General features: G+C 33.4%; 2 protein-coding genes and 1 pseudogene across 9 annotated transcripts in view; 1 reads left to right on the forward strand and 2 right to left on the reverse strand.

Moving 5' to 3' along the window:
* Positions 1-32969: 32969 nt before the first annotated feature.
* Positions 32970-33147, reverse strand: LOC145268528 (U2 spliceosomal RNA; annotated as a pseudogene).
* Positions 33148-35041: 1894 nt separating this feature from the next.
* On the forward strand, positions 35042-193502 carry LOC145268337 (uncharacterized). Of its 5 annotated transcripts, none has more exons than XM_080123834.1 (25): positions 35042-35183; positions 89173-89283; positions 114561-114626; positions 123598-123691; positions 126609-126688; positions 141861-141955; positions 142965-143207; positions 145265-145344; positions 146715-146821; positions 147714-147786; positions 148604-148698; positions 150186-150280; positions 150943-151108; positions 156166-156519; positions 159852-160096; positions 160669-160840; positions 163773-163840; positions 165069-165171; positions 166712-167468; positions 168315-168374; positions 172741-174386; positions 176856-177213; positions 179782-179946; positions 180894-181040; positions 192767-193502. In XM_080123834.1, the coding sequence occupies exons 1-25, from the start codon at positions 35181-35183 to the stop codon at positions 192805-192807; spliced, it is 5424 nt and encodes a 1807-aa protein (XP_079979960.1). In that variant the 5' UTR covers positions 35042-35180; the 3' UTR covers positions 192808-193502. The 5 variants fall into 5 exon arrangements, with proteins under 5 accessions (XP_079979960.1, XP_079979958.1, XP_079979961.1 ...); XM_080123832.1 differs by lacking the exon at positions 192767-193502 and adding an exon at positions 181750-181868; XM_080123835.1 differs by lacking the exon at positions 168315-168374.
* A 20873-nt stretch (positions 193503-214375) lies between these two features.
* Positions 214376-257500, reverse strand: part of LOC145268338 (peroxiredoxin-5, mitochondrial-like) — a 52617-nt gene continuing 9492 nt past the window's right edge. For 3 of the 4 annotated variants that reach the window (XM_080123840.1, XM_080123839.1, XM_080123838.1), the window contains exons 2-6: positions 242636-242785; positions 235047-235088; positions 223918-224007; positions 219615-219709; positions 214376-217454 (exon numbers count right to left, since the gene is read on the reverse strand). In XM_080123840.1, coding sequence (XP_079979966.1) covers positions 217343-217454; positions 219615-219709; positions 223918-224007; positions 235047-235088; positions 242636-242758 — 462 coding nt within the window. In that variant the 5' untranslated portion in view covers positions 242759-242785 and the 3' untranslated portion in view covers positions 214376-217342. Of the gene's footprint in view, positions 217455-219614; positions 219710-223917; positions 224008-235046; positions 235089-242635; positions 242786-247368; positions 247735-257500 lie in introns of those variants that run through there. The other variant, XM_080123841.1, reaches the window with a different exon arrangement.

Consider the following 257500-nt stretch of genomic DNA (forward strand, 5'->3'; position numbering starts at 1 on the left):
ATATGGGCATCATGACAGTTCCTCATCCTCCCTATGGTCCAGATCTTGCTCCCTGTGACTTTCGGTTATTTTCCTAAGCTCAAGAAAAACCTTAGAGGTCGTCGTTATAAGACAGTTGAGGAGATGAAAAAGGACTTCCATGGGGCTTCGAGAAGTTGTTGGAACGGTACAAGTGCATTGCAGCCGGAGGAGATTACTTTGAAGAGGGATTAGAGTTTCATGTGTGTACTATCAATAAAAGTGCCCATTCGAAAAATGTCTAGAAATATTGAAGGCACCGCATATGTGCAGAAACGATTTTAAGCATTTTAATTTGGGACAAAACAGGGTTTCATCGTGTGATTTAACGTTTGCAATAATAATAAGTGAAAATATTACGTGTAACTACAACATGCTTTATCAAAGAAGAAGTCTATTTCCAACTTGAACTTGACAGACCAAAGAAAAATACTAATTTAAACTGAGTGTTACAGACCAAAGAAAATGCTATTTCAGACTTAAGCACGACAGTCTAAACAAAATACAATTTTTAAGTGAATGTGAAAAATCAAAGAAAACATTATTTCAAACTTAAGTTGGATAGGCAAACAAAACTGCTATTTCAAACTTTAGCTTGACAGACCAAGGCAAATTTTATTTTAAACTTAAGCATAATAGACCACACAAAATACTATTTAAAACTTAAGCTTGACAGACCAATAAAATACTATTTCAAACTTAAGAAAATACAATTTCCAACTCGGTGTGACAGATTAAAGGAAATGGTACTTCAAACTTAAGCATAATACAATAAAGAAAATGTTATTTTAAACATCAACATGACAGACCAATGAAAAATCAATTTCAAACTGAGTGTGACAAATCAAAGGAAATACTATTTCAAACTTTAGTTTGACAGACCAATGAAAATTCTAATTCTATTTATAAATGTAAGCATAACAGATAAAAGAAATGCTAATGTAAACTTAAGCTTGACAGACAAATGAAAAGTCTATTTCAAACTTAAGCATGACAGATAAAATAAAATACTATTTCAAACTTAAGAATAACAGACAAAAAAAAAACTATATCAAAGTAAAACCTGACAGTACAAACAAACGACATCTTGCTGCTAAACTCCCTACATAGTACCCCTGCAACTTAGGTTCCTTATAGTAGCCCACTACATCAAAGTGGCAACCTGCCTTGTTTGAGGTGAAAACATAAAAAAAATTTCAAACTATTTTTCTGTCACATTTAAGTTTGAAAAACAAACAAAAATACTAGTTCAAACTTAAGCACGACAGACGAAAGAAAATGCTATTTCAAACTGAACTTGACAGACTGATAAAAATGCTGTGTCAAATTTAAACGTAGACCAAATAAAATACTATTTCAAACTTAAGGATGACAGCCCAAAGAAGATAGTATTTCAAACAGCATGCAAGATTAATAAAACATGCATGACAGATCAAAGAAAATTCCATGTCAAACTTAAGCATAATAAACCAAAAAAAATACCATGTCAAATGTCAAACCAAAAATGACATGTCAAACCAAAAAAAAAATGCCATGTCAAACTTAAGCTTAATAAACCAAAGAAAATGGCATGTCAAACCAAAGAAAACACCATGTCAAAACAAAAAAATGCCATGTCAAACTTAAGCATGATAAACCAAAGAAAATACCATGTCAAATGTCAAACCAAAAATGACATGTCAAACCAAAAAAAAAAAAATGCCATGTCAAACCTAAGCATAATAAACCAAAGAAAATTGCATGTCAAACCAAAGAAAACACCATGTCAAAACAAAAAAAATGCCATGTCAAACTTAAGCATGATAAACCAAAGAAAATACCATGTCAAATGTCAAACCAAAAATGACATGTCAAACCCCCCAAAAATGCCATGTCAAACTTAAGCATAATAAACCAAAGAAAATGGCATGTCAAACCAAAGAAAACACCATGTTAAACAAAAAAAAAAAATGACATGTCAAACTTAAGAATGATAAAGCAAAGAAAATACCATGTCAAATGTCAAACCAAAAATGACATGTCAAACCAAAAAAAAAATGCCATGTCAAACCTAAGCATAATAAACCAAAGAAAATGGCATGTCAAACCAAAGAAATCACCATGTCAAAACAAAAAAAATGCCATGTCAAACTTAAGAATGATAAACCAAAGAAAATACCATGTCAAATGTCAAACCAAAAATGCCATGTCAAACCAAAAAAAAAAAAAATGCCATGTCAAACTTAAGCATGATAAACCAAAGAAAATGGTATGTCAAATGTCAAACCAAAAATGCCATGTCAAACCAAAGAAAATGCCATGTCAAACTTAAGCATGATAAAGAAAAGAAAATGCCATGTCAAATGTCAAACCAAAAATGCCATGTCAAACCAAAGAAAATTCCATGTCAAACTTAAGCATGACAGAGCAAAGAAAATACTATTTCAAACCGAGCATGACAGTCTTAAGCTTGACAGACCAAACAAAATATTATTACAGGCTTAAAATCGATGGATTAACCAACCAACAGACATATCCTCTCACAGAGATGTGAAACAAATATGAATACATAGATTTTATATATTTTTCTGATTCAGCTAAAGTTAGTTTCAATCAAATGAAGAAAAACTGATGTTTTTTTTTTCTTTTAAATCCTTTTAAAAACTATATTTATTTATTTTAACTGGTGGAGCCTATACATATTTGTAGCAAAATTTAGTAGGCAAAAATCAGGAACAATATAGTCAGTTCGCCCTGCACCGCTCACCTCTAGAAGAGAGGGATTTCTTGGCTGTAATGACCGTAGAGAAAGAAGAAAGAGGAGACAGAAAAAAAAGGCAGAAGAAAACTTGCTTCGTGGTTTGTCACAAAGAACAATCCAACCGCCAGAACAACCTACACACAATCTGCAGGACACTACCTGACTGCTTCCCAGCATCCTACCTTTATAGCAGCCAGGAATGATATATTTGCATAATTGCGTGAAAGCACACGCGATTTTGTGAGAATTGCATGGGGTCAACACCAATAAAAACCCATGGACACCATCCTGGAACTCTCTTCCATTCTCTTCCCCTTAGCCCGCTACACAAGCTGCATTTATATTTGCCCTCTATAGGCCCCACAACAGCGGAGTTACTATCTTTAAGAGCATATCTGAGAAAATAGACCACATACTGTCTTCACATCTCTCGGCTAACATCCACATCTGTGGTGACTTCAACGTCCATAACGTGGAATGGCTGACCCATTCAAATAAGACAGATGATGAGGGAAGGTTTTGTCATGATTTTGCCATTGCTTATGACCTCACTCAGATTGTTCGCGAACCCACCCGTGTGCCCGATACACCCGGTCAATATGCAAGCCTCCTAGACCTTTTTCTCTTAACCTCCCCTGAGCTATGTTCATGTTCCGTTCATTCTCCTCTAGGATCCTCCAACCACTCCGTCGTATCAGTTAAGATAAAAACGAAATGTAAGAAGCCCCCAGACGTACCCCTCCACCGTATTGTATACCGATACTCTATGGCTGACTGGGATAGCTTCCGTACATTCATATCTGATTTACCTCTGCACTCCATGTGTAAAAAGGAAGTGTCCTCTATAGTATCAGACCGAATGGTTAATTGTAGGCATAGACCAATTCATACCATCTAAAAAATTCCAACAAAAACCTAACAGCCAGCCATGGTTCTCCCCAGAATGTGTTGCTGCTATCGCGCACAGAAATCACTTTTTCCATAGCTAATAGATACACTGAGACTAAAGCTGCACAGAAATCACTTTTTCCATAGCTAATAGATGCACTGAGACTAAAGCTGCTTTCAGGACTGCCAGCAACCACTGTAAAAGAGTAATAAACAATGCAAGAGAGCTATATGCCCAGTCTGTTAAATCCAAGATAGCTGATCAGCGGCTTGGTTCCCACCAGTTTTGGCAAATAACAAATATGATCCTGAACAGAAGTGTGCGTTCTATCCCAACCATTATCAATGGACTAGAGGTCATCTCGTCAGCGTCAGACAAGGCCAAACTATTTGCAAAGAACTTTGCAGCTAATTCTACCCTATGCGACGAAGGCCATCAACTCCCCATATTTCCTCCTATAACACAGAACAAGCTAGGTAACATACAAATATCCGTGCAGGAGGTCGCCAAGCTAATCAAGAACCTAGATTCCAGTAAAGCAACTGGCCCTGATGTCATCCCAATTATAGTGTTAAAAAAGCTTCAACCAGAACTTGCTCCCATACTTACGACACTATTTAAGCGCTGCCTTAAGGAGAAGTGCTTTCCGACTCCCTGGAAGACCTCATCAGTATGCCTTGTATTTAAGAATTCAGGTGATAAGTCATCTCCCTTTCAATACAGACCAATAAGTCTCCTGTGTGTTATGAGTAAGTTGCTGGAATCCATATTAAATAGAGAAATAGTCAACCACCTCAGCAGGAATAACCTTCTTAGTGACACACAATATGGTTTCCGCTCTGCAAGATCTACCGCAGATGTGCTGACGGTTATATCCCACAGAATTAGTGAATCTCTTAACAAAGGCTTCCTTTCTAGGGCAATTGCTCTTGACATATCAAAGGCCTTCGACAAGGTATGGCATAAGGGTCTACTTCACAAGATTTCCAGCTACGGTATAACTGGAAATGTTTTCTCAATCATTAAATCATTTCTCTCCGATAGGCTCATAAGAGTAGTGGTAGATGGACAAAAATCGGAGGCCTGCAATATAAATGCTGGAGTCCCTCAGGAGTCAATCCTAGGCCCAACTCTCTTCCTGATCTACATCAATGACCTCCCTAAACACATACTTAAATCATTCGTTGACATTTATGCTGATGACACGACCATCTACGGCAACACATCAAAGGCTGTAAATGACAAAGTTCTCTCTGATTCTCTCTCCTCTGATCTGGAGCACGTGGTTCAGTGGGGGAAGATGTGGCTTTAATGCATCCAAAACCAAACTCCTATCCTTACATCATCAACGCTCTGATCCCCATCTGGCATCAATTGTGATGGATGGCTCTCGTCAGGGTGAGGCCCCGTGTTTTGACAAGCTTCTGGGTTTGACCTTTACTCCTGATCTGAAATGGAACACATACATCAAGTCTGTTGCCAAGGTCGCTGGAAAGATGGTGGGATCCTTCTACCGCTCCAGAAGATATCTCACTACTGATGCAATTCTCTATCTATATAAAAACCAAGTACGTCCAAGGATGGAATACTGTTGCCATATCTGGGCAGGAGCTGCTAAAAACAGTCTATCCTGCCTTGACAGAGTACAAAATAGACTTCGTGGCTTAGTGGGGATGCCCTTTTCTCTACCCTGCAACCTCTCTCCCACAAAAGAGACGTTGCGAGCCCATCCTTGTTTTATCGTTATTTCCATGGCAGGTGCTCCTCTGAACTCCAATCTCTGGTCCCCCCTCGCCAATCTTTCACGAAAAACACCCATCTAGCTGAATCCACTGTGAAAAATTTCCCCCACTCTATATCTGTGCCTAAATCAAAATGCGGATTCCATGAACAAAGCTTCTTTCTTAGAACTGCACACCTGTGGAACTCTGTTCCGTCTGCCTGCTTCCCACCGGACTACAACTTGGATGTCTTCAAGTCCAATGTTAACAAATTCCTAATGAACCGCCCCCTTAAGTAAACACTTCATCAAATCTCCACACTTACGTAATGTACTTGCAATAACCCTTATCCCTGAATGGCTTCCGGGCCTTGATAAGTGGTGATCACTGTGTAAAAAAAAAAAAAAAAAAAAACAACAGACGTACCAGAGGTAAGCTCTTTATTTACCCCCATTTTGGTTATTGCCAATTCCGCTACACTCTCCCCTGATCTCATGATCACAAAGATGGCAGTCTGGTAGCGGTTGATTTTGTCTGGTGCTCTTTCGTAAAGGCAAGAGGGGTGGTCCTTCTTCCGCTTCTTCAGTATGTGCATCATATGGCTCAAAATCCTCTCCGTCGTCCTGCATCATACTCTCTGTCATCGTACTGTCTGAGTCTTACTCTTCCTCCGATATAACAACATAACAGCGAGGGTGCAGATCCTTCACGTGGCGAGGCACACTGTCCATCAAAATGGATTGAGGGTTGACTACTTTGGTCACCTCACCCTTGCCGAATCTCATAGTACATCGATTTTGCGGTCTTTTGACCTACACGCAATCTCCAATCTGGTAAGAGCTGTTCTTGGGACCTGGGGACGCAGTTGCGAGATTGGTTTCCTTTACTCAAACTTTGTATCGATAAATCCTGTTGGCAGGCACAGTGAAGGGAGATACGTCGTCTTGGGGTGTGATGTTATACCAGTAGACAGCCTCCTGTATGGGACAGCACATTCTAGCCGCTATTCATTTTACTGTACGGTGACATCGCTCCGCTATGCCATTCCCGGCTGGAGCGTATGCACAACGGAATCGTAAGTGAACTCCCCATTTATGTGCAAATGCTTGGAACATATTGCTGCAGAAAGCTGTGTCATTGTCTAAAAGGATTTCATGCGGTGAGCCACGTTCGAGGAACACTGATGAATCACGCTTACCGAGTCCTGCCTTGCCAATTTCCTCCAAATAGAGAAATGCGATGGACCACAGACTGTTAGAGGTAAAAAATGGAAGGTGCCATAATGCATAATATCTATTCCAATTCTCTGCCAATTTTCATTCACTTCCAACTTTCCCTTTTCCCACTTGACCGGTGCTAGGTCAATGGACTGACATTCCTCACATTTCCGTATGATCGTTTTAACAGTTGCTTTTGTTGTGGTTGGCCAACTTTTTCAGACAAAGTAGGTAGTACGTTTCACCTCTGGATGTCCACTACCTTTGTGAATAGCCATGATTTGACTTTCATCCAGCTCGTCTGTGTGAACCACGCCGATCACCGGGTCAAGCCCGCTTTTCTATTTCATCGCCTCAAACAACCGCTGTGGTACTCGTGTCAATCGGTCAGTGATGTTTCGTGCTGATGGAACTGGTGTCACATCCACTGTCAGCCCGTACTATTTCACGAGCTCCTTGAGAGTGCTTAGTCACTTCTGAATAAGCATCTCGCTTGCTGCTTTGGTGCATACTCGCACCTTTCCAGTTAGCGTGTCCGAGACCCAATGGTATACGCAGTCAGAATCTGTCATTATGTGTAGCACCTTGCCCTGCCACTGAAGAGTCAAATTCATATATGGCGTCCAGTTCAGCTAAGTTAATGTGTAGCCAATCATCTTCAGGTCACAGCCAACATGCGTCTTCCAACACAGTTTCACATGTCTCCAAGGCTGCACCAATTGCTAGGGAGCTAGCATCGACCCATACATTTAGCTCTTTGCCGTCCACACACCGATTTCCCCGGCTCGGGTCATTCTGCTGCACAGATTCTAAGGTCTCGAACATCATACGATGCAGTACGGCATCCCTCGCTTCATCATCCCAGCCCTTTGTTACCGAACTTATTCTCCTTCTGAGTATTCCACAAGACACACAAAGCTAACCGCACAGTGGAAGGTGCCCAACAAGTCGACCACACACGGAGAACATTGTTCATCGCATAACAATACTGGGAGCCTCTGGAATTGCATTTCCTCGCTTCCACTGCAGTTCCATCCCAACCGCCAATCCCAACACCCGTGCACCGTCCTTCAACCACTCCGGGTTCTTGCACTCCAACCCGAACTGCGCTAGGTGTTCTCTTACACAGGTCGCGGGTACCAGGTCTTCATTGACAAAAATGTCATCAATATAAGCAGATGCTGCATGGCCTACAACATCTTCCTGCGATAATACTTCGCTGACAATTACTCTCATTATCAGGGGAGCCACATTCAAGCCAAACCCTAAACGGGTCAAACAGTATTTTTCCCCATCGATTTGCACAGTCTGGTATGGCCACAGTGTCTCATGGACTCGTACTTGTAGGTATGCTCTCCTGAGGTGCAGTAGAGACACGTTAGCACCTTTTTGTCTCCATTCGCGCAGCTTAGCCACAAAAACATCTGCGTTGGCCGTAAACGCATTTACGTAATGAGACCGGGCGCACTTTGGCTTTGTTTTGCTCTATCACAGCCATCAGGGGAATTAGGCCTTTGGGGAGGTCCCAATTTATCCTCTGGGTATGGCACGAGCCAACCATTATCTATCCAGGTGTGGAGCTCCTGCGTGTATTCTTCACAAATTTTTGCCAGCACTGGGTATTCTGATGCTGATTGTGTAGCCTTTCAGGGGTTGGTCCACAGACCACTTCCACGATGCGGTCCACGTTCAGCTTTGATGGTCAAAGGTGGCGGTGAAATCCGGTTCATTAATAGAAATGGCTGCGCATTTAATATTTTTCCTGCCGCCCAGCTGCACTGGTCCATAAAAGCTCTGGGAGGTATCGCTGTTGAGCCTATAGCTTTTATGGCATCGATCCCTAGAAGTAAGTCAAAACCCAGCAGTTTGTCACGCACTACCAACACATCGATTCTGGCAGACACACCTTCATAAGTGTATACAGAAACCACTCCAATACCGCAGCACGCATGGGATATTCCATCAATCATTTTAACATTCACGTTTGTTTTTCTCCAAAACCGGCACTGGTCTGCATGTAAAATCGTCCTAGAGCATCCTGTATCAATAAGCACCAAACATCGCGTCCCGTCAACATGGATGCCTGTCACTGGGAACGTCGTGTTCGCATTTTGGTGGGGAAGGAGACTGACGCTTATGCGTCCTCCCCTTGCTCGTTTCCTGAGCAGTTCCGAGCCCAGTGTCCAATCTCACCGCACCGGTAACACTGTGTTCTGCATTTTCTGACAGTCTTTCGCAAGGTGGCCTTTAATATTGCATTTAAAACAGGTCACACTAACAGGAATATTCTTGGCCCTGTTGTTGTTGGGTGAGCGTGTGGCCACAACCACGTCCTGTTTTTGTTCTCCAGTCATCGTCGAAATTCTCGCTATTGAAATTAGCTTGCCCATGATTAGGGTTTTGATGTTCGGCGCCTGTTGAAGAGCAATTGAGATGACATCAGGGAACCCAGTGATGAAAGTCAATTTCATGAGTCTTTCTAGGCCATCTCCTGTGAACCTGGCCAATCCAACCAACTGCCTAATTTTGTTGGCGTAAACATCCACACGTTCGCCAGCCCATCTGGCCATAGTTATTCTTCTGTATACTGCTAAAGCGTCGTCGGTAAATGCCTCTTTTAATCGGGTCTCAATCTGGTCTATTTCTCTTTGATCGTCCTCCCCCATTTCCATGTAGAGGTCCAGTGCATCACCTTCCAGATGTAAAAGTAGCAGACTCACTATATCATCCACCTGCTGAAGTTGTGCGACAAGTCTCACTTTTTCAGCCACGCTACAACATCTCCTTCGCCAGAGAACGGCTTGATGATATCACTGTTTATCTGCACCTTCGCCATAGTTGAGCCGAAATAGCTTGTAGCAAAATGTAGTAGGCGAAAATCAGGAATAGGAAATAGTCAGTTTTGCCCAGCACTGCCCACCTCTAGAAGAGAGGGATTTCTTGGCTGTAATGACCGTAAAGAAAGAAGAAGAAGGAGACAGAAAAAAAGGCAGAAGAAAACTCGCTTCTCACAGATTCGTGATTCGTCACAAAGAACAATCCAACCGCCAGAACAACCTACACACAATCTGCAGGACACTGCCTGACTGCTTCCCAGCATCCTGCCTTTATAGTGGCCGGGAATTATATATTTGCATAATGGTGCGAGAGCACACGCGATTCTGCGAGAATTGCATGGGGTCAATGCCAATAAAAACCCATGGACGCCATACTGGAACTCTCTTCCACTCCTTTCCCTTCGGCCCGCAACACAACAAACGTATCTGAGGTAAGCTCTTTATTTCCCCCCATTTCAGTTATTGCCAATTCCACTACAATATTCCACTGTTGCTTCTGTCTGCAATATAGTTTCAAGATACATTTGATTATAGAAGTTTATCTTCAGAACCTTTGTCAGAGTTTGTAGCATTTTTTCCTTTCTATGACATCCAGCACGATCAGAGACCCTATGATATTATTTTACCACCTTTATTCAAACGCCAAGTACATCCAAGGATGGAGTACTGCTGCCACATCTGGGCAGGAGCTGCTAAAAACAGCCTATCCTGCCTTGACAGAGTACAAAATAGACTTTGTGGCTTAGTGGGGGATGGCCTTTTCTGTTCGCTGCAACCTCTCTCCCACAGAAGAGACGTTGTGAGCCTGTCTTTGTTTTATCGTTATTCCATGGCAAGTGCTCGTCTGAACTCCAATCTCTGGATCCCCCCTCGTCAATCTTTCACAATAGACACCCGTGTAGCTAAAACCACTGTCAAAAATTTTCCTCACTCTTTAACTGTGCCAAAACCAAAACGTAGATTCCATGAACAAAGCTTCTTTCTTACAAGTGCATGCCAGTGGAACTCTCTTCCGTCTGCCTATTTCTCACCTGACTACAACTTGGATGTCTTCAAGTCCAACATAAACAAATTCCTGATGAACCGCCTCCTTAAGTAAGACACTTTATCAAATCTCCAATACTAACGATTACTACGATACTATCCCATTGATTACTGCACATGCAATAACCCTTATCCCTGAGTGGGTTTTGGGCCTTGATAAGTGGTGACTTCCATGTAAAAAAACAAAACAAAAAAAAAACCTGAAATATACTTATCTAAAGCACTCTGCCCAATGTATTTTTCAGAATATATCTGATTATACGTAGGTGTAGAAGGTATGGCATCCGAGAAATGCATGTGGCATTTAGTGAAATTTCAATTAACATTTTATTGTCTTTGGTAACAGTTATTATTTATTTTCAATACTTCTTTTTTTAATTATTATCCACACTACACAATCGTTGAATTTCCTTTAAAATAATCTTTGTTAATAATATTCATTCATTTCTTATGAATCAGATTATTCTTTTGTTGGCACTGGTTTCCCCGATATATTTCTAATCAGAATTATTTCCAACATTCTAAATAAAAGTGATTTTTGTGGAAAGAGCTGGATTCGAGCATGGCACACCTAGTTAGTTAATTCATGGGATTCCTATTTACTTGTCTCCCCACAAGGGAAGAGTCAGACACAAGGTCGGTTTTTAATGTGGGGAAAATCCAGCTCCCTCCAAAGGAGCACTCTGGATAGGAATAAAAATTAAAAATGCTTCAGTGTAGAAAGATTTCTCCTCAACTTACCGAGGACAGAAAAGGTGAAATGTATCATCAGAACAGATACTACACTGTGATCTTGGCCTTCAGGCCAAGAAATAGGAAAACCATGTTGTTAACCGATTACCAGCAGTCATCTTTCGTTACTTAATATGAAATATAACAGTAGCAAACCTATCGATTTTATGAGAGAGAGACGGAGCAGGGAAAATAGGGGAGTAGCTTCGGTTAGTGAAAGAATCAGTAGAATTATCCCCCCCTTTCACTCTCTCACACACACACACATCGCCAGAGGGCGTTTTCAGCCTCGAGTTAATACGACGGAGAAACAGAATTTTAAATTAGTAACAATAACACTAAATAATTGGGTGGAGGGAGTCGGTATGCGAATAAATTAAAACGATGTTGCTAAGAAGAATAGGAGGAAGAAAGAATGAAAAAAAAAAGGAAGATACTTTTACATTGCGCGCGTGTCATGTATGTCACGTGAACACTAACTGACCAATCAGAAGAGCCTCCTTGTTACTTTTAGCTATCGTCAGCCAGTGATGGCGTCTGTCACCATGCCAACCATTTCTAGTCCTGTTTTCATAAAATTATCGGACAAGGTCTTGCATCTCCATCTGTTTTTTTTTTTGTTGTTATTATTTTTTTTTTAACCTAAACGCTTTGATAAATACACATTGTATTATTATTATTATTATTATTATTATTATTATTATTATTATTATTATTATTATTATTATTATTTACTATTTTGGTATTTGTGTAGATTGGTGATCTTTTAAATCAACGCATTTCAGGTGAAAACATTATTACGTATTTAAATTGCGTGTCATTTTCAAATTATAGTATAAATTCCAAAAATTACCCAAAACAATCGGCACTTGTACAATTTAATCAAGACATTAAAAAAATGAAAATATCAAAAAAGGTTATATTGCACGTATCTGTTTTGAACTGAAGATCTCCGAAAAAAAAAAAAAAAAAAAAAAATTCATTTAATTTGATCGAGTAGTTTTTATTTTACAGCGGAAAAACACGTTTTTATGAGAGCGCGTTGAAGACAGCCATCTTGTGTTTTTTTTTTAAATTTTTGTTTGAATTTTATAAACACAACGGAGAGATAACTCCATGTAAAGCGCCGATACTCCCTCCCCATCTTTAATTCTAGCTTTTCTTCTTAAAAATCGAACCTTTTGCTCGGTATCATAACAAATTGTTTTTTCGCTGTAAAAAAAAAAAAAAAAAAAAAAATACTTGATGAAATTAAGTGAAATTTTTTTTCAGAGAACTTCATTCCATAACGGACACGTGCAATATAACTTTTTTCAATATTTTCATTTTTTAATGTTTTGACTAAACTGTACAAGTACCAAACAATCAAGTAGAAAAATAATTACAAATAAAAATAGAATTTATCGAATTATCAAGTTTTATCGTGTTATAATGTGGAAGAGTTGTGCGACTAATTCAGTATGACAAACTAACTTATTTCTCTTAACTTAAATTGACTTAATTTAAGGACTCGCCATCTTAAAACGCAATCTCAGAACTTAATTGTAAATGGTTTTTTTGTTAAAAATACATCTAGTATATCTTCTGCGAGATCACTTCTTGTAATTTTTTGAATTTATACTAATTTTGACATGTTACATAAATACATAATAATGTTTTCACCTAAAATGCGTTGGTTCCACCAATCTACAGAAACATAACTACTTTTGAACCAAGTATTTATTGAAATCCAAAATAAAATACGGCTCAACAAGAATTTGTTAACATTGGACTTGTTGTTAACTGGGAAGCAGTTTGGTGGTATCGTGTCTCACTGACTGGTAGTTATTAGAAAGAAACTTTACTCATGGAAGTTCCGTTTAGTTTGAGGTATGCAGAGGAAGAAAGGAAAATTATTTACAATGGTTGTAGCTAGACGAGTTCTTGCCGTGAATGATTTCCTCATACCACGATGAGACAAACACATTACTAATGAACTAATGGAGATTATGGCAAGAGTCATATTATAAGATGAATAATAGACAGAGTGAGGAGTTGGTGTGAGTTGAATGTCGAGAGACAGCTATATTGTTGAAAATCGGCCATGTCTATATTTGTCTAAAATGAAGAAGAAAAAGTCACTAGAATTCCAAATAAAAATTAGTCTGAAATTAAATTAACTTTATTTAACAGTGTTGGCAAATAAGACAGGAACATAGGAATATGAGAATGTAAGGCAAGTTGGTTCGGTAGGCAGGCTTTAGTTATAGAAAGAGAATTAAGTTCCAGAGTTCCATCTCATCCTGCTACGTCATGGTTTTTAGCCATATTTTGGAAGTATTTTGTAGTTCATCAGATTCAGCTGGCTTGAAATGAAGGAGAAAATAGAGTCAACAGGTGCCAAATAAAATACCAACATTTTCTTTACACTTTAAATCAACTTTATTTAACAGTATCGGCAAATAGAATGGTAACATAAGAATATAAGAATGCAAGGCAAGTTGGTTCAGTAGGCGTGTACTAGAGTAGAAATGTGAATTTGTATGTCACTTTTGGTTCATTCCCACCTCTCATTACCATGATCTCGCACTCAATAATGAACCTTTCGCAACGAACAACACCAGCTGCATCAAAATTGGTGGTGGGAGGGGTTCAGTTAAATAGTTTTGGCATTAATGCATTTTAACTAACTGGAAGTATTTTTTTGTTTTCATTTTCGGAAGTAGGAAAATGGGGAAACCATTCTAATTTTAACAATTTCTTTTTTTTTTATTGAATATTTTCTTCAAAAATGGATGTCAATATGCAAGGACCCACGGCATAGTGGATAGAGTACTTGGTAAAATTCAGTTGTAAGGGTGACACTCAGAATACAATCGCGAATTATTTAGGACTTCCACCCAGTCATGGCTGATGGAATGAGAACATACTATCCCTGTGGATTGAATAAGGGTTCTGTTTGAAATTCTGTGCAGATCCCTGAATTCAATAGAAAGATCTCTGAGTTCAACAAGACATATGTGAAAAAGGTCGGGGGTTACATCAACCGAAACGTTGTAAAAATAAAACTCAAGATGGAAACAGTAGTCCGAAGAATCTAAATAATACAGATAATCAATCCTCATCTCAAAAATTCAGAAGCAAACATTAACATTTTGATAATATCAACACAAATTGAATTCTTTTAAATGTGATTAAAAGAAAGGAAAAGAAAGAAATCAATTTTCCTTTTCACTTGCAATTTAGAAATAGATCACAACTTACTAAAGATCAAGTCAGTCCTGCTAAAGAAAGTATCGTAGCCTTGTTGCCATTGTGTCGAAACTACTCAAACAGAATTATGACGCGTAGCCCCCAACTGTAAAACCCAGTTGCACATGAGCACAATTGTATAAAGATTACTTCAGCCGTGTGCACATTTCCCTTCCTACACCCACGCAAATTCTGTGAACTTTTAAACGAAACTTCACCTTTTCACGTGGACGTTTGTGGAGCCGGTTTGGATCTATAAAAAGGGCATTTTTGCACCCAAACGAATCAGTCGACCCCAAGTCAGCATGCTGTAAACAATTATGATCGACTCCGTCCATGTGGACATTAAACGCACGTACGCCCGACAATTAATTCTCCTCGTAGAGATGGACTTTTTACCCATTTTTTTTTTTTTTTTATCTCTCTGCTGAAGTAAGCAATGGACTTTTATGGTGTTTATTTCTTCTTAAAAAAGGACTGTCTATTTCTAACCGAGAACTTTTCATTCCATTACCTCAATCGCAGGAACATTTTCTACTTCATTTCATCTTATTGCCTCAGTCGCAGGAGGACTCACTTAAGAAGAAACCTTCTTATCTTCTCTTTTCATTTATTTACATTTTATTTTTTTAAATAAACTTTATATTTAATTTATTCATCCGTCTCAGTCACCTTTGCTTAATTGTTCAACAACACCATTTCACACTTTATTTTTATTATGTGGAGTTTGCAGGCATAACACTAACCCTCGTACGCCTGCAACAAAAGAAACAGTGGAACACAAATGCAAAATATTTGTATAGGAAATAAAACAATATTGCAAAGTAGAACTTTTTGTTGTATTAAAATTGTATTAAAAGCAATAATTGAATTAAAAAAAACAAAAACTGATAAACAATAGTTAATTAATAAAAATGTCTTTTTTCAAAACCCCTTGCTAGTTTTTAGAATTTTCTCCTTGGTTGTACTAACATGCAGAGTTTTAAATATAATGTGAACAATCATCTCCTTGATCAACTCCTTACTTAAAAAGATGTTTCTATAGGTATCGTACATAATTCACATTAGCCAATTACGTTTTGGTGGTAATACGCCTTGTATCGGATGAATGAAAGTATAAAAAGAAAAATTAAATAGAATTTCCTTGTGATTGACATTATGTATACATAAAAAGTAGATTATAGTCAGCTAATATAATTCTTAACTTCCGGTATAGTGCTACCGGAAACAGTGGCAAGGAAAATCAGTTTTGTTCTTCAGTATTTCTAGTGTTAAGCGATTTATTGCAATAAAATATAAGAAAAGGATATTATTGAAAAGTATACAATATACATTAACAAAATTAGATAAAAATAACACAAATTAGTCTTTATTAGCATTTTTAATAACACAATTAAAATTATGAAAGTTTTTATTTTATATGAAACTTTTAAGGAAATATATATTTATGAAATTATAAAAATAAGATTTTTTAAAAAAATTTTAAAAATAAAATTTTTGGATTTGAATTTATATAATAAATATATTTATTAAAGTATTAGGTTGATACAAAAACAATATCGTTTTCTCACATGTTACTTTTATACATGATTTCTGAATTAATTCATTGATATATATATATATATGTATATATATATTTATAAAATATATTTTAGTCATCGACATACAGACCTGTTTCGTTGTTTCACAACTCATCAGTGCCGCTAGACTAACACCTCTCCCAAGCCGAGGATCGAACCTAGAACCGTCGTGATGACAGTCGGCAGTTCTACCCCTTGACTACGGAATCGGTGGCCGAAATTAACCTGTCCGAACGATTATTTAAATAAACATCCATCCGCTACTCGTAGAGGGCTCAAACGTTTGTTTGTAAACAAATCGCGAGCTTCGCATTATTTCAGCTAAATTAAGTAGCGAGTAAGATAATTTACGAGAGTACTCTACCAAAGAGGGGAGCTTTATAAAATATATTTTAGTCATCGACATACAGACCTGTTTCGTTGTTTCACAACTCATCAGTGCCGCTAGACTAACACCTCTCCCAAGCCGAGGATCGAACCTAGAACCGTCGTGATGACAGTCGGCAGTTCTACCCCTTGACTACGGAATCGGTGGCCGAAATTAACCTGTCCGAACGATTATTTAAATAAACATCCGTCCGCTACTCGTAGAGGGCTCAAACGTTTGTTTGTAAACAAATCGCGAGCTTCGCATTATTTCAGCTAAATTAAGTAGCGAGTAAGATAATTTACGAGAGTGCTCTACCAAAGAGGGGAGCTTTATAAAATATATTTTAGTCATCGACATACAGACCTGTTTCGTTGTTTCACAACTCATCAGTGCCGCTAGACTAACACCTCTCCCAAGCCGAGGATCGAACCTAGAACCGTCGTGATGACAGTCGGCAGTTCTACCCCTTGACTACGGAATCGGTGGCCGAAATTAACATGCCCGAACGATTATTTAAATAAACATCCGTCCGCTACTCGTAGAGGGCTCAAACGTTTGTTTGTAAACAAATCGCGAGCTTCGCATTATTTCAGCTAAATTAAGTAGCGAGTAAGATAATTTACGAGAGTGCTCTACCAAAGAGGGGAGCTTTATAAAATATATTTTAGTCATCGACATACAGACCTGTTTCGTTGTTTCACAACTCATCAGTGCCGCTAGACTAACACCTCTCCCAAGCCGAGGATCGAACCTAGAACCGTCGTGATGACAGTCGGCAGTTCTACCCCTTGACTACGGAATCGGTGGCCGAAATTAACCTGTCCGAACGATTATTTAAATAAACATCCGTCCGCTACTCGTAGAGGGCTCAAACGTTTGTTTGTAAACAAATCGCGAGCTTCGCATTATTTCAGCTAAATTAAGTAGCGAGTAAGATAATTTACGAGAGTGCTCTACCAAAGAGGGGAGCTTTATAAAATATATTTTAGTCATCGACATACAGACCTGTTTCGTTGTTTCACAACTCATCAGTGCCGCTAGACTAACACCTCTCCCAAGCCGAGGATCGAACCTAGAACCGTCGTGATGACAGTCGGCATTTCTACCCCTTGACTACGGAATCGGTGGCCGAAATTAACCTGTCCGAACGATTATTTAAATAAACATCCGTCCGCTACTCGTAGAGGGCTCAAACGTTTGTTTGTAAACAAATCGCGAGCTTCGCATTATTTCAGCTAAATTAAGTAGCGAGTAAGATAATTTACGAGAGTGCTCTACCAAAGAGGGGAGCTTTATAAAATATATTTTAGTCATCGACATACAGACCTGTTTCGTTGTTTCACAACTCATCAGTGCCGCTAGACTAACACCTCTCCCAAGCCGAGGATCGAACCTAGAACCGTCGTGATGACAGTCGGCAGTTCTACCCCTTGACTACGGAATCGGTGGCCGAAATTAACCTGTCCGAACGATTATTTAAATAAACATCCGTCCGCTACTCGTATTTTGGGAATATATATTTATATATATATATATTTATATATAAATATATATATATATAAATATATATATTTATATATATATATATATTTATATATAAATATATATATATAAATATATATATTTATATATATATTTATATATATATATATTTATATATAAATATATATATATAAATATATATATTTATATATATATAAATATATATATATATATATAAATATATATATATAAATATATATATATAAATATATATATATATATAGCCATATTATTTATCATTTTGAAGTGCGTTTTTCGCTCTATCGAATCATGTTAGTTATTGCCATTCTCAATCTCTTCATTCATTTTTCTACAGGCTTTTCGATAGCAGTGACAAAATTCAAATCTGCACGATTTTCTTTTTCCAGTTCCAACTAGGCTGAAAAGCTGCTAAGACAGCTCGTGCTATCAATGATGTGTTTGGCCCAGGAACCACTAACAAACATGTGGCACCAAAAAAAAGTTATGGTAACTGTTTGGATAGTCTGTGGCTGGTTTTATCCATCACAGCTTCTTGAATCCAGGCGAAATGATTACACTGGAGAAGTACTGCGAACAAACTGACGAAAGGCACCAGAAGCTCCAACATATGTGCCTGAGATTGATCAACATGAAGGAGCCAATTCTCCTCCATGACAATGCTCGCCCGTATGTTGCTCAACTGACCCTGTAGAGGCTGAACGAATTGGGCTATGACACTCTGCCTCATCTGCCATATTTACCAGACCTCTCATTCACTGATTATCACTTTTTCAAGCATCTTGACACCTTCCTACGCAAAAAAATGCTTCAAAAGCCGAGATGTTGCCAAATAGACCTTCAATAACTTCTTCACTTCCAGAACTCCATATGTCTATGCTAATGGAATAAATAAACTTGTTTCTCGTTGGCAAAAATGTGTCGATTCTAACGGTTCTTATTTCGATTAATAAAGTTTATTATGAAAAGAGTTATGATCTTTTGAACGTCAAAAAATATTAATTTTGTGCCAACCTAATATAAGAATAAAATTATTGAAATCAAAATAACAAATAAAATTATTAAAATTAAAATAACAAAATTTCAAACATCATAAAGCAATGTATCCAATAGATAATATTCTCAAAATAGTTTTAAAAGATTTTAAAATGTGTTTTCAATAATTCTTTAAAAAAAGAAGAGTGCAAAAAGTGTTTTCAATAATTCTTTAAAAGAAATAAAACTAATTTCAATAATTCTGAATCAAAATAATACCAAAAATCTTTCCATTAAAAAAAAGAAAGATCAGAAAAATGTAATAAAAAGAGTACATACATAGGGCACATATAGATATGAAAGAAAAAAGTGAAGGAACTGATTTGCCTTGTCACCGCTTCCAGTAGTGCTACATCAGAAGTTAGGAAGTACTTTACTTGACTATAACCAAAAATTAGATTAAAAAATAGATGTTACATCTATTGTGTGAAGTGGAAATATTGCATGATGGATGGCCCTATATCAGATAGCGAGTACATCAGCTAGTGTTAAACTTGGCAAGAGTCAAACTAAGTACAAAACCAAGTGACACAAAGTTTTGGGAATTAAACTAGTTCCCAAAAAATATTTCATGTCATAATGTTGTGGATATCAAGATTGACAGACAAGGGTTTCTAGATAAGTCTGTCTATAGGGCGTATACAGAACACATTGCTAATAATGCTGTAATAATTGAAATGAAACTTTGATAATCACTAAGAGCGAAATGCCTCTCCCTAAGATCTCTGTTCGCTGTTTCACCTATTTTATGCTTAATAAGATAATTAGCCAAAAGAATACTAGTTTATTTCTCAAGCATGAATTATTGCTATTCAAAACTTTCAGCCGTCTCTAGTCACCTTTTTTTTTTACTTCTTTTTCATCTAAAAAAAAGTTGTATTGTAACTTATACATAAGAAGCTACTATTTGGGATCATACCTAGCAAAGGACTGGGTGGGTGGTAAGAGTAAGTATAATTTATTATGCTCTATTAATGATATGGTTCTACCCCTTTATTTGCTCAAAATATGGTGCTTTAATTCAGTTAGTTTTATTATATACACTAGCCTGGGTGCCAGGCATTGCCCGGGTGTTTGGAGGTGTGTCTTGAGCAAAAACTAAATAAGTTGTAGTAGACAGGTTCGAACCATTGACGTGAAGGCGGAAAAGAAACTGGAGGTGTATGTAAAGGTGTTGGTTGAGATAAAAAAAAAAAAGGGAAAATTGTGAGCGTGAAAGAAAAAGTAAAAAAAAAGAAGAGTAGTAAGCAGGCTCAAACCAGTAACGTACTGGAGGAAAAAGAGGTGAATAAAAAGCAAACAGTCTTATTGATGTGCCTACCACGGCTGTGATATCACAGACGGTCGAAATAACACCTTTTATGTGACGCGAGGTCTGAATGACTTGCAAAAAATGCCAGCAAAAGAAAGACTCTCCTTGTAGAAAACTGCCCAGTTGAAGTTGAAGGAATTAATATTTTTGCCCAATTTTTCGATATTTGTTGTCCAAAGGGTTGAGCTTCAAAACGATACTGATCTTGTGAAAATCCATCACCTCTGTCAAAAGTTTTAGGCAGCCATACAAACATACATGCATACATTTAAACAGACAGGTGAGATTTATATTATAGATGTGTGTGGAGGGGGAAGGGGGCAAAATACACAACATCTCAAAAACTGAAACATCATTGGGGCAGAATGTAATGAATGGCCCTACATCACATAGTGATTATATCACCTATTTTATGCTTAATGAGGCAATTAGCCAAGAAATACTAGTCTCTTTTTCATGTGTAAATTATTGCTATTCAAAAATAAACATCAAAAACTGTCAGCCGTCTCTAGTCTCTTTTTTTTTTTTTTACTTCTTTTTCACCACAAAGAAGTTGTCTCATAGCTTGGACATAAGGCGACACCATTTTGGATCATGCCTAGCAGCAGGATGTGGTGGAGGGGAAGGTAGGAGCAATGAGATGCATGTTCACATTAAATTTAAACTTCTGCAGGTTAGTGCAGTCAGAGAAGCAGGAACTCGAGAGGGAATTCCAAAGTCTAGCAGTATGAGGGAAGAAATCTATTAGAATAGAAAGCTTTCCAGCATTTACAAATCTCAATAATGAAAGGGTGAGATTCTTCTGCTTATTAAGAGGATGCACACCGAGGGGTTACAATGCCACATAAAAAAGAACACTTACAAAATGAAAACATTACAGAAATAAGATATTTGTCTTTATTGTTAGTGCGAAAAATGGGTCCGACTTTTGATTTTATTAATTTATACTAGCTGTCAAACCAGGGACTGATTGGACAGCACCAAGCTCTCTTTTGTTGAGATGAGATATGGTCCAATTTGATCCTAGGAGGTAAGGGGGAGGGAAGCATTTACTGCTGATCATCTTTATTGGGGAATAACAACAGATCGGTGCAAAGATTTTTTTGACGTAACCAAAATAATAGCTGGGTTTTCCCAATTTCCAATCTCATCTTGCTAGTCTACGAAGAAAGTAAATACCAGACATTTTTATTTACCAATTTTTATTTATATATAGGATTTATATAGAGAATTATGATAACATTTATTATGGTATCATTGTTATATAGAGCACTGTCAGGTGTTGCCAAGTAAACTTAACGATTATTATCATGATTGTTTTTGATGTTTGGAAAACAGAATGCTAGAAAATATACTCGTGAGCAAAATAAAAATGGGCCAAACAAATTTTATACATTTTATTGCACTAAAAGCTACATTGAACAAAGAACAATTGAGCAAGGAAACTTAAATGAGACAAATAACACAGAACAAGACATTTACTTTAATAAATGTTTCAGATGGAATTGCATTCTCTTTTGATTTCTTTAAAAGATCAATCCTTTTAGACATGCTCTCAACCAAAGTGAAACACTGTGAAGAGGAGATGCTATTCCATTCGCTTTGCACAGCTTCCCACAGTTTGTCATTGTTCTCAAAAGTTTTTCTGGCCAATGCATGAGATATTATGGACCAAATATTCTCGATTGGGTTTAAATCGGGGCTTTGACCTGACCAAAATATCACATCAATTGAATTATCAGAAAACCATGTTTTGTGACTTTAGCAGTGTGTGCAGGGGCATTATCACGGTGAAAAATAATGTTCTGGGATATTCCCAGCTTCTGGATACTTAGTAACAGTCCTGTTTCTAATATTTGAATGTATTCCTTTGCATTGATTGACTTCTCACATCTAATAAGTTCCCCAATTTCTGCTGCAGCAAAAGTTCCCCATGTATTAACCCCCATTCCTGTGTTTAAATATCATTTTTATGCAAGTTGGCGAAAATCTTTCTTCAGTTCTTCGATTGCACCATTCGGGAGCATCACTAACAAGACAAAATCTTGATTCATCTAACTAGAAAACATTCCTGAACCAGTCTGTATCTTTCTTGCCATAACACGAGAAAAATCTCTTTCTATTTTTGATGTTCTTTTTAGATAAAAATGACCTCTTTGCACACCTTTTAGAGGAAAATCCCATTTCTTCCATTCGTCTAGATAATGTATATCTAGAAAGAAAATTTCCACCCCTTGTTTTGAATTCTTTGCTATGGTCAACATAAATTTTCTTTCGATCCTTCAAAACAGTTAACTTAAGCCTGTGGTCGTCCTTCAAAGTCGATGCTCTAGGGCGACTGATCCAGATTTCTCTTTTCACAAGCATTCGACTACGAACCTCAAATTCACTTCACTGTAGATATTTTCACATTTTCTTTTCTTAAAATATCTAAAAAATGCTTGTAAGTCATTTTGAACAACCTTAATCCTGCAATTCGGTTTTTTATATCCTCGCCAAGATGCGGTCTTACCATTTTTAGGATTAATTTTTCCACTCATTATTATATGCTATAATAATAATGATCTGCAAAATAGAAATTTTCAATTAAAATTAACAAAAATTCATGGAAAAATATTGAAAAATCGATTTCTTCCTTCTTTCATGCTTGGCCCATTTTTTTTTTTTTTTTGCTCACGAGTGTATGTATCGAGGTGAATTAGATATTTTTACAATGAAAAATATTTATGGTAGAAATATATCGGGATTGCTAACGTGGAATGTTAGAACATAAACAATGGAAATGATTTAGTGATGGTATCAGGTGATCTTAATGCTGCATGTACTAATCATAGTATAGATAGTTTAGAAGACAGGTTAGCATGGAAGATAACGTCTCCGTGTTTGGAAGTTGGGAGAAACGAAACCTTAGCATAATATAGGAATCAAAAAATGTAATCATCGCAAAGTTTGAAACACAAATAAAGTTATATCAAATATATAACTTTTTGTTGTTGGTTTCCTTCGGAGGGAGATGAATCTAGATAATGAGATGAGAATAAAACACAACGGAGAGAGGCATGTTCTTTGTCTCTGCGCTACACAGACTGAGGTTAATGAACTGTTTTTATTGTATGCGTTGTACACCCACAGATACATTGCACAAGATAGATGCTTTCCACACACATTGACAATGATACCCGCTTTAGTTGATACACACATACACGGACACAAATGAGATGTTACTCTTGTACAAGTGAGCAGTGCGCCAGGAGTGAGATACTTGCTGGAGCTGTAGAACAATCTCACCATTTTTCCAGATTTTAATAATGGATGTAAGTCTTCTATTTCAGGTCATGTTATGTAGACCAGTATGAAATATTATTTGGTCATTAAATAATTAATTGACCAAATTGTTATAAACCATAACTAATTGTTGTCAAGGTAATATTGTAATCTTTATTCATAAAATAAGTGGATGTTAATAGCTTTCAAAATTTTCAATCTTTTAATATATGAAGAATAAGACAAAATTTAAAAAAAAAAACAACAAAAAAGCAAATTCCAATGGATTCAGCACTTGCACCTTGTGATATCACCGACCCTCTACACACTAATGTCCGCATCAGGCCATGTTAGTCAGCTAATCTCAATCTCCTAAGGTTCTCTCAATCTGGTTCAAGCCACAACCTACCTTTTGACTGTGTCAAACTCCAAAATATTCTCAACTGTCGCAAACCTAAAACTGTCTGTAAACCATTCCCAGCTGTTGTAAATTGTTGCAGAATTCATTGCCACTTCTAAAACTAACTCTAAAATATATTGATTGATCCTTTGTCACTGTTACCGCCCTACTTGAGTAACAATCCTATTTTAGCTTTTCTTTTTGTGAGCAACTTCCTGTACCTTTGTTCTGCTGATAAACTCTTCATCCCCACTTTGCTCCAGTTGAAATGAATAGCTCTCGTCTTGAGGAAGCACCTTGCTTTAACAAACTTCTGGGACTGACCTTTGTCTCTGACCTGAAATCTACATCACATCCATTATCAAAATCTGGAAAAATGGTAGGATTGTTCTGCCACTCCAGCAAGTATCTTACTCCTGACACAATGTTCGCCTGCACAAGAAGCAAATACATCCTAAGATAGAGTAGTGTCACCACATCAGGAGTGCAGCTCCTAAGAGTACACATTCTTGCCTTGAAAGGGTACAAAATCAGCTTTTTTTGTTATACTTTTCTGCCTATTTAAAAAAAAATCCTAACACTTTTCGGGAGTAGTGGGAAAACATTGATAGTATCACACTACTAGTGTTGTATTGTGAGGTTTGGGTTTGGGTGTATATGTCACTATTCTCTATCTAGTGACTCTTCATTATCTGAACCCAAGTTATCTTTGTGACTGATTTGTGTTCTTTCCATGATCGTCTAAATGTTCATATGCATGTGTCATACATGTATTAAACATACCTTTTTCAACTATGTCTTTGATGTTTTGGCCCACCTGGATTTCATATGCTCTTGGAGGGAAGCTGGAAACTGAACGAATGCATTTCATTCCAGGACGATGGTTGGTTTTATATTAGTTTTTTTATTCACTTTCCAGGTGTCGAACGCAGAAGAATGGAAAGTGAGGATCTTGGCTTGTGGGTAATTCTAATTTCCAATCTGGAGACATGTTATTTCTCTCCCAAAGGTGGGGTGGAGACATCTGTTAACCCATCCGCTCTTCTTTACATCCAAATTCCAATTCTGACTATATGTCTAGTAAACCTGATCATGTGACAACAGACATGTCCTTCCGGTCAGCTATTTTTAAAACTTCCAGTGCAAGTTGTCCATTTTACACCTCAATATGTTTTGACAACTTTTATCAAAACATAGCTTCACATCTCATCTCTTGTTTACCTCACCAGTTAGATAGATAGATCGACAGACAAATAAATAACAGATAATTTCTCGTGTTCCCAATTATATAACAATAGCACTTGTCAGTTGACATTCACAGAAACTTGATATATATAAACTTTTAAACACAGACTTTTTGTTAATAGCAATAATGCATTTTAGCCATGCATAGGAAGGGTTGAGAATTTGCCATATACGCTGACTATCATCCCCTTACGTGCTAAACCAGAGAAATATTCCCCTACACATTTGGATTTCATTTTATCATTTCTTCAGTGACATACCCACATTAGGGTAGGTCGATTTTGGCATTATGACTAGGTCTATGCAGAGAAAGTTGTTAAATAGCATTAAGAATAACAACACAAAATACTTTTTTTCTAAAACTCCATCGTTTTTTGCTAAAATGAATTTAAACATTGAAAAACTCAATAAGCTGCGTCTATGTCGCAGGGTGCCGGTGTTAAATCAAAGAATAAGCATGTCATATTCATGCCGGTTTTGAAGAAAACATATGAAGGGAGTATAAACAATACGTTTTTTCTTTTGTTTTTAATATCTATTTTATTTTTAGAAAACTAATTGAGTGTCGATATAAAAAAACACTCTGCAAAATATTTCATTTAAAATGAATTAAACAACTAATAAACCAGGGCTTTATTTTATCCGGTTGATATTTCTGTCTACTCTGCCAAGTAATCGGCTTCATTTTCGTGTTCACACATGTGTTTACTTTGTTAACTGGAGCTTAATTCAAATATAGAAATTATTACATTTTGCATTTTATATCTTAGCAAACTTTTATTATTTCTTTTTTGATATTTTTCCAAATTTTAAATTTAATTCATAATTTCCTTTGTTCAATTTCTTACCATATCATAAAATATGTATTTTGCAGATATTTTTCTAACCATGAGTCGGAAACGAACTATTTCTACACAATTTGTGGGCACACCTTTTCCATTAAATACAACAGAATCCCTACTTTCCGTCAGATTATTCAATATGGTTATTACATGGAGAATTCTCGCCCAAAATTAAATAAATTTGCCCTTTCAAAATTAATGGCAAATGATGTTAAAGATATTTGGAAGGCAGTAAATTCCAGTTTGCCCCTATTAACTGAAAAATGGATTGTACACAAATTGCAGGACACCTGCTTTAAAAAAACTAAGCAAATAAATAGAAACGTTTTATCCGCATATGCCAAAAGTCTTCTGGTCAATTACAAATTGACAAATTATTTGATATTTCATCTTGTTCATGTGACCTGCCAATTTGTTATGCCAAAAATATTAAATGCAAAAAAGAAAATTGTCAGTCAAAGCATATTGTCTGTACCTGTCCTATGAAAAAAAGGTTAGTTTATTCTATTTTTTTAATTTTCTCTTGTTTGTTTGAAAAAATCGTTTTAATGAAAATTATAGACATCTTAAATTAAATGAATTTCCATACTTGTAAACCAGTGAGAAAAGAAATTACAATTTTTTTACGTGAAATAGAATTTATTTCTAAGATTAGCGTAGATTAGAATAAACATTTGTGGAATTTTCTAATTCAGGTTCCTGTGGAGGAGAGAGTATTTGAAGGACCAAAGAAATAAAATAGGACTCGAAGGCAATTTTCAATTGAGACCTATTGATAAAGCTGCAGTCGCAAAATCTAAAAAGTTAACTGTGTTAGGAGAAAAGCAAGTTGATTCACCCCCCCCCCCCGCCTATTGCTTCAACATCCCATGACAAGAATATCATTCTGACATCAGAAAATAGTGATGGAACAGATGAAAGTTTTGAACCAGAGGAAGAGTGTAAGAGTATTTACAGTCTGGTAAAAATTCCTCGTGATGCCATTGAACCCATCAGAGGTGATGTCTCGTTAAACCTAGGTGCAAGTCTTGCAAATGCTTTTCTTTTGGATCTACAGGCTGCGGGCCTTCTAAAATCAAATATTGATTTAAGGAAATTTTTTTTTCTTGATAAGTCCAAAATTGATCATTTACGGGTCAACTCGGAAAATTATGTGCCAACAATTACCATCATTTACCCCAAGTTGACATTTTACCAGTGAGTAGTCCTCTGGAGGCCAGGTATTCTGAACTAACAGAAAATGATCTCACTGGTGACCAAAGACTACTTTTAGAGTATGCTGTTGGTATTTCAAGGGGTAAAGTAAACCCTCAGTATACAGCATGAAGGATCTGACCTTTAAATCAGGCAAAAGTGCTTACTCTGGCAATCCGATTAATGTGTTTGTGGACCCGTAAAATTTATCCATCTGAATTGACCAGAAAAATGCACCAGCTGATTAGTTTTATTGTGGAAGTTTATACAGTTAGCTGGTTTGAAATTAAACTGGATAATAAATTTCATAACCAGAAAATGTATATTTTTTAAAATGATTGGGCAAATAAAAAAGCAGCCTCCAGAAATTCAGGAAATTGCTTTAAGCAATCTTCAGTTTAATGCTTTTGCCCTTTTGCTAGAGAATATTCTGTTCTCTTTGTTAAAATCAGATGAAATGGAAGTGAGAGAAGAAGCTATAAGAAGAATTTTAACCATTAGGTACGTAAACATTCATATAAAACTGATCAAATTGTTTATTTCGATTTATACATTCATTTTCAATTATTAAATTAAAAAAAAATTAATTAAAATTGTGTTCATTTGTTCAAGTTAATAAAATTATTTGACTTCTCTTTTCTTTTTCAGTAGTGGGGAACCAGTGAGAAAGCATTTAAAAAAATATCAACAATAAATTTTGACGCTTTACATTTATCAAAGTGGAGGTTCAGAGCCAGCACTAACTAAAGAATTATCATATCATGAACTTTAGTAATTATTTATGAGCGGCAGAAAGCCAGAGTTACCTGATTTGCCTGCACATTCACAAAGTGTGGAAAGTGCTGTAAAATTGACATCAGAAGCCTGCCAATCAGTCTATGGACTTGAAGTAAGACATAGACATATCATTGCTAAGATTTTATGCCATGAAATGAGGCCATTTTTTGCTTCAAAAGGATCCTATAGGGAGAATTTTGATATTATGGTAAAAAAAATAGCTTTTTACTTGTCAATCATTTTGTGTTTTTTATACAAGCATAGAGATAGGTAAATAATTTGTTTTAGGTTTTATCAAGACTTTTTTTCCAAACGGAATAAAAACTTCTTTTTTTCATTAATAGTAAAAAGAATTGAATTTTGCAGTTATAACACAAAGTAAAATGCAGCATTTATAGAATTTTATAATTGCCGCCACCTCAGTATGGGGGGGGGGCAATTATAATTTTGTTTAATATTTAGCATATCAGTCATTATATCGTTTATTTAAATATATAAAACAACTTGTTATGATTGAAACTGCAAAATACTAAATAATTTCTCACAAATCTTTCACAGATAAGGATTTTTTCCGTATCTCAAAATAGACGATCTTTAAAATCAAATTAGCATCCGATGCCTGATGTTAGAAACCTATTTTTTTATATTTGTACTCCCCATATGTTTGTGCAACTTTCTCTGCTTCAACCTTTTACATTTTCAAAAAAAAGTTGAAAATCAACCTACCCTAACCCACATATCCGGTTCATAGAATACTGCTGCAGATGCACTGTCTCACCTTTGTATCAATGCTAGTGTGATAAAACCATGCGTTACCCCACTGTGGTTTCCGTAGTTTTCTTCTCTTTCGTTTTCTCTATCTTATTCTGCATCTCCCATGTATTGGCAACTAGGGATGATGGATGACTTGTACCTGTTTTAAAGTGAAACTGGCTTGCTCAGAACCAGCCAGTCTGATCCAGCGACAGGACAGGGTTGAGACAGCTGGAAGTCAGATAGGATACAGATGAAAGCGTCAAATATCCTCCTACATACAGCACCTGGTATCTCCAAATGGTCAACCATCTGGTATTGGCGATGCTCAACGTTGCTTAATTTTGGTGTCAAAACATGATTATGCCATAATCCAGCAAACATACCGACATTTTAAATAGAACAACTAGCGTGATTTCCAAGGTGGATGACAATTTGCTGGGACATGGGTGCCAATTTTATGCTTAAAAAGTTAACAGTCATAATAAAAAGAAAAAAAGCTAACTTAATCTGATTGGCAACCATCCGTGTACTTTTTTCACTGTCTCTTAAGCCTGAAATTCACAACTAGGTCCTGGCAAAATAAGTGGCGATAATAGATACAGTTAGTAAACAAATTTGAAAACTATACAGGTAAGTAGAAAAGTAAATTTCCTTACATTTGATAACAGTTATTTTGTTGTCTGTTTTTTTTGTTTTTTTTTTGGTCCCTTGACAAAAGGAGAGTGTGCCTGCTAATTCATCCTTGTCTGTTCGTCCTTTCGTCTGTCCGCACTTTTCTGAATAACTATGACTTGGAATTGTTTGAAATTTTGCACAAACATTAAACATGATATGAGTAAAAACGTAACAGAATGGATTTTCCAGGAAAACGATTGATGCCTTGGATTTTTATAAAACTTTATGAAAAGTTGTAACTAACTGATTTCTATATAATTTTGTTTATACTTCGAGATAACTCTCGGGTGTGCCCTAGAGGTCTTTTAAATAAAAACACTACATTTTTTTCGGACTATTTTACCATATTGGTCCAAAATTTTCTGTGTATGTCTATTTAGCAGTTTTGCATAATGCTGAACTCAAATTAAAATATGTTAAGAGCTTGGGGACTTTTGGGCTAAATGGGGGTGAAGGGAGAACAGAGCAGCAAACGATGCACTTAGTCATTTCTTTTTTTGCATGATGTAGAACTCGTATTTACATATGTTAAAGCCTGAAACTGACCGTTTATTCATTTTCACCAGGATTTGACGTCCCCTGGGGACTTTTGGGGCTAAATGGGGAGAGGGGATTGCAAATGCTGAACTTAGTCATTTTTTTATGCCTCGTTCACTGTGCACTCACCATGCACGCTTCTCTTGTTTTAAATATGAACTATACCGACAGATTTTATTTAAAAAAAAGTTTCAAATGAAGAATCGATTTTATTTCAAACCTGCTACTGCTCCTACAGACTATTGTCCGCAGTCACGGTGTATTACAAGTAAAATGCGATTACATATGTAACATTGTTTAGTCTTGGACTCTTTAAATGTCTTCAGACATTCACTGAACTCTAGAACCACACATGTCAGATTTAGTTCCAAGGTGCACACAAACACTTAGACCCTAAGTTCGTGTGGCAACATAATTTCCACAACAGGTTTTCGGAGGTACTAAAACAGTAGTTTCACTCTTCAAGATGGTTTCTTCTCTCAACAAAGGTCACCATTCGGCTGGAAAGGTTTGGTTTGAATCACTTTCAAAACACAAAAAAAATTACCAAATCATTGGTAATTGTTTTTGTAAACTTTAAGCTTGATAATGCCTACTCTTATGGAGTCTAACCATTTAAATTATAATCAAATGAGATCAAATTATTCTGAAGTTAACAGTAATATTTATTTGGATTTTTGTCATGATTTTTATTTATTTTTGAGTTTTGGGCGATTCTCGGGACTGCAAAGGCAAAGCATCATGGCGCCATCTTTGTTTTCATTTTAACTTAAAGCGCTCAAAACACTTTAAAATTCGTGAAAGCATGAAGAACTCATCCAGGTAGGTAGAAGAGTAACTTACCTTGCTTTTGAGTAATATTTATTTTTTTTATATATTTGTTTCTGGACCTTTTTCATTGTTGTCTATTGTAAGACATACTCGATTATTTGTAATAACAAAACATTCTACATCCTAACTGACTTTCAGCTGTCTCAAAAAAAAAAAAAAGTTTAAAAAGTTTTATTTAAGTGGAATAAAAAAAAAATCTAATTAATTATTTATTAATTTTTTAAGTTTTGATTTTCTTACATGTTAAGAAAGAAAAAAAATGGTGAAAATAAATTATTATTCCCTCCCCAAGGAAAACAAACATCCGCCCTAAAATATAATGGATAAACTGTTTTTTGGCAAACACCGCTTGTCAGTTTCGGATTTCAAAACTAGACGCCGTAATTCTTTTCCTCCTTTAACGAAAACAAAAACAAACGTCATCATGGCGAATAAAATTCGAATGGACAATTTTAAAACACCAATTCGAAACTAATTTCTCTGTAGGATTAAAGTTTAGTAGTCTCAGTTTCTTTTACCAGAAGTGTAACATTCGTGACGTCACGCCAACTCGACTACTCATGTCTTTAAGAAACTGTCAGAAATGGACGTTTCTGTATCGTAGTTTTGGGGCATTTTTTTAATTTATTTTTATTATGGACAACAAAACGAAAAAGTGGGAAAGAAACAAATAAATGTTATCAAAGGAAAGATAAAGTTCTTAGTAAGAACTTCTTATCTAGCTGGACAAATTTTTAGTGTTTTAACTTATTTTAAAGCGTTTATTCAGTTCGAAAAACAAATAGTGTCGAGTGTTGAAAAGCTGTCCAACATGAGAGTCACATCTTTGAAGTCTAGATAATCGCTCAAAAATAGAAAATTAACAATATATTGGTGGAAACACACCCAATAAAGGTTACTGACTGCAATAATTATTTAATATACACTTAAAAAAAAAAAAAAAATACCATTCTTGTCTACACTAATAAATGCCCCAAATTTTAATTTTATTGCAAAAACAAGATAAAATACTCAACTTGGCTGAGATTTTAGACTATATGAAATAAACGTTCATTTTCCATTAGCAATTAGCCGTAACTAGTCGAGATGTGATGTTAGTGTTTGGCCGTTTGGGCAGTGTGTATGCACCAAGTTGATTATTATGGCATTTGTTTTTTAAATGACCCCTAAACAACAGAATAAGAATACTTCTCGATGGCATAATTAATAAAAAGATGTTTTATAAATGGAGCATAGTTCAGTTAGTTTGTTCATAATAAAAAATAAATAAAAACAGCTGATTTTTTTTGTAAACATATATTACCTGGCTTTTTCACTACATCAAAATGGCGTACCCCGTACCACCATCTCCCTTAAATTGGGGCACTCTGAATGATTATAAAGGTAGCCTGAACTGAACTCTGCTTTGCCTTCTCTTTTTGAGAATGGGTAAGTTTATTGCTAATCGCCTGAGGCGCCTCTCTTGGGGAAAACCGACGGGACTACCTAGGGATTATCATAGTGTACTGTTGATCATCTTAAGAGCGAAAAAAAAAAAAAAAATAGGGGGAGGGGGTGATTCTCGTTCAGGTCCGCCGTATTGCGACAGGCAACGAACCCTCCTTTTCCTAAGCAGGAGATAACGCCCGGGAATGCTCTCTTATGAGAAACTAAAGTCCTAATTAGTTCGTTGTATGGCGTTTATTTTCAGACAACTATTAAAAAAAAAACTGTTTTCTTAAAACATGCGACTACAACATATTTTTTACATTCCTCCAGTCCTCCAGTACAGTAAAACAAACCCAATGTGAACTTCTTTGGGGGTCTAATACGGAAATGCTTGTTTTGTCTCCGTTAGCAAAGATTACCATTTAAATTTGTTTACTTTTTTTTTTCGTTACGGAACAATGTCTGAAATGATAACACAATTCATGGTAAATTTTTACGACGTGCCCACTGCCCCAGTGCCCCAGCATATTTTAAACACCCCCAACCTCACCATGTTAAGAACGGGTTTCGGAATACCCCCACCCCCTCCAACCTCGAAAGCCGTTCTTAACATGGAGAGGTGTTTATTCCGAAAGCCGTTCTTAACATAGGGTGGTTGGGGGTGTTTATACTACGCTGGGGCAAGTCGTAAAAAAATACCCAATTCAGTTATTAAATTAAATTCCTAATATTGTACCTATTTACAATGCCTCCCCACGGTACAGAGTTAGACACCAGGGTCGCTTTTTTAACGCGGAGAAAAGGTACAAAAATAAAAAATTGTCTCAGTCGTGAAGGAGAAAACTGCTCCTCCACTGAAAGAGAACAAGAAATGGAAGTGCACTGCAGCAATCAGCATCTGAAGAACAGATACTACACTTTGATCTTGGCCAAAAGGCCAACAGATTGTAGTTCCTAATATTGTAAACGCCACCTCCAAAACAAACCAAGAAACATATATATATATATATATATATATATATATATATATATATATATATATTCCATCTCAATTAAGAACTATTGCAGTTATACTAGGAAAGATTTGGGACAGCCCAACTACATTTGTGAATATTTAACATGAACTTTAAATAAAATATGCCCCCAACTTGCCTCATCACGAGAGCTGAGTGAAGAGCGAGCGAGACACAATATTGTTTTTAAATGGGGAGGAGGTGAGTCGAGCTCCACTGAATTTAGACGAAAATAAAAATTACCTCTGTCTAGGAGGATTTCTACCCAGTGACCGAAGAGATAACATATGTAGAATAATGAAGCCAGAAGTGAATATAATCTACATTTTCATTTAGAACCTACAATATTTAAAACATTAATAACCAAAGAAATCAGTCTTCACTTGAACCTCAGGCTAGAAACTCATTACTGCTTCCGGTCTGTTTAGAGAGTATAATAAAAATAAAAGCCAATCTCATCATTTACAATAATATTACGTTTTCACTTTTTTTTTTTTTTTTTTTTAAATCATCGCTCATACTTATTCTCTCAATATTTAAGCACCAAATTCTCACAATATATTCTTTCACCTCCACGCTGTTTCTATATATTTGCTGGTAATCTTAGTCTCCCCCACGAGGGCAAATTTAAACATAAGGTCGGTTTTTAATAAGGGGAAACATCTGGCTCCTCCAAAATAAAAAAAAAGGGGGAACATCTAGATTGGAACAAAAATAAAAATTTCTCCTTCGCTGAGTGATGAAAAAATACATTAAGTGTAGCATCGGAGAACAGATACTACACAGTCTCTAAAGAAAAGGCCTCGGAAATTAAAATTTACCTTCACGGTGTTATTTTACTCGTTCTCTCTCTTTTATTATTACGTGTTTCTCTCCCTCCTCTCTCTAATAAGTGTAATCTCTTACTCTTACTCATTGATTCTTGTGCATTTTTTTCCTCATTTCGTTGTTCCTCTCTCTCTTCCTTTCTTTTATTATGTCACTCGTCTCGTAACCTATTCCCTTACCTCTTTTTTTTTTTTTTTCCCCCACTATTTAATAGATATCGTCTTCCCCACCATGTCACTGTTCCATTGTCATATGCTACCTTTCACTCACCATCTCTCTCCCTCCTTACGTACTGTTTCATGCTCCTCGCCCTTTCCCTCTCTCGCGCTCCTCGCCCTTTCCCTCTCTCTCGCGCTCCTCAGCCTTTCCCTCTCTCGCGCTCGTCACTCTTTCATTGTTATGCTATCCCCCCTCCGTCAGTATCACATTATTACTCTGTCCCCCTCTCTATCTCTCGGCCTTATTTTCTTACAGTTTATACGTATCTTTTTGAATTAGAATTTCAGAAAGAGGGCCTTCGTAGCGTTGTGAAAAAGGCATTTATAAGTCTTTCTAGAAGGACTTACTCTCTGGAAATATGTAGAGAGTATAAGAGATTGACTCTCTTGGTTTTTATATTACCATTATACTCATTTTTATGTCCTGATATAACGAACATCCGTAAGAAGAAAAAAAAAACGACAGTTTTTTTTTTCCGTTTTTTTAAAGACACATAACTATGTCTAGGTTTGACTATTAGTTTTTTTTTTATAATATCTATTTTTTCTAAATTTATATATATATATATATATTTATAAATATAAATGTATATATATATATATATTTTCTTTTTTTGAAGATGAACAGATAGACTTAATTTCAAACACACAGGATCTTAAACACAAACCAAACGTCTATTTATGCACATTTTCATTTTTTTTTTTTAATTCCCGACCCCAAACACAAGGCAGAAAAAAAAAAAAAAAAAAAATGAAACGATCTGTTCACATAAAAAAAACTAATTTTAAAAACTAAATATTTAATTTTAATTACCATTTAAAAAAAAAAAATTGTTTTTTTTGAACGATATCGTTGATTTGTTTTAATCAACCCTTTTAAAGGTATACATTTGAAAAATCCCAGTAAAGCTGTTCTATATCTACCATGGTAAGTATCATAAATGATTTCTCACATTTTTATTTTTCTCTCTGTTCGTGTGTGTATATATTTATGAGCAAAAACACTACAGTTTATTTTTCTTATGTAACCGTACTTTTTTTTAAAAATTTAATGCCAAGCATTTGTATTTGTCTATAACACTTTTTTAAAATTATCTTGTTCTTATTTTGTTATAAGCAATTTTAGATTATAATTTCGAAGATCAAAAAGAACAATATCCGTCCCGAAACTGAATTTCTTTATTTTTTGTCTTGTCGGTTTTAATTTAATTTTGACAATTTCTTCGTCCTAACTTGGACATTAAAATGTTTTTACCATTTTCTTCGATATAAATATTTTAAGATCATATATTTAAAAAAAAAAAAAAATCTTGGTGCTAGTGCAGAGAGTGATCCGCGCTATTTTTTAAACCGTATTTCCAAGTTTAAAGTTTTGTTTTTATTCAATTGTAAGGTTGAAGCATAGAATAGGTACAAAAAAAAAAAAAAACCCCTCCCCTCCCCATGTTAAGAATGGCTTTTTAAATAACATTATTTACGTCCGGATCACTTTCTGCACTAGTACCAAAATCTTTATCCACTTCCCCTCTTTTTTTTTTTTTTTTTTTCGTTTATGCTTGGTTCTTATTTTAAAATTCGACATAGTAAAACAAAACAAATCTTAGAGTTTATGTATTTTTGGTACCGCGCTATTTTTAAACAATTTTTGCTGGTTAAATTCAAGTTTCACGATTTTTTTTTTTTTTTTTTTTTTTTTTTTGTTAGGTGTTTATGATGTACGTACTCGTCACTGAACCGAGATCTTATATTCCAAAAAATCACTTAAATTGATAAAATACTTAGTATTTAATAATTTTTAGCAATTTTAATAGTTAATTATATCCATTAAGGATTTGATTTCGATAGTTTGAATTGAGTTGCCTTACATATTTATTTAAACACGAATAGGCCTAATAAAAAAAAAAAAATAGCGCATGTTTTAGTTAAAAAAAACAAAACAAAAAAAAACTTGTTTTTTTTTGGGGGGGGGGATATGTTCCATGACCAGTACGTGCATTATAAAAATTTAAAGATTTTTTTTTCTGTATATGTCGAACTCAATAACATTTTCCTCTCCTGTGGGGATCGAGTTTTATTTTAATTTTTTTTTTTTTTTTTTTTTTTTCTTAAATTGTGTGCTTATGTACTTATTTAAATAGTATTTTCAAGTTTCACGATATCTTTTCGTATTAAATTGTTAGTGGGAAGTACAGAATTTTACAAAACACCCTCTCTTCCGCATGTTAGGAATGGCTTTCAAAATGTTATTTTGGCACGGTAACATGAGTACATAAGTATAAAAAAAAATTTAAGCTCAAATGCGATTATGTCTAAAACCGAGGGATTAAATTAAGTTTAATACAAATTCTTGCGCGTATTAATTGTTCAAGCAAAGGAAAAAAACACAAATCTGGAAAAAAATAAATAAAATGCAGAATAGGCGACATGAAGTCCGCAGCAAACATTATCAAATATAATTTTTGGTGCTAGTGCTCTTACTGATCCGTCCGCTATTTTTAAATTTAATTTCCAAGTTTAATTAAAAAAATTTTATTTTTTATTTTTTTTATTCAATTGTAAGTTAAAGTATAGAATATCTACAAAACTTCCTCCCCATGTTAAGAATGGCTTTTTAAATAATTTTATTTCAGCACGGATCAATAAAAGCACTAGTACCTAATTTTTTTTTTCTTCTATAAACAAAGAAAATAAAAACTACACTATTTCATAAAGTATGTTTTTGGGTTATACTAAAAGCAAATTCGAAACAATATTTTACTTTATGGGGAAATTTTTACATTAGAACCACCTCTACAATTGTCTTAAATGACAACTTAAGGTTTTCGACTATGCTAAATAAGAAAATCTTTAAATTTTGCAGAGACAAATAGTTTTCGAGATATAAAACCTGTATTATGCAGTATGCACTGTAATTCGCTAACCGCCATGTTTGTACGCGCGTGCGATATGGACTAATCTAGGTAAATTTTCACATCACGTTCACATTCGGAGACTGTTTTTACCATCGGGGGGTTAAGTTTGTTCCGAAAGCCATTCTTAACATGAAATTATTCAAGGAAGTGCAAAAAGTCTTAATTTGTTTTACACGCATGCGCATTATTAATTTCTCGTTTGTAAATAAAGTCATGAATTACAATAACTTTTACATTGGATTTATCTCGAAAAATACGTGTCTAAGCAAAATTTAAATGCGCTTTTATTTAGTATAGACAAAAACCTGCAAGTCGTCATTTTAAAGAAAATTGTGGAGGTGGACCTAATGAAAAAAAAAACAACCCATTTTATCTAAAATATAAATATGCAATTTTAAAATTTTTTTTACGGCCTGACCCAGCGTAGTATAAATATCCCCAACTACTCCATGTTAAGAACGGCTTTCAGAATAAACCTCCCTTAAGAACCGCTTTTGAGGTTGGGGGGGGGTTATTCCGAAAGTCGTTCTTAACATGGGGAGGTTGGTGCATTTTACCAAATCAATTTTTTATTTTATTTATTTATTTATTTTTTTTTCGAAATAAAATTTATTTATATTCAGAATATAATATTCTAAGATAAATTTAAACTTTAATTAAGTTCAGTTTGTACTTTACTAGCTTTTGGAATATGTCCTATTTTTTTTATTTATTTATTTTTTTTTTTACATACTTGAGTATTGGTTAAAATCGATTTTTAGTTCCAAAACTTTGTCCTGAAATAAAATTATAATTCATCTATTAAATCTGTAAAATTGAACTTTTATGCAATTTTTTTATATCCTTCTGTGGCCATCTCCCCACCCCACCCGACATTTTATTTTTTGGTTGTCGACTTGTTTTATTTTTTTGTTTCGTTAAATTCCGTTAAAAATTGTCAGAAAAGAACGTTTTTGTCAAATATTTGTTCGTAAATACGATCTTGTTTGCTTTTTGTCTTGCATCAAAAATATTTTTAACGTTATTTTTGATGCAAGACACAAAAACAATGGCCGCCAACTATTATGATATTCAATAAAAAATAACATTTCTCAACGCTTTAAAATGTAAATTTGATTTCTTTTCGTTAAGAAAACAATTTAAAGACCAATTCTATTAAAAAATGGCGAGATCTGTCCGTGCAAATTCTACCGTCCTATTTCTACCTTTTCCATATTTATAAACTGATGATGCAATGTTTAGTCCTTGTCGCCTTGAAAACGAACAAACAGCCTTCCATTGAAAAAAGTTGCTTGTTTTTAGTTTTCATTATAGTTTAATGATATAACATGACCCAAGCAAGCCATCTTGAATTTTAATAGACATTTACTTATTGTCATGTGGATCTTTCACACTCTTTATCTGTTTTGTGAGTGTCTGTGTTTTGTGTTTGTATGCTTGTGAGAAATGTCGATGTAAAAGTTTATATGGCAAAATATCTTTTTTTTTTTTTTTTTTTTCCACTAATTTTAGTAATATTCATATTGGAAAAACTACGAGGTCAAAACATTCTTGTAATTTTAATACATTTCAATTATTCAATAAGAAAACAACCTTTTTTTTTTTTTTTTTTTTTGTAGTTATATATGGGTGTTTCATTTTACTGAAGCTGAAATTTTAAAAATCAAGGGGCCCCTTTTTTTGGGGGGGGAGGGGGCTAACACTATATTCGAATATTTCAATGAAGTTCTACTTTACATCTCAAACACCGAGTCACTAGAAGTTGAAAACAATTTTCCTCTCCTCAATTAACCATTTTAAATGTGCTACAGTATATCTTGAGTTTTCTTGATCTTAGTGGATTCCAGAACAAGAATTCATCTAGTCTGATGGAGTGTCCAGGTTCGAGGTAACATCACTTGGAGAAGGTGCAACATTGCAACATTCCTTGTAAAAACCAGTGTAGGTTGACCATAGCAAGGAGATCTTATTTGTGTCACGAATACCATGTGATTTTGAATATTTAGTAAGGGTTTATTTTTTCAAGGAATGTTTCCTCATGTCAGGTTGTCCTAACAAAAAAAAAAAAAAAAAAAAAAAAAAAAAAAACTGTACCGAGACCTTAGACACTCGAGGTGTGTATGTGTTTAAGTTTTTTTCTTTCAAATAAACACTGTCGAAAAATACTTTTGTAATTTGATTTCAGAATACAATGAACTGTAAATGTTTGACTTTGGCATATACACTTCCATTTTAGATCTCTACTTATTCGTAAGAATGCAAAATTATCGGGCTTCATTATTAGAGTGAAAATCAAAATATAGAATTTCAGGTAAAACTAATGGTATCTACTTGCCATGTCGAATTTAGTAACATTTCTAAAAATTATGAAAAACGATAAAGTAGAAAATTGATTACTAATAAAGTTTTCGAAATTTCATTTTTATAAACAGCATAAAATCAAGGGAAGTAACTGATGTCAGTCTTGTTACAATTAATGGCAGATATCAATGGAATTGTGAAAGTATGTTTTATGTAATGATGCAGTAATATTTAATTGCGGCATGACAATTAAGTAGATAACATTGCTTTTAGTTGAATTTGACATAAAACGTTAGTAATTATCATTGTGTTTTAATAGAGATTCACTTTTGGACTTTCAAAACGAAGTGCCAAATTTCTTTGATCATTGAAACAGAAACACCATTTCCAATCCTGTTTTCACCCAATTATGTGAAACAAAATGAAAAATAGTATAAGAAATTCTGTTCAATTTAAGTTCAATCTAAGATTGATTTATGACATTTTTAAAGCATTAGTTTTAGATCCGTCCTCTAAAAAATGTTCCACATTTGATGATTGATATTTTGGTGCTTTTGTAGATAAATGATTTTTTAACAAACGCATTTCCGGTGATAACATTACGTATTTCCTGTTGAAATTAATATCAATTTAAGAAATTAAGAAATATGATCCAAATAGAAAATGTGATAACAAAAAAATCATTCACAATTACTTTCTGAAATGCATTGGTTTAAAAATGACAGATCCTTAATTGAAGTCAATTTAAGGTGAAGATTATTTCCTTTTTCTCATATTGAATTAGTCGCATATTAAAACTCAATAATTGGATAAATTCAATTTGAACATATATTTTTTTTTTTTTTTTTTTTTTTTTTTTTTGCTGGATCATTTTTCGTAGCATTTGGGAATTTATACCAATTTCACCATGACCTGCAAGTATGTAGGGTTTTCACATGAAATGCTCTGGTTTAAAAGATGACCACTATAAACAAACATCAATATTTTTTATATATACATTGTATAAAGTTCTACACAAGTTTGTAAACTTTGCATTATTGATGTTTTTAAACATTTCTATGTAGTAATCATTTCGAAAGCGTAAACAGTGTTGGATATTAGAAACAAACTACAAATTTATGTTTATATTTATTTTGAACTTCAAAAACAAAATGTTGAGCGTTAAAATGGGGCTCAATTATTCAAGTTAGTAAAGATAATAAATAAAAAATTTAGAACATGCAACCATTAAAATCTTTTTCAAGTAAAATTAACTTGTATGAATGGACAAAACTTTAGAAACAAAATTATTCACAAATATTTTTTTACTCTAATAACGTGTAGTTCCAAATTCTGTCTCATGCTAAAAACAAAACGTAATTAGTAAACAGACTTTACCATACACGGAATATTGCTTTAGTAAGATCATTAATGGAATTGCATTGCTTGCCATTTTCATAAACCCTTCTAATGAGGTATCCCTGCAAATTTTCAAGAATATTCAAGGCTGACGTCTTCATCCATTAAAAAAATCCATTTGAAGTGCCATCATTATGGATCGGTGCTTTATTTTGCTGAAATAATCCAGTTCTTACCACATAATCGTCTTCCTCGATTCCTAAGTGATGCATATCTTAACATGTTTACATAACCAAATGCATTCAGTCTGCCTTTAACAATTTGCAATTTCATAATACCAACCCCACATCACTCCTCCTCCTCCTCCTTCACTAGCTCTGGTAGAAAAAGACTGAAGAAATTTTTGCATCCTGCCAGTAAAATTGAAAGCCATTTGGACCATTCACATTAATTTTTTTTTTTTTTTTTTAATCCACTGCAATCAAAAATCTAATTGTTTTAGTTGATGGTTTAGATGGTCCCACATTTAGTACTTTTTTGCAAATTTATTTTTTCTAATCCATTGCTATTCAAAAATCATTGTTTGAGTTGAAACTAGTTATTTTCAGCTACTTTATTGGATATGCCTCTGCTTGATTTCACAGTCCGAAGAATCCTTCTACCCATTGATGGGCAAATATTTTTTGGTGACTTCCTGGATTTTTTTTTTCATTTGGGACACTCAAAAACATGTGCACCTCTTTAACAGACCTTCCAATTTTGTTTGCTATTGCACAAATTAACTTTATGCCTGAATGCAAAATTCTGATCCGAGATGGAACACATACATCAAACCCATTGGCAAGGCTGCTGGAAAAACGATCATTCTACTGCTCTATCAGATATCTCCCTGCTGATGCAATTCTCTACCTGTATAAGAGTCAAGTACATTTAAGGATGGAGTACTGCTGCCACATCTGCGCAGGAGCTGTTAGAAGTAGCCTTGACACTTCAAATTAGACGTCATAGCCTAGTGGGAGATGCCCTTTTCTCTTCCATGCAACCTCATTCCCACGAGACGTTGCGAGCCTGTCTGTTTTGTTATTTTCGTGGCAAGTGCTCAGCTGATTTCCAAACTATGGTTCCTCCTGGTTTGACGTTCATGAAAAACACTTATGTAACTAAAACTACTATCAATAATTTCCCTCCCTTTTTATCTGTACCTAAACATAGATTCTATAAACAAAGCTTCTTTCTTAGAACTGCACACCTGTGGAACTCTGTTCCATTTTCCTGCTTTCCAGCTGATTACAATATGGTTGTCTTCAAGTCCAACGTAACAAGTACTTGATGAGCCATCCGCTTAAGTAATCCAATTTATCAAATTTCCACTGACAATTATATTTTCCTATTGACTACAATATACTCATTGACCCTTATTCTCGAGTGGCCTCTGGGCTTTTGATAATTGGTGACACTTTTGTAAAAAAACAAAACTCAATTTCTGTTAATTTCTTGCCTTTACCCATTTTGAAAACTGGGTTTTGCTGGTTTTTATGACATATTTTGAAAAGCTTGTAAAGCATTCTTCAGTTTTTGTCAACAAAAGTTTTGGCCAAATTTTAATGACTGCATTATATATTCTCTTAATAGACACAACATTATTTGCATAAGATAAATTCTTAAGATTTGCACAAATAATTTTAAAAGGTTTAGTGTTTCTAAAATTATGTCCATCACTGTTTAAGAAATCTAGCAAAAATCAATTGTCAGATTTTCATGACATTTTCGATATTTCATTTTGAAATTGATTCTATTTTAAAAACAGTTCATTAAATATGAGAACATTTTTTTTTTCTCCCCTTCCCCCTATTTTATGTTACAAAAACTAAAAGTAAATTTAGATTGAGCAAAATCCCAACATTTTATAAAGCTGAAGAGTTTAAATTAGGCATGGCCAAAACAGGGGAGAGTATTTTTTAAACTTTTTTTTTCTTTAAAAATCTACCAAAAATCTACCAAAAATCAAATAATAATCCAATCAATATGAAATTTTCACTGATTATCAAGTGAAGAATGAACTTTATAATTATATTATACGTTTTTTATTTTCACTGATTATGAAGTTAAATGATATTTTTTTCACTGATTATATTTTTCACTTATTCACTTAGGCTGATTAATTTTTCATTGATTATCAAGTTAAATGATATTTTATTTTTGCAAAATATTTTCGAAATTTTCACTTAAGTGAAGAATGAACTTTATAATGATGTACATTTTTTTTTTTTTTCCATAATCAATATATTTTTCCGCCTACACCTTCCTTTATTTGTGGGTACAAATATGCTTAAAATAAACGGCCAAAACCTACCAAAATGTATTGTGGGGAGGATGAGGATTGTACAGAAAACAGAAAAACTGCACATATTATATTTTACGGTTGAAAATCCGAAGTGTGTGTGTGTGTGTGTGTGTGTGTGTGTGTGTGTGTGTGTGTGTGTGAAATTGCATATGTTAATAATTAAATTTCAAATTAGCAAAAAAAAAAATATATATTTTCATTATCTTTATGAAAAACACTATTTAAATCTTTGAAAACTAAATTTAATTTTCTTTTAGTGATCCCGATATTGCTAATATACTACTATATAGGATATGCTTTGAAGAATCTGTACCAAAAAAGGAAAAATGGGTAAATAACTGCACATTTTGCTAAAAATATGATAATTTCTTTTGGCAATTTGTTGTTACATGATATTACTTCACCTATGGAAGACCATAACGGCATAAAAACAGTAGTTCTGTATTTATAAACAATTGTTATCTCCCTCTTTTCCAAAATTATGTCAGTCTGCCGCTATGGGATGCTACAATTTTAAGGCCCAACAAATTCTAATGCGTCTTTTTTGCAAATTATCCAATAAAAATAAATTGGAAAAACAATTTAATATGGTTTATGGAAAAGTTTTATATGGTTTATGGAACGAGTATATGCTTCACAGGTTACAAATGGGAAAATGATTGTAATCATGAAATTAAAAATACATTCAATTTTTGAAAATAAAAAAATTTATGGTTGCTGTAAAAGAAAAATATCAAAACAAAGCAGTTTCAGTTTCTTTTTATTTACAAGTATTTACTAGGAAAACTTTAAAGCATGATAGAAATTAGTGTGAAGGAAAAAATATAAATAAAAAATAACAATATTGAAGGTATTTCACCATAAATGGCATTTGGAATTATAATTTAATTCAATTATTAAAAAAGGATATTTGCTTGTTTGGTTACATTAAGAAAAATACTATAAGGGTACGAGTGACCATGAATAAAAGGAGGTTATGTCATCCATCGTTGTTGATGAAAACCAAACATCACTGGTTTTGGGGCTAAGATCAGTGTACTATCTGTTCTGATGTTAAACTTATCCTTTCCTTATTCAATGAAGGAGAAATCTTTCTAGACTGGGGCAATTTTTATGTTTGATCTTATCCAGAATGCCCCATTTTGGGAATCTGATTTTCCCCACATTAAAAACTGATCTTGTGTCTAACTCTGCCCTCCTGGGGGAGACAAGTAAATAGGAACATCACTGGTTTGTCAAGTATCTGATGCTGTGACTTGCATTTGACTTTGTTAAAAGTGTGGGGACTTGCATCTACCACACTCTATCATCCAGAAACACTTGATCCTGATGGCAAGACAGGGTCAAGACGATCAAGCGTGATACTAGATGCAAGAGTTGTCTCCAACGCATACGGCACCTAGCATTCCCAAAATGCTCATCTATCTGGTACTGACCAGCCTTATCGTTGCTTAACTTCGGGGGTTATGTAGGTAACAAAGTGTGTGTGTGTGTGTGTATGTGTGTGTGTACATGCATGTATGTATTGTTTATGAAAATAAACCCTTATTCTCCACTTAATCGTCAAAACAAATGTTAGGACTAAATGAATTTATTTTGTCTTATAACGACTTCTTTAAAAGTAACATTAAATTTTGGATTTTTAAATTTCGCCACGTGACTTCTATATATCGATAAAAGATGGAATTATTTGAAATTGAAGTAATTTTATATTTTTGCATATTCTTATAGCAAATCATTGTAAATCTAAATCTTAATTCATTCAAAAATCTTAAAAAAAAATTGCAGTGATTTTTTTTTTTTTTTTTTTTTTTTTTTTTTTTTTTTTTTTTTTAACTTAATATTTTAAAATTCTATTAAAAATAGGCAAGTTTTATATTCTGCTTTTAATATAAAATTCAGGATTTCTGGAAAAAAAACCCAAGAATAATGGATTTTAATTTGTTTTAAAAACTTTAATTTTTTTAATTTAAATGATTGAAAAAAGTTAATATAAACAGTTAATTATTTCACTTACCTTGAAGTTGTAAATAAAATGGACATAAAATCAATATTATGTTAAAAACTTTTTTCTTTATAAATATATAATGTAGTTGAACTAGTCTGGGTGCTCGGCATTGCCTGGGCGTTTGGAGGTGTGTTGAGCCAAAAAAGTGGTGGCAGGCAGGCTTGAACCCCTACCACGAAGGAGAAAAAGTATGTGGAAAAAAAACAAAACGTGATGTCGTCGCTGTTTCGTGCATCATCAAACTGGAAGTGGCAAAGGTTTAAATTAAGGTTAGTCAATCGAAAAGAGGGTATGACTTTTGAAAATATTGACAAAAAAAAACTACCCTCTCCCTGTAGAAAAGTGCCCAGTTGAGAGTGAAGGAATTAATGTTTTTAGCCAATTCTTTAATATTTGTTGTCCGAAGGATCGAGTTTCAAAACGATACCAATCTTGTGAAAATCAGTCACCTCTGTCAGACAAACATACATACATTTAAACAAATAGGTGAGATTATAATTATAGATTACAGAAAGTTTATCAATAGTCTTGGTCATTGGTTACCTGACTACGGTATCGAGATTTTGACCCTCTTCTGTTGAAGAGTGTTAAATAGTACTAGCAATTCACATGAAAAACAAAGTTTTTAAGTTAAGTTCCAGTATTCCGCGATGTAAAGTTAACCAGAATTTTGAGTAACGGTTTAAAATTCTAAAATTTAATATAATATAAAAAAAATTAGTACTCACAATTTTAAAATAGCAAATTCTAGCACCACTTAAAATTATTTTAATTATACAATTCTTATTCATAGTAGGTACAACTTGATTTTAGGGTCTATTTTACAAATGTAAGGAAACCTGTAATAAAATTAAACAATAGCAAAAAAAAAGTAACTTCCTTTTCATTTTAGCGTTTTTAATCATTAGGTACCTTAACACGAGATGTAGATTAATGTGCCTATGTGTAACATAATTAGAAAAAATTTAGGTCCATAAAAATTGCAACATTTTATAAAGCTGAAGAGTTTAAATAATCTATAAATATAAAAGCGAAAATGTATGTATGTATGTTCGCTTTTTGTGTATGTCTGTAAAAGGCTTTTTTCGCTGGACTTCTCGGTCAGCGCATTCCTTAAAACTTTTTATATCTGGTCTAAATGATAATATCTAGGAGTTACGAACAAGGGTCGCCTGTCTATTTTATTTGCCCGACTTTCATGCGCTATTTTTTCCCGATTTTTAGAGCGTCCCGTGTATCTTTCGCTTTTCAGTATAAAACAAGCGAAAACTGCCTTGCAGCCGCGTTATGTTTCGAGGTCAAACATCACGTGACTTAAGTTTCTCGCACCTGTTAATTTCATTTTATAAACGTTAAATTGAGATGCTTTTCATTCCTCTTCTCTCGTGGCCGAGATGGTTAGGCCCCAGGGTTTTTTCCTTTCGTTTCCATCTCCACGTCAAAGGTTCGGGGTTCAAGCCTACTTTCCTATTAAAACTTTTTTTTCTTTTACACCTTCAGACACCTGGCCAACTTTTTTTTTTTTTTTTTTTTTTAACAGGGTTGTTTTGAAACTCCCCACCCCCACGCTAGTTAAATGTAAAAGTGAAAATGTGTGTGCACTTCTTCTGTATGTCCAAAAGGCTTTTCCCATCGGCCTTTTTGCTCGGCTCCTTTTAAAACTTTATATCACGTCTAAATCATAACTACGACTTAAGAATGGGGGTCGCGGCTATCTTTAATTTGCCCGACTTTTACCAGCTATTTTAAATCGCTGCATCTCTTCGAAAAGCGAATGATGGGGTGGGGGTGGGGGAAACAGTAGCGCAAAACTAGGTCAAACATCATGCCACTTAACTTCCTCGAACCTGTATATTCACTTTATAAACCTTAACTTCACACTTATCAATTCCTCTCCCCTCGTGGCCGAGATGGTTAGGTGCCTGGCTTTTTCCTTTCGTTTCCACCTTCGCGTCAAGGCTTCAGGGGTTCAATCCTATCTTCCTACTAAAACTTTTCTTTTACACCTCCAAACACCCGGGCAACGCCGGGTATCCCCCCCCCGCTAGTTATATATAAAACTCATTATTTCATTTACCTTGAAGTTGTAAATAAAGTGGACATAAAATCAATATTATGTTTTGAAAAAAAAAACGTTGATTTTTTTTTTTAAACTCGATAATATATAATTAAATTACCACACAAAAAACAATTCTAAAAACAGTTAATTTTTAAGATTTAAATAGTATAAAATTTACATATTTTGCGATTTTAAACAGATTTTTGAGTAAGGTTTCTCAATTTTTAAAAAATTTTCCTATAATATAAAAAAAAAAAAATGAATATTGACAATTATAAAATAGCAAATTCGATTACAACTTGAAATTATTTTTCATTAAGATGTTTTCTGGGGGGGGGGGGGCAAACTTTATTTTAGCACCTATTTTCAAAAAAATATACAGTCTCAAATTAAATTAACATAAACCACGCTGCTTCCTTGATTCAATTAAAGTGTCTATCGGCTTCTATAAAAAGTATGTACAATTATGATAAACACAATGTTGACGTGGCTGATAGTGCGTAAAATGTTGGTGATTTTACATGAAAATCCCTAGCATACATCATAAACTTTTCCATTTTTTTCTTTACTTTTAATTGCCATCATAGGTGCTTATTCAGATTGGCACTTATTACACTAGCCAACAAAAAAAATTGTCAAGATGTTTCAACTGTTTTTACCTAATTTGGGGGTACTGATTCCAGAAATGCTGTCACTTTTTTTTCTATCAGGTCTAGTTTTTCTGCTATGGTATCTCCACACCCAACTGTGTAGGAAGCCGATAGCTACAATAAAGATGGGCAAATTAAAGAAATATTTTTGTAATTTTCAAAATCTTTAAGCCAGCACCTCCCCCCCTTTTTTTTTTGTAAGCGTATAAACAATATAATTTTAATTAATCATGTTGACTTTTCTTTTCTTTCTTTTAAGAGATGATTATAGCTATTTCCTGAAAGTCGCGTTCAACAATATATTAGTAACTTATATAAATTTAAACACACGTTTTTATTAAGAAACGAGTCATGTTTACATTTTTTACTTAGCATTTCAGCCCGGCGTTGCCCGGGTGTTTGGAGGTGTATGTGGAGCAAAAAAAAAAAGGTGATAGTAGGAAGGCAGGCTCGAACCCGTACCGCGAAGGAGGAAAAGAACAAAAAAAAAAAAAGTGACGTCTTTGCTGTTACGACCACTGACAAACCGGAAGTGACATGTTTAAATTAAGGTTAGACCATCGAAAAGATATGACTTTCGGAACTATCGGTGAAAAAAGCGACCCCTCCCTGTAGAAAAGTGCCCAGTGGAAGGGGAAGAAACTAATGTTTTTAGCCAATTTTTCGGTATTTATCGTCTGCAGGGTTGAGCTTCAAAACGATACTGATCTTGTGAAAATTCGTCGCCTACATACATTTATATATTGGTAGCTCAAATTTTCGACACAAACCGATTAAAAAGTCCTATCTCTGAATACCCTTTATGTAAAACTTCAAATGGTTAAAACCAGAAATTGTCTGAGTAATTTGGTAGACCGCAGCAAAAAAAAAAAAACCCTCTGCTGCGGCGCAGCAGAGGGTTTTTTTTTTTTTTTTTTTAACTTTGACCCCTTAACATTTGTTTTTGGCTCAAATCAAGTTAGTGAGATCCATGTCCAAGGAACCTATATCTAAAATTTCAAGTGTTTAGACCCAAAATTGTTGGAGTTTAGTAGAGTTCTCAAAGGTCAAATAGTTGAACTTTGACCCCTTAACAGCCAAATTTCTGTCTGAAAACTGATTACAAAGATTTTCCCAAATCTCAGTACCCTGTATATCAAATTTCGAGTCTGTAGACTGAAAATTGAGTTATTGTGTAGGGAAATGTACACGGACACTTTCACTCTTATAGATTTCAGGAATTAGAAGTGCATTTTATCAAAGCGAGAGAAATATATAAGGGATCTTGTTTGATAGTTTAAGAAAAAGGGTTTAAAAAAGCATACAGGCCCTCGTAAATAACCGTTTTTAATAAAACTGCTATATTAATGATGAAAAATGATCGTTTAATAAATAGATCAAGATTTTTTTTTTCTTTTCTCTTTCCTTTCCTTTCCCCATTTCACTACTCCTCGAGAAAGCTCATCAAAATAGGTCGGGTCACCTACAGCTTCTAGGTGTAGTTGTAAATTATTGTTCCCTGTCTATTCGCATTGAGAGTAGAACGTATCGTTTTTCAGCTGACAATTGTCAGTTTAAATCATTACTACCTAACTATGAATGGAAGATGGGATTCAAATTTTCACCTAATAATAATAAATAATAATCTGCTAAAAATTGAGTTTACAATTAGTCTTTGTTTGCTAACGATCAGCCTACTGTGGCACGACTAGTAGCAGACTTCTCGTTTTTTATATTTTCAAATTATCAGGTGTAGCAAAATTATAAAACTAAAACGAGTTTTTAACATTAACCCCCCCCCCAAAAAAAAAACCTAGCCGTTACTAGCTTCTTGCCTCTTACAAGCATGTTTTTAATTCGTTTAGGATCTAGTGTTGAACAGGACTTTTAAGAAACTGTTTAAATGTGTGTGGTGTGTACGTGACTTTTTTTTTTTTTTATTTGTTGAAAATCAAGACTGCAGTGTTAAGTATCAAAGCAAGCGCTTCAAAAATTTAGTTACTGAATTAAATGCGTTAGTATACGTTTCTGTTTCTTCATAAACAAGTCAGTTTTTTTTTCTTTTTTTTTTTTTTTTCTTCCTTTGAAGATTGTAATGCTGGGTATGGGGCAGCCAAACCAGCTGCCAACATTGCCCCGCTTTTTTATTGAAACCAACCGAGAGCTCTTTTTAGTATCCTCGCTGTTCCCTTAAGTGCAATTGTCTGCCGTGGGTGTGTGTGTTATTTTAAACAATTTTTTTTTTTCTACTAAAGAGGGATGGCTGCTTACTAAGGCTCGGAAGTCACTCGAGGATAATGGTTAATGAGTGTTAGATGGCTTGACAATCGATAAAGATTATGTTTAACTATTTAAGGTAGCTCAACAAGAACATTTATATTGGACTTGAAAACCTCCATGTTATAATCGGCTGGAAAGCAGCTCCATGATATTGTTCTACAGAGGGGACAACTCTAGGAAATAAACTCTGTTCATGGAATTTTCATTTAGTTTTATGCACAGATAATAATCTGGTTATAATATGCCAGTTCCGCGCTTATTATCCATATGCAATTTGTAATGTTTCATTAAATTTTAAAATCAATTTTGTTTCCTTCATTCAATATTCGTAGAATTTGGTATTTGAGAAACTATGCGCATTAAGATGCCAGTTTAGTAGTGTGTACTAGGCAAATTTTAAAAAAAGAAAATGCTAGAATATATGGTTTCAAAAGTAACACAAACTAGCAAAACAATTTTTTTCTTGCTAGTTTGTGTTACTTTTGGAACCATATATTCTTGTATTTTTTATACTTAAAAAAATTTTTTTTTTTTTTTTGTGATGGCATTATTCAGAAGGCCATAAATTTTAGGAAACTCTGCCCAAGACAAATCTTAGTTTCCCTAAAAGACCAATAAAAGTAATAGGGTTTAAACTTAATCAATTAATGTAAAGTTGGGGTGCTTATTTAGAATCCCACTTAACTAAAAAAAAAAAAAAAAAAAATACAGAAAAATCTTTGTATATACTTGTCATGGACCAAAGATGTCGTATTTGGAATATGGAATTTTTTCCATGACAAGTATGTATATGATAAAGGTGTGCCCCCCCTTAGGTTGAATTGTAAATAAGAACCAAAGTTAGCTTTAAATAATGAATGGCCAATAATATACAGCTTTATGTATTTTTTCTCAGGTGCTGTAATAAGCCCTGCTTAACAACCAATGTTTAGACTGGAATTGTCCACCAGAACTCTGCTAAAAATATTTACACTGTTGTACATTGTCCTCTGCTAAAAGACAAGTTGGTTATAACTGGATGAAATAATTACTATATCGATTCCTACTTTACTGATGAATATTAAGTGGTATGCACTTTAGTTCTTTTGACTTTTTTTTTTTTTTTTTTTTTTTTTTTTTTCACCATTTTATTCTGTGATCTTGCATTGCTAAGTGTCTTGAAGATAAGATGGTCAAATTCCTGGAGATATTTTTCGTTGTTGGTTATCTTCATTCTTGCTTTTTCCTTATGTATTTTTTACTTATGTCTCCAAAATTTATGTTTATGTATTTACAAGTATTTTAATGAAATGTGCTCTGCTCTGATGAATTCATTGCACTTGTACCCCCACTTGACGTATATACCCTGACAAGTAGCACATTCCCACCCTTTCACTGTAGAAGTCCTTAGATGTAGGAAAGTCTCCCATTCTCATAGCTTTTTCCCTTGGACTGCCAGATTTTGGGATTCCTTCCCTGTTTCCTTCTTTAACTGTATTGACATGTAAAAGTTTAGCTCCTTTCCTTACATGGTTCTAAATATAATCCCTTGTATTTCATGTGGCAATATACTTTGTTTTTGAAAGAGTTAAAAAAATGTATGTAAAATAATAGGACTTTATCACTGTTTTGTTTGCAAACTTTTGAAAAATCCCATTCAAAAATATTTAGTTACTGAATTACAACCATTAATATGCATTTCTGTCTCTTCATAAACAAGTCAACCATTTGAATTTTTTTTTCTTGTTCAATATTATTGGCATTGTAGCTTCTGAAATGAGATTGCCCATGAAATGAGAACCAAAAATATTATAGAAGTCGTGTATATAAATTGTTCATTTATCTCTATGGGAAAAATTCAATATCAACTTTAAAGCATACCACCTGAAACTGCCATTTTCCAAACAAGCTAATATTTTGTTTTACTATTACTTTCTATCTCCAGATTAGATTTTTCCAAGAGGTTTGTCAGTTTCGGAGTTTCTTATCTGCAATTTCTCTCTGATTGGAGAGAAACAATTGTTTCTCTTGCATCTCAACTTGGGCCATTTGATGCTGAAGACATATTTCTGTAATCGAGAACAGTATCTCAGTTTGGGAGTCTTCTCACATTGTATGTCCATTTTAGATTAGGCTGCTTGTTTATATTGGTGATCTTTTTAAACCAGCGCATTTCAGGTGAAAACATTACATACATGCGTACCATGGCTAAATAAGTATAGACTTTAAAAATTATGAAAAATGATACGAGTTTTATTGTATGTTTTTTTTTTTAATGTGGCACAAATTCAGTGTGACAATCAAGAGATCACTTTTGACTTAAATTGACAAATTAAAGATTTGCCATTTTTAAATCGAAATGTTTCATAAAGTAAATATGGCTTTTTTTCTTTTTTTTCTTTTTTTTTAATATATCGAGCACATCTTCTGGATCAATTTTCAAAATTTTTAGAATTTATACTAATTTTGACATGACATGTAAGTGCATAATGTTTTCTCCTGAAATGTGTGGGTTTAAAAGATCACCTATATATACAAGGGTTTAGATTAGACTAAATTAGGTTCTATATATTTGTTGAATAAGCTTTTTTTCACTTGTATTATTTGTATTGATTTCCTCATCTAGAATATTATCCCAACTTTTAGGACAATATAACCTCAGACCTCGGTGTTGCCTGCTCTGAGGATTGAACCTTCTAACCTCCAGAAACGTCAGTTAGAACTGAATTTTACACAGTACTTTATGTGTGAAGTCATTACAGAAGTTGCATCCATTGAAACCGAAGAATAACACTCAAAACACTAACCAAATAGTATGTTAACTTTTCTAAGACGGTAGAACCCTGGGATACGGCATTAATCCATTCTGGGGTTGTGATCGTAAGGTGAAATTGCTGTATGGTGGAGCCTAAGCACAATTTGATACAGTACATATTAAAAATTAGTAACAAAATACAGTACAGTATATAATACACATGTATATAATCAAATAACATAAATAACACCGTAAGGCGGGGTAAATACTGTAACTAGGGTCCGAAAAAAGCATCAAAACACATTCCACATCGTAACCTGAAAAATCATATCCTGGGACCGCTGTATCCCGGGGCTCTACTGTAATTTATCCAGTATTTACCTTGAATTATCATGCCATCTGAATATTCTGTGCGTATGCACTTGTTTTACCATGCTATTTTTTAAAAGTAGTATTTTAAAGTTAAATTTTTTCTTTTCTTTTTTTTTTTTTATTAAATTAAGGGAAAGTACAGAATGATTACAAAACGCACTCATGTTAAGAATGGTTTTCTTAACGTTATTTCAGCATGGTAACACAAGTGTATAAGTACTGAATATTATGTATCTGTTCTCATTTTGGATGTATTTTCACAATGCTGTGGTCAATGTAGTTTCTGAACTTAATGTACATCTTGTCAAACTGGAATTTCTACAAAATTGACTAGAACCCTTTATTTAATTTGCTAAGTAATCAATCAGTTCTAACTGGCAATCTTTTAGTGATTAAATTTTCAATCTCCAGTACAGGCAATGTTAGTACTACAATTACAAATGACTATCTGGTTATAGCTGCTAAAACAAGGCCAACTATCCTTGTGAAAGGTTCCATTCAAAATTTCATACAGATCACCACAACCCAACTGAAGACAGTTGGAGGTTATATTGGCCAATGTGAGAATAATATCCAAAATGAGAATGGTAATCCAAATAATACACATTATCAATCCTCATCTTAATAAAAAAAAAAATTTAAAAAAAAAATCTGAAACAAAATATGGGGAATTATTTATGAACATTTGCTTTTAGTTTGAAGAATCAAATGCATGTCAGCAAAGGTGAATTTTACTCTTCAGATTTTATTTTATTTATTTTGCAAGGGAATCACCAAATTATCAAAGCCCAAAGTAGGATATATGGAGGAAAAGAGTTAAGGAGTAAAAGGTGGTCAGTGAGACCTCAGCATGCTGATCGATAGTGGTAGAAATTGGGTAGAATTTGATTTAAGGGCACAGCCCAACAAGAACTGGTTTATATTGGACTTGAAGATGACCCTGTTGTAGTCAACAATTCCACAGGCGGACAGTTCTAGGAAAGAAGCTTTGTTCATGGAACTTGCATTTAGATTTAGGCACAGATAGAGAATGGGGAAATTATTGATAGTGGTTGTTGCTAGAAGTGTTTTTTTTTTTTTTTTTATATGGAGCAGTAAAATGACACAACCATTTCCCCAGCGACCCTGACAAGATATGATGAAAGTCTTCCATGTGAAATTACAGTAAATACATCAGCTATACATTTCGCAGGATGGAAACCATATTGCTTGTTACTGAATAGATTTTTTAGTGAGATGGTTAACGATTTCTCTAATTAACACAAATTCAAGCAACTCATGATACACAGAAAACTACTTGGTCTGTACTGAAATGCAAAAGACTGATCTCCACTATTTTTAAGTGCTGGGTAAACTAATGAGGTTTTCCAACGTGTTAGGAAGCATTTCTCCTTTAGGTATCAATTGAACAACTTTGCCAAAATGGATGCTATTTCCGGCTGCATCTTTTTGAGTACTATGACTGGAATATTGTCAGGATCAGTTTCCTTGCTGGCATCAAAGTTCTTGATGAATGTGGTAACATCACGAACAGATATGGGAATGTGGCTCAGATTATTTTTGGTCATTGGAGGAAATTCTGGAGGTAGGTGGCCCTGATCGCATAAGATTGACTTTGCTGCAAAGTTCTTGACAAAGAGTTTGGCTTTGTCAGATGCTGAAGAAATCACTTTTGACTTGTTGATGATGGTCGGGATAGAGGACTCTCCTCTGTTCAGGACCTTGTTTGTTATACACCAAAATGTGAAACATAGAGCATGTTCCAGTATAAATGTTCAGAAACCGTCCCAGTCAGCCATCGAGTAATATTTTGAAGTTGTCTCTAATGTAGGCACATATTCCATGTCCATGGTGATCCTGAGGGTTTGGTTTGGATGTGAATTTAGACGGAGAATTCAATTAAGGAAGCAGTTGAGTTAATGCCAGTTTCACAGAAGAATGTCAGGTTTAGTCTCTCATAATTGGATTTCAATATCTGAAAGGTTTGAAACGTATACTCCTGATGTTACAGAAGGGCCTTGTAGTGAGAGGGAGTCCACGTTGGAAGTTGTAGTTTTGGGGTTTCTCTTGTTTTGAGTTTTTCATAGTTAGGGTGGAGAATTTGTTCGTCAGCAGAGTTGTTTAGAGTTGGGCTGAAGGAAAGAGAATGAATGAAGAAAGTGAAACTTTTGTAGACCAATGAAAAGGAAAAACTGTACAAGTTTGCACTAATCACTAATTAATATGGCATTGAGAGGCCCTACCTACTTTTATGAAGTACGACCACTTTTATGAAATATAAAATTCACAAACAATTTGTAGACATATTAGAAATAATTTTTAACAAAGCTATAAACCTATAAAAACTAGAAACTAAACATAATTTTCGTCACTGTATTCCCCCCACCCACCCCAGCACTTGCAAAAAAATAAGCTTGTATTCTTGTCTTAAGGTTAATACAATCGAGCAACTGTCTCTTTTTAAATATTTGATATAACTTAGAAATAATTTTTAAATGGTCGAGTGCATCATTGTAATTTCTACACTGAAAATGTGCAACAAGATGCACCATTTTTAAAAAAAATTTTTCCTATGCAAAAACATATTGATGTCATAATTGTTGCAGACTTTCACTTGATGTATTAGCAGAAATCAACCAAAAATCCAAACAATGTTAATTACTACTGAGCTGATTCTAACAGAAGTCTTAGTCTTTTAACGTTTAGTTTTTTTGGTGGTGTTAACAAGGCTGTGGAGCCTGAGTACTGGTTTCTTTTGGTAGCCTCGGCGCTAGTGGTAGGACAATTCCAGTATTTTCCCCTAATTCTGATACAATTACTCATTTTGATCCTTTATAAATATCTCTGAATATAACTGTAATTTTATTTTTTTTCTGATTACCATAAAAACCACATGTTAAACATGCATATTTTCTCAAATATAAAAAAGTTCTTGTGATCTATAGCTTTCAGTTTTACTAGTAGTTTAAAATAAATATTTATTTTATTGCTACCAGCAGTGGAAGTTTTTTAAATGAAATAAGATAATTAAAAGAATCGTTTTTGACATCGGAAGACAAGCACACATTTTTCCGATATCCCAAAATGTTCTGATTTTTCCAGTTTCAATTAATTGTCCCAACACTATTGGATGCACTTCTCTTTTGGAATAAACTTGTATGAGAGAAGTTGTCATGATCACAGCTATAAAGCAATAAAAAAAAAACTCCCTGATAATTTGGATAAATGGAAACTTATATGCATGAATACAAGGACAGTGTAGCAGGATGCTGGACTGATTCTACCCCCCCCCCATCTTTATGCTGGAACTGAATGGTTTGCAATCATAATGTAATGTAAGCAGCCTTGGATGGCTGTGGTCAGCCAGTGTCTGGGATATGGAGAACTTGTTGGAAAGAACCAACCCAATGACCCAGGGTGAATGTCACGGTTGGCCATGATATACAAAAATAAGATTGGTGGAAAATATATTTGTACAAACAAAAAGGATATTACGTCAGGTTTTTTTAACTTGTTTCATTAAAACAATTCAAACAAGAACTGTTGCCACGGTTGCTGGAAAAATGGTGTGATCCTTCTATCGATCCAGTAGATATAATTGCTGATGCAATTCTCTACCTATATAAAAACCAGGTATGTCCAAGGATGGAGTACTGTTGCCACATCTGTGCAGGAGCTGATAGAAAGACTTATCCTGCCTTGACAGTTCAAAACAGATTTCGTAACCTAGTGGGGGATGCCCTTTTCTCTTTCCTGCAACCTCTTTCTCATCACAGAAGAGACGTTGCAAGCCTGTCTCTGCTTTATTTTCATGGCAAGTGCTCGTCAGAGCTCCAATCTATGCCCCCCCCCCTCACCAAACTTTCATGAGAAACACTCGTCTATCTGTGCTTAAACCTAAACATTGATTCCGTGAACAAAGTTTTTTTCTTAGAACTGCACGCCTGTGGAACTCTTCCTTTTGCCTGCTTTCCAGCTGACTATAATATGGTCATCTTCAAGTCCAACATAAACAAATTCTTGATTGGCCGTTCCCCTTAAGTAATCCAATTTACCAAATTTCCACTATTAACAATTATTACGGCATTATCCCATTGATCACTGTACGCTTATTAACCCTTATCCTCGAGTGGCCTCTAAGCTTTGATAAGTGATGACTCCTTTGTAACAAAAAACAAAAAAAAATACTAGAAACGTAACTTTTTCTTCTTTTTCCTGTAAGCATGAAATCAGTTGTAATGTTCAATCTGGTGTGAGGCTTAATTTTATATATGCAAGACTAAACTACCCATCACCCATTTGGTCACAAGCACTACCACTATTTGATTTAATTTGCAAATTCCTAAACTGTTGAAACCTGTATTATTTGGATTGTTCGGACTACTGTTCTTGTCTTGCGTGTTATTTTCACAACTTTCTTCAGGTGTATAAGCCGCCATGCTTGATATTGGAAATATGTTCGAGATTTTGTATTTCAAACCTGGCAGCTTATACTCCTGAAGAGGGTCGTAGATTACATTGACTGAAACGTTGTGCAAATACTGAAGATGAGAACAGTAGCTATTCCAAATAATACGAACAATCATTCCTCCTGGACTGTTCGGCCCTGTCGGTGGGGGCATTAGAATACGCCAACTGCCCCCCCCTGCAGAGGGTAAAAGTCCTTCAATGGAGGTCCTGGATATGACCTTAAACTATATCCAGTGGTGAGGCCCCAGCTTGTGGACTTTGGGGAGTGTGGAGCCACCCTTTAATTACCATTTACTCCCAGGTCCACTCTGACCCGGAGTGGTAGTACCTGTTAGGGTCCCAACTTTGGGTTAAATAGAAACCGACGTGAAAACAAGAAATATATTATATTAAAAAAATTTTTCTTCAAAATCTTTGGCATTAAATAATCCGAAAAGGGTTGATATGCCGTAAAACAACCAACCAACAACCAATCCTGGACTGTTATTTAAGACATCCTTGCATAACTAAAAATAGTCTCTCATAGTTAAAAGTAAAGAGCTTTATTAGTTTGCTACCTAATTTGCATAATGTGTTTAAGGTGTGTATGAACACACTATGTAAATTAGATGGCAATCTAAAACTATTTAAAAATCACTGCTGTAAGCTGTTATTTCACAAAGTGCGCACAGGCATTAGTGAATATTAGTGATTGAATTAAAATAGTGTGAGAGGACAAGAAAAATATTAACTACTGCTTTTCTTCAAATCTATCATCTTGAAATAAAGATGAAACAGTGATGCATATTTTAACAATTTTTGTTGCATTGGATTACTTCGATCATCTATCATATAAATCTCACCTACCTGTTTAAATGTATGTATGTCTGCCTAAAACTTTCGACAGAGGCGACAGATTTTCATGAGATTGGTGTCGTTTTGAAGCCAGACCCTTCGGACAACAAATATTGAAAAATTGGCTAAAAACATTAATTCCTTCACCTGGGCACTTTTCTACAGATAGGGGTCACTTTTTTTGCTGATATTTTCGAAAGTCATCCTCTCTTTTCGATTGATTAGCCTTAATTTAAACTCATGTCACTCTAAACTTGGCAATGGGTGCAACAGCAGAGACGTAACTTTTTTTTTTTTTTTTACACGCATTTCCAAACACCCGGCACCCAAACTAATAGATAGCTAAAGAGATAGATGGCTTGTTTAGTTAATTACAAAATATGATTAATCTTTTCAAATATAACTGGATCCCAAACAAAAGAATTATGTATCGTGCATTTTGTGTATCTTTTTTATACAAGAGTTGCTGCTTAACAAGGCTTAAAGACCACTCAAGGATAAGAACTAATGAATGCAAGATGGTCACTGAAGCAACATAGTGATCATTAATAGTGGAAATTGGGTAGAATTTGATCATTTACAAATTTAATTGACAAGTCTTTCTAACTCACGATGACATGATCATTTTCAAGTCCAAGGTAAACAACTTCTTGATGAGCCATCCCCTTAATTTGATTATTTAAGAGGATGGCTCAACAAGAACTTGTTTATATGGGACTTGAAAATGACCATGTTGTAGTCAATTAGGAAGCTTTTTTTTGCATTGAATTTACATTTAGATAGAGTTGGGGGAGGGGTTGACAGTGAGAATGGGGTTGCACGGAAAGGACATCTACTAGGTTATGACGGTTTTGAACCTTGTGAAGGCCGGAAAGGATTCTCTGAGCAGCCCCCCCCCCACACACACACACTTTGGTATAAATATGGCAACAGTACTCCATTTGTTGGAAAAAGTATTTAGTAAACAGATGTTGATTCTAAGTTTTAATATAATAAAATGTTACGGAGAGAGGGATTTGGGGGGGGGCAATAAGTGTAAAATGAGAAAATAGTATAATTACATTAATCCACTGAGCTGGCTTTCATCCACATTCCTCATAAATATGGAAAGGAAAGCAGTGTTCTGTAATTAAAAAAATAAAATTGTGTAGTGAAATGAAGACGAAATTTTTTTTTTTTTTTTTTTTTTTTTCTAGCTAAGAATGGCATCCTTCCAGATGCCAGACATTCACCTGCTATCTTATGCTAACTGAAAGACCTTTTTAAGATTTTAACCATCCTTTACAATTGTTTGATTCTCTCTTGCACTTGGTTCACCGAGTATATTCAAATTCCTTTTTTAAGTCCTGCTGCTTCTATAATTACTGGAATGGAAATATTCCTAATGTTCCTTTTCATTTAATACATAAAACCTTAGTATTTCATCTTTTCTCTCCCGTTGCCCGAGTGTTTGGAGGGGGTGGGGGTGTTAATAAAAACCTAAGAATAAGCGAAATAAAAAAAAAGAAAAACGAACGTTACGTGAAAAATGGCTTAAATAACACTGGTTCAATATTTAAATTTAAAAAATAAAGACATCTCTCACCACAATTCGAACCCAAAACGTTTAGATAATGACCCAACGCGCTAACCAACTGAGCTAACGCGACGTACATGAAATTTAGTCGCTTCAACTATTTAAACTAAATCAGGTCATGACGTCATCTGATGCATGCGTAGAACCAGTCATCATGAGAGGACGGTTCTTGTTGTATGGAGTATTATTTGGAGTTGTAAAACCAGATCCTGAACTCTTCCGTGCTTTGGGATATCTACCTCCACCACAAGATGCTAAATCACAATAGCGGGTTGTCGGAATGTTTTCATATTATGCTCAATGGATTCCTCGTTTCTCTGATAAAATTCGACAGCTAGCACAGAACCAAATCTTCTTGAATCCTGCTTAATAGATTTCACCAACCTCAAAGAACTTAAGCTCGCTTTACGTACAACAAATGATCCCGACATACCCCTTACCGTAAAAAACGCTTTTGGACGTTGATTGCCACTTTCAATAAGAATGGCTGCCCAGTTGCTTTCTTTTCCATATCTCTTTCAGTCAGCCAACAACATGACTCTTCGGTTGAAAAAGCACATGCCACCATCAAAGCAGTGCATAAATGGTGTCACTACCATATTGGTTCTGCCTTTAAACTCTTTACAAACCACTGCTCTAGCAAAATAAAGAATGAGAAGGTAGAACACCTGAGACTTGAACTATCAGTCATATTTGATGTAATATATCGTTCAGGGAAAGATAATGCAGCCTCAGAACTACTTTATCAAGCAGTTTGCTCCTTGACTAATTCACCCAGTCTACAAGATCTACACATTTTATTGTGTCAATCAAGCATCACATGAATGCCTTATTTTGTATGTTTACGTAACCTCCCTTCCTCCGTTGAGGATGTTTGACGAACTATTGGGAACTGTTCCATTCATGCAGAATTAAAACCGATTTTTTTTTCATCCCACTAATTTTAAGCTTGTCAAAGCGACACGATTATTTGAACGCTTAAGCGTTGACTTTAAAGGTTCTCTGCCATCTAATCGTTGAAACAAATATTAACAATTATCGACGAATATTCACGCTTCCCTTTTGCCTTTCCTTGTCAAGATATGACCTCACAAACAGTCATAAATTGTTTGTCAATTGTTTTTGCTGTTTGGCATGCCTTCCTTTATTCACTCTGATGGAGGTAATCCTTCCTTTCAACAGAACAGATTTTTTTTGCATAGAAAGGGAATAGCAATGAGCCACACAACTGCCTCTAACCCGCAGGGAAATTGTCAGGTAAAACAACTCGATGCCACGTTATGGAAAACATTTAGCATTGAAGTTGCAAAGACTGCCGATTTCTTATTAGAGATCAGTTTTTGTGCGATGCCTTGCATTCCATTCATTCTTTGTGTACTGCCACCTCACAAGCAAATATTCCAGTATAATTAGGAATCAACATCTGGTACCTCTCTTCCAAGCTGACTTTTGAATCCAGGTCCGGTCCTAATGAAACCTAACATACGATCATCTAAATATAAACCTTTTGTTGACAAAGTTGAATTGTTAGAATGCAACCTTCAGTACACCCATGTTAGATCTCCAACTGGAAGGTAGGAAACAGGGTTGCTGCGTCAACTTGCCCCAAAACCACAAAATGTAGCACCTTATATTAATGACTGTTATTTCATCGGAGACTCCATCTCTCCAACCAGATGCCTCATTTGAATTGGGTGTATCCAAAGAACCTTGTGAAACCTCACAGGCTGATACAATGCTCAATAAGAACCTATTTGAACTCCTCCTTAAACAACATATGCATCCCTATCATCTAAGAAACAGATGCTTGAACTTGAACCTTTGTGTATCATTTCATAACCCCTCCCCCTGAACTCTTTCCATTCGGGGTGGATGTCATATTAGCATTGTTACTTTCTGTAAAATCTTTTAGCAATTTCTCATTTTTCTATTTCAGCATGCATACCTTTTGGTTCTAGATGAATAAAGTTTTATTAACTGGTATTCATTTGTCTGTAATGTTTTGAATCATTACAGCCTAATAAGTCCCATAGTCTGTTGCATCGTCGCATTCCTGCACCTGTTTTACAAAACGTGCTCTGACAAAGTTGGTGTACCATCCCAGCATAATTACTTTTGGCTTACTTGACTAGAAGCAAAATCCCACCCTTTCGATGTAGAGATCCACGGATGCCAGATTTTCTACTCTGGTAACTTGTTTACTGAAGTTTCCTTCCGGCTCTTTGTTTCCTCAAGTACACGAACATGCAGAAATCTGAATGTAATATGATCAACAAACCTTTTGCTGCATGCACCAATCTGTGCGAATCTGACTACTATCGCAGTAGTCATTGGAGTGAGTTGTTAAATGAAAGATGAGGAATAAAAATTATATAAAACTTTCATCAGATCAACAAGAAAAAGTTAAGGGGAAATTAAAAAAAAAAAAAAAAAAATTTAACTCGTGGCATTTCGAAGCTAACTAGTTATCAGAAGAGAAGGGCCAGAATTATACAAAATGCAAATATAGAGGAAAAAATGGCTTAATGACATTTAGAAATGAAATGAAGGAATAGGATAAAATGGTAAATAGTAATTACAAGTAGGTACAAATATATATGGATATATTGGGATATAAAATTTAGTGTATTCGACAAAAAAGGAAATCGGTAAAATAATTCCAAAAATCAGCCAGTTCATGTTTTTTGTCAAATAAAATCAGATGAAAAAAATCTGTACTGAGAATGAAGCTTTAGCACGTACAAAATATAAAAAATACAAATTTCAGAATCGATATTAGAGAAACAAACTTTTAGAAAATTGAATTTGAAATTCAATAGAAATTTCAAAAACAATTGAAAAAAAAGAGTGGAATTAAAGGTAGGAAAATCATATACGAAGATATAAAGTACTAGAAACTGGAAAATAAGCGATTTAAAAAAAAAAAAAGCTTTCAAAATTGAAGGTTGATTAAATAATTTTATTTTATTTCATGGAAAAATTGTATCTGTAATAACGTTTTGTTATTTTTAACTATTGTTAAATGATGAACCATTTTGAGTTTATTATTGTGCATGTAATCAAAACATTTGAAATGCATAGACATTCTAGAATTATCAATATTTTAACAAAGGAACTTGTGCTATTTATTTTTTTTGTATCGCTCAAAACAAATTCTAACCTTTTCACTGTTACATAATATTGAATTAATTTTAATTCCGAAATGTTCTTTTAATGTTCTAACCTTTTATACATTTTTTTTTTTTTTTTTTTTTTTTTTATAAACTGTCAATTTGATGTTTGTGCCAATTTTTACAAACACATTACTCCAATATTATATTTCTCATCTTTTGAGATGAGGATTGATTATTTGGATTCTGTAAATTATTGCTCTCCTCGAGTGTTATTTTCAGATTGCAGTTGATGTAACTTCTGACCGTCTTCAGGTAGATCTTGTGAAACTCGTAAATCTGCATAGAATTTCAAGCAGAACCTTTTATTTAATTCACGGTTTACATGCTCTCATTCTGTCTACCACAACTGCGTAGAAGTTCTAAGTAATTTGCAGTTATATTGAGTGTCGTGCGAACTGAGGATTAAACCATCAACCTCCAGAATATCTTTACAACTGAATTTTACCAAGTAGTTTATCCACTACATCATGGGTCTTTTAGTTATGAAAAGAACACTCACAATGAGAACAGTAGTTCAAAGAATCTTAATACATTAGGACAATTTTCTTATTCTTAGACTCAAAACATCTTTCCTCAAAGGCTTCTAATTACAGTGTCCATTCTAGTACAATTTAGAGAATTGCAGATAAAATTAGATTTTCATTAAAATCTGTAATAATAAACCACTAAGACAATTTTATCTTCGTGCAGACGTTATCAGCCTCCACTTTTTTTTTTTTTCTTTAAGGATGGGATCGTCGAAAATGCAATCTGATAAATTAAAAAAAATTAAGTTTCATCTGATATTGCGATTGTACCAAATGTGAAACTCTAACTAAAATACCATTTCTTGACTGTCCAAGTCTGTCCAAAGAGAGTAAAATAATATTGCAGGGATTAACGTTTGCATCAGACATCCATAGAATGAAACTGTTAAGGTATTCTCATGAAGATACCTTGCTCCCCACCCCCAACCAGATATATTCTGGAAGTATACTAACCAAAGTACTTGTATACATATGTTTTAGTTTGAATTAAGAAGGTACAATAATACTTTAAGATCTACATTCACATCACAGGTTTATAGAATTTTAGAGATTTACTCCCACGGCAGAATATATGAACAATACAACTGTTGAATTTTCACGAGTCCCAAGTTTTAATGCCAGTAATAAAATGCTTAGACTTTCTAAAGGAAGTCCACTTTAGATAGTTGCATCCCATTGGGATACATTTTATACATATTTAAAATATATTCTAATGCTGATGTTATATCATTTCCTTTTATGTCGGCTGGAAGTTCAAGAGGACTGGAGACTTTAGGATAAGAGATAATTGAACCTAGATGACTAAATGAATTAATGCAGAAGTTGGGCACATTTCTCACACAGTCAAAATGTCCTATTTAATTTATTCAGCTTTTTATGATAGAAACATCGTTTTTTTATATAATACTTGCGTATATACAATATCAGCTATAAAGTTAACTAATTTGCATATGTTTTGAAAGTATTAATATTGTTTTTGTATTCATTAAGTGTTTTGATTTTAACATAAGTTTTGTTTTTTGCAATATTTTATTTACTGAGCAAATATTTAGCATGTTTAAATCTTTTCTTTAGACAGACTATCTTGATTTTCAACTGGTTGCAATCTTGAGTTAAGAAAAAAAAAATCAATTTACCTTTACACTTGTAATTTAGAAATCCTAAATTGTAATTTCAAAGGCAAATCGATTTTTTTTTTTTTTTTTTTTTTTAAGTTACAAAATTATTAATTTAAAATATATGAATAAAGAAAAAAAATCCCTAAAGTAGTGAATATTGTGAAATGATAGCAAGCCAGCAAAACCAGCTAGTGTCTATATCGGTTGTTAGACTTTAGACAGAAGTATAATGTAACTAACCACCAGTGTAGTGGGATCTTGTCATGAACTACAACCAAAATAGTTTTTTTTTTTTTTTTTTTTTTTTTTTTTTTTTTTTTACACTCTCAGCTGGTGAATTCTGTTTAACAGAACTTGATGGATTGTGCCAAAAAAATGTCAAATCCAATAAAAGTTAATAGCACCGTGTTGTCCTTTTTTTAGATTTGAAATATATTTTATTGCTGAATATGCCAATTGATGTATTAAAATCTGTTTCAATTTTATTTGTCAGAAAAATGTTTTGATATATTTTAGACAGTTATTATTTTTTATTTTTTTTTTTTAATAGTTTTCTTCAGACTTACTTGTGTTCACAATTGTAATTGCCAAAGAATTTAAAACTTAACATTATTATTAGTCACTACTAGAGAAAGTTAGCAGTTGAATGACTTTTAATACAGAGGTTAATAGGTTAATGTTGTATTGAAAGTATTATTCCAGTTCTAAGTCAATGACATACTTTAAAACTGCTGAGACTGTCAACATTCTTTTAATTGCTACCCGGCAGGAAGCTCGATTACATGTTTGTCCCAACACATTCAGATTATCAGTTTAAAGTAAAATAAGCTGAAGTCCACTTCTACAAATTCTTCTACAGTATGAAACTTGATGATCAAATGACTTGATGATTTAGTTAACTTTTAAATCTTCCTTGGATAGAAGCACAATGTACTTGTATGTAAAACAGCATTTTACCCAGACTGAGTTTACTTTGACTTTGGTGACACTCCCTCAGGATGGGTTGAGCTGGATTTTACCATAGAACAGTGTCCTGAATGAACACGGACTACACAGAAATCTGCAGTGGCCAAGATAGTTATTGGCAGCTAGTCTTGCAAACGGCAGCAAACACTGTATACCAGTGCTAAGTTCAATGTCAGTTTTGATGGTTTGTAAATGAGTATTCAGCTGGCCTTTTGGGCATTTTCACCGATAGAATAGTTCTGGAGTTATTGCTTTGTAGATGAACTCCTATGTTGAGGTGTGTAGCGTGGCCAAATCAACAAAGTCTCCGCTTTAAAAGAGCAAGAGTTGAGCCTGTTCAATCTATCCTTGCTGCCACATTCCTCACAAAAGCCAACCAAACTTGACGATATGAAATCAACGATTAAGGAATCATTTAGTCACTTGTAGTACCAACAACAAAGTCTGTAAATTCGGAAGTTTGAGTTCCAAGTCTGTTTTAACTGTCATCTATCAGATTTTTCTTTGTCTACAAAATCACTTTACAACCTTTGTACGTGAGATGAAGCAATTGCTTTGTAGATGAACTCTACTGGTTGATGGCAAAGTGCATGACCCAGCCAGCATAGATGTCTTGTGAGGATGACTTGTCAGTTTATTTTGCAGGAAAAACATACTGTATTACCGGCACCGATACCGGCAGTTTCTATTCGCCTAAAGTCTTTCACTCTCATTGGTCAGACTCACGATCATAAAGGAGAATCGTTTGCACCAATGCTTGGTAGATCCTTATGTTGATTCTGCACCTTATTTTGAATCTTTACCAAAGTCTGGACTTGAGTCGGCAGAAGGCATGGTGTGTAAGGTCGATTCATGTTTTGCTTTCCACACATTAAGTGTAGCTGATATTAAAGTGTAATATCTCAGCTTTTTAAGGAGCTGAATTTGGTCCAGATTAAAATCTGACCTTTGTATCTAATTGTTCTTTTGTGGAGGCAAATAAATGGGGGCTTTGAATCTTTGGCCTGTTGGCTAGGAGCAAATTCTTCTAAACTAGTCATTTATTTTTCTCATTTCTGAGTTTTTTGGAGCTGGATTCTTTTCACATAAAAAACTGACATTGAATCTTTCATGGAGAAAAGTAAATAGATAAAATCTAATTTATAAGTAAAGTTTTACTTTACTTATAAATTAGATTAAAAAATATGCAAGTATTTCTGTTTAAAGCAAGCATTTGAAGTTTTAGCAAAAGGATGAATAATCTAAACAGTGTGTGTGTGTGTGTGTGTGTGTGCGCGCCGAATACTAATTGGCATTCTTTTAATATTTATGTAATTACAGGTTCGAAACCCAAAACTTCTGGGTAAACGACATTTCTTGTACCATTGGTAAAAATGTAAATGAAAGTTCTACATTACGTAGAAAAAAAACTGTACATGTCCGTTTTCAGTTTGTGTTGCTCCCAAAAATGTAAATTAGGATTTTTGCGGATAAACTATACTTGGTTGTATATATAAAAAGTACCCCATTTTTAATAAAGGAAGGACTTTCACATAAAAATTTAATAAACAAAAGATACGGCAAAAATTGAATTACACTTGTAAATCATATCTAAAAAATAGCACGGTTCGTAAACTGCAGAAGTACTAAATAGATAAAAACACGCATTTTTGTACTTCTGCAATTATTTTTCTTTGAGTGACGCTGAGACATAAAGCGACACCCCCTCCCCCCGAAAAAAACTCCATAATTACGTCGAAACTCCCCCACACAAATATATATTATCAACTAAATCAATTATCCAGACAGGAAAACATAAGATCTTTCTCAAAAGAAAATCAAAGAAAAAAAAAAGTGAAAAAAAAAACGCGTAGGAATATATCTGATATAAAAAGCATTACTTTACCTTGTTTCTTTTTCAAAGTATTATGGAAACGATAATAAAATTCAGACAGTCAAGTGAATAGTTGAAAAATGATTTTAAAATCGTCCGTAGGAAATAAATTTTAACCTTTTGGTAAACGTGCTCACACCCTACAATGAATCAACATTTATAGCCGAGACTTCAATAGAGGGCTAACGATTTAAAATATTGTCGAAAAATAAAATCATCCTTAGCCTGATTTATTTTTTTATCAATATTTGTAATTATTACATTTATCGAAAATAAATAATTAAAACAAATCATTTTATCACCATATCTCTCGATTTGGTTAAAAACTATATCCGTTCATAACCGGAAGTGAAATATCAGTGAAAATTACTTATAATGTGCTAGTTTAGCAAATAGTACAAAATAACTTTAATTAAAATAATTTAAATAAATTAACTTTAAATAATACTCTTAAATAGAACAGTTACATCAATTACATTACTATAATCAGTAATTTTAATTGAGCGAATTATTTAAAAAGATTTTCTTTAATATAATATGAAAATTAGATTAGTTCTATTATGTACATTGCCTTCAATATAGTGTATATATATTGATTGTGATGCTATTTATTTATATAGAAAATCTTATAGTAAATAAAATTTATATAGATGTTTTCAGCAGGAAGTTTTGTCTATATTAATCAAATTGTGAATAAACAAACAGACAGGATTACAGATTTATATATATAATAGATATATATATATGCGCTCTTATTTTTTGATTTATCTGTATCAGAAAACATGCTATGTGATATACATATATCTGTACGTGATGTTGCCAAGCTAATCAAAAACCTTGATTCCAGTAAAGCAACCGGCCCTGGCGGTATTCCAATTATAGTACTCAAAAAAACTTCAACCAGAACTAGCGCCCATACTTACAAAACTCTTGTCTTAAGGAGAATAGCTTCCCATCACCCTGGAAAATCTCATCAGTATGCCCTGTATTTAAAAATTCAGGTGATCTCTCAGTACAGGCCAATAAGTCTCCAGTGCGTCATGAGTAAGTTGCTGGAATCGGTTAAATACAGAAGTAATCAACCATCTAAACAAAAATAACCTTAGTGACACTCAATATGGTTTCCGTTCTGCTAGATCTACAGCAGATGTGCTTACAGTTATATCTCATAGGATTAGCAAATCTCTCTACGGAGGCAACCTTTCTAGGGCAATTGCTCTTGACATATCTAATGCCTTTGATAGGGTATGGCATAAAGGTTTACTTCATAAGATCTCTAGCTATAGTATAGCTGGAAATGTCTTCTCAATTATTAAATCATTTCTTTCTGATAGGTTCATAAGAGTAGTAAGTAGTTGAGGGGCAAAAATCAGAAGCTCACAGTATTAATGCTGGTGTCCCTCAGGGGTCCATCCTGGGCCCAACTCTTTTCCTGATCTACATTAATGATCTTCCAAATCACATCCTTACATCATTTGTAGACATTTATGCTGACGACACTACCATTTATGGTAGCACATCTAAGACAGTAAACGACAAAGTTCTTTCTGATTCTCTCTCCTCTGATCTTAAGCATGTAGTACAATGGGGTAAGGAGTGGCTAGTTACTTTTAATGCATCTAAAACCAAGCTTCTCTCTTTACATCAACATTCTGATCCACATCTGGCATCAATTGAAATGAATGGCTCACGTCTTCAGGAGGCCTCAAGTTTTGACAAGCTTCTGGACTTGACCATTACTCCTGATCTTAAATGGAACAAGTACATCAAATCTGTTGCCAAGGCCGCTGGAAAAATGGTAGGACCTTTCTATCAATCCAGTAGATATCTCACTGCTGATGCAATTCTCTATCTATATAAGAGCCAGGTACGTCCAAGGATGGAATACTGTTGCCACATCTGGGCAGGAGCTGCTAGAAAGGACTTGTCCTGCCTTGATAGTTCAAAATAGACTTCGTAGCCTCGTAGATTTCCTTTTCTCTTCCCTGCAACCTCTATCTCACAGAAGAGATGTTGCGAGTTTGTCTCTGCTGTATCGTTATTTTCATGGAAAGTGTTCGACTGAGCTTCAATCTATGGTCCCCCCTTGCCAAACTTTCACAAACACGTCTAGCTGAAAACATTATCAATAATTTCCCCCACTCTTTATCTGTGCCTAAACCTAAACGTAGATTCCATGAACAAAGCTTCTTTTTTAGAACTACACATCTGTGGAATTCTTCCATTTTTCTGCTTTCCGGCTGACTACAATATGGTTGTCTTCAAGCCTAATGTAAACAAGTTCTTGATGAGCCATTTCACTTGTTAGCAAATTTACCGAATACTATTGATTACTATATTGTCCCATTTCTACTGTACACTCTGTAACCCTTATCCTCGAGTGGCCACTTGGCCTTGATAATGTGATGCCTGTATGTAAAAAAAAAATATAATAATGATAATAATAAATAAATAAATATTTAAATAAATAAAATTCCTTATAATTGAGCACTGCTGGATTTCTTTTTCCAAAAAACTAATTATATACTAAAAAAAAAAACTATTAAAAGATTATAAAAAACGTTTTAGTCTTACAAAACAGGCCTGCCCTATTTAAATTAAGGTTCGGCTTTGAAAAAGTTTTAGAATTGCTTCTCTGATCTATTGATATGTGCACTATTATTTTTTGCCAGATTCATATCAGAATATTTCAACAAATTAACTGTAAACCAACAGGTTTTTAGTTTAGTAGTGTCGGGACAATTAATCAGAAAAATCAATATTTTTGAGGTATCAGAATGAAGAAAAATTTTTGGCTAAAGTTCCAATTCCAAAAATGACTTTTTTTTTTTTTTGTTAAACTTAATTTTCCCTTGTTTGTACTAATGATAAATATTGATGTCAAACTACCAATAAAACTAGTATCACAAAGCATTGAAGTAAGTGACACTGGAAGAAATGTCACCGTAAAAATGGCACAAGTGGATGAACAGAAAAACATGGTGCAAGTAAAAAATTTATAAATTAAACCACTATTTTTAAATCCATTATGAGCAAAAAATAAAATAGATCTATTCATGTAATGTATCCCCTCCTCCTTTTCAAAAATATATGCACATTATGTTGAATTTTTTTTTGATAATCCAAAAATTTAAAACAACTCTTTAACAAAATATTCAGATATTTACAGAGTCTGAATTTAGAACAGAATATATATATATAAAGAAGTTGTAATTGTATATGTATCATTCTCAGAGGCTTGGCCTGTTTGGATGTAAGTTTGAAATAGATTTTTTGCTACTAAGCGTTCGGATTGAATGAAAGAAAAAGTTAATCTGTTGTTGAGCTTTGTGGCATATTGAATGTCGGCGGCATTTTATGCTGAAAATGGACACTTGTTTTGCATATGATGGCAAAGAATATGTAAACTAAGTTATACTACTAACAGTGCTAGTAACTAAAGAGCTATTCAGCAATCCCAGAATTCACGAATTTCATCCCCCATATGGGTTGTGCTATAAATAGGTATCACAAAACCACTTAGTTTAGAATGTGCAAACAGGTAAAGATAGTGAAATTCCTTTTCAATTTCAACTTTGATATTTTGTTTATTTTCTAGTCCTATTTTGAAAAAATTTGGATGTAAACAAAAGTTAACTCTTTGAAATATACAATAAATGTACAAGTCGTTTTTTTTTTTTTTTTTTTTTTTTTTTTTTTTTCATGGAGGTCACCACTTATCAAGATCTGGAAGCCACTCGGGGATAAGGGTTATTGCAATAGGATAGTATCGTAATAATCATTAGTATTGGAGATTTGATAGTGTCTTACTTAAGGGCCGGTTTGTCAGGAATTTGTTTATGTTGGACTTGAAGACATCCAAGTTGTAGTCGGGTGGGAAACAGGTAAACGGAAGAGAATTTCACAGGCGTGCACTTCTAAGAAAGCTCTGCTCATGGAATCTACGTTTGGATTTAGGCACGGATAAAGATTGGGGAAAATTAATGACAGTTTCAGCTAGAGGGGTGTTTTTCGTTAAAGATTGGTGAGGGGGACTAGAGATTGGAGCTCAGACGAGCACTTGCCATGGAAATAACGATAAAACAGACAGGCTCGCAACGTCTCTTCTGTGGGAAAGAGGTTGCAAGGAAGAGAAAAGGGCATCCCCCACGAAGCCACAAAGTATATTTTGTACTCTGTCAAGCCAGGATAGGCTTCTTTTAGCAGCTCCTGCCTAGATGTAGCAGCAGTACTCCATCCTTGGACGTACTTATACAGATAGAGAATTGCATCAGTAGTGAGATGTTTCTTGGAGCGGTAGAAGAATCCCACCATTTTCCCAGCTTCCTTGGCAACAGACCTGATGTACGTGTTCCATTTTAGATCAGGAGTAAAGGTCAAATCCAGAAGCTTGTCAAAACATGGAGCCTCCCCTAGACGAAAGCCATCCATTTCAATTGATGCCAGATGGGGATTAGAGCGTTGATGTAAAGATAGAAGCTTGGTTTTAGATGCGTTAAAAGTAACCAGCCTCTCCTTCCCCCACTGTACCATGCACTCAAGATCAGAGGAGAGAGAATCAGAACTTTGTCATTTACGGCCTTTGATGTGTTGCCATAGATGTCAACGAATGATTTAAGTATGTGTTTTGGGAGATCATTGATGTAGATCAGGAAAAGAATTGGGCCCAGGATGGACCCCCTGAGGGGCTCCAGCATTAATACTGTGGGCCTCTGATTTCTGCCCATCAACCACTACTCTTATGAACCTATCAGAGAAATGATTTAATAATTGAGAAAACATTTCCAGTGATACCATAGTTGGAAATCTTGTGAAGTAGGCCCTTATGCCATATCTTATCGAAGACCTTTGATATGTCAACAGCAATTTCCCTGGAAAGGAAGTCTTTGTCAAGAGATTCACTAATCCTGAGATATAATCATTAGCACATCTGCTGTAGATCTTGTGGAGTGGAAACCATATTGCATGTCACTAAGGTTATTTCTGCTGAGGTGGTTGGCTACTTTATTTAATATGGATTCCAACAACTTATGACACACAGACTTATTGGTCTGTACTGAGAGGGAGATGACTTTTCACCTGAATTCTTAAATACAGGGCATACTGATGAGGTTTTCCAGGATGTTTGAAAGCACTTCTCCTTAAGGCAACACTTAAACAGTTTTGTAAGTATGGAGGCATGTTCTGGCTGAAGCTTTTTCAGCACTATAACTGAAATGCAGTCAGGGCCAGTTGCTTTACTGGAATCAAGGTTCTTGATTAGCTTGGCAACCTTACGCACAGATATTTGTATGTTGCATAGCATGTTATCTGTTATAGGAGGAAATACTGGGAGTTGATGACCTTCGTCGCATAGGTAGAATTAGCTGCAAAGTTCTTGGCAAATAGTTTGGCTTTGTCTGATGCTGATGAGATGAGCCCAGGTCCATTGATGATGGTTGGGATAGAACGTACGCTTGTTTGCTATTTGCCAAAACTAGCGGGAACCAAGCCGCTGCTCAGCTACTTTGTATTTAACGGACTGGGCATATAGCTCTCTTGCATTCTTTATTACTCTTTTACAGTGGTTGCTGGCAGTTCTGAAAGCAGCTTTAGTCTCGGTACATCTATTACAGTGGTAGCTATGGAAAAAGTGATTTCTGTGCGCGATGGCAGCAGCACATTCTGGAGAAAACCATGGCTGGCTGTTAGGTTTTTGTTGGGAATTTTTTGGATGGTATGAATTGGTCTATGCCTACAATTAACCATTGTCAGGTCTGATACTATAGAGGACAACTCCTTTTTAAACATGGAATGAAGCGGTAGATCAGATATGAATGTATGGAAGCTATCCCAGTCAGCCATAGAGTATCGATATACAGTATGGTGGAGAGGTACATGTGAGGACTTATTACATTTCATTTTTATCTTAACTGATACAACGGAGTGTTCGGAGGATCCCAGAGGAGATAGAATGGAACATTAACATAGCTCAGGGGAAGTTGTGAGAAAAAGGTCTAGAAAGCTTACATACTGACCGGTAGTATCGGGCACACTGGTGGGTTTGTGAACAATCTGGTTGAGATCATAGACAATGGCAAAATCATGACAGAACCTCCCCTCGTCATGTCTTATTTGAGTGGGTCTTGCTGGTATTATTTCTTCTGTTATACTAAGGTTACAAGTGATAGTCGCAATTTGTACACCAGTTCCTACTTTGTAGTTCAATTCTGTTCACATACCTAAAGTTTTCTTTGATAGAACGTGTCGTGATAGTATAGGTATAATTTCAAGATCATAAAGACAACTATTTGGTTCTCATAATAACTTGTTTATTCTTGTATAATGAGACAAAAACGAATTAGTATGAGGTCAATTATGAGTTTTAAAATCATGAATCTAGATGACAAGTCTTTCACCTTGCTTTTGTCTCCTGTTAGAAAGTTTCCAGCATAGTTTGACTGGCAACCATTCATTCGTTGCATTTCTGAATTTTTGAGATGATGATTGATTATTCTTATTTGGATTCTTTGGACTATTGTTCTCATCTTGAGTGTTATTTTCACAACATTTCTCAAGATGTATCTTATCAAACTTAGAGAAATCTGCATGGACTTTCTGCCCAGTCATGACTGACGGAATGAAAGAATGCTACTACTATGGATTAAAGAAAGGGTTCTCTCCAAAATTCCATGCAGATTCTAAAGTTCAACAGAAAGATTTAGTTGGACAAGATGCACCTGTAAAAGATTAGAGGTTACATTGACAAAATGTGAAAATAACATCCGAGGTGAGACTGGTAGTATGAATAATCCAAACCATTCACTTGTTGGTGCTGATGTTTCTCAGCTTTTTCTTGTGTTTCTCTGCTCGTTTTTATTAAAATGTCTTGTACTAGTAAAATGGATCTTGTTAGTCGGGTATTGCATATTCACAACATGTGTCTGTAACTAGATGTATATATCTTTGATCCGTACTAATGGTTTTAGTCTATCTCGATAACAATGCCTGTTTGGACTTGATATCCATAATGTACATGGAAAGACATCCAAAGATGTATAAAACCAAAGACGGTTTTATTTAAAAAAAAAAAAAAAAAAAAAAAGGGGGTGGGGGTCTGAAAAGGTGAATAGCTGTGCTATTGTTTGATTTGTTCCTGCCTTGACAGAGTACAAAATAGACTTCGTGGCTTAGTGGGGGATGCCCTTTTCTCTTCCCTGCAACCTCTCTCCCACAGAAGAGACGTTGCGAGCATATCCTTGTTTTGTCGTTATTTCCATGGCAGGTGCTCGTCTGAACTCCAATCTCTGGTCCCCCCTCGCCAATCTTTCCCAAAAAACACCCGTCTAGCTGAATCCACTGTGAAAAATTTCCCCCACTCTATATCTGTGCCTAAATCAAAACGCGGATTCCATGAACAAAGTTTCTTTCTTAGAACTGAACGCCTGTTGAACTGTTCCGTCTGCCTGCTTCCCACCGGACTACAACTTGGATGTGTTCAAGTCCAACGTTAACAAATTCCTAATGAACCGCCCCGTTAAGTAAACACTTCATCAAATCTCCACACTAACGTAATGCACTTGCAATAACCCTTATCCCTGAGTGGCTTCTGGGCCTTGATAAGTGGTGATCACTGTAAAAAAAAAAAAAAAAAAAAAAAAAGTCATGAAATTTATGTATAAAATAAGATGGAAAACGGTTCTTTGGGAATATATTTCAGAGAGACTAGAGGTTGGCTTTACTTATCTTGGGAACAATTTGGACCCATCTTGTTTCTGTATTTATAGTAATTTTTTTTCTTATATGGAATAAATGATAATAGACTAATTTGTGATTACTTTACAATAATGTGAAGCATAGCATACAAAACCATTTCCTTGTCAGTCGGAACGTTTGTGGAATTTAGTAATTTATAATTACAGATTAATAAGCTTTGTCCTCATCTCATACCAAACAGGTCTTTTAATTCTCTTCAGGATGTAGCAATGCTGCATGGTGGATATGCAGCATTGTATGAGACTGATAGAATGGAAAGTGATGAACACTGTCTTGAGGGCTTCTAAACAGTTTTATCATAGCCAACTCTGAACACTAGGCATCTGTATTCCAAGTGGGGGACCAATCTTTGCCTTGTAAAACCTAGTTATCAAAGCCTGGTTTGACCTGCATTATACAGTTTTTCAAAGTATTTGCCAAAGGTAATGCAAGCTTTCTAGGTATGCGACTGCATTATGTATTCAAGTCAAAATAACTAACGTGAGTAAAATGACATACAATTCCACTTTACATTGATGCAAGATTTGAACTGATGCTTTTATCATTAATTATTCTCTTACGTGTCTATCCAGCATAATTCAGTGTTTTACTGCAAGATGTGACGAGGTCAAAAAGTCTCAAAAGTCACCACCCAAGAGGTTGAACACTCTTGGACTACAAAAATGCCTTGGCAGCTTTGTCAGCAAGGATACCCCAGACCATTAGCAATAAACTAATCCCTTTTGAGAAGCGATTAGTTTAAAATTTGGGAAGGTAGTAGTACTTCCCAGAATTGCACAGGACCATACTTTGGCCTGAGAAAGCAAGGCCAAGAGCTGCTGCGATTACAGACCACTAAATGTTGAGGTAAAATTTAAAAAAAATGAGTACATCTGGACATTTTTCTTAATGAAAAATTGCAGTCTAAATATCTGTTCATTATGCAAAATTCAACAGGATGCTTAAGAACAAATTGTTGAAAGACATTCTAACCCTATAGTACATGAATGCATACAGCCTAGTTACGATGTCATAAGACAATGGCATCACACTTCTGTGAATGAGTCCTTATGTGACGCATGTCAGAAATATCAGAATTAGATTGGACAGCTTTTGAAAGAAATAACCCCATAGCTAAAATTGTAGGTATTATCATTGATATGATTGATATTTTGTGACTTGCTTCTTTTGGTGATTTCATCAAATCTGGATATTTTAAAAACCAGTTCCCATTGGTAAGTTGTTAAGGTAGGAGTCTTAATGCATTACAAGAGCTTTTTGTTAATTTATTTTCAGCATATGTTGAATTCCACCATGTGGTCACATCTTGAATGAGATTGTTTTTCCAAATTAAGCTGATTCTGTATTTCAGTTGATTTGTTAATTGCTAATGGAGAGTGATTCAAGTGAAAAGCTGTATTTCTGTTAGATGTAATGATTGTCTTCACAGACTGAGTTACAAAGTATGATAATTATTCTAAATCACATTCCCTGTCACCAGCAACCATATTTGTTCCTGAATCCCACAAGACTAAAAAAAACTTTATTGAAGATTTTATACTCATTAAGAACATTGTGCAATTCTCCACTTATTCCTTACCTGTTTGTGTACCAGGGAATTGAACAACTCTAAGCACAGCTTGGTCTGCACTGTTCAAAGTTATTTGAAAGCCAATGACCTGTCAAACTCAGAAAGGGAGCATTATCTGTAACTGTTCAAATGTCTGTAGCTCATGAAATGTTAATTTCAGCAAGAAATGATGAGTTTTTGTTTTACTTTTGTAAATATATTGGAAATTATTTAGCAGTGAAGTATTTTTATGATGGAATACTGTAATTTGAACAGTTTTGTGATTTAGCCTATTAAATCCAATGTTAGATGTTATAGAACATGGTTGTACATCAACTCATTTATCTTATCAGATAATGGATTTCTTGTGACCTATGGTCATTAATATCCTAAAACTTTCTTTTTTGCCCAATTTCTATAATAGTTTAGTGTTTTGCTGGAGGCTCATAGTTGCTGCCACTTGTTTCGGGAATGTTGCTCCCTAATTATTCATTGTGCTTCCTTTTCTTATCTGCAACTTTTGCTTCTTTTTGAACTTTTCTAAGATTAACATTAATAGTTAAAGTTTTTGCTGATTTGCCACCCTTTGATGTGATGGTTTGACAGAACTTGCAAGCAGCTGTATTCTTAATTGACATCCAAATACTTAACAGAAACTGAGTGCCACAATGGTTGAAGGTTATCAATATTTAGTTACTTTTTTACTTATCAGACATAAGTAATTTAAATATGTAATTTCTCTCTCTCATATATATATATATATATATATATATATATATATATATATGGTAGCAAGAGTCCAAAAATGAGAAACAAGAGTATAATTAATGAAAAATGCTTTCTTTGGTTTGCACATTGTTACAATTTACTGTCCAATTCCTCAATATGAAAGATGAAGTAATAATTTTCTTTGACATTTGATTTAAAGTACAAAATAATGTTAATTCGACAGGAAGAGAAAGAAGGGAACTTTTCCATATGCTTGCATCTATTTGCCTCAAATTTAGTGTAAAAGTTTACATGTTAACATCGCGTCATGCCTGCTATTTAATTAAATGGTGTAGATGATGCATCTCTCTTCGATAAATTTTTACTAGCAAGCTAAAAAGGAGTTGACTTGTCTTTGTTTACAATATAATTTAATTAATATTGGTATCATTTATTTGAATTTGCTGATAAATTGGTATCAGAAAACTGATTAATCAGTAATTCGCCAATTTCCTCATCGGTCCGTATTGAGTACTGAAGCAAATACTGAAAGTCTATACATAAATATATTTCCTTACCAATTCTAATCGAACTGTAACATCCACAATTTAAAAAGGGGAATTTTTTTCCCGAAATATAATGGATATTGTCAGACATAAAAAATTTATACTTAATGCAATTGAATAAATATATGTATATATAAACATGTATGTACTTATTGATTTGTAAATCGACACTTGTTTCCGTCTTCTCTCGTCAACACCGACTATATCATTCCTCGCATTGTGATAGCCTTCTAAATCTCTACCACATACCTATCCCACAATGCTTCAAGCAAACTACATATTAATTTTATATAAAATAAAATAGATTGGAAAAGCCAAGAGCAATGCAGAAAACCAGCAAAGGAAAACAAAAACATGAAGTCGTATTGAGACAATGGTAAACAAGTATCTTTTTTTTTTTTTTTTTACTGAAATATTTCACAATCGTCAATAAGCTAGGTTAATGAGATGACTAAGGTAGTGCAGTCTTTAGATTGTGAAGGCCTATTATTAAATTCAGGAAAAATTTATAAAAGAAAATTAAGTGCTATTCAAAATGGCAGAAAAATTAGGTACACGGAAACAAAAATTAATAAAAGACCTTTACTTTACACTACTCCAGACATCTCCTTAACCTAGTTTGCTGATGATTGTGAAATATTGTTAGTAAAAAAAAAAAAAAAAAAAAAACAAAAAAAAAAAAACTTGTTTTCCAACATCTCCCTACAACTCCATCTGCTGGTTTTTATTTGTTTTCCTTTCACTTTGCTGGGTGTTTGCATTGCTTTCAGCTTTTTCAATCTCATGTTATCTTTACCACCAATGCTTCAAGCAAACTACCTGTTCTCTGTCTCTGTCTCTGTCTGTCTGTCTGTCTGTCTGTGTGTGTCTGTCTGTGTGTCTGTCTGTGTGTGTGTCTGTCTGTCTGTCTGTCTGTCAAAAAAAATCAATGAGTAAAAGTACCATTATTTTTTTTTCAAAAAATAACAAACCACAATGAAGGCTTTGGAGTCCAAAGGTCTGTCATATTCGAAACCGATGGTACCAATGTAGTTCTGATCTTCTGTAATACATATATGAATATAATTTTATTTTAAAAACTAGTTTTTACTCATAAACTAAGAAAATAATCCTAGAAAATACTAAATTTGTATATTTCAAACTTATTGCTGGGAAATTCACAAATGCAAACAGAATTTAAACTATATCGGTAAAACAAGCAGCGGAGACCATGTCTTAAATCACAAACTAGAAAAAGGTGAATTTTTTTTTTTTTTTTTTTTTTTTTTTTTTCAGTTGTTTACTATGTAACGGTTTCAAAGATTTCAAAAAGTATTATGTATGTCTTGTTGAGAAATCTGCCTATAAACTGGAGAGTTGGTATGTTTAAGTTGGCTTATAAGTTGATTGTGTAGCATTTTCTTTCTTGCTTGTTGTCTAGCGGCAGCCAATATACAATTGGCCAGCAGCATTTTTCTGATGACATCACGGCATGTAGTCGTACTTATTGTCAAGGCTTAATTTTTATTAGCAGTATTGTCATGGTTGATGTACATATTTTACTAATGGTGCACATCTCTTACTGGAACTTAATATTGATGTAAAAAAAAAACTTGCTATTCTAAAACTTTCTTATAAATTTTATATATATATATATATATATATATATATATATAGTAATTGAGCTACCTAGCTCTACCTACGTATTGAGCACTTTTGAAGTAAATACTTAAAGCTTACGCATAAATCTATACTTTCGTATATTAATTTTATGTGAGTAAATGAAGTAGTTATGAGAGAGCTATGCAAATATTACCTTTTGAATTTTATATAATTCATTTGTGTATCAAAACATTTCAAACTTTATTTTCGGATTTGTATTTCTTTTATTGTAAAATGAACAAGACTTGGCATTGCTTTAGAATGAATGAAGATCAATACTTTTTTTTTTTTTTTTACAGCATATTACATTCTTTATTTTTACTACTCCTCTCCACTCGGTTTGCTAAGTTGAAATATTTGAAGATTTTGAATTCGTGTTTTATACATATAGTTTAAATTTCTTCAAAATCAGATATGCATATATGTAATTTTAAGATAGCAATATACAGAAGATGTAGGTGGCCTGTTGCTGATGGCACCAACAACTATGGTTGTCGCTTGAAACTTTTTCTGCATGATCGGGCACTTTAGATAAAGTAGTGAATCATTTATTTTGAGTTGATCTTGAAAGTTGAGCTGATCATGATGGAAGTTTCTCTCTTGTCAGAATTGTCATATCGGATACCAATGTTTTAACTTGTTGAACTTCTTCATTCGCTTTTCTATCCTCATCTGGTAGGCAATGTAGCAGATGTCTTTCATGTATCAACTTAATGAGCTTTTTAGCTACACCTTCCTACCTTGCAATGGCATGCATTTACTTGTTTGATTCACTGTTGATGATCTCCAGAACTTCAGTCACCAACTCTGGCTTTCTCACAATGTCAGATTGTCATGTGTTCACTAGTGGGTTTTTAAAAAAAAACTTTTTTTTTTTTACTTGGAGTTGCTGCTTATCAAGGCCCTGGGGCCACTCTAGGATAATGGTTAATGAGTGTTAGGTAGATGGTGAAATATTGCGACAATCAGTAATAAATGGAATTCGGGTAGTGTTTGGTTAGATAGATGGCCCACCAAGAACTTATTCACATTAGACTTGAAAACTACCATGTTATAGTCGGCTGAGAAGTAACCCCACAGTATTGTTCCACACTGTTCAGTGGAATTTTAATATAGTTATAGGCATAGATAGTGAGAGAAATCGTTGATGGTTGTTGTAGCTAGACAAGTATTTTACGGGAGGGGCAGATTAGATTCAAACTCAGTCAGTTATTTGATAAAAGTAATAACTCGCAATGTCTCTTCTGTGAGAAAGAGGAAGTAACGGAGTGAAAAGGTGCTCATTTATGAAGTTTCAAAGATAGTTTTGTATCCTGTCAAAGCAGAAGGTATTATTGGGAACTCCTTCCCAGATCTGACAACAGTACTAAATTCCATCCTTTTTCATTTTTTCTTTGAATTAAAATAAAAGCACACAAGTTATTTCTTTCATACCACCTGTTTCATTGGAATCACGTTTTTTTTTTTTTTTTTTTTTTTTTTTCACTCCATAAATAATGACTCCGTATATTTTCAGGAAAAATTAAGTTTAGTTTCTGTCCAGATTCCCAAGTTCAACAAGATACACCTTAAAAAAAAAAAGTCTTAAGATTACATTGATTGAAGTGTTTTGTAAATAACACTCAAGATGAGAACATTAGTCTGAAGAATCCAAATAATACCAAGTAGCGTCTTTGATTATTATTAGTTAGACTGATGCGTTAGAAAAACATGTTAACTATTTATGATTACTCACAATCAAAATGGCTTCGAGATTAAACTTTTTGAGAACCAAATATGTACCGTTTTGGTGCATCCAAGTTTGGTAGTTTATGAAGTGTCAGCTTACTTTTTTTTTTTTTTTTTTTTTTTTTTTTTTTACATAGGCATCACCACATTATCAAGGCCCAGAGGCCACTCAAGGATAAGGGTTAAAGAGTGTACAGTAGAAATTGGACAATATAGTAATCATTAGTAATGAAAATTTGGTAAATTTGATAACTTATATGGAACGGCTCATCAAGAACTTATTTACTTTAGACTTGAACACAACCATATTGTAGTCAGCCGGAAAGCAGGAAAACGGAAGACAATTCCACAGGCCTGCAGTTCTAAGAAAGAAGCTTTGTTCATGGAATCTACGATTAGGTTTAGGCACAGATAAAGAGTGGGGGGAATTATTGATAGTGTTTACAGCTAGACGAGTGTTTCTTGTGAAAGTTTGGCGAGGGGGGACCATAGATTGAAGCTCAGTCGAACACTTTCCATGAAAATAACGATACATCAGAGACAAACTCGCAACATCTCTTCTGTGAGATAGAGGTTGCAAGGAGGAGAAAAGGACCTCTCCTACGAGGCTACGAAGTCTATTTTGAACTTTCAAGGCAGGACAAGTCCTTTCTAGCAGCTCCTGCCCAGATGTGGCAACAGTATTCCATCCTTGGACGTACCTGGCTCTTATATAGATAGAGAATAGCATCAGCAGTGAGATATTTACCGGATCGATAGAAAGATCCCACCATTTTTCCAGCGGCCTTGGCAACAGATTTGATGTACGTGTTCCATTTAAGATCAAGAGTAATGGTCAAGTCCAGAAGCTAGTCAAAACTTGAGGCCTCCCCTAGACGAGAGCCATTCATTTCAATTGATGCCAGATGTGGATCAGAATGTTGATGTAAAGAGAGAAGCTTGGTTTTAGATGCATTAAAAGTAACTAGCCACTACTTTCCCCATTGTACTACGTGCTCAAGATCAGAGGAGAGAGAATTGGAGAGAACTTGGTCGTTTACTGTCTTAGATGTGCTACCATAAATGTTGTATTAATTGTTAAAACCAGTTGATTTGTACAACAAATCTAAATGAAATGTAGGTATTTAATAAAAAATAAATATCATATGATGGACTATATTTGACAAGATACCAATATGGTGGTTTAAAATATTAAAATGTCAACAGGGGAAACCCTACACCACCTCACTTCCCAATAAAGTTTAACAAAGATCTTCTCTGGTTAGATATTATGGTTTTCTTGTTGAAAATTGTCAAAGCCCTATAGTTATCAGTTGGTTCATGGATCAATTTGCTATGACTAACATAAACATTTTTTTTCTACTTCTAAAACATGATTTAGAGTAAAGAAAAAAAAAAATTAAGCTAAAACATTTTGAATTAAATGTTTTGTATCCCAGTTAATGACAGCCTGTGTAAGAATACTGATGAAAAGAGAAGCTCAAAACGTGTAAATAATGAATAATCAGAAAGACCTAGCTTATTCCTGCCTCCTGGGGAATGCAGACAGCTGCTCTTACATGCTTTTTGCAGGCTAGAGTGCACTTATCTTAATACACTGGCTATTTTTAACCACAACTGAGCATGTGTTTAATCTCCCCTGATGAGGAGGTAAATAAAATAGTTTTTGATTATTAATGTTCCAATTTCATATTAAAAATATAAAGCTGATCACCTTAAATGTAGTTCCCTTGCACTCTTTAACACTTGGCATTCCACAAAATATTCTAAAAAATTTAACAGGTATATTAAAAAATCGGTATTATCAAATTTTAACATTTTTTTCTACTAGGGGTCGTTCCAGCTGAATTCAACAAGGTTCTGTTTTCATTACCTCTTTGGAGTTATAAATATAGATTCCTTCCTGAACATCCCATCTGTTTACAAACTGATTTTATGGGAATTTAAAGAAATAAGTAATTTTTTTAAAATTTGAATATTTAAAAAATTTTTGTTTCTGAATTTGGAAAATGAAGATTTGGATTCTTCAGACTACTGTTCTCATCTTAAGTGTTATTTTCGAAACGTGTGAGTCGATGTGACCCTAACCTTCGAGTGTATCTTGACGAACTGGGGAAGGAGGGATATCTTTCTGTCTAACATGAATTTGTGCAGAATTTAGAACGGAGCCATTTAGTTAATTCTTGGAGGTAGTATGCTCTTGTTCTATATGCCATGACTGGGTAGAAATCTGAAGTAATTTGCACCTCCATTTTGAAGACTGAATCTTCAACCTACAGAAGAGTAACTTTACAACTGAATTTTATCGAGTATGATTAAGAAAGAAGATTCAGAATTAACACCTGTTAGATTTAAAAGGCATGTGCCCATAAATTCCAGATTTTTGACAAGATGAACCTGAAGTTACATTGACCAAAATGGGAAAATAACACTCAAGATGAAAACGGTAGTTTGGAGAATCCAAATTATTTTTTACTTTTATCAGGACTTGCAACATTAAATATGTTGCAAGTCCTGATCGAAACATTTGTATGCACATTCCATTTAAAGGAGATCTTTTCAGCTTTTCTTTGGATAGTTGAAGTTTGGTTCCATGCCATTCTTATATATTACCTTCTCCTTTTGAGAGATTTCTTTATCTCTGGTCGCTTGAAGTGTACATCCTGGCTAATGTTGATAGTCTGGTTATGTTAAATCCTGAGTATTCCTCTTTGGGTTATTGTCTGCTATAAAACTGATGCCCTGTCTAAATCTGCTGCAGTAGTGGGAAAGGGTAGGTAATATATTAAAATATATACTGGTTGTCTCAATGACAGAAATTTATTTGTATGTTAAAGTTAGGGATCAGTTTAACGTTTTTAAATTAGCACGCTTCATTTGCTCACTATCATTTAGTAATACACTACTTGAAATCATTGAAACGAAACTAATTGATAAACAAAACTCTCCTGGTTAAGTATGAGAATATTTTTGTCTATATTTAAAGTGAAAGCTTCTTTCCTGGTTTTATTTTCAGATATTGAAATAAAACTTTTTTTTTTTTTTTATTCATAAAAATAAATTTGCGTAATCTGTGAAAATTCACTTTTATTATGAGGGGCATTTCAGAAGTAATGCTTCCTATTTAATTTTTATTCCTCACTAATGGATCGCAGGGTATTGCAAATTGCATTGTTATGGTGACTTAGGCATTCATGACCTAAGTTTCATCTCTGTTGTAGTGTTTCATCTGTTGGCGGTGTGTGACTCTTGAGAAAGTAATCCCTGTTATGGAAGTATGTCAAAAGCAGAGATGCATCATTGCAGTCCTAGCAAAACTGCATTGTGAATGCATTTTTGCTAGTAGAAAAACAAGTTCTGTAAAAAAAAAAAATTCTGAACTAAGAGCTTGCTTGTTTTAATTGTACCACTCCTGTCTCTAACTTTTTAAATTATATATATAATATATATATATATAGAGGCTGTACTTTTGGAACAACCCATGTATATAGCTGAAAGCCTTCATCCAAATTAATAGAAAATTAATGTAAAAAAAAATCAAAACTCTGCACAGTTCATCTTTCCTCTTTCCCCCATTCATTATTGTACGAGTTTCTTCTTCCTCTTCCTCACTTTCTTCACTCTTCTATATCTTTTCCTTGGATTTTTGGTGTTGAAAGTCATAGTTTAAATGGACAAGCTTCATCCACATTGCTTTCGTGTGGCCTTTCTTTATATCAATTTGAGTTGGAGCTTATAGCAGTTACATGACAAATCTATTGTGTATATATATATGCAGTCTCTTGCCTCGTAGTCTGGTTGATTAAAACGGGCAGGTTAAAACTTGCATAGTAATACACTGGGTAATTTGAATATTGCACACGAATGCACACAACTTTCAGCCAATTTCTATTTCTGCTCACCTTATTGGTGATAAGATGACCAGTTCCTGAACGAGATGCCATAGAGATGACTCAAAAAAAAAAAGTCATTGTTTGTGCCAGAAAATGGCAAGATAAGATGGAACTTTTTTATTATTTAAAAAAAATTTTTTTTTTTTCCCCAATATTGTCTTTTGCTCAAACCTGCCTGCTGAACAAACTTGCCTTGCATACTTATGTTCCTGTTTTAATAAGTTAGTTACTTTTATTGTGGTAAAAATGTTATTTTGTTTTGGAATTTTGGTGACCATTTCTTCAGTTCAGGCAGATAAAGACACAGCTGACTCCAAAAGGGATATCCTGCCTCTGGCAAGTGACTCTTCAACTTTTACAGTAATTCATAGTGAAGGTATCTTCACCCGATATGCAAGTTCTCATGAAATTAAAGCTTCCTTTTTTGATCATTTTGCTCCAATTTTTATGTTTATTTTTCTGTGGTATTCTTCATTTGATAGGTATCTCTACCAGATGTCTTACCCAAATATATGCAACTTGATTTTCCTGCCTTTATGCTGGGAACAAAGTGTAAAGATTGATTTTTAAGATAGTTTGAGGGAATGTGGTATTGTGGTGATTGGGGAAGTGAGTGTGATAGACAAATGATGAAAAGAACCATATTCAAACGAATGGGTGAAAATTTTTAAAAGTAAAATGGACAAAGGATGACCTCATGCCTATTTTGTAAATTTTTCTGCATTCTGTTGTATCGATTGTTTTTGTCCTGAGTGCCTCTGAAGAAATGACCCAACCCATTAAAAACCAACTTTGTCTCACAATGAAATCAAAACTAAACAAACATTTAGATACTAAAAAATAAAATCTTGGATTAAACTTTAATCCAGATCGTTCAATAGTACTCTTTTTTAGAGTCATTAAACGTTAAAATAGATCCATATTTTGGCTGAAAATTGCTATTCCGTCAATGCCTAATGACAGAAGTATGTGTCTTAAATGATTTCCAGCGCACTTCATTCATATAGGTTTTTCATTATAGATGCTATATAATTCCAGATTTTCTTTTTGGCATTCATGATGCCATTTGTAACCATATATTCAAGTTATGTAAGCTTGTAGTTTCAACCATTCTTAATAGGTTTTATGACTAGTTATGCCTGTAAACTATAACTTTATAGGTTTTAACCATATTTTTAGCCCCTAGCCATTTCTCTGCTTGGATTTTTTTTTTTTTTTTTTTTTTTTTTTTTTTACTTTAAAATAAAAAATGTCTATTTGTATATAGAAATTTATTCGAATTGCTTGCATGAGCAAGCAATTCGAATAAATTTTTATATACAAAGATATTTTTTACTTTAAAAAAATATTTTATTCTACTTATGCCGTAGATCCATTTTCTTGAAAAGTTTTTGTCTTGCTTTTTATTTAATTCAAATCTGTTCCATAAAACACTTTCACTTCACAATTATCAAATTCCTCTGATGGGCATTTTTCTCACTTGACCAATTTTATCCAATCAGATACTCACAATGTAACGAGTCAAAAAAAATTTTGGTCACTTGTCAATCATGACAAACAAATAGCTTTCTAGCTGGCCTTTAATAATTCAAACCCACAATTTTAAAAGCATTGTTTTAGCTTGTTGCTTTTATTTCTCTTAATCCTCAATGTTTTCTTGTGCGTAATATGACCTTTCAATTCTAATGACCATTTTAAAAAATGTTTGTTTTCAAATTTCAAACTAAATGACTGAATGCCATTTTAGCTTTTGTTATGTGCCAAAAATACATTGTAACCTAAAAGGCAAGATAGAAAAAGAAGGTAATATATTGAGAAAAAAGATTTTGATGGCTTTTAGAAATATACTTCCAAACTGGCAAAGTTTTTATTTATCTTTTCTTTCAAGTCCATTTTTATCACTTTCTCCCAGGTTTTCCTTGACCTTCTCCTGTGAACTGAACCTGCTATAGTAACTCTTTTAAATTTACTAACCCAAGAACTCAAGTCTTTTAAAAATATTTATGTGACCATACCAAGTTTCCTGCTTTGCACCCATCTCTATTCTGTCCAGATTTAATTTAATCTTCCTCTTAGGTCATCAAATCTAAGCATGGCTCGCACTAAAAAATCGATTGTATCATTTTCATATCCTTTGTCTCTATTCTTGAAAAAAATTTCTCACTGCCAGGGCTAGAAATGGGAAGTTCCAAAAAAATAATACTTTTTTTTTTTTTTTTTTTTTTTTTTTTTTTTTTTTTTTTTTTTTTTTAAATTTCGATAATTTATATTATCACAATTAATTTTTGATACCAATCCTGAAGTCATAGGTTTGCTTGAAAAGATTACAGTAGAACTCTGAGGTTGGTATTGTAAGGTTAAATCGCCATATAGCGGGGCCTAAGCAAAATCTAATACAGTACATATTAAAAATTAACAAAATACAGTGCCATATATAATACACATATAACCAAGTAATATAAATAACACCGTAAGGCAGGGTAAATATAACCAGGGGCTGGAAAAACCGTATTCCACATTGTAACCTGAAAACAAAAATGTACCCTAGGGCCACTGTATCCTGGGGTTCTACTGTAATTTATTTCAAAACCAAGTTATTTCTACTCCGAAGTTAAATTGTCTCCTTTTGGTCAGCCATGATTGGAGAAGTATTGATTTTTATTGATTGTGGTAAGGATTGAACCCTACTCACTGAATTACAGAGTTGTTTGAAATTCTGTATAATTTCCTTAGTTTGAATAGGTATTAAAGTTTAAAAAGATGCATTTCAATAAGTTACTTCTGCCAAAGCATAAACCCAAAAAGAAAATAGTACAAATTGTATAGATCCTCATCTGGAATAATCCAAAACAAATTGCGTTCATTGGTGCAATATTAGTCATATTAGATGTCTAGGGCATGTGTACGAAATCATTTTGACAAATGCATACACCTGGTCAAATGCAAATACAGCATAAAATAATTATCAAATGTACCAAAACATTTGAATAAAAATTATGGGCTTGACACAGGCACCTGCTGTGAAGAAACAACAAACTTGATCAATTGTCAAAGTATGTTTGAAATGTCATTTTCGATAGAAGGTTGCACAAAACCTTGAGGTGTGGCTGTGTGGCAATGCTGATGGTCACAAATGGTTATATAATAACTGAAAAGGATATTGTTTGATTTGAGCATAAGAAAACAAATTTTAAAACGTTAAAAATACTCGAAGCCATCTACATAACCTCAAAACCATCATTAAACCATATTGCATTTCAAACAAGTCATAACTACCGTAGCCCCATCCCCTTTGCTATGCAACCCTGGTTCACAGGTCACCTAAATGACCCAGGTTCCTAACCACTGCTCCTACTACTAAGTCTTCCTCGCCAATTTTTTTCATAATACATTTCACACCTACCTGAAGATGCCCACAGAATTGGTCATACATGAGACATATTAGCACTTTATTTTCACACAAAAAGGATAAATAGTAAAAATAGTTTCTGGTTGATTATACAGTTATATTTTTCTGTGTATGTATATATATTTCATTTTTTTATTTTTTTTTTATTTTACAGGCTGGAGACGAACCCCCATTCCTCAGTGTGGGGACCGATGTCAGTGCCAAATACCGTGGAGCTTTTTGTGAAGCAAAAGTTAAAAAGATTGTACGATCAGTAAAATGCAAGGTAAATATTGAATTTGTTTTGAAATTGTTTTTGGATGTATAGTGTTGTACTGGTCATATTTATCAAAATTATACTCCACTTTGTAATGTAAATTTTTTTTATATCCAAAATTTTAATATTCAAATCGTCAATCCTAAAACAACTAAAGAAGAAAAAAGATTTATGAAATACCAACTGACATAAATAATTTTTAAATAATAAAAATCTGTCCCTATTATCCTGAAAATACTGGATAAAATTTCATGTTTTCACTGGTAAAATTTTGTAAAAAGTAGGACTAAAGTAAGAAATAATGCTCTTAAAGACTTTGTATCATTAGATTTAATGCAGCCTTCAAGCTGGTTATAGTTTAAAAAAAAAAAAAAAAATTTCATGTGTTCAGGTCACTAGGAACTAAATTAGTACATAGGAAGGAGCATAAACTTTTATTGCATTTTTTTTTTTTTTTTTTTTTTTTTTTCATACCTTTTTAAATAAAGTTTGTCTTGCTATTATAAAAAATGAGTTATTTATGACCAAGATTGATTTTTATGTAGAGTGCGTTTATATATTTACTAAACAAAAAAAAAAAAAAAAAAACTGGCATAATTGAAAATTTAGGACACTCATCTTGCCTGTTAGTGAAGGAGAAATCTTTCTAGGTTGAGCCAATTGGCATGAGTAAATCTGCTAACTTCTGGATATGCGTAGCTTTTTTAGCTTGAAGTTGCTTGATTTTTTTTTTTTTTTTAGTTACCCAACTGTTGATGGCTCATACAGTGACAATGAAGGCTGGAGTTTTTAATGTTTTGGTTTCCAGCTGATAGCACCAAAGTCACTTTAACTTTTGAAATCATTACTATACATATTGGGTACAATATAATAAGCAATTGAAGTTGCAGATAATACATAATCTGCATAAAATATCATTAAGCATATTTGATGATTGGGTAATGCTGGGTAGCTTGCTAGTTTCTTGTACGTGTCACGCATACACACACACACACACACACATATTACACGTGCACATGTGCTAGGAGACGCAAATCTGATATAGTAAAGAGTAGTAAGAATTTATGAACCCTATTTAAATGAGTTGAAAGACTTCAGATCAGTATGTGCCAATTGAGGATTTTCTCGGTGATCAGTCTGACAGACTAGGCACTCTAGGAGGTCCATCTTCTTGCGCCTTACCTTCCCTCTTTTGGGCAAAAGTTATGAATACTAGGAAACCTGTAATGTAGTAGTCATAGTAAAAATTGAAGTGTAAACATTGTCTCTTCAATTATGTTGTAGAGACAATGTTTACATTTCAATTTCCAAAATGAAAAAAAAAAAATGCTTAAAATGGTTTCTGGTCATACTCGCCTAAATTAATAAAAGAGAATAGAAAGAGGATCTTCGGTTTACTTTCAACAGCCACATAACTCATTTCCCTTATTTTGTCCTTTAGTCTTCACATTCTAGGAGCAATGTTTCTGACAAAGAGGGAAGAATTGCTGTTTTCTGAGTCAGAATCTATTCTATCTAATAATTATTTGTTGGCAAATTTTGGATCTTGCTTTGAAGGTTTTTTTTCTTTTAAGTCCCTTACATAAAGTGGGTTTATGCCTTGTCTGGAGCAATTGCCATAAAAAAATAGAAACAAATAAAAACATTTTAAGCCAATCAAAGGTGCATTTTTCTGAATTTATAAAATTTGCTGTTTTGACCTACCCTGAACAGATTTTTTTATCCAAAACTCACAACAGAGCTAGCATCTATATTGTATTAACTTCCCTTGCCCCCTCTGTTGGCCTTGATGTGCTGCTATATCAACTCGCACAGTCATAAGTATACGCACATTGACACTAAAGCGCACACACACACCCCTCATAAACTTTTCTCAGTATCCTCTGCTCATTAAATACCAATGTATAAACTTATTCATTTTAATGTTCACTTTTCTCACTGAACTTTCTTTCTACAATGAAAACAAAAACATTGGCTCTTAATAACTTTCAATCAAATATAATTTGTGCGGGAGTTTTGATTACGATTATTCAGACCTGTGGATAATTCATGGCCCTTAGATTCTCGACTTAGATTAATGAATCCTGCCTTGTTCTACAAGGATTTTAAAACAAATCTGTTTTTCTATGTAAAATTCCATTTTAAATCTAAACCATCTCTTTTGTGAATTAATGCTTTCGAATTCATTTTCTGTTTAACATTTCTCTCATTAAGTATAAATCTAAAAACAATTTTCGTTAAAAATGTCACTAAAACCCACTCTCCCTAAAAATCCTTTTTCCAAATTTGAACCCTAAAAAGGGCCTTGAAAAGGTCACTTACTGATCTAAGGTTAAATTGTTGTAATCAGGGAAAAAGTGAGTTTGCAAAGCCAACAAAAAGTATCAGAATTGGACTCTTTCTACTCATGATATCTATTTCTAAGAGTTATAGTATTACTGCCTGTGGTAATTTTTTTTTTTTTTTTTTTTTTTTTTTTATAATGCATTAGTCCAATCAATTTTTTCTTTCCTTTTAATTTTTCTAGCTGTTGATGAAGACGTGGGGGGGGGGGTGAAAGTAACAAATTAACAGTCACTTGATGAGTTGATTTAAAATTGCAGCTAATTAGAACAAAATCTTTTTTTTTCTCCATCTAATAAAAAAAATGCTGTCTTAAAACTGAGGAATATTTTAGCATGTATTTTTAAAATATAGAGAAAAATAGTCATAAGGAAACAAATTTTGCTGATTACTTTAGTATAATACATAACATAGGATCTAAGTCATAACCAAATCAAGGCGATACATAAAAGGATCACCTTGAACTAAATAGTTTTGTATATTGGTCTACCGATTTATCGGAGAGGGACCTATGTCTTCAGTGGCGTCCGTGCATCCGGACGGTTGCCAGATAACCGTCCACTAGCTTTTCCTGAAATTTTGTCACAAATTCTATTTCATTAAATAGATGTGCACAGTAAAAAAATTTTTTTGCAAAAATTTCCATTGCATCCACAGGGGCTCAAAAATGGCAAAAAGTGACATGTTTTGCCCTATAACTTTTGATCCATCCATTAGATTTTTCTGAAACTTGGCCAAAATGTGGAGCCCATTAATATAAATCCAGTATGGGTGACCCTAGCAAAATTTTTATTCGCGTCCCCGGTGACTTTTAGTGCCTTTTTGTGGCTCTTTTTTTTTTTTTTTTTTTTTTTTGTATTTTTCAAAAACTTTGTCTGACTATAGTGGTTTTTTAGTGGTCAACTTAAATATACATGTTAAGGCCTGAAACTGCACCGTTATCCATTTACACTGGGATTCGGCATAACCCAGGGGCTAAAGAGGTCAAAAATGCCCCCCAAAAAATGACACTTTTTGCCCCATAGCGTTTGATCCATCCATTAGATTTTCCTGAAACTTGGACAAAATGTAGAGGCTATTGTTCTTAAAATAAATTCAGTATGGGTGACCCTGGCAAAATTCTGGTTCGCATCCCTTGTTGACTTTTAGGGCTTAAAATACGCCTTTTTGTGGCTTTTTTCATATTAACTACTTTATGTTTATATAGTAGTTTTCCATGGTGCTGAATTCAAATATACATGCCTTACAGCGTGAAACTGCACCGTTTGTCCATTTTTTCACTGGGATTTGGCGTTCCCAGGAGCTCACAAGGGCTCACAAATGCCCTAAAATTGCAAAAAAATTACACTTTTTACCCCATAACTTTTGCCCCATCCATTAGATTTTTCTGAAACTTGGCAAAAATATGAAGGCGATGTTGGCCCTTTACACTTTTTACATTTGTCATTTCTTCACTTTTTTTTTTTTTTTTTTTTTTTTTTTGTGGCGTCATCTTGCATGCAGCACCAGAGGGTGACCACACATGTGGGGCTTGTTTTACACCAGGACTATGTTGGCCAGTCTTTCTATAAAATGTATTGGAAGCATTTCAGTTCTCTTTGGTTAAATCTAAAGATGGTTAAATATACAATATTTAAGGAAAAATAATTTTTGTTGTAAAAAAAAAAAAAAAAAAAAGGGGGGGGGCAAGTAAATAGCATTACTGAATAAAGATCGAAAAAAAAACATTGTAATGGATTTTTCACTTTTAGTAAATTTGATTTAAAAGTGAAGACTGGTTTCTAATTAGTGTATTTTTAAGTTTGCAATTGATGGGAAAGAGTGAAATGGAGACAATAGTCTTGTATTCTAGAAAGGGTCTGTTTTTAATCTGGATCTAAGTTTAGAGTAATTTTGTGGGACATGCTCTCTCACTCGTCAATCACCAACTCCAATCCTATATGCTATGGATTTTCTTTCATCTTCTCTTCTGGCCATGTCATCATCTCTCACATTAGTGATGGCAAATTATTCACTGAGGTCCACATCCAGTCTGCTCAAGCGTTTTTATTGTTGCCACTCCTTAAATTTCCTGTAAACTAACATATTGACCATTGTTCGGTCCTTTGTTGTTCACTGCCACACCATAACAATCCTCCTTTTGGGTACCTTGGTGAACAATTTCCTATACCTTTTTTTTTTTTTTTTTTTTTTTGCTGATAAACTTGTTTCCTTTTGTTTTTGTTTTGTTTTTTTCCTCCTACCACTTGTGGGGGGGGGGCAATAGTATAGATTTTCTCAATTATAATCTGAATAGGACTCTACTTTGACAATTTGTAAATGGGATTATTTTTAACACTGGATTTTTCATAATTTTATTTTTTAAAAATATGGCTCTCCTATTCTTCCAATTCAAAGTGTCATTTAAACCTGTAGGCTTCAACGACTGAAATGTGCCAAAAACACCCAAGATAAGAATAATTGTCTGAACAATACAAGCATACCTCATCTCAAAAATTCAGAACTGCATGTAAAACAGATGCTAAACTGAATATGATGAGGAGTACTCTGATAAATAGAATTGTTCAATATTAACATAGTTACAGAACAATATATTAAAACAAGTTTTCAAAATATATTATGCAAATTAAATATAAACTCCTAAGTGATTGAAGGTTTAAAGGCATGTTTCAATATAAACAGATCGGTGATTTGAGATGATTTTGATTAATTACACTGGTCAACACAATATTTTTGGCAGGCAAAGTAAGACTGGTTTCTGGGGTTTTCAAGGGCGCTGAATCCGAATCTGACATTAGTTTTTTCAAATTGGCTCTAGTTTTTGAGATATCACAAGGGGGTCGTTTGTCTGAAATCACCCATTCGCGACCATAGCTAAACGTACAAAAAACGGCTAAATAGTGCATAAATGTCAGATATTGATTTTTATGATAATCTTAAACCAAAAAGACAGTGTAAAATCTCAATCTAACAAGTTAAGTTAGATATAACATCATTTCATTTATCCTATAACTGAACACTTTTCATAGATTTCGAGGATATACAAAAAATTTGCTAAAAATTTGCTGAATTTTAATTCTCCAAGTGAAAATACATAATCAGTTATATATCATAAATTAATGCAAAGCATTATACACTAGATTCTTAGTTACAATGAACACACAAAACAATATTTTATTCACAAAACTAAAATTGACGTTTATACGATTTTCGCTTGTGAACAACTTTTGGGCAGTCTCTCAAAAGGTTCCAGCAGTAGTCGGTCATCATGTGCTCATCCCATTTGCCTTGATACCTCTCTTCCATTGTTTTGATGTCTTGATGGAATCTATCTCCCTGCTCCTCACTGTAATCACCAAGATTACCAGGAAATCTGTCGAGGTGGCTAAACAAGAAATGAACTTTAATGCTCATATTTGCCCCTAGTTTTCCGTATGCAGTAAGCATCTTACGGACAAATTGCTTGTAATTGCAGCTTTGTGATTTCCCAAAAAGTTTGTCACTACATCTGTGAAGGACACCCAAGCATTTAACTCAACCGTGTTCATATGATTAGTGAAGTCAGAATCCCTCATGAGCGTTCGAATCTGAGGTCCATCGAAGATTCCACCTTTAGCTTTTTCGATGGAAAGACCTGGAAATTGCCTGCATATGTACTTGAAGCAATCCCCATCCTTGTTCAACGCCTTAACAAACTGCTTCATGAGCCCTAGTTTTATATGCAATGGAGGGAAGATGATTCTATCCCTGGGTACCAAAGGCTCATTGATGACGTTGGCTGTGCCGATTTCGAGACTTTCTCGTTCTGGCCAGTTCTCCCTTCTCCAGTGTTGGATTCTTGCTCTGCTATCCCACAAACAAAGAAAGCAGGGATACTTTGTGTACCCACTTTGCTGACCAAGCAGAAAATTCACCATTTTCAAGTCCACACAAATCAGCCATTTATGAGTGTTGTAATTCAGCTTTTCAAGAACAAATTTGATAGCATCATACTCTTCTTTCATCTTGGTAGAATGGCCAGTTGGTACAGGAGCAAACTTATTGCCATTGTGCAAAAGTACAATTTTTAGACTTGCTTTCGAGCTATCTATGAAGAGACGCCAATCTGCTGGGTCATATGATGAGATCCCCATGCAGTTAAGAAGTGCAGAAACGTCATTACAAAAGACCAGGTCGTCTTCTTTAGAAAAGAAACGAAGCAAGCTGCCTTCCCTTGTCCTATAGTATGTTACTTTTGTGCCAGAATCAAGAATGTTTTTCTCTTGGAGTTGTGATGCAAGAACTTCAGACTGCTCCTTCGACAAACAAAGGTCTCGCACTAGGTCATTAAGTTCAGATTGATTGAAAAGCTGAGGGCCATTTGAGGGTTCTTCATAGTCACTACAGCTATCATCACTTGATATTGAAAGATCAGCTGGAATCTCTTCGGTTTCATCGATTTCAGGCAAACTGGTGAAAACAGGCACAGGTAGATCCTCAGAGTGCGCAACAGGACGGATAGCAGAATGCAGGCTCGGATACTGCCAATTTGCTTTCTTGTGCTTGTTAAAGCCCGTCATGTCATTGAGACAGAAGTAGCAGTCATCAAAATGATTGTTGGGCTCTCTCCACACCATTGGTACAGCAAACTTCAACTTCAGCTTACCGTTGGTCTAACCGCGGAGACTTTCTACACAGGTTTTGCACACCATATGTGGGGCCCAAGACTTGTCTTGGTCACCAAGTATCATATCGAAGTATGCTTTGTACGCCCTCTTGACAAAGTCTGTAATATTCCTCTTTTGTTGTGCCATCATATACTGTCCACAGATGTAACAAAAGACATCCGGTTCATATCTGCAACATCTTCTAGAAGAACTCATTTTCTCTCTGGAACTCATTTTCAACTGTGGAATTAAAAAGAAAATTCTTGATAACTGTTTAATTTATACTGCAACTATATTTATGGAACATGTTATTAAGTAATTACAGTATATAATTATATAAAAATTCTCCCTATATAAATAATTATATAAAAATTCTCCCTGAAATACTTCAATATATACATAATCATTATAATGATTCAATAATATCAGAAAATTATTATTTACTGCTTCTATATTGAAGTATTTCAGGGAGAATTTTAACAGTTTAGGCTTATTTGGGGCTATCAGTATCTTCTAAACTAGAGCCAATCTGGCAAAACCAATGTTATATTCGTAATCAGCGACCTTCAAAACCCCAGAAAACACTCCTAGATGGTCTGCCAAAGAAAAAAAATAAAAATTTGTTGACCAGTGTTATAGATATATTGATGACTAGCAGGATTCTTTTTTTTTTTTTTTTTTTTTTTTTTTTCTCTCTCTCTCTCTCTCTCATGTTCACCTCCTTACAAAGCATATTGGATGTAAGGGGCTTCTATTTGGGGCCATGTCAAGGAAAGATTAACAAGATATTTGTTTGTTATATTTAAACTTCTGCATATCAGTACAGCCAGGGAAGCAAGAGAATTCCAAAATCTTCTAGCTGTTCTAGGGAAGAAACTATTAGAATAGAAAGCTTTCTGGCATTTAGGGACATCAACAGTGAAGGAGTGAGATTTTGTTGCTATGCAGGTTTGTTGAGGATATGTACGTCGGGGGGGGGTACAAATAAAACGAGTTCATCAGAACACATTCCATTAAAATATTTGTAAAACAGGCACAGTGATGCAATATTGCAGCGAAGGGAGAGAGGCTGGTGCTTAGTTAAAGTGGGATATATTAGATTGACAACTTTTTTTTTTTTTTACTTTATCTAAGAGGGAGAGACTAGTGGTAGATGTACCAGCCTAGATGTGACAACAATACTCTATACATGGGCGAATGGTAGCCTTGTAAAAGTACAGGATACTCTGAGTCGTGAGGAGTCTTCTAGCTCAATAGAGGGAACCCACCTTCTTTGCAATGTCCTCTATGTATTTGTTCCAGTTCATATTGCCCGCAAATGTTACGCCAAGAAGTTTGAAGGTAGAATTCTCAGGTAGGGTGCTATTTATCATGAAGTAGGGGGTTGGAGAGGGGTCTTGTAATTAAAGGAGAGCAGTTTAGTTTTACTAGCATTAAATGTTACCATCCATTTGCGGCCCCATTCCACTATAGTCTGGAGGTCATTTTCTAACAATTCTGCCATTGTCTTAGATTTATGTACATCTGTTCTTCCCTCATGCATATTATAGAGGGTTGTATTATCAGCAAATATATCCATCTCGGACACAATATTATCAGGGAAGTCGTTTATGAATATCAGGAATAATAATGGTCCAAGGATCGACCCCTGAGGCACTCTAGCATTAATGTTATGCTACTTGGATGTAAGTCTGTCAATAACCATCTGTATGCTTCTATTGTCTAAGGATCTAATTATATTTATATGTTCAGTTATACCGTACGATTTAATTTTCATTAGTAGCCCTTTATGCCAGACTTTGTCAAAGGCCTTAGATATATCAAGCGCTACAGCCCTGGCTTCTATCCAATACATGGTAAATGCGTTCAGAGATGACTCCTCCCCACCCCCAGTATAAAAAATTAAAGTACGGCTGTTGTCCAACCCCCACCTCATGTTTAGAACAGTTTTTGGAATGGAAACCCCATTTTGTGAGTGGTGGGTGGAGTTGTCACAAAATTTGCTCAATGTAACTTTGATACTCACTGTTAGGATCCCACACGCAAATACTATGAACAAACAAAATGTGGTGGTTGCAGTGTCGTTTGGCTTGTGTGTACTAATCTGGCGATCAGGGTATGGCACTTTTGTTGGCAAGACTGAATTTTAGGTGGCAAAATACTCTCGAATCCTCTATCACTTAATTAAATTTCTGTACGTTACCATTTAAACATGCAAACAGCATTTCAGAAAGTGAAGTTTAAATAAGCAGAAAATAGAAACAATATAAAAAGAACGTTTTCTTTAAATAATAAACAATTTTTTTTTTTTTTTTTTTTTTAAACAATATATACAGAATGTTTATATTCTAAACAATATAAATAGGACACTTTATAATTTGAAACAATGTAAACCTTTTTAAATTTTAAGTGCTAAACAGAAACAAAATTTATAATTTTGAAAGAAATATTGTTTGCAGACATTTTTCAATATACAGTGTATCACAAAAGTGGAGTTCATCCCTCGCATTTCTTCAAATATTTAAGTATATCTCTTCATGGGGCAACACTGAAAAAATGATTTTTATTTTTTTTATTTTTTTTTTTTATTTTTTTTTTTTATTTTTTTCTTTTTTTTTTTCTGTCTTTTAACACTATGAAAAAGTAGTTTGTCTGCAACATATATAAGTTAATTTATTTTCCCATCAAAATATATCCATTAAAAGCTAAATCCATGGGGGAGGAAAAAAGCGAGTACACCCCTTACAAAAAGTTGTCAATATTAACATACAACATGTCAACTCTCAATATTTTGTCTGGCCACCATCATTATCCAAAACTACCTTTACTCTCCTGGGCATGGAGTTTACCAGTATGCTCTTCCACTCTTCAATTAAGATATTGCGGAGATGGATATTTGAGACTTAGCGCACCTCCACCTTCTGATTGAGGTTGCCCCAAATATGTTCTATTCGGTTCAAGTTCTGAGGCATGGTTGGCCAGTCCATCACCTTTACCCTCAGTCTCTTCAGTAAAGCAGTAATTGTCTTGGATGTGTGTTTTGGGTTACTATTATGCTGGAATACTGCTCTGCAACCCAGTTTCCGGAGGGAGGGTGGGGTCATGCTCTGCTGCAGTATTTGACAGTACATGTTGGCTAATTGCATTTATTATAGTAAAATATCTTTTTTCTCTGTAAAAGAAAAAAAATTCCATTTTTTAAATTTATTTTCATTTAAAGCTTGCTGCCTATATAAAAAAAAACATAATACAAACTTAAAATGTCATTTAACATAATCAATTATTTTCTAGCCATAACAGCTCGTAAATCTCTAGTTGGGAGGGATTTTTTTTTTTTTTTTTTTTTTTTTTCTTCATCCATGTTAAAAATGAAAGGAATTGAACTGGTGTATTATTGTTCAAAAAGCAATTAAAGGATCATGTTCTAAAAAAGTTATAGGGAGTAGATTTCAGTAATTTGTAACTCTTTCACTCAACTCTAATTCTAATATCTTGAAGAACCCAGTCATGGCATAGATACTCAAGCTTGGTAAATCAGTACCAGATTTTAAGTTTTTTTTTTAAGCTCTAACCTAACCCTATTAACCCTTATCCTTGAATGGCCTCCAGGCCTTGATAAGTTGTCACTCCTTTGTAACAAAAAAACGAAATTTCTTCTATCCTAACTGACCAACCAGATTTGTTCTGGATGAATTTCCTGTCTCTACTTTATCATTATTTTCATGGAAAGTGCTCATCTGAGCTCCATTCTATGATCCCCTTCGCCAAACTTTCATGAAAAACACTTGTCTAGCTGAAACCACTGTCAATAATGTAGATTCCATGAACAAAGCTTCTCTCTAAGAACTGCACGGCTGTGGAACTCTCTTCTGTTAGTCTGTTTTCCAGCTGACTACAATTTGGTAGTCTTCAAGTCCAACGTAAACAAATTCTTGAACGGCCCTCTTAAGTAATCCAATTTACTAAATTTCCATTACTAACTTATCTTTTGGTGATTGTTTTTTTATATCAACAATTTCGCAAAGCTCATTAAGGAGTGAAAAATGTCTTAACTTTTATTTACTTTATAAAATGAGCAAAGTCAAATTATTTAAGCAAAAAGGTGTAATAGAACTATATACTTTTTTTTTTTTTTTCTTTTCACAAAGGCAAAAAAAATCATTTGAAAAAATTTAAGTTTGTCTTCAAATCATGAAATTGAATGCATATTTAGAATCATTTAAAAGAAAATCTTTGTATGTACTTGGCACAGAACAAGTGTTATATTCCAAAAATTATGGGTTTGGCTATTAAACTTTTCTATTTGGATAGTAAACAAAAATATTTAGTTTTTAAAGGTCGATTAAAGATAAATTTTGTCTGAAGAGTCTTGATCAGAAAAATACAGAAAATGTTTTTTACATTTTCTTGATCAAGACTCTTACACAGGTCCAAAATTTGGATTTTAAATGTTTATTTTAAAAAATTTTTAATCTACATTTGTCTAGTCTTTGAACAGTTATATTTTGTAATTTTAAAATTATGCTTTCTACAATGGAGTATTCTATATTGATTTTATGTAGCACAGTAACATAAAATTTATCGCTAATGTACCAATAAGTCTCATGTGCATCATAAGTTGCTGGAATCTGTTAAATACAGAAGTAATCAACCATCTCAGCAAAAATAACCTTAGTGACACAATATGGTTTCCATTCTGCTAGATCTACAGCAGATGTGCTTACAGTTATCTCATAGGATTAGCGAATCTCTTGACGGAGGCAACCTTTCTAGGGCAATTGCTCTTGACATATCTAAGGCCTTTGATAGGGTATGGCATAAAGGTTTACTTCACAAGATCTCTAGCTATGGTATAGCTGGAAATGTCTTCTCAATTATTAAATCATTTCTCTCTGATAGGTTCATAAGAGTAGTAGTTGATGGGCAAAAATCAGCTCACAGTATTAATGTTGGAGTCCGTCAGGGGTCCATCCTGGGCCCAACTCTTTTCCTGATCTATATTAATGAGCTTCCAAATCACATCCTTACATCATTTGTAGACATCTATGCTGATGACACTACCATTTATGGTAGCACATCTAAGACAGTAAACTACCAAGTTCTTTGATTCTGATCTTGAGCACGTAGTACAATGGGGAAAGGAGTGGCTGGTTACCTTTTTAATGCATCTAAAACCAAGCTTCTCTCTTTACATCAATGTTCTGATCCACATCTGGCATCAATTGAAATGAATGGCTCTCGTCTTGAGGAGGCCTCAAGTTTTGACTAGCTTCTGGGCTTGACCTTTACTCCTGATCTTAAATCGAACATGTACATCAAATCTGTTGCTAAGGCCGCTGGAAAAATGGTGGGATCTTTCTATCGATCTAGTAGATATCTCCCTGCTAATGCAATTCTCTATCTATATAAGAGCCAGATACGTCCAAGGATGGAATACTGTTGCCACATCTGGGCAGGACTTGTCCTGCCTTGATAGTTCAGAATAGACTTCGTAGCCTCGTAGATGTCATTTTCTCTTCCTTGCAACCTCTATCTCACAGAAGAGATGTTGCGAGTTTGTCTCTGATGTATCGTTATTTTCATGGAAAGTGTTCGACTGAGCTTCAATCTATGGTCCCCCCTCGCCAAACTTTCACAAGAAACACTCGTCTAGCTGTAAACACTATCAATAATTCCCCTCACTCTTTATCTGGGCCTAAACCTAAACGTAGATTCCATGAACAGAGCTTCTTTCTTTCCACGCCTGTGGAATTGTCTTCCGTTTTCCTGCTTTCCGGCTGACTACAATATGGTTGTCTTCAAGCCTAACGTAAACAAGTTCTTGATGAGCCATTCCACTTGTTAGCAAATTTACAGAATTTCCATTACTAATGATTACTTGTTCCATTTCTACTATACACTCTTTAACCCTTATCCTCGAGTGGCCTCTTGGCCTTGATAAGTTGGGATGCCTGTTTGGGGGGGGGGTCCGTTTTTATTAGATTTTTGAAGAGAAAAAAATGTTTTCATTTTCTAAAAATGTTTTTAAGTAACTAAAACCGAAAATCATGAATTTTCTTTAGTGTAGACTGCCTCATGATTTGGCATGTCTTGTAAAATATCACTCGTGCATCAGCAGGTGAATGTTTAACCATAATGTGTTCCTGTGAAATCATGGCACATTATGCACATAATTTTAACAAAAGTACAATCTGGATGTTTTTTGTTTTAATTATCGGTAGAGACTTACACTACTGGCACGTTATTAAATGGATTACTAGCATAGCATTACTAGTATTAATATTAGTGGTAACTAGCTGTACCTACTTGGCATTGGTCGAGAATTTTTTCAATTGAATTTATAAATGCGAAGTTATGTCAAACACACACACACAAAGCTTACAATAAAAAATTTTTTAGACATGTAAAAATTCCTTTATTAGTTTTTGGTCCAAATAAAATGTAAAAAAATTATTTTTGTAACCATTAGACATATCTTAAGAGTAGTCTATAGGGTAAATGTGGTATTGTGGTCATTAAAGTAAAAGGGGGTACATTAAAAACCAGGTTTGTCTTACTCTACCCTCATTGGGAGGCAAGTAAATAGACCAATCCATTAAGTGAAAGATCTGCCATTGTGAAAATTTTACCTTGCCTCACTACGCTAAATTATCTTTTTGTAAATAGAACTTGTAAAAAGTTTGTTTTAGTACTTTATGCTCTTGCATGTTCTATTTCAACACTTAATCGATCACTATCAAATAATACTGCATCATAAGCCATATATCACAAGAAACATACAAAAAAATTGAACCCAATTTCATTACTATAAAAATGTAGTACTGTTGCCGCATGGCACATTTAGCGATGCTAAAAATGCAAAGTAAACTTACTTATGACTTCTATCAGTCATGAGAACATACTAGCTCCCACCCTCATCCCCAGTTTAAATAGAGGGTTCCGTTCCAAATTCTGTGCAGATTCTGGCGTTTGACAAGATACACTAGAAGAAGGTTGGACGTTACATCTATCAAAATATGAAAACACTGAAGATGAAAACGGTCCATCTAAATAATACAAAGGTATAAATAAATCTTGGTTTTCTTTTTGATAAGGATAATTACTATTTGCTATTGAGTTGGGAGATGACCGTTCAGTCCTTAGTTGAGTCATATCAAAAACTAAAGTGGTACTTTTAGTTCTCTTGGTAAACATTCACCATTATAAGATGACGACCAATGGTAAATGGAGTAATCCTGGGAAAGATGTGGCACCCTCCCCTATATAATGGTGTAGCAGTTAATGAAAAAGAAACATTTGTTACCCCGGACTATGGTCAACCATTTGTTTTATTTTCCTTTTTTTTGGGGGGGGGGGACTTCATAATCCTATTAACATAATCTATTAAAACTAGGAAATCTGACTTTTTTAAAAAATTTTTTTAATTACTTAACACTAATTATGCTACTAAAACAATTGTTACTACACTTACATTTGATCTCCAACATTTAAAAAAAAAAAATAGTTATATATGTAAATAATCCTCTGGCCTTGGATGGAGACTAAAACTTGCTGCTATGGTTCAAATGATCTGAAATAACAGCAAGGGGAGACTTGATTCCAAATATTTCTTATACTTTATATCTCTCCTCTTTTGGAAATTGGGTATGATTATAAATATCTCCAGTATCAAATAATCCTTGTACACTATGAAATTTACTTTATGTATGCAAACCAAAGAGGGGAGATAACATGAGAAATATTTGGAATAAAGTCTCCCCTTCAGGGCCAGAGGTTTTGGGGAAATATCAGATATTCTATAATTCATATACAAAACTAGAAAAACAAATGACTGATTGAAACATTTTATGGCTGTAAAAAAAGTGTCAAAAATATGCTCTGGATGATCCCCTTAATGTGCTACTTTAATGGCAAATGTCACATACTTTACAATTCAGGTCATTATCTTTCCAACAAAGCTTCATTTGTTAAATTCTAATCAATAGCTGCCGAGATTTGGAACTTATATATGGACATACCTTTTTTAAAGCAATATTTTATATATATATATATATATATATACACACACACACACACACACGACTATCATTTATCAAGGCCCGGAGGCCACTCAGAGATAAGGGTTATTGCGCATACAGTAATCAATGAGATAGTATTGTAGTAATCATTAGTATTGGAGGTTTGATAGTGTCTTAAGGGGACGGTTTGTCAGGAATTTGTTTGTTGGATTTGAAGACATCCAAGTTGTAGTCAAGTGGGAAACAGGCAAACGGAAGAGAGTTCCACAATCGTGCCCTTCTGAGAAAGAAGCTCTGCTCATGGAATCTACGTTTGGATTTAGGCACAGATAAAGAGTGGGGAAAATTATTGACAGTAGTTTCAGAAATGTTATGGGTTAATGTTTATGTGCACATGCACAACCGGATGTCATAAACCAGAAAGTGAGTTTCATCACTCGTTACAAGGTCATTTGAGTTTTATGATTATAGATATATATATATTACACACATTGGTAGCCGAATTGAATATTGAAATGATCATATCTTTGGTTCTATGGTATGAAACTACATGAAAATTAGCAGGCATTTTGAAGATTGTAATTCTACTCTATGGTTAAACTTTTGACAATTGGTAAAAAAAGAATCTATATTGTCAAACCAATAAAATATGCCCAAATCTACCTATACACACGTGTGTGCGCGCATGTCCGCGTCCGTCCGTCCAAGGTTCACATATGGCATCTCGTCTCCACTTAAAAGAAAAATCCACAAAATATATATTAATATAAACATAAAATTATTTTCAATAACTCATGAGATATTCTAAAAATTGTCTTTTTGGCTAGGAACAAATTTCTGTTTGATACTGCACTCCACCTATTTTGTCTTGTTAGTGAAGGAGTAAATTCTAGACATGCAATTTTTATTTTTGTTCCCGTTTAGAGTCCCCCTTTTTTGGGAAGCTGAATTTTCTCCACATTAAAAACGACCTTGTATATAACTTTACCTTTGTAAAGCGGCAACTAAACAGGGACCCTAAAACTCACTTGTATTTTGATTCTTTAGATTACTGTTCTCATCTTGAGTGTTATTTTCACATTTTCGTAGATGTAACCTCCAATTTTCTTCAGATGTATCTTGTCAAACTCTTAAATCTTTGCGTTAAACTTGAGAATCTGCATGGTATTTTGAACAAAACCCTTTATGTAATCCATGGGTGTAGCATGCTCCTGTTTCGACTGCCATGACCGAGTAAGTCATAAGTAATTCGCAATTCTGTTATGTCTTTTGGGGTTCGTATTACTGTACACATAGATTCGAAAAAAGTTGTCAAAAAACAAATATATAACAAATAAATGTTATCAAAGGCAAGATAAGTTACTTTTCTACCTAACTGGATATATTTTTCGTGTTTTTATTCAATGTAACATATTTATTCAGCTCGAAAAACATAGTGTTTACCGATGTATTGGAAAATTCAAGATGGCGTCTCACACCCTCTTTAACACCATAAGTATGGAAAAAGGTGTTATAAATAAAAAAACTATACAAAATACTATTAAAAACCCGCCGAATATATGTCAACCTATGTCACGGTAACATATATTGAGCGAGTTTTTAACAGTATTTTATCTGGTTTTTTATTTATAACATCTTTTCCCACACTTACCATGTTAAAGAGAGAATAAGACGCTATCTTGAATGTTCCAATACATCGGTAAACACTGTATGGTTTTTGAGCTGAATAAACATGTTACATTGAATAAAAACGCGAAAAATATATCCAGTTTGGTAGAAAAGTAACTTATCTTGCCTTTGATAACATTTATTTGTTATATATTTGTTTTTTGACAACTTTTTCGAATCTGTGTACAGTAATACAAACCCGTCTTTTGTCCTGAGGATTAAACATTCAACCCCCAACCGAATTTCACCAATTACTTTATCCACAACACCACAGGTCCTTGCCAAATAATCAATCCTTATCTCAAAAATCCAGAAACTGTCACATTTGATTTTGTGTGTGTGTGTGTATATATATATATATATATATATATATAGTGTGTGTGTGTAAGGTCATATCATATGCTATTGGTACCATGTAACCCAGTACTACCTGCCTCATGGTTGGGTCACCGGCGACTAAACTGGTTCCCCCCACCAGACTTGTTTGGTGAGGTGGGTGGCTAGTCTTCCTGAAGGATTAAAAACAAGACCTTCCAAAGGGCGAATGAACCCTTTTTCGGGGTCAACGGCCAACTAGCACTGTGTGTTTGTATGTATGGGTGTGTTGTGGTGGAGAGGACTCCTGTAAGCCGTGGTGAAGGCAACCTTCCTAGGAGAAGCAAATCTCTAATTTAAAAAGCCATAAATCGGGAGACCAGTATCCGCATTAAGCGGGTCTGCAGTTTAACTTGTTGCTGGCTATCTTGCTCTTGCTTTTTGCTGGATCTCAACATTTTGAACCAAGAGAGAGACTTAGCTGTCGTACAAAGCTAAGACTCTGTAACATCATCTGTGTGTAGATACTACCTCAGGCATTTGTCTATTAAAATGATCCTGTGGCGATGGAAGTCATTTTTGGTCTCATGGACTTTAAGTGTCTGAGGAAGTAGCACTCATCTGACAAGACATTGCAATCATATATATATGTGTGTGTGTGTGCGTGTATATATGACAAAATGGCCGCACGCATTTTTATGTCGAGCAAAGGTCTTTTTTCGCCAGGCTTCTCGGGTGGGGATTACTTAGAACTTTTTATATACTCCCTAGATTATATCTACAATGTGCGAAGAGGTGTTGTCTACATTTTTGATCGACTTTTATAAAATTTGCGCTATTTCTTCCTCTCGCATGTTTTTTCATATAAAAGCTTGACTAAAGTGAAGTCAGTTTCTAGGCCTTTCATGCCAGGATGTCCAAAAAGCACCCCTCATCAGACAGTTGCTATTTATTTGGAGAGCCCCCCCCCTTCCTCAGGGGAGCTGGTTTTCCCCAACATCATGGGGAAACAAATGAAGCAGCAGAAAGCCGAACTGACCTCCGGTCAACGTTCGTTTCTGCAAGTCAACTTTTTGATTGACATCGCTAAATTTAAATGCTTTTGCTTCCCATGTCTTCCTAGCGTAGCAGTAAAATGTCATGTTTTCTTTCACTTTCTTTTCCGCTCCACCCACGTGTCACGGTTTTGAGCCTCCCTCCCTACTAAGAATTTTCTTTTCTTTCACTTTCTTTTCCACCTTCGGGTTCGTCACGGATTCAAAGCATTTTATTTTTTCTTTTACACCTACAAATACCCAGACAATGCCGCATACCCCTGCTACATAGAGTTTATTCTGAAAGCGATGTACATTAGATGAATTTTTAACTGGTTTGAACAATTTGTTCAAAAACGTATGATACTTTATTAGAAAAACAAATTGTATGCTATATCAGCACTAATGGAGGCATGCAACCATTTTACTGTCTTCTAAATTTTTCTTTTCATTAAGCGAATTTAAAGGAAAATATAAATGTACACACTGCAATAAACTATAATAAGATAAAGTGTTAGCCCCAGGAAGGAGCCCCTTGATCTCTTCAAACTAACAAAGGTACAATAATTAGCAATTCAATGGTGGTGACAGCTGCTAAATGTAGGAAGACAAATGTAAAACTTGCAGGCAAGCTGTCACCTTTTTTAATTTTATTTTTAGTTTTAGTTTTATTCTAGAAAATTACACGCACTAGAGAGCATCCTATATCTTTACAAAAGTACAATTCCCCCAACTGCTAGTTTCTCGCTCTTAAACAGGGTCCAAAAAAGAATCTCAACTCTAATTGGTTCTGCACTGTCAACTTCCAACCTCTGTCCCATTACCACAATCTCCATGCCTGTTTTACAAGAATTTTAATGTGAAATCATAACACTTATGCCCCCTAAACATACATATTTCTGATAAGCACTTATATCACACCCTTTCACGAATTTTCCTGGAAAATCCATCATGTTACTTTTTTACTCATATCATGTTTAATGTTTTTGCAAAATTTCCAAAAATTCCAAGCTATAATTATTGAGAAAAGTGCCAACAAATGAATGGAAAAGGGTGAATTTACAGGTCCACCCTCCTATTGTTGGGGCCAAAAAATTCTCTATGGTAAACTTTGGCATCTGTTCTTTGGTCCTAAGCAAATAAATATTTGTATTTATCATAATCACCTCAAGGTCCTACTAAATCAGAATGCAAACTTAGTAAATGTATATTGAAAAGTTTCTGAGTTTCGGCTGGACAGAAAAAAAAAATTCCTTTTTTTTTTTTTTTTTTTTATATAAGACTAGACTCACTGGGCCTAGACAGTATATTATTCAGTAAAACATTTCCTTTTTATAAATGTGGAACGTGAAGGCAGACCTCACAACACCATTGGTATGAATAAATTAAAAGTAAAATTATATTATATATATATATATATATATATATATATATATATATATATTTTTTTTTTTTTTTTCCCCCATTTCATTTAAAAATGCTTAGTCACATTTTTATTGTTCTTTGGCCTTTTAGCTAAGATTAAAGTGTAACATCTGCTCTCTGATATCAGTGCAATGTAATACCGAAAGTTTTCATGTAATTATCTCCCTTGGAAATAGGACTATGCATACTGAGAAAGTGCCTCTTCTGAAGAGACTAGAGGGGGTACCCAGCGTTGCCCGGGTGTGATGAGGTGGGAGTGTAAATCAAAACAAAATGGAAAATAATGAGCGAACGTAATAATCCTGTTTAAATATAACAAAAAAAAAAAAAACGGCGAACGTGATACAAAATAAAGAATAAGTGAACGATGTTAAAACTTAAAAAATCGGAAAAACAAAAAACAGCGACTGTGATAGAAAACAAAATGAACGAAAAATTGGCATGAATAACGGTTTTAATGTTAAAACTTCAAAAATCGAAAAAAATATACCTGACATCTCAGCTCGAACATGCAATCTTAAGATAACTATGCTGCTACTATACCGGCTGGTCTGTGATCGAAATTAGGTTATATATATATATATATATATATATATATATATATATATATATATATATATAGTAACTAATTCAAGAAAACGTTTTTTGCGCATGTTCGTATGGCAAAATTGTCATGAAGGAATTAATGTTGTTGGCCAATTTTTCAATATTTGTCCTCTGAAGGGTTGGGCTTCAAAATCATATTGATTTCATGAAAATCCGTCGCCTCTGTCAAGTTTTAGGGTTATTCCGTGTCAAATCATCCAGGGCTTGACACTCATATCCAGAGTTTTGGCTGTAGTTTGCACTGCAGATAGATGTAGGAACTAAGAAATCCTGAAAATTTGAGCACGTAATTCCAAGCGATTCCCAATTTAGAGCATTTTTTTTTTGTTTTGGTGTTGGTCACATGTGACGGCCGGGCGACAATTTTGTGATGTCATTTCTTTGAATATTTTCTGATTGAAAGATGGTATGGCTCTAAAAATTCAGTTAAGTTTTTTTTACCCAAGGAATCCAAAAATGGCATCAGATTTTCTCAAAAAAATGAACCCTTATAGAGATATTAAGGGTTTTTGGATTTTTTCACATGTGCCCCAAAATCGAATAATAAAAAAAAAAAAAAAAAAAAAAAAAAAAAGGGTGTGGCTATCATGGTTACGCTTTTTTTTTTTTTTTTTTTTTTTTTTTTTTTTTGACAATAAATTGTCTCTGGACCAAAAATAGTTAAAAGTTCTTGTTTCGTTCACTCAGTTTCTATTGAAAGTCGAATATATTTTTGATGATAATGAAAAATATTCCCTCCCCCTATTGGATGTGATAATCAATTTAGACAGGTGTTAAACTTATGTCACACCTTAATTTTGGAATAAATTTTCAAGTCAGATGCTAAAAGTAAACAGGCTCAATTTCATAAGATATTTACAATAAAAGTAGTTCTCACAAAGGCTTTCTCCATATATTTATCTCACACATTAAATTGTGTCTCTACCAAAAATGGTTAAGAGTTCTTTTGTTCACTCACATTGTTTGTTGAAAGTAAAAACTTTTTTTCAAAATTCTTGAGACAATTCAAAAACTAGGTACACTCATTTTCTGCCTTTTTGGCTCCTCCCCTTGTTCTTATATAAAACATGGCAATTTTGACAAGGACTGTTCGTTTTAGCTAGGGCCCTCTTTGAGCAAACATACTATTTCATACACAAAAACGAACTTGAACTATTCCCTGAGAAGTACCTTCATGGGAAACAACCAGTTTCGATCTGTATGGGGTTAAGTCAGGGGAGTGACCATTCATGCCAAATTCCATAAATTTCATCTTCAAACAGGCTTCCATTAAAAAAGTTGCATATGTAAAAATAAAGATAAAACAGTTGCAATAAAATGGTATTCAGAAAATAATAGATTTCACAACTAAAGTCAGCATTCAACATTTAAATGCTGTTGTGTATTTTATGCCAGTGAAATGCAGAAATGGTTTTTTGATAATCTTGCTCAGTTATTGTGTATGTCCTTCGGTACATGTTGTTGGGGATACAACACAAAGAATTTGCTTGATGGGAATAAACCATGTATCATCAATCTGTGGCCAACTGAATGTCTTGTGTCGTTCATGGGGATGCATGAACTTGACAGTTACATCACCTTCCTCTGCATTTATTTCATTCACGATACCAAGTCACCAGAAAAAGTTATAAATACAGGTTATATATTGGATTGATGTGATGTCGGACATAAAGAATTGATGGCAAGTTAGTCATGAATATCAATATATAGTTCATCCACACTGGACAACTTATGGCCAATTTATGATGTTGACAATGGTAACAAAAGGTGACTAGTTCTGGTTCCTGGCACTGGAAAACCTTGTTTCAAGCAACTTTCTCACCTTCTCCATGGTTTCTTTACTGATTACAAAGAAACGGATGGCAGGCATTTGGTAGATAGCAAGCATGGCTTTATAATCAAATATTTGATTAAGAGGGCGTTGGAGTGACCGCTTAACAACATAGCATTTTACTGAAACTTCAATACCAAAGTCCTCCTTATGCAAGCATAAATTGATGAAATTCTGGAAGTTTTTATATTGAGCCCAACAGCAATCATTTGTTCACATGTGGTAATAAGGTCTGAATTAAGTGAACAGTCATTGAGTTTGATACACAAATGCAATGTCATGGGTTTTGTTTTTGGAAATAAAATGCAATGAAATGTGCTTTAGCTGCTGATCAGAATCTCTGTATTAAATCACTGGGTGCAGGGTGCAATATTCCTTACTCCAATGATAACTTTGAATTTTGTCTTGTATTAAAAATTGTAAGTTTTCTGCAAAGTCTTCCAGAACAAAGACCTTATTGGAACAAAGATTCTTTCTTTTGATTCAAGTATCTGGCTTGGCATTTTGGTAGATATGTAAGTAAGATTATCAAAAGGTGTCAATCAACAGATCTTTATATTCTGCGTATGTTAATGTTGCATGGCCGGTTGTGTCCCGTTGACTAAAATGAAACTCGTCATTACAGCTCTTCATCCAAAATTTCTGCAATGCTTTTCTACCAGGGCAATTTTCAGAGCGATGCATCATACACTCTTTGTTAGAAGAATCACAAACTTTGAAATCAAATTTTTGTAAGTGATGTTCCACTTCATGGCATCAACAAGAAGTTTTGCATTCTGACATGTCACAGAACAGAATGTGTACCCGTAGATCCAGCTAAAACACACCACTTACAACATACAATTCATGCAAATTACACACAAATTATCAAGCGTTTTTGTTTGAACACCCTTTGCTATACTAACAGTCCTTTTTGCCTGGTATTTGCCGGCTATATTCATCATTCTCATACATTTGTATTGTCACGTTGACTGCCTCCGGGAAAAATCGAGTTAGGTTTTGACAGTACTATTTGTCAGTCTGGCAGTTTGAACCACATACTCAGACACCTTGAAGAATGTGGAGTTGTATTCACGAGACCAGAATTCAGGAGTGTCATGATTTGGATTTGATCAGGAGTTAAAGTGCTCTTTAACTTCTCTTTCATCGGATAATGTAATCAATCCAATTCTGCTGCTTTTTCTTTGATGTCTGTTTCACTGGGCATTAATTCTGCAGTCAGTTCACCAATGCCAACTTTATCACCATGGACATGTCACTTTTGAATGTTTCAAATTTGTTCGAACTTCCTTTTTGATGCTATGAACACAGGTATGAGAAGCAACACTGTACAGAACTACAGAAGAAACATCCATGGATACCAGACAAAGCTTTTGTGAAGTTTTCACAGAACTCGCAGGTTTGTAGTTTGGATCCATTGTGTCGTTAACTGTCAGATTCACATTTCTTTGTGCACTGACAACAAAGTGACCTGGTGTTACATTATACCCTCTTGCCTCCAGATCTTTTGCCATCTGCAAAGATATTGGTCATTTACCTTTGACCTCTTGTGTTGTAAAAATCCACCATAACACTTCTTTGGTCTTTGCTCCATCACAAACAATATTTTGGAAATATTTATGATGGAAGCAAATGGTTGATAATTCACCTTCATTTTTCTTCAGTCCAACTCTCTACAACAATGTCTCAATTCCTTGTTCCAAGTCTGATCGTGTATAAACCCCACAAAACACAAAATTGGAACAATTTTATATTCTGTGTTCATTAACCTTAGATCACATATAAACAAAAATTAGTGTTTTACATTTTATCGATGTGCAGTGACTTCAAGAAGTAGGGTCAAGTCACAAACTCTTGTGATTTTAAGAAAAATGCTGATTTTCAGGAAAACCTTTTTTTCTTATAAAGTTTCTCTACTATAATCAACATTTTTGGGTTTTTTTTTCAGATAGATCCCATGTAGTTTTAAGTATCCCATCATGAAAAACAATAAAATTTTGTATTTTGATCAGTTTAGGTCACTTTTATTTGAAATTTCTGAAAAATCTGATAGGGGTTACTCGCAAGTTCACCCATGGAGAAAAATTATTTCGTAAATTGGATTTTTTTTTTTTTTTTTTTTTTTTTTTTTTTGACACTTTGATAGGTTAGAAATATTCAGGAAACTATATAGAAAATCAGTGAAAAATATGTTTTCAGGAAAATATGAATAAGTCTTTTGAGGGTTAAAATTTCTCAAGAAGTTTCTTAATCATTAAGCTTGAGATAGTACTAGAACTTCCTTAGGATTTTTACTATCCTATTACTGGTTTCTAATAAAAAAAAAATTAAAAAAAAAAAAAAAAAGCATGCTTTTATCTGGCTTGGTGTTTCCAACCTTACACAACTAATCTTGAAGACGGCTAGGTCGTTGAAATTGTTACCAGAACTTAACTGTTTTAGTATCTGACTTACTTGAAAATTTATCCCAAAATTAAGGTGTGCCATAAGTTTAACACCTGTCTAAATTGATTATCACATCCAATAGGGGGAGGGAATATTTTTTATCAAAAATATACCCGACTTTCAATAGAAACTCTGAGTGAACGAAACAAAAACTCTTAACCATTTTTGGTCCAGAGACAATTTATTGTCTAAAAACAATATATGAAAAAAATGCGTAACCATGCTAACCACACCCTTTTTTTTTATTTTTTTATTTTTTTTATTTTTATTTTGGGGCACATGTGGAAAAATCCAAAAACCCTTAATATCTCTATAAGGGTTCATTTTTGAGAAAGTCTGATGCCATTTTTTGATTCCTTGTGTCAAAAAACTTAACTGTGTGAATTTTTAGAGCCATAGGATCTTTCAGTCAGAAAATATTCAAAGAAATGACATCACAAAATTGTCACCCGGGCGTCACATTATGTGCCTAACACCAAAACAAAAAATGCTCTAAATCAAATCGCTTGGAGTTATATGCTCAAATTTTCAGGATTTCTTAGTTCCTATATTATCTATCTGCAGTTCAAACTACAGCCAAATTTGGGTATATGGGTATCAAAATCCAATATTTCTGGATGATTTGACACGGAATGACCCTTTAGACAGACATTCATACAAACATTTAAACAGACAGGTGAGATTTATATTATAGATAAGAAATAAAAGTAAAGAACATAATTTTATTAATAGGAGATATAGTACAAAGCATTAAAATACTTGGTTTTCTAATATTTCAAGATTTCTCTAATCAGAAATGAAAGAGTTAGGTACCTACAGTAATGGAAGCTGTTTCTTCATTTTCACATTTATAATTGGTATAATTTAAAGCTATTATGTACAAAGAATTTGGTTATTGATCCAAAACTGTTCGACATGCTTATTTTAATGTTTTATTTTTTTATTTTTTTAACAGGTATTTATAAAAGAAACGCAGACGTCTGTTATGGTCACAGATGATCAAATACAAGGACCATTAAAGGTGAGGAAAAGATTTTTTTTTTTTTAATTTTTTATTTATTTTTTTTTTTTTTCTATCATTACTAAATATGTAATCAGTAAAGTAACATTTGAGTTTTATTACAATTTAGAGATAGCAGTTGTCTTCAAAACCATGACAGGGCTTTATATTGGGAGTGAAACAGTCGCATTTGCAAGTGATTTTTCAGTGGTGACTAGAAATAATGAAACGCTTATTTTTTGGCAATTGCATTTCTTTCGCTGGCAATCTTCCAAAGTTCACTACTGAATGAAAAATAGCTTTTCAACTTTGTTCGTTTTATTTGTAAAAGTTATTTAAACGATAAAAGTTTAATAGAACAATATTCATTTTTTTTTTTTTTTTTTTTTTTTTTAAAGGCTGTTTAAAAAGGGATAATCTATATCAACCACTTTGATCAGTCATTATTAATTACCTTTCTCTTAAATTTAAACTATTCTATTTCATCAAGGCCAAGTGACTCATCAGATAACTTTGACACATTAACACAGTAACTGTTAATTTAACTTGACATTTAAGTGTTTGGCTGTTATTATGGCTTTTTGTCCCAATACCCTTTGCCTTATTAAATGAAATTACAAAGTCTAATTAAGTGAATAACTATAAGCTAGAATTTTGCTTCCACTGGAACATGCTATGGTGATTACTTCTGTTCTGCACCTGCTGCTGCTGCTCTACTTCCTCCTCTACTCTGTATCGTCAGAATACTTTGTCGTTGAATACTTTTAACTTGTAATGTAGAAACATTAGTTTCTTCATTCTCAGGACACAGCCTGTTCCTCCTAGGTTCATACACATTACCACTTGTACTAAAGAGTCGCTCACTCTTCACAGATGGTGGTGTGCTTAAATATTTTAAAACCAGTTTACTCAGCAGTGGTAATGTCTCCTGTGTCTTCTTCCACTACTGAAATAGATCATCACCTCATGTGAGTAGTTGTAAAACTATGTAATAATCAAGCTTTTCTGTGCACTTAACCATAAGGGATTTACTTTTTTTTAGTTTAGATTGTGCTTTTTGCATTTCTGTTGTATTTGCAGTCTCCAGGTTTAACTCGGACCCCTACTTGCGCTAAATTTTGATTTTTTTACTGTAAACTTATTTGAAGCTAATTTATTAAACAGACGTGAAAAAGATAGTTTTACTTTCACTTTGATCTTCTTTACCCTCAACAGAACTTGAAGAAGTGTATCTTTCTGATTCTGCTTCATCATCAGAAAGTAGAAATAAGTTCATAATGGTGTTTTCCATTTCATTTCTTAATTTTGATTTTAATTTGAATCTTGGGGTTTTACTAAAAATGCACGACCAAAAATTATGCCCAATCAATGTATAACTGACTGCTCCTGCTGTTTGTCATGCAGAAACATGTAAAGTTGCTTGAATCAGGAGCCAAATCGGATAATTTAGTCATGCCAGATTTTGACCTACATAAGGTTTACTAAAATTGTACAACTAAATAATGTACGATTATTTGCTCCTGCCACTGATTTGCTATTAAAGCAACTGCAACACAAACGAACTACTGGTTTTCTCATCACAAAATATTATAAAAGTTTGTGGTGGTATTAAAATAAACAAAATGAGTTTGCTCACAAGTTTCAGTCGAGAGGTTATTTTTTGCAAAAATATTTTTAGATTCATATAAAAAGTATGTACAGAAAAGAAATTATTTTTGTAAAATATTTTCTCTTAAGGCATCTAATAAATAGGTAAGTATTTATTTACATAATGAACTCCTTAAAAACTGAAACAATTATTTTTTTCCAATTCTGTGTGCCACTTTTTTCCGTTACAAATTTTTGCATAAAAAATAAACAAGTTTATTTTTTAACTTAGTCATGCCTTATTTTACTAATTATGCACGATTTAAAAAAAATTGAACTTGATTTTATGTACATCTAATTAAATCCGAAAAGACCAAGACAATTATTTGGCACATTATATTCGAAAAAATAATTCTCAGTCATTAAGTGTTTAATTAATCAAAGCAACTTTCAAGTTTAATTTTAAAAACCAGCAAACAAAAACAAGTCGATAATAAGGATTTGAACTTTTTACAAACATTTTCTGTTACATTGTTTTTGTGTTAATAAATTCAAAATTTAAAGAAACAGGTAACTTGTAAAATTTAATTTGGCAAAAAATAAACCCAAAAAAACTTGGCTGAAAGTTTTTTTTTTTCAATAAAGATATAAACTTGTTTATTATATATATATATATATATATATATATAATTTTTTTTTTTTTTTTTTTTTTTTTTTTTTTTTATAAAGTCTAAAAAAAAAAGTGGCACACTGGGTTTAAAAAAGTATGTCTTTAAGAATTTGCCAAAAATAATTGCGACTGACTGTTTATCTTAATAGCATTTTTTTTTTTTTTTTTTTTTTTTTTTGCTAACGGACTCAGTATATTGCCCATATAAGAGGGAATATTTAATACAAATCGGGATTTTTCTTTAGTAAATATCTTGGGTATGGACCATAGATATTTGACAAAAAATAACCTCTTGAAACTTCTGAGTGAATTCGTTTTTATTGTTTATTGCAAGATTGTTTTACTATATTTTATGCTGACGAACCCAGTTGATCGCCTGCGTCCAAATTGCTTTAATCAGCAGCAGCAGCAATTAGTCATACACTGATCACACATAATTTTTAGTCGTACATATTTACTAGAACCATGAATCTTTTGTCTAATAAAGTAGACAAGTTAGGATGAAAATCTTGTTTCCATTGATAACCTGAATTGTTCAACAGTGGTAAGAATTGCACTAAAGCCAGAAATATTAGCATTAGATGGGACAGATTTTGACAAATAACTTCAGAAATAAAATTGTGGGTATTATAATGAATATAGTTGATGTTCTGTGACTTGCTTCTTTGGTGATTTCATCAAATGGACTTGCTAATTGAACACTTTTTAACAAGTCCCAGTTATGGTAAGAATCTTATCAACAGCATACATTTACAAGAGTTTTTTGTTCTAAATTTTTTTAGCATATTAGTCCTTGCGCGAAAGAGCAGGACAAAATGTTTTAAATAATAGAATAACAAAGACTTTCACTGGCAAGCACTACTATTGACTGTAACCAGTTATACAGTCCTTTTGAAATTTTCATCTATTTTTTTTCGTTATGTACTGAATATTTGTTAATGAAACCTATATGAAATATGTTCCTTATTAAATTTTTAAGATTTTCTATTCTGAAAGAACTTTTTTAAAAATTTAATCTAAAGTTATTTTAAAGTTTTTAAAATTCAGATTTTCTCATTATTCAGACCTCTATTACAAAGAGGGGGTTGCAAAAATGAGCTGTGGTGTGAGAAATACAAACTGAAATAGAGGAGTTTTAAAATATAATCTTACAAAGATAAAATACAAGTTTGAAAAGCATTTCATCCAAGGCATGAAAATTGTTAAAGAAAATGTTTTTACTATATGCTTTAAAAATAAAGGTACAGGATTCAATTTGAAATTTATCTTCAAAGTGCACTTCTATAAATTTTACAAATTAAGGTATAAAAATTTAATTTAAATTGAATCAAATTCTTGCATTTATTTTATGTAATTTACATTTTGCTGCACTTTAAAAACATTATCTTTCATCTAGCAATTAATCATATAGATATGAAATTTTCAATGATTTTTTTTTTTTAAAGTGCAACAGAATGTACATTACATAAAATAAATGCAAGGTAATTTTTTGATTCAATCTAACTTAAATTTTTATACCTTACTTTGTAAAATTTATAAAAGTGCACTTTGAAGATAAATTTCAAATTAAATCTTGTACCTTTATTTTTTTAAAGCCTACAGTAAAAACATTTTGTTTAACAATTTTCATGCCTTGGATGAAATGCTTTTCTAACTTGTAATTTATTGAATTCGACCGTGTGGTCACATCTTAAATAAGTTTTTCTAAATTAAGCTGATCCTGTATTTCAGTTAAATTGCTAATGGAGAATGATTAAAATAAGACTATTTTCTGTTAGTTGTAATGATTGTCTTCACAGCTTGTTGGGAAAACAAGTCATTTATTGAAAATTGCAGTGTAACCATGATAGTGACTGTACATTACATTCCCTGACACCAACAATCATATTTGTTTCAGAAACTCGCAAGACTAAGAAAACTTTATTGACAATTTTACTCATCCAGAACATTGTGCAATTCTTCACTTATTCTTGTGTGTGTGTGTGTGTGTGTGTGTGTGTGTGTGTGTGTGTGTGTGTACCAGAAAATGGAGCAACTCTATGCACAGCTCTACACTGTTTAAGATCACTTGAAAGCCAATGACCTGTAGTGAAAGAAATGGTGCTAATTTCATTAAGAAATGATTGAATTTTTGTTTTTACTTTCATAAATATATTAGAAATTACTTTTTCAGTGAAGTACTTTCTTTTTCTTTTTTTTTTTTTTTTTTTTTTTTTTTTTTTGTTTATGGAATACTGTAATTTGGACAATTGTCCACTAAGCCTATTAAATCCAATCTCAGATCATGCAGAACATGATTTTATATCAAAAGCGATCATTTCTATCGGATAACAGATCTCTTGTGATCTGTAGTCCTTAATATCCCAAATGTTCTTGCCCAATATTCTATTGATTCTATAGTAGTTTGATGTTTTGGTAGAAGTTTGTAGTTGCTGCCACCTGTTTCTGGTATATTTGTCCTGGAACAGTCATTGTTTCCTTTTTTATCTGCAACTTTTGTTTCTTCTGGATGAGTTTTCTAAGATAGTTTAACATATTAGTCATTGTAAAAGTTTTTGCTGATTCAGAAAAAAAGCGGCTCTTATTTAGAATTCCACTTAAACAAAATAGAAAATTCAGATCATAGAATGAAGATGTCATATTCCCAAAATCAACTTTATTTTTATGACCAGGGAGACTAGTCATCAGCTATCTTTTTTATTATTTATTCAAGGGTGATAACGCATGTAACTGACAATATTTATAGACTATGACCACCGAAAATTATTAATCGCTAAAAATCGTAAAATTTATTTTAAAAAAAAACAAACAAAACTAGCGTAATTTTAGGAATATTACATTTTTGAATATGTATGAGTATACAAATTTTTTTTTTTTTTTTTTTAATTAGGTTGAATGCTAAATAAGTACCCAAAAAGCTAACATATTTTGAGTATTATGAAAATAATTCATGCAAAGAGCAAGACATTGTGTGAATTAATAATGCTTCAAATATTTTTTTAAAAATCCAAATTTGTGATTATCCACCTAACAGGTGCTGTTTAACCATACAGAAACAAGCTTTAATTTCCGCCTTTTTATCGCTATCATGGGAGGCAGTGATCAGCATATTGAACTTTTGCATACCTATTTTTTTCTGGTGTGGAGATATATATATATATATATATATATATATATATATATATATAATTTTTTTTTTTTTTTTTTTTTAACTATAATAATTAAATACCTACAGACACTAGTGTTTCATCCTTTCATGAATCTTTAGTGCAGGGTGTCACGATTAACACCAGTCAACAGATTCAAACTCTGCAACACGAGCCATCTCTGGCTCAATTAGCAAAGACCCTATCCATTCGGCTACCATTAACCGTGTGAAATAACGTTGAATTTAAACATTTTAATTTTTTTTTTTTTTTTTAAATGTTCTTTACGTCAGACAGTGATCGTTATATGATCTATGCATAAAAGCTAAATTGACCGACTTAATTCAACTGAAAGTGCTCAACGATAAATGAGTTTCTAAAAGGGTCTGTCATGTGAATAGAAATGGCAGAAATTTTGTGTGTGTATATATATAACAAAATTTCTGCCATTTTCTTTTATAATATAGTTTAGCAGTGGGACATTGAACACGAAAGAAAAACCCAAAATATGAAATTTTTCTTTTTTTTCTTAAATGTTTTTTCGATTTTTCTCAATTCTTTTTAAAAAATAATTCCAAAAGGTTTGTATTTGGATTCATCAGACTACTGTTCTCATGAGTGTTATTTTTCACGTTTCAGTTAATGTTACCTTCGACCTTAAGGTGTATCTTGTCAAACTCAGGAATTTGGACGGAATTGTGGACCTGTGGTGCAGTGGTTAGAGTACTTGGAAAAATCAATTGTAAAAAGTGACCTTTTGAAGGTTCAATCCTTAGTGTGGGCGAGTTAAGACCTCTATCTAGTCATGGTTGACGGAACAAGAGCATGCTACCCCTGTTAAGTAAATAAAGGGTTCTGCTCAAAATTTGGTCAAAATTCCAGTGTTCGACAGAAACATTCCGGAATTTGACAAGATACACCTGAATATCAGGTTACATTGACTGAAACGTGAAAAAACACTCAAGATGAGAACAGTAGTCTGATGAATCCAAATAATACAAATAATCAATCCTCATCTCGAATTCAAAAATGTCAATTCAAAAACATTTGAATCATTTCACCTTTCTGATAAGGAAAGAATCCTTTTTGAAAATTAGGTTTAAGGAAAATGTAGTTCTTAGTTCATATTAAAATAAATATGTTCAAAATTGAAGAGTATTTTGGTTCCCCAATTTATTGGAAAGGGACCTATGTTTTCAGTGGCATCCGTTAGTCCGGACGATTGCCAGATAACCGTCCATTAGTCTTTCCTGAAATTTTGCCACAAATTCTATTTCATTAAATAGATGTGCACAATTTAAAAAAAAAAAAAAAAAAAAAAAAAAAAAAATCCAAAATTCACGTTGTGTCCCCCAGGGGCTCAAGAGGTCAAAAATGCCCAAAGATGGCCCAAAACATGTTTTGTCCCATAGCGTTTGATTCATCCATTAGATTTTTCTAAAACTTGGCCAAAGTGTGGAGCCGATTGTTCTTAATATAAATCCAGTATAGGTGACCCTGGCAAAATTCTGGTTCGCGTCCCCTGGGACTTTTAGTGCTAAAAATGCCCCTTTTTGTGGCTCTTTTTTCATATTTCTCAACAAAAACTTGATGTGTCTGACTATATAGTGGTTTTTCACAGTGGTCAACTCAAATATACATGTTAAGGCCTGAAACTGCACTGTTATCCATTTACACTGGGATTTGGTTTCTCCAGGGGCTCAAAAGAGGTTAAAAATGCCCCAAAATGGCCCAAAATAACACTTTTTGCCCCATAGCATTTGATCCATCTATTAGATTTTCCTGAAACTTGGCCAAAATATGAAAACCATCGTTCTTGATATAAATTCAGTATGGGTGACCCTGGCAAAATTCTGGGACTTTAGGACTAAAAAAAAACATTCCTTTTTGGAGCTCTTTTTTATATTACTCAAACTTCACATGTATGTTTATATAGTGATTTTCCATGGTGCCGAATTCAAATATACATGTCTCTAGGCATGAAACTGCACTGAAACATTTTTCACTGGGATTCTGTGTTTCCAGGAGCTCAAAAGGGGGTCACAAATGCCCTAAAATTACAAAAAATTACACTTTTTACCCCATAACTTTTGTCCCGTTCATTAGACTTTCCTGAAACTTGGCGAAAGTGTGAAGGCAACGTTGGCCCTTCACACTTCTCACACTCATCATTTCTTTTTTATTTTATTTTATTTTATTTTTTATTTTTGTGGCATCATCTTGCATGCAGCACCAGAGGGGGACCACGCACAAGCAGCTTGTTCAGTTTTGATTCTTATATATATTCCTTTTATTAATACTAAATTTCAAATATTGAGTGTCTATCATATTAAGATTTCTGATATTCTTGGATATCATCCTCTAAGATAAAACTCAATTTTTTTTTTTATAATTTAAGAGTGTATACGCAACTCATGATGTCAACAAACTATTTGCTAACTTCTTTTCCTGACACGTGAAAATAAGTGTATAAACAGACCCCCCTCCATACCCACTTTCCTATACAATCTACAGTTCCATTAAAATTATGACCCACTTTAATAATTTGAGATTTATACCCAGTTTTTTTTTTTTTTTTTTTTTTTTTTAAGAGCTCTTTTTTCCTTTTTTCAATTTTTTTTTTCCCCCATTTTTCTTTGTGATGTCAGTTCCAGGTCACCTGAGGAAGTCTCATTGTCTGAAACAGATGGCTATTTGTAGCGACCATATGTAATTGTTTACCTTCAAATAAAAAAATTTGCTCTTTTTATTGCACACTATCTAACCTTATTTTCATTAGTCCCAACTTTTGAACATCTCAAAGATAGCATTTTATATATATATATATATATATATATATATATATATATAAATAAAATGCTATCAAAGGATGCTTGACATTATAGACAGAGCAACAATATAATTCAAAATTCAATAAAAGTTCAATTCATCAAGTGTTCAAAACAAGAAATATATAAAATATTATTTCTTGTTTTAAACAATGGATGAATTAATAACTGTCAATTTTAGAGAAAGGTTATATAATTTGCAGTTTATCTAGTTTAAGAATAGACCCCTGCAGTGAATGTGGTATTATGGTGTTTCAAGACTAGCTAGGAATAACTTGGACAATTATAAAGTACAGGGATAAGGTTGACCCTAGAGCCCTCACCCCAACACTTTTAAAGAGCCTGGTGTAATTTGTTTTGATTAATGTATATAAAAAAAAAAACTTAAATATTTTTTAGTGTAAATTGTAAAGTCTTATGTGAAATGTCCAACCCTAGGACATGTCAAATACAAATTTGTAGAAATTAACATCTTATTTAATGGGGTACCCCAGACATTCATACTTTCTGTCTTTGATGCAGTAGAAGTCTCTATTTATTTTCTTCTCCTCGAGGGTAGTTAAGCACAAGTTCAAAAGGAGTCTTTCCTAAATGAAGCACATCTTCATCTGGGTTTATATTTATCTTGTGAAGTTTAGGCAAAATACTGGGTAGTTTATAGTTATTTACTTGGAAAGAACCCTAAGAATGCAGTGCAGTTCTAAGAACTTGTAAGGAGAAAGTCGATGAAATGTTAAATAATTGATTTGTTTTTGTTACAGGTTGGTGCTTCTGTCGTCGTTAATATGTCTGAAACCAATCAGGTTACAGAAGGTATCATTAACAAAGTGAATGACTGTAGTATGTACACAGTTGGTAAGTACACGTTTATTATGATAAACTCTTTCTAGTCTCTGTTAATTTGCATAATTTAACCTGCATTATTTTCACTGTATGTATGCTATATAGAGCAATGTTTCCCAACTTTTTAGTTCACATCCCTCAAGAAATTTTCCTCAAACCTAGCACCTCCTAAAACTTAGTGGGTTCAAGGATATGTTTTGCGAATTTTGACTTGCATTTTATAAGAAAAGCATCACTTTATTCTTTAAATACACTTAATAACACTACTTAATAACACTACTTAATAACACTACTTAATCCTAAAATGAAAGCAAGTTAGTACAGTTCAAAAGGAAACAAAAATTGCAAAAGGGTAACATAGCCAGTACCCTATTTTTCATATACACTTTTCTCGCACCCCTAGGAATATCTTCTCGTACTGAGTGTGAGCACTCCAGGTTGAGAACACCTGATGTAGAGAATTCTCTACCTAGTCATCAGTAGAGTATGCAAATCCAACAATTAGGTAGATAGGGTGAGCCGTTCTCGCGTCTTGACCCTGCTCTATCTGGTTGAAGTATTCGTTCTGGATGGTCCTAGGTGGGTTCACTCTCCCAGGCTTTTACCATCTCTTGGAAAATGGGTTGGTTTATAACCAGTCACCTGCGGCGCCCCTACCAAGAAGTGCTGACAGACTACTTATTTGCAGAACTAGAATACACTAGATTTTGTGTGTTGGCATACCGTTCCCACCTTCTGGCAATGTCACATCTTTCCATGGGCGCATGCAGGTTAAATACTTACTAATACTAATGCCACATGCAGGTTAAATACTTACTAATACTAATGCCACATGTTGAATCGACATCAAACTATACAAGCAACATGGTCCGAAACAATTAAGTATTAAGACAAGTCCTTTGTTAATTATTAAATATATAAAATTATTAACTATATAAAACAAACTTTGTGAGTTTGTTCCCTATAGACTTCAAAATGGCTGGGCTCCTGTTTATGAAATTTCACATGCATATAGCAATGTTCTTAGATAGGTTTTGTATAGGAATGCCTACAATAAGTATTGACCATAACAAATTTGATGGAAGAAAGAAGTCTGCTGCTGACCAAGCTTAATACCTTATACAGCCTAACATCACAAGTGCCTGACAAAAATTACCATTGTCCTGAGAATCGTTTGAAATTTTTCAGTTAGTTTCAAACACTTGTATTTAAAAATACCTAGCCTGGTTGTCCGGGTGTTTGGAGGTGTGTTGAGCAAAAAGAAAAGTTGTAGTAGACAGGCAGGCTCAAACCTACACCATGAAGGAGGAAAAGAATGTGGGGAAAAAAATGTGACATCTTTGCCATTGCGTCCATCCCCAAACCGGAAGTGGCAAAGGTTTAAATTAAGCCTAGTTAATCAGAGAGGGTGACTTTTGAAAATATTGGCAAAAGACGATCCCCTCCTTGTAGAAAAAAAAGTGGCCGGTTGAGGGTGAAGGAATTAATGTTTTTAGCCAATTTTTTTGTTTGTCATCCGAAGAGCTGAACTTCAAAATGATACTGATCTTGTGAAAATCCATCGTCTGTCGAAAGTTTTAGGCAACCTTCTAGAGGTTGAAAGTGCAGTCCTTATTTTTTATTTCTTTTGTTTACACAGGCATCACCACAGTATCAATGCCAAGATAAGGGTTAAAGAGTGTACAGTAGAAATTGGACAATATAGTAATCGTTAGTAATGGAAATTCGGTAAATTTGTTAACTTATATGGAACAGCTCATCAAGAACTTATTTACGTTAGACTTGAAGACAACCATATTGTAGGAAAAGCAGGAAAATGAAAGACAAGTCCACAGGCGTGCAGTTCTAAGAAAGAATCTTTGTTCATGGAATCTACACTTAGGTTTAGGCACAGATAAAGAGTGGGGGGAATCATTGATAGTGTTTTCAGCTAGACGAGTGTTTCTTGTGAAAGTTTGGCGAGGGGGGACCATAGACTGAAGATCACTCGAACACTTTCCATGAAAATAACGATACATCAGAGACAAACTCGCAATATCTCTTCTGTGAGATAGAGGTCGCAGGGAAGAGAAAAGGACATCTCCTATGAGGCTACAAAGTCTATTTTGAACTCTATCAAGGCAGGACAAGTCCTTTCTAGCAGCTTCTGCCCAGATGTGGCAACAGTATTCCATCCTTGGATGTACCTGGCTCTTATATAGATAGAGAATTGCATCAGCAGTGAGATATCTACTAGATCGATAGAAAGATCCCACCATTTTTCCAGCGGCCTTCCTTGGCAAGATTTGATATACGTGTTCCATTTAAGATCAGGAGTAACGGTCAAGCCCAGAAGCTTGTCAAAACTTGAGGCCGCCTCAAAACGAGAGCCATTCATTTCAATTGATGCCAGATGTGGATCAGAATGTTGATATAAAGAGAGAAGCTTGGTTTTAGATGCATTAAAAGTAACCAGCAACTCCTTCCCCATTGTACCCATAGTTTGAGCAATATTAAGAATACAATTACGAATAAGTTTAAATTTCTACCCAGTCATAATTTATGGAATGAGAGCAAACTTCCTCTATTAAATTAAAAGGTTCTGTTAAAAAATCTGTGCGTATTTCCAAGCCTAACATGAAGATTCCAGAGTTTGATAAGATGCACCTGAAGATTGATGGCCACATAGGCTAAAATATGAGAATAACATCTACAAAGGAAATAGTTGTTCGAATGAGACCAATTTCTATCATCTCAAAAATTTCCAAACAATTTCTCAATAACTAATAATTCAGGGATATGACATAAACATAATTTAAAAAAACAAAACAAAAAAAACTATGCCATTCTCAGACACAGTATCATTAAAATATCTTTTTGCAAACATGCTTAGATGTTTAACGTAAATGTTAAATTTTTCAAATCTGATTAAAACTATTTTTATTTTTAGTTTTTGATGATGGTGATGAGAGGACCCTGAGAAGAAGTCAGTTGTGCTTAAAAGGCGAGAAACATTTTGTTGAAAGTGAGGTAAGTCATAACTTTACTAAATTCACTCAATTTCACCTCTTCGTAGTTTTATGCATTTCATCACTTGCTTAAATGTTTCGAACATGTATGCCTATATTGTTTAAGCAAGTCATGAAATGTATAAAACTTTTAAATTCCAAAACTTTCAATCATTTTAATGCATGCAGATCTGCAAAATTTTTAAAAGCCAATGGTTTAAATGCTTCTAAATTCCTTTCCAATTTCAAAAGGTTACACTGATTCATTTTAAAATAAAATATTAAAATGTCTTGGTTATGATGAAACCAAAAGACATTTTAAATTTAATTTTGTAATTTTTTTAAGTAGGATTTTTTTCTATTTTTCAGTTGCATTATTTTAATAAATATTCCGTCAGTTACTACAGAAGTACAGTGGTACCTCGGTACTTGACCATAATTCGTTCCGGATGTTTGTTCAAACACTGAAATGTTCGGTAACCGAAACGATATTTACCCTTTAAATTAATTGGTTCCAGAGTTTAAAAGTCCCTTTTTGTCTGTAAACATTGAGGATTTTATACATTTAATTGCACAGGAAATTACCAATAAACATGATTATAATAATATAATCTATACATGCAGTATAACGTGTATTTCCAACTAAACTGTTTTTTATTTATTAGTTGATGGCGCAAGTGGGTGGATGAAGAGGTTACTGCTTGAAAGGAGAACCTGCTTCCATCAAAACAGAAGGCAAATCGTAATTTGACAATTGCTGAACTAGATGTTCTTTGTTTAAAATATTTATCCAATGAAATTTTTTTTTCTACTGTCCAACACTTTGCAAAAATGGCACATAACCTTGTCATTAAAAAATGGCACATAACCTTGTCATTAAAAAATGGCACATAACCTTGTCATTAAAAAATGGCACATAACCTTGTCATTAAAAAATGGCACATAACCTTGTCATTAAAAAATGGCACATAACCTTGTCATTAAAAAATGGCACATAACCTTGTCATTAAAAAATGGCACATAACCTTGTCATTAAAAAATGGCACATAACCTTGTCATTAAAAAATGGCACATAACCTTGTCATTAAAAAATGGCACATAACCTTGTCATTAAAAAATGGCACATAACCTTGTCATTAAAAAATGGCACATAACCTTGTCATTAAAAAATGGCACATAACCTTGTCATTAAAAATGTCTACATGTCTATTGTTGTAGCAATATCTGGGTGATATTTAACCACAAAGATATTTCTTTCAATACTGTTAGTGCTTCCTCCTTCCTTGCCTATTCCTCTAAATGTTCCTCTTCAACAGACTTATCCAATGATAAAATGTCCATTTCTTCTTTGTTTCTATAGTCTTTTCATGACGCTAAACCCATTATTTGAATAATCAGGTTTTTTTACACAATTACTGTCATCCTGAGCTGCATTTGTCGTATTGAAGTCTACATTTTTTTTCTCCCCCTACTTTTTGTGCACCTCCAAAGTCTTTTGTCGTCCCACGCAAAAAAAGAGCTAACCAATCAAATTGTGTAGTTTTGGTGCCATGCTGATGTGCAAAAAAAAATAACTCTGACACCGTCTAGACTGTCGGAGGGGTTGTGACAACGCTGTTCTAAATAACTCTCATTGCAAAGTTCACAAGTTCACACTCGTATGGCGATGTCATTGGAGTGGGGTTTGGTCCTCAAACCACACTTCAAAAGTATCACAACCAGTATGAATTACGTTCCATTGAGGAACACTGCTGTTGTGTACATTTGAAGCGAAGCCGGTGGTTCAAACTCCAAAATTTCGTTTGACTACCGAGGCAAGAAAAGCTCTAACATTTGGTTTGAACACAGTTGTTTGACCACCGAAACATTCGACAACAGGTATCACTGTATATAATAAATTTAAAAAATGGAATTCAATATGTTGCTATCAAAGTTGTCTCCTCAATTTATCAATGTAAAGCTCAAGTATTCATTACATAAAATAAAAAGAACTGGTATTGTCCAATTTAAAAAAAAAAAAAACAATACAAAATTATTTTTTATTTGCTTGAAGTTTGAGTGCTTGTGTAGATTGGTGATCTTGCAAATCAATGCGTTTCAGGTAAAAACATTACGTACTTGCATGTTGCATCGAAATTAGTAAAGATTCCAAAAATTACAAATGATCCAGTAGATGTGCTAGATGTATTTTTGACAGAAAATCAGCTGCAATTACATTCTTTAAAAATGGTAGACTCTTAATTTAAGTAGATTGTTATCAACCTTGTTTATCGTACTGAATTGGTCTTTCATCTTTTATATTAAAACATAAGAAAACTGCATTATTTAATAAATTCTATTTTTTCTTGTAATTATTTTTCTACTGGATCATTTTTTTGTAATTTATACAAATTTCAACATGACACATAAGTATGCAATGTTTTCACCTGAAATGTTTGTTTAAAAAGATTAATCAACACAAGCACCAAAGTAGAAGTTCAGTGTTTGGATTGAAAATCCTTTCCTGGTACAGAGTGGGATGTGGGTATAACTAATCCTTAATTCAATGAATTATGTGTTTTAGAATTTGTAGCTTTGAAATTTCGTAGCAGATCTTCACAGATTAAAAATATTTTATTTTGGAAACTATGAAGATGAAAGTGTTCGATGAATACATTGTCTGTTATGAAACATGGTAGCAAAAGATGGACACTTAATATTGCAGAAAAGACAATGCAAAATGGAACGCATTAACTTCATATCAGTACATGTGATAGAAAAATAAACGCCTGTATCAGATAGCAAACTGGATAAAACAGCATCACTATCATACGAACAGGAAAATACAGAAATCAACTTTTGAGATATACTGGCATATCGAGCGGCAGAATGGACCCAGAGGTAATGGAAAAGACAGAGGATGGCCAGTGGAGTGATGACCTTGGCAGTCAACTTTGTCCTAAGTGTCGCCGCCTGACCAGGGACAAAACAAGGTAGAAAGCGATTGTAAAGAAAATCATTGTTCAGTAGCATTACATTTGATCTTGCAAATTTAAATTTTTGTGGACATCTGACCTTTTATTTTCCCGAAATGGTGATATGAGATGGTACCGTTTTGCTTACTCATAAAATTTAATTTTTATTCGTCAAAACAAAAAAAAAACTACCAATTTTTTGTTTTGTTTTTATCTTTTATTTTTTTTAATATAACTTTATTCCATGACTGGTTCGATCATAGTTTTTATTTTTATTTAATTGGTTTTAATTCTAAATAAGAGCCTTTCATTTTATACTTCTTGGTCTTTATGAATTCTAAAAGCGATCCAATTCATTGATTTATGAATGTTAAAGAATAAACCAAGACTTAGAGGGTTTTTAACCCAAGCACTTGATTTCCACTTGTATCAATTATAGAATGTTGATTTTAAGGAATCAAAGACGTTTTTTTTTTTTTCTTTATGAAACAAAGCTTTAAAAATCTTAATATTAAATGGAAGAAAGACTGGAGTTAGTTAAATCTTCATGATTTTATTTTTTATCACTAATTTATATATTTATAACTGTAATTGTAAGAAATTACTTTCTATCTGAAAATTAAGGCTTCAAAATCGCTTGAGTATTTCTTTTTTACAATTGTTCTTGCTTGCATCAGCATAGTTAGATGGAAAATTTGTATTGTAATATTTCTGGGAGATCTTTCCTTTGTCAGACATGTGATTGACTTTCAAACATGCATATTATGGCTACTGTAGAAGTGAGCAATTCCACAGAAATTTAAAATCTATTATATTATTTAAACCTAATGTAGTATTTAAAAAAAAAAAAAAAAAAAAATGAATTATTAGAACGAAATCGGTACTTTTTTCTCCTTTCAATTTGATCAAGCTTTCTTATTTATTTTTAAAATTATTTGTAATAAAAAGAATTTCAATTAGAGTAGAATTTTATTTCAGTTCTTAGAACTGAAGTAATCTTTCTAATTTTTCAATTCTTATTAGATAGAAACAGTTTTTAGTATTTCTTTTTGATTATTAGAGCATAATTAATATTCAATTTTTTTTACAATTTCACATTAAAGCAGAAATAATTTATTTACATATTTTCATTTATTAAAGCAGAACTGTTTTAAAATTTCTACTCATCTTTTAATAGTTTTTTATATATTGTAAAGATAGTTATGGATATTTCATTCTTTTTATTGAAACTATTTTAAAATACTTTAAAATTAAACATTTTTTTAATTTCTTTTAAAAATGATTTACTTAACAAAGATGAGGAAATGCTAAAAGCATATATAACAAAATTGTAATGGATTATTTAATTTCAGAAAAATGTCACAATTTGGAAGTTCTACTTTTACATAGTTTTAAATGTAAGAACATTTTTTTTTTTATTACTCGGATTACTTTTAGTCATATTCACAACATTCCAACCAGTGTAACCTCCGATCTTAAGATGCATCTTTTTGAACTTGGAAACCTTTTCATTAAATTCTGGAACCCGTATAGAGCTAACAAAATCAGAAAACAATCTGATCCATATTCAGGTTGAAATTCCATACAGATTTTGGACATTGACTTGAAAGTTCCAAATTCAAAGAGTTTCTGTGGATATAGCCTATAGTACTGTGAAAAATTTAGATTCATTGAAGTAAAATTCCATATTTGTTATATTTATTATGTAAAAAACAGGATTTTCCACTTTAAAAACATAATTAGAAAAATAAAATTTAATCTTTTAAAATAAAATTACAATAACTTCTGTATAGAACTATTTTATTTTTTATTTTTGAAAAACATTAATAAAGATTCGCTCCATTTATTAAAATCAGTTTTTTTTTTTTTTTTTTTTTTTTTTTTTTTTTTTTTTAGTGGAAAAACTTTTAAGAGAAAAAAAAAATGAATGCAGAAGTCCAATATTTTTTTCCAGTACTGCCTGCTATGCAAATCGGTTTTAAATGATTTATTTTGCTTAAACATTTGAAGGAGAAATAATTTATGGATTTTTAAAATTCAAAACAATTAGCTCTGAAAGCTTAAGATTTACAAATTTTTCTTTTTTCGTTTAAAATCTTTACAAAAGCTTTAATTCAAAAGCTAAAATAAAACTTAAAGAGGCAATAAAAATCCTGGAATTTTAGAAATTTTTATTTGCCTTTATAGGAACAAAAAATTGAAATAATTTAATTTTAAGAGAAAATAACTTTATTTATTTTAATTAAGTAAAACCTGCATATACATCTGTTGCTTAAATATTTATTGTACTTATGATCTAAAATGCGTTTAAAATATAACTTAAAATGTAAATTCTTATTGTTTTAACATAAGATTATATTGAATAACTGTAATCTTGTGATTAATGGAGACTGCCCTGCGAATGTTTGAGATCATGTAATCTCTATTTAAAATAGAAACATCATTTTAAATAGGCTTAGAAAACAAAAAGAATTATATACCATTTTTTTTCTTTCTAAATTAAATTTTATATTTTACTAAATGATACTCACCAATTCTTTATATCAAATTTTGCTTTTTGTTTTAATTCCCTAGGTTTTATATTTTATTCATCATAAATTCATTGTTGCCCATCATTTTTTATGTTGCCCAGGTGTTCAGACTGTCAATGTATGTTTCTCATTGTCCTCCTGTTTCTTCTATCCACAATCTTTCCTGTTATTTTTTGCTGGTTGTCAGAGTAGTTTGATGACGATCAGGTGCCACCCGTCTATCATAGTAATCCTTGTCAGCAAGGTGTTCTGTTCAAAATGCTATTCACACTGTTTCTCAAATACAGTTTGATGTATTGCTGTAGCTTTCTTTGTGGTTGTACAGACAGTAGGTTGCAGTTTCTTTCTGTCCAAGCAATACCCGTACTGGGCAATAATCCTAACCATTTTACTTGGGTATTTTCTGCTCAACACAACAAAATACGAAACCAACAAAACTATTTCTATTTGCTTCCATATTACCTGTTTTCCATGACCTCAGATTATCCTGATTAGGAAGCTAAGTGACTTCTCAACTATTTATTCCCAAGGATCTCCTACAGATTAGCAGAGGGAAAGAGGCATCTTACTTTTCCTTTGACAGTAGTGCTGTCCCACTACCTATAGTTTTGTTTAAAAACATTAAAAGCACCAATTCATAGCAAATTTCTTCATAAAAATGAAATGCAGAAATGTGAAAATTAGGCTAGAAAATAGACGCCATTGTTATAAACAAATAGCCAATTACAGAACAACTCCAGTTTATTTAGTTTAATTAAAACGCTCTAGTTATCCGTCGTGTTTAGTTAACCTCTTTCTCAGCTTGTTTATAAAGATGGTGACTATTTTTTTCCAACCTAGTTTTAATTTCTATGTTGTATATTGAACCTCCTGATTTTATTAGTTTTATTATTATTATTTTTTTTATTTTATTTTATTTTTTTTTTTACTAAAACATGAAAAATGATTTGAGGGAAAGGAGTTGTTGAGATGGGGGTGCTGAAACTCATTTTACTCTGAATAATCCACATGATTGTAAACCGGTTCTTATCCATTGGGTTCCAAGTTTATTGGGGTTTTACAAAAATGGGGAGTAATAAGGAGTATTTGTTTACAAAGAAAATTAGAACAAAACATTCAAAATTGATCTTTGAGACCTTTTAAAGTTTATATGGAACTTATGTAAAATAGCCATTTCAGTACCTAGGGAGATTTTAGTTATGATTTATTGAACAAAAACTTATTTTATTTTCAAACGATTGTTTTATTTTTTATTTTTTTTTTCTGTGGAGGCCGATACAAGTTTATTACTTGAACTTAGGGTTAGTGATAAGCTTCCAGTGTGTGTGTTTTTTTTTGGGGGGGGGGGGCAATAGTGAAGGGAAGAGCAATAAATTTAACTTGTGATATTAACTGCAGTTAAACAGGAAATGGTTATTTGAATAGAATATTTTTTAAGAATTTCTTTATTTTTTCTCGAGTTTTATTTGACTTGATATGTTTTTTTTTGTTTTTTTAATAATACTCTAAAATTATTGACGTTTGTTTATCAATATTTTTCCTTTAGACGTTTAACTTATGCATTTGTAAAATATTCAAAAAGTAATTTTGAAATTACATTATTCGATTTATTAAATTTCATTATTTATTAAATAAGTTTAAAAAAATTTTATTATGATTGAATAGAATTAAAATTTGAAAGAAAATGAGTATCTACTGATGGAAGTGATAAACTTACATTTTATATTTTCGCCGTTCTGTCCATTCTTCAGTAGTAGAAATTATACAAGTTTTTTTTTTTTTTTTTTTTTTTTTTTTTTTTAGTGACACGGGATCGCAATTTTTTTAATTTATTTTCCAGATTATATAAAAAAAAAAAAAAAAAAGGGTACTTGTACAGTTTAATCAAGACATTAAAAAATGAACCCCCCCCCCAAAAAAAAAATGGTTATATTGTACGTATTCGTTTTGGACTGAAGATCTCCAGAAAAAAAAAAATTTCATTTAATTTGATCAAGTATTTTTTTTTTTTTTTTTTTTTTTTTTTTTTTTTTTTTTTTTTTACAGCAAAAAAAAAAAAAATTTCATGAGAGCGTGTTGAAGTCAGCCATTATGCCATTATGGAAATTTTTAACATGCCACAGGGAGATAATTCCATGTAAAGCGCCGACACTCCCTCCCCATCTTTTAATACTGGCTTTTCGTCTTAAAAATCGGATCTTTTGCTCGGTATCATAACAAATTGTTTTTTTGCTGTAAAAGAATAAACTACTTGATGAAATTAAGTGAATTTTTTTTTCCAGAAAACTTCGTTCCATAACAGATACGTACAATATAACCTTCCCCCCCCCCGATATTTTCATTTCTTAATGTCTTGATTAAACTGTAAAAGTACCAATTTCATTATTTATTAAACAAGTTCAAAATTCTTTATTAATCTATATATTTGTGAAAGTGTCTTTGTGTACGTTTCCCGACACAATAACTCTGTCAATTTCGAGTCTACAGACTCGAAATTTGATATACAGGGTAGTGAGATTTGGGAAAATCTTTGATCAGTTTTCGGCCAGAAATTTGGCGATTAAGGGGTCAAACCTTTGAGAACTCTACCAAACTCCTCTGACAATTATGGGTCTAAACACTTAAAATTTTAGATATAGGTTCCTTGGACATGGATCTAAACTTGATTGGAGCCCCAAAAAATTAATGTTAAGACGTCATAATAGGAGTCAAAGGTTAATAAAAAAAATAAAAAAAAACGCTGCGGTCTCTACCAAATTACTCGGACAATATTTTGTATAAACATTTGAAATTTTACATAAAGTGTATTCAGAGATAGGGCAAGCTTTTTAATCGGTTTGGGTCGAAAATTTGAGCTACCAATATATAAATGTATGTTTGCATGTCTGCCTAAAACTTTCAACAGAGGCGACGGATTTTCACAAGATCAACATCGTTTGGAAGCTCGACCCTTCAGACGACAAATACCGGAAAATTGACTACCTTAATTTCTTCACCCTCAACTGGGCACTTTTCTACAGGGAGGGGTCGCTTTTTTTATCGATATTTTCGAAAGTCATCCCCTCTTTTCGATGGTCTAGCCTTAATTTAAACATACGTCACTTCCGGTTTTGCAGTGGTCGTAACAGCAAAGACGTTACGTATTTTTCCCATTCTTTTCCTCCTTTGTGACTGGTACGCCTTCCTACTACCATTTTTTTTTATTTTGTTTTTTGCTCAACACACACCTCCAAACACCCGGGCAACGCCTGGCACCCATGCTAGTGATTAAATAGAATTAAAATTTGAAAGAAAATGAGTATTTACTGATGTAAGTTATAAACTTAGATTTTATATTTTCACCGTTCTGTCCATTCATAATTCTTCAAACTAATCGTTAGTAGAAATTATGCTAGTTTGTATTATTTTTTTTTTTTTTCTTAGTGACATGACACGGGATCGCAATTTTTTCATTTTTATTTTCCAGATTATAAAAAAAAAATTGTACAGTTTTTTTTGTTTTTGTTTTTTTTTCGTTGAGGTTTACACGTTTATGTGTAAAGGGAAATTGAGGTGGGGGGGTAGTGAAAATATTGAATACTGAATGTTTAATTCAGTCGACACGACAGATCGATTTTTTTTTTTTATCATCATTTTAGGCAAAAACAATATTACGTACTTCAATTGATTGCCATGTCGAAAATTGTAGTATATCTAAAACTTACGAAAAATTGAGTAAGTTGTTTATAATTAAAACCAAATTTTACTGAAAATTTGGTAAAATCGCATTTTTGCTCCGACGTTATAGACGGTCGGGGCTAAACGCAAGGGGACATAACTCCGAAACGAATATTTTAGATTATGTTAAATGGCTGCAATACCACGGCCACCGAGAGTAAGACTCTCGGTAGCCACGGCAATACTTGTGTATAGGCCTTTTTTTTTTTTTTTTTTTTTTTTTTTTTTTTTTTTTTTTTTGTCTGTGGATTTTCGAAGTTGTTTAATCAAGACATTAAAAAAAAAATGAAAATATTAGAGGAGGGGGGGGGGTTGTACGTACCCGTTATGGAATTAAGTTCCCATGAAAGAAAATTTCACTTAATTTTATAAACTATTTTTTAGGAAAATCAAATTTCAATGAGATTAATTGTATCCTGGTCATCTTATTTCGTCCTTTAATGAAAAAAATGATTAATAAAGGACAAAATGAAAAAGGGTTTCAAAAAGGAAAGAGAAACTCTGTAAAATAAGTGGGGGAGGCGGACAAAACCTTTATCTACGTATTTTTTTGTGCCCATGTTTCAAAATCTCGCCAAATTTTGATAAACTTTTAGCGGTGTTATCTTTGATTATTAAAGCGGGGTTATCTCCCTTGGCGCCATTCCTCCTCGTCAGCGAAATAGGCGAGATGGTGGGATACGATCTCATTAAAATTTGATTTTCCTCTAAAAAAAAAAAAAAAATACTTGATCAAATTAAGTGATTTTTTTTTTTTTTTTTTTTTTTTTTTAGAACTTTATTCTATAACAGGTACGCAAAATATTTCATTGGTTTCATTTTTTAATGTCTTGATTCAATTAAACAAGTACTTTTTTATACTAAAAAGACAATAGCAGTTGTTTCTACTCGATGACTTTTCGTAATTTTTGGATATATTACTATTTTCGACATGACAATTAAGTACGTAATTTGCTGACTATTTTCTTAACAAGCACCCTTAATTCAATGATAATGTTAGTGCGAAAAAATTAATTTTTCTTAGAGTTTTAACGATATTATTAACACTGACTTTAGGGGCTTTCTTCGTGATTTAAAAAAAAAAAAAAAAAAAAAATTTATTTTTTATTTTTTTATTAAAAATCTAACTTCAGTAAAGGTGTTTTTGTTTTTTGTTTTTACATAAGATGATGCATTTTCACTAAAAATAATGGATTCAATATAATCTGTGAGCGTTAATGAAAATTATATTAAAGATTGTTCGATTTTCTTAATTTTGGTGAAGAGACAGCAAAATGTTTATACATTTTGGGTATCTACCGTTCATTTTGAACGTAACACTACTGACAACCATTTCTTGCTGGAGTAGCCGTCAAGTATTAAGGTTTATTAAGGATTTTCCACCACGCCATTACTGTGTCAATGAATCCTGTTGAAATAAAAATGTAAAAGGTTGAATTTAAGGGAAATAAAATAACACATTTCAACACGTTGTTTCCTTTGTTATTTTTTATTTATTTATTTATTACTTAATTCACCCTTCTCGGTTACTTCCCTTTTCCTAGCAATGTTTTGGCCACGTGGTGGCGTCATGGTTGTTCTTATTTTGTTGATTTCTTGTGGAATTCAAGATGAGTGACTTAGAGATTTGTGGCGGGTTTATGATTACTTGGTTCCCCAATCATAAAACAATGAACTCTATTGAACATTCATCGATTAATAATGGCCATGTAAGTAAATCAGATTCTGGAATCGGAGAATATTTTATTAAATATCTTCAGCCGTGGTGTATCTAATCGTACACGATTATGCTATAATAAATAAAAATATTATTTCCTTACATTTTGCTTTGTTTATTTTAACCCTTTCTCTATTTATGTATTCGTTTTGTTATTGTACAAGGCAATCGTGTTGGATTAAAAGAACTGATTCAGCGATATTCTATATTATTAAAACAAAACTTTTAACTTTACAAAAAAAAAAAAAAAATTTTTTTATTTTTTTTGTGTAAAGGGGTAATCCGTAAATTCTTCCGAGTTTTGTCCCAGAATTTTTTCTTATAAAATATCATTCATAATAAAAGCATTGTTTTATAACGAAATTTAAGGATTTGTTTTATAACTAATATATATATATATATATATATATATATATATATATATATATATATATATATATATATATATATATATATATATATCTCGAATCAGTTGTGAACTTAAAATAAAAACTTGGAAAATTTTCTTTGCTTCCAATTTCGCTGAAAACTTTTGTTTTCTAAAGTTTTTGTGGGATGAATGGCATTTTCTTTCCTTTTTTTTTTTCTTTTACTGAAAACTCATTTAATCATGACTGAAAATTAATAAGATGAATAACAGCGAAATCTCATTGCTAGTAAAAAAAAAATAAAATAAATAAAAACGTATGAATGACTTAATTTTTTTTTTTTTTTTTTTTTAAAGAATTCAATTTTAGTGTTTTTGTTTGTTTTTCTGTTCTTTTTCGCCATGTGCGACATTTGACCCTACGATTGCATTTTTTTTCTAATAAGTTAATCATAAAATGTCTAATTTATTGATGTTATAAAAACAAATGTCCGAGCATTATATTGACTAAAACGTATGCATTTTACGAAACTGTTACAATTATTTAATTGTGATGATTGCTTGACATAACAAATGATGACAATGAACATGTTTTAGTGTTTCTAAAAATAACTAACAACTTACGTGTGTCAGTATTATCACTGTTATCTGTATCGTTGCTTTTCTCATGTATTGGGTTTATCCGGCATAGTCCGGGCGGAGGTTTTAAGAAAAAGTAAAAATATAATCAGGTTTACGTTTTTTTTTGTGTGTGTGTGTGTGTGTGTGAATAATAATGAGAACAGAGAGATCGCATTTGTATTCTTCGGACTACTGTTCTCATTATTTTCACAACCTTTCTGTACAGTTTAATCAAGATATTAAAAAAATGAAAATATCGAAGAAAAAAAAAAAAAAAAGGGTTATATTGTACGTATCCGTTTTGGACTGAAGATCTCCGAAAAAAAAAAATTCACTTAATTTGATCGAGTAGGTTTTTATTTTTTACAGCGGAAAAACGTTTTATGACAGCACGTTGAAGATGGATGGACATCTTTGAATTTTTAGAACACGCCACGGGGAGATAACTCAATTTAAAGCGCCAACACTCCCTCCCCATCTTTAATACTATCTTTTATTTCTAAAAATAGAATCTTTTGCTCGGTATCATAACAATTTTTTTTTTTTTTTTCAAAGAACTTCATTCCATAACGGATACGTACAATTTCAACTTTTTTCGATATTTTCATTTTTCAATATCTTGATTAAACTGTACAAGTACCCGACCTTCAGTTGTATCCCATTGAATTCTGGAATCTGCACGGAATTTCGAAATTCCGTGCAGATTAAGGGGGCCTTAATGAAAATAACACTCAAGATAATAGTGATGGGAAAAATATAAATAATGCGAGTCCTCATCTAAAAAATTTTTTTTTTTTTTTTTTTCAGTTTTGATTTGTCCATGCTTCATTTATGATTTTAATAAATATTCGATTGGAAGACAATAAAGTTAATAATTTAATGTGCATTTATCAAATTTCTGTACATGCGAGGAACGCATATATTAGATATTAGTTTAATGGCAGTCTTGCAGATAAGTCCCGGCAAAGTTAGACAATTTTAGAAGGGTCACATCAGTATTTTACACCGTCAAATCACGAATATTTTTTTATTAAATAGAAGTTACATTTTTTTTTTTTTTTTTTTTTTTTTTTACAAGTTTACTAGAAAATTATTTGTATGTTTGCCTCTAAAAATTAATTTTATCATCCAGAGAAAAAAGAACATGATTGTGGATGTGGGGAATGATCATTTAGAATGTCTGATCCTGTTTTATTTATTAATTAAAAAAAGGTAATTCAGAAACGTAGGTGACTAAGTGTAGCCGTACCGGTGTCGGTGAAAACCTAGACTCCTCGTGAAAATGTTCCGATTACCAAACCGGACTTCCTATTTTAGTTTAAAATAAATCTGTGCTCTCTCTCTCTCTCTCTCTCTCTCTATATATATATATATATATATATATATATATATATATATATATATATATATGGGGGGGCTTCGGTGCTTCTACAGTTTATCGCCGAAACTGGAGACGCCATTCTATTTCGCGCACCTGTTCAAATCCAAGGGAGAAATCAATATTTTAAACTATAACTAGCAGTGTAAGAAATCGCAATTATAAATGCGTGATAAAAACTTGAATAATTCGACCTATCTTTCAAAGCTTACAACTACTTGAAAAATGTAATTCACCCCCCCCCCCAATTAAAGGAGCAAAGACCAAATTTTCCAAAAATAACAGGTTTAATAGCAAATTATGCAATTTTTTTTTTAAATCGGTTCTCTAAAAAGGATTTAAAGAAAATCAATGAATTTTATCTTACTTCAAATATAAAATATATATAAATTTAAAAAAAATCACTTACCTATACTATTCAATGGGTACTTCCATTCTTCATTGTTAAGAATTTATCCATATTTATAATTTATATTCCATGTACTTTTTTTTTTTTTTTTTTTTTAAAGCAAGTATTAAAAAATACAGCGACATGAGATGTTTCACAACTGGAGTAAAGGGAGACAAATGTTACATTTTCTTCCAGTTGAGAACTTCGATAGCCTTAAGCGCCAGAATTAATTTCCCTTTTTATTGCTGGCTGTAAACAAAAGTTAGTAAATATGGGCCACCATAGTGGAAAAATGATCCCCGTTCACTTATTTTTATTTTTTTAATTTTTTTTTTTATTCTTTTAAAGAAATACATGTAATTTAATGTTTTTTCTTTATCTTTTAAAGAAAAAAAAAAATTGAATGAAATAGAAAAAATTGTAATTGTGCGAAATTTTCTGAACAATGTAACAAGATTTTAAGGTTTCACTTAAAAAAAAAAAAAAAAAAAAAAAAAATTTCGATGTGGTTTATGAAAGGTTTTAAATTTTGGACTTTACAGGTAAATTGCAAATAACTTTTTTTTTATTAACTTATTTTATTTATTGATCTTTTATCTTTAATTTGTGATATATAAATTTGAGGGGAGAAAATTATTTTCATTTTAAATGGACATTAAATCTGACATAGTGATATGGGATAAGGAGAAAGAAGCAACTTTAGAACTTAGTGTCCCCAGTTATGCTGGGTTAAACATAAGTGAGAGGGGAAAAGCTAACGAAATACCAACTTAAGTACGACGTAAAAAGAAATTGGAATCTTAGGAAGATCTTCATCATTCCAGTAATAAGAGCCACTGGACTCAAGATAAAGAAATTTTCTAAAACTACCCGAGAAAAAGCAAAAAATAGGACAGCACCTGGTCGAGCAAAAAGCAAATCAAAGTGCGTACCGGGGAAGATGGACGTCTGAAGTTGGGGGTGAGGAGAGATTTTTTAAAAGTACATTATATGGCAGAGTGCGAAAAAGCTTTTTGAAAGATGAAATGCATTGGTAGAAGAAATATGAACAAATGAATTTGCAATCTAAAAAAAAAAAAAAAAAAAATGCAGTCAGATTTTTTTTTTTTTTTTTTTTTTTTTGCGGCAAAGTATCAGACACCATGTGGGTCTGAGTGGTTGAAATGTAACACTGTTAAAGTGTAACGAACATGTTACAGGAATATCTGTTAGTTGGTGAATGTTTGGCATCTGGTAAGATGCTCCATCTCCAGCTAGAACAGTGATAAAATTTTAAAGAGAAACAAACAAAACTACCTTTTTATATAAGATTTATAAATTCAATCGTAGTCATGTTAGATTGCATTGTTAGCCATTAAGGATATTTAAGTTTCTTTTAAATTATTTTATTGCATTCGAAGTATAAGAGAAAAAAATTTAATTTACCTGGCTAATTTTAAATTCATTTTGTATGTTATGTTGAATTTATAAAATTGTCTAATTACAATTTTTTTTTTTTTTTTTTTTTTTTTCCTCCAGACGCTGGATCATTTGCCTTTGTCTCATCCAGAACATTTTGGTACTCCAGTCATGCAAAGCAAAAAAGGAAAAAGAGGACGATATTCTGCTTCAGGGTTAGTTTGTACTCTTGCTCATACTAATAACTTATTGTGCTTCTCCATTATAACACCAAAAATGTGAAAATCGAAATATTAAATTTCAAGTAAAACTAATATCTACTTAATTGTCGTGTCACATTAATGAACATATCCAAAAATTCCGAAAGGTAGAAAATTGATTATTAATAAAATAGTTTTTAAAGACGATTAGCGAAAATGGAGTTTTACTAAAAAGAAATAACAAAATAAGGAACTAATGTGCAAATTCTAATAAGGGAGGTAATTTTGTGAAAATCGTAAGCAAATTTAGCAAAACTCAATTTTTGCTAAGTGTCTTTGAAAACTTATTGACCAAATTCTCTTTAAGGGCCCGCTAATAAAATATTTTGTACTATACATTTCTAAGTTGTATTACTAAACTTCTATGCATGTAATCACTTTACCATGAATACAACTAAAGAATTTATGAAATATATTTTCAGAATGTACATAATTTGACATTGGTAAAATGTCATATGTGGAGAACAGTTACAAAAACATTAGATTGAACAAATTAGGCACAAGGCCAATCAAGTGTGAGGATGATGGGTGTCGTTGGTTATCCTTGGTTTCAAATTAACTTTTATTTTTTATTTTTTTTCAATACATTGAAATTAAGTTCACCTTACCTATCATTATTTCACTGCTTTTTATCCATTTCCTACTTTTGCTCCAGCTTGTTTGACTTGTTCGTTTAGTGATCTTTATCAAGTCGTTGTTTTAATATCTTAATATTATGCAACTTGCTTTTCCAGTAACTTCTCAAGAACTGCAGGCTTGTCAAACTTTACTCAGAGACAATTTTACTTCAATCTACACCCTTGTTCTTTTCAGGACTACTGTCTTGAGCTCCTTACATTAAGTGGCTTCATGCCTTGTCTGGGGGCAAATTCTATTTTTAAAAAAAAAATTCAACTAAAAATATGCTTAGTATGTTTTGACTGTAAAGCTTTTAATATTTTTTTTTTTTTTTTTTTTTTTTCAGCCTGTCTTCATCTTTCAGGGCTGATTATGAAGAAGACAGCAGTTCAGAAGAGAGTCCACCTAAGAGAGCTTCATACAAAGGCCGTTTTCAAGAGCTTGTTGGCAAAGTAATGTGTATGGAAAGTGGAGATAAAAGAAAATCACCTTTGTATGTTCCTGTATTGGTGGTGCTACCTGATGCTCATCCTGTTGAACTGAAAAGCAAGGATCATTTACTTGTTAGGTCATTCAAAGATGGAAAATTGTAAGTCATAAAATAGTCTTTCATTCTTATAACTTTTATATATTATATAATTTACCTCCTCTCTCAAAGGTTAGGCACAAGGTCAGATGTTTGTTTGATAAAAGTGCTTCTGTAGAACAAATTGTATTCAGGCTTAGCACACACAGGTTTTCCGTCCATGTTAAACACTGCACCCCCCTTATATATATATATATGATTGCAACGTCTTGTCAGACGAGTGCCACTCCCTCAGACATTTACAATCCATGAGCCCAAATGCCTGAGGGAGTATCTATACAAATATGATGTTACAGAGTCTTAGCTTTGTACGACAGCTAAGTCTCTCTCTCGGTTCAAAATGTTTAGATCCAGCAACAAGCAAGAGCAAGATAGCCAGCAACAAATTAAACTGCAGACCAGCTTAATATATATATATATATATATACACATGCAATAGAAAAAGAAATTCTGATTACTATTACAGAACTTGAGGGATTATTGCATTACAAGGCAAGCATACTTGCAACTTTGTTGCAGAGTTAAAAAAAAAAATGCTGTGTTCATGGGCTGTGAAACTTTTCAGAAATTTTTTTTTTTTTTTTTTTTTTTTTCTTCTTCTGTGCTGCTGAAGCCCAAGTTGTGTTAATTATAATTGATAAACTGTTAAATACTTACATGCCAACAGCAGGAGCTGAAACAATTGTACACAAGATGTTACCAGTAAAAAGACTAACATTTTAAAAACGAGTAAATACTTGTCTGTTCCTTTTTAATGTATCGTTTAAGAGAAAATATTTAAAGCTCCAGTATCGCACTGTTGAGCTATCTAAAGAACTTTATTTTATTCATGTAATTACTATCCCAAGTAGTCGATTTACAAATAAACATAAGGTTAATAATTTTTTTTTTTTTTTTTGCCAAATCGCTATAATTTTACCTCCTTACTTCTCTTTTTTTCTCTTCCTTTGTCCTTTCTTGCCGTTTTCCTCTCATGACTGTTCTTTCTGAAAATTGTTAATTTTGCTATGCAAGTTAAGACTTTAAACGACAAAGTAGGGGAGATACTGTTTGTACCATCAAAGAATGTTGGTTTGGTTCTTGTGTGGATTAGTGATGTTTTAACTCAAGCGTATTTTATGTGAAAACATTACATCTCCTGTAGGAATTAGTACAAATTCTAAAAATGGCTCGGAGAAAAATAGTTACAAGTAAAAATAGAATTCAAGTTTTATCGTATGTTTTTAATATGGAAGAGTTGTGCAGCCAATTCCATATGACACTGACTTATCTCCCTTGATTTAAATGAAGAGTTCACCATTTTTAAATACACCCACAATTACATTGTGACATTGTATTTTTTTTTGCTGAAATATACATCCAGCACATCTACTGGATCATTTCAATGTTACAATATGTAAGTAGTGTTTGATTTGAAATGTATTGCTTTAAAACATTAATCTACACAAGCACTAGTGATTTTTTAGTTTTCTCTGTTGCCCTGCACATGCAGTCACAGGAGATGAGTAGGGCTATGACAACAGCATATTCTTTTCCTTGTTTTGATTCTCAGGTATATATCCATTGATATCTTATGTTTTTATGTAGAATGTGTTCTTGGTTGATTACTTGTTTGTCAGATATATACTTGAGTCAAAACAATGAAAAGAATATGCTGTTCTTAGCCCTAATGAGGAGGTACATGAATCACCAGACCTGTGAATCACATTTTTGAGAAGATAATTCAAGATAAACAAAAAATAAAATATGGTTTTGTAAAGATAAAAAAAAATCAATCAGATGTCTCAAAAACCTTTTAACTGCTTTGTTTCCGAATGAGTTACTTTGTTGCCAAATTAAAGTATTTTATTTATTTTCTGAAAAAAAAAAATAAATAAACATCTTTTTATTATGCCATTATTCTATAATTTTCATACTATAGAAATTTCTAGTTTAGCTTAACCCTGTTAGTTGGAAACTGAAATTTATGACTTTATTGAAAGAAAAGTAATCCTAATTAACAAGAGCAGTTGTAACATTTTAAAATGTTTGTTTTTATTTTTTGTTTTATAATTTTGCAGCATAACAATAGCCAAAAGAGATCTGAAGGATTTTACAAGAGACATTGCTCTGAAAAATGAAGACAAAGGATTGAAAGCTGGTATGCGTTTATTTTTATTGTCTCACTTTATTTTCATTCAGGAATCCAATAAGATAAAGGATTCAGTTGTACTATAGGTACTGTTTGAATAGCTCTATTTCTTTGGTTTTCATCTAAATTTTGGATAACATTGATTAATATAAAAAAAATTTTTTTTTTTTTTTTTTTTCCTGGAAATAAAACTGTAATATGCCATATATAAATTTAGTTTTATCTAAAATTTGTATTTCATTATGACCATTTTATTTTATCTATTAAAATATTTTTACTCTTATTTTTACGGTTAAATTCTGTAAAAGAAATTTTTCAATAAATAAGTTTTTTTTATACTTGCATACAGACACTAGGGTTTTATCAGTGATAATTACTGCCGGTTGTGGGACTTAGACAAAGTCAACCTTAGCTTTGCATCTATCAAATTGCTTATAACTTGTATAAAGTGTACATATGATGGGAAAATAAACGGTTTCACTTGTGTTTTGTTGTTCATACAAAGCATTTTGTTAGTGGAAGTTAAATTGTGTATATTTTCTGACTATACTCTACGGCATAATCACGTTGACATGCTGGTTATCGGCAGATCACCGAAGTTAAGCAACATTTAGCCTGGCTAATACCAAATGGGTGACCATTTGGAAATTCTAAGCACTGTATGTGCTTTCTGCTTATCTTGGCATCGTTTCCAGTCGTCTTGAACCTCCTTGCCACTGGTATTCAATGTTGACTTGGGAGAAGTATGGTTAGAGATTGCATAATCCTTCCACAAAAAATTCACCCACAGGCACCCTAACAGTGGGTATATATATAGTCTATCAAGACTGAAGGAAGCCTTTTTTAATACTCTAATAATAGTAACTGATATTAAAGTAACTAATTTTTTTTTATTTATTTATTTTTTCCAACAAGCTTCAGTTGTCAGTAATTAAAGGAAAAATTATTTTCAATCAATATTTTATATTTGCATTAATCAGCATTTTATTTTTTCATAAAACAAAGTACTTGCCTTTACACACAGAAGTCTCCTCTTACTGTCATCAAAATCACTTTTTTTTTTTTTTCAACAGAAAAGGAAGTCTGGTTTTGTCCTTTTCAATTTCGTTCTTTTTTTTTTTTACTTTGGCTGATCAGCATTGCCTCATTGTGCAGAGTATGTATTCAATAGTATGAGAAGTTTGTCTTTGTGGGTGAACCAATTACCACACTATATTTAGATACAACATTTGAGCAGGTTAAAGAAAAAAATGATACAAAACTGCAGTTGTTTTAATCGGTCAATTTTAGTCTTAATTTTATAGTTCAAATTTTCACATTTAATTTTAAGTTGTTCTTCAGTGTAATTTCTACAGTTAAAATTTATTTTTAATTTACAGCTATGGAGAAAGCATTGTTATATTTTGATTGTCATGAACTTCCGCAGAATTGGGCCAAAGAAGAACTTTTAGGAACTGATGATGACAGTGAGAATGACGATGAAGAGGTAAATGGTCATTTTTTTTTTTTTTTTTTTTTTTACCTTTTATATTGATCTTTTAAGCTTCTGCATGTCAGTACAGTTGGGGAAGCAGAAACCCGGAAAGGAATTCCAAAGTCTAGCGGTTCTGGGGAAGAAACTACTGGAGTAGAAGGCTCTCTTACATCTAGGGATCTCTACTGTGAAGGGGTGGGATTTAGCTGTTTGTTGGGTATTTACGTCGAGGGGTTACAAGTGCTTGCAGTTCATCGGAGCATTCACCGTTAAAATACTTGTAGAGCAGGCAGAGGGATGCAACATCTCATTGATGGTACAGAGGCTGAAGCTTAGATGACAATTCAGGACTTATCAGGTTGGCGACTGTTTTTGTGACGCTTGTCTAGGAGCGAGAAACTAGTAGCAGCCCAAATAAGACAATACTCCATACATAGGCGAATGGTGGCCTTTTTTGCAATCAATTCAGCATGACAAATGGTCTTATTTTCCTGGACTTGAATTGATTTTAATTACGGGTCCGTCAATTTTAAACATAGAATGTCAGAACATAATTGTGGCTGTTCAAAATACATCTAGCACATCTGTTTTTTGTTTTGTTTTTTCCCCTCCTAATTTTTTGGAATTTATAAATTTTGATGTGGTGCATAACGTCTTCATCTGAAATGCATTCTGTGATGAATTCCTATTCTAAATTAAAGTGATAATATAAAGACAAAATAAGCTACTTAAGATTTCACCGTGACAGAACTGCATTAAGAAGTAACCGTCATGTATATTTAAATATTAACAGGAAAAACTATTTAGATGAGCTGTTAAAATTTGATACTTATTAAAAGGAAATATAAAAAAAATTACAAAATTTTGTTTGCATTCTAGATTTTTCTTTTTTCTTTTTCTTCAGTCATCTGATGATGAACCAAGTGAAGAGGAAGACAGATTTGTTGCTCAACTTTATAAATTCATGGACGACAGAGGTAAGATGGGAAATAAAATCTTAAAAAAAAATATAAATTATTTCTGTAAAGTTTTTTTACAATGTTTGAATGAGAATATTCTTAAAAAATCATGTTTGTGTGTTTGGCTAAAAGTCGGAAACTGCACTACATATACTTAGGAACCTTACGTCATCAAAGTCAGTTTGACTTAGCTTAATATTCATTCCCTTGGAGTTGCCAAGGATAAGTTAGTGAAAGAGGATGGGCGTGGGAGGGTTAAAATAACTTTTTATTTTACTTTCAAAATCAACACTAGAACAAACTTGGTCATATCCGACCAGTTTCATTTTTTTTTTTTTTTTTTTTTTTTTTTCTACTGATAAGATTTTTTTTTTTTTTTTTTTTTTTGTTTATATTCTTCTTACAAAACCTTGCCAATAAATGTACATTTAAATCTTAAACACAAAAAATTAGGTCTTTCTTTGCAATGTGAACTCTTAATTTATAGAGTAATAAAGGGAACAAACAACCTACTTTTGGTCTGGTCATAAAATGTCCGTAGTTATTGGCAAAGAAGAAAAAGGAAAAGACACATGGCGATTGGAAAGTTACGCTCAACACGAGTCCCTTCCTTTTACCCCTTAAAAAGTGAGCAGGCCAGTCTGACAGCTGTGTCTAGTGCAGTGTATTGAGCACTGGCCAATATGGTGGTCAGTTAAAGAAAATGTTATGATTGTATCTTTTTTAAGTTTATAAAAAAAAAAAAATGTTTTTCATGCCTTGCAAGAAATGCTTTTCTATTTTGTAATGTTTTACATAGATTCTTCAATCATTATATAATATTTTTTTCTTTTAGGAACGCCAATCAACAAAGGTCCTTCATTAGGAAACAAAGATCTTAATTTATATAAACTTTTTAAAATTGTTCAGAATTTTGGAGGCTACAATAAGGTAAGCTAAAAAAAATAAAATTTAAGTATTAAAATTTTATTTTTTGTAAATAAATCCAAAGTATAAAAAAAAAAAAAGTTATATCCACATTTATGTAAGATTCCTGTTAAAGCAGTCGTCTTTGTATATAATTTCTATTGAATGATAAACTTGTCTCGATAAGTTTGACGGTATACATCTAAATCTCCACGAAAGGCTGTATGACCTTAAATGACCAAGGAAAGGTAGATAGGCCATTAAAAAAAAAATTACATTTATTTGAATCCTCTTATAATATTCATTGTCATTTATCTTATAATTTATCTATCATATTATGTGGCATAATCATATTGACATTGGTTCCTAGTAGATCATCAAAGTTAAGTGATTTTGAGCCTGGTCAGTACTAAAATGGGTGACGATGCATCACTAAAGACCAGCCTTAATGCTTCTGAAAAATGTATTTTGCAACTAATAGTGTCTGACATAATTACACTGATGTTCAATCACTGAAGTTAGGCATTATTGAGGCTGGTCAATACTAAAATGGATGACCATTTCGGAATAACAGGCACTGTGCTTTATCTTGGCATCGTTTTCAGTTGTCCTGAATTTCTCCTTACCACTCTATTCAAGCAGTGCAGACCCAGGAGAGTGGTTAGTGATTACCCAACCCTTACTGCACACCGCGCATATCATCCATCATCCCTCCAGGATCAGATTGTCCTTTTCATTCTGATGGACACACATTGTATTCATCTTAACCTTTATCCTCAAGTGATTTTTGGCTTAGAGTAAAAAAAAAAAAAATTTTTTTTTTTTTTTTTTTTTTTTATTATATAGATGAGGATTGACTATTTGTATTATTTGGATTCTTCAAACTAATATTCTCATCTTGAGTGTTTCTGCAATGTTTTGGTCGATGTAACTGTCAACCTTGTTCAGGTGTGTTTTGTTGAACTTTCCCAAAATCAAACATGGTTACATAAAATGGCTTCCCCATGCATACTTTGAATTCAATTTTTTTTTTTTTTTTGTGGGGCTGGGTAACACTTGGTATGAAATCATTTTTCATTCCAAAAATCTAAAGAAAAAAGTGATTATGTCTAGAAACAAAAATTAGACTTAAGACTCTTAAAATTTGCACTAGACTTTTACCTGGTTATGGCTAATAGAACAAGAGCAAGCTAACCCTGTTAGTTGAATAAAGGGTTCTATTTGAAATTCAGGATTTGGTAAGATACACCGGAGAGGGTTGGAGAATACATTGACAGAATTGTTGTGAAAACGGTTTGAAGAATCAAAATACAAACTTCCTGATCAATCTTCATCAAGTGGGGTATGAACATGACCAGATTCATTCAATCTTTGTATTTTGACCCTACATTTAACAACTTGTCCGGCTTGTCAACTTATCCATTTTTATTGTTTGTATTTAAATGTAAAAATCTTTGCATTTTAATATATTAAAAAAAAATTTTTTTTTTTTTTTTTTTTTTTTCCCCCAGGTTACAAACACAATGAAATGGAGATGGGTCTATTCTAAAATGAAAATGCTAGCATCAAACACTGGATCACATCAAATAAAAAATGCTTATAAAAAGTAAGAACTTATTAATTAGCTAATCTGTTATGATTTTCAAAAATATAATTTAATTTCTGTGATTAAAAATGTTTTGAATTTAAGTATTTTTGTTTCTGTCAATCTTACATTTTAAAAATCAAACTAATTTAAAAAAAAGAAAAAAATTGGAATGGTAAACACCATTTTCTGGACAATAATAATAAAAAAAAACTTATTCTGAAATAGTGACGTGACAATTTAAATATATTTCCCGAGTCCGATACAATTATACATTCTGTTCTAAATCCCTAATTATGCTATAATTACTGATTGTTACTGAAAAATCTAAACTTTAAAAACAAAAAAGGATTTTCAAGAATAATTTTTTCTTAAAAAGTAGAGAATGTTTTAAGACTCTTTGAAATTGTCAAGTCTGTTTACAGAAAAAGATTAAGGTCTAGCCTTAACCTTTTAAAGTTTTTCTAGAATACAAATGTCATGTGTTTTTGATCAATACTCGAATAAGAATTCTAACCATAAGTATTAGTAGCACTATATTTTGATTTTAATCTTCTTGTTTGGGACAATTTTATCCATCCTGAAATGGGTGTTCTAGTTTGGTATCAGAAAAGGCATTATAAAAATCTTGCGTCAACTAAGGAAATGATTTCCAAAATAGTTTATTTTTTCTTTTCTTGCAGGTATTTGCATGCATTTGAAGACTTTTACCGAAAACTTGGTAGTACGATGGGAACTATCAGCCGTCCACGAAGTAGTCGTCATAGCACAGGAAGGAGTATTTTATTTTTGAGGGCTCGTGATAGTTGTAAATCTAGAGAACGAAAACCAACGAAAGATGAGAAGGAGGTGAGTTTATTTTCTGTTGTAAGATGTAAGTTTTTACTTAATAAATAAAAGGGCTGGAGAAGAAAAAAAATTAATATACATTCACTAGCAGGGATATCTTGTACTTAGTTCGCTCAAATAAAATTAAAATATGACGATACAGCAGGGAATTTTATATATTATTGGTCCCCTAACAATGAAGGGATTGAACCTGATAATTTACACCTGTTTATTTGTTCACACTTTTCTCAATAACCACGCCTTGGATTTTTTTCAAATTTTCCACAAACATTACTCATTGTAAAAATAAATTTTTCACTCATGGAGGAGGGATTTAGCATGCTCAGCTTGTTACCCTATAAGCCTCCTTTCACTATTTGCTAAAATGTTTGAATCTTTATCATTTTCAAGATGGATTAATCTTCTGTCTGAATAATATAGATTTTGGCAATCCTGTTACTCTGTGGATATTTTAATTGTCATTTCCAAAGGCATATGCCACACACTGGGCAAGGCAGATGAAGCTAGAACAGTGTTTTATATATTCAAGGACTTTTTCAAGGTCTTACATGAAAGTCTTAAGAAAATTGACTCTTACAGTATTCCTTTTTAAAATAATCAGATCCTTCTTAGCTAAAAGATCCAGGTGATTCTCAATGGTCATACAGGTATGCTTTACAAGTCTATACTTGGACCTTTATTGTTCCTTATCTTCACATACATGATTTCCCCTGATGCAATCGCCTCTGAGATGGATATATTTGCTGATGATACCCTGCTCTATTCCTGACATGAGGGCAAATCAAACGCTTACATAGGCAAGGCAATGGCTGAATATTTAGAAAATTATTCAGTCAAATGAGGACAAAGATTATATTGAATGCTGCCGAGATTATGATAAACCATGTTTACAAATCATATCGTTATTACATTTATACCAAATCTCTTTATAAGATTTTAGTAGGCCTATTTGGCGTCGCCTGGGCCAAAGTAACATTTCTATTATTTCTACCTTTCTGTCCGTTTTCTCTTTGATCTCCCTCTTTTAGCCTCCACTTTCTCTTCTGTCGAGCCCATTCTTCTATTGACATACTAACAGATAACTTTCCATTACATAATAGATTCTTTCAGGAATGAGTCTGCATTTTCTTTCTAAATTAGTACATGCAATGGCTGATATGTAAAATATAGTATAAATGTCTGATTCTAGAGAGAACAAACAAAAAAAAAAAAAAAAAATGTCACAATGTGTGTGTTTTTTTTTTTTTTTTTTTTTTTTTTTTTTTTTTTATATAGACCAATGCATTTCAGGTGAAAACATTTCATACACACGTCATATTGAAATTAGTATAAATTTTAAAAAATCACAAAATGATCCGGTAAAAATTGAATTTATCGAGTTTTACATATTTTATATGGAAGAGCTGTGCAAATAACTCAGTATGATAAACTGACTTAAATGAAGAGTCTACCATTTTTAAACAGGCCATAATTGTGGTTGAATTTTTTGTTTTTATTAAAAATACGCCCAGTACATTTTCTACTAGATCATTTTTCATAATTTTTGGAGTTTATACGAATTTCACCATAACACAAAAGTATATTTTCACCTGAAATTTGTTGGTTTAAAAGATGATTGTAAACAAGCACCCTATTTTCAAAACATAAAATGTGTTGCTGATTTATTTTAAAAAGTACCTGAAGCCAGTAAATATTGTGCACATTTATATTGTCTTCGTACAATTTACAATGATTGATAGCTGCCCTTTCTTTCATTATGGGTTTAATCTGAGAAACTTTAATTATAAATATAAAATCTCACCCAGCTACCAGTTTCCCCACCTGATTATTAGTTTACCAAATGATCTTTGCAAAGAAAACTCATTTGAACATGAGTGAGTGCCCTTGGCGAAACGAAGTAACTTGTTGTTTCTCCATTTGTCAAAACACTTTTCACACCAAATGAACTCTACAATTATATTTACAAATCAAGCTGTCACATTTGACCTTTCATTGAAGGCTTTTATAACTGAGTTTCATAATGTAAAAAGTTTTCTTATATATTTTATAGGTCAAAGAAATTGCATAAATATTGATAAACTTTTTTAAAAATTAGTCAAATTTTCTTTTTGGCTAATTTTTTAAAAAAATTTATCAATATTTATGCAATTTCTTTGATCTATAAAATATATAAGAAAAATTTTTACATTATGAAACTCAGTTATAAAAGCCTTCAATGAAAGGTCAAAACAGTTTAAAAACTCAACTCCTGGTCATCACTACAATGTTTCATCCGTGTCCATTTTACAAGTATTTGGTACTTATTTGGGATCACACTTAAATAAAAAAAAAATTTTTTTGTTTAATGTTTACTATGTACATACTCGTCCTGGAACATAGATGTCATATTTCAAAAGTTACTTAAATTGGTCAAGTAGTTTTGTTTTTTAAGAAAATTAGCAAGCTCCTTAGATACCAGAAAAATCTTCTACTCTAATAGTTTCTTCCCTTGAACTGTACTACTTTGGAATTCCCTCCTGATCTCCTGTTTTGCTGACTGTACTGACATGCAGAAGTTCAAGTGAACTGTGAACAGACATCTCACTGCTCAACTCCCTACATAGTGTCCCTAGACATATGATGCCAAATAATCCCTTACGTCAAAGTGTCACTGCCTTGTTTGGGTTAAATAAGAGTTTTTAAAAAAATTTTTAATAAAAATATTCGGCTTAACATCAGTGTTACATACTAGTTTTTGTTTGGATTTTATAAAATTGACTTACAAAATTAATCTATCTCTAGCAAGGTTTATCCCCTTTCTCACATCCATTTTTATTATTTCCTTATGAACTGAACCTGATACTTTTACTTTTCTACATCTAACACAAGAACTCATTCACTCTATTAATGTGACCAAACCAAAGAAATCTGTTCTGCACAAATTTTAATATGGTGCAAATTTAATCTTCCTCTGATGTTATCAGATCTAAACCTATCCTTTTAGATTTGCGTTATACATTGATCGTATCATTCTCATGTCATTTCTTTCCATGCAACACGTCTTCAACCCTCACTGGCCAGGTTTCACTTCACAAAAATTCATGTGTTTTTAGTTGCGTGCAAGCGACTCTATAAGTCACTCCGTATGTCGGTCGGTCCGTAATACTTTTGTGCTTAGCCTTTTTGGTTAAGATCAAAGGTCTGTTATTTAATAAATGCTGTTCTTAGCTTTTTTAGCTTTTCTTGTCCTTTTGGCCAAGATCAAAGTGTATCTCTTCTTACTACATGCTGTACTTATGTTTAACTTTGTGATATAAAGTGGGGGGGGGGGGTCACTTTTCTGTATTAATTTAATGTAAAATGATCATCCACTTTACAACCAGTCAAAGTCATTTTCCAGATCATTCAAGTTGTTTTTGAAGGATTCCAATTATTTTTTAAGCATTCAAGTCATACTTAAGGTCATTCAATTCATCCTTAAGTTCATTAAAGTCATTCTAAGTCATTTACTTTTTATTTAAGTCATTTCAGCCCATTTTTCGGTCATTTTAGTTATCTTTAAGAATTTCATGTCAGTCCTACATTCACGCATTCATTACACAAGAGCACGTGACTAATGGCTATCGGCCTTGTTAATATTAGAAGCTAATGTATTTTTAAACGTGAGGCAAGTATTATAGTAAGTTTTGTTTTCAGTATAAAGTATAGTATAAAGTTGTCATTATTAAATGTCTCATTCAAATGTTGATTTGAAAATTGAGCAAATAATCCGAATACTTAGTCAACCCATTTTTATCCCCCCCCCCCCCAAAAAAAAAAAAAATTATCGGCAGGATTTAGTGCACATTGTCATTCAAAATTGCTTTCATGGTTATTTTAAAGGTTTGTGGCATCCCCCCCACACACACACACATACACACGCACACTACTTAAGAAATTTTGACACTCTTGGGGTGGTGCCAGCAAAATAGCTTGAGATTTAATGACTTAGAAAAATTTGCAGAGAGATTGCATAGTGTGAAAACTCTCTGCGGTCGGTTCCTTATGATAGTTTCTTAGTGTGGAGTAAGATTTGGTATGTGTGCTGCTGTATGGGTAACAACTAGTGTAGGCGATGCCCCTAAAAAATAGAAATTTTAAAAATAAGATCAATTAATCAGAAAAAAAATGACAAAATAGGAATACATAAGTTTACAAAACATAGTTGTAAATAAATGTGTAAATAGGTTAGTCAGTTAATGTACTTCCTAATTTTCGGTGTGGCTGCTACCGGAAGCGGTGACAAGGAAAATCAGTTTCTTCGCTTTTTTTTTTTTTTTTTTTTTTTCACGCCTTTATCTTCCATGTGCAGGTACTCTTATTTTACATTTTCCTGATCATTCTTTTTTATTTAATATTCATTGAAAAGTTTTCAGTTTTATTTTAATTAAGCATTATTGAAATTAGTTTTATTTTTAAGAATTATTGAAAACTTTTTTTCAAATCTGAAAACTATTTTGGGAATATTATCTATTGGATAAATTTTTTTTATGATTGAAATTCTGTTATTTTGATTGTGATAAGTTTTAATTTATAATTTATTTTAAAAGTGCAAATAAAGACTAATTGCTATTTTTATTTCTATAATTTTAATTTTTATTGTATATTTTTCAATGTCCTTTTCTATTTTATTTCAATAAATTGCTTCACAATAGAAATATTGCAGAACAAAAGTGAAGGAACTGATTTGCCTTGTAGCCGCTTCCGGTAGCAACCACGCCAGAAGTTAGGAAGTACAGTAGCTGACTATAGCCAGTAAATAAATTAGAAATTCCAAAGTCTAGTAATTTGAGGAAAGAAACTATTGGTGTAGAAAACTTTCTGGCAGCTAGGGGATCTCTACTGTGAAGGAGTGGGATTTTACTCCTGGTCGGGTTAGTCGAGGGTACTTACATTGAGGAACGGGGAGGGACAAGTGCTATGAGTTTGCCAGAGAACATTCCACCAGCATGAAATGTAATTTTAAGATGAGAGTATAAATATTTTAATTGAATAAAGCTTGGATTGATCTATTTTTTTTGTTTTTATACTATTTTCAGTCTAAAGATGAAGAAGATAAAAAAACAAAAGATTCTGAGGTACCGAAAGAGAAAGTAGAGGAACCGGTTGCTTCTCCTGTTCCAGAAGAAACAGAAACAGAATCTAAGGAAAAATGTGAAGAGGAAGTGACGAAGAAGGAAATCCCTAAGAAAGAGAAGACGAAACGGGAAAAAGATCGTCTTCGTCGGGAAGTAAAAGAGGAAGTCGAAAGCGATAAGAAAGAAGACACAAAACATACAAGGAAGCGAGACGAAGACAAAAAGACAGATACACCAAAAAGTACTGAAAAGAAAACAAAAAAAGATAAAGAACCAAAAACACCTGATGTTAAGAAAGAATTACCAAAGAAAAGGGTTTGTAACTTTTTCATTTCCTGTGTCATCTTGTTGCCTCTATATTTCAGTGATCTATTAAAGATATATACGCCTCAGCTGGAATGCCTTTTTATTCCCAATCTAGTGTGTCCTCTCTTCAATCTTGCTTTCCTTGTGCCCCCTCGACGTAAGTACCCCCGACAAACCTGGCAAGCAGCAAAATCCCACCTCTTCAATAGAGATCCCTAGATGTAAGAGAGCCTTCTACTCCAGTAGTTTCTTCCCCAGAACCGCTGGACTTTGGAATTCCATTCTGAGTTCCTGCTTCTCCAACTGTACTGATATGCAGAAGTTCAAGTGTAACGTGAACTGACATCTTGCTGCCCAACTCCCCCACATAGTACCCCCCCTAGCTTATGTCCCTGATAGTAGCCCCTTACAGTAAAGTGGCAATGTGCCTTGTTTGGGGTGAAATTGCAATAAAAAAATCTTTGTAAAAAAAAAAAAAAAAATGGATAGCTCTCACATTGAAATCCTTTTTAATGTTGTCCTTGTAGGGAGACAGGTGACTAGACACTAAAATCACAATTTAGTTGTATCGCACATTATCTTGTTACATGCATGTCAAGCTTATCGGCAACTATTTACTATGAAAATTTGGAAATCTAGAATTAAAAATGTCAAATTTTTTGTTACATTTTAGGTGCTTTTATATATATATATATATATATATATATACCAAAAAACATTTAATTTCAAGCAAAAAAAAAAAGGGCAATTGTCATGTCCCAAATAGTAGCATATTCTAAAATTATGGGGGAAAAAAAGTAAAATATAGCAATTTCGTTTCAAAATCTACCGATTTGAATTAGTTAACGGGGGACTTAAGTTTCAATTTCTCACAAATTCAATCTTATTTTTTTATAAAAAATTTAAAACTGTTAAAAAAAACAACTTTTTTTTAAAAATCCACAAATTATATATATGGCATGTTTATTTTTGCTTTGTTGAATAAATTGTCTTCTATACATTGTATTTTAACCAAGTTACTTCCCCTTTTGTTTACATCACGTGATCCAAGATGCCTGACCTAGCATGTAACCATATATATGGAACTTTCATGAATTATTTTTCTACCTTGTCATTTTCCATAATTTTTAGATATGTTTCTATTTTCAATATAATTATGTAGGTACCATTTGTTTTACTTGAAATTAAATTTAAAAAAATGTTTTTAATTTTTTATTTCATTATTATAATATAGAAGCACCAAATTTTATGTGTGCATGTGATAGAAAAAGAAGAAAAAAGTATTTATATTACTTGATGAAACCTCATTTCCAGATTTACTTTTACATTACAAGCACAAAATATTTTCAAAGATTGTGTTTTATTTTCTTCAAATCAATTCTACCATGGAAGTTTTAAAATAGAGAAAACGTTGAATGTTATAAATAATTTTTTTTTTTTTTTTTCTTTTCTCAAATATATACTTCTTGAAGTTATTCTTCCACGGATTCTTGCTTACATCATCATGTCTTTTAGATTTACCTGGACTCCATATAAATGTCTTTCACCCATGTATCGTTGCATTCTTATAAACTTTATGCAAATATGATTCACTTCATCTGTTGCAGTTTCAATTTATGCTCTAAATAACAAAATCATAGTTTAACTACAAGTAATATTTTGCTAATATCTTTCCTCTGAAAAGGACAAGCCCTTTGAAATTGTGCGAAATAAGGAATTGTCTAAATGTACAATGTATGTTCCTTGTCAAATAAATTTTTGTGAATCCTGATCGTTTTTATTTATATTCCTATATTATGTATATCAATGCCTACATTCAGTCTTGAAAAGACTATAGGGGCAGCTGCGGGTGTAATTGTGAGGCAAGGGTTGTGCAATCTCCAACCACACCTCTCCTGAATCGGCACTGTTTGAGTCTAGTAGCAAGAAGACCAGGATGACTGGAAACAATGCCAAGATAAGCAGAGTGCATAAGCACCTGGAAGTCCCAAATGGTCAGCCATTTAGTACTGACCAGGTTCAACCGTACTCTTGTTGATCCAGCGGGAACCAGTGTCTCAACATGATTGTCATATTATGTATATATAGGTTCATAACAAAATAAAGAAAAAGAAAAAAAAAATGACTGAGGATGAAACGTAACTTCGAAATATATATATTCAAACAAAAATAAATGTTTAGTTTTTAATAATGCGTTGTTTTGGCTTCAAAAGATATGATTTTTCATATGTACAAATTTTCAAAAGTAAATGTATAAAAATTTAAAAAAAAAATAATATTCACATTGGTATAGAATCAATGAAATAATTCCAAACAGGAATGGATTTCTAGTTAATAGAGAAACTGTTTTTTTACTAGAAATCCATTCCTAAAACAAAACAAAATTAAACAAAAATAAATCTTTATTTTCGTAATAATGCATTGTTTTGGCTTCAAACATATCTAATATAACAAACTATACCAAAACATTGGCCGAATATATCTAGCAAAAATCGATTCTGAAAGTATCAAAAATTTAAATCTTGTATACAACATTAAATGACCCAAAGACAGTTGATATGTTGGTTAAACACATATTTTATTTCATTAGATATCTGTATTTAGTTGTATGTAAACGGAACTGACCATAAAGTTATATGAAATTTAAAAACTTTTTTATTTAATAAATGAATAAAGTAGGCTTTATAATGTAGCATTCTGTTTTATATATGTATAATTGTTTAATAAATATTTTTATATCTATTTTTCATGTTCCTATACTTGTTGCTATGAAATTACATTACCTTATTCTGAATCAGATGATTCAAACACCAGATTTAAACATTATGAACTCTACCTTTTTTAATGATCACACTTTGAAATGTGATAGAAATAATTGCTAATCTTGAATCCTTAATTTAATTGTTCCAAAAGTGAAGCCGCCTATTTTTATTTTTAACGAAAAAAAAAAAAGCTGAAGAGGTACAAAAACAAAAGTGGTACCATTAAAATGAGCAGCTTTTTGTGCTCCATAATTTTTCTACAGTCACCTCCATACTTAATACATTTTTGTCAGAAATTTAATATTTTATCTCTGCTTCTGACACGCGTCCGTGATGGAGTTGCTTTCTTAGTCTTACATCGTCAATATCTGTAACTGAAAAATGAAACTTGAGGTTATGAATGCATGTTCAGTCATCATAGCAATGTAATGTGCAATACCCTCCGATTCATTTGGGTGAAGTTTAAAAAAAAAAAAAAAAAAAAAGACTTTTGGAACATCAATCATGTTATAAATATTTTTAATATGCATATGTCGATATATCATTAATTCCTTTTATTTTTTTATTTTTAAATGAAAGGTGAGAAAACGGTCAACGCGAGGCGATGATGTGAAAAAAGAAACTGACGAAAAATCTGATTCGCACAAATCAAAAGCGACCGATGTCTGGTACAAAGATGAGAGAAGTAAAGATTCCCAAAAATCTTTGCATAAAGAGGAAAAAAGTACGAAAGATAAGAAAACCAAAGAAGATAAGAATGGCCGTGAGGATAAAAAAGAGATTAAGATTAAAGTCGAACCAGAAGATGAGACTGAAACCAAACGGTGAGTTTAATTTGTATTTTATACAAGATCTTTCCTTATTGCTTCTGCAAGGTTGTTTAACGTTGCTACCAGACCGGACAGTCAACTCAATATTTTCTTTTAGGAGACCTCTATTGGAGTGCTTACTTAAATGCCAGGAGAGGGCTGTGACCTACGGACCAAAACAATCACAATGTGGCCGCGCTTATCCCCCTGACCCTGCAGACATTTCTTTTTGAAACAAAATAACCAGAATCCCTTAACAAACCCTGTCCTTATGTAGACTATGAAGGCCAATCTATTACATTGTGAGTGCTGTTCTGTTCTGGGTGACCAGAATAGCTGTTGAACTAAGGGGTTTCATGATTGGAACTAGGGTCTTTGTCAGGATATATATATAATCGGTGTGTGTGTTAATCATTTTGCCTTTAAACTGTTATGTTTTATTAAAAAAAAAAAAAGTTTTGGATCAATGCTAAGATTCATTTCTATGAAATAGTTTGATTACCGGGAAATCTTGTAATTACACGAGTTCAAAAATCGAAAAATAATTTGCACAATTGTTGTTGATAAAATTCTTTATTTTATTTTAGAGCTGAAGATGCTGCTGATACTGATGACGAAGAAGATGACGAAGACGAGGAGGAGGAGGAAGAAGAGGAAAGCAAATCTGTTGGCTTCAGTGGATCAAAGGAATACCCGACTGGAACGAAACTGAAAGTTAAATATGGCAGGGGAAGAAATCAAAAAATATATGAAGCAAAGGTTTGCTTATTTTTTTATATTTTTTAACATTTCAAAAAAATAAAGAAAAAACTGTGACTAGTTACTCAGACTTATCTATATTTCTTTGGTCTGTCCATTTCATTATAAGGCATAATCATGTTGACACACTGGTTCTTGCTAAATGACCAAAGTTAGCAACGATGAAGACGGCTAGTACCAGATGTGTAACCACTTAGGAATGCTAGATGCTCTATGTATTACACCAGGAGGTAGAAGTTCTCAGGTTGGTGGTGGGGGAGTGAGTGTATTTGTTTAACGGCATTTCAACCTCTAAGAGAAGCAAAACTGATATAAAAGCTGAGATCTACCGTCTGCTTTATCCTATATCGGCCATTGCACCGACAAAGATTAACAGTTCTCCCAAAAAGTGTGGTTCTTTCTGCATAAAGCCTTCACCACTATAAATCATCTGTGGATTTCCGAACAACTTAGTTATTGTGGCAGAGCCTCATACATCGAAATCAACAAGAGTACCACACCATTTCACTTTTTCTCAAACTACTGGTTGAAATTTTGTATGGATCTTTTTAAAAGTATTATGGTATGTTTAGTGAGCAGTTAGTCTAATAAGGATTAATAGGAGTTATTATTTAATGCAAAAATAAGCACAGGTTTAATTATATTCAACAATTAATCTTCATATATAATAAAATGATTGCAGAAATTCCCCTCTGGACCAAAGTACTGTAGGTTCGCATGGCACATACAAATTATGTGTAGACTATTAGCCATCATATAAAACTGTGCCACAATCTTTGGAATAGTCAGTTGCTCAGGACGTGAATATGGTTGCACAGAAGTTTTCGATGTCACAATGTAGAATCATTCAGGCGAGTATCTATCTGGTAGATAAGTATCGAGATATCTCTGAACACAACTGGAAATTTATGTAACTTTAGAACTACATTTCAGACACATTTAGTCATAATAAGATCCTAAATTTCATCTTAGGAGCAGCATCATCACAACTGCAGCCATCTCTTAGAGGAAGAAAGTCCTATTTTTCCCTCTAAATATCAAGTCCTCCTACTACCCCAGTCATCACTGGGAGATATTCTGCACTTTCAACAGATATGGGACTTCATCTTTAGTAACTGGATCATAAACTCAGATATAACATAATCTTTCCCTTTTCCGTTTCAAAAATAAATCTCCCCAGACTAATTCCGTTCAATCTGATTGGCTGAACTCTGACCATTCCTATATTCTGGATTAACAGTATTCACATGCTAAACGAATGCTAATGTACCATTCAAATATGGCGTTGCAATGATACCTACTTTTGCCCTCTGCATAAATTGCTGCATTCATTTTCTTACATTTTATGGCATAAGTTTGCATTTCCTCCCTCTCTCTTCCTCCTTATCTCTCTCTATATATATTCTTCCTCGCTCTTTCTTTCTCTCATTCGTTTTTTACATTTCTTTTTATGCCGAAGAAAAAAAACATTTCATAGCTATGCCAAATAAAAAACATTTATTTTCTCCTCTCTTGCTCGCTCGCTCGCTTTGTACATTTGTTCTAGTAATTTTTTTATTTTTTTTTTATAATGTACTTTATTTAAACCTGTGCAATCTATTATCGTTGCCAAATTAAAATATGTTTCAGCAATATCACCTACTGGATTCTCGACATTACACACGCGTTAACTTTTTTTACGGGTGAGGGGTAAATTTGTGCATTAGGTCCACCTCTGCAATTTTCTTGAGACTAACGACTTATATAGGTTTTCGACTCTGCTGATTAAGAAAATCTCATTCAAATTTTGGGAAGACAAGTACTTATAGAGATTTATTATGCACTGTAATTCACTGGCTACTTCTCTCCTACCCTCCAACTTTTTAGCATTTGTGGGTGGGTATGCTGGCAATGGTTAGCACGATTAAATATAGGAAAAATATTTTCAAGTTTAGAGTGCTAATCTTTCTCTTAAGTCTTTTTTGATTAAACAGAATTGAGTAGGAAAAGATAACAAAATACCAAGGTCTTAATGATATGAAAAGAAACTGGAATTTTGAAAATCTCCATTCCTGTAATTATAAGAACAATCAAACTTATGAAAAAATAATTTCACAAACTACCTGGCAAATATATCCGGTGAACCAAGTGAAAGAGATTCAAACAATTGCACTTAAAGAGATGGATAGAATCTTAAAAAGATCTCTCGATTGGAATGTATCAGACAGTAGGGAAATGTCTGACATCTGGAAGGATGCTCCATCTCCCATTAAAACAAAATAAAATTAAAAAAAACGAAGAGGAGTTCACGCACTGTCTATAAATGTGTTTGTGGTTATCTATGAAAATTATGTAAGTTGATTGCCTCAGAATTGATATGAATAGAATAAAATGAAGATAAAACTGCCAGAATCTTTGGAATAGTCAGTTGTTCAGGACGGGAATATGGTTGCACAGAAGTTTTCAATGTCACAATGTAGAATCGATCAGGCGAGCATCTGGTAGATAAGTATTGAGATATCTCTGAACACGACTGGAAATTTTTGTAACAGCAATTATCTCAAATAGACTTTGTTTATGCATAATATAAATTTATTTTTGTAATCTATTGATTTCATTGATTTATGTATTCAATGTAAATTCAATATTTTGAAAATGAGAAAATATTTAAAACTTTTTATAACAGACTTATTTCATATTTCAAGATTTTAATTTTAAATATTGAAGTTGAATCGTTATTCTTGGAAAACCAGCGATACCTACCTGGTGTTTTTAGAAACTTTTTTACTTTTAAGTTTTCGTCTTTTTTTAATTTCATAAATACTTCAGATTTTAATTATTTTAAATTTTACTTTTAATTTTATAAAGTTATACAGATTTTTTGTTAAAACCCATGTATAGTAAATCGGCAGGGGTTAAATGCCTTTTTTTTTTTTCTTTTTTTTTTTTTAAGGTTGTTGAATTTGGTGCTGAAAGTGGACATGAACAGTATTTGGTACATTATGCTGGTTGGAATACAAGGTAAGTCTAGATTATATCTCAATCTCTGAAATGGTAGACAAGACCATCAAGCCTTAGTAATGCAACTACTCTAGAAAAAGGTAAATTCCAAAATAATCCCAGTCCTCTGCTTATCACAGCATTGCTTTCAGTTGACTTGGATTTCTCACTGTCACTAGTGTTCCACAATGCCCTGTTAGAAGTGTTTCATAATAATATACTTTATTATAAACTCATTGTACTAATTCAAAACTTGTAAATACTTGAAATTTAAGTCTAAATTTAATACTCTTAAATAAAATGGGCAAATTTTTTAGCTTTTTTTACACACAGGCAATTGTTGGTAAGAGACTCAATAACTGTGCAACAATAATAGGATTAAAAAATACATTTTAGGTAAAAAGTGTTACGTACTTGCATGGCATGTCAAAATTAGTAAAGATTACAAAAGATAGTAGAAATCTACTAGAACAAGTTTTTACTCTTATCATTTATTGAAGTTTTTGCTAATTTCAGCATGGGCACATAAATACATATGGGGGGTAACTTAAAATTTATTTGAAATCCTATTATACTGAATAAGCACCACTTGATATAATAAAGGAGAACTATCAAAAATAGAGAAATTGAATTGTCAAAAACTTATTTTAAACTATTTCATCAACAATTAAATTTCATCTTGCACTTTTTTCTTTATATATTTTTGGTTCTGATTTAAAATTCAACCCAATTTAAAAGAAAAAATACAGAAAAATCTTTATGGTGTATGTACTGGTCGCAGAAAAAAAACTGTCATATTCCAAATTGAATTGATTTTATTTTTATTCAAGAAAATCAAATTTTATGATTTCTTAATAAAAAGAACTATTTGAGCAATTTACATGATGTTTGGAATATTACATTTCCATTCTGTGATAGCTACATGCATCAAAGATATAATTTTGATTAGGTTGAATTTTCTAAATAAGAAACATTCTTTTAAATACCTTTTTACCAACAATTATTCATTGGTTGTAAGAGCTTTCTGCTCATTATTTAAAAGTAGTTTTTTCTTCTAAACGAAACTTTTTTTTTTTTCTTATAAAGTTGAACAATGTAATTTGCAATGCCCTCGGATCCATTCAGGCAGAAGAAAAGAATAGGTATTACTTTTGGAATACACCTATGTATAAATTTTTTTTTTTTTTTTTTTTTTTTTTTTTTTTTTTGTAATTTAAATTTTTGAATAATATTTTTTTATCTTATAAAGATACGATGAATGGGTGCGACCAGAAAGAATCGTTAAAGTTATTGGCAAACCTGAATTAGGGATAAAGAAAAAGTCCAAGAGTCATTCACCAAGATCTCCAAAGGTAAATATTATAAAACTTTTTGGGGTTTTTTTTTTTTGTTTTGTTTTTTGGGTTTTTTTTTACATCATTATTTAACTAAATTATTATTTACTATCATTATTAGTTCTACTTTTAAGCAACTTATCCATATAAATGTATTTACAACAATAAAATTTTAAATAACACTTCAAATAGTGAGCTTCATATTTTGAAGTAATAGCAAGGTAACAAATCCAGTTTATATAATTCCTAAATAACCCGTTCTTTGCTACTTATCACAGCATTGCTTTCAGTCGACTTAGATTTCTCCCAGCCACTTGTCTTCAAGAATGTTGTGTTAGAAGTTTCACACTTGTACCTAGGAATAAAATGTATCTGTTCTGATGCTACACTTTATGTCCCTGGTCAGTGGAGAAGTCCTAGACCAGGGCATTTTTATTTTTGTTGCAATCTAGAATGCCCTTTTTAGGTAAGCTTGATTTCCTCCACATTAAAAACTAACCGTGTGTCTAACTCTGCCCTCAAGGGAAGGCAAATAAATGATAACTTCAGTTACTTCATTATAACCTCATTGTATACGTGTCAAGGGGATATTAAAGTGCATACAATGACTTTAAATCATTGATCTTCATGAATTATAAAATTGTCAGACAAGATCTCTTAACTTTCATTATAAAAATGATATTTGACATCATTATCATAATGCTAGTATATGTTGGAAGGTTTGTAGAAATTGATTTTTTTAATTAACCAGTCTCTGGCCAGATCTTTATCGTTTCTCTCAAGTCTGGTCCTGGATATGACCTAAAATTATATCCGATGGTGAGGCCCCACCTTGCGGGCTTTGGGGAGTGTGGAGCCACCCTTTAATTGCCATTGCTCCCAGGCCCACTCTGACCCGGAGTGGTAGTACCTGTTAGGGTCCCAACTATGGGTTAAATAGAATCTGACGTAAAAAAAAAATATACTCCATTAAAAATCGTTCCTCAAAATAACTAGATTCGGCATTAAATAACCTGAAAAATGTTGATATGCCGTAAAACAACCAACCAACCATCTCTTAAGTCTGGCCTTCTTCTGTCAACTAACCTTACCACCCCAGTTGGTCTGCATCTGCTAACCCAGAAATTCTCGTCCATTCTTTTAGTGTGACCAAACCAACAAAGTCTCCTGTTCTGCACACATTTCTTTATACTATCCATATTTAATCTCTTTAAACTCATCTGATCTAAACATGTCTTTAAGAATTGTATTACACATTGTATCATTCTCATATTATTTCTTTCTGTGAAACATTTCCTCACTGATCACATTTCACTTCCAAAGACTATCGAGCGTATACATGTTTGATAGATGATTTGTAGATAGTCATAACACTGTTAGTTAAATTATAAAATTTCTGCTTTTTCACATAAGCACCTGTTCTTTGTGCTCCAATGGTATCGCCAAGCTTACAAAACTTTCCATCAATGTAAATTAATGGAGCTATTTAATTTCCTTATATAAAATGTACATATTCATTCTTTTTACTTTTAATTAAAACATTTTTTTTTATTTATAGGGAGTAGGAATAACAAAAAGGCGTTTATCAAGCCAGAATCGGGCACAACAGCAGAATAATAGTTCTACAAAAGAGGAAAACCGGACGGCAACAAAGAGCAAAGCTTCGGCCGTTTCTTCAACTTCTACATCAACATCACTTGCATCAACACCATCCACCACTGTGTCTACTCCCATTATTCCATCATCTGCAGTTATATCATCACTGCCATCATCATTATCATCGTCGTTGTCCTCTTCGTCTTCATCCTCATCATCATCTCCTGCTACAGTGTCATGCTGTGGCATTACGACTACGGCTCCGATCGCCACTGCTACAATGACCACAACCATCACCGCCACGACTACCATTGCCAGTTCAACGACGCCACCTCTACCGCCCACGCCACCAGTGGTAACCCCTCCGCCCCCAAGTTCACCGCCCCCGCCTCCGCCACTACCTCCCCCACCACCACCGCCCCCGCCTCCACCACCGGCATCTTCGACACAACTGCCACCAAGCACGACCCCGACAGTAATTTCAGTCCCAGCACCGGCAGTACCCCCACCGCCACCACCCCCGCCACTACCTCCACCACCACCTCCTCCGCCAGTGGCTACAACTTGTGCAGCAGCCCCATCACAGCTACCGCCAAAACCTGTTGTTGCTGTATCACCACCTTCTGTCTCGTCATCACGATCCGTAAAGGACAACCCAGCAAAAGTTCGTCCCACACGCTCAAATAGCATGGAGTTTCTCGTCCTTGAAGGACTACCACGTAAGTGTACATGCAGATTTCCATCATGGACATGTGTATGTGAGTGTGTACATGCTAGATTGCTTTTTATGTTTGCTTGTGGGTGTGTAGTAGATTGTGAATGGCACACCAGTCAAGGTTCCAACACTGACAATCTGTCTAACAGATATTGGACCATTTTGGTGGCCTTTTAGCGGTCGGGTAGAGGCAAATGTTCTGAGTAACCTTAGGAGGTAAACTCTCCCAGGCCTTGCTTCTCGGTTTTTGTAAGTGTGGGGGTTATCACTTGTCTGAAGCACCCTCACCAGGAAATGCCGATGAGGCTACATGGAGATTTATTTTTGCAGGACCATAGTGCTCCTCCTTTAGTGGCACTGCCTCATTTATCCCAACTTCTGACCTTGTCACATTCTTTCACGATGGGAGAAAGGTTAAATACTGTGTGCTTGTGTGTCCAGCTTTCAAGCTGGGATCAAGTGTAGTATTTGTCCTCCTTTTGTCAGGAGAAAAATCCTGAACTAACTTTTTTTTCTTTTTCTATCTTCCCATATTAATAACTGATTTTTTTTTTTTTTTTTTTTTTTATCCCACTTACTTTTCGTAGATGGGTACTGTGAGCATTCTGTGTATGTGTTGCATGTGCATGTAAGAATCTTTTAAAGATTCATACAGGTACATGTAGGTTCACAGGTTATTATATTAATGTGTAGTGGTGTTTAAAGGGTTTTTTATTTTTTTTATTTAATACATTTTAAAACTTAAAATTAATATTTTAGTTGTATGCAGATTGTAATATTTTATTTTACATAATTTGTGGTCGCATAAGATAGAGCGTATTTTTTTCATTTATAATTTTCTTATTTTTAGCTAAACGTCGATCTCGCAGGAGTTCTGGTTTTACAGAATCTTCGGATATTCAGTCTCCAGGTAAAAAAACAAAAACAAACAAAACTTTAATCTAACTCAGCTGTGTATGCATGACAAAGATTTCTTTAGGTTTTTAGTAAAAACAACAAAACTTTTTATTGGTTCTAATTCTATTTTCTGCAGATTTCTTACTGATAGGTGCTTTTTTTGACTAGGTAGATTTCGTTTCGCAAATAGTTGTATCTTGATGTTTCTAGGTCTTTTTTTTTTTTTTTTTTTTGTTCTTACTCATGGCTCAAAAGCCACTCGAGGATAATGGTTAATGAGTTTATAAGGTGGATATAAATACAACACCTTAAGGATTGGAGCTGATGGTCGAAATTGGGTAGAATTTGATTACCTAAGAGCATAGTACAAGAATTTGTTTACATTGGATTTACAAACTACTAATATTGTTTCACAGATGAATAATCTGAGAAGTTCCATTTTGTTTTGAATACACTGTTTTGCTAGACGTGGATTAAAGCAGTTTAAAAAAAAAAGCCCTATGATCATAACGGCCAGTATAAACCTTGGCTTTGAATGATGATCTTGGGACTGACAAACATTTAAAAATACATCTGTACAATGTCTACCGATTCCAATTCGGTGTTAGAAAAATCTGCTTGAATCTGTTCATTCGCCTCCTATGCAGCCTTTTTTCCAAACCATACATAAAATCTTGTGATCACTAGGGCTATGACAACAGCATATTCTTTTCCTTGTTTTGACTCGAGTGTGTATCCGTTGATATCTTATATGCTTTTATATAGTGATGTGATTTTCGGTTGATTAACTGTGTTGGATATATACTTGAGTCAAAGCAATAAGAATATGCTGTTATCATAGCCCTAGCTGTGGTCGAACACTATATGCAAAATGGGCAGATTTGATTGAGAATATGTCCATCATAGATGTAGATGAGATACTGAATGTAATCGCTAAAATGTAATCTTCGACTGTTTGTTTTAATTGTTTAAAGGAGATATACGGAAAAAAACGTCATCTGGCTGCAATCTGGATAACAAAAAGCGTTAATCATACCGTGTTCACTTGCTGGTGAAAGCGTCATATAAGCGGTCAGATAAAAATATTACAGTTCGTACAGACTTGGAAAGTCCTTGCATTTTTTACTTTTGCCTTGAAAAGGCCTTGAAAACTGTTTATGTCCAGTAAAAATTTGTGTCGAAATATTGAAAATAAAATCTAAGATGCTATTAAAAAATTTTTTTTTTCAAGTCTTAATAAAAAATACCATTAAAATATTTTCTTTTAATATTAAAAATAAAATCGAACTACATGGTTTTGAAATTGCATCGTATTATCATGAATAAACGTTATGCCGCTTTATCACAAAACTACCTCCGTCATAAATAAAAAAAAAAATACCTGCCCCCTCTCTAAAAACTACTTTGCTTGTGCAGACATGACTCTCCAATAGCAGATCCCCTTCCTCCAAAAAACTAATAATTTAAAATTAGGCCAGTCGGGCAAAAATTAAAAAACAAGACAGCAGCCGTCTTGGTTGGAAATTAAAAGTCGTATCGAGTTAATATTCGAGATGAAATAAAAAGCATTTAAACTTACAAGCACTAAAGATGCAGGCGGGTTGCAAACAAACTTTTATTGGCTATGGTAACATTTATTTGTTGTATATTTGAGTTTTGACTACTTTTTTGACTTGCTGTGGATTGTAAAAATTTTGTTTTGAAAACTTGAATTTTGTCTGGAGAAGGTCTTGAAAAACTTTGAGAAGCCTTGAAAATGGATATTGAAAATCTGTATGAACCCTGAATATGACTGACTGCTTAGGGAATTGACTCCTCAGTGGATGAAATGGTAAATTTGGAATAGAATACTTTGTGTTACAGTTCAGTTATTGGAGTTATTTGATCAATGTACCTGGAGTGAATAGTAGAGAAGACTTGTATTTTAAGTTTGATGCAAAACAAAGGAGGAGCAGTTCTTAATTTTTCAGACACAAGTTTGTAAGTTTGCCATTTTGAATCTTGTATACAAGGCAAAGTTGAACTTTAACTTGTGATGTTTAGCCTTAGTTTGGGTGGATAATGAAGGACATAGCTTCATGCTCCTTAGCATGAGTTTATTTGCGAGGGGGGAAAAAAGTGGGTTCTTATTTAGAATTCAACTTTACAATATTTTTATCGTAAAGTTAAAACAAAAAATAAACTAATATCTGTACATACCTCTGATGGAACAAACATGTCATGTACCAAAAATCACATGAATTGATCAATTGGTTTATATATATATATATGACCTCAAATCACTTCTATTTTATCGATTCTAAGTGTAAAGGCTGTTTTTGATCTCAATAGTTCAAATTGAATTATCCACCCTTGAATTTTAACACATTGTATCAAACATAATGGGCCCTGTATCGCCTGTCATAAAAATAGAAAATCTAAAACGAATCCAAGAAAACTACATTGTAGTGACTAATTTAAATGAATTGAATGTGTTATAAATTTCCTGCATTACTTCCCAACCTGATCAATAAGTAAAACTTTGTCCAACCTGGACTTACCCATAAACTTCAGATGTACAGTCTTGCTTATAGCAAATATTTTTTCAAAGAAATTACTGGCATAAAAAATAGGATTAATATATCAAAACAAAGCCAAAAGAAATTTTGTGTGTGAGTTCGTTCCTGATGGACTCTAAGAGCTGGGCCGATTTCTATGAAATTTGACACAAAGGTATTTTATGATTGGTGGTTTTGGGTAAGTTTTGTATCAGAATGTCTTTTGATAATTAAAATAATCAGATGAAAGAAGAAATGGCCTTTTTTCTTTTTCTTTTTTTTTTTTCCAAATTAACACTTTACACAGCCCAGCACCATAAGTGCATTTGAGAATTTTATTACACAAACTGAAAGGACCAACATACAAAATCACCAGTAGGTTCTTTAATATAGCAGGTGCGTTTTTCAAATAAATGTTTGTTTAGAGCAGTTAAAACCTGACTTCACATTTTAAACTTTAATTCAAGCCATTATAATATAAAAACAAGGCCGATAGCCATTAGTCGCATGCTCTCGTGTAATGAATGAATGCGTGAATGTAGGATTGGCATAAAATTCTTAAAAATAAACTAAAATGACCGAAAAATGGGCTGAAATGACGTAAATAAAAAGTAAATGACTTAGAATGATTTTAATGAACTTAAGGATGAATTGAATGACCTTCAGAATGACTTGAATGCTTAAAAATTAACTGGAATCCTTCAAAAACAACTTGAATGGCTTTGAGACTGACTGGTTGTAAAGTGGATGATCATTTTACATTAAATTAATACAGAAAAGTGATCCCCCACTTTATATCACAATAAGTACAGCATGTAGTAAGAGATATTACACTTTGATCTTGGCCAAAGTCCAAGAAAAGCTTAAAAAGCTAAGAACAGCATCTATTAACAACAAACCTTTGATCTTAACCAAAAGGGCCAAGCACAAAAGTATTACGGACAGACCGACTTAGTCGCTTGCCCGCGACTAATAATTTCATAAAATCAACAGTAGGTTCTTTACAGTTCAATATGAACTGTAACTGCAGGGAGGCATGTGAAGCTTCCTCCTGGTGCATCACAATAGGTTCCCAACTAGAGCAGGCAATAAATTGATTTGATTGAAAAATTTGCAGTTTTATTGATTTTGATGACAATAAAGATATGAGGATGTCAAACATTCATTGATCGTTATTCAATTCTGGACAACATCAGGTCTCCCTGTTAAGTAAATAAATAAAAATGGTTGCTTTCACTCAAAGTTGAAATAATTTTCAGAACAAACCTGTTTAATGTAAGAGTCCTAAGTGCAAATCCAGAGTTCAACCTTTATAAAAAATATATATATATATATATATATATATATATATATATATATTTTTTTTTTTTTTTTTTTTTTTTTTTTTTTTTTTTTTTTTTTTTTTTTTATGGTGTACATATCTGTCACGGAACAAAAATATTTCAAAAATCATGAATTGATCAAGTAGTTATGTAGGAATTTATACAATTTTTAGTGATTTATAATAAATCATAGCCATTAAAAGGCTAATTTTGATCTTTATAGTTTGAATTGAGTTGTCTTTCTTTATTTAATTAACATGGCAGATCAAAACATCTCGATTTGGCACAAAATTTTATTTTCTAAACTAAAAAAAATAAATAAATAATTGATCAATTTATGTGATTTTTGGAATGACATTTTCGTTATGTGACAAGTATGTACGTAAAGATTTTTTAAATTTTTATCAGGTTGACTCCGGACTTGCACCAAATCTTAATATTTTAAAATTGATCAAAAATTGACCATTCTTGTTTCGAAGCTGAATTTTCATTGTTGTAAATGTTTTTTTTCTTCTTTTAGCTGAAAGTGAAGATGAGCAAGATAGTGAAATGGAATACAACAAAACTGAAAATATCGTACAGCCGTCCGAACCGGCCATTGTTATCGATACGACGAAAGAAGAGGCTGTGAAGGAAATGCTGATGAAGATGAACGACCACGACCGTGATGCAGAGAAGGAGCAAAAAATAACTTGCAAACCAATAGAAAAGAAAAGTGAAACGAAACCTAGTGGGGAAGAATTGGTGGTGCCTCTCCCCAAAGAATTGGTACCTGTGCAGAATGTGAAAGTTGAACGTCCATCACCGCCTCCATTGCCGCCGCCGCCACCACCACCACCGCAGCAGCAGCAGCAACCCCCACAAGCACATGCCAATTTAAAAAATAATTCTGTCGTACCTTGTGAGGAGATGCCAAAAGTTCTGTCATCAAGTCCGAAGGTGCCTAAAGAGGAGAACAATGCCATCAAGATTGAGCCAGAGTATTCAGAGACAAAAGTGCGCGACCCTTACGAGGCTGACGATGTACCAAACTTGGAATGCGATGAGTCGCTTTTTGATGATTCTGAAGAAAGTGAGGTTCATCCACAGATGCAGAGTTATCAACCGGCACCAGTTGTTATGGTCCCTATCCCAGAAGTAAAAGAATTTCCTGGACGGGAAAATCCATGTTTAACAAAGGAATCGGAAAACAAAGAAAAAAAGGCCAAAACTCGGAGAAAGGAACCCAAGGAAGCTAAAAACGTTGCAGTGGCTAGTTCTAAGGAATCGACTGTCGGGTTAGATGAGCGGACTTTATGTTATTTAAAGATGAATGCTAAGATGTACCCAAATTTTCTTCGGGGTGGGAGTACTGGAGCTGCAAGTATGATTGATGGGTTGCAAGACGCTGAAATCAGACGAGATGTTGAGAAGATTAAGGAATGTCGTATAACTGAATCTGATAAGAAGCGCGTGGTGACAACAACAACAACGCCACCACAACAGCCGTCTCTGTCTGCAAAAAGGAAAGCAAAGAAGAAAATAGCAGAATGCAAAGATCTTGAAATCCTTACTCCGGATGCAAAAGAAATTAACATTACCAATTCAGCATCAAAGAAGAATTCTTCAATCTCTGTAAGCGGCAAGGTACCAAAATGTGATAAAATCGATAAATGTTCTTTCAGTCGCACCAAAGAATTCAAAGACAGTAAACATACTTATTTGCCTGCCACGGTTCCCAATTCGATATCTGAGATTTGCATTGAACCGATGTGCACGAACGTTCTACGGTCTCTTGCTTCAGCTGCAAGTGCAGAGCCGCCAGTCTCTTCTGAGAAACCACCTGTCGAACAGATCCCAGGTGGATGCCGCCTTGAACCTGTACGCTCGTTTACTACTGACTATCTCTCGAGTGTTGCTGGCGGTAGTGGTGGTGCTCCTGCGGCCCCTGCTGCTGGTGTGCAGTCTGAATTGGTTGTGTCGTCAAAAGTGGCAATTCCAGCTTATTTACCTAGACCGGAAACGTGTCCTGACTCTGAAGATGTAACGCTGCCATTACCAGCGCAGCCTCCGCAGCAGCAACAACAGCTGCAACGACAACAGCAGCAGCAGCAAAGACAACAGCCACAGCGACAGCAGCCGCAACAGCAACAACTACAGACGTCTTCACAAGTTGACCAGGAAGAGGTGAGACCGTTTTATTTTATTTATTTTTTTATCTATTTTTTATTTTATCTATTTTATTTTATTTTATTTTTTTATTTTATTTTATTTTTATTTTTATTTTTTTTATTTATGAATGTGTCATATAGGTCTCTTTTTCTTTAAAAATTTTTACATACAAGAGACATTGCTAGTTTTTCCCTAGTCTGTTACCTTTTATTATATAAAGAGCAGTTATCTATGTGTTTGTATACGCTGCCAAAACTTAATCCATACAAAGCAACCCTGTGAATTCTTTTTTTTTTTTTTTTTTTTTTTAATCTGTAACCTCTGGAAAAAATATCTAAAATTTAGAAAAAAAAAATAAGATTGGTCCTTTAGGGCTCAAATGGCCAGTTGTATCATTGAATTTTATCGAACATGATTTTTAATGTTATATTAATACAGCCCAGGAAATGAGTCAACATTTTTCTTTCAAATTGAAAGGTGCTTGCTCTGGATTTAACTTTTTAACTATTGTCCTTTCCCTACAAAGGGGATTGGGTAGAAAGAAGACTCGATTTTAGTCGGGCTTTGATCCTTAGTTTTATTTGGTGCTTTGAAGGTATCTTGAGTTTTATTGTTTTTTTAACTCCTTCAAAATATAAAAAAAGGGAAGAGAAACTCCACACTCTTAACATTAAGCTTTTCTGTAAATCTGTGTTTATATATCTAGTTAAAACTTCAAAAATCCAAAACAAATGCACAAGAATTTATACGTTCTTCATTGTCATTTCCCCAGGTGTAAAATATCTCAAAAAAAAAAAAAAAAAAAAAAAAAAATGGTGGGGGGAGGGGTATTCCTTATGGTAGAGTTGGCAAATAAATTTTTTTTTTTTTTTTTTTTTTTTTTTCATAGTGAGTTTTTATGCATGCAGACTTTCTCTTCTAAAGAAGGGAGCCTGTATTGGTTTTAGCAGGGTTTTCTTGACACAAATGTTACACACACACTAACACTTTTGTTTATTGTTGCTCCATGCAATGTCTGGTTGTCTTGCTAGTTGTCTTTAATTCTCAAGATGTCTCGTCATCCACCTGTTATCAAAACCATATTGTTCTCATCTACTGTGCTGAGGAAATGTTTTTTTTTTTTTTTGTCTTTAATTTCCATTAAAAATTCATACAACTTTTAGACAAAAACAATATTTTTTATTTGTTTATAGCCTCCTTCTCATAGAAAAGATGTTGCTAGTCTCTTACTCGCTAATCATTATTTCCATGGAAAATGTTTGAGCTCCAATCTATTTACCCTTTAGAAGATATTCACAGCAAGAACTCATTTTTCTACCACAAAATTTTGATTGTAAGGAGGCACTTGTACAGTTTAATCAAAACATGAAAATATTGAAAAAAAAAAATTATATTGTACGTATCCGTTTTGAACTGAATATCTCCAAAAAAAAAAAAAAAAAATTTCACTTAATTTGATCGAATAGTTTTTTTTTTTATTAGCGCGGAAAAACACGTTTTTATGACAGCACGTTGAAGGGAGACATCTTGAATTTTTTAATTTTTGTTTGGATTTTAGAAATGCTATGGGGAGATAACTCGGTTTAAAGCGCCGACACCCCTCCCCATCTTTAATACTAGCTTTTCTTCCTAAAATTGAACCTTTTGCTCGATATAACAAATATTTTCCCTGTAAAAAAAAAAAAAATTGATATTCAATTAAAAATGGGTTATTAAACTTTTTTTTTATTACACAAAACTTTGACGTCTTGTTTCTATTAAATAAGACGTCAAAATGCTAAATATTTTAATCACTTCCTAAAAAGATAGTATACTTGTTTTAAAAACAAATACAGGCCTTCTACACTATTCACTCTAGCAGCAAAATTCTGCCCTTTTACTCTTAGAAATCTCTCAATGCCTGACCACTGCTAGTTTTTAAAATTCCATTTTCCTCATTAATTTAAATTAAATTTAAATGTAATGTGAACAAATTAAAAATATTCAAAAATTTTTCTATGCAAAATTTTTTTAATTCTATCGAGCAAAAGGAACGATTTTGACTATTTTAAACCTGTTTGCAATCAGATTTTTTTCTTTAAATACATTAATGTTAATACATCATTAAATTCAACATCACCTTGTGTAATTTTTCATCTGAGATTAAAATACAGAAATTTTTAAAAGGTTAAATTCATAACTCAACTGATTTCCAAACATTGTTTCATACCCCCCTCTTTTTCTTTTTTCTTCCTCTACTACTACTCACTCGTCCCTCAATCCCCCTCCCAACTACTTGCTCTTCCCACAATTTTTCCCCATTGACTACTTGTTCTTTTTCTCCTCCTCTCCCTACTTGCTTTTTTCTCTCAATCTCTTCAGTACTTCCCCCACCTATCTATTTGTTCTCCCCCTACCTTACAAAATATTTTTTTTTTTTTTTGTATTTAGTATATACTTAATATACATTGTTTGTATAAATTTGTAACATTTAAACTTATTCAGACTCCCCGGGATGTTGATCATGAGGAAGAGGAGGAAGAAGAGGATGAAGATGAGGAGGAAGAAGAGGATGAGGAGGAAGATGATGATTTCAGTGGTGATGATCATGAGGGGCCGTTAAGAGATCCTCTCCTTGGTGGAGAGTCACCCCATGAGTGCAATGCCAGTACAATTTCAAACGACAGTTGCGGAAGCAGTAGTGGAAATATTCCAAGTTCTGATAGCAGCAATGATGTTGCTCCACCACCAACTGCGAAACGAAAAAGAGAAGATTTAGAGTTCATTCCCGCTAAAAAGAAGAAACGAACAAATAAGACAAACAAGACTGGTATCGAACGGCGGAGAGAAACAAAACCATCTGGTAAGCCATTTCCCCGTAAAGATTTAATTTTTAAACTAAAAGTACAGCTTCAAAGTAAAATAGTTGCAAAGTAATTTTGATGTATGGAGCACTGGCGAAAATCACAATTATAGGAAAAACCATCAATATATACTTGTGTGTCTGACTAGGTATTTACATCATAAATTAGGTAAAATTATCAGTTATTTTAAGTAAAGATAAAAATAAGTGTTATCATTTTGATAATCCGTCATTGATAAGAGAAATCCTGTAAAGCAAGAAGAGATAAGTCAGTCTACCCCTTGCCAGGAAAAAAAATGGTGGATTGGCAAAATATAAAACTGATTTTTATTTTTAATTAAAATTCTAGTTAATTTTTTTTATATTTCTGGTGAGGATATTTTTGCATAGCTGGATATTTGTACTAGCATAATACCCAGCATTGCCGGGGATTGTATAAGAAAGGTGGATATATGTACTAGCAAAATACCCGACGTCGCCTGGGATTGGATGTAATAGATGGGATGTTTCCTAGGAGAATACCTGGGATCGGATCAGATAGGTGGATATTTGTGCTAACAGAATGCCCCATATAGGAAGATGTTGTGATTGTCGTAAAATCATGAAAAATTGTCCAAATTAGTAAAATATCCAAGAATTATGAAATATGAAAGACAATATCACAAATAATTTTTTTAGCAAAAGGAAAGGATATTATGTGGGTTAAATTATAAACGATTGTCGAAATTAGTAACATATCCAAGAATTATGAAAAATGATAAAATGCGAGTTATTTGATTGGTGTGTTTATAATGAAATGAACAACCCAGATATAGTCTTAAAGTTAATATTTTAGTAAGAGTGGGTCGATTATGTTGGTTACATCATTAAAAATGATTGTAGAAATTAGTAACATATCCAAGAAAAGTGAAAAAGGATGAAATGTGATTGGTGTGATTGGTGTGTTTGTAATGAAATTACCAGCACAGACAATGTCTCAAATGTATTAATTTAGTAAGAGGAAGGGGATTATGTGGATTAACTCATGAAACATGATTGTCGAAATTAGTAACATATAAAAGAATTATGAAAAATGATGAAATGTTAGTTATTTGATGTGTATGTTTGTAATGAAATAGACACCCTAGAAAACATCGCATGGTTGTTATTTTAGTAAGAGAGGGGTGATTATGTGTGTTAAATCATCGAAAATGATTGTCAAAATTAGTAACATATCCAAGAATTATGAAAAATGATAAAATGCGAGTTATTTGATTGGTGTGTTTATCATGAAATAACCAGAGACAATGTCTCGGTTAATATTTTAGCAAGAGGAGAGAGGGGATTATGTGGGTTAAATCATGAAAAACGATTGTCGAAATTAGTAACATATCCAAGAACTATGAAAAGTTATTAAATGTAAGTTATTTGATTGGTGTGTTTATAATGAAATGAACAGACCAGATATTGTCTCAAAGTTAGTATTTTAGTAAGAGGGGGTCGATTATGTGGGTTAAATCATAAACAATGATTGTCGAAATTAGTAACATATCCAAGAATTATGAAAGATCATTAAATGTGAGTTATGTGATTGGTGTGTTTGTAATGAAATAGACAGGCTAGAAGGTGTATCAAAGGAAAGGGATCGTGTCGGTTAAAGAGGGGAGCGATTATTTGGGTTACTTCATTAAAAAAATGTCGAAATTAGTAACATATCCAAGAATTATGAAAAATGGTCAAATGTGAGTAACTTGATAGGTGTTTGTAAAGAAAAAAAACAGCCATACAATGTCTGAAAGTTATTATTTTAGTGATAGGAGGTGGCGATAATGTGGATTAACTCATGAAAAATTATTGTCGAAATTAGTAACATATCCAAGAATTATGAAAAACTACCCATAAAAGGGATTGTCCAAATTGAATAGCTATCGTCTGATATAAGGAATTTTCCTCGCATTAAAGCTGATTGCTTCTGGATGTTCCCGGTGCGATTGCCGAGAACAATGTCTTAGCTTTGAATTAGTTTCTCTTTTTATACGAAAAAGCCGAATCGACACGTGAGAAGCCAAAATAGCAATAATTTTGTAAAAGTTGCTGTAAATGAATCTAGACTCGACGCGCATTCCTAAATCCTAGATAATTATTATCTAGGGGATATATAAACACTTCTAAGCGATAGTAACAACCCTGGGACCGTCGGCGAAAAAAGCCTTTTTTTTTTTTTTTCTTTTTTTATTTTCTTTTTTTTTTTTTGTGGACATACAAAAATGCACGCACTATATTTGCCTTTATATTTATTTATTTATATATATATATATATATATATATATATATTAAATGCTATTTGTTTCTAACTTTGAAAATTTCACAAGATTATTTTATACGTTAGATATTAATGAAATGTTTTTGATTTGAATCAGAATATTGTGGTTGTCAACTTATTTTTTTTATTAGTTTTTTTTTTTTTTTTTTTTTTTACATTCTAATTTCTGCATGACTTGATTTTATGAAGCAGAAATCTTTATAAAAAAAAAAGTCTTAATGAAATTTAAAATTTCTTTTTCTTTTTCCAAAACGAAAAAAAATCAGAATGTGAAGAAAGCTACAGTGCAGAAGACAAAGGCGCCGAAACGTCGAGTCCTGAATATGAAGCATCACCAATATCACATGCTTTATCAACACATTCGTCGCTGACAAAATCAAATTCGATCGCTAACAAACCACCACGAATTTCCAAGTATAATTTTAATCTTGGTGAGTTAAAAAAAAAAAAAAAAAAAAATTTTTTTTTTTTTTTCATTATTACCAGACATAATACACAATAACATTTATATTTCATCAGAATTAACTTGTAGGTATTTTATGTTCTTGGAATTTTTTTAATGATGTCTAGAGTGAAGCATAAGCGATAATTGGCAAAAGAAATAGGATTGAAATCAAACAATTTAATCCGAAAATCAATATTATTCAATAATATAAAAATGTTTTGGTTCTTATTTAGAATTCAACCTAGTTAAAAAATACAAAACTACAGAAAAATCTTTCCGATCTATATACCCATCATAAAATGGAAGTGTCATATTTCAAAAAAATATGTACATGTACAAGTAGTTTTTATTTTTATAAAGAATCTTTTTTTTTTTTTTTTTTTTCATATGCAGGTTTAAATTATTGTGATCTGCCCTTTTTATTTTTCCAAGATGGCAATGTGAGACACTGTTCATGCTTGTTCATAAAATTTGACTTTGTAACAAAGAAAAAACAAAAAACTATTTGATTTTTGCAGATCTTCATTTCATGAGGAATACATGCATCAGGATTTAAAAAAAAAAAAAAAATTTGTTAGGTTGAATTCTAAATAAGAATCAGTTTCTTTTCCTATAAGTTGATATTATTCATAATACCTAAAGCATATTTATCAACAGTTCAAATTACACTTACAGATTTCAGAGCAAGTTTATCAGCAAACAAAAATTAACCTGGGTTCACAACAATGGTGAAAACACAAGTGTAAGATGGTTTAAATGTGCACCGATAAGTGAAAGTGTAACTATTTCGGATAGTGATTCAGTATGAGATATATACTGAAGATGGTTGGCATGTTTTTAAATTTAGAGAAATGTAACTCTCTCAATCTAAAAATTGGAGGTCAATATATTATTTTTATATAAATTTTTTTTTTTTTTTTTTTTTTTTAACAGATGAGGCAGATTATCTTGATGGAGAAAAACTCATCACATTCCTCATGGATAAGATACAGCAAATTCGCCGTATTTACATGAATCTCAAAACTGAAGTTGCTTCAATCGACAGACGAAGAAAACGGGCTAAGCGAAAGGAAAGAGAAAGTAAGTATATTTTTTTAGTATTCTTGCAACAAAATCTCCGTCGTCTACGATCAAATACATGTACATTGCTATTTCGATCAAACTGAAGTAGTCCAAATATGTAACTCCAATGAAAATTTAAAAAAGGTCTTGTCTAAAGTGATAATTTATATACTAGCAGAACCTTGTTGAAATTCCAGTAGCTTCACTAGTGTTGTCATTTTCTTACCATGAAAATACTTGTTAGCTACATATCTTTTAAATGAATAATAATGCCTTTTCAAGTCAACAATAGAAATTTTACTTATGACATATTAGATTTAGGCATAACCCATTTTGAAATAGCTCAAAAATGTAGTTTTGCAGTTCAGATAATTATAGTAATTTTTTCTTGCATTTTATTTATTTATTTATTTATTTTTGTTTTTTTGTGAAAGATAACTTATTTACACAAAATATAGAAGCATATCCTTATTTGTATATACTATTATTTATATTTTTATTCTAAAGTGTTACCATATTTTTCAAAAACCAATCAATGAATTTCTTTAATTTTTTTTTTTTTTTTTTTTTTTTTTTTTTAAATGAACAACCCGGCATACTGAAATGCAGGATTTCAACTCGTATTTTCAAAAGTTGGCCTTAGCATGATCAGATTCTGCAACCCTTTTTTCGGCTATAACAAATATTTCTAAATTTGTTCATTGTACATCTTTTTTTATCTTAACAGAAGAGTTGGGTGAATCGTCAGTCGGGGTCAGTAAGGTTATTTACATAAGATTTTTGATAATTATTTTAACTAAACATAAGTGTTATTCTAAAAAACTGTATTAAGTAATAAATTTTTATTTTTAAACAAATCGGTCCGTTTTTTTTTTTCTTTTTTTTTTTTTAATTAACTATAGTTGTGTCTTATTTCTGTTAATTCTAATTATTAAACTATTGGAATATTTTCACATTTTAACTCATTTACTGGACATCTCCAGCCCCTCCCTATCTCCATCTATCACCCTTATCCCGTTTCCCTAGCACTGTATTTTGTTTATATACATGCATTAAAAATGTAGAAACCTTCAGCTTCAAACACAAAATTAGCTTGGGACAAGACTCAAAACTATTTTCTTCGGATTATCACTGACCATTTAGTTAACTGCAATTTCTTAGTTCTTGTCTGTCTGTCTCTCTCTCTCTCTTTCTCTCTCTCTTTCTCTCTCTCTCTCTGTCTCGCTCTGTCTGTCTGTCTCTTGCTCTGTCTGTCTCTCGCTCTGTCTGTCTGTCTGTCTCGCTCTGTCTGTCTGTCTCGCTCTGTCTGTCTGTCTCGCTCTGTCTGTCTGTCTCTCTCTCGCTCTGTCTGTCTGTCTCTCTCTCGCTCTGTCTGTCTCTCTCTCGCTCTGTCTGTCTCTCTCTCGCTCTGTCTGTCTCTCTCTCGCTCTGTCTGTCTCGCTCTCGCTCGCTCTGTCTGTCTCGCTCTCGCTCGCTCTGTCTGTCTCTCGCTCGCTCGCTCTGTCTGTCTCTCGCTCGCTCGCTCTGTCTGTCTCTCGCTCGCTCGCTCTGTCTGTCTCTCGCTCGCTCGCTCTGTCTGTCTCTCGCTCGCTCGCTCGCTCTGTCTGTCTGTCTCTCTCTCGCTCGCTCTGTCTGCCTGTCGCTCGCTCGCTCTGTCTGCCTGTCGCTCGCTCGCTCTGTCTGCCTGTCGCTCGCTCGCTCTGTCTGCCTGTCGCTCGCTCGCTCTGTCTGTCTGTCTCTCGCTCTGTCTGTCTGTCTCTCGCTCTGTCTGTCTGTCTCTCGCTCTGTCTGTCTGTCTCTCGCTCTGTCTGTCTGTCTCTCGCTCTGTCTGTCTGTCTCTCGCTCTGTCTGTCTGTCTCTCGCTCTGTCTGTCTGTCTCTCGCTCTGTCTGTCTGTCTCTCTGTCTGTCTGTCTCTCGCTCTGTCTGTCTGTCTGTCTCTCGCTCTGTCTGTCTGTCTGTCTCTCGCTCTGTCTGTCTGTCTGTCTCTCGCTCTGTCTGTCTGTCTCTCGCTCTGTCTGTCTGTCTCTCGCTCTGTCTGTCTGTCTCTCGCTCTGTCTGTCTGTCTCTCGCTCTGTCTGTCTGTCTCTCGCTCTGTCTGTCTGTCTCTCGCTCTGTCTGTCTGTCTGTCTCTCGCTCTGTCTGTCTGTCTCTCGCTCTGTCTGTCTGTCTCTCGCTCTGTCTGTCTGTCTCTCGCTCTGTCTGTCTGTCTCTCGCTCTGTCTGTCTGTCTCTCGCTCTGTCTGTCTGTCTCTCGCTCTGTCTGTCTGTCTCTCGCTCTGTCTGTCTGTCTCTCGCTCTGTCTGTCTGTCTGTCTGTCTCTCGCTCTGTCTGTCTGTCTGTCTCTCGCTCTGTCTGTCTGTCTGTCTCTCGCTCTGTCTGTCTGTCTGTCTCTCGCTCTGTCTGTCTGTCTCTCGCTCTGTCTGTCTGTCTCTCGCTCGCTCTGTCTGTCTGTCTCTCTCGCTCGCTCTGTCTGTCTGTCTCTCTCGCTCGCTCTGTCTGTCTGTCTCTCTCGCTCGCTCTGTCTGTCTCTCTCGCTCGCTCTGTCTGTCTCGCTCGCTCGCTCTGTCTGTCTCTCTCGCTCGCTCTGTCTCGCTCGCTCTGTCTGTCTCGCTCGCTCTGTCTCGCTCGCTCGCTCTGTCTGTCTCGCTCGCTCGCTCTGTCTGTCTCGCTCGCTCTGTCTGTCTGGCTCGCTCTGTCTGTCTGTCTCTCTCGCTCTGTCTCTCTGTCTCGCTCGCTCTGTCTCGCTCGCTCTGTCTGTCTCTCTCTCGCTCGCTCTGTCTGTCTCTCTCGCTCGCTCGCTCGCTCTGTCTGCCTGTCGCTCGCTCGCTCGCTCTGTCTGCCTGTCGCTCGCTCTGTCTGCCTGTCGCTCGCTCGCTCGCTCTGTCTGCCTGTCGCTCGCTCGCTCTGTCTGCCTGTCGCTCGCTCGCTCGCTCTGTCTGCCTGTCGCTCGCTCGCTCGCTCTGTCTGCCTGTCGCTCGCTCGCTCGCTCTGTCTGCCTGTCGCTCGCTCGCTCGCTCTGTCTGCCTGTCGCTCGCTCGCTCGCTCGCTCGCTCTGTCTGCCTGTCGCTCGCTCGCTCTGTCTGTCGCTCGCTCGCTCGCTCTGTCTGCCTGTCGCTCGCTCGCTCTGTCTGCCTGTCGCTCGCTCGCTCGCTCTGTCTGCCTCTTGCTCGCTCTGTCTGCCTCTCGCTCGCTCGCTCGCTCTGTCTGCCTCTCGCTCGCTCGCTCTACCTCTCGCTCGCTCGCTCTGTCTGCCTGTCGCTCGCTCTGTATGTCTGTCGCTCGCTCTGTCTGTCTGTCTCTCGCTCTCGCTCGCTCTGTCTGTCTCTCGCTCTCTGTCTCTCGCTCTGTCTGTCTCTCTCTCGCTCGCTCGGTCTGTCTGTCTGTGTCTCTCTCGCTCTGTCTGTCTGTCTGTCTCTCTCGCTCTGTCTGTCTGTCTCTCTCGCTCTGTCTGTCTGTCTCTCTCGCTCTGTCTGTCTGTCTCTCTCGCTCTGTCTGTCTGTCTCTCTCGCTCTGTCTGTCTGTCTCTCTCGCTCTGTCTGTCTGTCTCTCTCGCTCTGTCTGTCTGTCTCTCTCGCTCTGTCTGTCTCTCTCGCTCTGTCTGTCTGTCTCTCTCGCTCTGTCTGTCTGTCTGTCTCGCTCTGTCTGTCTGTCTGTCTCTCTCGCTCTGTCTGTCTCTCTCGCTCTGTCTGTCTGTCTGTCTCTCTCGCTCTGTCTGTCTCGCTCGCTCGCTCTGTCTGTCTCGCTCGCTCGCTCTGTCTGTCTCGCTCGCTCGCTCTGTCTGTCTCTCTCGCTCGCTCTGTCTGTCTCTCTCGCTCGCTCTGTCTGTCTCTCTCGCTCGCTCTGTCTGTCTCTCTCGCTCGCTCTGTCTGTCTCTCTCGCTCGCTCTGTCTGTCTCTCTCGCTCGCTCTGTCTGTCTCTCGCTCGCTCTGTCTGTCTGTCTGTCTCTCGCTCGCTCTGTCTGTCTGTCTGTCTGTCTCTAGCTCGCTCTGTCTGTCTGTCTCTCGCTCGCTCTGTCTGTCTCTCGCTCGCTCTGTCTGTCTCTCGCTCGCTCTGTCTGTCTGTCGCTCGCTCTGTCTGTCTGTCTCTCGCTCGCTCTGTCTGTCTGTCTCTCGCTCGCTCTGTCTGTCTGTCTCTCGCTCGCTCTGTCTGTCTGTCTCTCGCTCGCTCTGTCTGTCTGTCTCTCGCTCTGTCTGTCTGTCTCTCGCTCGCTCTGTCTGTCTGTCTCTCGCTCGCTCTGTCTGTCTGTCTCTCGCTCGCTCTGTCTGTCTGTCTCTCGCTCGCTCTGTCTGTCTGTCTCTCGCTCGCTCTGTCTGTCTGTCTCTCGCTCGCTCTGTCTGTCTGTCTCTCGCTCGCTCTGTCTGTCTGTCTCTCGCTCGCTCTGTCTGTCTGTCTCTCGCTCGCTCTGTCTGTCTGTCTCTCGCTCGCTCTGTCTGTCTGTCTCTCGCTCGCTCTGTCTGTCTGTCTCTCGCTCGCTCTGTCTGTCTGTCTCTCGCTCGCTCTGTCTGTCTGTCTCTCGCTCGCTCTGTCTGTCTGTCTCTCGCTCGCTCTGTCTGTCTGTCTCTCGCTCGCTCTGTCTGTCTGTCTCTCGCTCGCTCTGTCTGTCTGTCTCTCGCTCGCTCTGTCTGTCTGTCTCTCGCTCGCTCTGTCTGTCTGTCTCTCGCTCGCTCTGTCTGTCTGTCTCTCGCTCGCTCTGTCTGTCTGTCTCTCGCTCGCTCTGTCTGTCTGTCTCTCGCTCGCTCTGTCTGTCTGTCTCTCGCTCGCTCTGTCTGTCTGTCTCTCGCTCGCTCTGTCTGTCTGTCTCTCGCTCGCTCTGTCTGTCTGTCTCTCGCTCGCTCTGTCTGTCTGTCTCTCGCTCGCTCTGTCTGTCTGTCTCTCGCTCGCTCTGTCTGTCTGTCTCTCGCTCGCTCTGTCTCTCGCTCGCTCTGTCTCTCGCTCGCTCTGTCTCTCGCTCGCTCTGTCTCTCGCTCGCTCTGTCTGTCGCTCGCTCTGTCTGTCTCTCTCTCGCTCTCTGTCTCTCGCTCTGTCTGTCTCTCTCTCGCTCGCTCGGTCTGTCTGTCTGTGTCTGTCTCTCTCGCTCTGTCTGTCTCTCTCGCTCTGTCTGTCTCTCTCGCTCTGTCTGTCTGTCTCGCTCGCTCTGTCTGTCTCGCTCTGTCTGTCTGTCTCGCTCTCTCGCTCGCTCTGTCTGTCTGTCTCGCTCTCTCGCTCGCTCTGTCTGTCTGTCTCGCTCTCTCGCTCGCTCTGTCTGTCTGTCTCGCTCTCTCGCTCGCTCTGTCTGTCTGTCTCGCTCTCTCGCTCGCTCTGTCTGTCTGTCTCGCTCTCTCGCTCGCTCTGTCTGTCTCGCTCGCTCTGTCTGTCTGTCTGTCTCTCGCTCTGTCTGTCTGTCTGTCTCTCGCTCGCTCTCTCTGTCTCTCGCTCTGTCTGTCTCTCTCTCGCTCGCTCTGTCTGTCTGTGTCTCTCTCTCTCTCTCGCTCTGTCTGTCTGTCTGTGTCTCTCGCTCGGTCTGTCTGTTTCTCGCTCGGTCTGTCTGTTTCTCGCTCTGTCTGTCTGTGTCTCTCTCGCTCGCTCTGTCTGTCTCTCGCTCTGTCTGTCTGTGTCTCTCTCTCTCTCTCTCTCTCGCTCGCTCTGTCTGTCTCTCGCTCTGTCTGTCTCTGTTCTTGATTTGCAATTATAAATTTTTGTTCGATCCAAAAGTATTCATTTTTACCTGCTGATTCATATATAATAGGACACCTGGATACAAAAGATGGGGGGGGGGGGTCTTCTATATTTAACTTGTTTGTCTCTCAGAACCTGCATTTGGTTTCATTCAGTTTATTGAATGCATGTATATAAAATGTATAAAAAATATTTTTTTTATATTTCAATTTGGCCTTCCTATTAATTTAACATTTATTAATCCTTAAAAATGTTTCATGAAACTATTTTGTCTTTGCCTTTATTCGGGTCTGTATTTTTTTAAATTTATATTTGCCGGATGCGGACATGGGCTTTGTCCAGTCACATTGCGCTCTTACTTATGATAAATAAATAAAAAAAGATGCTGACAATACAACTATCGTGCATTTTATATAACTTGCAACTTGGATTGTCTGATAACAAGAGAAACTTTTTCTTTTTTTTTTTTATTTTTGCAATCACTAATAAGGACAAAAAATATTATGCATTTATTTTTTTTTATTGTCTCGCAACATGGTGGGTATCACCACATTTATTTCAAGCATTCTTACGATCACTGATATCTATTTTAAGTGCGTTATCAGCATCTTAGTCGATTAAACAGGGAAACATTTTTATTGCATTCTGAAAAATTATTTTTTTTTTTTACAATGTGAAACTAAAATAAATTTCAATTAACTACGATTCTGTTATTAAAAAAAAATTAACATTCTTTAACATTTAACATCCTGTGCAAATTTGGGTGCTTCTTATAATATTAGTCACAAGTGAAAATTGCTTTCTATGTAAAAACTATTTTGATATATGTACATGTCGATGGCTTTCATCTCGGGAGGGTTGAACCAGCTTTCCTCGGAAGTTTCATGAGAATATTTAGTTCATGACTGGCCCGAAGTCGTGTGTTATATATATATATATATATATATATATATATTTCATGCAGAAATAGTATCCTTCTAATAGAATAGGTCGACTAGAACAAAATAAAAATTGTAAAAATAAAAACTAAATCAGTCTGATTGTATTTTAAGAATGGAAATAGCTGTAAAGCAAGGGAGATAATTCGTTCAGACATTTTTAGCAACGTGAAAATGAATACATAATACGATGAAACTGCAATTTATGATAAAATTGATGTTTACATCTAATTAAACTTCTACTCGATCATTATTTAATAATTTTTAATGAGGATACTTATTTCTGTGTGATATGCATCAAGTACATCAAAGTGTTTTTACTTTTGGCCAATACATTATAAGTACCCAAATTAGTTTTAATCCAGAGCCTCGGTCCTGTATGAAATAAGGAGAAAAAACTTATGAACATTTTGAAATTCAATACGGAGACATAAGATGTTTTTCCGTATTTTGAATTCAATAGGGCGAGGGGGTTATAAACCCTACAATATTTCGTCTTATCTTTTTCCTTCACCAAATCCTTTTCATTTCATATAAAAAACAAATTTTCCAACAATCTCTAAGTTGTTTAATGGTTTTCACTATTCAATGAAACTTGGCAAGACGTACTTCATACAAAAAGTACCAAAACTTACGAGTGTGAATTAAATTACTCTTCTGTTGTTGGAATGGTAACTAACGATTGAGATATATGTATATATATATATATATATTGGGAAAAAATGTTTAACATTTGTGCTTTAAATAACATTTTGCAGTCATAAGATAATTAAAACCATACTCTTAAAAAGAAAAAAAAAATTGTTGCTAATAAAATTGAGGTATATATTTTACGGATATGGTAATAAAATTCGATGCTGACCTTCATGCTAAAGTTTTAAAAATAAACACAATAAAAATAAATGAAGTCGTTATACTAAAAAAATAAAAATAAGTTATTTTCAGCCCCCCCCCCCATATCTCTTTGTTTTCATGTATGTTTTTGAGATTGTCTGTTTACAACCTCCAAAGTTATTAAATCTTTAAAAAAAAAAAAATCCAAAAACCTGAATAAATGAATAAAAGTTCATAAATATCCTTATAAAATTGAATAATTAAGATGGAAGTGAAGTTTATAGGCATAAAGATTAATGTTTGTTTGAAATAATGGAAATTGAAATTCCATTAAAAAGCAATATTATCTACTTGATTGTCGTTTCAAAATTAGTGACACATAAAATTTTGTACTTTCATGATCCAGCAATCCACCATTATTGTTTTGAATTTTGAAATGGATTCTAAACAAAGGAAGTAACTCGGTTTGGTGTCTTAATTAAAACTTGCAGTTTCTTTGGAAGCAATTTTCATTAATTTTCCTGTTTTTGGATATGTTTTGGACAAATGTTGGATATGTTACTAGTTTCAACATGACTATTTAAGTAGATGAGTAAATAGCATTGCTTTTAGTTGAAATTCAATTTTGCAAATTTTTGTTCTGAACAATCACCAATATTACCAAACAAGAAAAATCATTAAATTGATATGTAATTGAAAGGTTTTTGTCTATTCATTAACCTTTTATAAAACTGTTTTGTATTGTGCACTTGAAACATAAATACTGAAAATTTCTAAAATATTTTGTAGGTGGGTATAGAGTAATTATATGAATATAAGTTCATGTTTCCCCCCCCCCCCCCCCAGCCTTCACCTACACACGTGTGCATGACTGGCCCCAGAATTCTCAGACTTACCCCCATGACGAATGAGATTATCACATCCCTTCTATCTTTCATGTTTTAATAACAAAGTAATTTTATCACAAAGGTTTCCACGGCAATTATTTATATATATATATATATATATATATATATATATATATATATATATATATATATATATATATATAGTCCTGGTCAAAATCATAAGACCGCTTAAGAAAGTAAGACATATATTGAAAGTTACACATATTGAATTTTTAATCAAACGAATAAAACCATTGCTAAAAAGGGAAAATGATGTGGGGGGGGGGACGAAATCTGCTTCATTCGAAACCTTAACCCTGATCTAATAATTATTTTTAAAAAAAAAACATTTTCACCTGATCAAAATGATAAGACCACTTTAATAAAATCGGCTAGTTTTGAAAAAATGAATACGAAAAGCTTTGTTACTAAAAGCAATTTGTTAGTGGTTAAAAAACATCTTAATAAATTATAAATGGCAAAAGGGAAACCATTATCAGAGTTTGAGAGAAGAAGCTTAATAGGGGTGAACTCTCCCATAGATCCATTGCAAACGAAGTGAATCGTAGCAAAATGGTCATCACAAATTAAGAAATCCAGATCAATATGGGCACAAAGAGTCCAGGTCGACCAAAAAAAATAATCCCATCACTGGATCGCCGTATCAGAAGTTTAAAAAAAAACTCCAGTATGAGCTCAGGTCGATTGAAAAGCCAAACAGCAGCAGAATGTAGTCCTAAAACCATCAGAAGGCATCTGAAAAAGGGTTTCAATCATTTAAAGAGACTGCAGAAACCGCGTCTTCTTGAACAGCACAAAACTAACCGACTTAAATATGCCACCAAATACCAGACTTGGGTTGAAGAGAAGTGGGGAAAATGTAATTTTCTCCGATGAGAACAAGTTTAATCTAGATGGTCCAGATGGATTTGAACACTATTGACATGATAAAAATTTGCTCAAAGAGACTTTTTCAACTCGGCATAGTGGAGGAGGATCTTTAATGATCTGGGGTGCTTTATCGTCAGCTGGGACCCTAAGGTTGCAAGTAGTTAAAGGCCAGCAAACATCATTGAAGTACATTTCAATGCTTAAAAATGCTTCTATCAGGACTGAAGGTCCACGTCTGTGTGGAAGAAATTGGATTTTCCAGCAAGACAACGCTGCGATACTCATGAGAATACTTTTCTTCAAATAATACAGAATTGTTAGATCATCCAGCATGTTCTCCGGACCACAATCCCATTGAAAATCTTTGGGGATGGATGGCAAAAGAAGTGTTCAAGGATGGAACCCAGTATGATTCGATAAAGGAACTTTCTGATTCAGTTTTCAGTACATGAGATAAAATTCCTTCGCAACTGATAAAAAACTTCAGCGCAAGTATGCCGAAGAGAATTTTTGAAGTAATTCGTAATAATGGAGGCTATACTAAATACTGAGACCCTTTTTAGTAATTTATAATTGCCTTTTGTTAGATAAATTATCAGTGGTCTTATCATTTTGACCAGGTGAAAATGTTTGTTTTTTAAAAAATAATTATTAGATCAGGGTTAAGGTTTCGAATCAAGCAGATTTCATTTTTTCTCCCCCATTATATTTTCCCTTTTGGCAATGATTTCAACCATTTGTTTGATTAAAAATTCGATAATATGCGGAAACGCTTACTTTAAGTGGTGTTAGGATTTTGACCAGGACTAATATATAATTTTTTTTTTTTTTTTTTTTTTTTTTCAATAAAATAAAATACGCATCAAGTTCACTTGAAAGCCAAATCACAATGTAATATTAGGAAAATAAACAAATATTTTCCTTGCTTGAAATTTATAATTTAAATATATTTCGGAGTAAAACTCCATCCTCAGTATGTTTTTTTTTTTTGTTTGTTTTTTTTTTCTTTTTCTTTTTTTTTCTTTTTCTTTTTTCTTTTTCTTTTTCTTTTCTTTTTTTTTTTTTTTCTTTCTTGCCATGTAACTCCTAGTTTAGTCTTTTTATCTCTGAGAGAAAGAAACGTCTGTAAAGAGTCGCGTGTTGTATCTCAGTAGTTGTATTTTGAAATGTTGGAACAGTGCGTAGGCAACGCGAGAATGTCACATCCTTGACAATTATGTATATTCATATTCAGCAAGCAAGCAAGCAATTATGTATTTTTATTATATATATATATATATATATATATATATATATATATAAATTTTTTTTTTTTTTTTCCAGGAAGATTAGATTCAAAACTGCTTCAAATTTAAACTTAACAGTTGAATTTCTTACTGATTGTGTTATAAGCTATGGTATAAATGAATTTTTATGGTGTCATTATCAGCCAGAAATTCTAGCTACAATCCACCCTCACATGTTCGAACATTTAGCTTTCAAAATCTAAGCATCGCATAATAAAAACCGTTTTTTTTTGTTTTTTGTTTTTTTTTTTTGCCGACCATTTATTAGTCGGCTAGCTGTGTACAAATTCCAATAGTGATAGGCGCCTTTTGTTATGTCTAAAAGTGACAGTGTTCAACGAGTGAGATCGGAGATGTGCCACTGTACAACATGCTCTCTACTGATTCCAGCACCCTCAAAATGCAACGCTGGATTGCCACGAATAATAGGAACATGCCCAAGGTGATGAAAATAGTTTCCAGCCATGGTTATGGTCTTTGGTGTGGTTTCAAGTGAGGGTCACCTCATGCCACCTCACATCTTCGACGTAATCTGGAAAGTCAACTTTAAAGTTCACCTGGATGTGCTGAAGAGTGTAGTGATCCCCTGGTGCAATCGGGTGACCACTGGTGAACCCTGAATGTGGTAGCAGGACTCTGCACCGGCCCACAAGTCCAAAGAAACCAAGGCTTGGCTTCAGAAAGAGCGCTACAACTTTGTACCATTCTCACTGTCCCCACTCCACAGACCTGAATCTATTGGACTACTTCGTTTGGTTATGTCAAGAACATCACCAACATAACCTCCCATAACACCAAAGCTAGCCTGATCACCAAGTATTCGCCGAGCTCGTGCTGGCGATTGTGGAAAAGGCATGCTCTGTTTCAAACCCATATAAGTTTTTAAATAAAGCTGTAGTGTTTTCTTTAGCACGACAACTTTATTGTTCCACCCTGTATCTATATGATGATTCTTGAAAGGATTAAACACTAGTGTCTGTAGGTATATAAAATAATTATATTAATAATTATAGTGTTCTTATTTTTCAGCATGGCTAGATGGAAGGTGTGTTTTATGTTTTGGGAAATCCTCCTCTTTCAGACTGGTGTTCAACTTTCAAATGTATATTGTAAAAATTACCAATTCCATAGAAATTGGAAATTTGGTTATAAAACTCTGTAGTTTAAAATAAATGTTTTTTTGCTTTTTTTAAATTTCATACACATATTGTATATACACTATATTTACTTGTATATCCTTATTTTATTTGTAGATTCCCAAACCGCGTCGAACGTTGAGGTCGAATGCGTATAAAAACAAAAGAAAAAGAAAAAACTCAACTAGAAAATCACGTATTCCCGATAAGACAAAAGACCTAAAGACTAATTAGTGCAGTCCAAGAGAAAATGGTTTGTTCTACCAGTGTTGTGTGGTGTTCAATGAACACCAATGAAAAACTTGTGTGTAATTATGAAATGTGTGCACACACTCACTTGCGCACGCAAACACACACACACACATATATATTAAATATACACTAATATATTTAATATACACACTTTATATATAAGAAAATACTATATTGAAAAATTGTTCTGTGAATTATATTAGAGCACTTGGGTGACAGCTGGGTTATCTCCCTTTTTATTGACAGTTTTTCTTTGACACCAGAAAATGTGAACCCAGTATCAGATTATATAAAAAATAAATATAAATCAATTTTTTTTTATATGTATATATATATATAAAGGAAAAAGTGAAGCATTAAAAAGAAAATCAGAATGTTTCTGATATATAGCATTGATTTGGATTTTTTTTTTTTTTTTTTTTTTTTTTTCTTAGCCCCTCTTTTTTCTTTTCTTTTTTTTTTAACTTGATCGTTATTTTAATAATAAAATTTCCTCCTCTCCCAATTTCTTGTAAATTACCCTCAACCCAAATATTGCAAACAAAAGAACGAAAAATAAAATATGAAGAAACTGAAGCTATGAACAAAATACAAAAAGGTCTACTTTTACTTATTGCTTTTTTTGTTGGTTGTTTTTTTTTTTTTTTTTTTATCAGGAAAATCTTCTAGTTTCCTCTTTCCTATCCATTCGACAAGCAGCAAAATTCCACCCCTTCACTGAGGTTCCTAGATGCTGAAAGATTTTCTATTCTGATAGTTTCTGCCCCATTAGTGGGGCAGATTGCTGAAACAATCTTTCACTTGGTGCTTGTATCTCCAAGTGAAAGATTCTTATGGAATATGGAGATAACCTGCCCCACTACATGACTGCTCACCTTGGGAATTCATTCTTGGTTTCTCTAATGATATCAGCATGCAGGAATTGAGATTTAACGTTAAACATTACTGCCTAATCCCTCTCTATAAATCTGATCTCTCACACTTCAATGGCCAGTGATAATATAGCCCTTTTTTTTTTTTTTTTTTTATAAAAATAAAATTATAAAAGAAAAACAAAGCTATTCAAGTGAAAAAAAACGAAACAAAAAACATTATTTGGGGGGGGGATAAAATTCAGCTAATGCTTTTATTACTTCGTGTATAGAATATCACCATGACAACAATGGTATTGATAGTCATCAGGAGCACATCTCACACTCTATCTCGCCTTTGATAATTTTATTTTGGAAAACATTTTGGCACCTGTACAGTTTAATCAAGATATTAAAAAATGAAAATATCGAAAAAAAGGTTATATTGTACGTATCCGTTTTGGACTGAAGATCTCCGGGGGTGGAAAAATTGAATTTAATTTGATCGAGGTTTTTTTTTTTTTTTTTTTTTTTCCGGAAAAACAAGTTCTTATGAAAAGTCAGCCATTATGGAAATTGTTTTCTCCCGCTTCGGGGAGATGACTCCATGTAAAGCGCTGTCACTCCCTCTCCATCTTTAATACTAGCTTTCCTTCCTAAAAATCGAACCTTTTGTTTGGTATCATAACAATTTTTTTTTCGCTGTAAAAGGGAAAAGGCCATTACAAGAATGGTCTACAGTCTGTTGGTTTTGGTACCAAGAGAAAAAAAAACATCTCTGGCAAAAGATTCTGAACTTATTTCATCCACTTCTAACTTACAATCACACCTACTCCTGTGTTCCAATGCTATTTATCACCAAGGTACATAGTGAATCTATCACTGCTCTGCATTAGTTTTATGGCACTTGCTCAACTGAGCTCCTGTCTATGTCCCCTCCCATGTAGAACATTTGCAGCAGACACTCGTCTAGCTGTGACAGCTGCTAACAATTTCCTTTATTTATATGTGCCTAAAATTAAAACATAAATTATATGATCAAAGGTTTTTTCTAAAACTATCTGTGGAACATATCATGTGACTGCTTCTCAGCTGGCTATAACATGGCCGTTTTTTAAAGTTTAAGATTTAAAGTGAGCCATTCTAGTAACTAAACATTACTCAAATTCCATCATTAGTGAGGATTATGGTGTTATTTCACTGTCTAATTCTTATCCTTGAGCGATCTTTGAACCTTAATAAACCAAGACACTTCTCTGCCATCATGTAAAACATTAAAATGACGATAAAGATTAAATAAATTAATCCTGTTTAGAAATTCACCATGTGGGACTATTTTGTTTTTGAGAATGTGACTATAACACATAATGCCAAACTGCATATTTTTCTTTTTTTTTAAATTTATTTATTTATTTATTTTATTTATTTATTTTTTTTTTTTTTAAACATCACGAAGTACTAATTTACTAGCAGGATCCATGGAAATTCTATGGAATGAGAAATGTTTAACTTGCCTGGGTGTTTTGAGATGAGTTGAAAAAAAAAAAAGTGGTAGTAGGTAGGCAGGCTCGAACCCGTACCACGAAGGAGGCAAAGAAAATGAAAAAAGTGACTTTTTTGCTGTTGCGCCCATCACCAAACCGGAAGTGACGAATGTTTAAATTAAGGCTAAACAATTGAAATGAGGGGATGACTTTTGAAAATATTGCCAAAAAAAGCGACCTGTAAAAAAGTACCCAGTAGAGAATGAAGGAATTAATGATTTTAGTCAATTTTTCGATATTTGTTGCCCGACGAGTTAAGTTCCATCGCGTCTGTCAAGTTTTAGGCAGACATACAAACATTTAAACAGACAGGTGAGATTTCTATTATGCTTCTCTTTTCTGGATAGTGCAAAAAAAATTTTCACAGAGAATACAATTTTTGAAAGCCAACCTGCTTTAAAAAATGTAATTTGGCATTTAAAAAGGCCAATCTGAGAAGAGTGGCTTCCCGTTGATGTAGCCTCGTTTTCAATATGTAATTATTGAAAGCATAATGTAAAGATTAACTAAGGAAGGAACAGGAAGAATATTATACAGAATTTTTTTTTTTTTTTTTTTTTTTTTTCTCCAGAGTATTTACAAACTTTATGGTCTTGACATGCTGTTTGGTAAAGTGTTTTTGATTTAACGTCTCAGTACAATTTAATTTGCTATAAACTTTTTTTTTTTTTTTTAGCTGGGGGAGGGGTCACCACTTAACAAGGCCCAAAGGCCACTCAGGGATAAGGGTTATTGCATGTACAGTAATCAATGAGATAGTATTGTAGTAATCATTAGTATTGGGGGGGTTTTGATAGAGTGTCTTACTTAAGGGGGCGGTTTGTCAGGAGTTTGTTTATGTTGGACTTGAAGACGTCCAAGTTGTAGTCAGGTGGGAAACAGGCAAGCGGCAGAGAGTTCCATTGGCGTGCAGTTCTAAGAAAGAAGCTTTGCTCATGGAATCTACGTTTCGATTTAGGCACAGATAAAGAGTGGGGAAAATTATTGACAGTAGTTTCAGCCAGACGGGTGTTTCTCATGAAAGATTGGCGAGGGGGGACGAGAGATTGGAGCTCAGACGGTCTGTTTTTAAATGATGGTTTCTGCTAAAACATTTTTTGCATAGCAATAAGTTTTTTATTTACCTACCTCATCACAAGTTTTTTTTGTGTGTGTCCATAGAATTTAACTCTGGATTGGGACAAGGATGATGATTGCGTCTGTCTTCATTGATGAAGGACAAAATAGGATGACATGTAGTATGAGAACAGATACTACACTTTGCTTCTAGGAAAAAAGCTAAACAGAAATAAAAATATGATTCAATAAGTTTGGATATTTAATTTGGATCAATTTAAGAGATAGCCAAGATTTCATTAACAGTCCAATTCATAAGTGGGAGGAAACGATAGCATCTTGGGTCAATCAGGTCCTTATAGCAATCTGGATTGGGTATTAATCATAGGGCTGGCTTTTCACTTTGGTTTTCATTTTTTCACAAATAAAACATTTTTCAGGAATGTTTCATTGTTATTCAATAAATTTCTCGGAATACTGCTTCTGCAATTTTGAAACATGAATCAAAGTTGTTTTGGAATAGTGCTCAAACCCGTTTGACTATTAATAATTTTAGTGACTAAAATAGGATTTTATGAAAGATAAGTAATCAAAATATGAACAAAAATGCTAAATTTACAAAACGGCTTTTTTGTTAACCATCACAAAGTACTAATTTACTAGCAGGCCCTGTGGAAATTTTATGGAATGAGAAATATTTAAGTAAATGTTTGGATAAAACTTTTTTTTTTAAATCTAAGTAAAATTTTGGCGAAGCAAATTTTGCTGATCTTCCTGAATCTTCAAGAATCAAGAAATTTTCTTGTCTTTGGTTTTACTTTTTAAAAGGATTTTTATTTTCTACAATTTTGTAAATATTAAAATTCATTTTATTTACGCATCAAAATTCTTTTTAAATCGTTTTTACAAGATTTAAAATAAATCTCTTTATGACTGTGGCTGTTTTTAAATGGAGTGTTTCCTTTTTTTTTTTTTTCTTCAGATAGTGTGAGTTATGTGAATAATCTCTTTTAATACTCATTTCATTTATGAAAAATCGTGGAATGATCATGAATAAAATGTTTTTAATATCGTTCTAGAAAGTTACAAAAAAAAATTGTTTATCCAGATAAATTGGTGCTTTTTATATTTTTTTTTTTTTTTTTTTTTTTTTACACTTTAAAAATTCAGAAAAAATCATGATGTACATACTTGTTACTGAGCGAAAATGTCATTCCAAAAATCAGATTGATCAAAGTAGTTTTTTTTATATATTTTCCATGATTTTTAAGAGTGAATTGTATCCATTACAATGCTAATTTTGATAGTTCGAATTGAGTTGTCTCCCACTCATCTATAAATAATGGCTGTCCAAAATTAATTATTGCTAAAAACCATAAAATTTGATTTCCACAATGTAAATTGATTAAATTTTTTTTTATTTATCACTGAGATAAAAATGAAAGGTACATTTTAGAGAGTAGATTACAAATGAATAATTGTTTGTTCCTAAAAAAAAAAAAGCATTTTAAAATTAACTTCACATACAGACACATAGATTATTTTATTTGTTTTTAATATCCTAATTAAGTTAGACAAAAAGTAGTAGAATTGTTTGCAAGAACCTGCTTCCTACCATGTTTTCTTTGGCCTTCCCTATGAACCTGCAGTGCATTCACTGCTTGTCAGTTCTAAGTGCTGATCCCAAGTCGCAGCATCAATTTTGTCAGTTAATGCTGCAAATTTTCCCTCCAAATAAGATAACACTTTCCATTTAAAATAAACTGTTTAAAAAAAAAAAAAAAAAGGAATCTCCACTTATCCTCGAGTGGCCTCTGGGCCTTGATAAGGGTTTAAGAGTGTACAGTGGTTGAAAGGACAATATCATAATCATTTGTGTAAACTTGGTAAATTGGATTACTTAAGGGGAACGGTTCAAGAACTTGTTTATGTTGGTCTTGAAGACTGCCATAGTGTAGTCAGCTGGAAAGCAGGTAAACGGAAGAGTTCCACAGGTGTGCAGTTCTAAGAAAGAATCTTTGTTCATGGAATCTACATTAGGCTTTCTAGAAATAGATTACAATTTTTTTTTTTTTTTTTTTTTTTTAACTTGCAGATGAGAAATCCTTGCCTGGCCAAATCAAAACAGGTATAATAAACACAATCCATTAGTCCCAAGAGCTTATTTCTATGATACACGCACGAACCTTATTAACAATCAGACCCCCAGAAGCTCAAACTCTTCATGTCATACTAAGAGAACCAAGTCTAACTGACTTTATATATATATATATATATATATATATATATACATGAGGCCACTTGATATGTAAGGAGCTAAAAAAAATTTAAGGTTCAAAAACCAGCTAAATAATTTCCGACCCATCAAACAGCAATTCTTCCTCTCTTTGTCAGAAACCTTGGTCATAGAATGTGGGAATTATGAGGTTGACTGGAATATGTATACTTTTGACCAGAATTCCTAGTGATCTGGTTATTTTCACGATCATCTCCATTCAACCAACAAGAAAATGCTCTTTCAAACTTAATCATGACAGAAAATCATTTTTTCAATTTTTTTTTTTTTAGATATTATGGAAACTTCCAGACATGAACGTTTTTATCTCCACTGAACAGAATATTCAGAAAGCAATACTTTCTAGAAATATAGATTATGTCACCTATGGAATTACATTTGACAACTTTAGTCAGCATTAAATGACCCCCATAGGTAGCTGGAGCAAATCAAACAGAACACAATATCTGTTCAACTTATTTCTTCCAATTTCTTTAACTTTACGGCCAAATGCTATTTCAAAAGCAAAAGTTTATTTACTCCAAATACATACGAAATGGTATAAATGTAAAATATTGAATGTGTAACCCGGGAAGAGCAACTTAATGTATTCGTCAGGCGGACATTCCTAGGCATGACAACCAACTCCCCATGTATTAAAACATAAAAACGATAAGCACAATCCCTTTCGATCAAGGAGCTGATAATAGCTTGGATGGCTGGCATTGTAAGGGTATTGGTTGATTTAAAAAAAAAAAAAAAAAAAATTAGGAATAGTAGACAGCCTCGAACCTGTAACGCACAAATGGTCTTACCAATGCGGGCCACTGTGATTGTGGCGTCATGGGCGGTTGAAATAACGTCTTTTATGTGACCTCATTGACGCATGGTTTGAATGACTTGCAAAACTACTGACTAAAAAAAAAGGGGGACTCCTTGTAGAAAAAGACCAAGTTAACGGTGAAAGAATTAATGTTTTTGGCCAATTTTTGGATATTTATCTTAAACATCGAGCTTTAAAAGGATGCCGATATTTTTTTTTTTTTTTTTTTTATGGTCCAACACGTCTGAAAGTTTTTGGCAAGCATACAAACGTGTGCACACACACATTGTGCTCTTTATATAATAAATAAATAGCAATATTTATTAAAAACAATTTCATACTCGTCTTTCTAATCATATCTAAATTATTATTGAGTGTTTATAAAACTGAATTACCTTTTATTAATTTTTGTATGTCTAAAGAATTTTGAGAAGATTGAAGCTAAATGGAATTTTGAGAGATTAAATCCTATTTTACAGTGTAATGGGTTTGAGCACTATTTGCAAACATCTTTTGATTCATACTTCAAAATTGCAACATTTTGAGAAATTTTTTTTTTAATCAAGATGCAACATTGTTCAGCAATGTTTAGTTCTCCATAACAGAAATAAAAAGACGGCTTCAGATCCTAAAGCTGTTTCCATAGTCATCTTCTCCTTTGTCATATTTCACATCAACGGCTACCGAGACGAACACATATTCATAAATATTTAAAAAAAAAAACGCACAAACTCTGACACATTCTGCAATATCAGTTGCGCTGTGTGTGTGTGACACCATCAACACGTATTCACCAGTTATCATCAGCTCGTCCCAATCTGCTCCAAACCATGTTTCCAACTCGCAACTGTCTTCGACTGTTACAAACCCAAGCCTGTCATAAACTATTGCAAAACTCCTAAAATGTCTGCAAATTTTACTCCTAAAATTAAAATCTGCAATTTGTTTTCTAACAACTAACCCTAAATATATTTTTGTAGTTGTAAACTGAAGTCATGTGAGATGGCGGAATTAACAAAAGGCAGTAGACTCACCATTTTGCATGGACATTTGTACATTGTGAAAGCTGTTTAAAGTGGGTGCTGCATTTGCTCACAGTTAATCAAAAAAATACATTTTAATAATTGCAAGTATTGTTTGTAGCTGTTTCGATACAAGAATGTTTTTTACATCAGTATGTCACAAACAGATGAAACATGAATCGATCACTTTACATGAGAATTAAATCAACAATCAGCTGAGTGAATAGCAGCAGGTGAATACCTTCCATGTGCCTCAAAATGTAAACATCAGCAGGTAAGGTTTTGGCTTCCGCATTTTGTTTGTCAATTATCTTGAGAAAGGAAGAAACATCAATAGCAAATATTATGTAGCACTGTTGGTGCATTTGAAGGAAGATATTAAAAAAAAAAAAAAAAAAAATTGCCACAAATGAACAAAACGTGCTCTTTCACCCAGACAATGTGCCATGTTAAAAGTCAATATCGCAAATAAATGAATTGCACTTTTTCAATTGTTTTTGCACTTCTGCTATTCTTTAAATTTTTCCCTTCAGTGATTCTACTGATTCTAGAATGTTCTAAGGAATGAGATTTGGCTCCAATGAAAAAGTAATATTAGAAACAATGCCATTTCAAATCGTTTTACGACACTATTGGTGTCATGAATGCATGCAGCGAGGTGCATATTGTGGTGAGAGGGGGTGTTTGACCGGATGGGATAGAGGAAGAGAGGGCAGAAGAGGGGGTGTTGATGTTTGATTGGGATAAAATAGAAATGCCCATTTTTTGTCAGAAAGAGAAAAAACAAATAATTGTTTTTATCTCATTGTCGTTATATATCTGTTAACATGAAAGGCTGTTTTTAAACCTCTGTTGAGAAGTATGAAGAGATCCAGAGATCCTTAGCTGATTAAGGCTGACAACTTAGAATGGGGGTCAAGGGTAAGGGTTGCCGCCAAGCATTGTTCGACCTGGAATGACTAATCACTCCTAATTTGATAAGAAAAAACCTTGGTGCAAATGAGGGTAAAAATTTGGTAGAGATAAGCTCTAAGAGGAAGAAAGAAAGGGTGTTTGTAACCACTCTCTGAAGGAGAGGTGGAAAAAGGGGTTGGATTTAGAAAAAGGAATTCTAAAAAGAGAGAGTAGTAGCCAGCAAACTGAACGTCAGGGCTGGTCAAGTGCTCCTGATTTGGGAGCCCTCAGGACCTAATGTTATGTTAACTATCCTGAGTTAATGGGAAATCTGTGACTTTACTGGTCTGGTCTTACATCATTTCATTGCTATAGTCAGTCACCTCAATTTAGACAGTAGCTGTTATGAAGTAATGAAATTATTAAATAGCTTGTTATTTTTATAAACCGGAGTTCTGTTTATTTGTGGTGAGGACTCTTCATTTTGCAGCAAGCCGCAAGGACCAGCGGAGTGATTGATGTACCCGGAGACTACCTACACAGGGTAGGAGACGATTCGATTGAGAGGCAAAGCACCCCACCATGAAAACACAGTGGGTGAAGACGATTAACAGGCCAACTTGTGACGGGACAATGTACGATCGAAAGAACACCTGTCATATCGGGTGGAATCCGATGAAGTCAAGGACACCTGGTGTGGTTGGTGCAATATGTGTCCACATTATAGTTTTACAAAGCATCAAATTGTTAGAGAAGCATTAGAATCGGTGTATCAATCTAGAAGGAGATTATATCGATGAATAAAGTCGAATTTTGTTTTAAAATTGTATCAGGTTACGTACTAGTAGGGAAAAAGTGTAACAGATTTCTATTAAAACTTCTACCTCGCCTATATTATTGACTGCTCAGTGTAAATCCTTCTTTAAACAATAAAAATAATATAAAACAGACATACTTCCCTTTGACATCTGACAAAAAAAAAAAAAATGTTAAATATTCAGAAATACTAATTACTTTCTCCATTTCATTCGTGTAAATAGTCAAACCTAATCTATTCTAACCTACCCTTTATAATTTAGATCTTTCAATAGTTTTTATTAGTTTAGGCAGATTTTTTTTATTATTATTCAAACACGGTAGTGTTTGATTATATGCTTAAGTGAGAGTTTTAGTCATTTAGAACTGCTTTAAAGCTTCACTGCTCACTCATTTTTTTGACCAAATTTAAAATAATTATTACAGTTTATAGATCACCTTCTCAGCTATATTGTAAAAAAAAATTTTTTAATTTTTTGATGAGTAAAAGAAAAGTTATGATGAATTTTCTGGTATTCAAAATCATAAAAATATGTAAGAAGGTGAGTGACGTTTTTATGACTGGTTTCCATAGCAACCATGTCGCTTCAGTGACGATTGTTGCTACTAATTCACTGCTGTTGCAAAAAAGAGAAGTAACAAGTGAAACAGAGCATGAAAGGGAGATAATTGGGGGGATTTTATTGAAAGCAGACTAGTGCCGTACATTGTTATTACATATGTGTATGTTATGTTTACGGGGGGGGGGGGGAATAAAACTGAAATTAAACAAAGAACAAATGAATTTACTGGAAGCCTGGAAAAATCATGGATTACAATAGAAAAATGCGAGCATGAAAAGTAACATGGTTAAGTTTAAACATGGAAAGTAAAGGACTAGTTGTTAAAACTAGAAAAGAAAAAGACAAGATATTCTAGTAAAAAATATAAATTTATAACTTAAAATATTGCAGCATTAAGAATTGATTATATGTTATAAATTGAATTTAAAAAAATTCTTAATGCTGCAATATTTTAAGTTATAAATTTATTATATTTTTTACTAGAATATCTTGTCCTTTTCTTTTCCAGTTTGAACAACTAGTCCTTTACTTTTCCATGTTTAAGCTTAACCATATTACTTTTCATGCTCACATTTTTCTATTGTAATTATACCACAAATCTCCATGTCTAGCTGATGGTACCTGGGATTGGATACAATATTTTTATACAAAATCTTATTAGTCTTTGCATGCCTTTTTAATTTAGTACTGTATTCCAATTCTGATATCAAGTAAAGTAGTTAAACTTAAGGACTTTGTTGAAAATATGTTAATCCTTTTATTAGTTTAGTCAGCTTTTTTTACATTTTATATCCCAAATTCTCATGTATAGCTATTAGTGTTCAGGAGTATAATATTTTTACACAAGGTCTCATTAGACTCTTGCATGCCATTTTTAATCTGAATATTATTATATTCCAATCCAATTCTGACATCTAGTCAAGTAGTTAAACCTCAGGATTCCAACATACTCTTATCTGTGCCTAAATCAAAACGCAGATTCCATGAACAAGGCTTCTTAGAACTGTACGCCTGTGGAAGTCTGTTCCGTCTGCCTGCTTCCCACCGGACTACAACTTGGATGTGTTCAAGTCCAACGTTAACAAATTCCTAATGAACCGCCCCCTTAAGTAAACACTTCATCAAATCTCCACACTAACGTAATGTACTTGCAATAACCCTTATCCCTGAGTGGCTTCCGGGCCTTGATAAGTGGTGATCACTGTAAAAAATAAAATAAAATAAAAAAATAATCAAGATTTTTTAATCTTTTTATTGGTTTTAGTCCATTTTTATATCCCAATATCCATGTCTAACTACTGGTGCCCAAAATCGAAGGCAATATTGTTGTAATAACACTGACTTTATCTAAAATAGTACACTGCCCCCCCCCCTTCCTCTAAATAAAGAGGAGGTAATGCCTGGTAGAATAGTTTCATGACCACCATGCAGAACTGAGCATTAAAAGATACTTGTATAATGTCGGTTGACATCTCTATCTCCTATATAATAAAACGAGTGCAGAAATTCTCCTCTGCACCAAAATATTGTAGGTTTGCAACAGCAGATGCCACATACAAATTCAAGACATCTAGGCTAATAGCAACTATCTTATGTAGCTTTCGAATTCTTTGGCAAACACATTCAGTCATGATAATAAAATGCTACATTACATCCTGCAAGCAATACTATCACAATTGCAACATCTTTACAAGAAGGAATTCCTATTTTTCTCGCTAAATATTTAGTGCTACCAATTTTTACCAGGACCAATCCTACATTTTCGAACATTACTGTGATTACACCGACTGTATCTTGCTAATAGATATGTAGACATAACAATAACAATCTTTTTAATTTTCGATTCATAAATAATAAAGTCTCCCTATATAAAGTCCATCCATTCTGATTGGTTGCGCTCTGAAAATTTTCATATTCTAGAATCCATTTCTTCCCTTTATAAGTGAACTAGCCTGGATGCCCTGTGTTGCTAAGATGTTTGGAGGTGTGTGTTGAGCAACAAAAAAAGTGGTAGTAGGTAGGCAGGCTCGAACATGTACCGCGAAGAAGGAAAAGAATGTGAAGAAAAAAAAAAACGTGGCATCCTTACTGTTGCATCCATCACCAAACCGGAAGTGACAGAGGTTTAAATTAAGGCTAGTCAATTGAAAAGAGGGGATGACTTTTGAAAATATCGGCAAAAAAAGCAACCCCTCCCTGTAACAAAATGCCCAGTTGATTATGAAGGAATGAATGTTTTTAGCCCATTTTTCGATATTTGTCATTCGAAGGGTTGAGCTTCAAAACAATACTGATTGTGTGAAAATTTGTTGCCTCTGTCGAAAGTTTTAGGCAGACATACAACGTACATACATACATGTAAACAGACAGGTGAGATTTAGCGGGGGTGTACGGGTGTTTGGAGGTGTGTGCTGAGAAAAAAATAAAAGTTGTAGTAGGCAGGCAGTTTCGAACCCAAAGCTTTGATGCGAAGGTGGAAAAGAAAGTAACAGAAAATGTGACATTTTACCACTCAGCCATGACAGGATAGGAAGTGAAAAGCATTCTAATTTAGCGATCAAAAAGTTGATATGCAGAAAGTGAAAGTTAAGTGAATGAATTAACACAGGCGATCATGCACTTAAGTTTGGCTGTAAGCCAGTTAAGAGCTCCTTCCAAGAGAGAGATGGGGGGGGGGCTCTGGCAGTGTCTTAATGAATAGCAATTGTCTTCCCTAGACAGGGTATTCCCTACAGTGATCAAACCTTTCAAGATGTGCTTGCCACAAAGGCCAGTGAAACACGTTTATTTTGATTCTGCTTTGCTTTTATATAAAAAACACCAAGAAACACACGAGAGGACAGAATAGCGGGAATTTTATAAAAGTCGATCAAAATAAATGTAGAGACTACGTCCGTTCGCAAATCATAGAAATTATAATCTAGGGAGTATATAAAAAGTTCTAAAAAATAGTAACCTTCCACCCCGAGAACCCTCGCGTAAAAAGCTTTTGCTGGACATACAAAAATGCACGCATCTCTATTTCCTTTTATATATATACTAGCGGGGCGTACCCGGGTGTTTTGAGGTATGTGTAGTTTTGGGTAAATCAAAACTCCAGTGGTGGGTGGGGGTTAAAATAAAAAAAAAGTTTTGGTAGGTGAGTATGAGGATCGAACCCGAACCCTTGAGGCAAAGTTGGAAATTAAAGTGTGAAAAAAATGTGCAACGTTAACCATTGGGCCACCGCGACATACAACGGAGACACTTTGAATTTATTTATTTATTTAACTATTAAAAACAGGTGTCCGCAATAAAAGTTAACTCTGCTGCTTTTATTTGACCTTCTTAATTAGGTCAAATAGAAGTCACGCAGTTAACTTTTGCTGCGAGGCAGCATTTGGGTTTATTTACCCAAATTTGACTGTTTTATTCCCCAACAGATGTTGGGGAGGGGGAAACCAGCTCCCAATTGTCCAGATTGAATAGCAATTGTCTGATATACAAGATTGCTTCTGGACGTTTCCCGGTGCGATTGCCGGGAACGGTGTCTTAGCTTTGAATTAGTTTCGCTTTTTATACGAAAAAGCCTAATCAACACGCGAGAAGCCAAATAGTAATAATTTTGTAAAAGTCGATGTAAATAAATCTAGACGCTACACGCATTCCCAAATTGTAGATATTATTATATAGGGGGTATATAAACAGTTCTAAGCAATAATACACCCCCCCCCCGGGAGCGTGTGTGAGAAAAGCCTTTGCGAGACATACACAAAATGGTCACACACATTCTGCCTTTTATATATATAGATAGACTAGCGTGGGTGCCCAGCGTTGCCAGAGTATTTATCGGTGTGTGTGTCGGAAAAAAAAAGTTTTGGTAGGTAGGTAGGCTCGAACCCGAAGCCATAAGGCGAAGCCAAAAAAGTGAAAGATAACTTGCCGCGACGCTAAGTAGCTAGAGTAAGTGAAAACGTCATAAATTAGACAATTAAAAAGTTATGTGCCAGGTGCGTAAATGTAATGAGGTCAAACATCACGCCATAGGGGAATGAAATGCTGCACTTAACTTTGGCTGCAAGCCATTGGAAAACCAGCTCCCCCCAAAAAAGGGAAGTGTCCAAATGAATAGCAATTGTCTGATATGACAGGTTTTGCCCGCTCATTGCTTTCTGGAGGTCCCTGGCAGGAAAGCTAAGGAACTGATTCCGTTTCAATTAGTTTCACTTTATTTATACTAAAAAGCCAAACAAACAGGCGGGACTACAGGATAGCGTGAATTTTATCAAATAAAAGTTACTCAAATAAAATATAGACAACCTCGTTTCATAAATCAGAGATATTATAATCTATGAAGTATATAAAAGTTCTAAGAAATAGTGACTTTCTCAAGTGTCCCCCCCCCCAGAAAAAGTCTTTACTAGACATACAAAAAAAATGCACGCATACACAAACATTTTTGCTTGTATATAATAGACTAGCAGAGGGTACCCGGCGTTGCCCGGGGGTTTGGAGGTGTGAGTGTTAAAAAAAATAGAGAAAACGTTGGCCGGGTGTTTGGAGGTGTAAAAGAAAAAAAGTTTTAGTAGGAAGGTAGGATTGAACCCCAAAGCCTTGACACCAAGGTGGAAACGAAAGGAAAAAAAAAGCCAGGCACCTAACCATCTCGGCCACGAGGGGAGAGGAATTGATAAGCATGTTAAGTTAATGTTTATAAAGTGAAATATACAGGTGGAAGGAAGTTAAGTGGCATGATGTTTGATCTAGTTTTGCGCTGCAAGCCAGTTACTGTTTCCACCGCCCTATCATTCGCTTTTCGAAGAGATGCAGCAATCGAAAATAGCTGGTAAAAGTCGGGTAAAATTAAGATAGCCGCGCCCCCCCCCCGTTCTTACGTCGTAGTTATTATGATTTAAGAAGGAGCGAACCGACTGAAAAGGCCGATGGAAAAAGCCTTTTGCGGACATACAGAAAAAGTGCAAACACATACATACATACATACATACATACACACATTTTCAGTTTTATATTTATAGACTAGCGGGGGTACCCAACATTGCCCATGTGTTTAGAGGTGTGTGTGCTCGGGTGGGGGAGGGGCTAAATCAAAACAAAAGAATAAGTGAAGTAATAACCCTGTTTAAATATTATATAAAAAAGAAACAATGTTAAAACTTATTAAAAAAATTGTTGCCCGGGTGTTTGTGTCGGGGGGGGGGGTTAAAAAGTTTTGGTAGGTAGGTAGGATCGAACCTGAAGCCTTGAGGCGAAGTAGGAAAATAAAGTGTGAAAAAAACGTGACACGTTAATTGCTTGGCCAGCAAGAATGAGTTACTGAAACACATTTGAATTTATTTAAGTAGACACAGAATTGACAGGTGCCCTCACTTAATGACTTAATGAGGTCAAGTATTAGTAGCGGAGGTAACATTTACTGCGGGGCAGTTTTTTTGTGTTTGTTTACCCAACTTTGGAGGGAAATCAGCTCCCATAAAAAGGGGATTGTCCAAATTGAATAGCAATTGTTTGATATAAGAAGAAATTCCGCATTGATCAAAGCTGATTGCTTTCTGGAAGTTTGCCAGGAACAATGCCAGCTTCGAATTAGTTTCGCTTTTATACGAAAAAGCCGAATCAACACATGGCGATTAAAAGAAATTTCCAAAATAGCACTTAAAAGTAGGGCAAATTAAAGATCCCCGTTCTTAAGTCATAGATATTATGATTTAGACAGCATATAAAAAGTTTTAAGAAGGAATGAGCCGACCGAGCGCCCCCCCTCACCCCTCTAAGAGCCTTTTGCCGACATACAGAAAAAGTGCACACATTAACGCACGCACATTTTCGCTTTTATATATATAGATTAGCGATGATGCCCGGCATTGCCTAGGTGTTTGGAGGTGTATCTTCAGAAAACAAAAAAAAGTTGTAGTAGGCAGGTAGGCTCGAACCCGAACCCGAACCCTTGACACGAAGGTGAAAAAAACCCAAAAAACTGACATCTTACCGCTCAACCACGACGGGACAGAAAGTGAAAAGTGTTCTTATTTAACGATTAAAAAGTTGACATCCAGGAAGTGGAAGTGAATGAGTTTACACGGGAGAAGAAATGAAATCACACTGTGGTGGGGGAAATCAGCTCTCCCAAGAGTTGAGAGCTCTGGCAGTGTCTTAATGAATAGCAATTGTCTGATATGAAGAGGTATTCCCCACAGTGATCAAAGCGAAAATAGCGTGTAAAAGTCGCTCGAATAAAAGATAGACACGATCTCCTTTCGTAAATCAGTTATTATAACCTAGGTAGTATATAAAAAGTTTGAAGAATAAGTGATCTCACCAAGCACCTCTCTCTCTCCAAAAGCCTTTGCCGGACATACAAACAATGTGCACATGCTAACACACATTTTGCCTTTTTATATATATATATAAGATGGTTAGTAAAATTGAAATATGGCATCACTAAAAGTCATTATTTGGCCTGATGATGTGTCTGATACAACATAAATGAAAACTTCTGTTAAAGAAAATGCCAAAAATTAATAGCTGTATAATATATATTAATTTATTTTTATTTCGGACTATTATTCTCATCTTTATTAGTTGTTGCTTTTTCACATTTCAGCCAACTATTCATCTGGCCTTCGTCAGGTGGTAACCGCGATGGATAGGAACTTCGAATCTCCTGACTGCATTCTTAGCAATCACTGCCATCCGTAGTTGTTGTTGTCTCACCACGGTTTTGGCCAAGTAAACTTCTGGCCTGCTTTGAGTAGGATTGAGACTGCTATCTTCAGACAATGTCCATCTGGAACCATAGAGATTCAACATCTCTATCAACTGCTTCACAGGCCAGAGGTTTACTTGGCCAAAACGTGGTGAGACGACAACAACTACGGATGGCAGTGATTGCTGAGAATGCAGTTGGGATATTCGAAGTTCCTATCCCATTGCGGTTACCACCTGACGAAGGCCAGAAGAATAGTTGGCTGAAACGTTGTGAAAACCAACAACTAATAAAGATGAGAATAATAGTCCGAAATAAAAATAAATTAATTAATATACATAATGCTCATCTCAAAAATGAATTCCAATTAAGGAATAATATATATGTAAATTTGTACTTCTACTTTTCTTTCTGTTAGTTCATAGCTCTTGGAATCAGTGCGTGTGCGCGTGTGTGTGTGTGCGCAAAACACAACTTTTGTCGTTAAACAAAATGTAAATAAACAATACAAACTTAAGCTATTCTGGATACAAATATATATATATATATATATATATATATATATTCAGTAAATTTATAGTATATTTTTCTTTTTATCCAAAGTTATTTTTTCATTGATTTATTATTGATAAAACACTATACTTTCATACAGAAATACAAATCAGCTAAAGTTTTTTTTTTTTTTTTTTTTTTTTTTTACATGATTTTCAAAAACGTGCTCACATACATATCCATAGTAAAATTAAACCATCATCTTCTTACCTTTGTCAACCTGAGGTATCCATGACTATTGAGAATATGAACAATAGATACATTTTGCCTGTTCTCATCTTGAGTGTTATTTTCACGTTTTCGTTAATGTAACCTCCGACCTCCAAGTGTATCTTTTGAGATAATGATTGATAATTCGTATTATTTGGATTCTTCAGACTACTGTTCTCATATTGAGTGTTAGACTTTACCAATTTTAAAATGAATTGTTCCAAAATCGGATTCTATCGCCCCATCTCATAAAATGATACAAGTTCACATAAAAACGTTTTAAAAGTTGACATTTGTTTTATTAATTTGAATATTTAATCGACAATTCATTTTTTTTTTTTTACAATAAGAATACAGAATGTTTATCGCTTAAAAAACAATTAGATGGCTACAATTTGAACATAGAACATATTTGTTTTATTTAAAGAATTTAGGTTACAATAAAAATTATTTTTACTTTTTATTTTTTTTAAATCAGTGTATTGAAGGAGGGGGTAGAAAATATAAAAAACTATTCCAAAACAAAATTGATTAAGAAAAAGAATGAATAAGAAAATTTTTTTTTTAATTTTAGAAAATGAATAAAAAAAAAATTTTAAATGAAAAACGATGAAAAAAAAAAAAAAAGAAAAAAAAAAAAAATCACTAAAGGAAAAAAAAAACTAAAGCGAAAAAATTTATAACTTCACTTTTACTAAAATGTTTTTTATTAAAACGACATTTACATCCAAATTTTTTTTTTTTTTTTTTACAATATCTTTTACAGATTTGTTTCAAATCTTTAAAGAAGGCTGGCACAAGGATTTTGAAATTTAATGGAAGAGATATACCAGCGGCAATTAGGAGGGAGGGGGAGTTTATTACAATTAGTCCCATTGCACACCCCCTTTGTTTACAGATAAATTTGGTGTTGGGACTTTTAAGCCAATGCACATGTTAGACTACTTATAGTCTTCAGCAATAGCAAAACCAGATATATTGACGAAACAATTCAAATTGTTAGCTACTCCAGAACTGCTCCCCAACAAAAAAAAAAAAAAAAGTAAAGAAAAATATTTATGGTATAGAAAGAAAAATATTGTACACCAAAAAAAAAAAAAAAATTAATAAATAAAAGATAAAAATAAAAAAGCATGTAAAATGACTAAGTAGTTTTATTTTTATAAAGAAAAACATTAAAGTGGATTTACATTTTTCCAATTACCACCCAGTCCCCATGTTAAGAGTGGTTTTCTAAAGCTTTGCAAAAATTTGAATTATTTGGAATTATCTCTCTTATTAAAATTGAATCTAGGTCATTTAGCTGTGAAAAAAAAAAAAAAAAAAAAAAGCCGAGCATGCGAGGTTTGTGCAAACATCTTTTTAAAATCCAAGGCATGGTTATTGAGAAAAGTGCAAATGGGAGTGAATTACTAGGTCCGATTCCTCCTTTGTTGGGAGACCAACAATCCCTCGTTTGTCGAGGGACCAAAAATATCTCCCTTATTCTTCAAAACTGCATCAAAGTTAAAAAAAGAAAAAAAAAACATGATTTTATTTCAAAATGAAACTACTTGATAAATTTAAGTGATTTTTGGCATACAATATGTTTTTTTTTTTTTGTCACAGGTGCATACATTATAAAGATTTTTCTTTTTTTTTTATTCATGGTGGGGGAGGAGAGAGAGATGGGCAATCGAAATGTGTTGCTAATTCACACACATTTTCTGCAATAGACTTCAAAATTATAAATAATAGGGAGCAGAAGTACTTTACGTACAGCACATTCAATGGAAGTTAACAGCCATTGGCTCTACAACAGATGGCACATAGGAATTTGGTGGTCTTACAGGAGGTCGAGATCTACAGAAATGAGAAACTTTTTTGGTTCTTATTTAGAATTCAACCTAATAAAAATCTAGAAAAATCTTTATTATGTGTGGTGCAAGTCTCAGTGATAGGAAGTCATCAGAAAAATTGATGAATCAATTACACATTTTCGAAATAGTTGCATTCAATTTTTGCACGTTTATACATTAATTCTGTATACTCACTATTCCATAGTTAGCTTTAACATATTCTGACCCAACAAGTCACGGGTAGTCTAATGTATGTACATTATATATATATATATAATGTTAACTTTGGCTGTTTTTAGTTTAATAAAGGTTGTTAGGAGCATCATGACGTATAGTAGTGGGGCTTGACCCTTTAAAGAGGAGACCATTAATAGAATTTCTATGCAGATGGTGAGATCCAATGTATAGTGCAAGTCTCAGTGACAGGAAGTCATCAGAAGAATTGATGAATCGATTATACATTTTCAAAATAGTTGATGTTTTGTGCGAGAATAGATTGAGGTGCTTTGGATATGTTGAAAGAATGGATGATGTAATCTAGCTTTAATTAGGTTTTCGTTTTTGCTGCTTCGTTCTCTTGCTAAAAGTGTGGACTTACAGTGGCATGCATTCATATTTAAACCTAAATTCAGTAGATAGGAACTGAGTTTCATTATCACTGATAACTTCATATGTTTTTGTTTTTTTTACCGATTACATTAGCACTAGTAAGTAGATTTGAATATGCTAAAGATATCCGGTTCCTATTTTCTGGTTTGAATATTCCATGGGTGTTCAATGAACAATGTTTATCGTAAACTGTGCATCTGATTTGACCGCCATTTTCATACGATATTCTTGTTCAGCATATATTCATAATATTTGTTTAGACCCATTTAACCATTTTTTTTATGGAACTAGTCAACTGTTTTTCTCAATAACCTTAATCATTGACAGCATCCAAATTGATTGAAAGAGTAACTCGCTTTAATTTTTACCTTATATCATCTAGGTTGATGTATACACAGTTTACAATGCTGAGCCTTTTTTTTAGTAAACACATAATTACACTTGACCTTTGTTTTCTTTACTAAAAGTAAAGTGGCATACAATAATAGATTGAGGTGCTTTAGACCTGTTGAAAGGATAGACGATGTAAATCCAGTCAGCAGATGTGGGTTTTTTGAGATTGTTTACTTCTTCTACATCAATCAATGTAAGACATGGAGTTGATTAGTTAGTTGAGATTATGACCAGGCTCTGCACGAGACCAAGAGATCCGGAGAAGAGCCATCAGGCAAAATCATTCAACCCATGTTAGCATGGAAACGGACGTTAAACAATGATACTGATGATGATACATGTACCTGTTGTGGAATAAAGATGTCTAATTCCAAAAATCACAAATTGATTAAGTAGTTTTATTTTTAAGAAAAACTGTCTTGCACACCATTATGTTAATTAAAGGGAGATAACTCAACATTAATTCATAGTTACTAAATTTATGTTTTAATGCCAATGTGTTTTCATTAATTGTTTGAAAACGATTTCTTCATTGAAAAAAAAAAAAAAAAAATGAAAAATAAAAATAAAAAAATAATAATAAACGAAAAAACTTGATCAATTTACATGGTTTTTGGAATATGGCATGTACATCATAAATCATTTTCTGTATCAAAAAAAATTTTTTTTTTATTTATTTAATTAAAAAGAACCACTTAATCTTCATGTCAACCCAAAGACTTTTTGCTCTCTATTCCAATCAGCCATTTTTGCAACTTTTAGATGCACTCCTCCAGGGAATCTACAACAAAAATGTCTGCATGCAAGAGTATGAAATGCACAGAACAAAAACAAAAAGAAATGGGCTGAATACCGAGCCAAACTGAGGAACTTCCCACTGTGTTGCATGCCATTGGTACGAACGCGATTTCAATCATTTGCAATTTGAGGAGTTTGAAGTAAAAATTGTTTAATCTAGAAAATTTTAGCAGCAAATCTTATGACTTTGTTCAACAAAGATTGTCAAAGATACACAGGACACAAGGTGAAACCAAAATTAATTGCTGGAAATTTGTCAAGTTAGAAAATGACGGTTTCTGAGCATTTTCATTCTTCTCCAAGTATTGTTTATCATCTAATCAACAATTTCATCAACCCTTATCCTCAAGTCGACTTTAGGCCTTGATAATTTATCACACAAGTGTGTGCATATATATGTGTGAAAAAAAAAATAAATAAAAATGTACTCACACTTCTAACAATATTAACCTTCATGCATAGAGTGAAATAGAATAGTTTTGAATAAAAAAGACAAAAATATAATTAAAGAATCATGTTCGCAAATGTTCAAATTGATAACCATTTATTGTCCAAACAAAGCTGTTGAGAGTTAAAGTGGGAATACATTTTTACAAGATGTCCTTTATATCAGTGTCTGTCCATCTCTTTTTCCCTCCCAAAATACTGAGCCAATCTGGCTGAAATTTTGAATAAACCATTGCTATAAGGTGCAGAGAACTAAGTATTATGATATCCATTAGATGCACAGTTATGAATTAATAGGGGTTAGTATTCAATGCAGAAATGAGCACAAATTTAACCACATTCAATCATCAATTTGGCCTAAAACAACCATTCTATGTCAACAGCCTATAAATTTTGCCAGTCTCCAATGGGCTTATGTGCCTGTGTGTGTATATATATATATATATATATATATATATATATATATATATATATATATATATATATATGAGAGGCTAAAATACACAATATATCATGAAATGAAATGCCACGGAGACAAGATGCACAAAAGACAAAAAGAGTAAACAAATCAAAAACAAAAAAAAAAAAAAAAAATGATGAAAAAAAAAAAAAAAATGATGAAAAACAAGAGCTGTACCAGTTTCGTTTAGAGTAATGAACGTCTTCAGAAAAAGTGAAGACTTTAAATTTATTTAAATAATAGCAAAAACATGTTTTCTTTCACAGTATATATATCTCAAGAATACGCAAAGTTAAATTAATTCAATTAAAATCTTTACTTACTTTTTAACTTACAAATTGTTTTTTCTATGTTAGCCCCAACTTAGAAATGTACAATATCTAAATAAACCCACCTAAAAAAAAAAATCCAAATTTATGAAGTTTAACTAAATTGTAATTAACTATTATTTGTTATTTATTAAATAAATTTTTACGTTATCAACCGGAAAAGAAGAAGTTTAAGGGGAGGTAATTCTGTAGAACAGTTTTTAGAAAAAAAAAAATCTTTTACAAACCCATTTTCGTTTAGTATTCATTTTATACAGCAGGGTTGCAATTGAAAGTGGTTAATAGTCAAAGTTTTCTGCTCTTTTCAACTTCCGGTTTCTGCTATCCATTAGGCTAGATAATTAAATGTGATCACACAGACAAGAAAGCCATTCTTAACATAAGGAAGAGGTAGGCTTTCTCATCATCTGAGAGGAAGATAATTTATCTTCTCTATTATATAAAAGATAGTTGTCTGTGCTGATGTGATTATATATGTTCAGCTAAAAGTCAAAAACTACAAAACAGACACCCACAAGGTTGGTTTATTCTTGATCAGAGTTGCCCTAGATAGTTTATATCTAAAATTTAAAAATAATCACTCAATTCTTTGGGGATCAACAGAGGTAGGGTTTGTCAGGGAAGTGGGGGTATATATGTTAATATATATATTTTTTTTAAATCACTTTTTTCTGTTGTCTATTGTAAAACTTGTAATTCTAGATTTGTGCATTTTTTAATATTTTAAAAATAGATATTACTGATTGATTTTCTATACTTACCACAACAAATAAAAAAAAGCGATTTTGAAATTAAAAAAAGAATGATGAACACAAATTAAATTCTTGAAAAATTTTTAAATTTAAATTCCTCTATATAAAAAAATACAAATCTGCATGATGCATGTACCCATCATGGAAAGAAAATATTGTATTGCAAAAATCACATAAATTGATCAAGTACTTTTATTTTTTAAATAAGTCAACTTTTATGGTTAACCAAGGAGCCATTATCCCGCAGTATCTTCTTGAAGATACATGGGAGATAATCCAAATTTAAAGATTTTTGCTGCAACGCTTGCCAATTTCCATTAGTCGCTTAAAAATGATTTTCTTGTTTAAAAATAAAACTACTAGATCAATTTACATGATTTTTGAAAGATATTTTCATTTTGTCACGGGAACAGACTTTTTCATTTTTGCTTTTAATATGGACAGAATTCTGGACAAGCAATCATTTGTGTTCTTATACTAAAGGAAAAGATCATTTTTGCATATGAACCTCGTATCAAACGACGATATTCTGAAAGAGAAATAAACCCTATGCCATCTCCCAATGTCTTGCTTTTATTGAAAAAATTAAAACATTGATACCTAAAAGTTGCTCCCAACCAAATATAATTGCCATGTATCAAAATAGGTGTTTGTGTAAATTGGTGATCTTCTAAATCAACGCATTTCAGGTGAAAACATTACATACTTATGTGTTGAAATTAGTATGAATTCTAAAAGTTACAAAAAATTATCCAGTAGCAGATGTGCTAGATGTATTTTTAACAAAAAAAAAAAAAAAAAAAAAAAAATTGTTATGATACCGAGCAAAAGGCTTGATTTTTAGGAAGAAAAAATGGGGAGGGAGTGTTGGCGCTTTAAATTGAATTATCTCTCCGTGGCATGTTCTAAAATTCCAAACAAAAATATAAAAAATTCCAAGATGTCTACCTTCAACGTGCTGTCATAAAAACGTGTTTTTCCGCTGTAAAAAAAAAAAAAAAAAAAAATAATACTCTATCAAATTAAGTGAAATCTTTTTCCGGAGATCTGCAGTTCAAAACAGATACGTACAATATAACCTTTCTTTTTTTTTTTTTTCTCAATATTTTCATTTTTTAATGTCTTTATTAAACTGTACAAGTGCCAATTCTATATTTACTTGCAATTATTTTTTTACAAGATTATTTTTCAGATTTTTTTTGAATTTACACCAATTTAACCTTGCCACGACACACAAGTCCATAATAATGTTTATCACCAATTTACACAAGCACTGACCCCATTTCTTTAATTATTTCGGGATATTTGTCAAGTTGAGTTGAAATTTATACTCAACATTAGTGAAGAGAAGAAAAAAAAAACTTTCAGTTAATCATCATCACAGCAATCACATATTAAAGTGATGATGATGATGATGATTTAGATGATGGTCATGATATTACTTTTGCTTTGTGAGTTTATTTTGTTTAATTAAAAAAACAAAAAAAAAAAATTTTTTTTTTCTTTTTAATATTTTTGATATTTCACATTTTTTATACAAAGAAGGCATACAAGGCCTGTATGGTCTGGATCAAGGTTGATGCTACGGATCACACTGTTTTCAATTACCAAAGAATATCTGAAAATTAATTAAAAAAAAAAAAAAAAAAAAATGTGAATCAATAAATTACAAACTTGCTGGGGAGAAAATTTATATCACTGCAAAATAATATTTAAGAAAAAAAAAAAAAAAATGTATTGGTATAACTTTTGGTGCTTGTAAGGGTACTTGTACAGTTTAGTCAAGACAGTAAAAAATGAAAATATCAAAAAAAGTTTATGTATGTATCCGTTATGGAACGAAGTTCTCCGAAAAAAAATTTCACTGATTTCATCAAGTAGTTTTTTTTTTGTTTTACAGCGAAAAAACAATTTGTTATGATACGGAGCAAAATGTTCGATTTTTAGAACAAAAGGTTAGTATGGGGAGGGGTGTCAGCGCTTTAACTGGAGTTATCTCCCTTTGGCATTTCTAAAATTCAAACAATTTTTTTTTTTTTAAATCCAAGATGGTCACCATCAACACACTCTCATAAAAACGTGTTTTTCCGCTGCAAAAAAAAAAGAACTACTTGATGAAATTAAGTGAAATTTTTTTCGGAGAACTTCGTTCTATAACGGATACATACAATTTAAACTTTTTTTTTTTCGATATTTTCATTTTTAAACTGTACAAGTACCCTTGTAAGAGTACTGTTGACGGATTGATTTTTGTAAAAATGTGTTGTTTTAAGCAAAAAAACATTACATACTTAATTGTCATGTCGAAAATAGTAATGTATCCAAAAATTATGAAAAATCATTTAATAGAAAGTTATTTATGATTAAAAGTAATTTTTATGGAAAATTGGATAAAATTGCATTTTTCTTAGGCATTATAAAGTAGGAGGTAGAAGTCTACATGCAGGGGACATAACTCTGAAACAAATTTTGGATTACTTGTTCATGGCGATACTTTTTTTTTTTTACCACAATAGCAGTTGTTCTACTCAATAAATTTTCATAATTTTTGGATATATTACTAAGTACATATTATTGTTTTTAGTGAAAATGATATATTTAAAAAAAAAAAAAAAAATCAATTTGTCGACTATATCTTAGCAAGCAATTTTTGAACTGGACAAAAACTTTTTTTTTTACAAAGTTAGATATTGTCCGGTTCAAAAACTGTACTAGTAGTACACAAAATAAAAATAATAAAATGATTCTTTTCTTGCAGATTAAAAACTTTATTTACATTTTCAAAACTCAATCATGTTCTGCAAAAAATAGCAAGAGAAACAATTAAGATTCTAAAGACAACTTTCCCCAATTATAATATTTTTCTTCTATTCATTTAATGTTATTTTTCCTTTGTTCAATAAGATGAAATATTTTCTTATATTACGCAAGCCCACTCTCCAATTCTCATGGTTGAATTGGTCAAGTGTCTCCAAATTCCATTCTGTGTAATCTTATCCAATCACTTGCTTCCAAGTTTTCCCTGGTCAGTCAATTTAATTTAAATTTGTAATTTAAGTTATCTATGCTTCTGCAACGTTTTATCCAAGAGAATAAACGTGTGATTCTTTCTTGTGAAAATAAAGCTAAATATAAAGCTCCCTACATTAAGTGGCTCCACGCCTTGTCTTGCTTTGATAGTATTGGTCTTTTTAAGTTGTATGTTAAAAATAACCGCGAGATTCTTTCTCATGAAAAGAAAACTAAATATAAAGCTCCTTACATTAAGTGGTTTTATGCCTTGTCTGGAGCAATTTCCATAAAAAAAAAAAAAAATTGAACGATACATAATTAGTTCTACCTTTCAGAATTTTAGAGATGAGGATTAATAATTTGTATTATTTGGATTAGCAAGGTTCACTAGTCTCCAATTTCTATTTTATGTGATCTTGTCTAATCACTTGCTCCCTTGGACGGTACCTTCTTGTAATCTGACAGGATGAACACTTAACATGATCACACAAGTGTAACCAATTTGTCTTAAGTGAACACACATCTTGCTACTGAACTCCCTACTTACAGGGTCCTTGTAGGCTTAATTGGAGTAAATACAACTAAAATATTTAAAGTTTTTGGTGGAATGTGATAAAAAACAAAAACTTCCACACAAAAACCAAACATGGAAGATATTTACAGTACAATTTTTGTCAATCTGTTTCTATGTTTGAAAAAAATCAGAATTAAAAAAAAAAATTTCTGTTAAAAATAAGAAAAGAAATAGTAATAAAATTCACTAAACCTTTTCGACCTGATATTTCCAAGCATTTTCCTGCAATCTAGTTCCATTCCAATTGTTTTAGTGAATTCCCCACGGGGATCTGCAAGCATTCTTATCTACCAAAATAAATCAAATTTAAAAAAAAAAAAAAAATTAAATTAAAATAAAAAGTTGAAATAAACAAAAAAATTTCATAAAAATATTAAAAAGAAACAAACTTAAGAAAAAAAAAATTTAATTTAAAAATTAAAAAAAATTATAATTAAAAAATTTAAATAAACCACACATCTAAAACATATCCTGGATATAAAAAATAGTTTAGATTTAAAATGACAATGAAAGCAAGTTTCAGGAGCAAAAACTTCTGAGAAACTAATTTTTATTAGTTTGTGATACATTTTTTCTTCAGCAAACCAACACAAGTCAAAAAAGCCATAGAATGAAAACATTGGTGCAAATCTACAACCGTCACTCCCATGAAAAAAAAAAAAAAAAAAAAAAAAAAATTGAAAATAAAGAAAAAGTATTTTAAATTTTAGATATGGAATAACTTTCACATATCAATTTAATATAAAATAATTACCCACAGTACAAATCCATAAATCACCTGAAAAATACCAAAAATAAAAAAGATCTTTATTGTATTGTATGGCCTGCTTCCCAGTTGAATACAACATGGTAGCCTTTAAATCCAATGTAAACAAGTTCTTGTGGAGCCGTCCCCATAAATAATCAAATTCTACCCAATTTACACCATTAATGATTACTACACTACTACCTTACATTTATTAACCCTTATCCTCGAATAGCATTTGAGCCTTGATAAGTGTTGACTCAAGTAAAAAAAAAAAAAACTCCTGTAAAAATCTTGGTGTCATTTTGCAGGACAAGGGAGATAATTCCAAATAATTAAAATTTTTATGAAATTTTAGCAAGTCATTCTTAACATATGAATGGAGGCGGGGTGGGGTGGGGGGCTACAAATTCCTATTAATTGCTTAAAAATGATTTTCTTTATAAAAATAATGCTCCTTGATCGATGTACATGATTTTTTGGTATAGAATATTTTCTTTCCATCATGGGTTATGACATACGTAAAGAATTTACATCTTCAGAAAATTCCACAGAAACAATAACTAAACAATGTGACACAAATATCAAACAAGAATCAAATTATTTTCTGTTATACTAGTCTAGGTGCCCGGTGTTGCACGGGTGTTTGGAGGTGTCAAAAAAATTGGTGGCTGGCAGGCAGGCAGGCTCGAACCCGTGATGTGAAGGCGGAAATGAAAGCCAAAGAAAATCTGACGTCTTACTGCTACTCCATGACATGACCAGAAGTGTAAAGCATTCAAATTTAACGTAGTCAATCAAAAAGATGACTTGCAGAAATGGTGTTGCTTTTAAACCTCCCACAAAGGTTGTTTTTAATGTGGGAGAAAACCAGCTCTTAAAAAAAAAAAAAAAAAAAAAAAAAAGAAAAAGAAAAAAAAGGGGGGGGGCACTTACAATATCCAAATAAATAGTAATTGTCTCAGTATGGAGGACCAATTAGAGAACAGATGTCCCGGCCGGTAGGCCAGGCGGTTACATTTAATATTGCATTTAAATTTTCTATAAATAAATAGTTTTCCGGATATTAAGCAATGTCATTTGTGTTATTGCTGGTGGCCATCTTGGTACATACATTTGCGCATACTTTCTTGGGGTTGCGTTTGTGCGCTCGCGCGTATCAAGATGGCCACCAGCAATAACATAAGAAATGATATTGCTTAATATCCGGCAAACTACTTATTTGCAGAAAATTTAAATGAGATATTCGTTTTTAGCATACCCGAAAACCTGTAAAAGGTAGTTATTTTAAAGAAAAATATTAAGGTGGAAACAAGGTAAAAATTTACCGTTTTATTTCTTTGTTTACATAGTTGAATTTTCGGTAAAACAACAATAGAAATGACGAAAATTCCCATCAATTGGTGAATATATAGTGGTTGCTTATCAGGATTCCTGGTATTCTGGAAGCTACATTCAAGGATTAATGTAGAGTATGATTTATGGTTGCATCTCAGAAAATAGGGATATATTTTTGGCCAGATAGAGAGGATTTACAAACTGTAATTCAGGAGTTCATTTTGAAAATTGAACAGGTCCCAAAATGTATGTTTTGGTCAACTATGGAAATTTCCATCTTTTACAGAAATTCAAAATCTATATGAAAAATTTTCTATTTATTTTTGAGATTAATTCATATCTAGTCAATTTTTTTTCTTTGAGGGGAGTAGTAAATACTGGCCACGAGTGCTCTTTCGACATTCAATGGTTATACCCAAGATTAAGCTCTCCTCTGGTGGGGAGGCAAGTGAATACCTACTCTCAATAAAGCTATATTTAAATACCACTATAATACTTAGTTTTGTTTATGAATAGACACCCACTGTATGATACCATGCGCCAGTTTAAAAAAAAATTGAAATTTGTACATCTTAATTTATAATTAATGGCTTATGGTAAAGAGATACATCAGATTTGATTGCATAATCAGAAAGAGCACACAATTTTACATAAGAGTACCAAGTTTCATGAGAATAGCTTGAAAAATAAATAAATGGTTGCAAAATTCTTGAAATGTTGAGGTTCGTAATTTAGCCCACTTTTTCTAAGGAAAAATGTCCACGGAAAAGCATAAATTTTGGCACTTAAAATTCTCATAACTTTTGAACTATTGATGGTATTTGCATACTTCAAACGGTTTTAAACATCTTTTGCATAACTCTTTTCATGCAAATATTAATTTTATTTTGGACTATTATTCTCATCTTTATTAGTTGTTGTTTTTTCATCGTTTATTGGTTTGTTTATTCACAACGTTTCGGCCAACTATTCCTCTGGCCTTTATCAGGTGGTAATCGCGACGGATAGGAACTTCGAATCTCCTAACTGCATTCTCAGCCATCACGAAGGCCAGAGGAATAGTTGGCCAAAACGTTGTGAATAAACAAACCAATAAAAGATGAAAACAACAACTAATAAAGATGAGAATAATAGTCCGAAATAGAAATAAAATTAATATATATAATGCTCATCTCAAAAATGAATTCCAATTAAGGAATAATATATATATCTTTTCATGCAAGTTGATAAAATAACAATTATCTAAAAAGAAAACAAATCAACTTGTAATGCTAGTTTAAGAACAGTTTTAGGAGTGGCAACAAGTTTTGTGATGACTGAGGACAGTTTCTATTTTGATACAGTTTAATGCAGTGTGTAGTTCAGAGCAGATTGAGAAGAGCGGACACCAAAGAGGCTTCGACAGAAGACACAGATGTAACCCTTAGCAATTAAGAAGGGTCGTTTTCCAAGATGGTGCCATACATGCACTAAGAGCTCGGCTGATACATACAGAATGTGTTGAAGTTTGTGTTTTCTATTGTTTCTCTAGCGTTATTTTATTTTTTTTTTATATACAGTAGACACCCGGGATATGGCATTAAAAATTAGTAACCAAATACAGTACAGTATATAATACACATGTATATAATCAAATAACATAAATAACACCGAAAGGTGAGGGATATACCGTAACCAGAGACTGGAAAAATATTGTATTTCACATCGTATCCCGTGGTTCTACTGTACTTGTGAACCCAGGCATGCCACCCTCAGCATCTGCCGATGTAAGAGACAATGACACGGCCAAGCAACAGGATAAAAGAAGGTGATCATGGAAACAGGGTCATTGGGAGCGATGACTATTCTTGAGTGGGGGAGAACAATTGGTCCTACACTACTACTACTTCAGATGAGATTGAATCAAGGAGTATTGATGATCAAAGGTTGAAACCACTACCCAAAGCTTCAAAATGGAGTCTTCACTACTGGATTCATTTTTTGTGTCATACTCCGAACTGTTGGGAGGAGAGAGGTCTTGAGTAATTAATAGAATTATATGAAATGAGGATAGAAAAAAAAAAAAATTTTTTCAGCATACTAAGGCTGTAATTGTTTTGTTATTATGTCTGCAAGCACTAGACCAACAGTTCTAATTATGGTAAAAAAAAAAAAAAAAAAAATCAATCATATTCCAAAAATGCATGTAAATCGATTAAATAGTTTTATAAAGAAAATCGTTTTTAAGCAATTAATGGAAAGTTTTTATATTTTACAAAAACCTTGCACATTTGAATTATTGTTGAGTCATTTCTCTGGTCTTGATATTATTTTCAAGATAGCGATGTGATGCATTTGCTCCTCTTTTACGCAAATTTATAAGCCCTATACAACCATTTATAATGAAAAAAAAAAAAAAAAAAAAAAATGTACCTTTCCTTCAGCTTTTGTTTTTTGAGACCAAGCTGCCATCACAAATGGATCATTCACTGACACACATGCAATCAAGTCGTATCCTGCGTTCTGTAAGAAGAAAAAAATATTTAAAAAATAAAATTATATCTTTGCTTTTTTTCTCCTCCTTTGCTTTTGCTAATATGACTAATATATATATATATATATATATATAGACAAATATTACATAGTCACTGCACTGGACATGCTAATGTCTCAGACAATTGGCCAGTGTGGCGACTATGTAATATTTGTCTATATGAATAAATATATTTTGCTCTTTTTTATTGAGCACTCTTAATAACTTTGTTTTAATTCACGAGTTTTCCCTATTGAATATCTAACTTGGTGTGTGTGTGTGTATATATATATATATATATATATATATATATATAAAACCTAACAAGCAGGATACCCCCACCCCTCAAAACTTTGTCTTACTCTTGTTTCCATTTCAGGATAATTAAAAAAAGGCTTTTTTAATACTAAATATCTGCCTCATTTATTGTCTGTCCAATAATGTATTAAAAATAAAGCCCTATATGAGGATTAAACAACTTTCCAATTACAAAAAAAGTAGTTTACTTTATCTGGTTCTATACTTTTATCATTTCTAAAATACATTCTTTGAGTTCTGCATCGCTGAATGGCTTGTTCCCCCCCCCCCCCAGCAAATAAGCAATTTTATAACTGGTCCCTGTCGTTCCATTCCCTTGATGTAACCCAACTTCCTACATAGTACCCTTGCAACTTAGGTCCCTGATAGTAGCCCCTGACATCAAAGTGGCAATGTGCCTTGTTTGGGATAAAAATGTAATAATAAAAAAAAAATAATAAAATAAAAAGTCTTCTGTCAAACCGTGTACTTTATGCTCTGAATAGGTTGACCCAGCACATCTGTCAATGTTTGACACTTTTGTGTTATTTTCATTTTTATTAAAATTTAAAATGATTTTGTTTGGTTTCTGACAACTCTGTGCACTTTCTTATAATTATTTCACTTTTGGCAAAAGATTGACAGGTCAACTCCGTTTGGCAAAAGGTTAATACTTTTGTTATTTTCATTTTTATTAAAATTTAAATGATTTTGTTTTGTTCTGACAACTCTGTGCACCTTCTTACCATTGTTTTGCTTTTTTGGCCAAAGGTTGACAGGCCAACCCTGTCAGCAGAAGGTTGACACTTTTCTCATTTCTTATTAAAATCTAAAATGATTTTGTTTTGTTTCTGACAACTCCGTGCATTTCACTTTTGGCAAAAGGTTGACAGGTCGACTCCGTTTGGCAAAAGGTTAATACTTTTGTTGTTTTGGTTTTATTAAAAATCTAAAGGATTTTGTTTTGTTCTGACAACTCTGTTTATTTTAATGTCTCTGTATTTGGTGACCTTTTCTTTTTTTCTTTTCACTGATTTTAACATCTACTTATTTACTAAAATTCAAATGATGCAGTAATTTGAAAATTATTTATTTTCACAATTAAATTAGTCCATCTTAACCAACCTAATTAATTAAAGATCTGATTAATTTCACCAGTCAAGTCATTACACTGAAAATAGTAGGGTCATATTTTATTTTATTAAAAAAAAATTTTTTTTTTTTTAAAGTATATTATTCACTAACTTTGGATTAATCAACAGATTGCACTGATTCAGCACAGGTATTGTATTTTTACCTGTGCTATAACTGATTATTTTCAAGTATACGAAGAATTGCTGGCTTTGGCTACCCTTAAAAGGTAGTACACGCGAATAGACTTTTTATAATGACTTCATAGAGAAATCGTGTTTGTATTACTATACACAGATTCCAAAAAGTTGCCAAAAAACAAATATATAAAAAAATAAATGTTATCAAAGGCAAGATAAGTTACTTTTCTACCTAACTGGATAATTTTTTTACTGTTTTTATTTAATGTAACATTTAATCAGCTCGAAAAACATACAGTGTTTACCAATGTATTGGAAAATTTCAAATGGCGCCGGACACTGCTGAACACGGTAAGTTCGGAAAAATGAGTTAAAAATAAAAAATATACAAAATACTGTTAGAAACTTGCTACATTATATGTTACTGTGACATAAGCCGACATATATTCGGTGAGTTTTTAACAGACTTTTGTATAGTTTTTTTTTTTTTTTTTTAACTCATTTTCCCAAACTTACCGTGTTCAACAGATAGTCCAGCACCATTTTAAATTTTCTAATACATTGGTAAACACTATGTTTTTCGAGTGGGTTAAACATGTTACATTAAATAAAAACACTGAAAACATATCCAGTTAGGTAAAAAAGTAACTTATCTTGCTTTTGATAACATTCATTTGTTATATATTTGTTTTTTGACAACTTTTTCGAATCTATGTGTATAGTAATAGAAACCCGAGAAATGTCACAATGTAGGACTTAATATTTCTAATTTGATCAGCGTGTGCAGAGATGCTGCTCCAGCTATGATGGCCAAGAATGAAGGGATTTATTTCACATCTTAAGAAACCAATGATCCAAGTGAATGGATTTCTTTTCATTATATCTTAAATCAGCAAAATCTGTGCAAAATTTGCCATTTTTAATAACACTTTGCAAAAAGCATTGTCAACTATATTCGAGCAAATGCCATGAAGTATCGACAATTTAGAAACATGCTGATGGTAGATGAAATAATTACAGTATATCTTCAGGATACGGCATTAAAAATTAGTAACAAAATACAGTACAGTATATAATACGCATGTATATAATCAAATAACATTATACATAACACCATAAAGCGGGACACATATCGTAACAAGGGGCTGGAAAAACATTGTATTCCACATCGTAATCTGAAAAAGCTGTATCCTAGTGTCACGGTATACTGGGGTTCTACTGTAATGTAGATTTGCCTTACCACTCAAAAAGTATGCTGGTTGTCACAAGGGAATATATAAGCTAATATTGTATTTAAAAAAAAAAAAAGAAAAAAAAAAATCAAATAATTTACTTTTTTAAAGGAAACAAATATTTTGATTTATCAGATGCAAACTTTTCCAGAGATGTTGCATTTTGTGTGATATGATGTCTAACCAAAATGAGTTAAATGCTTCATTACAAGACAAAAACTAAATCTATCTATGATATGTGGTAAAAAATAAATATTTATGATATGTGGCAAAAAAAATAAATCTATGATGTGGCAAAAAATAAATAAATCTATGATGTGGCAAAAAATAAATAAATCTATGATGTGGCAAAAAATAAATAAATCTATGATGTGGCAAAAAATAAATCTATGATGTGGCAAAAAATAAATCTATGATGTGGCAAAAAATAAATCTATGATGTGGCAAAAAAGTAAATCTATGATGTGGCAAAAAAGTAAATCTATGATGTGGCAAAAAATAAATCTATGATGTGGCAAAAAATAAATCTATGATGTGGCAAAAAAAAATCTATATGTGGCAAAAAATAAGTATTTATGATATATGGGGAAAAAAAAATTATGTGGCAAAAAAAATAAATCTATGATATGTGACAAAAAATAAATCTATATGTGACAAAAAATAAATCTATATGTGACAAAAAATAAGTATTTATGATATGTGGCAAAAAATAAGTATTTATGATATGTGGCAAAAAATAAGTATTTATGATATGTGGCAAAAAATAAGTATTTATGATATGTGGCAAAAAATAAGTATTTATGATATGTGGCAAAAAATAAGTATTTATGATATGTGGCAAAAAATAAGTATTTATGATATGTGGCAAAAAATAAGTATTTATGATATGTGGCAAAAAATAAGTATTTATGATATGTGGCAAAAAATAAGTATTTATGATATGTGGCAAAAAATTCAGGCATTACGTTTCTCTTTCAGCTAAATCAAGACTTTCAGAGGAACACTTTCTACAGCTTATAACGGTAATGAGTGAAAATGAAGACGTCTAGATCTTTTGAAGAACAGGAGTTTGTTTTAGGCATGTTAATAAAGGAGTACAATTAAAGATTTAGTGATTTTGAAAAGATAACATCACTCTGGAACTTGATTTTCAGTCCTTTCTTATTGACATATCAAAGGCTCCAGGAGATTATGTCCTGAAATCCCAATTTGACAAAATGAATGATCCCATAAAAATTTGAAAAGATTTGCAAACAGAATATCTTTACCTTCGTGAACATGCATGCAGGCTCATTTCCTGCTTTTCAACACATACTGTTGTGAACCCACATTCTCGTACTTGATATTCACTGAGAACACAGTTGACATATGAACATTTAGAGCATTTAGAGGACCAATTGATACCATGAACCACTATGTTAGAATCACATATTAAAGTGCTTTCTCAAAGGAAGCAAACAAAGTTTTTAATTTGAATAAAGAATAAGTACTCTTTTTTTTTTACATAGACATCACCACTTATCAAGGCCTAGGGGCCACTTGAGAATAAGAGTTAAAGAGTGTACTGTAGTCAATTGAACAATATAGTAATTGTCAGTAATGAAAATTCAGTAAATTTGTTAACTTAAGGGGAATGGCTCATCAAGAACTTGTTTACATTGGACTTGAAGACAACCATATTGTAGTCAGCTGGAAAGCAGGAAAACGGAAGACAACTCCATAGGTGTGCAGTTCTAAGAAAGAAACTTTGTTCATGGAATCTACATTTAGGTTTAGGCACAGATAAAGAGTGGGGGGAATTATTGATAGTGTTTTCAGCTAGATGAGTGTTTCTTGTGAAAGTTTGGCAAGGGGGGGGGGACCATAAACTTTTGTAGATATATAGCTTGCATGCACTTTTATTCATTGCATTAGTTTTGAACAGCGAATTAAAACAATGTTTTACTGCGAACAGCCACAAATGCTTTTTCAAAATCAAAAGATGTATGAAAATCTTGTTTGTATTACTATACACATAGATTTGAAAAAGTTGTCCAAAAACAAATATATAACAAATAAATGCTATCAAAGGCAAGATAAGTTACTTTTCTACCTAACTGGATATGTTTTTAGTGTTTATATTTAATGTAACATGTTTATTCAGCTTGAAAAACACTGTTTACCGATGTATTTGAAAATTTAAAATGGTGGCCGACTCTCTTTGAGACGATAAATTTGGGAAAATGAGTTATAAATAAAAAATCTAGACAAATACTGTTAGAAACTTGCTCAATATATGTTACCGTGACATAGGCGGATATATATTCGGCAGGTTTTTAACAGTATTTTGACTAGTTTTTTATTTTTAACTCATTTTCCCAAACTTACTGTGTGAAAGAGATAGTCGGCCGCCATTTTTAACTTTCCAATACATCGGTAAGCACTGTATGTTTTTCGAGCTGAATAAACATGTTACATTAAATAAAAACACTAAAAACATATCCAGTTAGGTAGAAAAGTAACTTATCTTGCCTTTGATAACATTTATTTGTTATGTATTTGCTTTTTGATAACTTTTCCAAATCTGTGTACAGTAATACAAACCCAGTTATTTTTTTTTACTTATTAAGCGAAAGGTATTTTTACAACCTGCTCCAGCTTAGTATAAACGGCCTATTGGAATAAACACCTCCAACCTCGAAAATAGAAATCAACAAATTTATGGAAGTTTGTTCGAAATTTCGTAACGCATATTATTAAATTAAAACTAAATATAACATTTGCTGACTTATTTACCTGTCGAACACGAACACACACCTTTCTGTAAGATATTTATTTGAAATTAAATTTTTGTGAAACTAAACCCCCCCTCTAATATTTTTTTGTTTCTGTCAAGTCTTCAGTATGTTCACACATAATATTCCTTAGCCCTACAATTAATTCAAAGTCCTAATGGCAACCCTCCCCATATTCTCATTGCATAGAAACCCTCTTAAAACCACACATAATCGTCTTAAAAAAAAAATAAAACAAAAAGCATACAGGATTTATCTCCCATAAAAAAAAAAAAAACAGTTAACTGCCCTAAAATGCTAGAATGACCTGTAATGGGGAATTATTATACATTAAATTCTAAAATAATTTGTTTATCTTTCATTAAAGTTTTTCATGGCATTTTATACATAATTTCCTAAAAAGGTAGAATCACATTTTGGAGGGGTGGTCAGAAGGAGTTGAGTGGGGTTAAACAGAAGGTGTTAATCTACAATAATACCAAAGAAATATTGCAATATATTCATTTTTAAATGGTCTTATGTTTAGATTTAAGTTTTTTGTAAATAAAGCACATTACAATTCAACTTTGAGTTCTCCAACTTCTTTTCTATTTATGGATACATGGCATTTTTAAGGAATTGCAGCATATTTATGCACATTTACTGCAGATTATTTGGAAACCATGAACTTTTGGAGATTTTCAGTCACATATTCTGATTCCTTGCACAAAAATACACTTCTATGGTAAATTTCATTGCTTAGTCTTGTGTTTTAACAAAGATATGACATTTTTACTGAAAAAGTAGTGTAAAAAATGTGACGAAAAGCATATGGTCTTAAAGAGAGGAAAATATCCAAACGTGTGAGGCACAAAAATAGTCATAACTTCCTTAATGTTCATCAGATTTTAAAAATTTAAAAAGATTCTTTCTTAGCTCATCAAGCTCTTTCTACATATACCAATATTGAAATATTTTAAGCTATTTCAATTTTTTCATGTGTATTGCTACTTATATAGAGAATTGCATCAGTAGTGAGATATCTAGTGGATTGATAGAAGGATCCCACCATTTTTCCAGCGGCTTTGGCAACAGATTTGATGTACGTGTTCCATTTCAGATCAGGAGTAAAGGTCAAGCCCAGAAGCTTGACCAAACATGAGGCCTCCCCAAGACAAGAGCCATTTATTTCAATTGATGCCAGTTGAGGATCAGAACGTTGATGATGTAAAGATAGAAGCTTGGTTTTAGATGCATTAAATACTAGACTAAATAAATGTTACAGGATTTCATATTCTTGCTGTTTATAAGCTTTTTTTTTTTTTTTTTTTTTTTTTACATAGGCATCACCACTTATCAAGGCCAAGAAGCCACTCGAGGATAAGGGTTAAAGAGTGTACAGTAGAAATTGGACAATATAGTAATCGTTAGTATTGGAAATCCGGTAAATTTGTTAACAAGTGGGACGGCTTGTTTTCATTGTTTTTTCATTTACTTATTACTTGCACAAAAAATTCCAACATAGGTTGTTAAATAATAAAATACTTAGCAGCTTAGCCCCAGGGATAAAATGAAAAAAAAAAAAATTAACTATGCAATGCAGCCTCTGTGAGGGACAATGGATTTTAAGTCACCTTTATGAACAAAAAGTTCCCCACTCTGGCTCTATTTTTTCAAATTTTTTTTATTTTACTTCAGTAAGTTTAAAGAGATCAAGGAGCTCCCTCCTAGAGCTAACACTTGATCCTATTACAATTTAAATTTATATCCGAGGGCTCTTTTAAGAATAGACACTGTTCCCTTTATAGCTGCTATCTGTATTTCATTACAGCTTAGTTTTCCAGAGATTGCTTCAAAGTATTTCTGAAGATTCTTTTTTATTAAGCCAGTTGCTCCTATCACAACCAGTATAATTTTTATTTCTTTCAGAGACCATGTCGTTTTTAGATCATTTTTAGGTTCTGATATTTTGTTGTCTTTTCCTGTTCAACTCTATTCAGGCCAAAGTTGGGACTGTGACATCGATAATGAACGCAGTTCTTTCAGGATTGTTCCATATTACAATGTCTTGCTTGATGGCCTCGTCTTTTATGTATCTGCCTGCCTGTATGTCTGTCATAGAACACTGTCTAGTGTGTGCATATGTATTTATAAGTACATACAACAAATACGGATAATATCAATTTACAAACGGACAGTTCTTTACACAAAGGGATGGAAACATCTTTCTGGGCTTTTATATTTGGCCAAACAGGGAAATATACCTTCGTCCATCTTTGAGACTTGGTCAATAGATCTGCAAAAGCTGAAATGAGGATTCATCCCAAGGTACAACCATTAAGTCTTGTATTCTAGAAGGTTCCTCGCTTGAAAGTTGCACACTTTCCCAGTTCTACATTTTTGCTATTTTCTGCCCCGATAGTTTTCCTGGCATACAGAAGGCATTAGAACCGGTCGCAATCTAACGCTCGTCTGTTCAACTCTATCCAATCTAAACCGGATTGGCTCCCTTTCTAAACTACTTATGTGTATGTATGAATTGATATTTTTGTGCGTCATCATTAGGGCTATGACAACAGCATATTCTTTTCATTGCTTGTCGCATAATTTTGTTTATGTTAGCTAAAATTCCTAACTGTTTTAACATAAAATTCCAAAGTTAACATTTGCGATACATATCTTAGCTGACAAAACATCTAAACGTTGAAATAATCGTAAAAATATTTTTCCATGATTAGGTTTATGGCGTTTTCCGGGAACCAACAATATAACAGTAGTAGGGAGAAGAAAGGCCATCACCCAAAAGAGTTTGAAACTGGTTTTCTTCTAATGAGATAAAAAACATCTATAGTACATTTTCTTCCAAGTGGCATGGAGACCAGGACTTGATGCTGGAGTGACAAACTTGTCAAAAGGTTTATTTAAATTCCTGTCGATTATGTTTTATGCCAGAATCAGGTCTCTTCACATCATCTGCTACTCAAGTGAGCGATAATTAGCCAAAGATCAGCGGCCATGATGGGGAGGGGACTACTGTGAACTATTTGTCGCCTACACTAAAGTCCCTATTCATTCCAGGGCAACACTAAGAATGAGCTTATTTATACCTTCTCCTTAGACACAAGGTGAGATGACATTTTAAAAAATCAGTGCATGAGGATAAGCTCATTCTGGCCTACAGAAGAAAAAAAAAAAAAATAAATAAGTAAATAAATAAATAAATAAAAAATGCCCAAGCAACTTTGTCAACATCTTCTGTTAAGGGAGCCTCAAGGCAATTAGCAATAAACTAGCCCTTTCTCAGAGAGAACCTAAAGCTTGGGAATGTGGACCTTTCAGCACTAAACAGAACTATACCTCAGCAACAAAGTTGGAGTGATTGTTGAGAACTTATCCCTGACTGGTACGAACAATACCTGCTCAAGCCAGAATGAAGATAACAAGTAAAATCCAGCAAAATATTTTTTGAACAGAATAAAAAAAAAAAAAAAGTGGAAGGGGGGGGGGGGAGCAGTCAAGTGTCAACAAAGTTTAGTGATGCTAAGCATCTATCCTTCAGTGTGATTGTGATCAGAAGGTTTTTCTGGTTATCAAAAACTACAAAATTAGATTAATTGAGAAGAGTGGCAACCCGTCAAGCACGGGGGAGATAAGTCAGTTTGTCATTGAACCAAGTAATAATGAATGACAGATCAGCAAAATACAAAAACTGAATTTTATTTTTAATTAAAATTCTACTTGATAATTTTTCATGATTTTTGGTGAGGATAAGTACAGTAAATACAGGATGTCTTTTTTTTTTTTAGGCGGCAAATTTTTAATTGACAACTATTTTCTTTACTTGCAAATTTGGCAACTATCAGTTATTTTGAGTTCAGCTTGGTTCAGCAATTCATGATAGAGACTGACATCCAGTGTTTACAAATTGCAAATGATACAATCAATTTAATGAGAGAAACATTTGATGAACGAATAATTTCATGAAATTAACCTGTCAACTGACCACCTCGTTCATGTGATTTAACTCCATTAGATCATTTTCTTGATGGATGTCAGAATTCAGATGTGGAGAAAGTATACTTGGATGGCAAAAGATTGGTTCTTATTTAGAATTCGACTTAATTAAAAAATAGAAAAATCTTAATGATGTACATACCCATCATGGGATGAAGGTGTCATATTCCAAAGATTATGTAAATTGATCAAGTAGTTTTTTTTTTGTTTGTTTTTTTTTTAACCAAGAAAATCAAATTTTAGTATTTTTAGTTATTAAAAAGTTTCAATTATTTCAAATACAAATAAAATCTTGGTAGTTAAATTGAGTTATCACCCTTGAATTTTAACCCATTCTGAAACAACATCATGGCCCCTGGCTCACTTGTCATACATTTGATTTTCTTAGTTAAAAAAAAAAAAAAAAAAAATTTTTTAAATTTAAAGAAAAAGTGATCGAATACTTTTTCTTAAGTAATTTTTGGAATATGAAATTTTTGTTCTCTGGCAGGTATGTACATCCTAAAGATTTGTGTGTATTTTTGTTTTTTTTAAATTAAGTAAAATTCTAAATAAGAACCAGAAGTTTTATTACTTTGATAACTTTGGAGCACAGGGCGGAGTAGGTTCAAGTGTGATTGCAAAAATTAGGAGTAGATTGATTAAGTTTAGGGAAATTCTACCATTACTAACCAGCAGAACGGTACCATTGCTGACCAAGGGAAAAGTCTATCAGGCATGTGTATACAGTGTGATGCTGTATGGAAGTGAAACCTGGCCAGTGAGGATTGAGGATATGTGTTGCATGGTAAGAAATGATATGAGTATGATACAGTGTATGTGTAATGTGAAACTTAAAAAATAAACGGAGTTCGAATGACCACAGAGGAAGCTTAAATCTGGACAGTATAGGGAAATATGCGCAGAACAGGAGACTTTGATAGTATAGCCACATTGAAAGAATGAGAATTTTTAAGTTAGCAGGTGCAGAACAGTTTAGGTAGCAGTTGAGTCAGTTCACAGAGGAAGATGGAGGAAAATATGAGAAGAAGCGATACAAGTAATTTTGTAGGGACAAATAAAAACCTGGCCAGAGGAAAGTTAAAAAAAAAAAAGAAAAAAAGTTACTGTTGCAATATTTTTTTTTTTATATAATTAGAGAGTGATTAAAGAAAATTTGAAGGGTCTACTTATAAAAACTAGCGATAGGAACTGACCTATCATATGGAGCCATATTCTGCTAGCAACCAATCACGAACTGGAATTGCTCCATAAAAATATTGGATCTTTTAGAATTCCTGTACACAATTTTTTTGTGTTCATGAGAAAGATATTTGACATTTGCTTGCAAAATTTTAAAGTCCAAGACCTATACAGATCAGCTACCCACCAAAAATTCTTTTTCACCTCCAAAACTTATGAAGATTAGCTACCTATCGGTAACTCTTCTGAAATTAAACATGGTTTTCAATTCAAAACTTACCTTAAATGTTTCATAGTGATTTATATATTCAGGAATATGTGCCTAAAAATAAAAATAAATAATAAATTAATAAAATATTCGGTATCCCAAATTAAAATGTTATTTTCGTTATAAGAGAAGAAACTGATGAAAACACCTGGGCACGGCTACAAAAAGAAAACTGGAACAGAGAAGCAGAATCGCTACGGACAGAGACACAGAATAGGACTAACTATATCAAAGCAATATTGTACAATGATTAGAATGTTTGCTAATCGATCAAGCGATTAGGGTTTAATCCTCAGCTAAATCATACCGAACACTCAAAATTTGATATTTCCTTGCTGATTATCAGCATTATGAGGCAGAGATCAAGGTAAGCAGAGTAATCTGAACAAAGGTTTGTACAGATTTTCAAAATCCATTTTCAAAGTTTTTCAAAAGTAGTAAAAATTCAAATAAATGTTACCATAACCAATAAAAGTTACTTTGCAATCGACCTGCTCCATTTCTTTTTTTTTTTTTTGTTGTTTTTAGGTAATTTTAAATGCTTTGGATTCCATCTCAAATATTTCTTTATGGCTTTTAAATTCCCAACCAAGATGGTTACCGTCTTGTCCATTTTTTTTTTTTTTTTTTTTTTTGCAGGTGAGGGCGGAGAACTTTGCCATCGAAGAGCCCCATCAACAAAAAGTTTTTTTTTTTTTTTTTTTTAGAGGAGAAGGGACAGTAATTTTTATTTATACTCCTCCCTCCCACAAAAATTAAATTATAAATGGAAGCAAAAATAGGAGATTTGAGCCCGTAAAGTTTGTTGGAAATAAAAAATCTTTTTCATCTTCACACAGATCGTGGTTGCAGCCACTATCACGGTGTGTTCAAATAGCAGAAATTAAAGCTGGATGATAGATTAAAGAAAAAAAAAAATGCAAACATTATTGCTCAATTATTTTTTTTTTTATTATTTATTAATTTTTTTGTTACAATATTATGTTAGATTCCCCTTGCCTGTTTCCTGGAAGGCAGATGCAAATAGAGCTTCTAAAGGAAAAGGGTCCATGTTGATGCATGAAGTTTATTTTTGTCTAACAGTAGTTGACTTAATTAACTTATTAGTTAAGCTAAGGATTTTTTTTCTTTTTCTTCCCTTCCATAAAAGCAAAAAAAAAAAAAAAATTTTTCTCCAGACAAGGCATGAAGTTGCTTGGTATAAGTTAAAAGAGAAAAGAAAAAAAAAATTACTTCAAGGTCAAAAGGTTGACAATGATAAATGTGAGATGGATAGTTAAATTTCCATCTCATATTTATCTGTGATTTATAAATGTGAGACTTATATTTTGCCAACATTTATACTTTTGCAAAATATTTTTTATTAAATTTCCTTGACTAAATTGATGAGGTTAGCTCTCAAATATTTGCATTTTTTGAAAATTTAAATTAACAAAAAAAAACAAAAAAAAACACAGAAGTTTATTGAATAAAATAAACTCTTTTTTTGCCAACTACTTTATTTCTACATCTGTATTTTTTTTTCTTCTCTCTTTGGAATTAATCAAAGACACAAACAAAACAATATTTTGAATGCTAAACTCTTCATTATATAAATATATATGAAATGCACCAGTTTAAAACCTCACATCTACACAAGCACAAGGCCTCTTGATTTCTTGGGAAACATAGGGTCGCAACAATGCTCCTCCAATGGATCTGGTTGTGGCTGGTCCTCTTCAGTTCGGTCCATGTCATTCTGGCAGCCCTGGTCTCAGCCTCAATGCCTCTTTTCCATGTCTGCCTCGGGTGACCAATTTTATGTTTGCCATGCGGGTTCCATTAAAGGGCCTACCTGGTGATGTTGGATGCAGGCTTCCGCAAGGTGTGGCCAATCAAGTTCCATTTTTGTTTTTTTATCTATCTCCATTGGGGTTTGGTTGATTTTGTCCGACAGTTGTTCATTGAAGATGGAGTCTCTGGATATCTGATGTTTAAGATGTTTAAGAGACATCTGTTGGTGAATATATGGAGTTTGTGGGTCACTCTCCACATTTCTGAGCCAGAGAGTAGAACTAACTTCACGTTCAGTGAGAGGGCTGTTGTTCTCCAGATTGGTCTTAAGATGCTGAAGGCATGTCTGGCTTTGCTTATCTGGCGCTTGATGTCCTCATCTGTTCCTCCATCCCTGCTGACAACACTGCCTAGGTACACAAACTTGTCAATCTCTCTAATGTTCTCCTCTTGTAGTTGTACTGAACTTCTGTTATTTACTCTCATGACCTCTGTCTTCCTGATGAGAATTTTACAGTGATGAAATTAATAAGCTTGTTAAGAGATGGAAAATCAGGGAAAGTATATTGGTCACGTCATTATAGTTATATTCAAACCAATAGAGATAGAAATCAGAATGTAATTATAATGACGTGTAATTAACTCTGGACTAAATTGAAGGTGGTCGCTCCCGAATATTTGTGTTTCTTTTTATTATTATGTCGGAAAAAAAAAAAAAATTTATGGAAGTTTATTGAACAAAATAAAATGAACTTATTTTCAAATATAACTATAATGTGTAATTAACTCTTGACTAAATTAAAAGGGTTAGCTCTCAAATATTTGCGTTTTTAAAATTATTATGCCGAAAAAAAAAAAGAAAAGAAAAGAAAAAAAAATTATGGAATTTAATTGAACTAAATAAAGCAAACTTATTTTTTGCCAACTATTTTACTTCTGCAACTGGTTTCTTTTATTAAATTAATTGGACTGAATTGAAGAGGTTAGCTACGAATTATTTGTTTTTTTTTGTTTTTTTTTAAAAATATTATGCCAAAAAATACAAAAGTTTATTGAAAACAAACTTTTTTTGCTGCAACATACTTTTAATAAAATTCCATTTTTTTTTTTTCCCCAACAAATTGTAATAAACAACATGCTACTATTTGGAGGCAAACCTCTTCAGTATATAAATGCATCGGTTTAAAACATCACCAATCTAAATATAACTATAATAACGTGTAAAATACATAAATTTTTATATATTTACACACTCACTATTTGATTTTTCATTTTGGGTTTTTGTTTGTGCAATTTTTCTGAAAGATTTAGTTTAGTATTAGGGTCAGCTATTGGACACGTTTACCCTTTTAAAGGCTATGGGAATCATTGTTTAGGTCCACAGCAGTGTTTTTTAGTGGTTTCTTTTCTTTGTAACACAACGTTAGGTGAAAGCACAGAATAATCACAGCACATAGATGTTAAGAATGCATTTATAGATACACCCATTGTTAGTCCAGCATGGTACATTCATTTTTGCCCATGGGTGCCACTGCCCGCTATTTTACTGGATCGGCACTGGCTTCCACTAACAGCTGTTGTGACAATACGTCCCGGTTGAAAAATCCCGTATCGTAAAATAAAAAAATAATTTATGTACGTGCCGGTAGTGGAATGGTTACAACCCAGTAGCACTTACCCAGGTTCTGGACAGTAGTTTCATCGTCGAATGTTTCACAGTTGACAAAATACCAGGCAATAAATAACGGAACAACACGGATGTATATATATTATACGCATGTCATTTATTGAGCGTTAAAAATTAAAAAATCAAGGTAGAATATTAAAAGAAAAATAATCATGAGAAAACATGCAGACAGTGTCCAGCAGGTCAATAGTGGGGTGGGGTGGGGGTCAAAACTTAAGGAAATTGTTCAAATGAGCATGGCCTCTTTCCTTTCCTTCCCTTTTCTTTTTATGTCTTTTTTTCGCATGGAAAATGAGTTATGGGAGGCAGTAGAAATCTTTCAAAATAAAAATAAAAACAGTTCAGTTCAACAAGGCGACATTTGTGAAAGGGGGGGTATTGAATAGTACTTATTTGAAAAGACGTGGATTCAACCAATCATTAGGTATCCGACAAAATGCAATATTCTGATGTTATAAAATGAGGCAGTTCCATTTCGCCGACACACGAGTCGTCGTCCTTCGGAGTTCGCTTGTTCACTCGTCTTCCATCATATTTCTTTCTTGCTGGTTTTCTCAACCACCGACGTTTGGTCGCATCTTTCCCATGTTTTGAACCAAGGTGATTTCGCAGTGCTGATGAATTCCCTTTTCAGCCCCAGGGATACGGTTCAGTTGATAGAAATGCCATTTCACCGCGTAAGTTGCATTGGTGCTGCTCAACGCGCCCTTTCCATTCGAGGATATATCTCCTTCCGATGGTTTTGAGTCAAGGTATTTTACAATTTCTCTGTATTTCCTTTTTGGCTCCGGCAATGAGGATTAAATCGAGTGAGTTTCCAAGCTATCAAGCGAGTCATATTGCGCATTTTTATCATTGACATTCGTTCGACGATGTGATCAGCTACATCTCTTTTTGAAAAATTGCCTTTTCCTTTTTCCATGCCACTCCCGCCAAAATGGTTTTTCTTTTTTTCTTCTTTTGCCTTCGCACATGTTTTTTTGATAAATGACTTGGTGAGAGGATGGGGGTGGAGTGTCTACCTCTCTTCCTTTTATGGGTAGACGCATGTCTTGATGGCAATGGGGTGGTGTGGGGGATATCTGGCCGATAGATATTCAAGCTGAATTTAAAAAAAGAGGGGGGATGATCACTTCTGCATTATGGTCGATTTTCCCGTGACACTGTAGCTTAATTTTTTTTTTTTTTCTGGTGGTGTGTGTGTGAGAGGGAGGGGGATACTTCCACCGGGCAACACTGGTACATGGATCCTGCTAGTTTTTTTTAATATTTGTGAGCTACTGCGCACACTTTGTCAGTCACCATCATGGGAAACGATGACATGGCTAGAAGAGATGAAAGATGAAGAAATCCATGACACAACATTGAGGTTGTCGAGCAGACAACAAAGGATTGCAAAAACCTTACAAAATTTGAAATTGATTTTGAAGCATTATGTCTGTCGATTAGAAAGTAATTTCTTGTTTGAACAAATCTAGTGCTGAGTATTATGGTTCATTTGTTGTTCTAGACCAAAAGACAGAATTTACAAACTTTGGCAAGTTGTTTGGCATAAACTAGTGGTGGGATGATTACATGGGATCTGAAATCATAAAAATCAGAATGGAGGAGGGGGGTATCACAAAAAGTTGCACCTATTTTCAGATGCCAGAAACAATTTAGTTTTTTTGTTTTGCTTAAAAAAAAAAAAAAAATTTTTCCATTGCTGGTACTAAAAAAAAAAAAAACATTATTAATTTTAAACTGCCAATAAAATTAAAATCTATATATTACCCCATAAGTGGATATTTATGTTTGTGAAAATATTATGCATATATAACATATTTTTACAGTAATCTAAAAAATAATTTAAAAAGGTAAAAAAAAAAAAAAACCTCCAAAAAACAATAAGAAAACAACTCTACAGTTAAATAAAAGATTTTAAAAGAATCGGAATTGGTAATTGTATCGGAATCTGGAAAAATATTGGAATCATCCCATCACTAGCATATCAAGATGTTTTGGCTTTTGTAGGTAATAAGGCCTAATCCATTTGGCATAATGGTTAAAGTGTTTGTTAATGGGTTATGAAAGGTTCAATATTGCCATATACACAAAAAAGGCATCGATGCCCATTTTGCTAAACACCCGGCATTATAAAGTAAAGATCAAGTGTAAGTGGAGTAATCCTGAGAAAGAAGTGATGCCCTTCCCTACATCCTGGTGTTTTGTAACTAATGAAAAATGAGTCTACAGGTCGCCTGACTATAGTCAATTAACCAGCCAATCCGTGCCTAGGTGGGGTCAACCAAGGAGGAAGTGGAAGTATCTAAGGAGTATGAAATTTACAAGCGGTCCCCAGTCGCATGTATATCTCGATCAGGGGAGATGACATTATGTTTTTGCAGTTCTTGCAGAAAGGTGTCGACGTCCTCCTACATACAGCACCCAGTATTTCAAAATGGTCACCCATCTGGTACTGATCAGAGTCAATGTTGCTTAACTTTGGTGATCTAATGAGAAACGGTGCATCAGAGCGATTATGCCATATTATGGTTGATTATTTTACTTATACTTCTTAATTGTTGTATTTATTGACAAGTCAGTCTTGGGACGGAAATCAAACATGGACCTTTAAATAATAGGTGGACCTTTATAGGAGTTCCAGTTTATTTTAGGTCTTTAGGGGGTCTCAGCTAATACTTATCTGGTAAATGTTACTATTGACAGCATCAATTCTTTTTTTCAAGGAAATATATCTTGGAAATTAGTTTAGTTCCAACAAGCCACCCCTGACCCATTTAACATAATTGTAAGTGTTCACTAATGGATCAGGAGAGCAGAGTTCAATCTTCAGTTGAGTTATACCAAAGATTGAAAAGAAATGGCACTTGATGTCCCCCTTGCTTAAACCATCAGTATTATAAAGGTAAGGATCAAGATGTCACTAATTTCCCGCACTCTTTATCTGTGCCTAAATCAAAATGTAGATTCCATGAACACAGCTTTTTTCTGAGAAGTGCACGCCTGTGGAATTCTCTTCCGTGTGCCGGTTTCCCACCTGACTACAACTTGGACATCTTCAAGTCCAACATAAACAAATTCCTGATTAATCGCCCCCTTAAGTAAAACACTTTATCAGATCTCCAATACCAAGTATTACTACGATATTATCGCATTGATTATTGTACACAAAATAACCCTTATCCCCAAGTGGCTTCCGGGCCTTGATAAGTGGCGATCCCCATGTAAAAAAAAAAAAAAAGATTAAGTGGAGTAGTCTGGAGAAAGGAGTGTGCAACCATTTTATCTTTTTTACTCATCTGTGATGTATTTGCGTTAAGAATAATTTAATATAATAAACTATAAACATATGTATTTATTGTTAATAACAGTATTAAATCATTCGTTGACCATGTTTTTTTTTCATCGAAAACTACATTGCAACTCCAATTTTACAGATTAAATATTTTCCATGGTACTTGATGCCTCTTGCTTAAATCGTTGGCATTATAAGATGAAGATCAAGGATAAGTGGAGTAGTCCTCTCCTACAGCTTAATGTAGTAGCTAATGAAAAGGGAGCTTTCGGGTCTTTCCTCTTGACCATAATGAACACTTTACCTAGCCGAGGAGTACAAATCTTTCTTTTTAGAAAATATAAATAAAAACATGTACTTACAATATTGCTTCCCTGAGGACTACAACATGGTCATCTTCTAATCAAATATCAATAACAAAAAAAAAAATTATGATAAGCCATCCTTGCATTCATCTCCTTAACCCTTATAAGAATAAGTGGCTTTTAATTTTGATAAGCAATGACTCATCAGAAAACAAAAAATAAATAAAAATTCCCATCTGTCTATAAATGTGTTTTAAAAAAAATTTTCTTTAATTTTTATACAGGGTGACCCCCCCCCCAAAAAAAAACGGACCCCAACTCTAATTAGGCCCCGTTTCTTAGTGTTTTGCCCGAATGAAATGAAACTTTGGTTATAACTAGTTTATTATATTCAAAACATCACATGAAAACACTAGGGTCTTTGGCCCTTTTTTTCTGAGTTGACTGTAAAATGCTCAGAAAAACAATTGAATGTCCTGTTTTTTTGGGGTCACCCTGTATTAGTCAAGCTTGCAAAAAATAAAAATCCAATACTCACATTGGAACAACCTGGTGTGAAAGCTCCAACAACCGAGAAAAGAACGCCTTTTTTGTTTTTGTATAATTCAGCAAGGTTAACAGATTCAATTCCATTATCAGGTGTATTTTGAAACAGGCTCATTTCGGGCAACTTTTCTCCAATCTGCAACTAAAACCAAGACCAAGAAAAAATAGTTAAAATATATATATATATATATATAAAAAAACCCATTAAAACACAGAAAATAAATTCACATCATGTTCTAATAATTTTATTAATTTTGAAACGATTTTTTGAAAGAAAAAAAAACAAAAAAAAAACAAGAAAGAAAAAGGAATATCTAAACTTATTCCAAACTGTAAAAATAATATTGTCAAATTTTGGCAAACTTCAAGAATTAAATGGAGTTATTTCCCCTAGCAACTCTCTCTTCATAGCTGAAATTGCCAAGATAGTTGCTTCACGATGGCTCAGACATAAACAAACAAGGAGAGTCTAAAAAACTACAATCCTTAGCTTTTCTTAGTACTTTCCATTCAACTATAGAAGTTTTACTTCTGTGATTAATTTTCAATACGGAAATGATAGTGTAGCATCCTTATGATATGTAATGTTATCCATTAAAAAGTATGGGCCCATAGAACCTCTTTAAATCTCATCGCTGTGCTACCTATATATTTTTCAATGTTTGGATTTTCCAATTAAATATTGTAGCCTGTTATACCACTGAACATGTAAAACATTGATTTCTCGATGGCCATTCGTTCAGTTTTTGGCAGTTGCAATTATTACTGTTGTAATTATTATTAGTATCTCTTACAGTTCTTCAATACCTTGTTAACAAATAAATGACAAATGTCTATATTCCAATTTTCAAGATGCTAACCATCCTACCATTTCTTTAAGAATGTTGTCATGCACAATTCTTGACACCACCAGTTACATAGAAAATAGGTTATCGCCCTTGAATGGATTATAAACAAATGGAAAAAAAAAAGTTAAAAGAGACATCTTGAATTAATGTTAGAAATGATTAATGGAATGAGAATAAAAGATTTCTGGTTAAAGTAGAAATAAAATTAATAATATTTATATATGTAATAAAATAAAATTTATAATATTTATATATGTAATAAAATAAAATTTATGATATTTACATATGTAATAAAATAAAATTTATAATATTTATATATGGAATAAAATAAAATTTATAATATTTATATATGGAATAAAATAAAATTATAATATATATATAATAAAATAAAATTTATAATATTTATATATGTAATAAAATAAAATTCAAATATTTATATATGTAATAAAATAAAATTAATAATATTTATATATGTAATAAAATAAAATTAATATTTATATATGTAATAACATAAAATTAATATTTATATATGTAATAAAATAAAATTAATAATATTAATATATGTAATACAATAAAATTTATATTTATATATGTAATAAAATAATATTAATATTTAGATATGTAATAAAATAAAATAATATTTAGATATGTAATAAAATAAAATAATATTTAGATATGTAATAAAATAAAATTTATAATATTTACATATGTAATAAAATAAAATTTAAAATATTTACATATGTAATAAAATAAAATTTAAAATATTTACATACGTAATAAAATAAAATTTAAAATATTTATATATGTAATAAAATAAAATTTAAAATATTTATATATGTAATAAAATAAAATTTATAATATTTATATACGTAATAAAATAAAATTTATAATATTTATATACGTAATAAAATAAAATTTATAATATTTATATACGTAATAAAATAAAATTAATATTTATATATGTAATAAAATAAAATTAATCCAAACATAACATATGAAATGTAAACATTGAAAAAACAGTTTCCTTTTTTGTTGTCATTTTTTACCGTTTTTTCATTTTTAACTTGGACCATAAAAACATTGAAAAGAAAAATAAATTAACATCATTGGAATGCTTATTCTATTCTCTTTCCATCAACGTAATTCTTTTAAAAATTAACCCACAAATAAAAAAGATATGACTTGTTGAAGCACATTAGGTATGTAATATTGCCGATGTCCACAAAAATACAGCATATGCTTGTAATGCTAATATAATACGAGATATTTGGGATGAAATCTCCCCTTGCTGTTATTTCAGATCATTTGAAACCATAGCAGACAGTGTTAGTCTCCCCTCAATCTAGGTCAAAGATTTGGGGGAACTATATAATTTGTTAAATCGAATACTGTACACTATAAAAAATTTTAAACTTCCAACCTTATCATTAGCAACAATTCCTCCCCTTCGATAGAGTCGCTTTGTAAAACTAACCTTTTATATGAATTCAAATGCCCTTAAACGTTTGAACTGTGTATAAAAAAAATCATTAACCAATGAAAATTAAGCATCCATAAATATAAATAGTAAAAATCCAACCAGTTTAATTAATCCCTGAAAGATGAATCCAGAAGGATTTGAAAGTACTTGAACAAATCTTATGTTATGGTTATTACATCAGCCAGTTTTCACCTGAAGTAAAGACTACAATATAAAAAAATGGATAAGATCCAATGTAAAATTAATAGACTAAAACACTGCCCAAATACACACACACATATATATATATATATATGTATATATAATTATTTATTCGAGGGTAAACAGTTACATATGGTTGCTACAAACAGCCATCTATTTCAGTCAATGAGATTTCGTCAGGCGACCCTGAACCCATCGACGCCACAAAGAAAAAAAAGAGTTCTCTTTTTTTGTGGCATCGATGGATTCAGGGTTGCCTGACGAAGTCTCATTGACTGAAACCAATGGCTGTTTGTGGCGACCATATGTAACTGTTTACCCTCTAATAAATAATTAAAAATACTTTATATATGAGGATTGCAACGTTTTGTCAGATGAGTGCCACTTCGTCAGACACTTAAAGTCCATGAGCCCAAAAATGACTTTTTTTTTTTAGTCCTACCGACGAATTTACACGCTCAAGCAATATGACACTGAAAACGGTCATTGGTATACATACATATATATACATACATGCATACATATACATGCATACGAGGCTACAAAGTCTATTTTGAACTCTATCAAGGCAGGACAAGTCCTTTCTAGCAGCTCCTGCCCAGATGTGGCAACAGTATTCCATCCTTGGACGTACATGGCTCTTATATAGATAGAGAATTGCATCAGCAGTGAGATATCTACTGGATCGATAGAAAGATCCCACCATTTTTCCAGCGGCCTTGGCAACAGATTTGATGTACATGTTCCATTTAAGATCAGAAGTAACGGTCAAGCCCAGAAACTTGTCAAAACTTGAGGCTTCCTGAAGACGAGAGCCATTCATTTCAATTGATGCCAGATGTGGATCAGAGTATTGATGATGTAAAGAGAGAAGCTTGGTTTTAGATGCATTAAAAGTAACCAACCACTCCTTTCCCCATTGTACCACATGCTCAAGATCAGAGAAGAGAGAATCGGAGAGAACTTAGTCGTTTACTGTCTTAGATGTGCTACCATAAATGATAGTGCCATCAACATAAATGTCTACAAATGATGTAAGGATGTGATTTGGAAGATCATTAATGTAGATCAGGAAAAGAGTTGGGCCCAGGATAGACCCCTGAGGGACTCCAGCATTAATACTGTGAGCTTCTGAATTTTGCCCCTCAACTACTACTCTTATAAACCTATCAGAAAGAAATGATTTAATAATTGAGAAGACATTTCCAGCTATACCATAGCTAGAGATCTTGTGAAGTAAACCTTTATGCCATACTCTATCAAAGGCCTTAGATATGTCAAGAGCAATTGCCCTAGAAAGGTTGCCTCCATCGAAAGATTTGCTAATCCTATGAGATATAACTGTAAGCACATCTGCTGTAGATCTAGCAGAATGGAAACCATATTGAGTGTCACTAAGGTTATTTTTGTTTAGATAGTTGATTACTTCTGTATTTAACACAGATTCCAGCAACTTACTCATGACGCACAGGAGACTTATTGGCCTGTACTGAGAGGGGGATGAGCGATCACCTGAATTCTTAAATACAGGGCATACTGATGAGATTTTCCAGGGTGATGGGAAGCTATTCTTCTTAAGACAACGTTTAAACAGTTACAGCGAATATAATTTTTTTTGTCCCTTCCTTATTTGGCATTAGGCATCCAAGCTCATAAGTTAGCATTCCCAATGATGCAGGGTTAAGCAGGGTATTTATTTGCTTCCCCACTTAGCAAATTATGCACAAGGCCGTTTTTTAATGTGGAGAGTGAAGGGGAAATGGGGACCAGCTCCCCGGGAGTAGGGGAGCTGGATAGTGACAATTGGTATGAAGAGTTTCCCCTACATTGACCAATAACTTATATGTGGGGTTGCCCCCACATATGGTCTTTGCTTGCAGTATCTGCCAGAACAGATACTACACTTTGATCCCGGCCCGAAAAAGTACTGATTTTCAAATTTTTGTAAAGACTTGAAGAATTGAATCCTGGTTTCCAATCTTATTAGTAAACATTTGTTTAGTTAATCCCTATTGCAGTCATGTAAATTATTTGGAGTTGAAAGAACACACAGCACACCACATAGGGTGCCGGATTATTTTCTTTCTATTCTTCTCATCAACAACAGGGAAAGACGATTGCTCTTAATATCAGCAGCAGTAGATTTTTCTTTCCTTCGCCAACAATCCGAAAAACAAGATACAAACTGATACTCACCTAAAACACATGTGGATGCGGCATCCAAAAATGAACTGATTATTATTAAAAAAATGTCACTATTTAGCTATTTTGGACAACCAAAAGTGCCGTTTTGCACAGTCAGGATCTAGGCTTATGTTGAGATGTGATCACCATTTCCTTGCAGTAGATGCATGTTAGTTGTGTCTGCTTATCCCTCAGTCTCTCCACAACACTAACCATTATGCCAAACAGGCCGATGACTAATATTAGGCTAATGAATACGAACGTAACAGACGATCCTAAACAGGTTCCTATAACCTGCCTCGGCAAATAGTTCAAAACATTCTTACAGAAAATGTATTTTTAAAACGATTTTACTAGAACTTCCATTTTCTTTACAATAAACAAGGGTGTTGACAAAGTTAATAAACCGGTTTGCTAATCCAGGTGACATATGCATTTAAAACTACTATCAGATAAAGTACCTGTCTACACAGAGTTTCTCTATTCTCCTGGGCTTTAAAACAAGATCATAAGAACACTGAGCCTTTTTAGCCCGTTATAGGCAAACAGTTTTAGCCTCTTGACTTAGAATGAGTGCTTTATGTCAAATTGATTGTTGAATATTGTTAAATTTGTACTCGTTTTTGCATTAAATACTAATCCCTAATTGGGTATCTAACAGATACCATAATACTTAGCTTGTCGCACACCTAACAGAGGTACATACAATATTTCAGCTACATCAGCCCAGTAGTTTGCAAGAAAAGTGGAACGGACAGACAAACAGAAATCTATATATATATATATATATATATATATATATATAAAAGCGAAAATGTGTGTGTATATGTATGTATGTATGTTTTTTATGTATGTTCGCAAAAGGCTTCTTTCGCTGTGATTCTCGGTCGGCTTGCTCCTTCTAAAAACTTTTTATATCGCGTCTAAATCATAATAACTACACCTTAACGGGGGTTGCGTGTGTATTTAATTTGCCCGACTTTTCCCAGGTCGCCGCGTCTTCGAAAAGTGAATGATCTGGCTTGCAGCGCAAAACTAGGTCAGACACCACGCCACTTCCTCGCACCTGTTTATTTCGCTTTATAAACCTTCACTTAACGCGTTTATCAGTTCCTCTGCCGTCGTGGCCAAGATGTTTAGGTGTCTGGCTTTTTTTCCCTTTCGTTTTTACCTTCACGTCAAGGCTTTAGGGTTCAATCCTACTAAAACTTTTTTTTTAACACACACACCTCCAAACACCTGGGCAACGTCTCCTATGAATTTTTTTCTTTTTTTCTTCTTGCAACATTATATTGTTATGCATTTTTCTTTCTAAGCAAATTTTCAAAATTTTTCTGAGGAGTATATGTACAAAAAGAGTCAGTATTGACATAATAATAACTGATTGTTTCTGTATAATGAAACAGATCTGTAAAAAAATGTACTAAAATTTTAACTTAGCTGTTTTGCATGAAAAATATTTGGGTCTTGAAATGTAACTACACTGTTATTCTTTTGGATGTGCTCTGTTATTATATTTAACATACATCGAGCTTCCAAACAAAAAAGATGGGTATACGCAAAGAATGAAATATAATTGAAAAGACATTTTAGCAAAAAAAAAAAAAAAAAAAAAAATTTAAAAAAATATATGTATATCTCCAAACATGATTATACATAAATGAGTTTTGTGCTTACTTTTTTATTTTCTCCATTTTTCGAATAATTTTGTTTGACAAAATAAAAGAATTAATATATGTATCAGAAACGTTTTCGATTCTTTGTTGAATCATCTTCAAATGACAAAATGAAATCAACAAAAAAACTAAAGAGAAAAGAATTTCAAAAGGCAGCACGAATATGCATGTGAAAGTAAGATTGTATGCCAAAATCGAATTTGTTGAGGGTTGTCAAGATTCTGAAGGCAACCATTATATATATATATATATATATATATATATATATATATATAGTAGAGATCCCTAGACGTAAGAAAGCATTCTACTCTAATAGTTTCTTCCCCAGAACTGTTAGACTTTGGAATTCCCTTCCAGGTTCCTGCTTTCCCAACTTTAGTGACCTGCAGAAGTTTAAGTGTAATGTGAACAAAACATTTTGCAGCTCAACTCCCTACATAGTATCCCTGCAACTTATGTTCCTGATAGAAGGGGCTTCAAAGTGGCACTGTGCCTTGTTTGTGGTGAAAATGTAAAAACACACACACACACATATATAAGTTAAAGGTATTCAGGAGATAAAACTCATTAAACGAGGTTATTAAAAGTGCTCAATAGAAACGAGTACAATATAATTTTATTTATATAGACAAATAGTACATAATCACTACACTAAACATGCTAATGTTTTGGACAATTGGTTTGCAAGAAACCAAAAGTCAGTTGTCGGGCCAACGCAATAAAGTTTATTTCCACCAAACGCATCTGTTTCTCAAATGGAAGTGAAATATATTTTTTATTTATAAAAATAAAACATTAAAACGCTAAATTTAAGTAGGAGGGGTGACATTAAGTAAAATATTAGACTCAAAATAGGTGATAGGGAGAAAGAGAATGTCAAGACTTAACAGGATACATGTGAGGAGTAGAAAGAGATAAAGAGGTACAGGAAATGAAAAAGAAGAAGAAAAACACCCAATAGAAGAAGGACGTAAGGGTCAGCATGATTACATTACATTACTATAAGGAATGGGAGGGGGTGAAAAATTTTAGATCAACTTATATTAAGGGTTTAGAGTTAACGTGTCAAAGAAAGAAAGAAAGAGGTAAAAAAAAGTTGGTGGATAAAGACAAATTAGGATATAGGGTTTTCAGTGAGGCATACCAACATATATATGCATATCAACAACCCAGTCTGACACATATACAGGCATATGTGCATGAAGAAATAATAAAACCTGAGACAACCTTATGCATAGGCAAGAAGGCTGTGTTTTCATAAACATAGGTCATATTTATCACAATGAAGTTAATAATTTAAAATTCAAATTTCAAGTAATGAAAATTAAAGATCCAAAAATAATAAGGTTTGTATTACTATACACAGATTCAAAAAAGTTGTCAAAAAAAAACAAATATATAACAAATAAATGTCATCAAAGGCAAGATAGGTTACTTTTCTACCAATCTGGATAATTTTTTAGTGTTTTTATTGAATGTAACATGTTTATTCAGCTTGAATGTAACATGTTTATTCAGCTTGAAAAACATACAGTGTTTACCGATGTATTGGAAAATTCAAAATGGTGCCGGACTTTCAACTGAAAATGTTAAGTTTGGGAAAACCCACCGAATATATGTCAGCCTATGTCACGGTAACATATATTGGGTGAGTTTCTAACAGTATTTTGTATATTTTTTTATTTTTAACGCATTTTCCCAAACTTACCATGTTCAACAGTAATTCCGGCACCATTTTAATTTTTCCAATACATCGGTAAACATTATGTTTTTCGAGCCGAATAAACATATTACATTAAATAAAAACAAGAAAAAATTATCCAGTTAGGTAGAACTTAACTTAACTTGCCTTTGATAAAATTTGCTTGTTATATATTTGTTTTTTGACAACTTTTTTGGATCTATGTGTACAGTAATACAGGGTGACCCCCCCCAAAAAAAAACCGGGCCCCAACTCTAATTAGCCCCCATTTCTTAGTGTTTTGTCCGAATAAAATGAAACTTTGGTCATAACTAGTTTATTCAAAACATCACATCAAAATACAAGGATCTTTGGCCTTTTTTCTCCGTTAACTGGAAAATGCTCAGAAAAACAATTGAACGTCCAGTTTTTTTTGGGCCACCCTGTACAAACCCATAATAATAATAATAATAATAATAATAATAATACAATAAAAATACATATAAGAATAAGAGTGAAAAAATAAGAGTAAAAAAGTTAATAGTGAAAAGAGTTTGTGATAAGATTTAGGGATGTAAACTAAATTGCTTAAAAAATATAATCTCTATATAAATAAAATAAACTCATTTTTTCCCCTCTGACTTTGACCTTAATAGGATTAAAAATCATGACATTACATGCAAATGTAATGCGTACAGACTGTAGAACATTATCTGAGGTGTGCTATAGGCCTATTGCCTCTACAGTTCCTCGACAATGGTACATTCCTATATTTTTTCCAGTGAGAGTCCACTGCCAAAATCGCTTAGATTCAATGGAAGTTGCAACATCTTTTCTCTCTATTAGATTCCTCCTTTCCCCTCTCCCCATTTACACCGCAGCAGATGCATTCACAAGAAACACTACGAGGAAACACACCGGTTTGGAATCGTAAAAGGTTACTTATGCCGTTTCTTTTCTTTTTTTTTTTTTTGTTTTAAATCGTTTTTCCTTGATTTATGCTTTCTGTTTTTTCCATAATAAAATAGACATAAAAAATTTTTTAAAAATAATGTGAAAACGCGATTACAATTATTGTTTTTTTGCTTTTTTTTAGTTAGTGTAAGACGCAATCTGCGAGACTAACCGGATTTTACTTCCGATTTTAACGACTTAACCGTGAAATCTAACTATGACCTTTATTTATTAGTACTTTCAACTCAACATTTATTTTTACACAAAGATTACAACGCAACGATATCGTGAATTCACTTTCATTACACTTAAATTAAAATAAAAACAAATAAATTCATTTAGAATTTGAGTGTGATGTGACCACTGAAACTAAACCAAAACAAAATTCACTGCAGAATTGATATTTGACCTAATTGACTTTTTAGTTAATTCAGCACATTTTTTTTTTTGGCGCTTTCGCCTCAATGATTCGAGTTCGACCCCCCCCCCAAACTTCAAACTTTTTGGGGATTTTTCAAACACACAGGCACCGCCAGACCATTTGTATTGCATCACGTTCATTTTTTTAATTGTTTTTTTTACATGAATTTTTAAAAATAGTTTTAACATTGTTTGTTTTTATAATATTTAAACAGGGTTATGACTTCGCTTTGTTTTCATCCCCCCCCCCCCCAACCAAACATGCCTCTAAAAACCCGGGCAATTTTTTTTTTAATTAGAAAATGTTTTTTTTAAATATAAAAAATTAAATTTTGAAAAAATTTAAAAAGCCTGAAAAACGAAAAAAAATTTGATAATGTTTTGGTATACTCTATTTCAGTGTTTTTATATCTATTATCTTTAAGAGCTTTATTATAAAAGTTTTTATGGGTATTGATGATTTCTTTGTTAGACAAGTTGTTACTAAATCTTTTACTAATAGATTTCGGGATATGTTTACTCACCGATTTTGGGTGGTTGGACATGGGGTGGACATATAATGAATCAGCATTGTTCTTTCTATAAGGTTCATAAGGTTGTTTTATCAGATTGAAGGTAACGTCAAGGAAATGCACTACCTTTAGATTAGAGTTAATGTCATTCTTTTAAACTCCCTAAGGAGGTTTTTTTTTTGGGCCATTAGAGTTACTTACTATCATGACCATCATGCTTATCATGTCTACTTCAATATTATAAGTGATATCATATAATATTCATATGCCCACTAGGTCAATCACTTATGCCGAGTCTAGGCATCCCATGGACACATCAAAAAAATCTATTTGGCCCATTGTTACTAATTAAGACTGTATTTCTATATCTCTTAATATCAATTTCGGTCTTCATAATGTTGGAAAGAATTGAAGTGAACTCTAGTGCTTCCTCGAAAAGATGGATAGTAATTGAAGAGTAGTAATTTTCAATATCAATTTTGATAAAAGAACAATTACATATATATATCTTATGTAGAACCTAGTTCCTCAAAAGGTCCTATGTAAGATGTATGTAAAAGTTTTATTTTGTGTATTTTGGGGGTTCTTCTGAGAGCAATTCTTGGTTTTCTGATGAACTGCATAAATAAAAGATCCTGGTAATTATGTTTATTCTCAGTTGTTTTCTGCACAAAACAATCATTTAGCTACACTGAATGGTTTTGAATTTCAGAAAAAAAAAAAAAAAAAAAAATGTAAACTTAATCGTTAGAATCAAACATATTGCTTGCTTTTTGTTTCATTTTACTTCATTCAAGAGTTCTCAAAAATCAGGGCCCCTTCTTGTTGCTAACACTTGATATCTGTGAGGGGCATAAATTTTTGGTACATGTTTAGTTTGTGGAACAACGGCGGTAGAAACGACTGATCATGCTTTCTTCGATTGCCGCAAACTCCGCCGGTACTGGTCGTATGTCAGCGAGGTGACGGCTCGCATCGATCCTGAGCATCCTCGCCCAATTACCGTATCCAATGCCGTGGACAATGTGAGGCGCCACCGTGGGACCGGGAAAGACAAATGGTCTACGTTACGATCCTGGCCGTGGCGAGAATGATAATTTGGACGTCGCGTCTGCAAGGTTGCCGGGGGGGGGGGTCTGATCAGGATCTGATCGCTTTCTTTAAACACCAACTACGGGTGAAGATCAGATGTGATAGAAGGCTGCATCGCGCGGCATTTGACAGAAGATGGATACAGGTAGCAAGTCTGTGTGTACGAAGAGGAGCCAAATTTGAATGCGTGTTCCCCGCCTAGGTGTGGAACGCACAGTTCCGTAAAGTAAAATTTAACAAATAGCCTCTCAGCTAGCTGAGTGTGTGTTCCATCCCTCCTTGATTAGGAAGCTTCCAAGATCCCATCCCCTCCTTCTTGCAATTTTTGTTTTCACCCCCTCTAAATTTCACCCATCTTGGAGAGAAAGAAACACAAACTAACCCCCCATTCCTTACCCACAAAATTTTCTTTTCTTCATTCACCCCCATCTAGAGGGCATCCCCACTTAGAGACTTACCCGCAGAAGTCAGGTTCTTTTTACAAACCTAGTGGATCGGCAATCTATCAACTAGACGGGGTTTGGAGGGTCCTATTAATCACCCCCCCCCCGCCCTCGACACAAATGAATTATTTTGTCATTTTTATTGTTATCTTTTTTTGTTTTTACACGTCAATAAAAAATGTTTTAAAAATTGGGAGTAAAGTAGGACGTCCCCCAGTATGAAAGGGTGAATGCGGTATTATGGTGAAAGATATTAGATGGGAGAAACTTTTGATTTTGTTTAGTTCTGGAGTGACAAGGATGACCAACGACATCCACAATCCCCCCTTTTGAGTTGGCCATGTGCCTAAGTTTTTTGTTCATTGTTGATTTTCAATGTATTTTTAACATGAATAAAGGATTTAATATCTCAAAGTGTAGTATCTGTTCTTACTACATGCTGTACTTATGTTTGTAACTTTTCCTTGGCCACATAGCTAATATAACGTTTCAAATTCCCTAAATCAAATAATTTTTGTGATATAAAGTGGGGGATCACTTTTCTGTATTAATTTAATGTAAAATGACCACCAACTTTACAACTAGTCAATCTCAAAGCCATTCAAGTCATTCTCCAGATCATTCAAGTTGTTTTTGAAGGATTCCAGTTGTTTTTTAAGCATTCAAGTCATTCTTAAGGTTATTCAATTCATCCCTAAGTTTTTTTTTTTTTTTTTTTTTTTTTTTTTTTTTACACAGTGATCACCACTTATCAAGGCCCGGAAGCCACTCAGGGATAAGGGTTATTGCAAGTACATTACGTTAGTGTGGAGATTTCATGAAGTGTTTAATTAAGGGGGCGGCGGTTCATTAGGAATTTGTTAACATTGGACTTGAAGACATCCAAGTTGTAGTCCGGAGGGAAGCAGGTAGACGGAACAGAGTTCCACAGGCGTGCAGTTCTAAGAAAGAAGCTTTGTTCATGGAATCCGCGTTTTGATTTAGGCACAGATATAGAGTGGGGGAAATTTTTCACAGTGGATTCATCTAGACGGGTGTTTTTTGTGAAAGATTGGCGAGGGGGGACCAGAGATTGGAGTTCAGATGAGCACCTGCCGTGAAAATAACGATAAAACAAGGATAGGCTCGCAACGTCTCTTCTGTGGGAGAGAGGTTGCAGGGTAGAGAAAAGGGCATCCCCCACTAAGCCACAAAGTCTATTTTGTAGTCTGTCAAGGCATGATAGGCTGTTTTTGGCCGCTCCTGCCTAGATATGGCAGCAGTATTCCATCCTTGGACGTACTTGGATTTTATATAGATAGAGAATTGCATCAGTAGTGAGATATCTTCTGGAGCGGTAGAAGGATCCCACCATCTTTCCAGCGACCTTGGCAACAGACTTGATGTACGTGTTCCATTTCAGATCAGAAGTAAAGGTCAAACCCAGAAGTTTGTCAAAACACGGGGCCTCACCCAGACGAGAGCCATCCATCACAATTGATGCCAGCTGGGGATCAGAGCGTTGATGATGTAAGGATAGGAGTTTGGTTTTAGATGCATTAAAGGTAACCAGCCATATCTTCCCCCACTGAACCACGCGCTCGAGATCAGAGGAGAGAGAATCAGAGAGAACTTTGTCATTTACATCCTTTGATGTGTTGCCGTAGATGGTCGTGTCATCAGCATAGATGTCAACGAATGATTTAAGTATGTGTTTAGGGAGGTCATTGATGTAGATCAGGAAGAGAGTTGGGCCCAGGATTGACCCCTGAGGGACTCCAGCATTTATATTGCAGGCCTCCGATTTTTGTCTATCTACCACTACTCTTATGAGCCTATCGGAGAGAAATGATTTAATGATTGAGAAAACATTTCCAGTTATACCGTAGCTGGAAATCTTGTGAAGTAGACCCTTATGCCATACCTTGTCGAAGGCCTTTGATATGTCAAGAGCAATTGCCCTAGAAAGGAAGCCTTTGTCAAGAGATTCACAAATCCTGTGGGATATAACCGTCAGCACATCTGCAGTAGATCTTGCATAGCGGAAACCATATTGTGTGTCACTAAGAAGGTTATTCCTGCTGAGGTGGTTGACTATTTCTCTATTTATTCATTAAAGTCATTCTAAGTCATTTACTTTTTATTTATTTAAGTCATTTAAGCCCATTTTTCAGTCATTTTAGTTTATCTTTAAGAATTTCATGTGAATCCTACATTCACGCATTCATTCATTCATTACACGAGAGCACGCAACTAATGGCTATCAGCCTTGTTTTACTAAAACATAATAGCAGTTGTTCTAATCAATGAATTTCTGAAATTTTTTATTTTCAACATGACAATCAAGTACATATTGTTTTTGCTTAAAACGATACATTTAATATATTTGTCGACTATAGCTTAATGAGTACCCAAAAATTGTTACAACCCACCTCCCCAGGTTAAGAATGGCGATGACTACTTAAATTCATTAAGTAATAGATTGGGGGAAAAAAAAACGTCTTAATCTTCAGAAAACTACTTGTCGACCGTTTCCGATTCTTCTCGTCATCTGCCAGGCACATCCGATTTTCTTTTGTACAAATCACGGGTTGATAAATGCAGGATTGCAGGAGTACCAAATTTAAAAACAAAATGAAATATTATTGCAGTTACTGCTTTCCATACTTTTCTGAATGTCGGTAACTATTTTACCAAGACGAATTTTAATTTAATTCTCACTTTTTGTTTGTTTGATAATTATGTAATATTTAATAAGTGCCTTTATTTATTTTGCTTTTTTGTCATATTTATATGTATTTCAATTTTTTAAATCTTTTTTTCGTTTGTTGCTTTCTCTGCTATAAATAACTCCTTTCACTTATTTTCTCTTACTCACAAATGTTGATTTTCTCAGTTAAAAATAAAACGACTTTATCAATTTAAATGACTTTTGGAATATGACATCTCCGTTCAAGTACGTACATTATAAAAATTTTCCTGTGTTTTCCATGTATATATTTTAATTAGATTGAATTCTAAATAAGAATACATTTTTTATGAGAAAATATTTTTCGCCTTTGTACAATTTACGAAAAGTGCTATTTTTTAAAATGGGATTTTCAAGTTAAATTTTTAAGTTTTGTTTATTGAATTGTTAGGTGAAAGTACAGAATAGTCTTTTAAAAGACTTCAACCATGTTAAGAATGGCGTTCTAAATAATGACGCCATTATTTCATCCTGTGCAAATTTAGAAAGCCATACTTACTTGGCTATGACAGGGGTGGGAAGATTTATTAATTCGGTGCTTACTGCTTAAGCACTTGACATCGCGCTATTTTTAAATAGTTTTTTTTTTTTAAATCAAGTTTCACGATATCTTTTTTTGGTGCTAATGTAGAGTGATC

The sequence above is a fragment of the Euprymna scolopes genome, chromosome 43 (genome assembly GCF_053919585.1).
Source record: "Euprymna scolopes isolate OS-2025 chromosome 43, ASM5391958v1, whole genome shotgun sequence".
Taxonomy (NCBI): domain Eukaryota; kingdom Metazoa; phylum Mollusca; class Cephalopoda; order Sepiida; family Sepiolidae; genus Euprymna; species Euprymna scolopes.

Coding starts and splice junctions, on each gene's coding strand:
- LOC145268337 (XM_080123832.1), top strand. Junction 150,281..150,942: donor ATAAAAAATGCTTATAAAAA/GTAAGAACTTAT, acceptor CTTTTCTTGCAG/GTATTTGCATGCATTTGAAG. Junction 156,520..159,851: donor AAGAATTACCAAAGAAAAGG/GTTTGTAACTTT, acceptor TTTAAATGAAAG/GTGAGAAAACGGTCAACGCG.